Source organism: Leguminivora glycinivorella, chromosome 22 (genome assembly GCF_023078275.1).
Source record: "Leguminivora glycinivorella isolate SPB_JAAS2020 chromosome 22, LegGlyc_1.1, whole genome shotgun sequence".
Taxonomy (NCBI): domain Eukaryota; kingdom Metazoa; phylum Arthropoda; class Insecta; order Lepidoptera; family Tortricidae; genus Leguminivora; species Leguminivora glycinivorella.
Window position 1 is genome coordinate 3,200,867 of NC_062992.1, and position 288,358 is coordinate 3,489,224.

General features: G+C 37.9%; 3 protein-coding genes and 2 long non-coding RNA genes across 9 annotated transcripts in view; 1 reads left to right on the plus strand and 4 right to left on the minus strand.

Moving 5' to 3' along the window:
- LOC125237774 (serine/threonine-protein phosphatase 2A regulatory subunit B'' subunit gamma-like) overlaps window positions 1–6,043 on the minus strand; it is an 8,525-nt gene extending 2,482 nt beyond the window's left edge. The window contains exons 1-6 of the mRNA XM_048144953.1: window positions 5,855–6,043; window positions 5,313–5,664; window positions 4,193–4,364; window positions 3,282–3,470; window positions 2,246–2,382; window positions 112–325 (exon numbers count right to left, since the gene is read on the minus strand). Coding sequence (XP_048000910.1) covers window positions 112–325; window positions 2,246–2,382; window positions 3,282–3,470; window positions 4,193–4,364; window positions 5,313–5,664; window positions 5,855–5,993 — 1,203 coding nt within the window. The 5' untranslated portion in view covers window positions 5,994–6,043. The remainder of the gene's footprint in view (window positions 1–111; window positions 326–2,245; window positions 2,383–3,281; window positions 3,471–4,192; window positions 4,365–5,312; window positions 5,665–5,854) is intronic.
- A 6,272-nt stretch (window positions 6,044–12,315) lies between these two features.
- LOC125238018 lies at window positions 12,316–233,047 on the plus strand. 2 transcript variants are annotated; one of them, XM_048145299.1, is made up of 6 exons: window positions 12,316–12,545; window positions 96,176–96,774; window positions 200,465–200,602; window positions 201,733–201,869; window positions 228,912–229,134; window positions 230,269–233,047. In XM_048145299.1, the coding sequence occupies exons 2-6, from the start codon at window positions 96,207–96,209 to the stop codon at window positions 232,452–232,454; spliced, it is 3,252 nt and encodes a 1,083-aa protein (XP_048001256.1). In that variant the 5' UTR covers window positions 12,316–12,545; window positions 96,176–96,206; the 3' UTR covers window positions 232,455–233,047. The 2 variants fall into 2 exon arrangements, with proteins under 2 accessions (XP_048001256.1, XP_048001257.1); XM_048145300.1 differs by lacking the exon at window positions 12,316–12,545 and adding an exon at window positions 13,039–13,117.
- LOC125238020 lies at window positions 154,092–157,002 on the minus strand. Its single transcript, XR_007178408.1, has 3 exons — window positions 156,873–157,002; window positions 154,764–154,953; window positions 154,092–154,225 (listed from the first exon to the last, which is right to left on the minus strand). It is a non-coding gene; the product is annotated as an uncharacterized LOC125238020 (long non-coding RNA).
- Window positions 157,391–159,279, minus strand: LOC125238019. 3 transcript variants are annotated; one of them, XR_007178405.1, is made up of 5 exons: window positions 159,228–159,279; window positions 159,067–159,150; window positions 158,084–158,278; window positions 157,795–157,848; window positions 157,391–157,459 (listed from the first exon to the last, which is right to left on the minus strand). It is a non-coding gene; the product is annotated as an uncharacterized LOC125238019 (long non-coding RNA). The 3 variants fall into 3 exon arrangements; XR_007178407.1 differs by having other exon boundaries at window positions 158,811–159,150; window positions 159,228–159,278; XR_007178406.1 differs by having other exon boundaries at window positions 158,811–159,273.
- Window positions 233,048–241,577: 8,530 nt separating the features above from the next.
- LOC125237953 (stress-associated endoplasmic reticulum protein 2) lies at window positions 241,578–245,573 on the minus strand. 2 transcript variants are annotated; one of them, XM_048145198.1, is made up of 3 exons: window positions 245,438–245,573; window positions 244,564–244,677; window positions 241,578–242,598 (listed from the first exon to the last, which is right to left on the minus strand). In XM_048145198.1, the coding sequence occupies exons 2-3, from the start codon at window positions 244,648–244,650 to the stop codon at window positions 242,491–242,493; spliced, it is 195 nt and encodes a 64-aa protein (XP_048001155.1). In that variant the 5' UTR covers window positions 244,651–244,677; window positions 245,438–245,573; the 3' UTR covers window positions 241,578–242,490. The 2 variants fall into 2 exon arrangements, with proteins under 2 accessions (XP_048001155.1, XP_048001156.1); XM_048145199.1 differs by lacking the exon at window positions 245,438–245,573 and adding an exon at window positions 245,044–245,062.
- Window positions 245,574–288,358: the final 42,785 nt, after the last annotated feature.

The window sequence follows — 288,358 nt, forward strand, 5'->3', positions numbered from 1 at the left end:
GTCGGAACAGGTAGGGGAGGACAGCAGGTTGATTCCTGTTCTCGAGAGCGAGCACTAGTTCCAAGTACGTCTTGTAGTTCATCTCACTGGCCTCCTGTCTATAGTTCTCACCTTAAAGAAGTAGTTGAGCGTGAACTTGTCGAGATAACCCTGTGAGTTGATGTCTAGTAGTCGGAACAGGTAGGCGAGGGCGGCTGGCTGTTTCCTGTTCTCGAGAGCGAGCACTAGTTCTAGGTAGGTTTTGTAATCCATTTCTCCGTCGTAGGTGAGACATTGCTGGAATACGCGTTGGAGGAACGCGCGGGTTAGGGTCCCGGAGCCGTAGCTAAGGACATAAAAATGTAGGTTATCAATATTTCGTTTCCACAAGTCATACATGCCTATAAATTTTTAAGTGATGAGACGAGATAAGCATAGAAAACTTTAAAAAATCGGCCAAGAGCGTGTCGGGCCACGCTCAGTGTAGTGTTCCGTAGTTTTCCGTATTTTTTTCAAAAACTGTTCAACCTATCAAGTTGAAAATAATTTTCCTAGAAAGTGTTTGTAAAGATCTACTTTTGTGATTTTTTTCATATTTTTGAAACTTATGGTTCATAAGTTAGAGGGCGGGGGGACACATTTTTTTTTACTTTAGGAGCGATTATTTCCGAAAATATGAGCATTATCAAAAAATGGTTTTATTAAACCCCTATTCATTTTTAAATACCTATCCAACAATATATCACACGTTAGGGTTGAAATGAAAAAAAAAAACACTCCCCACTTTACGTGTAGGGGGGTACCCTAATAAAACATTTTTTTTTCACTTTTTATTTCTGCACTTTGTCGGCGTGATTGATATACATATTGGTACCAAATTTCAGCTTTCTAGGGCTAACGGATACTGAGATTATCCGCGGACGGACGGACGGACAGACAGACAATGCGAAACTATAAGGGTTCCTAGTATATTGACCAGCACCTTAATTGGAAAAAACATATCGATTATGTCTGCAGCAGAATAGATAGATTCGTATTTGCTCTGAGAAAACTTAAAGATACTGTGAATACTGCAGCGGCGCTCACAGCCTATCATGGCTATGTGTCCTCGGTGCTCAATTATGGTTTGCTACTTTGGGGTAATTCTGTTGATGCCGAAAGAGCCCTACTGCAACAAAAAAAATGCATCCGTGCAATACTTGGCGCATGGGTAATAGACAGTTGCCGACCACTTTTTAAGGAATTAAAAATATTGCCATTAGCTAGTATGTATATTTTAAAAGCATGCCTATTTGTAAGAGATCGGCCAGACATATTTAAAATGAGATCAGAGTTCTTCTCAGGAACACAGAGATCTCAATATCAAAACCTGATATATCAGCCAAGATGCAACACGGCTATATACAAAAATAATGCATATAATATGTGTATTCTACTGTATAATAATGCTCCCAATGATATAAGATGTTTAAAAACAACTGATTTTCGGAAGAAAATGAGAAGTTTTCTGTTAGAACAATGCTTTTATAGTGTAAAGGAATATATTGAACATAATAATATTAATAAGTAGGTAATCAATGTCTAATTCAAATTAAATTATATTCAATGTACCGTAATAAATAATAATGATAATTTTCTAATGTAATCCTAATGTTATGTATTAGTAGCTTTTTTTGTTTCTTTAATATTTGCACATCGTTTAACCACGATAGAATACTGTGACTGAAAATTCTTACAAGAACAACCTGTAACTACAATTAAGTATTCTTGCAAATAAATGATTGATTGATTGATTGATTGACTACGGAACCCTAAAAAAGCTGTTCAAAAATCTGATGCTTGCAAAGTTAGTATTTTATGGTTGGATCTTGATGTATAAGGACATGTTCTTAATAGGAAGTCGGTGGACTTTTCTGTTCTGTTAGGCCACTAGATTTTGGAACTTCTTTTTTTTTTTAAGAAAAAAAAACACAGTTACATAGTACCTTAAATTAAATTTTCGCCAAACTGTGAGACAGTTTGTTGGCGTAGCGCTCAATTAAACTTTAAACTACATTAGATTAGGTACTTTACACTAAAATTAAGATAACAACATTGAAGTAGGTATATAGCAATTGTCAGTCTACGATAACATTCTGGATCTTAGACTGTAAAGGATGTACTCTACATTCAGTTCAGTATTTCTTATGACTTTCATCCGTATGTCAATTCTGCGAGTGAGATGTCATAATATAGTATAGAAGATAAATGTGTTGTGTTGCGTTACCCTGCTAGCTCAGAGATGGACAGCATGCCGTTATGGTCCCGGTCTAAGTTAAGGTACTGTCCGTACACACGCAGCGCGGAGGCTGCACTGAACCAGTTTTGCTCTTGAAGCTCCATCGGAAGGTCTTCCTCACGCAGCTGCAAATATTATTGGTCATAAATGTCATAATTGTGATTGACGGTTTATACTTGGAGTGTCAAGGATGCCTAACAACTTTTGCTATAACCTAACCACAAAATTAAAATTTTGAAAAAACCCCCGACCGCGACATATGTAGTAGACCGATTTTCATGAAACATGGCTATGAACGTGCTATGAACACTCTCGACTAACTCAGCTTTCAGACAAAAAAACTAAATCTAAATCGGTTCATCCATTCGGGAGCTACGATGCCACAGACAGACACACACAGACAGACAGACAGACAAACAGACAGATAGACAGACAGACACGACAAACTTAAAACACCCCGTCGTTTTTGCGTTGGGGGTTAAAAATACACTTTTTGTAAAATATTATTCTTTTGTATTTATAAGACAAAATGGACGAATTGATGACTAAGAGTAACTCTATCAACTATAGGCTACTTGCATTCTAGTCAAATCAGCTTCTTTTTAAGAACTGTCATAACGAATTTGAACGACTCGCTAATATGGAATTTATATGAAATCGAATTGAGTGACGTCACGGTCAACTCAGTTACTTTATATATTTCTACCGGACTTATTAAATAGGAATTGGATTGAAAAATAATTTCTGTCCATGTTTTTCTTATAATTATCTGATTATTTATGCTTCGTGCATGGCATAAAATATTGTAACTACGGTACAGTCAAGTTCCCTATTGATCGGTTTACAATTTGAAGTACAAAATACTAAAATTTGTACCTTAAGTAAATCATCTATAAAAAGGAACACGACAGCACATCCCTGATCCTGACTCAGCCTACTCTCAGAGGGTCTAAGAAGAACAGAAACTTGCGCAACGCCACACAAGTAGAAGCAACTGAAAGAAGAGTCATCATCTCTCTCTCACCTCCAGCAGATCATCCAAGAAGGAGCAAGACAGCACATCTCTGATCCTGACTCTGCCAACTCGTAGCGGGTCTAGGAAGAACAGGAACTTGCGAGCAGCCGTGCAAACGTAGAAGGAACTGAATGAGGAGTCTAGGCCGTCCAGTGCTGCTAGGGAGGGCACTAGTTCAGCTATGTAGCTCTCCAGGTCCTGAAACAAAATATTTTTATATAAATAAGGGTGACGACTATATTAAAAAAATGGCTTTATGTTTAGTCCGTCAGTTAGATCGTCCAAAAATACTGAACACATATTTTTCGCTTTTTCTAATTAATGAAAAAATACAAAGATATAGAGCATCAAAGTTCCGGAGTGCGGGCTTGTGACGTCACTTCTAAGTAAAAATTGTATCTAGGCGTGACGTCACGCGAAATTTCAACGCACTGTACCATCGTCAGTTTTCGTTTACGAGAAAAAAGAAAAAATACGTGTCTAAAATTCTTTGATAATCTAACTGATGGACTAATTAGTTTATTTTAGTCGTCTCGCCTATTGAGATTTAAACAACAGGGACTTACAGTCAAGTGTAAAAATATGGGTGTACACATCTTACTCAAAAATATGTCCCATAGCATCTTAGTCCGGTGTAATAAGAGCGTAGTACCATATTTATAGTTTTTTTTTTCGATACATATTTTCGCACTTGACTGTACATGATAGGTTCAGAGCGAGAGACTCTGAAATTCTCTCTTTCACACACAGGGAACCAAGGAGGGGTGCAACCACCTGTGGTAAGGTAGCCCTGTCCTGTGATGTCATATAGCGAGAGGCCTATACGCGTCTGTTGCAGCCACACTCTTCTCATGAAGTAGTTGAAGAGAGACACCCCGCTCTGTGTCATATGTACTTCTTTTATGTATAATATGACTCACATGTTCAGTAAGGTAGCCCTGTCCTGTGACGTCATAGAGCGAGAGGCCTATACGCGTCTGTTGCAGCCACACTCTTCGCATGACGTAGTTGAAGAGAGACACGCCTCGCACACGCCCTGTGCCGCCCTCTGCTGCTTGCAGACGACCGAATACCTCTGCTGTGAAGTAGGGCCTGTAAAAACAAAATATTGTCACGATAACCATAGAAAGTGAAAATTTTTCATAGTAACCCATCCCTAGCAGAAATCTTACTTACTAAGGGCCGGTTGCATCAAACTGTCTGTGAATGTTAAAGCGTTCGTTAAATTTTATTGTATGGGCCATAGACGTTTGCTGCGTGACGATGATGTGTCTGTCAAATGTGGTTGATGCAACTGGCCCTAAATCTATCAGTAATCTAACTATAACCGGTGGACACTCTATTTAATAAGGCAAACATTGTAAAACATGGGAAAAATGGACCAGTTACATTTGCCCCCCAGTCACAGTATAATAAAGAGTATTATCATACAGTATGGCCACTCCCGCTCCCCGCTGAAAGTGCCGCCCACCCCCTCTCGGTTACCTCACAGTTACCGTCTGTCAAAAACGCGAACAGTCGACCTGTCATATGTCACTCATACAAGCATAGTACGCGTTCACCTACACGAGCTTAGACTGTGTGCTAGGAACGCGCCTCTTTCATATATTTAATCGCCAGTGTCCGAGGTGTGCCCCAGTCGAGGTTTGCCCCGCTGTACCTTACTTGAATTATGGACCATTTTTCAATTTTATACACGCAGATTTTCAACCACCAAAATGATGTAATAATCATGTAGAGAATTCAATCGTCAATTTGAATCCCCAGTATCTAAGAAAAACTGGTACCAAAATATGAATTAGAGGGTTTTAATAAATACAATGGAATCCATTTCATTTAAAATTTTACAACCAAATTAAAGATTTCAATACCGAACGGTACTTCAAGATACCCCCTTATTCATAAACACTCACTAAAGTTATCAAGCCGATAAAGTTTGTTTGTCCCTTTCCGACATATTGGTGTGCTAGAATGGGACAAACAAACTTTATCGGCTTGATAACTTTAGTGAATGTTTATGAATTTGGGTTAATCTCTTACCTGTACTTAGGCCCCGCCTCATCCCTAATCTTCTTAAACTGAAAATAGTCTATCATCAGCTCATCATTGTTTGAAGTGCTATAGCTCCCATTCGACTTCTCCAGAAGACTCCAGAGATGCTTCAGCTCACTGTTATCCAACAACTCTTTACTTTTCTTCTGTAAAAACTGTGCCCGAGTCTCCTCTCGTAGCTTCTGAGCCAGCTGCTCGTCGGGGCGAGGGAGTTTGTAGTAAAACTTGGGTATTTTCTTGTAGGACTCTTCATCACCTTCTATTTTGGGCTTGTAAAGCTGCTTAAAGGTTTCTATTTCTATTTTTCGGCTTTCTTCCTTGGTGATGCTGGTGTTTGTGTCTGTAAAAATAATATTGTCTTCGGTTACCGCGATAGTTACTCATGAAATAAAACTATGGAAACGAATTAAATCTCATTATACGCGATTTAGCAGTTATAGTGATTATAGGATTTCAGTTTCATTACATAAAATCTGTAAGATTTAGTAAAGATTCTTTTAAGAACAAAGTAGTAAACTATAAGCTCTCACCGTCCAACTTTTTGATGTACTTCCGCAAGCGATCTTTTAGCATGTTATTAACTTTGATCTGTGCTTCGTCCAAAGGTTTCTCGGCCGTCTGTGTATTTTTTGTGTCATCATTTTCTGTTTTACTGTCCTTTTCGGACATATTGTATGCAATTTTGTATATTTAATTCAGAAGTAAATAAATAAATACACGTACGCTGCTGCCAAAACAACAAAACTGTCAATGTCAAGTGTCAATGTCAAAAGCGTTTCGTTACGTGAATGATGTCAAAAAGGTACAAAATTGTTTAAGATTTTTTGCTTCAAGCTAAAATATTGAAAATGTGAATTAGTATTTGTTTTAAGCACAGTGCTATTTACTTCCTTAATACGTCTTTAAATGAATAAGAATACTATTTTGGAACAGCAATTAAATTTTATTCATACTTCGTGTTGCGGAACGTTTAGGAAAGTGTAATATTTCTATTGGGCGACAGATGGCGTTAGTAAATCTTTTAATCCTCATTTCATTGCTCCATGTGAAAATGTTAACAAAGCTTGAATATTGTTTTCATGCAAGCTTTGCTTTTGCAACGGTACTTTCTTTTTTCGCAGCCACTTAAGCTTACTGACATTCAAGTCAATCCCATAACCGGAAGTGGACTTAAATCGACTTAATAAGTTTCCGTTATGTTACGCTGTTTAGCACAAGGTAAGTTATACTTACACACCAAATAATAACTTATTGGAAGTAAGATGTACTATAATATGTAAGGTGCATTTGGGTAATTCCGAACGACAGATATGATCGGGTAATTTCGAAAAGGGAATCTTGATATGATGGAAATATAGGCACGTTATAGGTACGTTAAGGTTCTGCATACATATTTTTGGCACTTTATCAGTATTTATTTAATACCTTGACCGTACCTATTCTGTCATTTGATATTTGCCAGTCGCTTTTCGGCGAAGGAAAACATCGTGAGAAAATTAGTGCCTACGCCAAATCTTAGGATTAGTGTCAAAGCGGACCCCAGGTCATGAGCCGTGGCAAATGCCGGGATAACGCAAGGAGCAAGGAGGATGATGATATCTTTTTTTTATGGCTTTCCCCTCTTTTGGCAGGAGGGATTTTGCCAATGACGACGTTTGATGATACCTTGACTGTACCTATGTCAGTACATAAGTCGGGTGACATTTCAATAGGTAGCTAAATTATGATACCGTTGAGCTGATCTAATCATAGTGATGATGGAGACAGGAGATGAAACAACGCAACCGAAGTGTGCGGCGTTTTTTGCAATGTCTTTAACTCTTTATGACTGTAGGAAAAGGACAGTCAGCGACAAAATATTGTACCCACTTGCCACCAAAAAATCAAAATGTACGAAGGTAGAATCGTCTATTACGTACGAAAAGTTAACTATCAATGTGCCAACATTTTCTAACCCTCCCCCATTAACCGCTTACGCTAAACCCAATAATTGAACCGCATAACACGCAGTAATCAGGTAACAATAACCGCTGTTTTGCTATCTGCCTATTAGCGGTATAACACGACGCATTAAACGCCAGTGAAACCATTTGCGTGTGCGCACCTAGATTGTATGGATATGCTAACAACGATATGGACGAATAGTAAGTATTTATATTGCTGCAAAAGCCTGGCCTGAAAGTAAGGGGTTGGCTGAGTACCCGGCAATCTCAAAGGCCAAACCGGCAAAAATACAGAATGTCAATATGGACCAAAAAACAAATATCGCTTATCTTAATAGTTAGGCCCAATGCAAGTTGCAGTCCTCCATTTTGTACCTACCTATAATCTTTACAGTTACTGCTATTAATTTATTTATTTTTATTATTAATTATTATAAATGGGCTCCCCCCTAAAGATTGTCAATGCTATCACTATCACGATCGTTTCGTTTTAACTACACAGTGGCATGGACGCGAGAGGCACGTGCTATATATTCGGAAGGCAGTGAAGAATAGAAACAAAAGGTTTTGTTTTAAAACTTGGTGCTCGAACGCTAAAATCATTTAAGAACATTCACACTATAAGCCTCGTCTAATTCCTATTCATTTCTAAGTAGGTAATAAACTATTGTATTTATCTAAACTTTCCACCAACCTAAAACATTGTTTACGTAAAATCGTAGGAATAACATTTTCAACGTCGCGACCGACAGTGTTTTCTAGTCACATCTAGAAACCTTACATCCCAGGCATGGTGTGATATGCCCACAGAACTCGTGGCTGTATGACGCTTTCTGAACACCCTTCAATCCACGGTTTCACTTAGGTTCTAATGCTTTACAAGCCTGTCATTTCGCTTTCCTTTAGTCAATCAGTAAGTCACGGTAATGAGACAAAGATACGATTTACGTACGCATTGTGATTGCGATGGTGATTCTTAAGGTAGGGCAATGGGATTTTAAGATTGCCTCACAGTAAGTTAAGTTAAAACGATACGGTAGGGGTCAATTCTCCATACAAACGCTCTCGACTATTTCCTCCCTGGTTTTTGAAGATAGAGCAACGATTTTTTCAACACAGATTTTTTTTCAACACAGATTGTTATTATTTTTATCTGTGTCGGACCGTTTTGATTTTTTTGATATTCTGATTTTTAAAGACTCTAGAGCCAATCAAAAATTTCCAAAAACGGCCTTTTTCATTGTGGCACAAAAAAAGGTGTGATACTTACTCAAGATTGGTAACAATTAACCAAAAAAGCTAAACGGTCCGACATAGATTATTTCATTGTTATTCAGATTTTCAAATTTCGTTCCGATTGATAAAGTTTTGAAGGAGGAAAGAGTCGAGAGCGGAACCTCGATTTTAAAGATTTTTTTGAAATATCTTTTGACTGAGTTGTTCTTAATGAACATTTTTTTTTCGATAAATCTAGTTAATAATATTTAACTGAAATTCCCAAGTTGAAAGGGGGGCTCCTTTCCATTTTAGCATTTTCGCTACCGTATCCTCTTAAGGAAGTAGTAGTGTCCGCAATCATGATGACTACGTACAAATCGTACAATACCTACAGTTCTTCAGGAGCTACAGTTGCAGTACAGAGCTAATGACTTACCTGTTATATTCGAATAATGCTTCTAAGATTTTAATGTGATATAATACCAATCTCTGTGTCAAAAATATCGTTTTTGTTTGAAGAATTAGTTATTTATTTTACAAGGGGGCAAAGTTGTTGTAACCGCACGTGCCAATATTGATACCTGAGCAAGTGAAAGATTCCAATATTGAATCGCGAGCGTAGCGAGTGGTTTAAAACGTGGAATCTTGAGCGCTGCAAGGGTTTCAAGGCACGAAGGTTAAACAAACTTTGCCACCGAGTGAAACACAACATTTTTCACCATACCAACACGATCCAAATACTGACTTTAAAACATCAAACTAAATGACATCCATCAATCTATTCAATATTTATGATTCAAAATCATCACATTACCTATTGGTAAATTCTACCAGTCAGCTTATCATCAAGTTGAAATTTGTATGAAATTACTTTGCACTCTTGTGGATAAAATGCAATTTTGCTATCTGTTTTCGAATAGCATAGTAAGCCCTTACCAGTTGGTGTGGTGAAAAATAATATATCATGGTGACACGTTTTTATTGAATCAATCAATATCAATCGAACTCTATCCAAATATGTATACGTAATTACTCTAGCTAGTGAAATTCTATGGAGAAACACGTCCAAGAGTTTCATTACATCCACGCTATGTGGCAGTAAGAGTGAAATTGATCGAGTATGAGCGCTAAATGAGCCGCGAGCGAAACATACGCGAACAGTGTTGATATAAAAAGTAGTAATGTATGCTTTTTCCTTACACGTTACAGCGTTCCGTGCGATAGATTTATCTGCAGCATCTGTGCAACATACCGACATAAGATACTGTCTGAATAAATTAGTTTTTTGAGCTCTGTAACCTCGAAACTGAGGCAGCTTATTTTTGTCATTCGAAAATGATGTAATTTGAATAGCTTGGGAAATCGAGCGCTCGCTATTAATTCATTTTAAGTATTTTAACTCCATTTTTCGTCTCGGATTTGGGAAAAATCTCACATTGTTCTTGAAGGGGGTTTAGTTCGTTTAAATAATTCTTTATAGTGTTTTTATATGTCCAGCACCGCTAGGCTATAATGGCTTAAAAAATACTTTTAGATTATTGTTATCTCTGTTCACACAGCGTCGCTGGAAGATTCAGGCAGCAGTGAGCTTTCTGTACTTGTACTAAATATTACATGGTAATATATATTCTGTGATTCAGATTGTTAAAATGTAAGTAAGTCTCGATTCAGATTTAATTTATTACAGCTGGTTTTGATACGACACTGAAGATTCCTGAAGACACTGAAGAGAGTGAATGCAATGAGAATGACGCCAAAACTGATCGATCCAAACCAATTATTATTTGAATCTGATTCTGATACTGGACAGTAGTAACGATCCCTCTTATTATTTCTAGAATCTATAAGCCGAATGGTGTCTAACGTAGAGGGAACATACTTGTACCACAAGTAACCCATTAGTGGCTCGCAACGCGTTGAAATGTTCCAGCATCCATTATCTATTGTAAATTTTAATAATTTAACCTCATTATGTTCATTATGCGAATAACGTAACAGTCAGTCATAACGACGTGTAAACAAATCGTATCTAGATATTACGTAAATGCGTGCGATATTAACGATTCAAGCTTTTTATTAAACTCTTAATTAGCAAAAGAAATGCATTACACAATGTAGGTACCGGTATTTCATTCTCCTCGAACGTAACTTTTGTATTGAATGTAAAACATTAGTGGATGATACACATATTGGTGTTCATTATACGTAAGATACGTTTGACTTTCACTGTTTGGTAATAATTGTAATAAATAATTCGGTGCAAGGCGTGAAGAATATGATATTTAAGTCCGACGTAAGGACGGTACAATACTGTAAGGTACTCTTTTTCATCTTCTTTGCATCCTGATACCCTCTGCTGGGGTGTAGGGCTCGAATCATATTTCTCCATTTACTCCGGTCTTGGGCAGTTTGGGTAAGGGTAACCCAAACTGCCCATGCCTGCCATGCCAACTGTAAGGTACAGCGGGGCAAATCTCGACTGATTTTGAGTTCTACGTGCATTCACTGAACATGCCTACCATATATAACCAGTCTATATTTAATAATGCAAACATTATAAAACATGGAAAAAATGAACCAGTTATTACATTTACCCCCCAGTCGAGATTTGCGCCTCGAAAAAATCTCGTATCTCACGCTGCTCCTCAAAGTTAAAACGCAGTAAGTCTATATGTATTCCATACATACTTACTACAATTTTCTTTTCATTGATAGACGAAGATACAAGTTTTTTTATAAGTAGTGACGATATTGATTTAAACTAACGCGATCTTCACTCGTATTATTAAAACCGGATTTAATCCCGTAAAAACTTACGTTTATATTTAACCCGACGTTTTGTACCTCCTTGATAAGTTCTAAATTCAAATTTCAATAACAAAATATCTCGACTTATCAAGTCTTTCAGGCCATCCACCGAATTACAAACATTACAACGAATAGCCCTTTAACACATTTAAATAAGTAATAATTATTTATCAAAGGAATACATTAATATTCTCAAAAGGTAGGCACGTGAAGTTTAATTCTTCAGTGCAACTATTAGGAATTAACGGGTTGAATTGAAAGGAACCGAAACCTTAATTTCATTCTCCAATTAGGTGTCTATTAGCACACAGGTGTTGATATTAACACTTCGATATTGTGTAAATTGAGTAAATATGTGGTAAAACATTTTCTTTATTTATAAATGTGGCGTTCCAGGCCCAAATGATCCTTAGGATTCATGTGCATTTCTGTTGGTAGTTTAAATGAAAACATTGTTCTTGACTCTATTGTATGGAAAGGCTTATGAAAAGAGTTCCAAGAGATTATGACGGTAGTTTGCAATGTTCTAATATCATTACTAGATAGGCAGATGAAATGGCAAAGTTTACTAGAGTTTCAAAAAGTCTCAATCACATAGATAGAGTGGATCTTAGCAGCAAGGTAGAGCCGAGAGAGTGGAGAGAATGTCACTTCTCCATAAACTTTATCGTCATGTATTCGGCCTCTACACTAGATATACCTACGCAAGTTGGGAGCGTGTACCTACCCACCTAACCGCAAAATCATACTTTCATCGCTTTGAAATAGGGACATCATTTCATAAATTTCAATAGCATTACGATACAATAAAACCAGATCGTTGCACCATCGGAGGTAGGTACCATATTGTGGAGACGTCAGATGGAAAGCAATTTATATAGTTTAGATGCGTTGTTAATGAAAGCAAAATAAACGCTAAGTAAAGTTATATAATTTGGCGTAAAAGGATTCGTTTGACAAAACAATAAAGGTAACGAAACAAACCGGACCATCCGTTGGGTGCGCGGCGCGAGCGACCCGCCGAGCCAGTTCCACGCCCCGCCACGCTGCGCAAGCGCACCGCCGGCCTCAGTAGCGCCCGGGCCTTCGCGGGGTGCGGACCTATGCCCCTTTCTTGACAACAATAACTCGCCGTGCGTTCGGAAACAGTGCTTCTGTGTTTAACGTTACCGTGATAACAAAAGTTCAAACTGACATAAGTGTTTCATTTTCATAATTCTTTTTTGGATAAATGCAAGCGAGTTTTATAAAGGTGAGTTTGTTACGCGGCCGAATTGCGAAGGGCCGAGCCTCTATAAGCTAGTTTAATAGTTAACTTCTCCGCTAAAGGGTTAAGTAGGCTTTTGCAAGTCGCATTCTCGGGTAACATTTGTCAACAATAAGTTGCGAAATCCAATTTAAATGTTTGATACTTCATTTGTTGCGGCGATTGTTTTGAAACGCCTAATTTGTGGGCCGCTTTTTTAATTCAATGAGCAATCTCTCCGGCCTTGGCCCGGGGACGGAATGTGGCGAAGAAAAGGTGCACGCGGCTGGTACGAGTTATTGAACCACGCAGCCTCCTGGATTGCTCAACGAAAGAACTCACAGACTTTGCACTTACCTTTATAAAGGGCCTCTTTCCAGTATCTTTTTCAGCGTCTTTCAGTCTCTATAGATGAGGATTTTATCTATCATGAAGATTAAGATAAGTCAATTGGATGTAAACTTTAAAAACTTTGACAATATCCGAAACAGTTGTAAAATCAGTGCAGTCAACATTCTAATAAGCTAACAATACATTACCTTGATCAGGCAGAACTGGTTCCTAACCAACACTGACAGGTAATCCGACTCGATTACAAAACATCGGCCTATAACTTTACCTGACTATTAACTTATCCTTATTATCGCAAATAAATTCCAAGGTAGTGACTCAAATTCTTATTGGAATCGTAAATTTGTGTTAACGGAAATGCATAATAAGGATCAGACAGAAATACCTATTCGTGGGAATCTGTTGACGATTTTGCCTCAAAAATACCGAAATGATGATATTTTCTGCTTGCTGCAAAGACTATTCGGGTTTTTTGCTGAGAAGTAGAGGTTAACGTCATTTAGATGTGCTTCACGGGACCTTGGGACTTGGCCTTGGCTTCGGTCAACCTCAACCCCTTTCTGTTTATGAATACAATATGCAATATCGAATTTGGTCACAAATCAGAAACTGCACTTTTGCAAGTTAAAAATTTGATTTGCTTTATAAAGCTTACTGTGAAGCTTACTGAGAACAATTCAGATGATGATAATGATGAGACTTTTCACACTTTAAATCCATTTCGGATTAGTTGCTTTGCATCATATTAGATACTAAATCATTAGTATGGACAATATTAAGAAACAATGTCCAGCGATTTTACCCTGGCATCAATGCTGCTATGCACTGCCAATAGTAAGGGTAAGGGTCGAAAGGGTCAACCCCTTCAGCGTCCAATATATAATATGTCAGGTTTACATGTAATTGGAAATTGATATATAATGCACTGTATTAAACTTGACTTAATTTGTAGAATTATGTAATAGATGTCTGTTTCTACATAGCTGCAGACATCATGAAGGTTAACATCATCTGTTTAATAGGTAGCAATTTTTATCACTGATTATCTATTTCCTACTTTATTTTGGCATGCGGTAGATCGTTTGATCTTGTCTTAAAGGTTTTGTCTGTTGAATTGTCACACCACGACTTTAAAAATCTGTGTTCTTCTCTTAGAATACCTACCTAAAATGATACCAAATTGCCAGGCGTACCAATTTCTACAAATTGGACGGCCTTTTAAACATCATAAGCAAGTGTTCGCTCCGGTTCCTTGGATTTACTGTCATTACCCGAAATACGCTGGAGCAGAATCTGCAGAATACTGTTCCTACTTAGGGTCGGTTGCACTGAACCGTCTGTAAAAGCGCGTGTCCAAATTTTATTGTTTAGGAAGTTCCATAGACTTGATGTGTCTGTTGCGCAACTGGCCCCTAATTGGTGGATTCTCAAACGCTCGACCAATCACCCCATCAGAAGCTAAAACCCATAAGTTTCCAATTTCACACTCCACGATCCCAATTCCTAGAAGCAAACAGTTGTGTATCGTTGCGTGTCGGGAGGACGTTAACTAACGCGCCTACATGCACCGAAATCACGTAATGTAGTTATTCGACGAGTTGATTACTCATTGATTGATTAACTAGCCTCCTGTTTGCTGTTTCCGTTCGCTTTTGCTTTCGAAGAATCAACCTTAGAACTGAGTGGTAGTAATTAGCCATCGTCACAATCTTCAGCTTCGTCGTCGTTAATGTTAGCTCCCTCTATTGCTCTTCTGTAGCATGACAGAGCCAGACTGCGTTTTGATGGGCAAGTAGCGTCAGCGATTGACACTACGACCGGCAGTCTAGCAATTCAGAAAAAGTAAGTATGCGGTTGGAAGTTAGCTGCTTGTGTAACTAGACCGCTAGGTTCCAAGGACTCCATCAATTTTAAAATGGTTTTCAAGCAACAACTGATAGATTAGCTTTATGAATAGTACGTTTAGATGGATCTTGTCTGATCTGGTGCTTGTTTTCTTGGTGTGAACGGAGACAAACATGATCTAGATGAAACGTGTTGTTAATTACTGCCTTAAGCAATCAAGATTACCTCAGAACAAGTTTGGTTACAACTAAGGGGTTTTCCAATGTTTGATTATCTTTAATGATTGGATTCCTTTTGGATTCGCTTGAACAGTTTTATGGTATGGTTCCTATGGATCGGAGTTTCTTGATGGTATTTTTTTTATCTTGGTATTTAATTGTCAGCAAGTTTTAATTTGTTCCCCGTTATTAACTTTAGTCTCATATTGTCACATATATTACTTACACTTATATACTAAGTTATACACACATACATTTCACGACTCTTCTAATTTTATTTTGTATGAAAAATTAAAAATTTAAAGACTTCATAATTTTTAAAAGAACAGACTCTATATTAATTACCTATATCTACTTTATAATGATATAAACATTGCTGTTTAGAATTTTAAAGATTCTTCAACTTTAATCATGAAGACAGTCAAAAATATAACGCAATTGGTCCTTATCCACTCCGTTATTGTTGCTAGATTTGTTGCATCAGATAAAATTAAACGAAACATTCAAAAGTATAACAGAATATGTTTCACCCTGAGTCCCTGACCAACAATCATTAGACGCGCATTTCAGCACCACCGTGCCGAATCGCACACAAAGCATAATAATTTGGACAATCCATACTTAATATTATAAATGGGTAAGTGTTTGTCTGTTTGTTAGTCTTTTCACAGCAAAGTGGAGCAACGAATTGACGTGATTTTTTAAGTGAAGATAGTTGAAAGGATGGAGAGTGACATGGGCTACTCTTTGTCTCTTTCTGGACCCCCTTTTCCCTAAAATGGGGGATGGAAGTTTGTATGGAATATTCCGCAATTTTCGCATTTAACGCGAGTGAAGTCGCGGGCCAGTACTGATGACACAGACACAATTGTAGCTAGCTCTCACTCTATTCTGTAATGGCGCGACAGAGCCAGACTGTGTTTCGATCTCCACGAAGCGTCAACGATTGTCACTTTGGCTAGGCCGGCTGGCATTGATCTATGTAAACAAATACTTATACAGATCGAGAGATTAGTCTATAACCTCAAGATACGAACCTTAGAAATGTGTTGAGATAGAAAGTAAGGCATCGGATGAACTGATCTTAAGCTTTTCAATACTGACTAGGGTCACCTAGTAATATTGAATTTGAAATGATTTGTTTGCAAACAATCAGAGAAAATATCTCCCCAGAACGTGCAGAATGTGGAATGAGTTACCTTCTGATTTATGGTTAAAGAAATTTTATTTTCTCAAAAGAAATTTAACATTTCACTTATATAGAGAAAATACAAGATAAAACAAATTATGAGTGAGCATGCAAGTAATCTAACAGATTAAAATACTTAACGAGTAAAAGAATACAAACTATAACATGCCATTTACGAGCATTACACGTAAAAACAAAAAGTGTACACTTAATACTAAACATAATGTAGATATTTTTAACTTAAACCGAAGTTGCTTACTTATTTCCTTTGCTACGACATGGGATTCAGACATTGTGTATTTGACATGTGTATTTGATTGTTATCACTCCAAGAGTGCATTTGAACGTCTGTTAAGTTACACCAGCTTGACAGCACTGGCTTCCATCGAAAGCGGTTGACCGACATGGTGCTTGGGGTTCTTCAATAAGCGGGTATTTAGGGTTCTCAAGAGTCGAAGACACTTAAGTGGGTCCTACAATGATGCTTATCTTCAGGGGCGATGATGACCGCTTCTCATCAGGTGGTTCATCTACTCATTTGCCGACTATCGCAAAAAATCATTCCAAGTGTAAGAAATATGTATACCCTATTACCAAAACCGGCACTGTCAGTTTTGGAATTAATATAGATTCACAAAAGTATGAACAAAGTCGTGCCTTCATGTCTCTAGCTAGCACTGCATAATTTCTCACTGTTATTCCACTTGTCAACGATGTCCTTCATAGATTCAATACAGGGATCGCTGACAACTGTCAGAATGAGCGTACTGTGCTGTCAAAACACCGACCAACCTGTCAAATGGAATTAATGTCCTGTCAAGCTGTTGTGCAATGAGTATTGCCAATAAAAAAAGTCCTCCGCCAATACCTGTTGCACTGGTAATACTGGTGTAGTTAGAAGCTACGCAGATTCTTGCTTCTAATTGACGGCGTAATCTTTGATCTTTATTTTCTGAGTTCCTTATATCATACATATGTACATCTATAAACTTGTCAGTGAGTAGACTTGAAACTGAAATAAATGTCCTAAGTATACAACGAAAAAATTACCAAGGCCTCCAAGTGTCCAAAGCTGGATTCGAACCAGCGTCCTCCGTTATAGCCACGGATGCCTGAACCACTTGGCTACCCGGTCACAGTGGCAAGGGTCTACATGTTCAAGTATAGGAGTTTATTGTTAAATAGTAGTATTTCTAAATTTAATTAAAAAAAAATACAATTTAAAATATTTTCTATGAAGATAATTTAATTTATTCTAAAAGACTTGAAACGTCTACTCTTGCCAATTAAAGGGTTGAAAGAAGTGAAGTTATGATATTCCAATGATAGGCTGTTAGCCCATTTGATTCTCAACACCACAATTGAACCCATATCCCACATTCGACTTCTACGATACCCACGGGAGGAAAGAGGGAGGTTAAACTTTTCATCCGTACCACACAGGACACCTTACTAGATACCTAACAAATACATAAGCACAGTACACACATAAAATAAATTTATGTTCTTTTTCAGTTAATTAAATGAATCAACTAGCAATTAATTTTACTCCAATTAATTTGGCTTCCTTATTGCTTGCCATTATTTATTTCGACATCTCGTAATGATGAATAATGAGATACTACTTAAAGTATTCCTTATTTTTTTTTAATTCACTGTTGGATAGATTGACTCAAAAAAATCGTAAGAATATGCGAATTCGATGACAATGCAATAAAAGAGTAACAGGTAAAAACAGTTATATTTTTTGTTTGTTGAAACAACTGACACTGTTGCTCGACAGTGTCCCAGCGGAAGACACTATCAAACATTGTCAATAAATGCGAAGAGGATCGAGTATTATAGAGAGCTACTGTCAAAGAAAAATGTGTCAATCACAGTGCATAGACTGCCATCTCTTGACACAGGCTTAAAACTTTTGAACTCAGTTTTGACAATTTGGCCCATATTCTTAGCTTGGTATGTTTTAAAATGTCAAATATTAATATTAGCGCCATCTAGCTGAGCGTACCCCAAAGGTGTAATGTCATCTAAGTCACCGACCTTTTTCTGTATGGTACTGAGGTACGTTTTTTTCTTAGACTTTATCTGTCTATACGGAGTTATATATATGTCTTTGATAAATGTGTCAGAAGGGTGTCACTTATTGGATACTAGCTTTTGCCTGCGGCTTCGCTCGCGTTAGAAACAGACAGAAAGTAGCCTATGTCACTCTCCATCCCTTCAACCATCTCCACTTAAAAAATCATGTCAATTCGTGCTCCGTTTTGCCGTGAAAGACGGACAAACAAACAGACACACACACTTTCCCATTTATAATATTAAGTATGGATTATTGTGGCGAAACTGGCAAACTGGTACTTTACCTTATCCTAGTTATAAACAACAATTTAGCATCGTAATTCATGACATTTAAGACTACTTTACATCGAAAACTTTTTGCCGCTTTTTTTCTAATGATGGAAAGGAAATGGCTTGACAGAGATTTACTATTATTATCACGTATATCAGTTTTATAGTAAAGTGCACAAGATTACGACGAAGCCAATGCTCACAAGTCTCACATCTGTGGGCGGGCGTGGGAGTCGCTTAAACCGAGGATTATGCGTCGATTATGATTTTTGATTTGGCAATAAATCCACTATTAAAGCTTAGTGTCATGCGATGAAATTGTCGCAACTGTGAATATACTTTTCGAGTTTTGGTGACTAACTATATTTAAACAAACTAGTTTAAAACTAAAGTTAAGCCAATTAATGTTAAACCTATTAATAAAACATACCACTCGTCTTTTTTAAGCCAATTAATGTTAAACCTATTAATAAAACACACCACTCGTCTTTTTTGACCTCTTTAAACGCCTGTTGCATAAAATACTATTACATAATATATGTATCATGAAAATTTTGGAACGCAAATGCAGGTAATTGTTTTTAATGCACTGTGCAAGGTTAAATACAGAGCAGAGGACACTGGCTTCCCACAGTTTAAGTATAAACTACCTAAAATAATGTATTTTGCTCTTTTGACCTAGTAGCAGAAGCACTGACAGGATGCGCATAAGCAAGGTATCGTTAAAACGGGCAGGAAATGCAGGCGTAACGACATAGTTTTGAAGCGATAAGGTTAACGAAGTCTGTGTGGTTTTATACCTTGTTTTTAGTCATTTAGAGATATTCGTTTTGTGAAAAAAACTCTTACATGAATGAGACTTCAACTTGTGATAATGTGATAACTTGTGGAATTTTTGGTAAATAATGTTTTGTATATTAGCTCTCGTATTGTTAATTTGAAATGAAAGTCAAAATATTCTTTATAAAAAAAAACTAAGTACACCCTTGCACATACCAAAATTGAATTTCCATGAAGTGAACTGCAAAAACATCATAAGCAGCCGTATTTGCGTCCCAGTTATAAGGACGAAACACAGTAACACCCGTTAAACGGTGGCACCGCCGTGCGAAATGATGATAAGCGTAATTTGACAAATGATAAAAAATTTGGATGGATGTCGGACCGATCATCATCCTCCTTGCGTTATCCCGGCATTTGCCACGTTCCACTCTCCACGGTCCGCTCTGACAACTAATTCCAAGATTTGGCGTAGGCACTAGTTTTACGAAAGCGACTGCCATCTGACCTTCCAACCCGAAGGGTAACTAGGCCTTATTGGAATTAGTCCGGTTTCCTCACGATGTTTTCCTTCACCGAAAAGCGATGTCCGATATACATTTACGCCGCCATCTCAGATTTTTTTCCTTTGACATCCTTCCGAATTCCGATATCAGATCGGATAATGTAAAAACGCACTCAGAGGCACGTCTGCTTGTTTGCTGCCTTTAACATAAAAAAAAATCTAACTAAAATCTTCGTAGTCACCACGGATCAGTCAAAATCTATACAAAGCAGAAGGAGATAGTATTTTTGGGACAACAATAAAGAAACTTCAATGGTAAAAGTTACTGAACCCTAAAATCTTTCCCAAACAAAGTTACGTCCAGCCGCCGTACGTTATTACCATACTTTTTATTTTGGCGTCTCAATAAAAATACATTGACAATAAACGTCTCAAAAGTCCGGTTTTGAGTTCGTTGCCCGCCGACAACTAAATTCAACTTTTTCTGGCTGTTTTTTAATTCATTGATAATACGAGTTTTAATGTCTCCTTTATTGGGATTACATAACTGAACTTTTCCGTTTGCACTAATCTTTACGATCGTACCTTACTTGCATTTAGGCTTGTTAGAATCGCGAAAAGCTTTATAATAGCATTGTATGGTGTCGTAGTAGTCAACTAAGGGATATGGGTTCAGTTGTGGTGCGGGCGATGGGCTAAAAACCTGTCACTGCGATATCACAACCCATTAATTTCAAAAAGTAAGTTGAGCAGTTTCGTGTGCCTTGTTTATTTAAGTTTTATGGCACAATTCAAAAGAGTACAAATGGGGGACTAAATCCTAGCGGGAATTCTCTACCAGTCAATCATGAGCTAAACCGAAAGTTGGTGCAGGGTCATAAAACAGTAACGAAATGAAAAGGATCTATGAAGGAGGATTTGACGACCGGTCTGGCGCAGTCGGTAGTGACCCTGCCTGCTACGCCGCGGTCCCGGGTTCGCATCTCGGTAAGGGCATTTATTTGTGTGATGAGCACAGATATTTGTTCCTGAGTCATGGATGTTTTCTATGTATATAAGTATTTGTATATTATATAAATCGTTGTCTGAGTACCCACAACACAAGCCTTCTTGAGCTTACCGTGGGCCTCAGTCAATCTGTGTAAGAATGTCCTATAATATTTATTTATTTATCTATATACGCATAGGTATCTAAAATTATTTAACAAGTTATACCTACATATACATACATACAAATAATACCTATCTTATCTTCATCTTGCAACACAATTGTATTAGTGTACCCACTTATACTTAAATACTTATGACTTACTTTTTGACTTAATGTCCTATGTCCCCTAGATGGGGCAGAGGGCGTCCACAGTGCGTCGCCATCCCGAGCGGTTATGAGCTTCGCGATATATACTTATACTTATATATTTAATATTATAAATGGGAAAGTGTGTGTGTCTGTTTGTTTGTCCGTCATTCCCGGCAAAACGGAGTGACGAATTGACGTCATTTTTTAGGTGGAGATAGTAGAAGAGATGGAGAGTGACATAGGCTACTTTTTGTCTCTTACTAACGCGAGCGAAGCCGCGGGTAAAAGCTAGTAATGTATACAGAGTGGTCCAAACCTTGACTTGACGCCAAGAATTTTTTTTTAGATTCCGCACATCATGGGCTATCAGAATAAAACCCCATGTATATCAGCCGATTTTTTGTAATTTTCGAGTTATGAATTTTTGTTTTAATTTATTTAAAAAAAACTTGAGTTTTTATACTCGTTTTTTTTTGCATAATCGTCACTACAAATGAAGCATTTACTGAAAAAGAAATCAGCGTCCTCACTGTAATGCAAGTCGGAAAAAAATACGAATTTCAAAGTTTCACGTTGAAAATTTTATAACTTTTTTTTTCTTTTAAGAAGGCTTAAGGTCAAGCGCAGGTTGTAAAATTACCGGAAATCATCGGATAGGTGGTACGTAGCTAAGAGGCATGTTCCTATGGGGACAGTCATTAACGTCAGCGATTAATTAAACTTATTTATGAGAACCATCAATTCTTATTTGCTTACTTTATTTATTCGAGTATAAGTAAAGTTTTATGAGACAGGACTTACACAGTTAAACGGCAGGTAAATTAATATAAATTATATTAGAGACAAAGGCAGAACGTAAAATTTTAGTTGCAAAATTAATACTCTGCTTTATTTGAATTACAAAATGTATAATAGATATTCGTTAAGATATATTACAATAACATGGATCATAAAACAAAGGGCATATTTTCTAGTGAATATTAGGTAGGTTTGGTAGTAGTTTATCACTTGAAACTTTAATATACGGCCAATATTAGATATAAAAACAATATGAATCGGAGATCGGGAGATCAAACATGACGTTTTCGTTTCAACAAACGGTATCATAATCATAATGAAACACTAATATTATAATATTTATGTGTGACACTAACGGCCCGGCCACGACATTGGTCTAAGCGCGACAGCGGTGAGCGGCAGCCATACGTGGGAATGAAAAGACCCATCGCTGTGTCTCGCTCCAATGTATGGCCGCCGCTCACCGATATCGCGCTTAGACAATGTAGACGAAATGAAAAGTTTGCAAGGTTTTAAGAAATGTGTAGTTTAATAAAATAAATAATAGTACATTACGATACAAGTGCGTAAAAAAGGAAGTTCGAAACGAGTGGCGATAAATTAAAACACGACCGAAGGGAGTGTTTTAAATCGACATGAGTTACGAATTTCCTTTTCGCACGTGTATCGTACGACGATTTTCAGTACAGATGAGCCTTCGAAGTTTTGACCTGGCATATAATGAACCACTTCTCGCACTAGTGCGTAAAAAAACACCATCTGTACTGAAAAAGATTTTTTCTCTAACATAGTGGCTTAAAGTAAACGACATCAACGCGTTCAAGCACATGACAATGAAGCATATTTTAATAATTTGTAGAGGTAATCATAATCCTCGTTCATATGTTTAAGGCATGGATAAAAATCTAAAAGAAGTTATCTTCATCCCCCCTCTACACCGCCAGCACAACCCCCATCCCCAAGGCTTTTTACTAGGGAAGTACCGACTAGTCGGGAAAGCCGACTATCCGGCCACATTTGTCGAAAAGGGCCGATTAGTCGACACTTTATAAGTGATAAAAACAGTACAAACACAAATGAACAGCTGATATTGTTGTATTATGAACCTATTCGTTATGCCATTGTTAGTCAAAAGAACAACTGATGTGATCATCTCAGAAATAAATGTCCTACCTAGGACTATCGGTTTCATAGGCAGAATTCCTACCCACTAAGCCAAACCGTTTGTTATCAATGGAAATTTTCTACCTATATTCTCATTGACATTTAAACCTGTTAAAAATAATGAAGAGCGTTAACAAAGGACCAATTTCATTCAAAAATTATGTTCTGGCCGACTAGCCGGCTACCCAAGCGCCGACTAGTCGGTGGTCGGCCTAATCGGCCAAATCAGTCGGTACATCCCTACTTTTTACTATACATACATGTACATTGTACATGTGGACACCACTAGGTATAATTGTGCCTAGGTTAAGAAATAATTATTATAGGACATTAATTATTACACAGATTGATTGAGTTCTACAATAAGCTAAAAAGGATTGCGTTTTAAATAGAAAACATCCATGAATAAGGAACAAATACCTGTGCCCATCACACAAATAAATGCCCTTACCGGGATTTGAAGCCAGGACCGCGAGTAAATTCCGCTGTTTTAAAAACTATCCTTAGATCATAGCATTTATTCTAGGTTCTATCACGCAATTTTTGCAATTGCAACCTCATTTGTATGATTATATCTATTATCCGAGCTTAAACCATTAACATGCCGGCTGTTTGTACGTAAACCGTTTTTGCTAAACAGGCTAACCGCTACGGTTATTTTTAACTAATAAGTATCGTTACTAGTAGTGTAAGTAGAGAATTTCATGTTTGCTTCGCCATGGTCAATTTGTGGTTTATGCAAGCCCTGGCTTCTGTTTAAATGTAGTCTTATGTATATTTACTTATTTAAACTTTATTGCACAAATTTACAAAAAAAAAAGAGTACAAATGGCGGACTTAACGCCTTGAGGCATTCTCTACCAGTCAAACATCGGGCTAATCAGAAACAGTTAGTTTGGTGCACGTTTTTAAAATTAAATATGAAAACACTGGACAAGATTGCAATCGCATTATACATACTTATATATAATAAATGTAAATATACCTATATATGGTCATATTAAAATATATATTTTATATTTGGCGACCGGTCTGGCGCAGTCGGTAGTGACCCTGACTGCTACGCCGCAGTCCCGGGTTCGAATCCCGGTAAGGGCATTTATTTGTGTGATGAGCACAGATATTTGTTCCTGTCATGGATGTTTTCTATGTATATAGATACTTATATATTATATATGTCGTTGTCTGAGTACCCACAACACAAGCCTTCTTGGGCTTACCGTGGGGCTCAGTAAATCTGTGTAAGAATATCCTTTAATATTTATTTATATTATAAATATTTATTTCATATATAAATAAACATACAGTATATATACTCGTATAATAGTTTTGTACCTAGTGTGAGACACAACAAAGATACTTAGTCACGAATGTTTTCAAATAAATGTTTACGCAACTTGGTTTTAAAAATAAGTTTGTTCTGAGATTGTCTGATAGGCAAGGGGAGCGCATTCCACAGACGAATCGCTTGACAGGTGAATGAGTTTGACAAGAAGCCAGTCCGATGTGGGAGTACAGCTGTACGTGAGTTTTCTTCCCGTGGGTGTCGTAGAAGTCGACTGGATATGGGTTAAATTGTGGCGTAGGCGAGAGGCTGGCAACCTGTCACTACAATATCACAATTTCTTTTTTTTCCAACCCTTTAGTTGCCAAGAGTAGCACTGAAACTTTAGTAGTTTCAATTGCTCTACCTACCCCTTTATGGGAATACAGGCGTGATTATAGTATGAATTTTCTGAGATGGTTTTTTGGCTTTTGCCGTAATCTGTTAAACAAATGCCTTTGTTTCTATTATTCACAGCGGCTGGCTCCCGTTTCCACAGCACGTGCTAAAGTCTCAGTGTAGTTAAAAAGCAACTATCATGATCAGAAATAAAATTCCCCGGGATGTCCCCTCGGGTTCCCCGGGATGTCCCCTCGGGACATCCCGGCGTCCATTATGTGGATAAGATAGAGGTTTCTCTAAATTCCCAAAACACTCATCAAAAAAAAAAAAAAAGAAATAAAATCCATAAAAAGCCCTTTCGGAGATAACACGTTTTGTCATCTTCAAAAAAAGTTACCTGCATACTGTAAACTGTTTCATTTTGAACCTTATTGTTATCATGATAGTTGCTTTTTAACTACACTGAGACTTTAGCACATGTTGTGGAAACGGGAGCTAGCCGCTGTGAATAATAGAAACAAAGGCTTTTGTTTAACTGATTACGGCAAAAACCAAAAACCATCTCAATTCCTACTACATATATATGTATGTATGTAAGTTACCTACTAACGTAAGTTCTTTTCAAACTAGAGCAAATCATTAGTAAAGTGACGAACACTGTTTTGCGCGTTCACTAGTTACTTTGTTATCCCAACGGTCTGTTTCCTACTATTGCGGCTATGGCTTGTAAATAAACTGTTACTTTGCGGCGCGTGCGCAGGTCACGCAGGAAATTGGGTTATCAGGCCGGGAAGGAGTTTACTGGCCGCTATCGGGCGAGTAATGGTTTATTAGTCATTTGAATAAGTAGGCAAAGAGATCGGCTAACTGAGTGTTTTAATTACTCCAACCTTGGTTATAAATGTTATATAACACTGTGTGACAAGGACAGCGTTATGTCAATGGCATCGCGCTGTCCCTGTCACACTATACACCTGTCACACAAATAAATGGATGGTGATAAGCAATAATGTGTCAACCCACAAAAACTAGAAAAATGAGATTTTAATGCCATGTTAGCTGGATTTTTAAACTTTTATTTGCAAAAATGACCTTTTCATTTTGAAAATTTTTACTATCCCAAAAGTAAAAAAATAGGTTAACACAAATCCTTTATCGTGTGTTGCCTGTTTTGCATTAATGTGTCAAGAACCTTAACTTATTATAGTAATTGGCAGAAGACATATTTAAATTACAATAATGTGTTATGAGGGTTGACTCAACGATTTTTTTACACTTGACTCATTCTTGCAAAACGCAAAAAATGACATAGTTACCCACTATGAGACTTGAATGATTATTGCAAAATGATATTTTATTCGTTGTTTTATGCTACGACCCGTGTTATAAAACATAAGTCATTATTGTTAAATTATATTCGGGTCATAAATTGTTCGTTTTTGGTGTAAGTACCATGACACTATATTGTAAAATATAACTGTTCATATTAATTTATGTTTGAATAAGTTATGACTTAGTCCATTAGTATATTTTTGCACATGAATGGTAAATTCAGTACGAAATTGAACATTTTAAGTCATGAATATACATATTCGTTATTATAATTTGCAAACATTTTTTACAAGTACGTGTTTATATTAAAATCTAATATAAGCTACTATTTTTTTATAATTACTAATTACATTAAGACGTGTTAATGTATTGTATGCATAAAAATATTGTTTGATTTTTGAATACTTACTGAATGGTAGTTTATTATTTTGTTAAAGATATTTTATGTTTTGTTCTTGTACAAGTCATGAGTTATTCATAATTTAAATGACTTAGTCTATTTCTTAGCGTAAAAAAATATTTTGTTGTATATTTTAGATAAGTAGTTTATTTTTTTTAAAGATGATTATTTGGTTTTTGTAACGATTTTTTGTTGAAAAAGCACAGATAATTTAAATATGTGTCTAGAAATGATCATTACTCTAATAGTTAATTTATAGTATTTTATTCAACAGGCGTTTAAAGGAGGTCAAGAAATATGAGTGGCGTACTTTCCACGAATATTTTGGAGTCAGTTAAACACCATTGCATACAATACTTTTACAACGACCATGCACTTAGTTTTTAATAGTTTTTTTTAAATAATTCTCGCGAAATTCACACTGTTTCCTGTATTGCAAAGGTTTGCACTGTCAGCTCAGCTGCCCAAAGCCTTCCCGCGCACGCACGCAGTATCGTTAATGCAATGCGTTGCCATGATTACAGAACCAAACAATGCGTTTTCAGTTTTTTCGATACGCACAATCCTGTAAATGACGAATATCAGTTCGGGAGTAGAAAAATCATTAAAGGTTTGATTAATAAATAATGTATTGATTCCTACATACCTAATAACATAAGTGACCATGACTGATATGTTACTTAACACTTATAAAGTTAAAAATATGCATAGGTAGAGTATTTTACAACAACAATTTATGTGCTTTAAAATGTTTATTTAAGACTCATAGATATTTTTAAACAATTAGCAAAAGTGGGTTAAGTATCATAACACAGTCTTGAAAAAGTTTGACGTCGTCGAACAATTCGCAATAAAAGAAAAGGGCATTATTTCGTCAAATTGAAGTTTGTTTTGAAATTAAGCTACAATAATCACTACTACTGAACGTATTATAGCTGAAAAACACAACAATCTATATAAAAACAATTTTTTTTAAGAGAAACACAAAAAAATGAGAAAAAATCTTTAGACGCCATTTTCTCAAAATGGTTGGCGTGTGGGTTGACACATTGTTGCTTATCAGCATCCAAATAATCTTAATATTTTATTTGAAATATAAATTACAAGTCACGTTTTATACCAATTTAAATTATACGAATATAAATTATGAAATACATTTAAATTAAATAAATAAAACTAAACTTACCTAAACATCCAAGCCTTCAATCGGGTGTCCATGGGCGGCAGCGATCGCTTACCACCTGGTAACCTATCTGCTTGTTAACCTCCTAAGTGTCTCATAAAAATACCCAGAATATAGTTATCTTTCTGTTTTGTGGAAGGTTCACTGGTAGATAATGCCTTAAAGCATTCGGTCCGTCTTTTTGTAAGTATTGTACCATTTTTCTTTTGTGCAATAAAGATTAAATAAATAAATAGTAAAATCCCCCGTTTACTGACGGATTCAGACCTCACTGGACAAGTGCAGTGCCAACGATTTATCAAGCAGATACCATTCCAAGTGTCCTCTGTTATAGTCAAGAGAACCCAGGTACTTGATGTTCGTGGTTATCACGTCTGGTGAACAATCAGACGGTTACATTGACTTATAACACTTCGTAAGGACGTGGCATTAAACAATGGCGCCAATAAAGAATGCGAGCCAAGCGTGCAGTCACTGCGACCAACCACGAGCGCGATGTGAGCTATCAACCAATCGGGTTGTAGCGTTCCAACCTGAATTATGTTAATTGTGCAACTAGGAAATAAATGAAAATATTGTATAATTTGTTTTTTAAAATAGTCAACTGCTATATAATTATATAAATTATAAAATGCAATATTCACCAATACCATTCACTCAATAATAAACAACTAAATGCATCGGTCATCGAACCGTGAATGAAACCCGGGTCTTCAGCTTATGCGGCTAACCGCGGTGTGTTGGGCCTAGTTATAAAGACTAGATGCAGTGCGATTCATACGCATAGGTACTCATATTTTTTATTGCTTATAATTTATTGTATCTTAACCTTCTATAGTTTCCAACATGACACCATGGAGGGCACAGCAAAACAATTTATATAAGAGGTTCTGGAGACTCGACCACCGTTGGACTCGATCACTTTTTCTTTAGTGTAGGTATTCAATTCAATTCAATCCTTTTAAATTCATAAAATAGTAATTTAAACGTCACATCGTCAATATTACAATTTACATTTCTATTAGGTATAGTATAGGTAAAAATAATAGTAGGTAATAATCTCGTATTAGTATTAAATATCTGGGCGACCGAGCTTCGCTCGGTTCTATTTTAATATATCACGTCTTTAGATAAAAAAAAACTCTTATAAATACAAAAACAAAAAAAAAAGACAAAAAACAAAAACTTTATTTCTGGCCGGGATTCGAAACCCTGACACCTACGATCTATCTGCGTACATTAGACCGACCTCGTGCGACTGAGCTAAGCGGAATCGATGCGCGCGCGGCGAAATTAAGGACCATATTTTACGTTTACAAATGCGAAAGAAAAACTCATGAAAACTCGAAAATTCGCGTTTTCCGGGATCTAAGGCTACGCTAGATCGATTTTTCACCCCCGAAAACCCCCACAAAACAAATTTCAGCGAAATCGTTAGAGCGGTTTCCGAGATCGTCGGTATATATAAATAAATAAATAAATAAATAAATAAATATACAAGAATTGCTCGTTTAATAGTATAAGATTCACTCCAATGTCGCCACTTTCCATCAGGTGCGACTAAGGTCAATCACTGGCCAGTTTACAAAAAAAAATCGTAGTTTTATACATCTATGACATCTAAGTATTTAAGCTTATGCCTTATCCTTACTTCTAATCTTTGTGCGCATATGTCCCGCAGGCTCGCGGCGCATTCCGCCGCGCATTATGCAGATCGGCGCCCGCGCCGCGCCGCGGTCGTCCCGACCGCTTTTTGCTGCGCTTAGGCTAAGGTCATAATATGGCGACTTTTCAAGGACTATTTATTATTATTTTTTATTTATTCAATTAATATACATGTGGGTACAAGAACATTTTTTTAAATATATAGCTCCACAAAACTATTTATATAGTTTGACTGTGGCGTCAGAGCTCGCTAATATAACAAAACAAAAATATCGCTATACTAACCATAATAATCTATTGGACGATCCGGTAGCTAATTTGTAGGTGTCTGAGGTAGTATATACTAGTTGACTTTATAAGCTCGTTTCTTCAACTTACTGTCATGGCTCAGGGATTTTATCAAATCCCTAAACAAATCTAGTGAAATGACAAAACGTGGCGTGTCTATTGGCCGAGTCTGTGATTTCACTAAACAGAGTCAGGGATTTAGTCACGACTGACATTTTCTAGAGAAATAATTAAATGGATACGCCATTTTGACACACTGCGTGATTTGATCATATCCCTTATAATTGATCAAATCTCTTTTTTGGCCATTTCCCTGCGACATATACATACTAGACATACGTCTCGTCTGAGTCATAAAGTTAAATTCAATCAAGCAGTAAATTTACTATCGTGTACTCGTACTTACGACGCAACATCATTTTTATATCATTCTGATGCCAATTAATGATCTTCTTCATCTTGAACACAATTCACACACACTTTTGGATGATATTATAGTTTCCTATCATTCAGACATTTTAAGCTGGTCTATGGGATATGTCGCCACAAAAACATTTTAAAGACTTCATTCTGCCGGCTAGCAAAAACTTGGTGGCAAATATCGTCCAATAAGCATCCAAGTTGTAGCTTTCTGGTGCCGTAGTCGAAAGGCATTTCTCCGACGCGAAACGAAAACGAAACACCCCGAAAGGTAGTTTGGCTCTGTCGCGCCAATATGCAGGAGCGATAGAGATAGATATCTACGAGTGTTTCGTTTCGTGAGCGTTTCGTGAGCATTTGTGCCATTCGGCTACGAACCCTGAAACCTGAAGCCCCTGAAGGCATTCCTGTTTAAAACGTAATTACCACAATTTTGGTACTACTTTATCAAAAATTTCAAGGTTATTTTGGCACAGTCGAGTTCATAAATATGTACGTGTACATTTTTTCACCTTACGGCATCGAGTTAAGGTGAAGAAATGTACACATATTTATGAACTCGACTGTATCTACATAAAGCCTGACCAGAAATATATGACTATTGTCTGGAGGGCGCTGTTATTATGACGTATGTAATGGGTTGACAGTTTAGTATAGTATGAAGAAAATAGTTGGAATGAAATTCCGCAAGATGGCGCGTAGTCATATATTTTTGGTTAGGCTTTACAGTGCCGACTTGTGACAGCTCATGGAATATTTTTGTCCATCTTGTCCCATAGTGGAGTAGGCTTTAGCGCTAAATAGACATTAATTTTTTTTCAAAGTTGTCCACCCCACTTTTTTTTGAAACATGGGTATTTTTTAAGCAATTAATACTCAGAATCGCGAGCTCTTTCGATCCTGATAGGAGAAAAAAAATGTCCCAAGATTTCCATACATTTTTTCGAACCTTCCACATAAAAATTTCCAAATCCAAAAAAAGTGGGGTGGACAACTTTAAAAAAAATGGCCCAGATAAGCAGCGGAATGCAAAACGGGCGCGCGGGGTGACGGCTTGATTGAAAAGCTTCCAAGTTGTAGCTTTCTGTAAAACGTAATTCCTGTTTACGTACCACAATTTAGGTAAGTACTACTTTATCAAAAAATTCAAGATTATTTTCGTACCTGTATTGCCGTCTTATGACAACTCATGGACCTCATGGCATCCGTTGGCTCGTTGGGTCGATGACATCCGGAAAATAGCGGGTCACAACTGGATGAGACTAGCCCAAGATCGGGAAAAGTGGCGTACTAGAAGAGAGGCCTATGCTCAGCAGTGCGCGATAAAGGGCTGATATGATGATGATGATGGACCTCATGGTGGAGTAGGCTTTAGCGCTAAATAGATAAGCAGCGGAATGGATAATGGGCGCGCGGGGTGACGGCTTGATTTACGCACCGAGTCGATGTTTGTCCTCTAGCTAATGTTACAATCGCTTACGTTTTGTAAGCGTAAGCTCTTCCTATCGCTCTTCAGGGTACGCCGAATGGCACAAACGCTCGCCATTCGGCTACAGGGCCAGGTGCCGTAGCCGAATGGCACTTCTGCGACGCGAAACGAAAACGAAACGCCGCGAAAGGTAGTTTGGCTCTGTCACGCCAATACGCAGGAGCGATAGAGATAGGTGTAATGTTTAAGAATAAAACAATAGTTTAAAGACACTTCATGTATTATTATAAATTAAAAGTATTTACATTCAGTACTGACTGTGATCACAGTCAGTCTCGCTCTGTATGGATTTTCTAGAAGTTCCTCAGTTCATTCCAAACACAAACTCGCAAGTTCAGGATTCTATTCTCGAACCACTCGCTTCGCTCGTGGTTCAACTATAGAATCCTTTCACTTGCTCGTTTTTCAATTCCACACTCGGCGTTAAAATACAACTTTGCCCCCTTGTATAACAAATAACTATTGTAAGTGTGATTATACCTTTGATATCTTTGATATTCCATGCAACCAGTGGCAGCGACTGGCCGAAGACCGACCCAAGTGGCGCCGTGTTGTCCATGACGGTCAATCCAAGCACAATGCCTGGTTCTCCTCTTTGAATGAGTCACGAGCAAGCTTCTAACCTGCGGTGTGCGGACGAGGGATCCTCTCTCGAATTGGGCTATACATGCAGCCAGCAGCCACGAACGTACCTAAGTGTCGCAAGGATGCTGCTTAAGTCATCTGTTATAGATACATACATACATACAACATACATACAATCACGCCTGTATCCCATGAAGCGGTAGATAGAGCACAAGAAACCACTCAAGTTTCAGTGTCACTCTTGGTAAATAAGGGGTTGAAAGAAAACGAAAACTGTGACACTAAAGTAACAGGTTGCCAGCCTCTCGCCTACGCCACAATTTAACCCATGTCCCTCAGTCGCCTTCTACGACACCCACGGGAAGAAAGGGGGTGGTGAAATTCTTAACCCGTCACCACACGGGAAATGCCTATTATTATTATTAATTTAAACTGCAAGTTTATATAAAAAATAGAAAAATAAAAAATAATGATGGGCAATCTTAATCGCCGGTACTTTATCGTAGTATATTAATATTTTCTTCCGGTGTTTTCTTCATTATGAAACTAGATGAGTATCTTCTAAAATTTATACACCATTAAAAAGAGTGCTTTGCGTGAGCATCATTTTCCTTTTATAATGTACTTCTAAATATAATGTGAACTATAAATGTATACATATAATGATATTATCAGTAAAGTCTAGCATATTAAAATAATTGCCGGTATACACTGTCTCTCTGAGACTTGAATTTGTAAACCTTATGGTCTTTGAAGTATAGTTCATTACATATTTACATAATTATAACAAGCATCATTATGTGGAAACATAATTTAATGCATGTCAAGTTTACAAATAAATAACTCGAGGTTTGGACTGACGAGTGTTGGTTATTAAGACGATACAGGAGGGGTCAATTCTCCATACAAACGCTCTCGACTATTTCCTCCTGGTTTTTGAAGAAAGAGCAATGATTTTTTTAACACGTACCTATTATTATTATTTGTATCTGTGATTTTTGCTTTTAAAGACGCTATATTTTTATTTTTCAAGACGCTAAAGTCAATCAAAAATTTCTAAAAACGGCCTTTTTCAATATGGCTCAAAAAAAGGTGTGATACTCAAGATCGGTAACAAAACAATTAGCCAAAAAATCTAAACGGTCCGACACAGATTATTTCATTGTTATTCAGATTCTCAAATTTCGTTCCGTTTAAATAAGTTTTGAAGGAGGAAACAGTCGAGAGCGGAACCTCGATTTTAAAGATTTTTTCGCAATATCTTTTAACTGAGTTGTTCTTAATGGACATTTTTTTCGATAAATCTAGTTATTTAACACTAGTATATTTAACTGAAATTCCCAAATTGAAAGGGGACTCCTTTCCATTTTAGCATTTTCGCTCCCGTAGCGTCTTGAATAAACCTTTACTCATTCATAAACGCTCACTAAAGTTATCAAGACGATAACGTTCGTGTGTCCCTTTCTATCACACCAATACGTCGGAAAGGGACAGAGGAACTTTACCAGCTTGATAACTTTAGTGAACGTTTATGAACTTTTGTGATTTTTATTGCCCGTTATTTTATTATCTTGCTTAAGAGTTGCATGCTCATGTGTCGTTCAGTTTTATATAGTTAATGTTTGTCGGCATTAAAAATACATTAAAAAACAATTATAAACGAATACCGAAGGTATAGCGAGGCGGCCTAGGTTATTTAGTAGTGATCCTTTTATGATCCTTTGCGGCATTTAGAAAACCAATTTTTGTACTCTTTTTAATTTATTTTACAAAGGTTTTCAAAAGTAATTACATATATTATTTTATGCGTTTATTATCTTGAGCTGTACTGTATGAATAATTTTGTATATAATTAGATTTTTTAATTATTAGCTCCATGAACAATAAACAAGCATAGGGTCGAGTAATAGTGATATAATTTGGTGTACCTATTATGTAGTAACTTTGTTAACGTAAAAGTGATACCTACAGAATGCTACAGATAAGAAAACATAATTATCTAAGACGGTAGGTATTGTATTCATATTATACTTATCCTGTTTTTGGAACTTAGACCTTTTGAAAACTCTGTTCAATTAATAAACTTTGTAGTTGGTCTGAAAAAGTTATTATTTTAATATTTGGTATTTTTTATTTTTTATTAGGGTTGACCAACAGTGGCAACAATAACTTAATACAAAGAAATAGAAATTTTACCGCTTAATTGTGATTGCGCCACCAATTATAGGTGAACACAGCATGCATTAAAAACACTACTCTATAAACATTTTAATACGATGAGCTTAGAAATCTATACTAAAACTATAATCTATTTACAAAGTGATAAGTCAAATGGTGGTTATTAAAATATTCAGCTATTTAGGATCCTAGCTAAAATAGTTGTTAAGCAATTACTTACGCTACTGAGTGCCAACTTTAGCTAGAACTAGAACCCTAAATGGCTCAAAAACACGGAGTGACAGTATATATAAATGATATTATAAATGACTGGAGATCCCCATAGCCTTTTAATCAGCCAGCACATAATTACGCAACAGAGGAAGAGATACATTACAAAAGAAAAGTACGATTTGTCGCAAGAGCGGTGAAAGTCGCACGATCGCATCGGAACTCGGCAGCGACTAATTGTTTCAATGTAAACAGTTCACTCGTATGGCACACTGGTGCAGAATCAAATCGAACAAGAGTAGAAATGAACTGATTTTTAACCCCCGACGCAAAAACGACGGGGTGTCTTTTTAAATTTAAATTTTGAAATGGCTGAAAACACTGTCGACTAATTTACCTTTCAAACAGAAAAAAAAATCTAAATTAGTTCATCCGTTCTGGAGCTACGATCCCACAGACAGACATACAGACAGACAGACGTCGTTTTTGCGTCGGGGGTTAAAAAAGAAACCCTTGACCACAAAATTGCACCGTATGCACTTTTTTGCACTTTACACACATGCATATAACGCCTTTCCGCGAATTCACAAGATTACCGTTCTGTGTGCAATTTTAATTACATAACTCGTTATCTCAGCGATTTCGGCGATAAGAATAAGAACGTGTTTAAAAATAAACACTTTCTTCTGAACCCCGTTTATTATTACGGTAATAGTTGGCAATTAGGTTCTGAGAAAAGTTGTGAAGTGTGAGTGAGTTGAGTACTCGCTAATGCAGCAATATCTATAGGTAAATTGATTTTGTGAGTGAATACTCAGTTAAAGGAGCAGTATAAATTGATTCTTCGAATGCCGTAAATCTTTTAAGACCTTACAACTATGGTCTACAAATAGTACAAATTGAATAGGTACTAAATTAAAAAAGTCTGCTAAGTTGTAGACGTAGCCGTCACTAGAAAAAGCGGCAATGTGGAAGGAATGTAGATAGGTGTATTTTTATAGCAAAGAAAATTTGAATTTCGCGTCTTCTAGGGATCTGCCAAATCTAGGGTGAACACTCATGAACAGGCATCTTCTGGGCGAGCTCACTCCATCGTAGGCCACGTCTTTGCCTTTGGCTAGTCTGTGGTCAAGAGTAAGCCCATTTATACAATTTAAAATGATTTCAGGTTTAGTCCCTTAGTAAAAGTCGCTCAGTGTGAGGTAAATGTGGGTGTAAGTGAGCATTTTTAGAATTTGGGACCCCCCCCCAATTAGCGTAAGTTGTTAACAAAAATTAACTCACTGTCAGTTTTGTGACGATAATTAAACATGAAATTTTTATAAAAATATTGTTTTTGTGTTAATTACATAAACTTTAAGCGATAATCTACATTCAGAATGTGAAAAAAGTAAATTTTTGGACAGATTTTATGCTTAAGAGGCTACAGGAGCGAAAATGCTAAAATAGAAAGGAGCCTTCCTTTCAATTTGGAAATTTTAGTTAAGTATACTAGTGTTATTAACTGTTTGTTTGTCCGTCTTTCACGGTAAAACAGAGCGAAGAACTGACGTGATTTTTTAAGTGGAGATAGTTGAAGGGATTGAGAGTGACATAGGCTACTTTTTGTCTCTTTCTAACCCCCCATTTCCCTAAAATGGGGAGTGGAAGTTTGTATGGAGCGTCCACAATTATCGAATTTAACTCGAGCGGAGCCGCGGGCAAAAGCTAGTAGGCCATAAACTATTACGGATATTTATGACATGTATTTATTGTTGCTACAAAAATATTATTATCAATATTATAGGACAAATATTATAGGACATTCTTATTCTTACACAGATTGACGTGTGTGTGTGGATTGAGTGAGCACCTTCCGAAAATAAAAAAAAATATGCTGATCATTTAGTAAAAGTTCTAAAACAATTGTAAAACGAATCTCTGAATTTGTAAAAAGATAAATCAAAAGATACAGCCATTAACATGTGCTCACTCAGTTCTCACAAACTACCAACGAAAACAGTGAATATATTCATTTAACATATAATATTTATATACTAACATTTAGTAAAAAATAGGCCAACCTACCTCTATAAATATTAGATCACCTAGTGACGTATTAAATTTTTTACAAATAGTTTCTTATGCTCACTCAATCCACACACTTTTGAAAAGCCGAATTTTGATAAAAAACATAAGATTTAGACCGCTATTATATGTGTATAGTTTAGTAAAAGTGAAATGGGAATTTGTAAAATACAAAACGAACCACTAACGTGTCAGGTTTTTTTATAATAAATTTTTGTAAGTGCTCACTCAGTCCACACGTTTTGAGAAAGTTAAAAATGTAAATATCTTACGATTTGTAGCACCTAAGACACTCGAAAGTACTTCAACATTTAGTAAAAATTTTTACTAAATATCCACCATCTAATATTTTATATTCGTTGTCTGGTTTTAAAGATATTCAGACATAACTTTTCTCATACAAATGTATCAAGCAGGGTGACCACACTATGTCGGCTCCTGATTTTCCCCACCTTCCCATTGTCATATTGAGATTGGGGAGTTTCGTTCAATTTTGATAATAGTTTACCGGATTTGTAAGTGGGAGCGAGAAAAGAATAACTATTTCTCGCTCCCACTTACAAATCCGGTACGCTCATCTGTTAGCGCGATTAGATTACCAGGTTCTGGTTTCTTACTAGTGAAGTATTATATTCTTTGTTTCTTACCAATTATCATTCATGTCCTTTTTAATGCATGCATGTCGATATGGTTATTATCCTGACGTCGATAAAAATTACACAATACACATCATCACTAGGCCAAGAACATAACCTAAAAACAGTTTGCAGATGGATAATTAATATGGTATTAGTTTAATATTATCAAAATTAAACGAACGAAACTCCCCAATCTCAATATGACAATGGGAAGGTGGGGAAAATCAGGAGCCGACATAGTGTGGTCACCCTACTTGATACATTTGTATGAGAAAAGTTATGTCTGAATATCTTTAAAACCAGACAACGAATATAAAATATTAGATGGTGGATATTTAGTAAAAATTTTTACTAAATGTTGAAGTACTTTCGAGTGTCTTAGGTGCTACAAATCGTAAGATATTTACATTTTTAACTTTCTCAAAACGTGTGGACTGAGTGAGCACTTACAAAAATTTATTATAAAAAAACCTGACACGTTAGTGGTTCGTTTTGTATTTTACAAATTCCCATTTCACTTTTACTAAACTATACACATATAATAGCGGTCTAAATCTTATGTTTTTTATCAAAATTCGGCTTTTCAAAAGTGTGTGGATTGAGTGAGCATAAGAAACTATTTGTAAAAAATTTAATACGTCACTAGGTGATCTAATATTTATAGAGGTAGGTTGGCCTATTTTTTACTAAATGTTAGTATATAAATATTATATGTTAAATGAATATATTCACTGTTTTCGTTGGTAGTTTGTGAGAACTGAGTGAGCACATGTTAATGGCTGTATCTTTTGATTTATCTTTTTACAAATTCAGAGATTCGTTTTACAATTGTTTTAGAACTTTTACTAAATGATCAGCATATTTTTTTTTATTTTCGGAAGGTGCTCACTCAATCCACACACACACCAGATTGACTGAGGCCCACGGTAAGCTCAAGAAGGCTTGTGTTGTGGGTACTCAGACAACGATATATATAATATATAAATACTTATATACATAGAAAACAACCATGACTCAGGAACAAATAAAATAAAAATAAAAAATAAATAAAAATAAAATAAAATAAAATTTATTCAATAACTAAATATAACATTTCCATATCCATGCTGGCTTCTCTTTGTAAGTATTCAAGATACTTGTATTAAGAGATAACCGCTCTTCCGCAAAAATTAACAATATCAGTAAAAGATTACATACTACATGACAAAATTAAAAACTTGTGTGTGCGTGTGTGTGTGTGCGTGTGTGTGTGTGTCTGTGTGTGTGTGTGTGTGTGTGTGTGTGTGTGTGTGTGTGTGTGTGTGTGTGTGTGTGTGTGTGTGTGTGTGTGTGTGTGTGTGGGTGTGTGGGTGTGTATGCGTGGGTGTATTTATGTCAATGTGCGTGTCCGACTGTCTTTGAGTTTTCGCTTAATTTCCATAATCTTACTACCTAATTGCTTTTATTTCTCTATCCTATTTTATTCTAGTAAGTCTTCAATCTCTTTATAGCTTTTTGTTTTCAACCATTTTATTACCCTACTTTTACATTCATATAATCTAGTTGGATAAATGTCTAAGAATTCATTAAGTACATTGTACAACTTTGCAGACCGTGATGCGTGTTGTCTTTTCGCAAATGCAGTTTTCGTGGAGGTTATAGCAATCACTCGGGTTTTTTTACGTCGACTATTTGAACTGTCTGGTGAGAATTTTACAGTTTTATGTTTTTTTACAACTACATGCAATACATATAATTTTCTAACAGACAGGAGATCACAGGTTTTGTATAGTTCTGTAGTTGGAAATCTATACGGTTTAAAATAGATCACTTTGAGTAGTGCTCGTTGTGCTCTTTCTAGCTCTAGAAATTTGGTCTTTGTGGCACCACCCCATATGGGAACACAGTACGTCAAAACTGATTGGGCTAATGTGACATATATTTGATTGAGAAGGGTAGTACTTGCCACGTGTCTCAGGTTTTTAAAAACCCAAATGAGCTTACGTACAAATATCTGTGCTCATCACACAAATAAATGCCCTTACCGGGATTCGAACCCGGGACCGCAGCGCAGCAAAAAATAAAGATAGATATCCATTCTGTTCACAATATAAAGATAATACAGTTACTCGTACCTGTACGGTTAGGTAATTGCGGCGTCCTGTAATAAAGGTCGACGGACGACCTCTACGCTAGAAAGCGACTGTCTAAATGCAGCCAGTTATTAAATGTTTTTCTTTTAGGTTGGAATAACTTTTTTTTTTTTGCAAAATAGTACATTACGATACAAGTGCGTAAAAAAGGAAGTCCGAAACGAGTGGCGATAAATTAAAACACGATCGAAGGGAGTGTATTAAATCGACACGAGTTTCCATGAGTGGCACTAAAACTTGAGTAGTTCATGTGCTCTGCCTACCCCTTTATGGAATACAGGCGTGATTGTATGTATGTATGTAAACTAGCTATCAAAATGTGGACTTCTTTCATACCCTTAATTGCCAGAATTGCCACTGAAATTTAAGCAGTTTCATGTGTTCTGCCTACCCCCTTTAGGAATACAGGCCTGTGTTTTTTATATTTTAGCTTTTTATCATTTAAATTGAAATAGGTAATAAAATGACCATAAAATAATACTTCACATTCTTCACAAATAAGATGTAAATATAGGTAGGTACAAAAAATAAAAAAAATACGAAAAATAAAACTATGCTTACCCTACTTTTATAACACTGTAAACCCTAATTGAATGATCAGAAAATGTTCTAAAAGAACACTATTCCAAAGTTTCATCATTTTGGCTAAAGCTCAACCTTGATGCATACACACAACAACCAGCAAAAAAAAAAAATACAAAAAAAAACAATCGTGTCAAAACCTTTTGTATTTTTTCCCATACAGCACGTGCGCAAGATCACAATGAAACATCTGCAACACGCATTGAGTTGTTTTTTTTTAGAGTTTTGCATTGTCGGCTCTGCTACCCTAATAATAAAACTTAAATAATTCAGAACAATTTTATGATCGCATTTCACAGCCTTCTGCTCAAACATATAGGATACAATACGGGGTGTAATTTTTATAACTGGCAAGTTTTTATGGATTTTTGCCTATGTAAAAAAAACAAATATCATCATATTTTGTCATCCTTCTAAACTTGTTTTTTTCCATGCAGAAATGTCTAACACCGATACTACATAAGTATTTTAATTTTTTTTATGGGATAGGAGGCAAACGAGCAGACAGGTCGCCTGATGGTAAGCGATCACTACCGCCCATGGACACCCAAAACACCAGACACTTTAGCACAACTTGCCTTGTCGCGCGCGAGTTCATACATCAAGCGCGACTTCACGTATGGATTCGCGCGCGACAAGGCATGTTGTGCTAGAAGGAAAGAGGTGTTGGAGGTGCGTTGCCGGCCTTTAAGATGGGTGTACGCTCTTTTCTTGAAGATTTGAAGGTCGTATCGGTCCGGGAATACCGCAGGCTACAATTCATTCAACAGTTTCGCTAAAAGTAAAGTTAAGTAAGTAAGTACTTAAGTAGTAAGGAAAAATATGTAGTATCGCTTTCATTCTGTGTAAAAAATACTCTGATGTGAATTGCACACAGCGCTGACATCACAGGGAGTTGATCAATTTTTTATTGTAATGCACCGCCGGGCAGCTATCCATAATATTGGAGCATCTAAGAAAACTCTGGGTAAAATAAAGGTATTTAATTTACATTTTTTAGTGTTTTATTTAGGTTCTGTGTCAGCTATACAACCACCACCTTAAATATTGCCAGGTCATAAACACTACACTCTACTCACAATACACTGTTTAAGCGCAGGCCAGTTGCAGCCTATTTCTATTGCAAACAAGATTTTCTGACATCTGCTTTGACCTTTAAGGGAGAGCAATTTTATCTTGCATCTGTTCAGGCTTTTTTGCTTTACAACAAGGTCTACATTCCTTGGTTCCGACTTTGAATAAGTGGGTTGTTCAGTAATGGTTCGGCAGATGCGTTTTGTACTAGTAGATTGTTACTTGTAGCAGCTCAGCTGTGCGCCCATATGGTTAAAATTGGTATTATTTATGCTATTCGCCCGTGTGGTGACGGGTTAAGAATTTCACCACCCCCTTTCTTCCCGTGGGTGTCGTAGAAGGCGACTGTGGGATATGGGTTAAATTGTGGCGTAGGCGAGAGGCTGGCAACCTGTCACTGCAATGTCACAGTTTCGTTTTCTTTCAACCTCTTATTTGCCAAGAGTGGCACTGAAACCTGAGTAGTTTCATGTTCTCTGCCTACCCCTTCATGGGACACAGGCGTGATTGTATATATGTATGTATGTATTTATGCTATTGAAAGGGTGTATTTATTTATATACTGGAATTTTATTGATATAATATACGTAATTAGATGATAGCCTGTGTGCGTAGCCGAATTATCTCTCTCTTTCGCTCTTGCATATTTGCGGATCTTAGGAATCGTAATCTTTAGGAATCTTTAGGAATATCAAAGTATTCGAGGAAAGACGCCTCAATACTTTAGATGCCAAACGCCAGCAACGCAGACAGACCGAAGCCCTCCTACGTATATACAATACCTCTGGCCAACTCTATTGTAGCACTTGCCAAAGAGTCTTTAAGACGAAGTTCGGCCTGGCCAGCCATATTAGAGCCCATAACAGGCGTAATCCATAGTTGCTGAGGTCGCCATCGCCGAAGTCGGTGAGGAGGACTATATTTATATATTGGCGCGACAGAGCCAGACTACATTTCTGCGGCGTTTCGGTGGCGTTTCGCGTCGCAGAAATGCCATTCGGCTACGGGGCCTGATAGGATATACATATTTATTATTTATGCATTTATGGGAACCTTCTCTTGCATAAATTTATGTGCATAATTATTAATTCAAAAGGATTTCATCATCATAATACATATGTACACCAATACACAAATGGAATAATTACGACAAAAATAAATTCATTGCATATACCATTTATTGTAAAACATTTTTTTATAGCTAGTAATAATAGTTATTTGTTATACAAGGGGGCAAAGTTGTATTTTAACACACGAGTAGTAAAATACATTTGCACCCGAGTGTAACACAAAACTTTTCCCCTCACTATAGCGAGGAAACTACAACGCAAAAAGTGCGTTTATAACTGCTTCCAGTAGTTCCACAGGTAGTAAATCTTCTTTATTACTAGATTCACCTACTTTTATCAATTTAGAGCAGTTAATTTGACTTTATTCAAGGTCAAATTACTTTACCCACTAGTGGATAAAATGCGTTTTTACCCGCTGGTATTAAAGGACAAAACACGTATTTCCGAACTAGTGAGGGGAAAAATATTGTTTTATACCTAGTAATGAATGACTGTTACAATAATTATATTTGGCGCGTTGGCTGTCACAGTATATTCTATGCTGACTGTACTTTAGGTAGCGTTTACTATTGATGTTACGAACTACAAAAATAGTTTAACCGTAAAATTAGCTCAAAGTCAATAGTTATTTAACTATTGCATGTTTTGAACAAATATATAAAAACAGCGAATCGGCTGAGCAAACAGGAATGATTACTTTATCTTTACACAAAAGGTTTTTTTACCGTTTGTCAGTCTGTACGTGCACTCGTGACGGGTTGATAGCTTCATCAGTTTGGGGTTCCACGGGTCTTATAGAGATTTCAAAATGTATTAGGTACAACAGAATATATAATAGTACAAGTACAGAATGCTCACTGCTTTGATGTTCACAAAATGCCGTCTTTCACAATTCTTACCTACATTAGCAGATGGCCCGCACGCGAGCAGTCTTACTGAAATGGCCGCGAATACGCGGCCGCCGGCATGTACTTGTAGCTCGGAGGAATCGCGGGGTGAGCCGCCTCTGGTATTACTCCTGTGAACAATAAGAGTTTTAAATGATTCACGGTTAGTTTCATTAGTTAAAAAGGTAATCACGGTCTATATCCCGTTCAATATGTCCTTGGGACAATGTTTAAATTATGTGCAATTTTGTCATAATTATTGCTTGATAGAGACTTAGAGAGGAATCTTGGGATTAGTTGTCAAAGCGGACCCCAGGCTCCCATGAGCCGTGGCAAATGCCGGGATAACGCAAGGAGGAGGAGAGACTTAGAGAGGAAAGGATCTTGCAAATCAATCAGAAAATTTGAGTTTAAATGCCTTAACTTTCCTTACTGGTAGAGAATGCTTTAAGGCATTAAGTTCGTCATTTGTACTTTATGATATATGCAAGAAAGGTTAAAGGAACAAATGATTGTTCAGTACAGTTTCTCTGCTCTGTCTTCGCATTCGAAGGCCCTCATATGTGTTCTGGTGCCTCTTAATCTCAAGGGAACTGTTCGTATAATTGATTAACTTTTAACCAAAACAAATTATTCTTTGCAACTCCAAAACGTGAACGATTGCTTCTTGTCAGTTCTGAGTTCATTGTATCTTTATCTGTCGATTAAAAGGTTGCGAAACTGGTCCTATAATTCTAGAAATGAAGGGCTATAAATAAAAAAAACCCGATCAGATCATTAATTTAGATCCTTGCGAGTCCTGTAGCTTACAAGTTAGATGGATTATGTCCGGAGTCCGGAGTATGTGTGTAGGGCAAAGAGGATCGAGTATTATAGAGAGTTACTGTCGAAGTAAAATGTGTAATAACAGTGCATAGACTGCCATCTCTCGACAGAGGCTTAAAACTTTTGAACCTCAGTTTTGACAATTTGGCCCATATTCTTAGCTTGGTATGTGTTAAAATGTCAAATATTAATATTAGCGTCATCTAGCTGAGCGTACCCCAAAGGTGTAATGCCATCTAGGCCACCGTACCTTTTTCTGTATGGTAGTGAGGTACGTTTTTTTCTTAGACTTTATCTGTCTATACGGAGTTATATATGTCTTTGGTGTAGGGTAAGTGGGTAGCTAGTTTATTTTGCTTAGGCATGTAATTACATATTTGATTTTATCCCGGTAAGGGCACTTATTTGTGTGATGAGCACAGATATTTGTTCCTGAGTCATGGATGTTTTCTATGTATACCTATAAGTATTTGTATATTATATATATCGTTGTCTGAGTATCTACAACACAAGCCTTCTTGAGCTTACCGTGGGCCTCAGCCAATCTGTGTAAGAATGTCCTATAATAATATAATTTACTTGTTGTATTACACAAGTCTACATGTGCTTGCTTTCATTATTATACATTTGTTACCCACAGTAAATGGAATAAGGACAAACAAATGATCCTTACAAAACCCAGATCTGGATTTTGGACGTATCCGGCCGGATAAAATAATAATTAAATAAATAAATAAATAAATATTGGGGACACCTTACACAGATCAACTTAGCCCCAAACTAAGCATACATAATTAAATACTAAAGCACGATATACATAATTAAATAGATAAATATATACTTATATACATAGAAAACATCCATGACTCAGGAACAAATATCTGTGCTCATCACACAAATAAATGCCCTTACCGGGATTCGAACCCCGGTTTGCAATCGCTACCCACGGCTGCCTCTGTCCGTGCGTGAGGTCGGCGGGGTCAGTCGTTTTTTGCCTTATTAGGGTTCCGTAGCCAAAATGGCAAAAACGGAACCCTTATAGTTTCGTCATGTCCGTCTGTCCGTCTGTCCGTCTGTCCGTCTGTCCGTCTGTCACAGCCGATTTACTCGGAAACTATAAGTACTACAGTGATGAAATTTGATGGGAATATGTGTTGTATGAACCGCTACAAAATTATGACACTAAATAGTAAAAAAGAATTGGGGGTGGGGCCCCCATACATGTAACTGAGGGATGAAAATTTTTTTTTCGATGTACATACCCGTGTGGGGTATCAATGGAAAGGTCTTTTAAAATGATATAAAGTTTTCTAAAAAACATTTTTCTTAAAGTGAACGGTTTTTGAGATATCAGCTCTCAAAGTCGTAAAAAGTATGTCCCCCCCCCTCTATTTTTATAACTACGGGGTATAAAATTCTAAAAAAAATAGAGGTGATGCATGCTAATTAACTCTTTCAACGATTTTTGGTTTGATCAAAGTATCTCTTATAGTTTTTGAGATAGGTTGATTTAACTGTAATTTTTATTTGCTGCTACGGAACCCTTTGTGCGCGAGCCCGACTCGCACTTGGCCGGTTTTTTGTAGAGAATATACTACTATATTCTTAAATATACGTTGCACGGGATGTTTCGATTACTTTTGAACACAAATTTTCACGTTCAAAGTTTGTCCAGCGATATTTTCTCTATATCCTGTGCGTCCGTGGTATTGCACCTCACTCACACACAGAAAGTCTTATTGAGACCCTAATATACGTAAAACACGTAGCCAGTATGGGTAGTTCTATCATTTCGTGCAAATCATATGTTTGTTGATATAAAACATATACTAACTCCTAAATTCATTTCAAATATTTTTTTATATGTTGCGTAAGGTTCATAGGTATAATTTGCATCTAAAATGAATTATATTATTGCAATATAAAATATATAAATAAAATATAAACATGCTAAAACTTCATTACCATTACCAGTTAGAACCTAGATTTATAGATTCGAGAGCAAATTACATAACTATTACATGTACTGCTTTAATTTAACCTCTTAATTTAGATGAAGCACTTATAAGGGAAAAAAAGTTTGGTGGTTTATACAGTATTAACATTGATATTTATATCCACCGCTTCAAAATATTTTTGTACAGAAAATAATTTCATTACCATAAGTTTAATTTGCAACAATGGAATTGGCCAGTAGGCATTGCAAGTGTTATTCTATACGACGTTCGCTCTGACCGCGATCACCACGTCAGTCGGCCAGTAAACAGTGAACAGGACGGACGTGTGCCATTTTTTTATAAAAAAATATATCGCGCCGGAGATTTGGATTTGGTACGTTTTTTCTTCATTACCATTTGCACTGTTTTGCTATTTAATTGTTACGTGTTTTATTGAACTATGAATATTTAAATAATGAATATTCTATTCGAAAGCTTAGTGAATAATTATACCTAGAATAGCATTTGCTTTTAAAGAGTTAATCGACAAAAAGTAAAGAAAACTCATTACCATTCTTTTCATTACCGTAATTTACTGTTTACTATAAAGAGAATGGTAATGAACATAAAACAGTGGTAATGAATTGCAGTATTAAATTCATTACCATCATTTTATGTTAATTACCATTCTCGTTTATTAGCATGCTCCTGACTATTGAAAGTAACAAGTAAATATTCAAAACTACGTTTTCAGTAGGTATATTTAAAATAGAACATGTTATTATTAATTACTGTTTCTCTTTTTTGTGTTTTAGGCTTTTTTATTTGACACTTCATTACCATCATCGCATTTTCATTCCCATAAATATCTATCATCATTACCATATTCTATACTTCATTACCATTTCTTTTGGAAAAAATCTTTTGTTCATAAATCGGTAATTTTGCGTATAATAGAAAATGCATTATTGATAAATGTTTCTTTTTCATAGTTCTTCCCATTACCACACAAAAAAATGGAAATTAAAAAATTCTCCCAAATTTTGCCGATATGCACGAAATGATAGAACTACCCGTATGGTTCTAGCCGCTGGTGTAAAGGTTTGTGTGTGAGGTGCTGCGGTCTTGTGGTTAGAAGTTTTCAAAGTGTGACGTTCGGAGTTTGTAACAGGTATGTCCACTTTATTCTGGCATGATTATTGTAAAATATTAATACGGCAGTTCTTTTTACTAATAACATTTTAATGTTGTATTGAAGTATAACTATTTATATTAAAATTATGACAGTTGTATTATCAACAGTTTCGGAGATAATATCTAGTTAATCGGATTTTCACTACATCCTGTGTAACTTTATCCTGCCATCACTCTGCAGGGTAAAGTGACTGTTGACAGGATAAAGAAACACAAGTAAAAAAAGCTATTTTGACATGGTTTTTACTAACTTGCAATGTATGTATGTATGTATGTATGTTTGTATGTATGTTGAGGTCAAATCTTGCAACCCAATTTGAAGCAGAAATGTTCAACCGAGTGAGTTGAAATTTTGTATACACGCTGCGGATGACGTTCGCATATAAGCGCCGATATGGGGCATTGGGTCCTTCGATATTGGGCAATAGTCTACTCAGCGCCGAAGCAGTTCCGACGAGGCTAGGAACCAATTTGATAAAATGTTCCTCGGAGTACCAATTTTGGTTTGAATTTAAGCTTAATTTGGGGCGTAAGAGGGACCGCCTCACCGTCAACAGGCAACATCCCTATCGCTCTTGCATATAGGCACGACAGAACCAGATTGCATTTCGATCGTCGACGATTATCATTTTGGCTAGGTCGGCAGCAATCACTTTCATCGGACAGAAGCCAACCTTTCCCTCGAAAACCACGTCATCGGTCGTAGCAAGTAACACCGCAAGCCCAAACAAATTAATGCGCCCAACTGTGAGCTCAGTTGCCACTGTGGCTCTCCTTATTATCCTGGTACCTTCTTCCCCTCACGGCTACTATTGTGTCATCGGCATAACAAATGGTGATCATGCGGAGAAGTTGGTCTACTCTTATAGCCAAGTCAAAGCCAATGCTCCAGAGCAGGCACCCAGTACCGACCCCTGTGGAAAACTGTGGGTAGGTTATGATTATTATGAATATGCATGTGGGTAAGAAGAAGAATAAAGAAGTCAGTCTTGATTTGAGCACGTAGCCTCATGGATCTGTCCCTATACGTTTACATGGCGCAGCCGGTAGGAACACCACACTCCATTCGTCTTTCTAGGCATCTTCCTCCTGATTCATTGAGCACTTCTCTATCTGCGAGGTAATGCCCTATGGTGAATGATGATCTTCAAATATAAAGGTGCATCGTGGAAGCAATGCGCCTATTTTATTACCACATAAGGAAGAGAGCCGAAGTAATTGGCAATGTCAAGAGATACTGCGATGGCTCCCTACCTTTTCTCTGCTACCAGACCGCTGTATTTATGCAGCGCATCAATTGCGTCTATCGCTCCTCCCAGAACCCGATCTCTGATGTTTGGGCACGTGTCTTCCAAAATGCGTGCACAGCAGTAGATGAGACATACGATGATGCGCTCAACATCGTGCCAGTTTCATCTAGGAGGGCAATGGGACGGTATCCTAAGGGACAGTCAGCTGGACTACCCTTTTTTCGAAAGGCACAGTCTGCCCACCTTACAACGAGAATTTATACTCTCTCGGAGGCAGTCGTCAATGTGGCCACGTAATCTACTTCCAAGGTGTTTAAAGAGCCAGGGCACGCCGTCCCGTCCGGCCCTATAGTGGCCCTCATTTTAAATACTGACCTCATTATCTTGACATCTGTTACCAAGGAGACATCAAGGAGACGAACCAACTCTTCCACTGGGGAAGCCATTTCAGGCATTACACGCACAAGTACAACTCACATTGTGAATCATGATATGTGCTTTGTTGTTTTACAAGACTGTGATTATAGGTACTTATTTATTTATTCTTTATTGCACATAAAAAAGTACAATATGGTGTACATAATCCCTTAAGGCATTCTCTACCAGTCAAACACTGGGTCAAAAAGAAACATTTGGTACGAGCAGGCATCGTGACAGAAAACAATAATCAGATATCACTTACTGTACTTCAACTGATTTGAATAAAAAATAATGGATATTGTTTAAAAAAAATACTTTTTTTTTGCTTTTGTTTCTACTTAAAGAAAAAAATTTTATCCTAACAAAATCATAATAGTCGATATACGTTGAATTATTAGTGGTAAACTTGTTTTTTTATTCAAACTCTCTTTATCCTGCCACGTTTTCCCTGCTACCCTGTCTATTCACTTTCTCCTGTATGTCTAAAATTTCAACTCGCCATAACTTCTACGTTTTTACGACTATTTCGTTCCCTCCCGCAAATTCCGTATCATTGATGCACTCAAAAACATATTTAAATCCAAAAAGGTACAAAAAACCATTTTCATTTTTTTCCATTCACTTTACCCTGACGGTGCCACTTTTTTGAGAACGAACCCTTAACTGTAGTTTAAGACTTGCGGATACGTTGGGAAACAGGTAAACAGTCCCGGCACGTGCTCACTATTCGGGTGTTTGCATTTTAAATAATCCTATAGGATCTGTTACATCATCAATATCATCATCCTCCTTGCGTTATCCCGGCACTCGCCACGGCTTATGGGCGCCTGAGGTCCACTTTGACAACTAATGTCAAGATTGATATATGCCGGGGTTCGAACCCGCCTTAGGGACTTTCGATTGATCCATGCATGGAACATGGCGGATCGTTCTCCAAATATGTATTTTTTATTTTTGCATTCTGCTGTTTAATTTGATAGGATAATTATTATGCAGTAAATAGCCTACGCAAAGGGTGCAGTTGATGAAGAATTCGTTTGGAGATGAGAATATCCAATTCTACGGACATCACTCGGCAGTTCGTGGTCCCGGCCGCCATCATGCTTTGTACTGCTGCTCCAGCTATCCTCCAGTGCAACGTGAAGGCCTAATCACTTACATGCACACATCGGTGTTTTTTATATCTATGTAATACACTTGCTATTGGCAAAGGCCCACGAGGTTGCCATATTGAATAAATGAACCCGCCTTAGCGAAAAAGTAGTCAATTTTCGACCATAATTAAGAGCTTTTAGATTGTAGTATGGGTTTTACAGTCTAAAATCCCGGTGTTTACAAGATCTTCTCATATAAGTAGAATAATTATAGTAAGAAAAAAAGGTAGGTAGTTTGATAAATAATAAAATATACAAAAAAGTTTCGTCACGAAAGGGTTGAAATTGGGATATAATTGAGACAGCTTGTTAACATTAGCCCTGGTTTATGTCGGATCTTTGTCAAACTTGGCTATCACACTTGGTGCACGCCAGGGGAGAGAAAAACTCAAGGCAACTTCAAATATCTTAACTTTTTACAATAATTTAGTAACATAACCCTTGGTCGATACATTTCTGAAATCGATTGAGCAACCGGTGTCACGGCGAACGTATTTTTACGCAATTTAAAAACCAAGGTGTCAGATTTCTGAATGGACTTGACTTGAGTCGAGTCATTCATCGACTCGTTAAGTGACTTAAGTGAGGCAATGTGACATTGCACATTTTTAGTACAACGACGTTTTTAGGTTTGTCTCAAACATAAGTTTTTGCGCATGGCAAGGACTTTAATTGATCTAGCAACTGAAATCGATATGGATGACAGGTCTGTATCCAATGAGAATCATCTGTCAACAAGGGTTGTTGCCAATATAGAAATGTGTATGATTTTCATGATATTAATTAATTTAGAATTTACAATAAATATTTGATTTATAAATTAGGAAGTTGCTAGAATATGGTTAGAAAATTAGGTGGAATTTTACACATTAGATATTTCAGTAAATATAAATTTATTACAGCAAACGATTGCTGAGGTTGTCGTTCTATTTGGTATCCCCAAGCCTCCCAAGGTCGTGAGGATTTTGAGATCATTTCCTCCTCACTTGTTAGCTGGCTCCGGTACAGGTCGTAGGCCTCCAGTGGCTACTTTATGATATCGCGGATCATCTATTTTGTGAAGCAGGAAACCAAATTATGGAGCAGCAAGAGTCCTTTTCTGCAGGGCCTCAAGGGTCCTCAGAATTGTATTTTGTCCATGGACTTCTCCTGATGTTATTATGTGGCGGGAAGGGATGTCAGAGCTGGAAGATATGAGACTTCTACACTTCCAGCTGGTTTTTTTCTATTTCAGCTGACTGGGATTTATTTAATTGATTTATCAATTTATCGATTTATCAGATTTAATTTATTTTACATTTTACATTTGAGATTTAGAATTTTAAATTTATTTGTGGTTAAATTTCGAGCTCTTCAAAATTGTTCTCAAGATCTCAAGATTTGAGCTTCATTTAGTTTCTTCAAATTGAATGTTTCACCCGAAGGGGGTTTCGGTGAAGAGGATGCTTGCCGTAGGCTGAAGCTTTGGTTGCGGTGGTGCTCTTTTGAATGACTGCGCCTGGGGCGACCGCTTTGGCTCACTGAAGGATGGCTTGCATGTGCAGCGGTAACTTCTGGCTTGAAGGTTGGTGGCATTTCTCTTTCCTGGAAGCAAATGTTTAGTTTAGATCAATTTAGTTTCTATCATCTATGTTGGCACTGATACTTAGGGACTAACCAGTTTTAGGCAATGCTTGTACATCACTCTGAACCATATTTGCACGGCCCAGCTCTATCGTCCGGCAATGTTAATTTTAGTTAAGGTGCTAAGCTTAAGCTTTTATTGCTGATTTACAAGTTGTACTTTGCATTGTGTCCATTTAGAGAAATAAAACTGTGTGTCACAACTAACCGTTTTATTCCATTTCCATCTAGATTCTGAATCCTTGAGGAGAATCACCAGTAGCACCTTGTTTCGTTTCTTTTATTAAGTTTTTTTTGGCAGAATGAGTCTGCAAGGTTAATTATGTTTACATTTATTTTGATGATCGAGGCTTTCCCACCAGTTTTCCCGAGCCGGGTGTGGGAAGGCCCCGTTTCAGCAAATTGTAGAAAAAACACGGTAAGACCGGCTCCACACTAACGGTTTTTTTTCAGGCTTAGCTGGAACAAAATGGTTGAATAATTTGTTACTTGAATTGTTGCAATGGCTTATTTTGTGCTGTGTATGTGTATTAAGTTCCTTAAGTGTTTTAGTACTTAAATACAGATATAGTGCGAAAAGGGTTTCCTTCGGAAACGTTCGTATTTGTCATGCTATTTCAGTCAGTGTCAGTACATCTTGTACTGAGACTGACTGAAATAGCATGACACGTTTGTACGTTTCCGTAACAATACGAAGGCAAATCTTTTCGCACTACATCTGTACTAGCAACTACTAATGTTAACTAGTAAAATTTTCTAAAAGGCAGGCGCTTACCTTAATAATAGCCAGATGGCTACGTCAAACATTACAATACAACGTCAAACATTATTCGTGATGAACATTATAAATGATACAATACTAAAATTCAATTAAACACCTAAATCTGGGGGCACAGTAGTGCCCCCACCAAGTCCAGCAAAAAGAGGCCTTACCATCCTTTTCTCTAAGCAATTCAGACCTAAATATTAAAAGACAGTTTTAGTTTTATCCATAGGACTGAGTTCCACGGACAGCTCAAGAAAGCTTGTGTTGCTCAGACAACGATATGTATAGCATACAAATATGTACATAGAAATCATCCATGACTCAAGAACAAATTGTCTATGCTCATCACACTAATAAATGTCCATACCAGGATTCGAACCCAGACCGCTGCTTAGCAGACAGGAATACTACGCGCTAGGCCACACCGGGCGTTAACTTACACATATCAAGTTAATATTTCGTACCCATGCAGTGTCTCCATATAACTGCTTTTCAATTTACTAACACAGTCGCAAAACAAGTTGGCTCTAAACTGCATAGTCGGAGTTCAGTGACCCAAACCAAGTAAATAAATAGGTGTGAGAGGCGCAGTGAAAAAACGAGTAGTTGCTACGGTCCCTCCGGCGTGTAATTCTCTAACCGTACTGCACTTTACACGTCTAAGAATCACCGATTTGTCGATAGAAATAGTCTTATTTAGTGCCTTTATTCCCTAGTCGGTTACATTTTACAAATATTCAGATATTATAAATTTAAAAATCTAATCGTGATGCTAGTATTCGAACCAAATATACTAGGTGAAAAAAGGGCATTGTCTCCGTTGGCTAGGTCACCTTGAAAGGATGAGTGAAGATCGGGCAGTCAAAAGAGCCTATTTGGGAAGACCGAATGGACGCCGTCCTGCTGGTCACACAGAATATCGTTGGGCGGATAGAGTGGAGGTAGACCTCCGTGAGCTCGGCGTCGGCGAAAGCTAACGCGATAACGTTCAAGACCGAGGAAAGTGGCGTGCTCTTGTGTTGGAGGCCAAAACTAACTTTGGGTTATCGCGCCAGCCAAGTAAGTAGTAGTAAGTAAGTAAGTAATCATGATCCTCATCTTCTTTGCGTTATCCCGGCATTTCCGACGGCTCATGGGAGCCTGGGGTCTTTGACAACCGATCCCAAAAGCGAGAGCACTCGTTTTTACGAAAACGACAGCGTTCGTGATCCAAATCATCCAAATAGGCCAGAATGCGCATGATTTGCCTTTAAGCACTTGTTCACAAATACCTGTGAGTTTTGTCGTTTATCTAGTATACGTTAGACGTATGCAGTTATGTGTGTTTTATTACATTGTCCATTTGAAATAGCATCATTGTGTCAAATTACGGTATTATACTATTTGACGACCGGTCTGGCTCAGTCGGTAGTGACCCTGCCTGCTGAGCCGCGGTCCCAGGTTCGAATCCTGGTAAGGGCATTTATTTGTGTGATGAGCACAGATATTTGTTCCTGAGTCATGGATGTTTTCTATGTATATAAGTATGTATTTATCTATTTAAGTATGTATATCGTCGCTTAGCACCCATAGTACAAGCTTTGCTTAGTTTGGGGCTAAGTTGATCTGTGTAAGGTGTCCCCCAATATTTATATTTATATTATTTAAAACACTCTTGTTAAAACCGAGTAGGATTATACCTCTAACACTAGTGTTTTAATGTCTAATAAATCTAATAATATCCAGGCAGGCAATTATGGTCGCGCGATAAGTGATAAAATAGCAGGCCTTCCCTATCGCACTATTTGTAAGTGCGATAGGGACGGCCTGATATTTTATCGTCTATCGCGCGACCATGCTTCCCGTGCAGTTGCATACGTAACTTTATCAACATCCATATTTACAGTAGTTTTCAGTACAGATGGTGCTTATTACGCACTAGTGCAAGAAGTGATTCATTTCTTGTCAGGTCGAAACTTCGGAGGACCGTCTGTACTGAAAAACGTCGATACACGTGCAAAAAGGAAATTCGTGACTCGTGTCGATTTAAAACACTCCCTTCAGTCGTACATTACGATACAAGTGCGTAAAAAAGGAAGTTCGGAACGAGTGGCGATAAATTATAACACGACCGAAGAGAGTGTTTTAAATCGACACGAGTTACGAATTTCCTTTTCTCACGTGTATCGTACGACGTTTTTCAGTACAGATGAGCCTCCAAAGTTTCGACCTAGCATATAATGAACCACTTCTCGCACTAGTGCGTAAAAAAATCACCATCTGTACTGAAAATACTGTTTCAGTACAGATGGTGCTTGTTTTACGCACTAGTGCGAGGAGTAGTTCGTTTATTGTCAGATCGAAACTTCAGAGGGTCATCGGTATCGGTACTCAAAAACGTCGTACGATACACGTGCGAAAAGGAAACTCGTGTCAATATTATCGCAACTCGTTTCCAACTTATTTTTTCCGCATTTGTATCGTAATGTACTATTTCGACGTGTTTTAATATCTCTTGTACCTAATGTTTTTTTTTCTTATTATGTACCAGTCACATAAATAACTAATAAGTAAATGCGTAATTTGGAAGCCCGTCTAATTCAAATTAAGCAGTGTTTTTGACCAGATTGACGAAATGACGGGCGCCGTTACATCCGCTACTGTTATGCTATTACAACTTCCTTCCATTTTAGAAAACTAACTGTAACTATAATATTATACTTGGTATCCAATAAATCAATTCCTAATAACTGTTTATTTACTAATAAATACAATTAGTTACTTGATTAATGCATATTATTAACTAACTGGCATTGTTGTTAAAAATACCTATAGTGAAGATTTTAAATATATATGCGGACAAAGGACCAAAAACATGTATTCACGACTGCTTATGCGGTAAGGTTGTGGATAGATATTTTTCTAACTTTGTCCGGATCTGCATTTCATACAGTCAAACTGTACCGTTTTTTATACTTAAATACTTATTATTTAACTCTCGCCAATTGTAAATACCTGAAATAATTCTATTTAAAAATATATTTGTTTTCTCCGTGCGAAATTGTGTCAACTTTCTTCTTTGGCTTCTAAGCAATCCCAAATATTGTATAGGAAACTTGTCTATAGATAGTTAAAATAAAATATTTTTCAGTACAGATGTTGTTTTTTTTACGCACTAGTGCGAGAAGTGGTTCATTATATGCCAGGTCGAAACTTCGGAGGCTCATCTGTACTGAAAAACGTCGTACGATACACGTGCGAAAAGGAAATTCGTAACTCGTGTCGATTTAAAACACTCCCTTCGGTCGTGTCGCCGCAATTTATCGCCACTCGTTTCGAACTTCCTTTTTTACGCACTTGTATCGTAATATACTATTATTCCATGCACAAAAAATAACATCATATAATTATAATTAAGAGAAACAGCAGGGACAAACATTAAATTCGTTTCGACAGTTCTTAAAAAGAAGTTGATTTGACTAGAAGGCAAGTACCTTATATTGTAGTTCGGGCACAGAATATATAATAGTACAAGTACAGAAGGCCCACTGCTTTGATGTTCAAGAAATGCCGCCTTTTTAAATGCCTACAAAATTCTAACAAAGAAACGAGCCGCACGTGCGCAGCGTCGGACGATAGGGTTGCCTATGGATTAAAAAGAATTAATACTCAGATAAAATGTTATACTATTAAGCCTTGGGTACTTTTTAGATACAGTATATACAGTATTTATATATTTTTGTTTGGGCCCCAACATCACAAGCCTTATTGAATTTATCCGTGGGACTTAATCATTAGTAGATCTGTGTGAGATTGTCCTATTTTATCCATGATGTCTATTTAACTAAGCATTATTAGCCATTCCACATGCGGACATCGCATATAAACCTTAAAAAAAACTCACGTCGTAAAGCAACAATAGAAAGTGTGAACGTGCGTTCCGTGAGAACGCGCGCCAACCCTGATTAGGCCGCGAACTCGCGGCCGCCGGCATGTACTTGTAGCGCGGCGATAGAATCGCGGAGTGAGCCGCCCCTGGTTCGGGCGATTTTCCCGACTCAACGCCTAGTGTTTATTATGCGTGAAATGTGTAGTTGGCTAGTCCTGCCATAGCAATTTCTCGAGAAATCCTACCAGACCTTCAATGTTGAGTAGGACTTTGTGGAGGTCTCCCGGGTACGGGTACCTATCAGAAATGTTTTGCTCTGTATGGAGCCACTCCGCTGCACTCCAGCACCATGTACCTATTATTTGTATTGTGTTTTGTTATAATGTTGTATTTGTATTTGCATACATACATAGACATATATATTCCTTCGTACCCTACGAATGGCCGATTAATGGCGTTAAAATCCCTTCGACTGACGTCAAACTTACACACCATGGTTTGCGTGGACGACGATCGCGCGACGGCGATGCGACGCGGCGCGACGCCACGAAATCAAACCTCCGATCTCTATGGATAATGGACGTGTCTAAGGTGCGCGACGTCGTCGTCCGCGCAAGCCACGAAATTAGTATTTTCGCGACTTGCATGGTAGAAAACCTCAGAATTTTGTCCCACTGTTAGTCAAAGGCCTCCCCTTCATTTCTCCACTCCTCACGGTTTGAAGCCTGTTGTAGTAGGGAGGCTATTGCACAACACCCTGAATTTTCTGATTAAGCACTGAGACTTGGCACAGTTGTTCCTTGGGTGGCCCCGAGTAGATTAAGACCGGACTCTTGCCAGTTCCTGCAAAATACGTCGAGGTCATCCCGCCATCTCTTCTTTGGTCTACCTCTGCCCCGGCCAATGAGATATCTCCATATCTATAATAAATATCATTGTCCACATCGCTATAATTTTATCCCACAGAGAACCTCCTATAGAGTGGCAGTCTTGTATATTTGGTTCGCGATACGAGTCACCAGTGTTTGGGGTGCGAGGAGCGGGCGGGGAATGTGTTAAGCGCGCTGTGATTGGCCGTTTCAAGGACGGCGGGCAGTCGCGCCAGATGAAAAGGGACAGAAGTATGACTGTCCCTCTACTGACGCGTAAGTGGCCAATGTAAGTTGACCTATGCCGGCTCTGAATAAATTATAAATATGACTTATTTGTGGAATGTAATGCCGTCTGTTTTTAAATTTGAGCTTCTTGTTACCTTTCCACACTACAGGTGAACATCTTTAAGGCATCAAAATACCCTTTTCCAATTTTTTTGTGCGAAAAACACGCGCTGCTTTCGGGTCTGTTACTTGGTCGATACTGATCGGGCACGGCGAGCGCCCGCGCTTATATCAGTGCAAATACTAGGAAGGCTGGCGACCGCGAGTCGTCTTGTAATAGATGTCTATAGGGGTTGGTCTGTGTTTTATCCCATGCTTACATAAAACCATGTCGCAAGTGCACATCGCATTGTTTCGGATAGTCACCTGACTCCGAGTTGCCTCATGAGAACCGCAATGCCCAAAAATAGTAGCGCATAAATAAGCGTGTGCTCATGCGGCTGAGGTCAGGTCAAGTTTATACTGATATTATCAATAAAGTAAAACGAAAGACATCGAGCTAAATTTTGGGTTAGGTTTCATAACATAATTATGTATATAATATGTTAATTATCTTTTCTTGAAATAATAACTAAGATTGTTGCTCTGAAAGAGAATGTTTTATTAAGTACAAACAAATTATACTCTAATTATAATACCTGTTGAAATTATAACAACAAAAATGCTCACCTGAAAGAGAAACAACATTTAAGCTAATATTCCAGTATCTTTTAAACAATTTACAAATAAAACATTATTCGTTGAATAAAGCCTCTGACATTTGATGTGTAAATAGAAATGTCAAAGACATGGCCATGTCATAGACACTCACAAGTCATAGGTTGAATAAGTAACAAAAAGGCTTTATTTACATCTCCCCCTCCCACTCTCATAAATATCATGATGATATTTATGAGAAAATATACTAACTAATACTACTCTACCTAATTAATACTATTTTGATATTGGAACAAGTTTAGTAATGTGAAAAAAATTTGACTCTAATTTCTTATGTCCCGTATTTATTTTATAAATTGAGTCCGATATTTTTTCAATAATTTTATATGGACCAATTTTTAATTCGTCTAGTTTTTTCCTATTTAAACGATTTCCGTTTTCTACATATACTAAGTCTCCTACTTTGAGCTCAGACATTTTCCTATTCTTGTCGAATTGTTTTTTATTATAATTGTGTGATTTTATAGTTTTTTCTAACGCAATTTTTCTATCTTCTAATAAGCTTGTCTTTGTGCTTCCTTGTTTTAATTCTATTGGTAGAATATCTATGCTTTGTCCTTCCAATAAATATTTTGGAGAAAACCCTGTCACTGTGTGTTCTGTTTCATTATACCTTTGCGTACATTCATGAGCAATAGTTGTCCATGCCAACTTGTCCTTTTTTTCATTAATTTGACACCTGATTTTATTGACCAAAGTTTGATTAAGTCTCTCATTTAATCCATTAGAAAATGGGGCATTTACTGCCGTAAATATTATAGGTATATTTTCAGTTTCTAAATATAATTTAAATTCTCTTGAATTTATACCTGGGTACTGATCAGATAAAATCATACCAATCTTATTGCCCTGAGGAATTTTTTTCACAAGCTTTATAAAATCACTGGCAGTCTGTGTTTTAGATGTCAAGATAAAGGCATGCCTTGTAAAGTGATCTACAAGTAAATGCAAATATGTTTTTGTGGAGCGCGAGCCACCTAATCCACCAATAGTGTCTATAGATACTATTTCAAATGGGAATGTGGCAGGACCTAAATGTGACATTAACCCAAATTTAAATTTTCCTCTAGATTTATTTTTTATACATGTTTCGCAGTTATCACAAAACTCTTTGATATATTTTGATATATTTTTTGCATCATAAAAAGGTTTGATCTTGTTTTCCATTTGTTTAATGCCTATATGACAATAATAATTATGTGTCTTTTCAATTATCTTTTTACAAAAATCTTCAGTTAGTATTATTTTATCTGTTTTTCTTATATTTTTATAATACAGTTTATCTTTTAACTTCAGTTTGTCTTTATTTTGTTTTATATCTTCATTATTATCTTGATCATGTATTAAGTCTTCTAGTTTAATAAAGTTTACTATTTTTAGTAATTCATCTTGATTTTCATATGGCTCTAACACCGGATTTCTGCTTAAGCTATCCGCTTCTATATTGTATTTCCCTGGTGAGTAAACCACATCAAAATTAAACTGTGATAGATAGTACGTTAGGTCTCCTAATTCTTCATCCGTCCTAGCCTTTATGTTCATCCTTTCAAGAGGTTTATGGTCTGAAAAGACTGTGAACTTCTTCCCTATAAGCCAATGTTGCCAATATTTGACTGCTTCTTTTATCGCTAAACATTCCAAGTAAATAGCTTTCTTCTTTTTTTGACTGTCATTTAATTTTCTTGAAAAATACGCGCAAGGTTTCTCTTCGGCATTATTTTGCGGTTGTTTCAAAATTGCACCTATGCCTTGGATTGACGCATCTGTGTAAATATGTATTGGAAGATCTGGATCAAAGATAGCTAAAATAGGTTTTGAACATAAAAGTTTTTTTATCGTATCAAAGGATTCTTGGCATTTTTCTGACCAAACGAATTGTTGTCCTTTCCTTAATAAATTATGTAAAGGGTCCAATATTATTGATATATTGGGAACGTACTTTCCGTAAAAGTTTATTTTACCCAAAAATTGACGAACATTTTTTTGAGTTTTTGGTATTGGAAAATCTTTAATGGCAATCAAATTATCTTTCAGTGGAGATATTGTATTGTTTTGAATTACATGGCCTAAATACTTTACCGAATCTTGTGCGAAATTACATTTTGAGAATTTCAATCTAAACCCTTCCTTCGATATAGCCTCTAACAGCAAGGACAAATGTTTTATATGGTCTGCGAATGTTTCTGAAAAGATTAAAATATCGTCTATATAGTTTACAGTAAAATCTGATAACCCGTGTTTTCTTATAATACTACTCAATACTCGCTGAAAAATGGCCGGTGACGTCTTCAAACCGAATGGGAGACAGGTCCATTGGTAATGCCCTTCTTGAGTGACAAAAGCAGTTTTTTTTCTGTCTTCAACCTTCATAGGGATTGACCAAAAAGCTGAGTTGACATCCAATGTTGAGAAAAAATTACACTTTCTAGTTTTTATCATTAAGTCTTCAATTAGGGGAAACGGTTGTGATTGAGGAACTACAATTTTGTTAAGATCTCTAAAATCAATGCACAACCTGGTTTTTCTTCCGTCTTCTTTTTTATACGCTAGTGTTACTGGAGCAGCAAAAGGACTATATGATTCCTCAATCAATTTTTTTGTAACAGCTGTGATACTTGTTGCTCTATTTCTTTCCTATCTTCAATAGTACACCTATAAGGTCTTTTACTACAATATCTATCTACTTGTAAGTCAATGTGAGCCTCATAATCTTTTACTGTACCTATATCGAACTTGTCTTTTGCGAAAAGTGGTTTATGTCTATTAATCAGTTCATCTATTTCGAATTGCTGCTGCGGAGTCAGATGACTCACTGCAGCATCAAAATTCTCAACATCTATGTGCTCATTGAAATTTATTTCATATATTTTTTTTGTTTCATTTTGAGTATTTTCCTTTAAATTTATTTTTTTTTCTATTCTGGAAGATACACAAGGATACATTATAGCTTTCTCGTTTTGTTCATTTTTTTGACTGTATTGTTTTTCTAAGATCGGTATATTTTGTGTAATCTCCAAATTATCATGTTGCGTCAGACGAAATTGTTTTATGCAATCTAATCCAATCAAGAAATCATAGTCAAAATTCTTTTCATCTATAACAAACACATTAAGTTCATGTTCCATATCAAAAATATTTATATTTAAAGTTACCATTCCTATAGGTTTTTTAACGCCATTAATCGTTTTCAGGTTAGCAGTGACACCTGTTTTATTAACTGTATTATTTTTAAACCGTAGTAACTTTGAACTAATCAAAGAAACATTAGATCCTGAATCATAAATTCCGAAAATTTCTAAAGTGTTATTTAACAACAGCTTAGTTTTAATTAATGGCGTAATTACAAGTTTTTTGTATCTATTTCATTTAATTCTACCTCTAACTCCGAATGATTAACGCTCCTTATTAGCTCCCTGTTTGGTACCTGCGTATTTTTATTTTTAAACCAACAAGAAGATTCGGGGTGGTACCGATTTGGCTTATTTTCTTTCTCACATATCCTACACGGATGATAGTCTTTTTCATTCTTCTCCTTATTCTTATTTTCTAAACTCACCGATTTTTTTCCCAAATCTTCTTACTCACCAAGTGCTCTAATCCTCTCAGACTGTTAAATAAATCTTCAGTTTCCTTTAGATCCTCTCTGTCAATCCTGTCAGCTACAAATATTGGTAATCCGGTAGCAATCAGGTCTATCAATGTATATTTGTCAATTTTTTTATTTATCTCCAGCAGAAGTCTTTCTTTTTTAATAGCATAGTCGAGTAAAGATCCCTGTCTATATTTAAAAAACATTGCATACCTGATCGGCGACCAACCTTTGTCCGCAAAAGTCTCACAAAACATTTTCCTCCATTGACACCAGTCCGAGTCTACTGTAAATTTTATTATCATTGACCGGTACCAGTCCAAGCAAGAATCTTCCAAAAACAACCTAAGTGCCTCAATTTTCTGTATATCCTCTTCTATTTCTACACGAGAACACTCGGTCTCGAAAGTAGTTAACCACTGACTTGCGTTTGTTGTCTTATTGCTAAACTTTTCTAAAACCATTTTTTCAGACAATTTTTTTATGTTGCGCTGTTTCGATATATCTTTCTTTTTATCAACCAAATTCTCTAAAATCTTTCTCAAAGCTTCTTCTGAGATACCCGCAGCTGGCGCCTGTAGTTGAGGTGTAAGTGTCATTTCTTCTAACAGATATCCTCTGAACTGCATATTATCATCTTCATCCATATAAACACTCATCTGTTCTGAAGTCAAGGATATCCATACTTGTCTCCTATCATGTCTCTTTTGTAAAGTAAGTTTGACTTTTTCATACGCCGCGGTTTTTACAATAATTTCGTGCAGTCTAACTGGTTGTAGTTTTTCCGGAATTAAAAAAATTTGTTTGTCCGCGTTTGTGATTGACGTCATGCAGCATATATTTGTTTTCGGGTCTTCGCCCGCTTTCACAACAAATTCAAATTTTAGTTTTTCCATGGTTTAGCTGTCTAAATGTTGTTTTATAATATGTTAATTATCTTTTCTTGAAATAATAACTAAGATTGTTGCTCTGAAAGAGAATGTTTTATTAAGTACAAACAAATTATACTCTAATTATAATACCTGTTGAAATTATAACAACAAAAATGCTCACCTGAAAGAGAAACAACATTTAAGCTAATATTCCAGTATCTTTTAAACAATTTACAAATAAAACATTATTCGTTGAATAAAGCCTCTGACATTTGATGTGTAAATAGAAATGTCAAAGACATGGCCATGTCATAGACACTCACAAGTCATAGGTTGAATAAGTAACAAAAAGGCTTTATTTACATGTATTTTGGAGACAAGTTTCAGTGCTATACTCTTGATAAAGGGGTAGAAAGAAAAGGGAATGATTTTTATACCATGTCACATTAGCGCCTTGTTTGAAATGTCATATGAAATTGCCAAACTATTAAATGCGACAAAGTACAGAAATCATCACATTATTTATGCCGGTGACTGTACCTACATCTGTCAGATAGAATCTGTATCGTCACTGTATCGTTATAATTGGGAATGTCAGCAGTTAATCAGATTATACGCGTGATTTTGACTCGATATTTTCTACGGTGGTTATCCACGCGATATTAAACTTTTTACGCGTGTCGATTTTTTTAAAGCGTTGATAACTAACTGTAATATAGTTATAAAAGTACCTTAAACTTGAAAAGGGCGCGATAATTGACCCAAAAAGAGCAACCAGACGCTTGCGATAATATTGTTTTGAAACACTACTAGACTAACAATTGATAACGCATTGGACCGGCAATCCAAGGATGTGGGTTCGAGTCCCACGTTGGCCAGAGTCAATCACTGTTGATTTTTTCATTGCGATTGATGTCTGCATTTATAATTTGCGACTACTAGACTACTACGATGAAATTCTTCTTTGACGAAGATTAATCATAATATTTTTATTTTTCTTACAGGTAAATCTCGATGCTCAGGATCGCAGCAACCAAGCCCGTCTGTACAGTAAGAGTCAATTCCCTTCCCATTATTTGCTATCCACTCCCCGTGTAACTAACCTATGACCAGGCCCCGTAGCCGAGTGGCATTTCTGCGACACCAAACGCCGCATAAACGCAGTCTGGCTCTGTCGCGCCAATACGCAAGAGCGATAGAGATAGATTGCATTTCGCTGCGCTTGGCGTAGCAGAAATTCCCTTCGGCTATGGGGCCTGTGCCTCTACCACGAGTTTTTGACGACTGTTAACGTGTCGACGTGATCGAATTAGCAAATGCCAAAGCATAAATCATAAATCATAAATATTTTATTTGTAAACATAGGTACATATAGATCTTACATGGAGTGTCGCTGTCGTTTCAGTGTCGCTATGCTTTGCCCGTAGGCATACAAATATTTTTTTGTTGCGATTGAGCATGCAGCAAATATTAAACAAATAAGACCTGAGACTAAACCTAATCTTAATGATATTCTACAATTCAGAATCGGAGAGAAATTCTTTAATAGGTGTTTCTTCCAAAAATTTAAATAGACGTGACTTTAGGTGTTTCTTCCAAACGTGACTTCTGCCAAGAACTGTTATACAAATCAAATATATGCGGAAAAAGTTCAATAGTGAACCGTCACAAAATTTAACGTCTGTGATGGTAGGAGGTTTTGCATCCTGCTTCGTAAGCTGCTAGACTTCTACGAAAGGTATTAAGTGTGTGTGTGGTTGGTATTGTATGTTTTGCCTGCGACAGTATGTTACGTAAGAACGTGGAAACTGTCACGTCCACGCGTGCCGACTAACTATTGTGTGCAGGTGCTGCAGGTTGCTACTGATTAGCACGGATTATTTTTAAACACTAAATAATGAATACGATCCGCCGTCTACATAGATGACATAAATTAACAGTCATACTAAGAAGAGTTTTGAATGATTCACGGCTATTTTCATTAGACTTATCCACCCGCCTTCGTCAGTTTTCCGTGATCATGATGCATACAACTGCGTCGAAATATCGGGAGCTCGACAAGAATCAAAACGGTAATCACGGTCTATATCCCGGTCAATGTAAGTCTAGTCATACTAATCCCAATTGCAAAGGATGCGACGGGGTTTCTATGTTGTGGTAGATTATCTATGTTGATTAGATTATTGGGGTTTATTGGATCTTTCCCGTTTGGTAGATTATCCACCCCATATTATTAGATTACAGCATCCTGTGGTGAACAGATTCTTTAGTCTCTTATATTGCATCTTAACATAGCTTCAGCATTTATAGCTTATATCAGTATTTTCAGTAAAGAAATTAAGGAAATGGGGGTTCTTCAAAAAAGGAGTGTACAAGTTTCTAATGGGTCGGCAACGCGCATGTGACACCCCTTGAGTTGCAGGCGTCCATATATTACAGTGACCGCTTTCCATCAGGCGGACAGTATACCTGTTTGCCACCGACGTGGTATAAAAAAACGCATAATTTTCTTGTCATATTTGATCATGCAGGCAACGTTCGTAAAATAAAAATCATAGGTGACAGTCGACTTTTTAAACTCAAATATGACCTGAACGTACCAAGAACCCTCCTCTTTCATGTCATCGTCTAAATTACTTATTAAAACACTAGAACACCAGGAAATAGAACGATGCCATAAAACACTTTCATTATGCCGCAAAAACCTAAAATTAGGTTACACACAATGCTCATCGTGGGACCTCAAGGGTTACGTCAGATCTTCTTCAGGGTGGGAATTGGCACATGGAAATGTGAAGAAAAGTGGCAGACTTGCAGATGCGCGATTGTTTTTCGTTGAAAGGTAACAATAGATATCGCTAGGCTTTGTGTGTGATGCAACGCACACGCGTTGTAAACACAATAAATGATATTGATTGATTGATTGATTGATTGATTGATTGATTGATTGATAGTGCGTAAAGTGGGTCATTTTCTGTCAGGTCGAAACTTCAGAGGGCTATCTGTATTGAAAACATCGTATGATACACGTGCGAAAAGAAAATTCTAAGCTAGTGTCGATTTAAAACGGTCTTGTCATATTTTAATTTATCTCACTCGTTTCGAACTTCATCTTTTCCTTTCCGCACTTGTATCGTAATACCTTTGTAGGAGTGTTTCGTGCTAAACAAGTTTCCTTTTTAAGCAAGCCTTTATTAGAAGTCACTTGATTATAGTTATGTGGCTCCAATAGCCCATAAATTAGATAATAACCGCCCAACTAGCAAAAGTCGCGCTTACAACGATCTCAAGACTACATTTTTTTGGTTTTATATTGATTCTATATCATCGTATAATCCTGGATTTGGGCACAATTATAAGCGTATTTATTTTAATATCGTTCTAATATCAGTTTTATTGCATACTGTTTGCTTTTACAGTAATCATGCCAAAACTAATTTAAGCCTATGCAGGCTTATAAAATACTTACCTGAAAGCGATATTAGCCTAAGGAGGCTAATATCGCTTTCAGGTAAGTATTTTATAAGCCTGCATAGGCTTATTTTGGTCCAACGTTAGACTCTTATGAGCCTAAGCAAGCTTATTTTGATTTTTGTACGACAACACGGTACGCTTGGTCTGTAGCGTGATAATATAAAAAAAATGTTGTGACAAAATAAACACTGAAGGTACGATTACCATTTAGTAATACATACTTATAAACTTATAATAGCGTGTTTATTATCCTTGGTGCTTCTTCATATTGCGCAGTAAGTATTTGGAAAATATTATTTACTGTAAAATGGACCCTTATTTACACTTCAAATTTCATGCGCCCACTCAAATAATAGTATTTTGTATCCTCGTTAATTATTTTATTTCTATATTTGCAGTAAAAAGACGCCATTGTTATAGTTGCATTTTCTCAGTGCGCTATTAGACTATTATAAGATCATTTACTTAATATTAGCATTCTTGAATACCAATGATACGGCCATGTTTAATTAATTTAGGGTTCCTTGCTTTACCTATATAAAACCTCATTTTCTTTATCTTGACCTGATTTTATATCACTTGACCCTATAAAAACAAATATACTTATTGTTTTTACTTTTTATACAAATGGCAATGTTGGTGATGTGAAATGATTGTATACTTACAATTGTGTTCTCAAAATCTATTTAAGGTCTAATCACTTTATATTGATCTCATCTATTGTTTATTTAAGTATGTTTATTCTATATCACGCTAATATCGAACTAAATTACTGCTATTGATCTCATAATAGCTTTAAATAAGGTCACAAAAAGATGCACTATTGTATTTTTATGTTATGCTGATATTAGTCTGAAGTTCTTACAAAAGCATTTATTAAGGCTATTATAACATCAAATGATCCAATATCGCTCTAATATCTTACTAAACTACTGCTATTGATCTTATAATAGTTTTGAATAAGATGAAAAAGGCATGTACTTATAGTGTTTTTATGTTATGCAGATATTAGCCTGACATTCTTACAAGAGCATTTATTAGGACCATTATAAAATCAAATAAACTTAGAGAAGAGGACTATAAGAACATTTACTCTCAAGAACAATGAATCTACGTAAATGTTATTGTAGGAGTAAGAGGCTTATAATAGTATTATAAAATGCGCTTATATACATATATAAGACTAAGTAATGAGACAGAGAGTACTAGAGTGCGTACTAACTTGTCTAAGGCTAATATAAGAGCATAACATTTTCTAAAACAAATATAAGAGTGCTATAAGCCCACTACTCTTATAAAGTCCGCAATCCAAGACTATTTTGCTAGTTGGGCGTTTGATTATCACACCGAATTGTACAATCTTCAAACCAATCGCAACTAAAAATAACCTTAAACTGTATTGAAGTCCAATTTCAATTGTCTAATCCATTGGTTTGTATTAGAGATGGGCCGAATACGGACTTTGCCGAATACGAATATTCGGCCGAACATTCGTTCAGCTGTTACCGAACCGAACATTCGGCCGAATATTCGGTTGAGCCATATTTTAAATCCTGACTTAGAATTAAAAACGTTTCAATGATTGGTAATGGGTACACATTTATTTTAATGTTCCTATAATTTAGTGCACAAGAAAATTTTGGTTTTTGTTTCTTAAGATACGTTATTTTTACTTTCATACACAATTATTGTATTTTATATTTTAACGCATTTTGAATTCCCTTTGGTAGTTCCTTAGAATGCAGAAATACGATGTCATTATGTGATGAAAAACAAAACAATTTACGCTATTTATTTGCTTTGTTTATTCGGTAAATATTTGGCAATGTAAACGAAATATTCGGCCGAATACGAACATTGAAAAGTTGCCGAATATGCCGAATACCGAATATTTACCAAATATTCGCCCCATCTCTAGTTTGTATTAATTACTTTTCGTACTGATTACGTCAACGAAGTAACGATTGGAAATTGCAACTAGGGTTTGCAATCCGGATATTCGAATATCCGAATTATTCGAATATCCGCCAATATTTTTATCCGAAAATATTCGAATAATCCAAGTGAAATTATCCGGATAAACGGATAATTTCTATAAACATTATTTTTTATTTATAAGTAATATATTTAATAGATAGACGTCACTGAAACCAATTTCGATCAATTCTTAATACGGACAATGTTATTGCTAACAAGTTAACACCTATTTATCTTCAACTTCCCTTCCCTTGGTCCCTTGTTTTTTTGAAATTGAAATTTAGCGCCTCACTCCGAATTTAGCTGTTATCAGTTCCATGGCAATTTAGTACGCCAGAATTCCCTCCACTTCACTAAGAAATATAAGGTATTTTCCTTTTAAGTCCTTAGTTACATTCATACACAAAAACGGTCTAATTACTACTTATACTTTGAAATCTTAGTCGATCTACTGATCAGCTTGGAAACTAAAACCCATCAAATCGCTGCCGAGCAATTTGAGGCGTTTTGGATTTGAATATTTAAATAAGTTCGCCTTTGTACCTCCTCCTTCTTCATTTTTTTAAAATTTTATGTCTTGTATATTTTATTTTGGTGGAATAAAGAATTTGTTACGTACTTACTTATTTATCACCTCTCCCCTTCCATTGGTACTTTGGTACCAGCCACTGTGCAACTAAGGTCTAAAATGATCCACACCTGGATAGGAAGTGTCTTCGACTAATTGGTCTTCTCTTTTTTTGGTTATTCTGTTTTGAACTAAGACCCTAACCGACTATTCTAAGACCCTAACCAAGACGCTTTTGTTTAGAGCCTATTACGAAAAGAGTTTTCAACTTTTTATATTAAGTATCCGATCCGGTCCAAGATGGCATCTGGTACGGGCGTAGGCATTTGTGCAAATGACTAGTGACTACTGTGGTAGTATCAGTATGGGCAATTATGCACTGTCTTTTAAGCCGAGACATATGCAATAATTACCTTTGTACATAAGAATATAGTTAGACAAACCCAAGGAAAGAATATCTATATACTCAGCGACAGTCAGGCGGCACTCAAAGCCTTCACATCACCCAGAGGTGACTCTTGACTGGTATTAAACGGCATCCAAGCTCTTAACAAGCTTGGAAGGCAAAACAAGGTGCGACTGGTATGGATACCGGGGCACGAAGGCTTCATTGGCAATGAAAATGCTGATGAACTTGCCAAGGCCAGGTCTGAAGACAACGTCACAAGGAACCATTAAAACGGCTATGAAGGACCATACAAAGGCTAATCACCAAAAAGAGTGGGATGCCCTGGTAGGTCTGAAGCATTCAAAGCTCTTTATGCGGAGGGTAGAATCTGGATGGAGCAAAAAGCTAGGAAAGCTAGGCAAAAGACAACTCCAAATTATAACGGGGGTGTTCACAGGCCATTACGGGATCAAAGGAATGTTGGCCAAGATGGGACACGCTGACTACACAGATTGTCGCATGTGCGGCGAAGAGGAAGAGACCGTCAGACATCTAATGTGTGAATGTCACGCCCTCGCCAGACAAAGAATGAAGAACTTTGGAGCAGGCTACCTAGTACCAAAGGACATCAGAGAGCTACCCATGAGCCTCATCATCCGATACGTGGAGATGGTCGAGAAGCTCCTGAATAGCTGAAGGATCTTAAGATCTAAGGGGGTAATTGCACAAAAGATCCCGATGGGTCGAAGTGTATCCGGAAGGGCCCCGCAGATTTAACACTTTCGCTACCAAGAACCCGACTGTCGGGCACACCGCTCGTAGAAGCGTAGCCGATTACATGGGTTTCCCCGTATGTAGCGAAAATGTCGTAGCGCCGCGTAGAGCCCGGTTTCGAAAGTGTTAAGATGAGTATCCGATCCGATCGAACGAAGGACCGACTCCTATACATTCTCGAAATCATTCAAGGCGCCATCTTTGATTTTTGCCTTTGACATCCTTCCTATATCCGATATCGGAACGGATAATATGACAACGCTGTATCGCCTATAACCATCATCATATCCAATGATGTTGTCTAACGTTCCACTCTACACAAGCCATCCTCTCTACCATCCATTTTCAAGGTAAAGGTGTTGTAAGAAAAACTTCTCGTTATATCTAACACCTAACTAATCACTACTACTAACTGTCTTATATCGACAGCTCACCATCTGATTGCAAGATTCTAATCATAGAACTAAAGATAGAGAGCAAGGTGTGTTTTAATTTCTACAGTTTGCTGATTTATGCAAAAAATAAATAAAAATGTAGGTAAATTTCGTATTATGGCGTTTATCTATCTCAGCCGTTATCAATTCCACGCTTATACGCACCTGTAACATTAATTTTGTTCCATTTAATAAATTATCCGAAATTATCCGAATTATTCGAATATTCGAATAATAAAAATTGTATTATCCGAATTATTCGAATATTAAAAATCCGCCGGATAATGCAAACTCTAATTGCAACCTGTCGGTGTCGAAGTGACAATCGTTGACGTTACGTGGCGATTGAAACACAATCTGGCTCTGTCGCGCCACAGAAGAGCGATAGGGACAGCTACATATGTAGCTACGATACGCTTACGAAATGTAAGTTGAGTCTGAGTTTAGGTAACTTGTTTTAACTCCAAGCAAGTTAATTACGGCACTCCGGTCAATATCGTAATATTTCACCCGCATCACTAAAAATCTTAGCAAATAATTTATAATTTTCTTTTCTATCCTATGTCACTCAAAAATCACTCTATTCATAGGTGAAAACTGTATTGAAAATCCGTTCAGGAGTTTTCGAGTTTCATGCGAACATACAAAAGACCGTAAGGATATTTATGAAGGTTCAGGTAGGCTATCGTACAGTATGGCCACTCCCGCTGAAAGTGCCGTCCACCCCCTCTCGGTTACCTCACAGTTACCGCCTGTCAAAAACGCGAACAGTCGACCTGTCATTTGTCACTCATACAAACGTACGCGTTCACCTACACGAGCTTAGACTGTGTGCTAGGAACGCGCCTCTTTCATATATTTGATGGTCAGTGTCCGAGGTGTGCTAAAACTATAGGTATGACTTGATCAATGAAGGTAGATTAGTTCGGGTAACGACTGGGACAAAAAACACTCTGTATTTAAAATGACGATGTTCTTTTAAATATTGAAGTTTTTGCAGCAGTACAATGACCTGAGAGTGGAAAAATGATCTACTGTGGAGAAATAATTATTAATGGTAGTAGCTTTTATAAACGATAGCTTTTAAAACGTTAAAATGTTGAAAAAAACCCCGACCGCGACATAGTAGACCGATTTTCATGAAATATGGCTAAGAACACTCCCGACTAACTAAGCTTTCAAAAAAAAGACTAAATCTAAATCGGTTCATCCGTTCGTGAGCTACGATTCCACAGACAGACACACACACAGACAGACAGACAGACAAACAGACAGACACGTCAAACTTATAACACCCCCGTCGTTTTTGCGTCGGGGGTTAAAAAAACACACATCACAAGCAGGCAAACGTTAGCCTGTCTCACAAAGTTTATCAATGTGTCAGACAAAAAGTGTCACCTTGGATGGAGCAACGCGTGAGATCTCAGGCAAAAACTGATCGCTTCTGGTTGTCATTACAAGTGATATCCGCCTGCTGATGTTGCAATGTTAATATTATCAGTATATTGACTTCGATTTGCGAAAGAAAAAAATAGTCATCGTCATAATTTTATTTTCCCCTCACTAGCTCGGAAACACGTGTTTTGTCCTTTAATACCAGCGGGTAAAAACGCATTTTATCCACTAGTGGGTAAAGTAATTTGACCTTGAATAAAGTCAAATTAACTGCTCGTGTGTTAAAATACAACTTTGCCCCCTTGTATAACAAATAACTATAGTCATTCATGACCACTGCCGAGGATAGGGCTATCTTCGAGTACTTTATTTATTCCGGCCCGAGTTAATCTTGCCAGAAAATATAAGATTGGCTCAGGTACTGTACTCTAAAATAGAGCTGATATATTTATAAATAGTGGCGTTTTATAATTCTATATAGGTTCATTATGAGAGATCGGCCTATAGGTCATTATACTGTAAGCTAGTTAGGCTGTGATAGCAAGCAATTTGAGTGGTCAGTGATCACCTGTGCTATCACGTTAGGGGCATTTATTTGTGTGATGAGCACAGATATTTGTTCCTGAGTCATGGATGTTTTCTATGTATATAAGTATTTGTATATTATGTATATCGTTGTCTGAGTAGCTGCAGCACAAGCCATCTTGAGCTTACCGTTGGACTCAGTCAATCTGTGTAAGAATGACCTATAATATTTATTTTATTTATTTATATTTATTTATCTTACCATGCTATCATCGAAGAAACATAACACGATGCCACTGTCACTTTTTTATATGGTTAGTAAAATAAGTCGAAGGTAAACCACATCTCTTACAACTACTATGCTTCCCCACCTAAACGTAATCATTTGCATATAGTTTTGGTACAAATATCTTAAATTGGATTAGAAAAAAACCTAGCATCTAATTTCCGAGCTCATATAACCCGGCAACCTTCAAATCAAGGGTGAACAGGCATCTTCTGGGCGAGCTCACTCCATCGTAGGCCACGTCTTTGCCTTTGGCTAGTCTGTGGTCAAGAGTAAGCCCATTTATAATAATAATAATAGAAGAGTCCATATATTCTACAACTCTTCTCTTTTCAAATTTTTAACTACGCATTCCTGAGGGCAAAATAAAGATAAAACGTTACACTTATGACGTAAAGAAAATTTTGCGAAAAAAAATTTTTTTGTAATTTTTTAGTTTTTTTGGATGTATTTTCAAATAAAAAGTAAATGTTATTCACAAAACTCGCACTTAAAATAAAAATGTACATTTTAAAAAAAATACTTTACTAGTTATTTTTTTACACCTGTCAACGAGGATAGTTAGATCATGTCAGATAACGGCATCATCGCCGTCAAAATAGCGATTTGTACTGAGAAAAAATAAGTTATTGTTATTTTGTTGTAATGCTTATAACTCCGAGAGTACGCGAAATCCAGAAAAGTTTATACGACATTTTATTGTTCTAATATGATGAGGAATACGCTGTTAAAGTTATTCGGTTTTCTCATGTTACACCGTGTATTTACAAAACTTCTATAACATACAGATGCTGCACCTATTCATTATAATTATTGCTTTTAAAGCACTGTTACACTGACAAACTTGAAGCGGGCACTGGTCTTTTGAATAGCATAAAACAATACCATCAAAGAGAGTTACTGTCCAAACTTTTTATTTTGCAAGAATACACGTAAATACATACTCGTAATAGGTCTTAAAACTAGGGAGATTAAAAATTGAAGTTATAAAATGTAATCATCTCTTGACACAGGCTTAGAACTTTTGAACCTCAGTTTTGACAATTTGGCCCATATTCTTAGCTTGATATGTTTTAAAATGGCAAATATTAATATTAGCGCCATCTAGCTGAGCGTACCCCAAAGGTGTAATGCCATCTAGGCCACCGTGCCTTTTTCTGTATGGTACTGAGGTACGTTTTTTTCTTAGACTTTATCTGTCTATACGGAGTTATATATGTCTTTGATTACCATGTTCTACTGACCAAATTAATTAAATTATCAGTACATTAACTGAACAAAACGCCCACACAGGAACAAAACGACTTGGCCTAAACAGACGTGACAAATTACAACTTATTTGTATGCGGTGCAGCGGTTAATGTGAAGACTGCCTTATATAAGGTCCTAATTTATTAGATGCAGATATTTTTACAGCTGATAGTACTCGGTCTCTGGAGTATATTAAACCGTGAAACATTATAGCTTTTACGATGTTTTTTTGGAGAAAACGGAAAAACAAATTTGCTACGTAAAAACACCCTGTTTATGTGATTATTAAATGAAAACTCATTGAACAGATTCTAGTACCTCTTTTACGTACCACTTAACTGTAACTGGCCACTTCAATGACATGTGCAGTTTTCCCGCCGAACCTTTACGACATTTACAACAAACAATTATGAAACAATTGTTGACATGACAGACAGTGTTATTGTGACATGTAATAATAATGCACATGATGATTTTTTTTAGACGAAATTATAATTATTTTTTTTGTTAGGAAAATGAAATCAAAAAAGTTACATGAAAAGATTTCTTAATTTATATTTAAAGTTAATTATTTTAGTGTAAAGTATCATGTGTTAAAATATCTGCAACTAATAAATTAGGACCTTATATACGGATAAGGGGCCTTATTTGACTTACATTAACTGTTAATGTAGCTTCGTTTTTTTATGCGATAAGAGGCAAACGAGCAGATAGGTCGACCATGGACACCCGAAACACTGAGTTGGAGGTGCGTTGCCGGCCTTTAAGATGGGTGTACGTTTTTTTTAGTTTTGTTTCAAAATCAACAGAGGATAATATCGTATGTTGGTTCTATCAAATCTTGATTCGATTAACTGTAAAAATCAAAGCGTATTAATTAAAAAAAAAAGTCACAAATACATTGATTTATTACTATACTATGCGGCTTGTAATAGCTTGGTCTTGTCATCCTACTTGTCACCTAACTGTGGATTGCAATTATATTTATTATTGCAAATTCTAACTTTGTCATCAACGGAGAATCAACACGAGAAGTCAAGTTTGGCAAGTCGAATAAAGCTGCAGGTGTCATCGCGCCGAATAAGGAGTGAAGGACGACGAGTGAGAGGCTCGAGTTATAGGCGGTAGCGAGAGCGGTTATAATAAAAAAAATAAATAAATAATCTACTAAAAACAACCTGGATACATTTATTAACGGGTGACTCCATACCTAATATCATTATAGTACTTATCCTCTATTTACTAAATTTTTGTTTTGTATTTTTTTGTAATAAAGTGCCCGCCAAACTGTAAAACATACAAATAAAGAGCGTACTTTTGGCCAAAGACTAGCCAAAGGCATTACGTGGCCTATTACGATGGAGTGAGCTCGCCCAGAAGATGCCTGTTCAGCTGTTCACCCCTGTTTTCTTATTCGATACGTACGTGTAATAGGTATCTCATAGGTAAGCGTGCTCCACCGTAGACTGCATCATCACTTAGGTGTAATCGTGGTCAAACGTCTACCTATTCATACTAAAAAAAAAACACGTGAACATCCGTTTCATGTAAATGGATTCATCGACAACTCCACATTGAAAAGATACTCCCCCAAGATACCACATGTGTGGAGCAAATCGCCAATCGCTTATCAATTGCACATCACACAGGGCTGAGGTCGCCGGGCCCATTGCGAGTTGAGAACACCTCGTCAACGTGACATGTCCAAAAAAACGAGCGAGGGATTCCAATAAATTGAGGACGCTCATTCAGATGAGACTTGTTGCGTTCATTTACAACATGTGGTCATAGTTACCTACGTATTTGTATCTTTGTTTGGAGTAACTATGTTAAATAAATAAACAAATGGGAAAGTAGGCTGTTCAGTTTGTGCCTAACGGCAAACGTGATTCAGCACAGTGGAGATAGTTGAAGGGATGGAGAGTGATTCAAATAACGCAATGTAATGTCTCTCTTAACGAAACTCGCTTGCGAAGCCGTCTCACAAAAGCTAGCAATTTAACAAAAAAACCCCGACCACCGCGACATAGTAGACCGATTTTCATGAAACATGGCTAAAGAAGAACACTCCCGACTAACTCAGTTTTCAGACAAAAAAAAACTAAATATAAATCGGTTCATCCGTTCGGGAGCTACGATGCCACAGACAGACACACACACAGACAGACAGACAAACAAACAGACAGACAGACACGTCAAACTTATAGCACCCCGTCGTTTTTGCGTCGAGGGTTAATAAACTATGAGTACAAGCGTCAAATATTCTAAACAGTGTAATAAAATATAATGGCATACTATTTAATTGACAAATGATCGTAGATATATTAATGTTCAACCCTATTCAAATTAGAGCCGTCTCACGCGCCTTCTCGACCAATCACAAGCCGCCGTTGCAAGGGCCGGCCCAGGGTCATGCCAAACCGAAACTGAACTTATCAACATTCTCACCCGTCTTTTAGGGTCACGCTTCCTACTTCGCAATGTAACGATTGTTTAAACAGTAGCGAAACAATAAACAATTATACATAATGGCCAGTTCTCACACGCAACGCTTGTAATTGTACGAAAGTCCTTGGATTTTTAAGTTTTTACACGCTATTGATATGATCTAAAGGTTGCGTAGCGCGTTACATGTTTGTGTTAAATTGTTTCTAATAGTAGGTTGGGTATCGAAGGTGAGAATGGTAGGGCAGAGATGATTGCTGCTGATTTGAATTTACGGTCACGATTTAAGGTATGAATGTTGCAAAAAACATTCCACTAGTAGTATACATACTCATTATACCTACATGGGATAGTAGTTTCCATATGAATAGGTAGCAGTGGCGGAGCGTCGATACAACTCGATTTCCAACGAGTTCCTCAAAATTCTTAGTATCTGTAGAAGTCCATACAAAACAGTTTCCAAAAACCCCTCCAGCTTTACCAACGAAAATTTTCACGCCCCGCCACTGATAGGTAGTAAATTCTTTCATCGGAGAAAATGAGGGAAAACTCTCATTTGCACAATAATATTTATGTATGTAAAGTGCATGGCGAATTTATCAATGAATTCATTCATAATTTCTCTATGCACTTTTGCAGCTGATAGTACAGTACAGACTTTTCTGTGCCCAAGGGCTGTGTTAATAACAAACATAACCTAACCACAAAATTAAAATTATGAAAAAACCCCCGACCGCGACATAGTGGACCAATTTTCATGAAACATGGCTAAGAACACTCCCGACTAACTCAGCTTTCACACAAAAAAAAACTAAATTTGAGAGCACACGTGACTCCTTTTCTGAACAGCCATCACATAATAAATTTCACTTGGCTTGCTTGCTCTTTGGTGTGCTGAAGTATAAGTCACCCCCGTATCTCTTCAGCAAACTCTCTATCATCAAGCTTCGCGAACGCCGTAACTGGGGGATTCAATTGTTAACGCCGCGCCATATTTCTGCAGCTTTCCGAGGAAGTTATCGCTATTCTGCATCGCGTTGCTGGAATAATGTGCCCCCGCCTTTGAGGAACCTGCAAAGTATTCATAGTTTTAAAACCAAGCTCAAGCAGTATTTATTAAACCACCAACTTAGCCAAGAAAACTTGAGACTTGACACGAGCTGCCTATAGTTAAACATTCTTTTCTTATCTTTACCACTTGTTTTTCGTTTCTTCTGCAGCATGATTATTTGCCGTTGATGTTATTTAATAATGTTCACCATCCTGTAAACTCGTACATTTGATATTTAGTAATTTAGTTATGGTTTCACACAAAATCACGTTTGTTATTGTCTTGTTATTGTCAAACCCAGTGTTGCCAGATGGGTTTGACGTTCCGTTACGCACACTTCTTAAAAATAGTACGCCAGTTCAAGTTTGGGTACACGAAAATGACAAAAATCAAAATGTATAGTCTACCAAGAAATACATAACTCATGATAAAAAAAAAAAAAAAACAATATCTTTTCATACAGAGATTGCAAAGAAAGTAATACAGCCATTTGTGTTTGTTTTTAGTAAAAGGTACCACTTTATCGATAAGGTTAGTTTATAGACGAATCTTTATGGCATTAGCGCCTTGTCGGCAACCGGAAAAACGGTAAGGCTCCTCTACATATTCGCGCAAAATGGGCCTACAAACGGGACGCAGCTTTTTTTAGAGGAGGACGCAGCAGTTAGAGGGAGTTCGCAATACTGATATCTCGCTCTGTTATATAGCTGCGTCCCGTATGTTGGCCTGTGCTGGGCTAATATGAAGAGGGGCACGTACGTTTTACTAGAACAAACACATATTATATTATGGCCGCTGTACACACATTGCCAACAGTTCCACCAACCCCCTTGGCCATGTGTGTAGAGGGCTACTTGGCCGTAAGTTAGCAGTTGGCGCTTGCGCTTGCCGGCCAACCGATTCGTGTCGGTTTTTTGTCCACACATCAAATGGCCCCTGTACACACATGGCCAACGGTTCCACCAGCCCTTTGTGAAACCCCTTGGCCAAGATAAGAGCCGCTGTTTACACATTGGCGAACCAATCACTTGGCATTGGCTCTTCATGAAAGATGGACGTGTAATGAAAAAATCTAGGAAATTCTTGGTCATAGACGTTGTCAGAAAAAAAGTATTAAAAAATAATAACCTTGTAGTAAAATTAAATTATTTGCAATATTAACAATTTTTTGAATATTCTGATAAGAACATTTATCTTTTTTAGGAAATACATTAAACATTTGCAAGGTTATTTTATTTCCTAAAATCTACACTATTATTGGCATAGATAAACTTATTATTTTCGTAAATATTTCACTACTGTCCTCTCTGACGGCTGACGACCAACTGAATGAAGCGCCAACGTGTAAACGCAGTTGGCCATTGGCGCCAAGATCCTTTGATGTGTGGACAAAAAACCGACACGAATCGGTTGGCCGGCAAGCGCAAGCGCCAACTGCAAACTTACGGCCAAGTAGCCCTCTACACACATGGCCAAGGGGGTTGGTGGAACTGTTGGCCATGTGTGTACAGCGGCCAAAAGGATCTTGGCGCCAATGGCCAACTGCGTTTACACGTTGGCGCTTCATTCAGTTGCTCGTCAGCCGTCAGAGAGGACAGTAGTGAAATATTTACGAAAATAATAAGTTTATCTATGCCAATAATAGTGTAGATTTTAGGAAATAAAATAACCTTGCAAATGTTTAATGTATTTCCTAAAAAAGATAAATGTTCTTATCAGAATATTCAAAAAATTGTTAATATTTCAAATAATTTAATTTTACTACGGGGTTATTATTTTTTAATCAATTTTTTCTGACAACGTCTATGACCTAGAATTTTCTAGACTTTTCCATTCCACGTCCATCTTTCATGAAGAGCCAATGCCAAGTGATTGGTTCGCCAATGTGTAAACAGCGGCTCTTATCTTGGCCAAGGGGTTTCACAAAGGGCTGGTGGAACCGTTGGCCATGTGTGTACAGGGGCCATAAAACACATTTATGATCGACTTTTGTTCGGCGTTATTAGTTCATATCATATATTTCTATGTAGATGGCTTTTAAGCAATAAAAATGCAATAAAACCACTTTTCCTTGAGGTGAAAACTATATGAATCCATATTACCTCCATATCCATAGTAAGGTAAAATACCCCATAATGGACGGTGATGCCATTATGGACAAAAAAATACAAATTCTTAAAAATAAGTATCTAAAATAAGTTTCTAAAAACTGACGGCTATGTACCATAAACTAGAGTGGTAGAGCTGTTTAATTTTGAAGTTTCAATTGATTCGGTTATTTCTGAAGGATTTGGAGACAAGATAAAATTCACCAGTTTACTGAAAAAAATATCAAGACGAATTCTTAGTACTTAATGTTGCTAAGAGAGATGAGTTCATGTATAAAATAATAAAAAAATAACGCACGGTGTAATCTTGAATGCGTTTTACTTACTGCATTAAGCATGAGATAAGGTATAAAATATACTAGTTTGTTGCTCCAAAGATATAAAGAAATGACGTTATTTTGCGAGTGTCCATTACTGGACCCGAAAAACTGCCTACCTCCTATGATGGACAAGGAACAATTTACAAAACCAAAATTTACAAGAAACAATCCTATGTTAAAATAACCCAAACTAATTTTATTTATGGTGTATAAAATTGACTCATTGCGTATCAGTTGGCTTTAAAAGTAAGATTTTAAACTTATTTCACTGTCCATAATGGGGGATCCATTACTGGAGAACTGCCGTCCATAATTGGAGAAAAAACACCTAGTTTTAATTTGTTAACTATGAAGAAACCAATAGGAGTATCTATTCTGCAATACGCTTGAAATGTAGAAGAAGGATAGGACATTCAAGATTTAACACGCTTGGCGGTAGAATTTTTACATTTATCAGTGAAATATCAAAAACAGGCGAATTTTGTTCTTAAACTGTCCATGATTGGGTCCGTCACCTTACATGTATTACGCGGTGAAAATTTTCTTTGTTTCTCCGCAGATAACATCGACCTAATTACCTATATTAATGCATACAATTGATCCTTTCTTGATGGATGAAACTAAAACTCACTTTCAAATTATTCAAGAAAACAAGCCGTAAGCCCGGTAAGCCGCCAAAGAAAAGAAAACGACTTTATGCCGCCTATGGCACATACAATCATAATATAATCACCGTATAGACAACCTAAATCAAACCGTAAGGTGTAAGGAACATGTTCCATATTGCCTTGACTAATCGATTAGATTTGATGATACTTTAACGTCATTAACGTCAACTTCACTTGATTTCATCTTGATTTGTGTCATATTTGTGTATTGCCGCACTTGGATGCACAGTACAGATAATCTATAGAAGTATGGGTGCGTTCCTAAATAATATTAATCGGAAAAGTTAAAATGATTTGTTTTTTTCAAGGGGAGTAGTAGGTAACAGTTGATAAATTATAAAATAGTACGCAAAACGGCTGATGAGTACGCGGGTACACACGACGGTGAAATAGTACGCCGTGCGTACCGATGCGTACCCATATGGCAACGCTGGTCAAACCTGTCTTTTAGTTAGTGTAGCCACCGCTGGCGCTAGTTGCAACTAGCAATTGCCGCTTTAATGTACACCCATAGTATGGTTCGACCAAACGTTAAAACGCGGCGTGCGCGATCTGGTGTACGACTCTTTTTCTTTTTAATTAATTTGGTTTTTTCTGTTTATAATTATTCTTTTTATTCTATGTTTCGATCACAGTCTGTTGTTATTTTTCTTGTAACGTTTTCACTTTCATAACTGTTTGACCACGTTCTTGTATGTGTTTTGTATTTCTTCTGTCTGTTACCCTCCGTGAATCTTTCTCACTTGATGGTCTCATCGGAAGATCAGCGCTGGAAGTCACCAGCAACACGCTGAGATGAGGCCATTTCGTGGCACTTCATTCCTTTCTGTCTTGTTGTTATTATGTGTATTTTGTCTTACCTGTGTTCACGAATAAACGTTTATTCTATTCTATTCTATTCTATTCTAAATCTAAATCGGTTCATCCGTTCGGGAGCTACGATGCCACAGACAGACACACACGCAGACAGACAGACAAACAGACAGACAGACAGACAGACAGACAGACAGACAGACAGACAGACAGACAGACGGACAGACAGACAGACCCCTTCGTTTCGTCAAGTTAAAAATGATTAGCAGAAGTTTTATTCTGAAGGTTGTAATGCAAGGTTCTACCAAGTTGTGATACAAAACACATGACTATTTAGTGGCCTATTTTACGAAGACACGAGTTTCAAATTAAATACATTTCGATAGCATTCCGGTCCCATAAGGCCTGATTTAGACGGCGTGCGAACTCGCAGCATGCGATTTTAGTTACATTGCGGGCTGTTGAGGTTACATACAATTTTGTAAAGTCGTCAAATACCGCAATGTAATAAAACTCGTATGCGAGTTCTCGTACGGTCTAAATGGGCCTTAATACTCGTGCTACCTTCCGCCATATATGCCTACAAACTTACTTTGAAAATGAAGAGTTCTAATACTTAAAGAATTATATTGGTAACATGTATAATAAAATTCTGGGACACTTTGTCTCCCAGTGAGATTGAAAGTACTCGTGATTCTGAGTACAATTGACCTAAAATTCCCTAAAAAAAAACAAAATAAAAAAAATGGCAAAAAAAAAAGAAATTCTCTAACCTGACACACGAAACACACATAGTAGTATCTATACTCTGTCAAACAAGTCTGTCAATAAATAAGAACAAAGAAAACTATAGGTATCCTTTTCTCTAGCACCATAAAGAAAAGGATGCATATAGTTTTTTTTATTCTTATTTACTGACAGACTTGTTTGACAGAGTATAATTGTGAATCAGACTACAGTTTTTATCAACACCCAAACGTCAGCAGTGATGAAACAATCAGGGAATGCCCACGGCACTGCACAAGGCAAGCTGAAGACAATACTTGTCAGACATGCCGTCTACCCACGTTGTACGGTTTAGGACATAACGACGAACATGTAAACGGACTTACGAAAACCATATATTGTGTTGCGAATTTAAACAAATATGGCGCCGTGGGACTTGGAGGGAATAACATACTTGGAAAGGACGTTTTTAGGAGTCAATAAACTGTGACGTGATTGTTATGTTGATTTTTTGAAGGTAAACATTATTCGTTTTTCGTGTAGTTTCGGTGCAAGTTGACACTCTATCTTACAACCTACTTGTGTACTGTGTTTGCTAATACTTAGTGTTCATATTTGAAATCCAAAATCAAAATCTAGGAGTCAACTGATAATAATTACTGTTACATATATTTACGACAAAATATGACATGACTAGCTTTTACCTGCGGATTCGCTCGCGTTAGAATTAGAAAGAGACAAAAAGTAGCCTATGTCACTCTCCATCCCTTGAACTATCTCCACCAAAAATCATGTCAATTCGTCGCTCCGTTTTGTCGTGAAAGACGGACAAACAAACAGACACACACACTTTCACATATCAGTATGGATATCGGCGTTGCTTTACAGTAACTGTCCGAAGATACAGCGTAGGTTTTACAGTGTAACTGGGGCAATTTTTTCAAACAAATCTCACTTCGCAACTGGTTCTTGTGAAATTTGATCTTCTCTGAAAAAGGATTATGTAATAATCTAATGGTTATGAAATATTTTGCCCATTCAGATTTTTTATATTTCTACAAATGCTGAAAATTACATAAAGGAATTAAATACCAATATCGCGTACGTCACTTACAACTATCGTGTGATACGTTTTTTAAGTATAGCGCAAAGTCTACAGCTCCCTAGTTATACAAAATTACAAATTACATTTTAAGTTCTAATTTATTGTTATTTTATTGAATCAGCAACATGTTTTAGACAGCATAAGCAATTTGAGTGCAATATTCTCAATACAGGAAGAGATACCTGTCCTTCTCTCGACAATTTGGACCCATTCCGCCCACTGGTAACTTAACGCGCCTTTGTCCGAGATTGTATCAAATGAGAGCCTTAATCGGAATTAAACTTGCCGATCTTGTACTGTCGGAGATTTGCATAGGTACATGTACCTACAACACTTGTTTGACGAACAAGTATTTAGGGTCAATGACTTAGAATTTTCATTTCAACTATTAGACAGGTACATGACTGGTGCAGTCTTTTTCATATTGCTTATCTATGTTAAATCTTTTGAAGTTAAATTATTAGTTCCAAGGGCACATCTCGGACACTGGCTATCAAATATATGAAAGAGGCGCGTTCCTAGCACACATTCTAAGCTCGTGTAGGTGAACGCGTACCATGCTTGTATGAGCGAGATATGACAGGTCGACTGTTCGCGTTTTTGACAGGGGGTAACTGTGAGGTAACCGAGAGGGGGTGGGCGTCACTTTCAGCGAGAGCGGAATTGGCCATACTGTACGATAGTACTCTTTGTTAGCATTTTAAAAATCAAATTATGAATATTATTATAATAGTGGTATAAAAACATAATTATATATATTTTAAATGTATCTTTGATTGGTAAAACATACTGTTTATTTTGGCAAGACGTAAAACGGAACGTCATAATTATTGTAATCTGTGGGTGGATAGAGAAACGACAACTGTGGAGTGAACGGACGTTAGCGATTAATTATCATAAAAACATATATGTAAAGATTCTGATTACATGTTGTTTATCTTCAGTAAGTGTTTTATTGTATGTGCTAACAATCAGAAGTGAAGAACAACTGAAACGCTCATCATCGCTCTGGTATGTACATTTGAATTCACTTGTAACGGAACTGTCATGTTTGCCGAAAAATGTTTTGCATAATTAAATAATATAATTGGTATTCATTAGATAAACGAAATATTGTCGGCAATTATTGGTCACTATTATTTTGCTCCAATTATGTATATGTATAGACATAAATGCTGTGCAACAAGTTAATCAGGTATTTGCTCACAATTTCATCTTTTCATATGTGTGATATTGAACTTTACGGTTTTGTAAATATTTTTTTTTTTTAGTTTGCGCAAGCAGCAACATGTAGGATTAGGGTTTCCAGAGATGCATACATTGGTGCATATAGTTAAGTTTTAGTAGCTAAATACGTACTTTTATACGCGTATGGTAGGGATGGCAGAACGGTTGTGGTATTCTCCTGAAGAATATCATAATTTAGGTATTGTGCGTACCTAACTGTTTATTGACAAGCAATCTTTGCTTTGAATGAATTAAACATATATATTTAAAAAATGTACATATATACAATTTTGTAAAATTGAACTCCCCTATCAACTCGTTTTGCGGTATGTAATAACCAAGCAACACAAATGGATTTATTTGTTTTAAACCGTTAACGCAATTTCATTCAATACACACTTTGTTAAAAAAAAACATTTTATGTCGTTTTATTACCTACTATCAATCAGGTATATTGTACGTACCTACGATACTTGTTTTATACTTACTCCACAAGAGTATCTTGTGTTGGTAGGCTACCATATCTACCATACAACTGCAAATGTTGAAGTTTATTTCCATTAAAACAAAAACGTCGGCTCGTTTGTAACTACAAAGAAAAATGCAAATGGAACTGTTGTAAATACAGATTGTTGAGAGCCAGCGCGGCTGACTAAGTTATCTAGTTAGCGCTCGGGTGTTTTGTAATAAAGTACCTATATAGTACTTAGCTCTCTGTCTACCTTGTTCTTACCCAGTTGAAGAGTTTGCATATTCTACGGCGTTCGATAGACATAGTTAATTAATAACAGTAGTTTTATAATACAATATTCAATAAATTATATATTTAAAAAAAATGGCGTCGCATTGAGTCAATTAGATACGCTCGAATTAATTCGTTATGTATATCTATAATATTATTGTTTATGTTCTGTTGAGTATTATCATAAATTCATATCCACATGCGTATTATATACGCACAAATGTATATTTAATATGTGCTAATGAAATCACATTTTTATCCCGTCCCTTAACGACCTATAAAAAAAGGCAGAATATTAAAATAGGAAAATAAATATGTCTGACGAGGATAGTAATCGTTACACTCCCCCGATACCTGATAATAGTCGGCGTAAGAGAACTCGGAGTCTCTCAACAACACGCACTGCTAAGAAGGCTCGCGGAAATAATGGTCGTGATAAAACTGACAAATCCGCATCGCGTGCTAGGGACAGGAGAGGAACACGTAAAAGACGCCATCGCACACCTACTAGACACTCTCATACGCGCCGTATGGGCCGAAGTCGATCACGGCACATTAGAAGCGCACGGCGTACTCGTCGAGCTAGTAGTAGTACAACTAGGACGTCTTCAGAAAACACCTCCTCTACGTATGGGTCAAGTAGCGACTACAGTGATTCGTCGTGTTCTCAATCACCCCGTTCACGGTCAAGAAAGCGCGACTATAATACAAGGCGTAAACATCACAGGTCGTCTTCTAGTAAAAGTGGGAGCGTAATGGAGAGATTTATAAACGCAATTAGTAACCATGGTAAAAATACTTTCATAGGTTCACATGACGTCATACCCAAATTTGACCCAAGTGAAAAGACTCAGTCAACCAAGGACTGGCTTAGAAAAGTAAACGAAACTGCGGCTATTTATAAATGGAGTGATAAACAAACCATCTTTCATGCACTTCCAAAACTAACGGGTTTAGCAAAGCAGTGGTATGAAGGACTATCAACGGTTAGATATTCGTGGAAGGAATGGCAACGCAAATTGTCTCGCAGTTTTCCAGATGATCGTAATTACGCTGATAGACTTTCTGAAATGTTGGCTAGAACAAGTAGACGGGAAGAATCTCTCGAAGAGTATTTTTACGATAAATCAAAACTGGTCAGTCGTTGTAATATAAAGGGCAAAGAGGCAGTCGACTGCATAATACACGGTATTTTCGACTTTAATATAAAATTAAACGCACAAGGAGCTAATTTTAGGAGCCCTAGTAAACTGCTAAGATACCTGCGTAGCATTGCTCTCAAACGGAACAGTAGGGACATAAAGAAATCAAGTAATTTGATAAAAACACCAACCCCCTCCTCAAAAAGCAACGAAATTAATAAACCCAGTCAGAGAACATTGCGTGTTTGTTACAACTGTTCCGAATCTGGTCATATTGCGCCTAATTGTCGTAAAAGTCCCCAAAAATGTACCAAATGCAGTAAATTAGGACATTTGCCCGCTTATTGTCGTCGGGGTGCAGAAAACGGGAGTACAAGTACCAACACAAACATGGCCAATACGGAAATTACTATTAAAAAGGTATGTATTACAGCTCAACATATACGTAGTAAGATTTATAATAAAATAGTTTACATTAATGATAATAAAAGGACCGCATTCATTGATTTCGGTAGTGAATGCACTGTGATAAAGAAAAGTACATATGAAGAATTGGGTCTAGTAATGAATACAGAGAACATGCCAATATTGAAAGGATTCGCGTTAGGTATATTGCAAGCTATTGGTAGGGTTTGTTTCGAGATAAAAGTAGATTTTATAAAAATAGAAACGGAAGCATATGTTGTACCTGATGAGTATTTAAACACGGATCTGCTAGTTGGACAGAACCTCACAGAGATGCCTGAAGTGACAGTTTACAAAACGAGTTCAAATCTAGTACTTTTCTCTAATGAGTCAGAATTTGATAAAATTCTCATACGTAACGTCGAAGACGTTACATTTACCAATTTACAAGTTATCAAAGTACGATGCGATATCAGTTATACTGGAACCATTTACGTACCTGGAAGTGTCTCACAGAAAGAAGGTGAAGAATTCATGATTTTGCCAGGTTTCTATTATATTAACGATGGTGTTGGACAAATTCCGGTAATAATGTCTTTCATGAGTCAAAATGTTTTGCTAAAAAAAGATAGACTCTTGTCCCGTGCAAAAATGGTGCCAATTGATGTCAAAACTACGCAAAATAAAACTCCCGATGAATATTTGGTAAATTCATTAAATTGTGACTCTTCTTGCGACTCTAATAGTCAGATCCAAATGATAACATTAGATATGCTTAATATAGGAGAAGATTTGACACCAGAACAGCAACAGCGTTTGTTAGATCTAATTAACGAATTCAGAGACTGTTTTGCATTAAACTTAAATGAGTTAGGGGTGACTAGCGTAACGGAGATGCACATCAAGTTGCAGGACAGTTCACCAGTCTCGTATAAACCATATCGACTACCTTATAGTGAACGATTGATTGTCAGAGATTTGATAAATGAATTGCTAGAGGCTAAAATCATACAAGAGTCAGATTCATCTTATGCAAGCCCGATAGTCTTGGTAAAAAAGAAAAACAACGAGTATCGCTTATGTGTTGACTACCGGGCACTGAATAAGAAGACGGTGAAGGACTCATATCCGATGCCAGTTATCGACGACCAGCTAGACCGTTTGAGCGGCCAAGTATACTTTACGAGCCTTGACCTTAAGTCGGGGTATTATCAGATACCTATGGCCGAAGACTCCATGCATCTAACGTCCTTTGTAACGCCTGACGGCCACTATAAATATACCCGCATGCCCTTTGGTTTGGTCAATGCTCCGGCTGTGTTTCAACACATGGTCAATAAAGCTTTAGGGAAGGATAGATATGACCTTGCTATCCCGTATATGGATGACCTATTATCTCCCGCTACATCTATAGACGATGGTTTGGTAAAGTTGAGGAAGATACTAATGTCTCTGCGAAACGCAAAGTTAACTTTGAATATAACTAAATGTCATTTTTTCGAGAAGAAGCTAGATTACTTAGGGTACGAAGTATCGAATGAAGGGTTACGACCTGGTGCAATAAAGACTGAAGCAGTTGCCTCATTTCCTACTCCAACGAATGTACACCAAGTGAGACAGTTTGTGGGCCTATCCAGCTTCTTCCGAAGATTTATATCTGGTTTTGCTAGTATTGCAAAACCCTTGACTAATCTCACAAAGTCTAACATTCCATGGAAATGGGGTACTGAAGAAGAGACTGCATTTCAAGACATAAAAGCTAAATTAGTTGCTAGACCGATATTGGCACTGTATGATCCATCCTATTTAACTGAAGTACATTGTGACGCGAGTAAATTAGGGTATGGCGGCATTTTGTTACAAAGGACCGATGATAAAACAGCGCTCAGACCAGTAGCTTACTTTAGCAAACAAACAACTAGAGAGGAGGAACATCTACACTCCTACGAGTTAGAAACCCTTGCTGTTGTGTTATCCCTTAAAAAATTTAGAACATATTTAATAGGGATTCCGTTCAAAGTATACACTGACTGTAATGCCTTAAGATCTACATTAACAAAAAGAGACTTAGTGCCCCGAATTGCTCGATGGTGGTTATTACTTCAGGAGTATAATTTTACTGTTGAGTATAGACCTGGTCAAAATATGAAGCATGTGGATGCTCTCAGCAGAAATCCCATTCAAAGAGATTCTCAGGATGAAATGGAGGAAATACGTCAGTTTGAAATCATGCATATTACGTCAACGGAGTGGTTGCAAACTGTCCAAATGACTGATCAGAAGGTGAAATTAATAAAATCAATTTTAAATACTGATAGCAAGGACATAAAGGATATCACTCAGAATTACGTTTTGAAGAATGACAAACTGTATCGTAAAGTAGGTGACGGGCTAAAGTGGGTTGTACCCAATGGTGCAAGATGGCGTGTGTGTCAAATGTGCCACGACGAGGCAGGACACTTTTCATTTGATAAAACCATAGACAAAATGAAGGCAGATTATTGGTTTCCTAAAATGAATAGGTTTGTGCGTAAGTATGTTTCGGCTTGTCTGAGCTGTGCGTACAATAAAGCCCCGACTACTAAAAGCAGTGGGTATTTGCATCCGATACCAAAAGGCAACATTCCTTTCCACACATTGCATATGGACCACCTCGGACCATTTGTAAGGAGTAAACAGGGTAATTCTTATATATTGGGAGTTATTGACGGTTTCAGCAAATTTATTTTTATAAAAGCCTTGAAAAATTTAAAAAGCAAGACGACAATTAAGGTTTTAACCGATATATTTAGTATAATAGGCAGCCCTAAAGTAATTATCACGGACCGCGGTACTAGTTTTACCTCCGCTGCGTTCACAAAATTCACAAAGTCGATCGGTACAAAACACATACTTAATGCCGTGGCGACTCCTCGAGCAAATGGTCAAATAGAAAGGTACAATCGTACCATACTCGAGTCGTTGGCAGCTTCTAACCACGGCCAAGACGAGCGTGACTGGGATCAACATATTAATAATATCCAAACAACACTGAATAATACTGTAAATCGTGGAACTGGGACATCACCGTCAGAAATCGTTTACGGACGTAGGATGACTAGCCCTCCAGAAGGCCCTGTCTTAAATGCTGTTCAAGACGATGACTCTGATATACAACGGGGCCATGATGCAGATCCGTTGACACAAAGTGAGCAGAACGCGAATACTAGTGTGTCTGAAAATGATAGGAATGAGATCCGTGAGACGGCGGTGGAAAATATAAAGAAAAATCAGGCAAGTATGAAAGCTCGATATGATAATAATAAAGCACCTACCAAATTTTTCAATGTAGGTGACTTGGTCATGATTCCTAACAACCATTTTCCAGCGAACGGGAAAAGCAAAAAACTGTGCCCTAAATTCAGAGGACCGTTTAAAATTAGCGCTGTCCTCTCAAATGATCGCTACGAAATTGTCAGCATCGATGGACACGCTAAGCGAAAATACAAAAGTATATACCCAGCTGATGCTTTGAAAAAGTGGATAACTTTTTCATTACAAGATGACAAAGATGATATTACTAATAACTCCAGCGACAGTAGCGATTATGATACCGAAGTGACTCACGAAAAAGATGATTAGATATCACAAATTGTGTACATATTATATATTATATAATCCACCAATAACTATCCTTTCATATTCCCTTAAAATAAAAATTAAATTACTTTCAAGTAGCAAAGTCCTATCCCTACTGAATGTTGCAGGACATAAAGCCCTAGTCAACAGTTACTTCTTCAACGTGGCGTGTCTTGCTGACTCATGCCATTAATGGAAATGAAATGTGTAAGTAAATATTTAAACATTTTATTTGTGTGACTAATGATAAACGAAATGTTCTGCATTCAACGACACTTCTGCAATGATATCTTGCTTTAACTGTAATAAATATAGAATTATGCTGAAATATGCCGTGTAATACGGTGATCAGTGCCTAAATTAAAACTAGTGTTAATGCTGAAATATGCCGTGTAATACGGTGATCAGTGGTTAAAATTTGTGTCTATGCTGAAATATGCCGTGTAATACGGTGATCAGTGGTTAAATGAAAACATGAGTTAATGCTGAAATATGCCGTGTAATACGGTGATCAGTGGTTAAATGAAAACATGAGTTAATGCTGAAATATGCCGTGTAATACGGTGATCAGTGGTTAAATGAAAACATGAGTTAATGCTGAAATATGCCGTGTAATGCGGTGATCAGTGGTTAAATGAAAACAAGAGTTAATGCTGAAATATGCTGTGTAATACGGTGATCAGTGGTTAAATGAAAATTAATGTTAATGCTGAAATATGCCGTGTAATACGGTGATCAGATTAAATGTAAATTGGTGATTATACTGAAATATACTGTGTAATACGGTGATCAGTAATCAAATAAAATTACTGAAAAGTTGAGTAAATGAGATTAACTTATTTTGTTTTTATATGTTACAGGTATTCCAATAGAGGAGCAGCTGACGCCACTTCAACAAATCATCAGGAACAACCAGGAGACGAAGACTTGATTGCGATTGAATAATTATTTTATTTTACATTGTATCACAATTGTTTTTTTTATGTACTTTTCTTTTATGATTGTCAAGTAAAAATAGAGTATAGAGACATACTTTCATGTGAATGGCCGGAACGGAATAGGGACATTCCGTCTAACAGGAAGGCCGTCTGTTAGCATTTTAAAAATCAAATTATGGATATTATTATAATAGTGGTATAAAAACATAATTATATATATTTTAAATGTATCTTTGATTGGTAAAACATACTGTTTATTTTGGCAAGACGTAAAACGGAACGTCATAATTATTGTAATCTGTGGGTGGATAGAGAAACGACAACTGTGGAATGAACGGACGTTAGCGATTAATTATCATAAAAACATATATGTAAAGATTCTGATTACATGTTGTTTATCTTCAGTAAGTGTTTTATTGTATGTGCTAACATCTTTATTATACTGTGCCAAGGGTCACTAGCATCAATGTCAGACATATGTAGGTACGTACGGTTAGGTACGTGTTTTTGTCCTATCCTAACAAAAAAGACTTATTCTACTGAGGTATGCTAAACACAACGATAATATGCTATTTTCTATTACAGAAATTCCTTAATCCTTATGTTTCATACACAATAAGGAACTTTATAACAGAATTTCTGTTGAGACTTCAGATGACAGTGTCCTTAATGCAATTCACGAATAAGGCCCCTTTTCTAATAGACAACTTTACATAAAAGTTCTTTGTACTTATTTATAATCTTCTCAACCCAATAATTGAAAAGAATTCAATAGACAAAATGCGGGTGACGCCATTCAAAATGAGTCCGATTATAACGCTCCACTACTCCATTTTAAGACGGCGGCTCGATGAAAAAAACTCATTTCAATCACAAAACAGGTCATGAACCCGTCTACCGAAAACTATTCATCTAGAACAGGAAATCTAATACATTACAAGCTTGCACAGAAAAGGCCCACGTGCAAGATAAAGCTTTTGTTATGGTATGCAGACGATAAGAGGGCTATTCTTGTGAATATCTATGGATTTGTGTTTGTCTTTATAATGGAATAGGTAAATGTGACGTTATCTAGGTAAAGGGACCTCATTGTCGATGGCGCTTACGGCGTTATGAGCGATTTCGTGTACAAATACGACCCTTTTACCCAGTTAATATCACATTTAAATACTTAGATCTTTCGTATAGTGCCATAATAATATGGGTGTACTACTTGTACTATTATATATTCTGTGGTACTATACCGTAACAAATGTAATTACTATGCACAATGAATAACGCCGTTAGAAAAATACTGCGGAGTTTTAAACGAAACATAAGTATGAAAAAAAATTAAAGGTTTGTAGATTTTTTTTAAGGCTACAGAAACTATTCCATATCGTGTCTTCCCACTGACTTTATATGTATGTTTTTACCTTACATTAGATATTTTTAATATACCTGTAGTTATAATAAATCTGAGTTCATAGTCATCACCAAATCATTATCGATTAGCTAACCGTCTCAGCTCTAAAAATATGTATTTGCTCTAAATAAAATTAGTTTTGACATACGATCCGATATATATACATATTATTAGACGTGAACCCGATCACAAAACCAGGCACGTACATCGGACTATTTACATTTACATTACACGATTCACACCTGTTCGAGTGAACCTCATTTAAATCACCTGCGTGTTCTATAGTAATTCTAGGGTTCCAGCTAAATTATCATCACGGGCCAATCAATATATTGTGTTTAGAGAACTTGCTCAATACAGCGCGGCAAATCTCGACTGGGGAGCAAATGTAACTGGTCCATTTTTTCCATGTGCCCGCCGGTTATATATGGTAAGCGTGTTCAGTGGATACATGTAGAACTCAACAACATAGTGTAATAATGGAAAAAATGTATTAGTTACAATTGTCCCCCAGTCGAGGTTTGCCTCGCTGTACCTTACAAGAAAAGAAAGACACTAGATAGTGTACTTGCAGTGATATAGACGGTAAACCAAATCTTGGCATTGAAAAATGTCGTGAAATTCAAATTTTCAATGGGAATCCTGCAAAAGGATTCATATAGGAGGTGCAAGCACAAATTGCTCGCCCTTAGAGTTGGTCAAAGGCGCCTAGCCTTCAGAGATAACATACACTACCCCGATTCCCGGCTTACCGGGTTTACCGGGATTCCCGGCTTCGCCACCGGTGGGCTTGATCGCTTTTTCTTTAGTGTGTGGTATTTCAGTTTATAATTTATATATAGTAGTGTTACTACTTAAGAAAATAAACCAATCAAAAAAATATTTAATAAAATAATTTGATTTGTTCCCTACATCAATTTTTTATAGATTTCGTTAAGTTTCATTTCACTTCATTTGATCAACTTTCCAACATTTAGTTAGGTTACCTACCCCTTCATATTTGTAAGAGAAAGATTTGTTCTTTCGTCTGATCTCCTTTCTTCATAAACCTACACCGAAAAATGTTGATGAAAAGTCGAAAACACTTTGCCTACATTTTCGTCTATGTTCCCTAAATTTTAAATACTTATGTCTCAAAAATCTCTAAATCAAATACACCCACCTTTAAACTCAAATCTAGTTTGTATGTGCCTTCAAAGTTTTTGCTCAGATTCTTATAGCAGGTTTTTTGCTTGTAATAAAATTTAATAGATCGACCACTTGCGTGATATAACAATACGTAATGACTTATGTAGGTACTTGTTTGGCGGGCGGCGGTGTAGACACCTTGACTTAGTTCATAGGCAAGATGATAAATCTTTATCGGTTTGTTTTTGTATCTGATTGTAGTGTTATAATTATCAGTTTTTTTTAGTTAGAAGAAAAAGTGTTTGAATAACTAGTTAACTACGTACATTGAAATACCTATATCCCATACTGGCTATTTTGGATTGCAAGATAACACAATTTCGTCCTAGTTAGAATCAAATAAGTTTGTTCTCCATTATGACCTTATAAGGACAACGTGATATTCTATATTTTTACCCATTAGACGAAAGTTAGGAAAGAGTTAGAGGAAGAACAGTTTACAAAAGTATGGGCCCTAATGACTCTGTTGACTGCTTACCATCAAGCGGGCCGTATGCTAGTTTGCCACCGATATGATATTAAAAAAAACCGGCCAAGAGCGTGTCGGGCCACGCTCAGTGTAGGGTTCCGTAGTTTTTCGTATTTTTCTCAAAAACTACTGAACCTATCAAGTTTTAACTATAAAACTCCCGTGAGACTCATACATATTTAATTGAACCGAAACATGTCGAACGCTATATCGACTTGAGTAACCCGCTTAAAATATTTTTAAACCTATCAAGTTCAAAACAATTTTCCTAGAAAGTCTTTATAAAGTTCTACTTTTGTGATTTTTTTCATATTTTTTAAACATATGGTTCAAAAGTTAGAGGGGGGGGACGCACTTTTTTTTCCTTTAGGAGCGATTATTTCCGAAGATATTAATATTATCAAAAAACGATCTTAGTAAACACTTATTCATTTTTAAATACCTATCCAACAATATATCACACGTTGGGGTTGAAATGAAACAAAAAATCAGCCCCCACTTTACATGTAGGGGGGGGGGGTACCCTAATAAAACATTTTTTTCCATTTTTTATTTTTGCACTTTGTTGGCGTGATTGATATACATATTGGTACCAAATTTCAGCTTTCTAGTGCTTACAGTTACTGAGATTATCCGCGGACGGACGGACGGACGGACGGACGGACGGACAGACAGACAGACATGGCGAAACTATAAGGGTTCCTAGTTGGCTACGGAACCCTAAAAATGTTTGAGGTATTAGATGTTTATTCACAGTGCCTAGTCTAAAATACTTACGTCGTAGTTACCTTCGACAGCTATGTCGCTGCGCATAATCAATATGGCAGGTCTCATTCTAAGGCCTGGTTTAGACGGCGTGCGAACTCGCATGCGATTTTAGTCACATTGCGGGCTGTTGAGGTTACATACGATTTTGCACAGCCACCAATTACCGCAATGTAATAAAACTCGTATGCGAGTTGTCGTGCCGTCTAGATGGGCCCTAAGTATACCTAGTATTCGTCTCCATTTGGACGGTTTTAAATAAGCTCCAGTTACGATACGATATATGACGGCTCTTCAAAGAACAACGTCAAATATTAATACGGACGGACATGTGATCCACTTACACTTTTGACGCACCTTAATGTTCGAATGGGTCTGTTAGACTACTAAATAATGAGTGCCAGCACATGTCGACACCTCGTATCATCGTGCGAACATCTAGCTATCGTGGCATAAGAGCTTCTGCGTTACTTACATACATGTAAACTTGTACCTTGTACTAATGTACTTACTTGTGAATCTGGGTGTTCTGTTGTTTACGAGCTGTTATTTATTTATCGCTTGACAATATAACCTGTCTGTAATAGTCTTGGTAGTTTAGTTGATTTACTTTAGTGCGTTTTCACATCATCCGATCCGATATCGGATGTAGGACCGATATCCCATACAATTATGCCGCCACCTCTGATTTTTTGCCTTCTCTTGCCTTCTCCTCTGCCATTGAATTCCTTCCGACATCCTGGATAGTGTGAAAACGCACTTACGGTTTCCGATGAAGCTGAAAATGTGCAAACAGGTAGGTAAATATGCCAGGAGACAATGTACCATTGCACTGATCATAATGGAAGCAAGGAGTGGTCATTAGAACACTGAATTAAACAGCGAACAAATCAAAACAAAACTACAAAAATAGCGTCTATTATTTGTGTGTGGAATTGTTAGAATTGTCTTGATGAGGATCAGTTGTCTATGTAAAAAATAGTACAAATTAATTGAAAGGCGACAAGCCACGACCTTGCCTTCTGATAAGCGACATAAAAAAAGTTGACACGTATCCATCCCTTCAACCTTGTCAGTCAAGAAGTTTTTGTCGCATTGATATCCTATGCCAGTGATCATAATAAAAAATATGACGACAGTATAAAAATAACCATAATCTCAGCAGCCAACTGAAAAAAACCGAATGGTTTTTGACCGATACAGATGGCCTCTGCAACCCAACCGGAGATTGGCGTGCAAACAGCATATAGTTCTTATTCAAGTTTAAGTTAGCAGGCATGCAGTCTTTTTATGTCGGCCCTTAGTTGAGACCAAAGACACATGTACGTAACTCAGTATATTATACAGGTAGTCTAAGAAAAAAAAGTACCTCAGAACCAAATAGAAATAGGTACGGTGGCCTAGATGGCGTCACACCTTTGGGGGCTAGATGGCGCTAATATTAATATTTTTGACATTTGACACATATAAAGCTAAGAATAAAGTATATGGGTCTAATGGTCAAAACTGAGGTTCAAAGGTTTTAAGCCTATGTCGAGAGATGGCAGCTATGCACTGTGATAGACATTATACTTTAACAGTATATGTCTCTATAATGATCGTCTTTGGTTGAGACTTTTCCAGTAAAGAATTTTATAATCTTAATAGACATCAACGAATTTGACTAAATATTGGTAATTGTTGTTGCAGGTGAAGCGCATCGCATCAATGGCCTGAGAGCATGTTCCGGACGGCGTCAGTGGAAGGCTCCGCGCCGCGGACGCCCCCGGCCTACGCCCCGCACCCCCCCTACGTCCCTCCCCGTTTCTTCCCCCCTCGGATCCGTCCCCCTCCCCCGCAATACTGCTTCGACGCCGCGCGCTTCGCCTGCGACGCATCCAAACCGAGGTACCTCGATGTGGAACGAGAGCGACTGGTGACGCGATGGTTAGCTGAAGCAAATGAGGCTTTAGTGAGACGGGATCGGCCGCCGAGGTATAAGCCTAGGAGTAGTGAGCGACGGCCGGATTACTTAGAGAGAAGACCAGCACCAGAATGGGCTGATAACTTTTTGTTAGGGCGAAGGAATGGTTCGGTGGAGCCGGAAGAGGACTGCAGTGAAACAATGACGCTGAAGGAGTTTGTGGACAAGTTCTCGCTGCCTCGTGTAGTGAGATTTGAGGGGGAGGAGCGGCCGGTGCTGTTGTACCGGGTGCTGGAGGCTCACCGGCGGGTGGAGGCCGTGCCGCTCGCCGGCAAGAAGGGCAAGATGGTGGGGAAGCCGCTGTACATACCTGATTCCTATGATGGTGAGTTGTAGCTTAAGTTCTCTATATTATTTTTAGCAAGGGGTAATAGGTGGTTGAGGTAGGGGTGTTACAGTTAGTGTAAAGCCTCTGTGCACGCTGATATTGGGCGTGCAGTGGCGCGGGGAGTGCGGCGTGCATGTCAAACAATTGAAGCTCATACAACTGTCCTGAGTCGACGCTGCATAGGGTACCGCGCCGCTGTACGCCCCGCTAAACGCTCCATTTCGAGCGTCCACTCAGGCCTCAATCATTAGGCTAACAACAATGCTTTACATGATACCTTTAATTAAGTTCTAATGAAGAAATTACAACAAAATCCAGTGTCAATTGGAGTGTAATTGTCTTGCGGAACGCACATCTTAGTTCGCGGTAACAATGGCGGTGCGTCACAGTATACCTCGGTGCAGTATGGGAAGATAAACTATGAGTTTATGATAATACTAGCTTTTGCCCGCGGCTTCGCACACGTTAGAAAGAGACAAAAAGTAGTCTATGTCACTCTCCATCCCTTCAACTATCTCCACTTAAAAAATCACGTCAATTCGTCGCTCCGTTTTGCCGTGAAAGGCGGACAAACAAACAGGCATACACACTTTCCCATTTATGATATTAGTATGGATAACTTAAGTACATCTACTTATGCGAGGAGCTTTAGAGCCGCAACCACAGCACCTTGGGTGCTCAAAAATATTTCCCAATTTATCTACTTAGGCGTTAGAGGATATTAGTAAGCATTTCTGGCGCTCTAATGTATGTATCTAATGGTGAATTTACATTTGTTTAAATTTTTAGGGTTCCGTACCAAAAAGGTACAACAGGAACCATTATGGTGCGACTTTGTCCGTCTATCACATTCCTAAATATCTCTAGAGCTCCTTATGCTATTAACTTGAAATTTGGAATAGCTTTTTATATTAAATATGACATTTTTAAAGGGTATAACCACAACCACTGTTTGAAAGTTCACGCTAAAAAAATTGCCGGTACGGTATACTAGGTTAGATATAATATACCTTTAAATCATATCGAACTCCTAATTATCGATCCACTATGATAATTATGTTTAACGGAACTTCATTCAACTCGAACTTTATTGATGTGTTTTTAATTTTTAACCCCCGACGCAAAAACGACGGGGTGTTATAAGTTTGACGTGTCTGTCTGTCTCTCTGTCTGTTTGTCCGTCCGTCTGTCTGTGTGTCTGTCTGTGGCATCGTAGTCGATTTATACAGGATGTAACATTAATGCCGGTGATCCATTTAAGAGCATAACCGGTATCGAATAGCGATTACGAATACCACTTCCTTTTTTAAAAATAAACACCATGAAAATTAAAGGTACTATAGAAAATAATGTATAAGCCGTAGGATTTATCTTCGGCAATTATGTTACATAGTGTATTTAGTTATTTTTTTGTTTGAATGCTGAGTTAGTCGGGAGTGTTCTTAGCCATGTTTTATGAAAATCGGTCCACTATGACGGGGTTTTTTTTTTAATTTTAATTTTGTGGTTAGGTTATAATAGTTACTGACCAATGTCCATACTGCTTCTAGTATGCCTGTGGGCCGTCGGAAACGCCCGCTTTGAGACAATGGTGCTCTTACGCAACTAATTGTTGTAAGAGTACTCAGTAAGCTCTCATCGGCATCTGGCACCCAACGTCACTATCTTACGCTTCGTAAGCGTATCGCTAGCTCTCTCTATCACTCTTATAGTGGCGCGACAGAGACAGACTGTGTTTCGATCGCCACGCAGCGTCATCGTCACTTCGGCTAGGTCGGCTGATGATGATGATATTGATGATATGTAGGTACCTACATACATATATACATACAATCACGCCTGTATCCCATGAAAGGGTAGGCAGAGCACATGAAACTACTCAAGTTTCAGTGCCACTCTTGGCTAATAAGGGGTTGAAAGAAAACGAAACTGTGACATTGCAGTGACAGGTTGCCAGCCTCTCGCCTACGCCACAATTTAACCCATATCCCACAGTCGCCATGCCACAGTTGCAGTGATGATATGTAATCAATCGATTATCGTAATATGTGCAGAAGAAGCAGTAATGTTTAAGTGTATGTATTTATTTATGTGTGTAAGTGTGTCAATTTAATGCCACATTAATGCTTAAAAGGCGTGAAGGATTTTTAAATTTGCGGTTTCTTCATTGTGAAATACACAGATATGGTATAATAAGTGTGTATGGAAGCAATTGTCGGTTCCGTAGCCAAAATGTATTTTTTTATAATCTTCTTCCTCCTACCCTTATCCCACGTTATGTGGGGTCGGTACAACACGTCTTCCTCTTCCATTCTCCTCTATCTTTCGTCATCTCAATACTCACATCTTTCTTCCTCATATCCTCTTTCACACAATCCATCCAGCGTTGTTTGGGTTTACCCCTCCCTCTCCATCCATCAACCTTCATCAACATTCTTTTGCCTATATGACATTCATCCCTCCTCATTACATGACCGAAACACGCCAACCTGCCACTCCTCATCTTTTCCGTTATAGGCGCAGCTATTTTTTTATAATGCATTATTAAAAGATATTTATAGCGGGTCAAATCTTGACTGGAGGGCAAATGTATCTGGTCCATTTTTTTCATGTTTTACAATGTTTGCATTATTAAATAAGTAGGCGACTTCAGTGGATAGAACTCAACGTTATAGTGTAATAATGGAAAAATGGATTAGTTACAATTGCCCCCAGTCTAGATTTGCCCCGTTGTACCATAAGTAGTCGTGCGTATGAAATTGAACGTTCTGAGTGTTTTGCCCTTTACCGATTTTCTGTTTTACCGTATGAAAGACTTTTGTCGCCATTATACAATAAGAACTGAGAGATTTCATTCACTAAACCTAAAAACGTATTAGTTTTAATGACTATTAAATAATTAATGAATCTACGGTTGTTCGGGCCAATTTGGAGGCCTCTTTTAGGCATATAGGAGTTCACGCGGCGGCTAAACTCCGTGGACTCCACGTCCGTGGGTTTCCAAAGGGGTCTCCAAATTGGCCCGAAACATGTCGCAGCAATAGCGATATAATAACATTAATAACGTGAGTACAAACGTTCATTAATTATTTGAATATGTATCACGAAAGTTTAGAGACTATTAAATAGTTAAACTAAAATTAAAAACTAACGTATTGTCACAGCGATCTAAAATGATTCTTGGCGTCTGACATCATTTAAGAGTGTAATATTTATGTTACTGACGTATAAAAAGTTGATAAAATGTAATTACATGGAATCTACGTCCTATTTTTTTATATTCCAATTCATAGTAATGAAATATTTCGCTTTCACCGAAATATGTTCCACAAAAGACGAATAGCACAGACAAGACAAACGTCTTTGATGTTTTTTAATTGGTTTTCTGCCCAAGATGGTTAACTCGAAAACGAGTAGTCGGCCTCCCAGCAAGGCCGGGCATTGTGTGTTCACGGATCATTGGAGACGTCTTTGTTTTTACGGCGTATGGGCGGCGGCCATTGATATCTAAGGCTTAAGTAGTACTACATTTGTTTTTTATAATGCAGAAACGTCTGCGAGCGATATTACATATTTTTAAATTAAAGAAAAAATGGAAAAATTCACACCTCCGGCAGGACTCGAACCTTTGGCCTTCGCGGGGGCATGGGGGAGGGGGTATGGCCCCGGTAAGGCCAAAGGTCGCAGGTTCGAGTCCTGCTGGAGGTGAGAATTTTTCAATTTTTCCTTTAATTTATAGTACATTACTACAGAGGCACAAAGGGGGGCCTCAGACCTATCCGGCCTCGCTTCGCTCGGCCGTCTATATGTCTTCGGCCGGCAACCCCATTTCCCGCCGAGGTATGTATAGTGCTTTTCTCAAACATGTTTGAAATAAATAAAGTCTACTGCAAATAGTAACTTTGGATGTCTGTATCTCCTAAACGGTGCGTCGTAGCGCAAAAATAATCGAATTTTCGTTCCCCTTTGATGCCCCGTATACGCTTATAAAAAAACAAAAAGTTAAAAAAAATTCAAAAAAAAACGAAACAATTTTTTTTGTATGAAAACGCACCCCAAAATCAAATATTGTCTAGGGCCCGTACCAGTTGCAGTCGACACGTCTATAAAGCCCCTTATAGTTTTTTTTTAATTGGCTAAATACCTGGATGTTATGTCACAATTATCTGTGTTTGGAAATTTAAAAAAAAAGAAGACTTTGCCGGCCTTGGCCTGCAAGGTTTGTATGAAATTCCATTATCTATCAATCTTCCTAGCCGCACCTGCAACGTCATACTTCGCTGCCAATTATAAGGCACATAACATCAATATTTCATACCATGTTTGAGAAAAAAATATTAAGTAGTACTACTAGTTACCAGTGGCCTATTGTCAAACATAGTGTCAAAAAATATACTTACTTACTTACTGCGATGGCTCAGCGACCCAACGTGGATCTTGGCCTCCGACACTAGATTCCACCATTCGCTCCTATCCTGTGCGATCTGATGCCACTCAGTCACTTGAAGGTCACACAGGTCTTTTCGGACCTCTTCGATCCATCGGTACCTGGGCCTTCCGACCGGCCGTTTTTCAGTAGATCGCCACAGGTAAGCTCTTAAGGCTTAAAGTAGTAGTGGTACCGAATCATTTAGATTTTACAAGACAGGTTCACATACGTAATAACTGGGCATTTTCGCGAGAACAATCACCAAAAATATTTTTTCTGAGGCTGGTAAATTTATATGTTTTTCCTTAATCATTGTTACGAAATTGTTGTAAAATATGCCGACAGTACCGGCAGAAATTCAATTAAGACATTTCTTTCAATAACCAGGTAACTACTGTTTATCAAATAGTGAATCATCATTCGCTTGCCCTTATCCCAGTCATTTGAGGTCGGCGCAGCATATCGTCACTACTTTTAAAAAAACTTGTATCTTCGTCTGTCAATGAAAAGAAAATTGTAGTAAGTATGTATGGAATGAATATAGACTTACTGCGTTTTAACTTTGAGGAACAGCGTGAGATACGAGATTTTTTAAAAGTAGTGACGATATCCTCTTCCATACCTTTATCAAATAGTGAATATCACAAACAAATCGTACTTAAATAAAGAATTTTCGTGCGATATGGACAGATACTCCTTCCGGTCACGGTTGTAACTTCAAAGGTGCGGTTACTTAGTAACCGAGGAAGAACAAAGGACTTTTTCGTCACACCCTTGGTGGAAGTGAAGTGTGGTCGTTACGGTGGGAAAAAGTAAGGACAATCTTATAGGGCTTCATCCTGACCATGTACCATTCACGTCTATACAACACTTTAAGTTCTCGCGCTTTGTATACATATTTAAAGTCACATACAGGTAGAACGCGACGTTTCGGCCAACCAATGGAAAGCCAGGCTGGAAAAAAAGGTAAAATAATGTTAATTAATCGCATTCGACCTGTATGTGACTTTAAATACACGTTTATATTTCTATATCGAAACTTACATATTACTGGGGATAAAGGTTCAAAATTGTATAGAAATTGTACCTACCCAAGGTCACATCGCTTCCTGTCGCTCTTCTTCATAAGGCACTGGTCCCACCGCGAGTTAGTAAGCTATGAGCTATCGGCTTATAAAAACGAACAAAAGATAATCAATCAACCCCGTGTAAATAAAAGAGACACGGCGATGTTTATAGTTACCTACTCGCCCAGCGGTGAGCTATCAATATCGCCGTGTCTCTTTTATTTGCGCGGGAGTGCTTATCTTTTGTTCGTTTTTATAGCCGATAACTCATAGCTGCATAGATGGAGTCAAACTGCATTTGGATTTTCGACTGAAATATACCTACAGACCTTACAATAATGGTTTATTTTGATTATTGTTACATTAAAATGTTTATAAAAACATAACTATCATACCAATGTACCGCCCGTCGAATACGTCAAACCACTACTTAAATAGGTACAATGAGTTTATAATTAAGATCACAACAAGGAGTACAACAAAAAATGTCCCATTACAACGTAGACAAAATATACATATTAATTAATCTCATAGTATTACCATTACAAATAGCCATAACATTCCAATAAGCGGGCTCATTTGTTATTCCTACTGCATAATATCAACAGGTAAACAACTAAATGTTGTGTACAGTGGAAGTATAAACAGTATTTTGAGAGAAAACAAAACTGGATACTGGATGTACGTGTTAATAAATCACTAAAAATGGCTCTTTAGCTTAGCTTATTTATTTATTTAAACTTTATTCCACAAAAGAACAACTTAATGTACAAAAGGCGAACTTAATGCCATGAGGCATTCTCTACCAGTGAACTCACAAGTGAGTGCTGGGCCACCAAGACGAATGATGAGAGAAGACTGCATGTGAATGAAATGCGAATGTTGCGATGGATGTGTGGTGTGACAAGACTGGATAGAATTCGGAATGAGTATATAAGAGGAAGCCTGAGAGTAGCGCCAGTGACAGAGAAGTTGAGAGGAAGTAAATTAGCATGGTATGGGCATGTAATGCGGAGGGATGAAAGCGATGTTATAAAACGAGTAGTAAATATGAAGGTGGATGGATACAATGGTAGTGGAAGACCTAAGAAAAGATGGATGGAATGTGTGAACAATGATATGAGAGTGAAAGGTATTAGTATGGAAATGACGGCTGATAGAGAGGAATGGAGGAAGATGATCTGCTGCGCCGACCCCAGATAATGGGAAAAGGGCAATGGAATGATGATGATCGCAATCATAATAAAATTACATATCGTCACTAGTTTTAAAAAAACTTGTATCTTCGTCTGTCAATGAAAAGAAAATTGTAGTAAGTATGTATGGAATGCATATAGACTTACTGCGTTTTAACTTTGAGAAGCAGCGTGAGATACGAGATTTTTTCAAAGTAGTGACGATATGTAGAAAAAATATTTTTTAGGCATAACGGGTTTTCATATATTAGGCCGATTTAAAAGACAATATAGCAGCTATTTGTAATGGCGCTCCCTCACTGGCTATTATATAACATTTTAGCATCCCAGTGTTTGAACACCATTAAAACATATTGACCACACGCTTTGAAATCGTTATACTTGCATAGGTGCAACACAATATGCACATGCATAATCGTATGTAACACACTAAGGCCCACTTGCACCAGCCACTTAACTCAAGGTTAGTTGGCTGTCAACTGTCAAATTACATATAAAACGGTGGGTTAACCCTAAGTTGACTCTTGACACCCACTTGACTCTGTCTTCCGTAATTTTCTCCCAACATCTAACATTGTCATCTACATATAGCTGGCGTATATATTACACTGTGATAGCAAAAAGGGAGTGTACAAGTGTCTGATGGGTTGGCACCGCGCATGTGTCACTCATTGAGTTGCAGGCGTCCATAGGTTACGGCTTTCCATCAGGCGGACCGTATGCTTGTTTGCCACCGACGTAGTATAAAAAAAAAGATAGAAATATGACATAGAGATGCCGTCTTTTTTCTTCACGTTGGAGAAAAAGGGAGGCATACAGACCTATGATATGTATATGATAAGATGATAGTGTACTATCAGATAATACTCGTAAGTACTTACGCGAAGGTTAAGATACTGTATGCTCGTATTGTGAGGTCGGTAGTCCTCCGTCTAAGGTCTGCGGTAATGGGCCGGGTCTCCCACGCCTGCTCAAGGCGAGTATGGGGCTTATTAATGTAATTCCGTGTAGTTTTAGCGACAAAGAGAGGGTCAAGAGGCCTCAAGCAGCAGTCTATACTCTTGCCGCCCAATGTACAGACATATTGGGTAAAGGCACAGTATAATAAAGAGTACTATCGTACAGTATTGCCACTCCCGCTCCCCGCTGAAAGTGCCGCCCACCCCCTCTCGGTTACCTCACAGTTACCGTCTGTCAAAAATGCGAACAGTCGACCTGTCATATGTCACTCATACAAGCATTGTTCGCGTTCACCTACACGAGCTTAGACTGTGCTAGGAACGCGTCTCTTTCATATACTCGTAGTTGATCGGCACTGTCCGAGGTGTGGTAAAGGGACCGTCGTTATGAGCGATGTTCGTATACTTGTACAAATACGACGCCGCGGGACGTAAGCGCCATCGAGAATAAGGTCCCTTTACACAGATAACGTCACATATACGTCTTGTTTCATTGGGATTTTAACTTTTATTGTGAATAAATAAATAAGAATTACTTGTGTCTCAAATGAAAGTCAACTCAATTTAAAATTACAACTAGGATCAAAAGTCTCTGTAACAAAATATATATTTTGTGGGCGTCACGAAGCTCTGCGTATCCCGTAAAATAAAGTGCTGAAAATTCAGGCTTCTAGTTTGATCCACAACGGAGTAACAGGGGGTTGAAAATGGTCTGAATTGCTTCATGAAAAGGATGGTACGGTCGTGCCTCTTTTTGCTCGACTTGGCGGGGGCACTGCCGTGCCCCTATATTTATCATTTAAACAAATGCAGTCAAAAACTAAACTGAAACACTATAGGTATACTATGATGTCTATTTATTTTATTTATTTATTTCAAAAATAGTGATACAGCATGACAGTATTAAATACTAAATCACCGTAAAACTAAAAACTGAAAGCAAGTACAAAAAATTACAAAAAATATTATACGATACACTGTTGATAGACGTACATCCATCCTCTCGCAGAGCCTCAATAATTCAACGCGCACAGCACTCCACCTGCCAGCAAATAAATCGCACTCAGCTGATGCTAAGAGAGCATTCAGGAGGGGCAAAGGGCGAACAAGAGGGGATTTTCGGTGAGACACAGTTCGCGATACTGGGCCTACAAATAAACCACGATCACGAGGCCGGAAATTGACTCTGGTCGGCGTAGGGACATAAAGGCGCAGTAATTGCGCCACAAGTTCAGGACAGTTTGAATCATCAGAAAGACATCCGATGCACTAGGTATTATGTAAACTTTTTCATTTTCAAATGACGAAATTCTGAACGTAACTTCATGGACACAAACAACACAATACGCTTATACGAGTAGGTATGTGACTATGTGAGATAATAATAACGTCCACGACCTTCTTTTGTGCCCGTAATCGTTAAAGCTCCATATTTTGTCACTAACGTTTAACACTTTCGTTTGATTACGCAAAAAGCCATTAGTGGCAAAGGGCTTAATGTTGACTTTTACTTTTAGCACAAGGGCTCTATTTTTCCAATGTGTGGTAAAAAAAAAGATAAAAAAGATAAAAGACATTTATTTATGACGCTGACAAACACGTACGTACATGTACACAAGAAAAGAACAAACAAAAACAGAGAACAGAACATTAAGTGCGCATCACAAAATGGACCCAACTCAGCATGGTGCTAGCTGGTCTCTTACTAATAACTTTTTTTTTAATAAAGACCCCTGACATAGTGGAAGCGCCTGGCATCCGTTGGCTCGTTGGGTGGACGACATTCGAAAAACTGCGGGGCACTTCTGGATGAGATTAGCCCAGGACCGGGATAAGTGGCGTACATGAAGGGAGGCCTATGCTCAGCAGGGGCGCGATTAATGGCTGAAATGATGATGATGATGACACAGTGGACCGATTTTCATGAAACATGGCGAGTCCCAACTAATTCAGCAACAAAAAAAAACTAAAACTAAATCGGTTCATCCGTCAAACTTGTAACACCCCGTCGTTTTTGCGTCGGGGGTTAAAAATCTCATCTTTCTCTTGCCGTCTTCCCATTATTTGTGGTCGACGCAGCAGATTTTCCTCCTCCATCCTCTCTATCAGCCATTTCCATACTAACACCTTTCACTGTCATATCATTGTTTACACATTCCATCCATCTTTTCTTAGGTCTTCCACTACCATCCATCCATCCACCTTCATATTTACCACTCGTTTCATAACATTGCTTTCATCCCTCCGCATTACATGCCCGTACCATGCTAATCTGCTTTCTCTCACCTTCTCTGGCGCTACTCTCAGGCTTCCCCTTATATACTCATTCCGAATCCTATCCCGTCTTGTCACACCACACATCCATCGCAACATTCTCATTTCATTCACATGCAGACTTCTCTCATCCTTCTTCTTGACGGCCCAGCACTCACCCTCATGCAAGGGCATTTTCAGATTTTGAGTCCCCCCAATTAGCGTAAGTTGTTAACAAAAATTAACTCACTGTCAGTTTTGTGACGACAATTAAGCATAAAATCTGTCTAAAAATTTACTTTTTCCGCATTTCGAATTATTGCTTAAAGTTTATGTAATTAACACAAAAACAATACTTTTATTGAAATTTCATGGTTAACTATCGTCACAAAACTGATAGTTAGTTAATTTTTGTTAACGACTTACGCTAATTGGGGTGTCCCAAATTCTGAAAATGCCCACAAATCAGTACTAAACATCCCATTCTCCTCAGACGAGAAGTCGTGATCACACAATCTCCCAAGTTTAAGTTTGAGCAAAGATTTCAATTCAAACGACCTCTGAACCTGAAATATGAAGCGGGAACGCCGTCTAACGGTCCCGGGTTCGTTCCCAGGCCGAATATCTTTGTAGCCGGTAATATCGCTAAGTGAATTCCATTTAACTGTGTTTATTGTTTACTTGGCTAGCTGGGAAATAGTGGGAAAGCTAGTAATTGAATGTAATATTGGATATTTAAATAAATGGCTGTTGTTATTTGAGAGGAGTCACAGAGTCTTGGTAGTAAACGAAGTTTGAATAATCACGAACCTACTGGGTCCCGCGGTAAACTCGAGGTTTGGCAAAGTTGTTGTTTAGCCGCACACCGTGCCAATTTTGATACTAGCAAGCGAAAGATTTTGATACTAGCAAGAATAACAAGATTAAACAAACTTTGCCACCGAGCGAAACACAAAACTTTTCAATACACCAACACGACGAAAATATAAAACATCAGATGAAATGAATTTCGTCAATTTATAGTTCAAAATCAATTTAACGTCAATTGTCCAAAAAAACATTGAGCATCAAGTTAAAATTTGTATGAAATTACCTACTTTGCACTCTTGTGAATAAGATGCATCTTTGCTTTTCGTTATTGTATTCAATAATATCAAGGGAGCCTTTACCAATTGAGTTGGTGTGGTGAAAATGCTTTTTTTATCGAGATTCGAATCCAGAACCACCTGTTTCAAACTTTTCAAAGGCAGGGTCACTACCCGCTAGGCTCACGCCATAATAAATTATAGTAATACTCTGTGGCACGTAAATACGTCGTCCAAGTATGTACAATACAAGTGCGAACAAATAGCGATTGCGCTGACACGACAGCTGCATTATGCGAACGATCGATTGTCCGAATATGTAGACAAAACAAATCGATTGTATCGAGTGATTCATTCGAGATGAATGTAGGGCTACCACGCGCCATTATATGGCGAAATATTTTTAATTATTCAGCAGCCTTTTGAACTATTCTGAATAACTACACTTTAACTGTGGTTTCGAACAATGTCCTATCCGAATCCGTGAAAATAAGATTACTTAAAAAAAATTAAACTGTTTATTTCTATAAGTAAATAATTACAAATAACATGTTTTTTCTTAACTACATTACCTACTAATCTTAACTAATAAAGTTCGTTTGTCGATTTAAAACACTCCCTTCGGTCGTTAAGGAGTCCTGCACTTGTATCGTAATGTACTATTTTGTGTTAAGAAGTCCTGCCTTTTATGACTTAAGTAATTATACTAACTATTGCATGCATTTAAATTCATTATACGCGATTTAATCCGTTTCCATAGTTTTATTTCATGAGTAACTATCGCGGTAACCGAAGACAATATTATTGCATGCATTTTTACATATTTGAGGGCTAATTATTCAATTAATTGGCGTCGTTAGACTGCCTTATCTTAAACAAATATTCCTTTACAATATTTCTTACCTGCTTATACTTAATTATGTACTTTACGAACTTACTATACCCGATCTCCGTCATTCTTTGGATGTCGGATGTAAGTACACTACACATCATACTCAAAAATATGTCTCATAGCATCTTAGTCTTGTGTAATAAAATAAGAGCCATAGTTGATGCCATATTTATGAGACGATTTTTTTGATAAATATTTTCGCACTTGACAAAAACAAATAGTTCTATGGCTATGACGGATCTTATTTTCACGTATTCGGACCGAAACGTACTGTGAAACCGTTCTATTGTTGGGTTTTCACACGCATAATACCTATCTTGAATGTTTCTTGGAAGTTAGATTTGAAAAAAATTATAAGTTCTTAGACTTGCAAAATAAGCACGGTAACTCGCAATTGGCAATTCATAACTATTATAAAAGTGGCAGCCCTACCCGGTGTAACTGATATGAGAAACGCTGTATTCCGCTCACGTGCCGTGGTGTTTTGCGCCCAGTGAATTAAATAGTTCACTCGTTCACTATTTATCAGTTTACGCGAACTACTATTTATTTGACATTGATGTTTTCTACCAACTATGTAAGACAGTATATTGGCTTATAGGCTTGTTTTATTTTATAGTTTATTGAAGCTAAAGTTGTTATAAAAATAGACTTACGTGCTTTTATTTTCACCCTGACGCAAAGAGGTGGATTTTTGACGCCAATGTAGGTGATACAATCAACAATTTAAAATGTGTCGTCTGTGGCATCGTAGCTCTCAATGAAAATGAGTTTTCTTGATAGTTTTTATTCTTAGTTATCTTTAATAAAAATGGATGGAAAAATCTCGACTGGCGGGCAATTGTAACTAATCCATTTTTTTCCATTATTATACACATGATATGTTTCTGAGTTCTACATACTATCCACTGAACACGCCTACCATATATAACCGGTGGACACTCTATTTAATAATGCAAACATTGTAAAACTTGGGAAAAATGGAACAGTTACATTTGCCCCCGAGTCGAAATTTGTCTCGCTGTACCTAACACTTATCATTTGAAGAGTATAGACTATTTCAGGTTTTTTTTTAGGTTTCCCCACTGCAGGGTTCCTATTGAATAATTATATGATAGCTAACGTAATTCGGTACCCATTTAGTAAGGCGATGATATAACCAAGTATTTTGAAGTTAGAAATTACATTAAGATTCAAGATAATGAGACTAAAACGGTATTATACCGCAAGTTGTCAACTTGTCATAAAACCTTCTTAAACAGGGCCTTAATCCGAGGGCCTTATATAATGTCACAATGGCCCAAGGCCCATCGGCCCCATTGTCTATGGGATTTGGAACTAAGGCCGCGTTATAGCGCACTTCCTTATGGCGGTGCCACGGGAAATTAAGACATTAAGGCCTTGTATAAATGGATTATGGTAATCTTGTCTTTTATTATGGATATCAAAGAGTAGGTACTTTATTTAAGTCAAGTCTGTATTGGTAGCGATCATTGGGGAACGCTATTATACAGAATAAATATATGGCATATACAGAGATGAACGGAACGGAAGACTAAAAAAAAGAATTATATTGTATTGTGGCATTGCAGATCACCGAATCCGAAGTAATTGCACAAATTACTCATTTCATACTTAAGTATTAAGTGCTCAACCAAAATCATAATAAGGCGGTATTTTTTTCATATCTTCGATATGAAATCGATCTTATCGACAACCGACAATTTGGTAGGTACCGTACCTCTTGTTGCGAAACGTCCCATATTACCTATACGAATAACCGTGTTTGTAAAATTTTAAATACTGTTTTGTTACATAAAATAGTACATTACGATGCAAGTGCGGAAAGAGACTCGTGTCGAGAACCCCATCCCTCCCTACCCTCCCACCCCATCAATCCCTTCGGTCGTGTTTTTAATTTACCGCCACTCGTTTCGATTTCCTTTTCGCACATGTATCATACGATTTTCAGTACAGATGGCCATCTGAAGTTTCGACCTGACCCTGACAACAAACGAACCACTTTGCGCACTAGTGCGGGCAAAAACACTATCTGTTCTGTACTGAACAAACTACGATTTTAGTCAAAAAACGGGATGAAAACTAAAATTCAACACTTATTAGTTTCAAGGGTTAAACATAAACAATTTGTAAATCCAACAGTAGAAATATCTCACAAATTAGCAAGGCAAGGCGAATTTAAAACACGCTGATTGCGTCTCTGGGAACCAGAGACAATGGGCCATAGGACGGTTGCGACATACAATAGTGCTGTGGTTATGTCCTCCTTGAGTGATCTATGCTCTATGCACAGACATGTAAATAATAAAGACTACAATGATAACCTGCAATCGTAAGATGTGGGTCGGAGTGGCATATCACTACTTTTAAAAAATCTCGTATCTCACGCTGTTCCTCAAAGTTAAAACGCAGTAAGTCTATATGCATTCCATACATACTTACTACAATTTTCTTTTCATTGACAGACGAAGATACAAGTTTTTTAAAAGTAGTGACGATATATTGGCCAGAGTCGATCACTGTTTTTTTTTTCCATTTATTCATGGCGATTGATGTCTGCATTTATACCTCTAATTTGCGAATAAAGACTGCAAGGGTAATTGAACCTGAAATTTTAAACTTAACAGGAACCCTATAAGTTGAATGAAAACCTTATAAGGTTCCTTATGAAAGGGACTCCTATGCGTAAATTTGGGTTTCTTAGAAAAGTCTTGTAATGAACTTTGACTACAATTAGGTTTCAAGGTCTGATGATGAAGCCGAAAGATATGAACTGGAACTACATGATGGAACATCGTATCATAGCTGTTTTTGGGTTTCTTAGAAAAGTCTTGTAATGAACTTTGACTACGATTAGGTTTCAAGGTCTGATGATGAAGCCGAAAGACATGAACTGGAACTACATGATGGAACATCGTATCATAGCTGTTTTTGGGCTTCTTAAGAAAGTCTTGTAATGAACTTTGACTACAATTAGGTTTCAAGGTCTGATGATAGAGCCGGAAGATATGAGCTGGAACTATGATGGAACATCGTATCATAGCTGTTTTTGGGTTTCTTAGAAAAGTCTTGTAATGAACTTTGACTACGATTAGGTTTCAAGGTCTGATGATGGAGCCGGAAGATATGAACTGGAACTATATGATGGAACATCGTATCATAGCTGTTTTTAGGCTTCTTAGAAAAGTCTTGTAATGAACTTTGACTACGATTAGGTTTCAAGGTCTGATGATGGAGCCGGAAGATATGACCTGGAACTACATGATGGAACATCGTATCATAGCTGTTTTTGGGCTTCTTAGAAAAGTCTTGTAATGAACTATGACTACGATTAGGTTTCAAGGCCTGATGATGGTGCCGGAAGATAAGAACAGAAAAAAAGGGGGGGGGGCTCGAGGGGGAAGCATGAAAGAAAGATCAACGTAGTATTTAAAATAAGTTGGGTTAGCGTTTTCTTGTGACCTTTCAGAGCAAACAAAGGGGGGCTCGGGGGGCGAAGCCCTCCGCATAAAAGAAAGATCAACGTTGTATTTAAAATAAGTTGGGTTAAGGTTTTCTTGTGATCCTAAAGAGCAAAGAAAAGGGGGGCTCGGGGGGCGAAGCCCCCCGCATGAAATAAAGATCAACGTAGTATTTAGAATAAGTTGGGTTAGCGTTTTCTTGTGACTTTTAAGAGCAAACAAAGGGGGGCTCGGGGGGCGAAGCCCCCCGCATGAAAGAAAGATCAACGTAGTATTTAAGATAAGTTGGGTTAGCGTTTTCTTGTGACCTTTAAGAGCAAACAAAGGGGGGCTCGGGGGGCGAAGCCCCCACATAAAATAAAGATCAACGTTGTATTTAAAATAAGTTGGGTTAAGGTTTTCTTGTGATCCTTAAGAGTAAAGAAAAGGGGGGCTCGGGGGGGCGAAGCCCCCCGCATGAAAGAAAGATCAACGTAGTATTTAGAATAAGTTGGGTTAGCGTTTTCTTGTGACCTTTAAGAGCAAACAAAGGGGGCTCGGGGGCGAAGCCCCCGCATAAAAGAAAGATTAACGTAGTATTTAAAATAAGTTGGGTTAGCGTTTTCTTGTGACCTTTCAGAGCAAACAAAGGGGGCTCGGGGGCGAAGCCCCCGCATAAAAGAAAGATCAACGTTGTATTAAAAATAAGTTGGGTTAAGGTTTTCTTGTGATCCTTAAGAGTAAAGAAAAGGGGGACTCGGGGGGCGAAGCCCCCCGCATGAAAGAAAGATCAACGTAGTATTTAGAATAAGTTGGGTTAGCGTTTTCTTGTGACCTTTAAGAGCAAACAAAGGGGGCTCGGGGCGAAGCCCCCACATAAAAGAAAGATCAACGTTGTATTTAAAATAAGTTGGGTTAAGGTTTTCTTGTGATCCTAAAGAGCAAAGAAAAGGGGGGCTCGGGGGGCGAAGCCCCCCGCATGAAAGAAAGATCAACGTAGTATTTAGAATAAGTTGGGTTAGCGTTTTCTTGTGACCTTTAAGAGCAAACAAAGGGGGCTCGGGGGCGAAGCCCCCGCATGAAAGAAAGATCAACGTAGTATTTAAGATAAGTTGGGTTAGCGTTTTCTTGTGACCTTTAAGAGCAAACAAAGGGGGGCTCGGGGGCGAAGCCCCCACATAAAAGAAAGATTAACGTTGTATTTAAAATAAGTTGGGTTAAGGTTTTCTTGTGATCCTTAAGAGTAAAGAAAAGGGGGCTCGGGGGCGAAGCCCCCGCATGAAAGAAAGATCAACGTAGTATTTAGAATAAGTTGGGTTAGCGTTTTCTTGTGACCTTTAAGAGCAAACAAAGGGGGCTCGGGGGCGAAGCCCCCGCATAAAAGAAAGATTAATGTAGTATTTAAAATAAGTTGGGTTAGCGTTTTCTTGTGACCTTTCAGAGCAAACAAAGGGGGCTCGGGGGCGAAGCCCCCGCATAAAAGAAAGATCAACGTTGTATTTAAAATAAGTTGGGTTAAGGTTTTCTTGTGATCCTTAAGAGTAAAGAAAAGGGGGCTCGGGGGGCGAAGCCCCCCGCATGAAAGAAAGATCAGCGTAGTATTTAGAATAAGTTGGGTTAGCGTTTTCTTGTGACCTTTAAGAGCAAACAAAGGGGGGCTCGGGGGGCAAAGCCCCCCGCATAAAAGAAAGATTAACGTAGTATTTAAATTAAGTTGGGTTAGCGTTTTCTTGTGACCTTTCAGAGCAAACAAAGGGGCTCGGGGGCGTAGCCCCCGCATAAAAGAAAGATCAACGTTGTATTTAAAATAAGTTGGGTTAAGGTTTTCTTGTGATCCTTAAGAGAAAAGAAAAGGGGGCTCGGGGGCGAAGCCCCCGCATGAAAGAAAGATCAACGTAGTATTTAGAATAAGTTGGGTTAGCGTTTTCTTGTGACCTTTAAGAGCAAACAAAGGGGGCTCGGGGGCGAAGCCCCCGCATAAAAGAAAGATAAACGTTGTATTTAAAATAAGTTGGGTTAGGGTTTTATTGTTACCCTTAAGAGTAACGAAAAGGGGGCTCGGGGGCGAAGCCCCCGCATAAAAGAAAGATTAACGTAGTATTTAAAATAAGTTGGGTTAGCGTTTTCTTGTGACCTTTAAGAGCAAACAAAGGGGGCTCGGGGGCGAAGCCCCCGCATAAAAGAAAGATCAACGTTGTATTTAAAATAAGTTGGGTTAGGGTTTTATTGTTACCCTTAAGAGTAACGAAAAAGGGGCTGGGGGCGAAGCCCCCCGCATGAAAGAAAGATCAACGTAGTATTTAGAATAAGTTGGGTTAGCGTTTTCTTCTGACCTTTAAGAGCAAACAAAGGGGGGCTCGGGGGGCGAAGCCCCCCGCATAAAAGAAAGATCAACGTTGTATTTAAAATAAGTTGGGTTAAGGTTTTCTTGTGATCCTTAAGAGAAAAGAAAAGGGGGCTCGGGGGCGAAGCCCCCGCATGAAAGAAAGATCAACGTAGTATTTAGAATAAGTTGGGTTAGCGTTTTCTTGTGACCTTTAAGAGCAAACAAAGGGGACTCGGGGGCGAAGCCCCCTCATAAAAGAAAGATTAATGTAGTATTTAAAATAAGTTGGGTTAGCGTTTTCTTGTGACCTTTCAGAGCAAACAAAGGGGGGCTCGGGGGGCGAAGCCCCCCGCATAAAAGAAAGATCAACGTTGTATTTAAAATAAGTTGGGTTAAGGTTTTCTTGTGATCCTTAAGAGTAAAGAAAAGGGGGGCTCGGGGGCGAAGCCCCCCGCATGAAAGAAAGATCAGCGTAGTATTTAGAATAAGTTGGGTTAGCGTTTTCTTGTGACCTTTAAGAGCAAACAAAGGGGGCTCGGGGGCGAAGCCCCCGCATAAAAGAAAGATTAACGTAGTATTTAAAATAAGTTGGGTTAGCGTTTTCTTGTGACCTTTCAGAGCAAACAAAGGGGGGCTCGGGGCGAAGCCCCCCTGCATAAAAGAAAGATCAACGTTGTATTTAAAATAAGTTGGGTTAAGGTTTTCTTGTGATCCTTAAGAGTAAAGAAAAGGGGGGCTCGGGGGGCGAAGCCCCCCGCATGAAAGAAAGATCAACGTAGTATTTAGAATAAGTTGGGTTAGCGTTTTCTTGTGACCTTTAAGAGCAAACAAAGGGGGGCTCGGGGGGCGAAGCCCCCCGCATAAAAGAAAGATAAACGTTGTATTTAAAATAAGTTGGGTTAGGGTTTTATTGTTACCCTTAAGAGTAACGAAAAGGGGGCTCGGGGGGCGAAGCCCCCCGCATAAAAGAAAGATTAACGTAGTATTTAAAATAAGTTGGGTTAGCGTTTTCTTGTGACCTTTAAGAGCAAACAAAGGGGGGCTCGGGGGGCGAAGCCCCCCGCTTAAAAGAAAGATAAACGTTGTATTTAAAATAAGTTGGGTTAGGGCTTTCTTGTTACCCTTAAGAGTAACGAAAAAGGGGGCTGGGGGGGCGAAGCCCCCCGCATGAAAGAAAGATCAACGTAGTATTTAGAATAAGTTGGGTTAGCGTTTTCTTGTGACCTTTAAGAGCAAACAAAGGGGGGCTCGGGGGCGAAGCCCCCGCATAAAAGAAAGATCAACGTTGTATTTAAAATAAGTTGGGTTAAGGTTTTCTTGTGATCCTTAAGAGAAAAGAAAAGGGGGCTCGGGGGCGAAGCCCCCGCATGAAAGAAAGATCAACGTAGTATTTAGAATAAGTTGGGTTAGCGTTTTCTTGTGACCTTTAAGAGCAAACAAAGGGGGGCTCGGGGGCGAAGCCCCCGCATAAAAGAAAGATTAACGTAGTATTTAAAATAAGTTGGGTTAGCGTTTTCTTGTGACCTTTCAGAGCAAACAAAGGGGGGCTCGAGGGGCGAAGCCGGGGGCATAAAAGAAAGATCAACGTTGTATTTAAAATAAGTTGGTTAATGGTTTTCCTGTGACACTTAAGAGCAAATATTGTTTGAATTAGTTGAAATGTGACAATATTTTCTAATCGAGTCAAACAAAATCCCACTAGCTGAGAGCTTCAAAACAATGTATGGCGAAAGTATGTCTCTCTAATGTCTTCAAAAAGTCCGCGATGGCACATGTCTATATTGTCTATGTCTATCTTTTACGGATAACTTACTAGGTATAAATATTTTTATGATAATACCGTAATAAGAAGGTAGAAGCGCTGGTGGCCTAGCGGTAAGAGCGTGCGACTTTCGATCCGGAGGTCGCGGGTTCGAACCCCGGCTCGTACCAATGAGTTTTTCGGAACTTATGTGCGAAATGTCATTTGATATTTGCCAGTCGCTTTTCGGTGAAGGAAAACATTGTGAGGAAACCGGACTAGTCCTAATAAGGCCTAGTTACCCTCCGGGTTGGAAGGTCAGATGGCAGTCGCTTTCGTAAAAATTAGTGCCTACGCCAAATCTTGGGATTAGTTGTCAAAGCGGACCCCAGGCTCCCATGAGCCGTGGCAAATGCCGGGATAACGCAAGGAGGATGATGATGACCGTAATAAGAAGGTAGCCGCTAGTTATTATTAAGTAGCAATTAGCAATAAGTACACGTTAAGCCACAAATGGCATGTAAAATCCGCCTACTTGAAATAAATTTAGTGAATACTACGTTCATCTGATCAAACGGCAAAAACAATATATAAATGGGCTTACTCTTGGCCACAGACTAGCCAAAGGCAAAGATGTGGCTTACAATGGAGCCCAGAAGATGCCTGTTCACCCTCGATTTGAAGGTTGCCGGGTTCTATTCTGTTCTGAAGGCTCACATAGTAATCATATTTGGTATCGTTTACAGTCTTTATTATTTACATGATCTCTGCGCTATGTAGTAGATCTCTAGGATACAAGCTATGGTGTATAATATGTCATGGACATGGGATAAGGACTTCTCACGTCAAAATGGATAAGATTTATTCATATCTTTATATATGCATTAGAGTAGCTTATTAGTATTACTAGTATAGCTTCAAACGGCCGAAAACAAATTCCATAAAATTATATTTGAATAGATAGATAGATAGAATACTCTTTATTGGCACACCTCAGCAAAAGATACCTACAGAATAACCTAACCTAACCACAAAATTAAAATTTTGAAAAAACCCCCGACCGCGACATAGTAAACCGATTTTCATGAAACATGGCTAAGAACACTCCCGATTGTAGTTTTACCACAGAATGAAACAGAAGGCCCACTGCTTTGCTTCACGAAATGAAAATACCTACAAAATGATTACAAAGAAACGAGCCGCACGTGCGTAGCATCGGACGCTATTGTATGTATTAAAAAAATACTCAGATAAAATGTTATGCTATTATATTTAAGTCTTGGGTACATTCTAGGTATATACAGTATTTATATATTTTTGTTTGAATCCCAACGTGCCTGATTGAACGTTTCCCTGGTAAATGACATAATCAATAGTAGATCTGTGTAAGATTGTCATTTTATTCAAATGTTTGTTTAACTAGCGTTATTAGCCATTCCACATGCGGATATCGCATGAACCTTTAAAAAACTCGCGACGTATAGTAACAATAGAAAGTGCGAACAAGCGTTTCAGAATGCGAGCCACCCCTGATTAGGCCGCGAACTCGCGTACAGCAGCGCGGTGATGGAATCGCGGAGTGAGCCGCCCCTGGTTTTACTTCATGCACGAAGTAGTATTGCAACCATTTTGGTTACTAAAAATTCTGCACGAACAGATAGGTTTTTACTAGTATCGCTCCGCGCTGAGTGCCGCCCACCCCCTCTCGATTACCTCACAGTTATCGCCTCTCAAAAACGCGAACAGTCGACCTGTCATATCTCACTCATACAAGCATGGTACGCGTTCACCTACACGAGTTTAGAATGTGTGTTTGTTAGGAGCATTTTTTTTTTGCCATTTTTTTTTATTTTGATTTTTTTAGGGAAATTTATGTCAATTGTACTCAGAATCACGAGTACCTTCAATCTCACTGGGAGACAAAAAGTGTCCCAGAATTTCCATACATTTTTGTTACTTTCCTCTTTTGTTACCCCACACAACATGTATGGAAAATCGTGTCAAAATAAGAAAAAATCGTATGGGACAATTTTTTTAACTACTAGGATTGAAGAAGCTAGTGATTCTGAGTAGAAATACCATAATTTTTTTCAAAAATACCACATTTCATAAAAGTGGCGAAAAAAAAAGAAATGCTCAGGAACGCGCCTCTCATATATTTGATCGCCAGTGTCCGAGATGTGGTACAGCTGGGAAAATCCTGTCTCCGAGGTATTCTTGGTACCGACACGTGTAATAGTTGCCTAGCCATCTGCATCGGAGCGTATGCAGATGTACTTTCCATTTCGCGCGCATGCGTCGGATTAGACAAGACATATGGATATCATTCTGTGCGTTTTCACATTATCCGATCCGATATCGGAGGACCGATATCCCATACATTACAGGCGACATCTTGGATTTCTTCTATTGAAATTCTTCCGACATCCGATATCGGATCGGATAATGTGAAAACGAACTAAAGCTAATAGCCATAACTTCACCTATTTAAAGTTATCTCTTTGCTCGAATGGGTCACTAAAAATCTCTCCGAAAATATGAGTACTGAGTAGTATAAAAAGTAGTTCCCATCACGGAAACTAATGACTATTACCATAGAATAATAAGTAATGGAAGAGTTGTAACTCCATACATCAGTAAATTCGGGTTATTTGTATAGGCATAGTTAAGTGACATCTAGCGACAATCACGCGTCAAGTTGCGTGAATTATCAGTACCACTACTCGATACTAGGTGGCAACAGTGTCCCGTCTGCCAAAAAAATTATATTAGAACAGGTTACAACTTATATTACAAGCAGAAGGAATTGAAAACAGAATACTGATTAATACTATTGTAATATTAGCTGAAAATTGGTGAGCATTAGACTATTCGTTCGTTGCAACATCTATTGACAAGTAGCAGTACTGATAATTTACGCTAGTTGAGGCGTGATTGACGCGTGATTGTCGCTAGATGTCACTTAACTAGACCTATACAAATAACTCGCAATCACTGATGTATGGAGTTACAACTTTTCTCTTACTTATTCCTCTATGCTATTACGGACTTTTGGGAGGCATGCGCCGAGCCGAAGCCAACACGTAGAGGCGCTTTTGACTCTTTAATGGAACGTAAGGGATAAATAATTATGTATGTACATATTACAACATACCATCGAACAACCATAAAAACAAGAACATAAACGAGGAAGTATTTATATGTAAATACGATCATTACATATAAATATAATCGACCAGAGCACGAATCCATCAAAATAAATTACTTTAGCTCCATCTTGATAGAGGGTTAATACACGTAATAATATTTGAATACGATCATCCAAATCAAAAGGTTCTCGATTGTGTAATGTCAAAACGAATATCAATATGTTATATACTGTGTTATTACTACTATTTCTATCTAATAGCTAAAAATCAATCAGCGAAACCTTAAACAGAAGAAATTAAAATTTGAGTAATTAAGTTTTACGAAACTTTTCGATACAGTTTTGTTGTAAAAGTCTTTTCGCCAGTTCAGCATTGTTAATAGTATTTTATGCAACTGGCGTTTAAGTGAGGTCAAAAAAGACGAGTGGTGTGAGTAACAATTTGAGGCGAAGCCGAAAATTGTTAATAAAGACGCCACGAGCATTTTTTGACTCAGTTAAACACCGTTGCTTACAATACTTTTTCTACGACCATGCACTTACTTTTTAATAGTTTTCTAGAATAAATTTCGTGAAATTCGTACTATTTCCTGTATTTTGACGCGTCGGCCTCCCCTCTGTTCCTGCACTCACCCTGTCGATCGCACTCCCCCGCGCCGCCGCCGCCAGTCCCCGGCGCCCCGCGCCCCCGCTATATCCCTTAAAGGCTTCCTAACAATGCTTTAAGAGCTATCGTATGCGTGGGTGCGCGGGGCGCCGGGCGGGGGCGGGCATCTTTTATGTAGGGTTTTAACGATCTATGCACGACACTGTAAATGACGAATAACAACACGGGAGTAGAAACAAATGTTAAAATGCTTGTGGTATTCGATTTCGTGAACGACATGAAGGGAAAATTCTACGCGACAACATTTCCATCTCCATCATTTAGATGGCTGGCAGTCCTCAACTGTGCGTTTCTCCAGAAACTTTTCCTGCCCTGGGGGCCGATTTTTGAGTCTCACGGCGTTCGAATTCAGAAAATTGTCACTGAAAATAATAGGCAATTCACCGTTTTCAACCGGTATTTTAACTAAGCGGTCAAAAAAATCATAAATTGGCCCGAGCGTACATAAACAATATTAATTGTATTTGTGTTGGTTGATGTATACTATGTAGGTATGTGTTTTTGCTAATATATGTGAACGATAATGACTGAAAATGGCAACAAGATCCCTACATAAATATGCGAAAATGCAGTAAATGTTAGTTGTTTACGACAGTTCGAAGCATCTGCAACCCTAGGTTACCCCCATGGACGTAACTAGGGCTTGCAATATCGGACGATTTTCAATTCCGGAACTGGTTTTCGAGATTGGACTTCAATTCCGGAATTCCGGAACTAGTTCCGGAATTGAACAATTTTTTTTGGTTTGGTTTTCTGGTGGGTTTTTGATGAAATAATACAATTTTAAATTGAAATTTATTATTAATCGACGTTTAAGACAATAACTCCGCACCTGAAAGGCATATAACACTGAAATTTTCATTTTAGTAATTTTACAGGAAAGCCCATTTTGTGTCAAAATCGGTCTTGCAAGTTATTTCGAACTACAGTTAACGATACAAACGACGTTTTAGTGCCAGTTTTCTGGTAGTGGTCAACGTTAAAGTTATTTTTTTATCCATTGACCATCGAAATAATATAAAAGTAATAATTTACAAGAATGGCATAACGTCTTGTTCACATAACTGTAATAAAAGAAATATTGAATTACCTTTATCAGACTCGAGTAGGGACAAAAGATGTCCAAGCTAGCCCAAAAAGACAGATTTTATGATTTATTCCTAGGTATACCTATGTATACATATGTACACCTTATTTTTTTGTAAAAAAAATAAATCATTCTTTTCATATTCATCATTTTCCATACATTTGCTTCTCAAATCTTTTGATTTTGTGGTAAGGGGTAATAGACTTAGATAGAGTTTAGTAAAATATGGACACGTCTTTGTGAAAAGTGTATAAAGTAACTACGACGTTATGCTTGTGAATGAATGTAATACCAAATACTACGATTTGCGTCTGAACAGACTTTATGCCTAAAATATTCAGTGCTATGAGAAAAGAAGTAAAATTTAGATTATTACTGAAATTTAAGTTCGATCTAATTAAATTGAGCATAAATAACGCTAATAAAATAATAATGTACCTAATGTTATTTATTTATATTTAATTGTCCTTCAATATTCGAGCATAACACTCAACTCCCGTCTAGTAATTTTAAATTATCACAAAACACAACTTTCTACAGCAAATATTTAATTTAAACTGATTATATATTTCACTTATTAGCTAAAACAATTGAGAGCAAAACCAGAAAGTGACAAGGGTATAATATTAGCGGGTTAAATTACACTATCTCGCTCTAACTAGCCCTGGATGCAACCCTTTGGTCATAAAATAGGCACTACCTGAATCCGAGCAGAGTGTCTAACTTATAAATTTACATATCTTTTATAGACGCGGTGGTAGTTTTGTAAAATAACCAGGCTGATATTACACGTTTTCGTCCAAAAATATATCTTTTTTCAATTCCGGAATTTTCGAGATTATATGTTTCAATTCCGGAACTGTAATATCGGAAAAATTGTCCGAAATTCCGGAATTTCGAGATTCCGGAATTCCGGAATGCAAGCCCTAGACGTAACCACAGAGCCGCGACCGCTGCGGGTTAAACGGGCAACCATTACAGGCACGGGTCAGGGCCTCTAGCCAAGAAGCACAGTCGTTGTCCGTGGCGAATGATACGCAACAAAGCACGTACGCGTGTGGCACTCGCTAATAGCAAAGAGGATCGAGTATTATAGAGAGTTAGGCCCCATTTAGATGGTACGAGAACTCGCATACGAGTTTTATTACATGGCGGTATGTGATGGTTATGCAAAATTGTATGTAACCTAAAAAGCCCGCAATGTAACTAAAATCGCATGCGAGTTCGCACGTCGTCTAATTCAGGCCTTACTGTCAAAGTAAAATGTGTAATCACAGTGCATAGACTGCCATTTCTCGACACAAGCTTAAAACTTTTGAATCTCAGTTTTGACAATTTGGCCCATATTCTTAGCGCGATATGTGTTAAAATGTCAAATATTAATATTAGCGCCATCTAGCCGAGCGATCCCCAAAGGTGTAACGCCATCTAGGCCACCGTATCTTTTGCTTTGAGGTACGTCTCTATGGCTTTGATTTACGTTTTTTTCGACCTTATCCGTCTATACGGAGTTACATATGTCTTCGCTAATAGGCACCGTTTCAAACACTTTGACTTCGGTGGCAGCAACTTTACCCGAATTTCGTAAGAGTAGCATGAGATTTCTTCGTTTCGGCAGGAGAGATAGGTACATATAACCATTCAACTATAAGGTACAGCGGAGCAAATCTCGACTGGGGGCAAATGTAACTGGTCCATTTTTTCAAAAAAGTCAAAGCGGTTGAAACGTTTGAAGAAATGCCCACACTGTCTGTGTCGCGCCGATACGGAAGAATATCAGAGAGATATATTAAACTACGATACGCTACGATTGTACTTTTTGCTAGAGGGTTAGGACTATCATGGCGGACGCAACAAATAATGACGGATCTGCATTACTTCTCATTGGGTTTCAATCGGTCCGAAATGATTATGTGAAGCAATACAAAATAAGGAAAAAGCTTGTCTGTCTTTATATTGGACACAAAAGCGTTTAGGACGGACTGTAAATTTATATAGTTTCAGATCGTATTATGGTGCTCCCAGACGGGCTATCATCATCATCCTGTCCCGGGCGGTTTCGGCCTCGGCGACTGGGTTTGTACCGGTTAGTGAGAGCCATGCGCGGATCCAGGGAGGGGGCGGGGGGTCATGGGGGTCATGACCCCGCCTGGAGCCTAAGTTGGCCATACAAATAGAACACGTGACCCCCCCTGGGGCCCCGGGCCTTTACCACGTGCCCCCCCCCCACCTGGGCACGAAGCTGGACCCACGCTTGGTGAGAGCGACACAGTCGTGAGTCTCAGGTGACTGACTTAGCCAATTTTTGCCATGAATGTGCGACCGCACTCACTGCAGGTCAGCACCCCTCCAACGAAATTGTAATTTATGACCGCTGGTGGTCGGGCCTTTATCTCGTCGCGTTTCGCATCGAGATCCACTCGCCTCTGGTCTTCCAAGGCTTGCACTTTGTCTCTCAGTGCAGGAGGCAGATTTTTGAATCTCGGCCATTCGATTTCGTGAAGTTCGTTCAATAATATCTAAACTAAGTACCAGCGATTTAAATTCTCGAAAACAAGTGGTCAAGTACCATCAGCGATTTAAATTACGAGGCCGGGAATACTAACTTTTCTCAAAATACAATGAAAACAAAAAAATGCTCTAAAGGACAATATTTTATAAAAAAAAGTTACTTTGCAGGCCTCCTAAAAAATTACCACAGTCCTCTCGAGTTTTGCGCCCAAAATACTTCCCAGCCCATTTTAAGGAACGTAAAGACAATATTTCATTGCAAGTTTGAGAAAAATAGCATTACTTCGTTTTCCACAGACTTTCGAACGTCGAATTCGTGCGTTTGAAATCCAGAATGTGAAAAAAGCAATTTTTTAGACAGACTTTATGCTTGATGGTCATCACAAAACTGACAGTGAGTTAATTTTTGTTAACAACTTTTGCTAATTGGGCGGCCCAAATTCTAAAAATGCCCCAAAACAAGGTTAGTCTCCGGTCAGTTTAATATAGAAGCATGAAGAGTGAAAATGTTCGGATCGCGTCCCAGCCTGGGCAGTTATCGTTGGCTTATTTAACTAGCGGACCGTTAGAACGGGCTAGCGATGTGGGACACCCGACCTAACGAGATCGGAGGGCGTGTTCATAACCATATAGTGGCTACTGAAGGCACTAGATTACTAGGGCCCATCGGCGGAAAGTCGTATATGGCGATCTAATATATGAATTCCACCGAGGTGCGTTCCATCCTTAGCACGACAGTCTAACTGCCAAGGAGTGGAATTCCTGTAGGTGAACGCAGGCATCTTCTGGGCGAGTATCCATCGCCACGTCTTTGCCTTTGGCTAGTGAGTTAAATATGACAGGGCGACTGTTCGCGTTATTGACAAACGGTAACTGTGAGGTAACCGAGAGGGGGTGGGCTGTACGATAGTACTCTTTATTATACTGTGATTATGGTAACAGTATCAAGTAGTGTACAGATGTAGTGCCAAAAGCTTTTCCTTCGTATTTTTCCGGAAACGTTCGCATTTGTCATGCCAGTTCAGACTGCGTCAGTACGCCTTGTACTGAGATTGAATGAAATATCATGACACGTTCGTAATTTCTTTTATAATACGAGTATTGATCTGATCAACTCAATTGGTCTAATTGGGCCAGTCCCATGCAAGCCAAAATTTATTATATTCGTTTTACGCGATTGCCCAAGAAAGGACAGTTTAGATTCTGAACGTCTATCAAATTACACCAGCTTGACAACACTGGCTTCCTTCGAAAATCTTTCTATCTTTTCTAACCTCTGTCTTCTATTATTTTTAGCTACGAGTAACATCATCCCTCCTTCGTCGCCCACTACATAGGTTCCTCTTCTATTACACCATATGTTCCTACCATGACCTAATCTCATCTAGAAGTGACCCGCAATCTTCCGAGTATCGTCTGCCCAAGGCCGACGACTCAAAGGGCAATAAACGGAACAAGTTAGTTCCGTAAGTCCTCCCGTCATCAACACACCGCACCCTCGTTGAGCTCTGGCAGCCTTTTTCACCGATATTAATGACATAAGGACGGGTGAACACAACACTATGGGTAGGGTCTAGTGCTATTTGGCTACGGTCTTCTGTAATTGCGGAGGTACTACCCCAGTTGGGCTCTGCTCTAGATTCGAGCGAGACGATATCCGCTGTGCTGTGCCCTACCACACAAAGCGGAATATCATTCGCTATGCCCTACCTCCTACGTATCTTTCGTCTTTCTTAACTACACGATACAGCCAACAAAGTAAGCAACCTCACAAAGCTACCAGATTGCATTACTAAGCTCCAGGAATTTCTTATGTCACTGACAGACACCATCAATAACCGTTCTTGGTTCTACAAAACGTAAGTGCGATCGAAATGAAAGCACATGTGACGTTTCATAGTCGCTGGAGGTTACCACATCAGCCGGTATAGCCGAAGTGGCAATCGATGACGCTACACAGCGATAGAAACGCAGTCTGTCTCTGTCACACCACTACAGAAGAGAAGGGAGAGCTAGCTACGATACGCTTATGAAGTGTGAGTGATTGGGCTTATTGACTACCCCGCGCACTCTAACCCCGGCGCGCGCTAAACTGGTTCTCCATTCGATTATGCGTTACGATTCTTACGATTCGATCACTCGCGTTTATTCGATTATTCGATTGCGCAACGCATTCTTCGAGCTGGTGTGTGGACATGGACATCTTTGTTTAGTTGATTGTGTTTTGTTTTTTGTTGACAATCGATTGGTCATATTTGAAAGGTTTTACTATTGTTTGTTTGTACCTGTTTGTACATACTTGCGTTTGTCAGTTGGCTACATTGGTGACATATTCAACGTTTTAAGTGTATGTATAATATATGTGCAACAAAATTTTAATACACTATAGCTGTTTTATTTTATATTATTTTTCTTTTTACAAGCCCTTATTGAGTACTTGACGAGTTGTTAATTGTACCTATATGTAAGTAATATTTTTCACCTTTTTTGGTATTAATATAAAGTATACGTAGTGTTTTTATACAGTGATAGGCGTTCGCCGTAGCCAATAGACGCCTGCAGCTCTAAATATATCACTAGAGCCGACTCTTTTAAATCTTGTAGATTATTGTTTCAAAGAACTTCATATTGCAGTCCTTCGGGAAAAAAGTTAGGTGTCAAGTTTTGTTATTTTTATAGTGGTCGAGTCACCAGTGCGGTTAGAATTTAGAATGTTAATCTAAAGGTTATATTATGTATTGTTTCATATCGTTGACCCTACATAAGAGTGATAATATCAATAGGAACCACTAAAAATCAACAAATAAATAAACTTTTTAACAAAAAATAAAACCGCCTTCAAAAATAAGCGCGTTACAAAACACGGAGAAACTAAAAAGCAAAAAATAATAAACCTTTGAATTCAGATTTCTTATCGTATTGCAATAATCTAAACATCCAAATTATAAACAAATCAATTATTTTTGTGGTCGGTACCAGACCTGTTCGTCGCCTTGCTATTGCCTGTTTGCCCCACCCAACCATACGCAGGCTGGCACCGACTCCAAAAATAATTGATTTGTTTATAATTTGGATGTTTAGATTATTGCAATACGATAAGAAATCTGAATTCAAAGGTTTATTATTTTTTGCTTTTTAGTTTCTCCGTGTTTTGTAACGCGCTTATTTTTGAAGGCGGTTTTATTTTTTGTTAAAAAGTTTATTTATTTGTTGATTTTTAGTGGTTCCTATTGATATTATACGTATCAGTCCGAATACATGTACACTAGTGAAAGAATTATCCTTTAACTCCTAACCATTGAGGAGTTGACCTTCCATCATCAGCTCAGCCACATAAAATTATTACCATCAGGCGTAAATACTGGTTTACCTTTGAAAAATACACTAAAAACATTACATGTGCCTATAACATTTGAAGAGTTCCCTCGATTTCTCCAGGATCCCATCATCAGACCTTGACTTGGTGCCAATGGGACCATCTCGGGGTTATACCCGTTCGATCAAAAAAAAAATTTTGAAAATCGGTCCACAATTCTCGGAGATATCGAGGAACATACATACAAAAAAATAAAAAAAATAAAAAAACATTCAGTCGAATTGAGAACCTCCTCCTTTTTTGAAGTCGGTTAAAAACACGCTAGTCCATAACCTAAACACAAAATTAAAATTTTGAAATACCCCCGACCGCGACATAGTGCACCAATTTTCATAAAACGTGGCTAAGAACACTCCCGACTAACTCAGCTTCCAGACAAGAAAAACTAAATCAAAATCGGTTCATCCGTTCTGGAGCTACGATGCCACAGACAGACACACACACACAGACAGACAGACACTTATAAAACCCCGTCGTTTTTGCGTCGGGGGTTAAAACGGGCTGTTGTTTATGTAATGAAATGAAATGAAATGAAATATTTATTTTTCAAGTAGGCATATTACAATGCGCATATGAACGTCAAATAAAGCTACGCCGGCTCTAACCCTACGCCTCAGCCTCGAGAAGATTTCAGTAATGTAACAATGTATAGTCCCTAAGCCACGAGCAGTCGTGATGAGTGACGATGTCGCCATTCACTCCATACAGCCATAACCGACTCCCTTTTACGTCACATTACGACCCGTTAATGTGTGACTGCGACTTTATATTTCGTAACGTAGAAAGCTGTCACCATTCTATGCTAATTGCTAATTGTTGAATATCTCAAAACGGTTGCCGAGAATGTCCTGTCAAATTACTCTTTGGTACTTAGCCAACATTACAATCGATTACGCTAATCGCTAGCTCTTCACTCTTCTGTTTGCGTAGCCGAATGCACAAATGTTCGTGAAACTCTCATGATAGGTAATATCTCTTTCGTAGCTAGAGTAGCGGAAAAAATCTATCATACTGGTTATATATCGAAAACAAATTCTTAAGTTAGACTTTAATATCAAGTAAATAACTATTGTATCATCATTAAAAATATGTATTTGAATACTTACTTGAGTCTTAGGAGTCCTTGCATTTGGCCCGTGAGCAGCCACACATATTTGTAATGATGATACAATAGTTGTTTACTTGATATATAAATAACCTAACCACAAAATTAAAATTTTGAAAATCCCCCGACCGCGACCTAGTGGACCGATTTTTATGAAACATGGCTAAGAACACTCCCGACTAACACAGCTTTCAAATAAAAAAAACTAAATCGAAATCGGTTCATCCGTTCGGGAACTACGATGCCACAGACAGACACACACACAGACAGACAAACAGACAGACAGACAGACAGACAGACACGTCAAACTTATAACACCCCGTCGTTTTTCCGTCGGGGGTTAAAAAGTTTAATTTTAAGAATTTTCGACTTATTGTTTTTGAAATTTCCGATATAGGATTAACCAGTAGCTTTTTTTCTGCTACTGTATCTATCCCTATCGCTCTTGCGTATTGACGCGACAGAGCCAGACTACCTTTCTGCTACTACTACATTATAATTAAAAAGTAGCAAATCGTACTTTTGTCAAAAAATCACGAGAAAACGGTAAGAAAAAGAAACACTTCAAACTATAACACCCCGTCTTTTTGCGACGGAGATTAAAAAAACTTGTCTGTTTTAAGGGACTTCAATTGGAAGGGGGTCAATTGTTGATAGAAAAAGAAAAAATTTTTTTTAAATTTTTTTTATTATAAACTGGCCAGTGATTGGCTTTAGTCGCACCTGATGGAAAGTGACGACAAGGCCGAAGTTGTAGCTCTCTGGTTCAGTAATTAGCCTATTTAAGTTCAGTAATATCAGATATGATATTACATGACAATGTTGTGTTGTGTAGTTATTAGTTTACATTTTCACGGAACTACCACGTAAAACAGAATGTATCGACATATTTTAGTGCGTTTATTATCCCGTTTTATGATTACTTTTACAAGTACTAAGCTGATGAAACTATTAAATAAACACAACTTTGTGTCTTAAATGAGACCGTCTTGTATCATTTATTTTATATCGCCTATAATGCCTCAATTTCACTACTTGTACAGTCAACCATTTTGAATCATAGGCCACTGTAGGACCTTTGCACAGTAAACGTTAATGTGACTTCTTATGGCAAAAAGAACACGGCTTAAATGAGACAGGGTTCTAGAGTGGCCTAGGATTCAAATTGGTTGACTGTACCATTTGAAACGAAAGTTGTAGTTTATAATACTGACTAGCTTTTGCCCGCGGCTTCGCTCGCGTTAAATTCGATAACCACAATTTTCGAATTAAACGCGAGTGAAGCCGCGCTCCAAGTTATGTAAACTACAGTCAATAGCAGCATTATATTTGCTTACATTTTCTACGCAAAAGATTTTCGCCCTATTGCTTTGTTTGCTGACTTTATTTGCAAATACATCGTAGAAAACAAACATCTTCATCAATGAATAACTATTTGTACAATTGACGGCCACCAGTCTGGCATGGCGCGTAGTGATCGTGCCTGCTAAGCCGCGGTTCGGGGTTCGAAACTCGGTATGGGATTTTTTATTTGTGTGATGAGCACAGATGTTGTTGAGTCATGTATGTTTTTTTAATTATAAATTATGTATAAGAATTTGTATGTCATAATGCATATCGTTGTCTGAGTACCCACAACACAAGCCTGCTTGAGCTTCCCATGGGATACATATTCTCACTCAAATTTACAATACAATACAAATACTCTTTATTGCACACCTCAATACACGAAACAACATAGCAAGTATAAACAACAACTTAAGAGGTAAAACAAGAGGCGGTCTTATCGCTGAAGAGCGATCTCTTCCAGACAACCTAGGTAGTTGAGAATAATAAATTTAACCTTGTAAGTAGGTGTACTAAATGTAGACTTAGAGGAAATCTAGCACAAACCATACTACGCAAAACAATATACTACACACATAAAAATAAAATACAATACATAAACATACAAATACAATATGTTTATAACTTGTTTAACCTTCCCTTCTGTTGCAGGTACGTACGCGAACGTAAAAAATAAGGTAAAACTTGTCCTTCAATATAATAACTTAACCTAAATACTCACCCACCACATCTCCTTTCCGCTTTCGATATGTAAATATTATTAGGAAATCAGGAAATAGCTACAATTATACACGGTTAAGTTTCCTTCAAAATAATCGCGTCGATTGCGCATATCAAGGAATTATAATCCCTACGGAAGTGAGAATAGACTACATAATTGCTTCAGGGTGTAATAAGGTACATCATAAGTTAGTTACGCTGTATTACATTATGAAGGAAGGGAAAATGATAAACACAGCTGATCGGAACGCGAGATGAGGCATTTTGTGTTCTAATAACTGGACGATAAAGTGCAAAGTAGGAGAACGGTATCCGTTATGGATGATTCGTAATATCATAACATTCGTAACACGCTTCTAATTTATGAACGCCTGGTACTTTCCATGGGTTAATAATAAGAGATGCACCGAATACCAGTATCAGCCGAATACCGAAATTTCAGCATGGTTTTCATACATTATGAAATGATTCGGCATAGTTTTCAAAACCGTTCACCAACGAAGCACAACGTTTACTAGCATTTAACTTTTTATTAAAAGTAGTTAAGAGTTCATAATACATTACGATACAAAAAAAACATGACAATGAAATTAAAACATGACCGAAGGGAGTGTTTTACATCGACACGAGTTACGAGTTTCCTTTCTGCACGCGTATCGTACGACGTTTTTCAGTACAGTCACGAAACATCCTCCTTCGTAGCTATCTATCTCTATCGCTCTTGCATATTGGCGCGACAGAGCCAGCGGCCTCTCGATCGGCGTCTGGCGTCGTAGAAATGCCATTCGGCTAGCAGGGTGCGTAGCCGAATGGCACAAACGCTCACGAAACGCTCACGAAACGAAACGCTAGTAGATGTCTATCTCTATCGCTCGTGCGTATTGGCGCGACTGAGCCAGACTAACTGGCGTGGCGTTTCGTTTTCGTTTGGCGTCGGAGAAATGCCATTCGGCTAGCAGGCCGGCAGGGTGCGTAGCCGAATGGCATAAACGCTCACGAAACCAAACGCTAGTAGATATCTATCTCTATCGCTCTTGCGTATTGGCGCGATAGATCCAGACTACCTTTCGCGGCGTTTCGTTTTCGTTTCGCGTCGGAGCCCTCTGAAGTTTCGATCTAACAAAAAATAAACCGCTTTGCGCACTAATTCGGACAAAAAACACCATATTTACTAAAACAATACTTTAAAAACCTATAAATATAACAGTTTGCGATGATATGATTTTCCCTTTATATTTTTTTTTAGTATGATTAGGTAGACGTTTGACCACGATCACACCTGATGGTAAGTGATGATGCGGTCTACGGTGGAGCACGCTTACCTATGAGATAACTATTTACTCTCGCTTTAAAGAGACCTGGATTGTACTCATGCGGAAACACAAACTCATGCAGGGCATTCCACTCCTTGGCGGTTCGCAAAAGAAATGTTGAAGCGAAACGCTTAGTGCGTATTTTTGGAATACTAACCGTGAAGCGATGCCGCATTGCCGATTGTCTGGTGGTCCTAAGGTGAAATGGGGACGGAGGAACAAGGTTGTACAGTTCCTCAGAATCATACCGAATCATTCCATTATACCGAATGTTCTATAAAGTACCCTTATAGGCCGAATACCGGATAGTTACCGAATACCCGCGGCATCTCTACACATAATTGTAATATGCAACTAGGTAAACTGCTTATGCCAAGTAGCATAACAATAAGTGCTGTTATGTGATGTAAGAAAAAACGTAACACGATGTGAAATTATTCGGTAGTAAACTATTTAAGTATGTTTTTCTTTCGTTTCTTTTAACGGCATTAGATTCACAAAATAAAATAAAATTATGGTACTTTAAATACGCTCTTATAATTTACTAGCTTTTGCCCGCGACTTCGCTCGCGTTAAAGTCGAAAATTGCCTAATGACCCATACAAACTTCCACCCCCCATTTTAGGGAAGTGGGGAGTTAGAAAGATACAAAAAGTAGCCTATGTCACTGTCCATCCCTTCAACTATTTCCACTTAAAAAAACGCGTCATTTCGTCGCTCCGTTCTGCCGTGAAAGACGGACAAACAAACAGACACACACACTTTCCCATTTATAATATTAGTATGAAATTTAATAAAACGTCAAAATATCGCTCCAAATACGATATCGATAAGATATATTAGTGTCAAATGTTTTATGAAAGAATATTTCGAATACGACAGCTAGACGGTCCAGTTTGAGGTCTACAGCTGATCCCGAAACCCGGGACACACCCACTTGTACTACGTAGGCCAATGCGATCCATAACGTATTCCCCTGGTTAACAAAATGGCCTGTTTACTTGCCCTTGACCTTGAAGAACTAATAAGTGACTGATCGGCACATCTCACAGCACCTTAACTTGTATTAAAGGTCTCAAGTCCACCAGACCCGCCCGTGACGGTCTCGCTCTGATTGTGCTGACTTTGAGCTGTGTCACTTCAACACATCACTATTCAGAGCTAAGTTGTGTAAAAAGTTTTTACTAAAAACTAATCGGTAACACAGATCTTATTACGGTCTTTACAAGGTGTGTAGACATGAATATAGGTAGGTATAAAAATAAATAAATGATATTCTTCTTCTTCTTCGTCGAAAACTTATGACTGAGGGTCGTGACCACCATAAGTCGCTGTAGGTACGTTGCAGTGCCCTCCACTCCGGCCGATCTTTCGCCTTCCTAAAGGATCCCTGGAGCCCAACACGTGTGACCTTCATGATTGTGGTGAACAAACGCGGAAGGAACTTTGAACTTTGCTCAGACTTTATAGACTCGAAAATATGTTTTTTTAGTGGCATATTGAGACATAAGATGAACAAATGACATTATTATAGTCGTCTGAACTTTAATAGCACAGTTACGACACTCAAAGATTCACTATCACCAAAAACCATCAAGTTGTAAAGGTTCCACCTGATCGGTGTCGGGCATCGAACCCGGGACCGGCAATTGAATCTGTCCGAGATGGATATCAGCTTGATAATGGCGGAAGATTTCGTTGATAGTCAAAAACGGTAAATGTAACACGATCTATATGAAATATGTATTGTTAGAAACTAGCAGAAACCTCTGCAAACGATGCTAGTTACTAGGCTTAAATAAATTCAAAATTATAAAAGTACTGCCTTGGGTAAGATCTGAATTCTGAACTTAATTTACTCGTATTTAACACAAAAAGTTCGATGAACATCGTTTTGCTTTTACAAATAACCTAACCACCAAATTACAATTTTGAAAAACCCCCGATCGCGACAGAGTAGACCGATTTTCATGAAACATAGCTAAGAACACTCTCGACTAACTCAGCTTTCAGACAAAAAAACTAAATCTAAATCAGTTCATCCGTTCGGGAGCTACGATGCCACAGACGACACACACACAGACAGACAGACAGACAGACAGACACGTCAAACTTATAACACCCCGTCGTTTTTGCGTAGGGGGTTGAAAATATAATAAGTAGTGAAGAAATCAGCTTACAAGCGTTCATAAGCTACGGTAACTGCTTATCATAAGGCAGGTTGTATGCTTGTTTGCCACCAAGTGATATAAAATAAATTCGTCTTTGGGACGACGATGGAAAACGCATCAAATGTAGCGTAATCGAAAACATACTCTTGATTAACCAAAAATTCAATTCTGTTGTTAATGTTGTTATCTTCATCTAAATAGAACTTCAGTTAGGAGTTGCTTCCGTTACCGCCCGTTACAAAACGCGGTAACCGCTAATTTCGGGGAACAATAGCCTGATTCAGACGCTTGATTATAGATTTTTGATAAGTTTTCTTTAAGATTTTCGATAAGTTTTAGAACTCCGCCAAAGCATTCGTTGGCATATCACGGTTATGATTTGGGGCATAAATGATAAAACTTCAATGGAGCATACAGTTTTAACGGACGCGAAAAAACAAGGTGCCTAAATAAGGTGCTTTAGGGTAATTCCGAATGACAAAAATGCTCTGGTAATTCCGAAATGGGAATCTTGATATATGATAGAAATAATGGTGATTTTTGTGCGACTTTCGAAATTAGACGACTTTCGGAATTACCCTAGTGCACCTTACTAGCTTTTGTTCCACTTGAAAAGTTTTTAACCAATTTGACGACCGGTTTGGCCTAGTCGGTATAGTGACCCTGCCTGCTACGCCGCGGTCCCGGGTTCGAATCCCGGTAAGAGCATTTATTTGTGTGATGACCCAGATATTTGTTCCTTTGTCATGGATGTTTTCTTAAGTATTTGTATATTATATATATCGAATAGAATAGAATAGAATTACATTTATTCGTGAACACAGGCAAGACAAAATACACATAATAACAATAAGACAGAAAATAATGAAGTAAATAATGAATCGCTGTCTGAGTACCCATAACACAAGCCTTCTTGAGCTTACCGTGGGACTCAAGTCATTCTGTGTAAGAATGTCCTATAATATTTATTTATTAATGATAGAATTTTCTGCAGTATTTTTGTACCTGGCCTCATCGGAAGATCAGCGCTGGAAGTCGCCAGCAACACGCTGAGATGAGACAATTTCGTGGCCGTGGCACTTTTTTAGTATTTTCTTGTATGGATAATTAGATACACATATTTATATTCTTCTGATTGTGTGCAGTGCCTACGAATAAATAAACTTTTTCTCCTTTGTGTGAATTTTTGTTTTGCAGTTTCCCAGTTTTCATTGAAAAGGTATAATTTTGTAATGAATAATGAATATACCTATCGAATAATTGGGATAGCAAAACTATCTATGAAATGGATTAGGTATTGTTCTAATGCCAGATTTTTCCATATTCAAAACGTTAAGTACATATTATCACGCCTGTAAAAAGGGGTAGGCAGAGCACATGAATACTAAGTTTCAGTGCCACTCTTGGCAAAAAGGGGTTGAAAGAAATCCAAATTGTGAAATTGCAGTGACAGGTTGCCAGCCTCTCGCCTACGCCACAATTTAACCCATATCCCACAGTCGACTTCTATTTATGACACCCACGGGAAGAAAGGGGGTGGTGAAATTCTTAACCCGTCACCACACGGGGCACTTAAAATTGTAGAATTGAAATAAGATACAAATAATTTGTGCTGCTAATGTCATTGGCAATTTAATTTCATGGCACAGGTCGGTATTGCCAAATTCCAATGTAAATGTCTCTTAAAAATATAGTCAGTCCAATCCACTCCATATTTGGCACCGAACATACTATCGCTTTTAGTTGGCCGACTACCTAATAAGTGTTTTGTAATCTGTGAAATTCCTGCTGTCTAATCCTGTCCACGCCCCCATTCAACAGAAACAAACTTATCTATGTCGCAAAAACGGTCGATAACAATCTACATATACCAGGCCCGCATAAGCGGGGCTAGATAAAACTATCTGCGACATCCGGGTGTTTTCACCGAGGAACTGAGGTAACAATTACCTAGAGACGTGTGAACGTCCCACCGTTTGATGCTTTCCTAGTACATTGGGAACACTTTCTTCTGTTACGCCTTTTAGAAAAAGTGGGATATGATTGATTGGCAAAAATTACGTTATAATGAAGTTGATCAGGGTCCACTGAGTCTATTTATTGTTACGTCATACATATAACAACTAGTTAAGATAACTTTGGGAAGTGATTCGGAAAATTACCAGCAAGAGAGATAGGTACCTACAAAAATCACCCTAGGAATATAACTTTAGGTCACCCTATCGTTAATATTTTTACAGTTCGGTTTATCTTACTCACTCAAAATCTTAAACATTTTATGGTGCAAGTAGGGTAAATAGGTTGCTAAATATCAAAGAGGGTCAAGTATTATAGAGAGTTACTGTCAAAGTAAAAGAATAAATTTGCTGCAAGAATGTCACATGCAGATTGGTAGAAATACCTACACTCAGTCCTATTTGCCTCCGGTCCTACTAGTAAAATTTATTAGTAAACATAAACAAACATTTATCGCGTTACAAACTTGACTTATCTGCCTTGAACTGTTTGTCTAAAGTATTTGCCTTTCACCGTTTTTGAATATCAGCTGCGAGCTAAAATATTGATCTTTAGAACGCTAGGCTTAGAATAAATTTAAAAGTGGAAAATGTCTGCCTTGGGTGAGACTTGAACTCACGGACTCTGGATCGATACTCCAGCGCTCTGCCAACTGAGCCACCAAGACTTCAACCAAGCCAGCGAAATTTTCCACTACTAAGGTCAATGGGACCCGTAGCGACATCTACCGTAAGAGTGTTAAACTTTAGAACGCTACAAATTCAAAAACATTATAACACCGTGTGGTGACGGGTTAAGAATTTCACCACCCCCCCTTTTCCTCCCGTGGTGTCGTGTCGTACTAGAAGCAAACTGTGGGATATTGTGGTGTGGGCAACGTTGGACTAGCAGTTCTAGCAACTTGTCATTGCAATATCACAATTCGTTCTTTCAACCCCTTAATTGCAAAGAGTGGCATTGAAACGTGATTTAATGTGCTCTGCCTACCCCGTTTGGAAATAAAGTCGCGTGCATGTAGTAAGTTAAAAAAATTAAATGGTAAAAATTGCATTAATCTAATTATTAAGGCCTGATTTAGACGGCGTGCGAACTCGCATGCGATTTTAGTTACATTGCGGGCTGTTGAGGTTACAGACAATTTTGCACAGCCATCAAATACCGCAATGTAATAAAACTCGTATACGAGTTCTCGTACCGTCTAAACGGGCCATAACACTACACAGAAGAATGCAGAAATCATTTGATACATACGTTATAGGAGCGAAAATGCTAAAATGGAATGGAGCCCCCCTTTCAATTTGGGAATTTTAGTTGAATATACTAGTCTATTAACTAGATTTATCGAAAAGTTAAAAGATATTGCGAAAAAATCTTTAAAATCAAGGGTCTGCTCTCGACTGTTTGTTTCCTCCTTCAAAACTTAATCAATCATAACGAAAGAAAGTCTAAATAATAAAAATGAAGTAATCTGTGTCGGACCGTTTAGTTTTTTTGGCTAATTAGATACCAATTTTGAATACCACGCCTTTTTTGCGCCATAATCAATAAGACCGATTTGGAAATTTTTGATGGGCTCTGGCGTCTTTAAAAATAAGAATATCAAAAAATCTGATGAAAATAATAATAATGTGTTGAAAAAGTCATTGCTCTGTCTTCAAAAACCAGGGAGGAAACAGTCGAGAGCATTTGTATGGAGAATTGACCCCTCCTGTATCGTCAAAACCAGGAAATACGAGTACGTTATGGATCCCATTGGCCTAAGAGAGGGTGTGTCCAGCTCCCAGGGACTAAACCCCCAATGATGTCCCGTATGCTCGCTTTTGAGCGGGGTTTCGGGATCAGCTGTAGACCTCAAACTGGACCGTCTAGCTGCCGTATTCGAAACATTCTTTCACAAAACATTTGACACTGACGTATTAGGATACGAAAAAAAAAACTGTGTTCTGGAAAATATCGCTCCAGCTAAAATACGATATGGATAGGTCCATATCGTATTTTAGCTGGAGCGATATTTTGACGTTTATTTAGGGAGGAAATAGTCGAAAGCGTTTGTATGGAGAATTGACCCCTCCTGTATCGTCTTAAAGAAACCGATTTGTTCAAGTTTCTGCACTGAGAAATAAGAAGTGCAGGTACCTAAGATATCAATGTCGCTAGATTTATTTTCACACTTGTATTGTGCAAATCCAGCGTTGTCACTTTCTTTCCTCACAATGCTATCAGATCTGGCCCTGCAGCCGAATGGCATTTCTGCGACGCGACACGCCACCGAAACGCCGCAGAAAATGTAGTCTGGCTCTGTCACGCCAATACGCAAGAGCGATAGAGATAATAATAATAATAATGACTCCACGGCCGATACGGCCACGGCGACTGCTTTCAAGTCCGTTGCTGTCTCAGGTGTGCTCGCCAATGGCTGACGTAGCCGATCTTGTTGGCAAATGTTCGTGGACACTGCGGACACGTGAGCACACCATTAATATAGTTATATTGTATTGCCGCAGGTGGTCGGGCTTTTATTTCATCGCGCTTGGAATCTAGCTCTGAGCGCCGTTGATGTTCGAAGTCCATTACCGTAGTATTTATTTTACTCCGCCATTCAGTGCGTACGGCTGCCTGCTGTTCCCATCGCGAGGGCTCTATACGACACTTTTTCATGTGCCGTTTAAGCACATCCTTGTACCTGAGGAATTGGCCGCCCTGTTTCCGCTTGCCTTCCTCAAGCTCAGAGTAAAAGATGCGCTTAGCCACACGCTGGTTGTTCATTCGCGAAACGTGACCGCTCCACCGAAGCTGACGGCGCATGAGGTATACCTCAATTCCACCCACATTTGCTCTACGCAGAACTTCGGTATTCCGGACACGATCAGACCATCGGATCTTCAGTATCTTGCGTAGGCATCTGAGATGGAATCGATCCAACATGCGAATATGCCGGCGATAAACAGTCCACGTTTCAGCAGAGTAAAGAAGGTTAGGCAGCACGACAGCCATATACACGGATATCTTTGTAGCCAGTTTTAAATCATGTGAACTAAGGACCTTGTGGTCTAACTTGCCGAAAGCAGCAGCTGCAGCCCCAATTCTGCTATTAATTTCGGCATCAAGGTCACACTTAGCTGTTAATGTACTCCCCAGGTAACGGAACTTGTCCACTTGCTTCAGCTGGTCCTCACCGAGCTTGACGACCAGTGCCTGTGGACTGAGAACGTCTAACGATATCACCTCAGTCTTCTTGACATTGATCTTGAGCCCAAATCTGCAACAAGACTCGTCGAAACTGGACATAAGCTTTTGCATGCCTTCCGGGGACTCAGTTACAAAGCACAAATCATCTGCATACATAATCTCTGTGATTACGGTGTATGAGACTTTTGTGCGTGCTTTAAATCTGGCCAGGTTAAAAATGTTGCCATCGACGCGATAGCGGACGCGAACACCTTCGGGGCATGTTTGTAAGACTTCTCGTACTACGACTGAAAAATATAGTGCGAATAGAGTGGGTGCTAGGACGCAACCTTGCTTCACCCCACATGAGACGGGGAAGAAGTCCGATTCTTCATTATCTACAGCAACGCAGCACTCCATGTCGTCATGCAGGAGTCTGATCAGTCTTACAAACTTCTCCGTACATCCGAGCTTTCTCAGAACTACCCAGAGGGCCTCACGAGGCACGCTGTCAAAAGCTTTCTCTAGGTCAACAAAGCAGAGGAACAATTGACGACCCTGTTCTCTGCTTTTCTCCTGCAGTTGACGAACCGAGAATATAGCTTCACAAGTGCCTCTGTCAGGTCGGAAGCCAAACTGGGTTTCTGGGAGCAGCTTTTCGGATAAGTCCAATAGGCGGTTAAGCAAAACTCTGGCAAAGACTTTCCCTGGGACTGATAATAGCGAAATACCACGGTAAGAGTTACAATCAGAACGGTCACCCTTGTTCTTATACAATGCCCTGATGCGTGAGACCTTGAAGTCATGAGGGACTTGTTCCTTATCCCATATAAGAACAAAAAGTTTCCACATAACTGATTGCAACTCCTCCCCGCCGTATTTAATTAATTCACCTGGTATAAAGTCAATACCAGCCGCACGCTTATTTTGCTGTTGTTTGACAGCTCGAGCAACCTCGCCACAAGACAGCGGCTCGTCCAGTTCAAAGGCAGTGGGGAGTTGAGGTATTGAGCTGATGTGCACTAGATCTGCTCCTCGATCAACATTCAACAGAGTGTTGAAATGCTGTGCCCACCGTGTCAACACCTCATCTCTAGTCTTAAGGAGGCCTTGGCCATTACAAGGTTTAAGAGGTACCCTAACAGATGGTACAGTATTCGTAAGGTTCCTAATCTCCTTGTAAAACTCCCCTAACTGGTTAGTGTCCACCAGCAACTGCATGTGACGAGCCTTATCCTGCCACCATTTATCCTTAGTTTCCCTAGAGAGTTTGCGCAGACCTGCATTACTCCGCCGTAACTCCGCAACGTTTCCACCTTGGCTGATGCTTCCGTGCCGCTGAAGCAGCGCGCGGTGTTTGCTAATAGCATCTGCAAGAACTGTGTCATTCTCATCAAACCAGTCTTCATGCTTACGAACTCTTTTGCCCAATATGGACTTAGCAGAATCTAATATCTGAGACGACACAGCCCTCCAGACCGCATCAACATCACCCGTATTCATGTCAATTGGCATTATTTTCGAATTTAAGGCTTCAACGTATGTCTGTCTGACCTCGCGGTCATTTAGCCTGTCCACATTAAGACATACCGGCTTAGGTCTTTCACGCCTACGAGGATGGCGGAGACGAAGGCGGAGCTTCGTGACTACAAGTCTGTGATCGGTCCAGCAGTGAGCGCCGCGCATTACGCGGGTTATTTGGACCTGGGAAACGTCCCTTTGCCGCACGATTGCGTAATCTATGAGATGCCAGTGCTTGGACCTAGGGTGCATCCACGTATTTTTGTGCTTGGCTGGAAGTCGGAACATGGTGTTTGTAATGGCCAGATGGTATTGCGCACAAAGGCTAAGTAACAGTTGTCCGTTACTATTCATATTACCTACGCCGTGGCGCCCCAAAATATTAGGCCAAGCTTCAAAATCTTGACCAACTCTGGCATTAAAATCGCCCAGTAAAACTATCTGTGCCCTGGGAGGTACGCAATCGATGCAGTGTGCAAGTTCCTCATAAAATCTGTCCTTGACGTCATCAGGTTTATCCAGCGTGGGTGCATAGACACTGATGACGTTAAGGAAGTTTTGACTATTCAGGTGAAGGCGTAACGTGGTAACGCGGTCCGAGATGTGAACGGGGCACTCCTGCAATTTGTCTACTAGTTGGGTTTTGATCGCAAAACCCACTCCTGACCTTCGAGGTTCGGAGGAGGGTAGCCCCTTCCAGAAAAAGGTGTACCCACCTCCATGCTCTACCAGTTGCCCTTCGTCGGCTAGATGTGTTTCGCTGAGAGCAGCCACATCAACGTTGTAGCGACGAAGTTCCCGAGCAACAATTGCGGTCTTCCTTTCAGGGCAGGCATTTGTCTCGCGATCCAGGAGCGTGCGAACGTTCCACGCGCCGAAAATCAAATTAGATGATGTTGCTTTATTTGTTTTATTTGTACGTCGACCGCGAGTTGAAAGATGCGGAGGCAGCCACGGTTACTACCGTCCTAGGAATTTGGGGTGAGCATTTTTTTAGGGCACCTTTTCTAGCCCCCTCCCTGGCTGAGCGGGGAAAGCAGTGCCTCCCTAAATAGGGCTGCTTTGTCGCTCCAGGTGCTGCCGAATTCTTTCTGTCCCCCCCAGTGCAGAATGAAAACGACCACAGTGTGTTACAACACCCCTGGAGCCGCCTGTGTGCAGGCATCAGACAAAGCCCAATCTGCATCGGACTGGACCTCTCTACTTCAGCCCATCGCCACAGGTCTTTTAGCATCGGAGTTCAAATTCGGAAGCAGTCAAGTGCGCAGGAGATATTCCGATGCACAAACGTACGCGCAGACGCAGGTGCACTCACTCGTCCTCACCCATCTTGATCCAGTGGAACGGAGAACCGATACGACCGGAGATGAGATCAGATGATGTGTCTGGCCGATGATATCTATATGCCCTCTATCATCGCCCTAGGCCATCCACATTGCCTTGTTACCCCGCCGGGTCCACCAAGCTCGTTTGCATATCTGCTTTGAGTTGCTTTCCCCACCGAGATAAGCCTCATGCATTAGAAGCGGGAGGGATCCGCTGCTTAACCTAACAAAGGTTAGGCTCCCCTCACTAGTTTAGCCCGCGAACCGACGCGGTTTACCAGGGTGTGGCCGCTGCATGCATGACAGCTTCTTGGAGCCACTAACGAGAGTTTGGAACTCAATCAGTTAGGCGCCAGCGCCTTTACCAGGCCGGTTGCTGGTGCCACAGATTGACGTTCCACGACACCCCAACCCCAACCCAACCCAACGAAATAGAGATAGACAGATAGGAAAGGGATATTATCGTGAGCGTTTCGAGAGCGTTTGTGCATTCGGCTACGCCCACAGAGCCAGTGGATCTGTCGCACCAATACGGAAGAGCGATAGAGATAGCTAGCTACGATAATGATATTATCGTAAGCGATTGTAATGTTGGCTAGGCGCCCTGATCTGATAACAGGTAAGAGTTGCACTCCGCTAACCCCTGACACGGGCGTAATTAGGTGTTTGCGAGCTAGATACAGTGCTTTTACGCAACGCTGGCGCAAAGCTGTTTCAATAACTTTATTAGATGTTATGAAAGGTACACGTAATATTAGAAATTTACATATACAAGTCGACTGTATTCTTAAAAAAATAAATTTGGTAAACACCTCCGACATAGTGGATCGATTTTCATGAAAAATGGCTAAGAACACTCCGGACTAACTCAGCTTTCAAACAAAGATAGTAAATCTAAATCGATTCATCCGTTCGGGTGCTACGATGCCACAGACAGACACACACACAGACAGACACGTCAAACTTATTTTAACACCCCGTCGTTTTTATGTTGGGGGTTAAAAATACATAAAAATATAAGCGTGAAAATAAATTTAATTAGTAGTGTAGTTTTAGTTAAGAAATAAGTTTTCACTCCTCAAAAATCAAAAAATAAATTCCCATGACGTAAGTATACTGATTCAGTATTACTGGGTACATATTTACCTTAATGTTTATTTTGGATGCAAATAATATTACGAGTATGTTTACTTTATCTTATCAATCGATATCACAGGATTGACATATCAGGGCCAACAGTATCGAGTCAGATTCAGCTGTCGATTAATGTCAACTGTAAGTGAGATCAAAGACATGTAACTCCGTATAGACAGATAAAGTCTAAGAATAACCACAAAATAAAAATTTTGAAAAAAACCCCGACCGCGACATAATCTAGACCGATTTTCATGAAACATGGCTAAGAACACTCCCGAGACTCAGCTTTCAGACAAAAAAAACGAAATCTAAATCGGTTTATCCGTTCGGGAGCTATGGTGCCACAGACAGATAGACACACAGAAAGACAGACAGACACGTAAAACTTATAACACCCCGTCGTTTTTTCATAGGGGTTAAAAATACATACCGCAGAACCATAAAGGAAAAAGGTACGGTGGCCTAGATGGAGTTACACCTTTGGGGTACGCTCGGCTAGATGGCGCTAATATTAATGTTCGACATTTTAACACATATCAAGCTAAGAATATGGACCAAATTGTCAAAACTGAGGTCCAAAAAATTTGAAGCCTTTGTCAAGAGATGGCAGTCTATGCACAGCGATTACATTTTACTTTGACAGTAGGTAACTCTCTATAGTATGTACTCCTCTCGTCTTTGATGAGATATATAGAAACTGTTCAACGCCTTTTAATCCATAGAAAAAAATATAGACGGAAGGTTTTAAGCAGAATCTAAATAACATTATGTTATGTTATCTTGTACTCTATACTGTAAGAGATAAATATAGCTACTCAACTTGGTTGAATAGAACCTGATTCTCTCCGACTTAATGAAAATTGTATGAATTTTGGTGATCAGGTGGCTTGTATGTGGTTGGTATCAGTCATAACATTGTCGTGATGGCAGTACTAAAAATCGTAGTGTTTCTAATATTTAGACGACCTTATTTTTAATATAACATATTGCATCCATTTTCAATGAGGAATTCTGGCTCCCAAATAGTTGAGCCCATTCCGTGCGGTTTAATTTAGAGGGAGTAATTTTACAGATTATTATAGACATTTTTAGGTTTGGTATATTTATAAGTATACTATTATGGACTTATAATTACTATAAAGTCATCATAGCTCACGGAACGACGCCACTATTTCATTTCTAATTGCCAAATGGTGTAACTTTATACCATATAATTAATTATTTATACCATATATCATATTTATTTACATACGGGTCCTCTAGCCAATAGCGGAATCGCCGACTGATACATGATTTTTAACCCCAACGCAAAAACGAGACGGGGTGTTATAAGTTTGATGTGTCTGTGGCATCGTATATAGCTTTCGAACGTATGAACCGATTTAGATTTCTTTTTTTTTTGTAAAATGAAAATGAGTCTGATGAATATCCGTCCACTATGTCCGGGTTATTTTTCAAAATTTAAATTTTTGACAATCATAAGTACCTAGTCGAAAGGGATTACACGATCCAACCGTAAACTGCTGTCAACTTTCAGTTTGATGTGTTTTTTCTGTTTGTAAGTTCTATTCTGTTTACTCGTATCGTATTCTGTGATTTATGCCCAACCGGCGTAGACAAAATGACATCGTTGACGCTACGTGCCGATCAAAACGTAACTAGCTCGATCGCGCCTCTCCAGAAGAGCGATAGGGAGAGGTAGTGATACGCTTAGAAAGCTTAAGCGATTGTGACATTGGCTATACCGCAATGCCACACCTCGGACACTGACGATCAAATATATGTATGAAAGAGGCGCGTTTTTGACAGGCGGTAACTGTGAGGTAACAGAGACCGGGTGGGCGGCACTTTCAGCGGGGAGCGGGAGTGGCCATACTGTACGATAGTGCTCTTTATTATACTGTGGCATTGCTTTAGTCATCTCCGCCGCAGCGTACGAGTATAACACTGTGACTGTGGCAAGCGGGTCACACAATCTCCCTTGCAACACCTTTGTTTCAATATGTAGGACAAATGTGTATGGATACTAATTATTGCCTTTTAAGAGTTTTAAGATGATACGGTAGGGGTCAATTCTCCATACAAACGCTCTCGACTATTTCCTCCCTGGTTTTTGAACATAGAGCAATGATTTTTTCAACACAGATTGTTATTATTTTTATCTGTGTCGGACCGTTTTGATTTTTTTGATATTCTGCTTTTTAATGACTCTAGAGCCAATCAAAAATTTCCAAAAACGGCCTTTTTCATTGTGGCGCAAAAAAAGGTGTGATACTCAAGATTGGTAACAATTACCCAAAAAAGCTGTCGGACCGTTTACCGACATAGATTATTTCATTGTTATTCAGATTCTCAAATTTCGTTCCGATTAATTAAGTTTTGAAGGAGGAAATAGTCGAGAGCGGGACCTCGATTTTAAAGATTTTTTTGAAATATCTTTTGACTGAGTTGTTCTTAACGGACAATTTTTTTTTAGGTTTTTTAGGTTTAAAGATCTTTATTTATCTCAAAAGAATACAGAACATATTCACTTACATGAGAATTTGTACTATTTTATCATGCAACTATAAAAATATTCGATGAGCGCACATTATATTCTTATTTACAAAATACACTTATTCTAAAACTTAAACTAAGCTTATTTTTTTTTTTTTGTGTAAGGTAGGTATAAATACATTAATATTTTTGTAGGTAATAATTACAGTGAATGCGAGCGAAGAGCGAACATGCTTTGCATCGGTCCGAAACCGGTGTATAGAAACAGAGATAACGACGGGAGAGATAAAGATATTTACAACGGATCTAAAGAGCATGGAGGTTTTTTCGATAAATCTAGTTAATAACACTTGTATATTTAACTAAAATTCCCAACTTGAAAGGGGGGCTCCTCTCCATTTTAGCATTTTCGCTACCGTATCCTCTTAAGCCTCTTTTATGGTCGTATTGTCCATGGAATGACGATAGAGCGGATACAATTGATAACTAATAGTCTGTCTCTAGGTATTTATCTACATTAAGAATAGTGTTAATTAATTTCATTATATTATGGTAGGTTTTTTTAACCCCCGACGCAAAAACGACGGGGTGTTATAAGTTTGACGTGTCTGTCTGTCTGTCCGTCTGTCTGTCTGTTTGTCTGTCTGTGTGTGTGTCTGTCTGTGGCATCGTAGCTCCTGAACGGATGAACCGATTTCGATTTAGTTTTTTTTATTTGAAAGCTGTGTTAGTCGGGAGTGTTCTTAGCCATGTTTCATGAAAATCGGTCCACTAGGTCGCGGTCGGGGGTTTTTCAAAATTTTAATTTTATGGTTATTTACATATTATAAATGTATACAAAATCTACCCTCAAGATGTACTATCTTTTTTTAACTAATCTTCATCATTAATTTTTGTCTTAGCAGTGAGCTGCAAAATTGCATAGCCAATTTATCAATGAATTTATTCACAATTTCTCCCTGTAATTTTAGTAGGTAATACAGACCTACCGTTAGGTAATTTAACACACTGTAAAGCTTGGTTAGTACGCTTTGGTTACTACCTACTATAATTAGGGAATTAGCTGTTTTATTTTCAACAGGATAGGTTATCATTTTAGGTAGTTATTATATTACCCAGCCGCTTTCCATTCCCGAAAACATGCAACTTTACCAGAAAAGCGCTTCTTGTTATTTCTTTTAAAAACTAAACAATTTAACAAAGCGTATGTCAACCAGAAATTTTCTTGTTAAACAACCATGTAAACTAGTTCACTAATATGAACAATGGCGAATAATCGTCACCTCATTTATCATCTATCCATAAATCGACGGTTACATAAGAATATGTCTGTTGTAACGCCGCCCACGCCTATTGTGTATGATGATTTATCATCATCAGATATATAGAAACAGCCAAGCTGCTCAAAATATCTGAACACGTTAGAGAATACAGGCGTGTCCAGATGTTTGTGAGCACCTTGGACGGTCAGATATATTTGGTGGCGACTGGACGAAGCTTGTACAAATATGTTTGTTTACATGAGATATGGTCGAGATAGCTGGTGTATCCTGTAACTTTCGATGTCTGTGTTGAATTCTTTGCTTTATATAGTCATACGGTTGTTATTTGAATATTTTGTAATATTCGTTGATGTATTTTAGCAACAACGCGCGTCTTATGACACATACTGTCGTGTGTTTTGTGATAGTGTCGTACACATCGTAAAGAATATTGTGTTGGGTATCCTTCGAATTACAAGGTAAGTTTAATGCTTTTATAGATATCCATACAAACAATAGCATTTTATGCAACCGGCGTTTAATGGAGGTCAAAAAAGGCGAGTGGCGTAGGTAACAATTTGAGGCAAAGCCGAAAATACAATATTTTTCTACGACCATGCACTTAGTTTTTAATAGTTTTCTAGATTAACTTTCGTGAAATTCACACTGTTTCCTGTGTTTTGACGCAAACTTTTGCACTGCCAGCGCTCGAGCCAGCTGCCCAAAGCCATCACCGGCTTACCGCGCATGCGCGGAGTAATGTAATAACAATGCATTGCCATGGTTACAGAACCAAACAATTCGTTTCCAACTTTTTCGCGTGCGCGTGCGCGGGAAGCCGGCCCCCGCTGGCTTCCCGCGCACGCGCACTTTGGGGAATAGACTTTTTTGTATTATTTTTAAGATCTACGAGTATGCACGACCCTGTAAACGACGAATAACAGTTCGAAAGTATAAAAACTAGGTTAGTTTGTTACAAATGTTCCCCGAGTGTTTAAATACAAATATTTAAGCCAAGAAATTCAAAACAAAAGATAGCAAGACATCGTCTTAATTGATCTGTTCCATTCGATTATAATTTGTGAAAGTAATACTCTCATTATTAACCTATCAAGCATAGCTTACAAAATGGCATGATAATTCAAAGTAAGGATCCATTAACAAATCCAAGACAATCAATAATTAAACCAACACAAAAGCAATACACTGTCCACAAATGGCGGTCATAATTTACCGGACTATCTCCGGAACAATGCCGATTGGCGGACCATATTTATACAGTCTAAAGCTCCGGTTTCTGACTAGGTAATATAATTATTACTGTACTTATGAGTTACTTAATACATTATAGAAAGATAAGTAATTTATTCATACCTTTTTATCAGCGGACGACTCGCAAACAACCTTATCGCAGCTCGGATAATCTCAGAATCGGAGCGCCACCCAGGTAGCATTTATACGTCTTTATGACGTCCGTTTACGGTACTGCTCGACGTAAGAGACGTCATTTCTTGACGTCGGGGGGTCCCAGCAGATGACGTCAATTTGTCACAGCCTCAAGACGTCAGTTTACAGACCTAAGAGAGACGTCATATACCGACTTCATGGGGACGTCACTGGGACGTACATTAGGGCAGCCACTGACGTTGGAGTGACGTCATATACTAAGTTCATGAGGACGTTACACGGACGTACATATTAAGGCAGCCATGACGTTGGAGTGACGTCATATACTGACTTCATATGGACGTTACTGACGTTGGAGAGACGTCATATACTAAGTTCATGAGGACGTTACACGGACGTACATATTAAGGCAGCCAAGACGTTGGAGTGACGTCATATACTGACTTCATAGGGACGTTACTAGGCCGTACATATTAGGGCAGCCACTGACGTTGGAGAGACGTCATATACTAAGTTCATGAGGACGTTACACGGACGTACATATTAAGGCAGCCAAGACGTTGGAGTGACGTCATATACTGACTTCATAGGGACGTTACTAGGCCGTACATATTAGGGCAGCCACTGACGTTGGAGAGACGTCATATACTAAGTTCATGAGGACGTTACACGGACGTACATATTAAGGCAGCCAAGACGTTGGAGTGACGTCATATACTGACTTCATAGGGACGTTACTAGGCCGTACATATTAGGGCAGCCACTGACGTTGGAGAGACGTCATATACTAAGTTCATGAGGACGTTACACGGACGTACATATTAGGGCAGCCACTGACGTCGGAGTGACGTCATATACTGAATTCATAGGGACGTTACTGGGCCGAAAATATTAGGGCGGCCGCTTTTTAACCTTTTGAACACCAGACGACGAAGAAATATGCCGTTGCCCTGATGTCACGCTATCGCATTTTTTGTTGAGCGCAATTGAACTTTGCGGAATCCCCGTAGGTGTCTATTACATTAACAAAGCTGACGTCCTTAGCCGTCGTTGGCGTCCACAGCACGATTTTCCGACGTAAGTCATAACCGTCTTTGGCGGTCAAAAGGTTAAGTAAGTTATGTTAAGAGCAAAAATGTGATTTGTTTTGGATACTAAATAAAACCAATGACTTTTTAAATTTGTTTTTATTACACTGTAAAAACCGAATTTACTCATACAAAGTACACAACATATGTTTAAACATAAACTAATTACTAACTACGAAAAAATCTGCCTAAATTACTGACTTTTGTGTGTATTAAGAACCTAGCTCTTGTCGGTAGCTTTTAAAAGTACATTGGGCCTGGATGTCTGTAGGATGTCTATTAATTATATTTGTCCTCTTAAGAGAACATTTAAGTACTTACTCGTAATCATATTTTTAATTTTTATTCAGTGTTAACAGACATGTATTAACCTCGAAAGTCCTGCGCTTTTGTAACACCTGTACTGTAGTCATATTTACCGGTTGTACTATACCAAGTACGAACCACGAATAGTGCATCAGACCGAGACAAATAGATGTCGTTATTACAGATTTATTTAATGTGAAGTCTTGTTGTCTTTGGGTGAATCAACTTTTTCTTGCTTTTTGCAAGAATTGCCCATACTTATTATTAGCTCTACTTTTGTGAGTTTTAACCTGGCCATCGTGAATAAAGATCCTTATTTTTATTTTACATTAAGGGAATAATAAAAAAAAAACATTTACAATTAAATCTATATGTGACTCAGTGGAAGAGACACTTTTTTCATACAAAAGTGAGGGACAGCAATGTCCACTGGGTCACTGCTATATAATATATAGCAGTATAAACTAATTACACTAAATACAAATTAAATTTTCTGACCACATGTAGTCGAAGTATGCGTAATTTTGCTGGCAAAGAAAAGTTGATTCACCCCTTTATATTTTTAGTAGACCGGCCAGCGAAAGAAATCTTCTAAGAATCGATTTTCGCTCATGTTGTTTCGGATATGGTGAATATGATATCGATGTATTCAGTGTAATGCCCTGAACACAAATATATAAGATGACAAGCGCGAAAGTGGTGGGAGTAGTTGCTGTGACGTCATAAATTCGGCAGTAACTGTGGATTGTACAATTTTTAAACGTATTCTAATAATTTGTTAGACCAAGTATTGAAAATGTTACAGTATGTCATATATTTGTGATCTACTCAAAGACCTTTCATTGGGGGCCCCACATGTTATGTTTAAAAGAAAAAAGTTTGTACTGTCGACTTTAGTCACAGCAACTACCCCAACCACTTTCGCGCTTGTCATCTCATATATTTGTGTTCAGGGCATTATACTGAATACCTCGATACTATATTCATCCATATCCGAGACGACATGAGCGAAAATCAATTTTTAGTGAGCGTCAGGACCCCTGGACCACTACAGATATTTGATGTTTAGTACATACTAAAATTTAGTACCTATTTGATACTATTTGGTACCTGAGTACATATATTTGGTACCTCCAGTGATATCGAAAAATCGAGCGAATAAAGTGGCCAGACATTCTGACGTCAGGATGTCTGGACCATTTTTTGGTTTTACATAGTTCTAGACAACACTACTAATTGATATCTTAGTCAATATTTACTACCTATTTGGTATCTGTCAATATATTTTTTTCAAATTTTTTGGCGTACCAGAAAAAAGTTATGATGGAATTTAAAGTTGAAAACTAGTGTAATTACACTAATTACTTTTATATTTCGTTCGACTATATTAATGCCACTAGTCAGTAGAGATGATGTGCGAGTGCCTAAAAATAAATTCCTATTTAAGTTGACGCGCAGGAGGGCAGGCGGATTTGCCTCTATTCTTTTGACTGGCGCTACATACTTCAACGGCACGGCCGGGCTCACAACTATAAATTCCGTCATAACTTTTTTCTGATACGCCAAAAAAATTTGAAAAAAATATATTGACAGGTACCAAATAGGTAGTAAATATTGACTAAGATATCAATTAGTAGTGTTGTCTAGAACTATGTAAACCAAAAATGGTCCAGACATCCTGACGTCAGAATGTCTAAATAGTATCAAATAGGTCCAAGGTACCAAATAGTATCAAATAGGTACTAAATTTTAGTATGTACTAAACATCAAATATCTGTAGTGGTCCAGGGGTCCTAACGCTCACGATTTTTAGAAGACTTTTCTTTCGCTGACTGGTCTCCTAAAAATATAAAGACAACAAGACTTCACATCAAAAAAATCTGTAATAACGACATCTATTTGTCTCGGTCTGATGCACTATTCGTGGTTCGTACTTGGTATAGTACAACCGGCAGATATGACTTCAGTACAGGTGTTGCAAAAGCACAGGACTTTCGAGGTTAATACATGTCTGTTAAAACTGAATAAAGATAAAAATATGATTACGAGTAAGTACTTAAATGTTCTCCTAAGAGGACAAATATAATTAATAGACATCATCTAATTTAAAAAGAAGCTTAGGAAATATATTGGAACGGAACGCATTTTGTCAGTTTGATTTGATTGAAGTAACGAAGTCAAGTCATTCAAGTGACGCTGTTTACCCTCCTTTTTCGTTTGGCGCCTGTTGTGTCGTACGCGTCCTCCGTGATTGTGCTCTATGTGATTAATAATAACACCTATTCGTTTCATCGAAAACATGTACTCACATCATGTACATTATGTGGTATTTGATATTGAGTGGCCCAATGTTTTAACTCTGTTTTGAAATCATCTTCTTTTATAGACTTAACAGAATCTGAATCAGATAGTAAATGCTCATTATCACTAGTAATGATATGATTATCGTGAGAAATGTCATGTTCTATCAATAAACCGGAATTATTTCTAGATAGTCCGAGTTCTTAACCAGATGTACAGTCCGGTCTGGCAGAAAGCATGAAACTTGGCATGTATATAGCTTATAGGTTTATAAGAAAATATGGAAGTAGAAACACGCTGAGGTGTCAATGTTTCCCCTCTTTCCCCCAACTTTTGTATCCCTGATTTCAGTTTTTTAATATTTCCATGAAAACCGTGAAAGCTATCATCACGATGTCTAGGAGAAGTATATTCTTCATAAAATTCTCTACAATATTGTCTATGGAAGTATAAAGCTAGAACTTATAATTTTCAAACTATGCTCATTTTCCCCTAACGATATTTCTCTTTGGTGACCTGAACGATAAGTAAGACTAGCGACTTTGCTCTTTTACCTGTGGCGATGTTGCTTCACAAAATTGTTCTTTGGGTCAAACTGATCCGGTTTTGCTCAATAGTTAAGAAATCGCACGTCACTACCCCCCACAAAGACAAGGGGAAAGGGCCGGTTTCCTCGGTGAAAACTATGCATTACATCTTTTTGCTCTTAGCGACTAGGGCAAATCGTATATCATTTTCGTGTAATATAGGGACGAGTTAATCATTTCTGAAAAAATCGTTGCACCTTTTCATACAAAAATAACGATTTTATAGCAAAATAATGAATTTCGATGTATTTCAATAAGTATGGAAGTTATGGCATTTACAGTTACAATGCGGTAATTATCAACAAATAAAACATAGGACAGATTAGCCAATAACCCAGTTCTGATGATGGAATCGTGGAGAGGTCGAGGGAACTCCTCAAATATTAAAGGCATAAGATATAGTGATTTTTGTGTTTCTATAAGAACAGCATGCATTTACGTTGAGAACATTGACAAATCGTTATTTTTGTATGATAAGGTGCAACGATTTTTTTCAGAAATGATTAACTCGTCCTTATATTACACGAAAATGATATACGATTTGCCCTAGTCACTAAGAGCAAAAAGATGTAATGCATAGTTTTCACCGAGGATTACGGCCCTTTCCCCTTGTCTTTGTGGGGGGTAGTGACGTGCGATTTCATGACTATTGAGCAAAATCGGATCAGTTTGACCCAAGGAACAATTTTGTGAAGCAACATCGCCACAGGTAAAAGAGCAAAGTCGCTAGTCTTGCTTATCGTTCAGGGCACCAAAGAGAAATATCGTTAGGGGAAAATGAGCATAGTTTGAAAATTATAAGTTCTAGCTTTATACTTCCAAAGACAATATTGTGGAGAATTTTATGAAGAATATACTTCTCCTAGACATCGTGATGATAGCTTTCACGGTTTTCATGGAAATATTAAAAAACTGAAATCAGGGATACAAAAGTTGGGGGAAAGAGGGGAAACATTGACACCTCGGCGTGTTTCTACTTCCATATTTTCTTATAAACCTATAAGCTATATACATGCCAAGTTTCATGCTTTCTGCCAGCAGGGACTGTACTCTCATACTTATTAGCCGTTAAGAACTCGGACTAAGAACCTTGGAATACAATTTCAGATTGAGAATTATTATATGAAGTACATGGCAAATTAACTAAGGAAGAGGATGCACTTACAGTTGTAGTACTCTTTTTTAAATTTGAAATTACATTTAACTGTGCTTCTTTGGCTCTTCTCAATAATTGACGTTGGCCAACTATGGCTTTTCTCGAATATTTTATTTTCTCTGCCATGTTTATTGTTGTTTATTAATCTTCTTCAATCTTTCGGGGGCATGTTTTAGCCAAATTTTAATGGAATCTTCTACGTCTTTAGCTGTAGACCCAGATGTAGTGGTGACAACTCCTTCTATAAAGATAAAGATATAATACATTTGTTAATGTTATAACATTACTACTGAATGGCAACCTAATAATTCAAATCAAGGATCCGACAGACCCCGCCGACAGTGGCGAGGCGAGTTTGACTCCTTTCTAAAAGTACGGCCAGAGACTGCTCAAGATAGGGAACAATGGAAAAAGTGGGACGGGTCCTTTGCCCAGCAGTGGGACACTATAGGCTCGCAATAAAAGAAAATATAACTATTTATGCAAACTAATAAGTTTTTACTTCATCTCCAGATTCTCCAGCATACAGATTGCTTTTTTTACAACTAACCATATTGTACGAGGTAATTAGGTAGGTCATATTGAACAACTTTTTCTATGGGACGTGGACCAACCCCAAAATCCTAAAAAAATTTACCACAAGTTATGAAACAGCCAACTTACCCACGATACAATCTCGCAGGCGCAGTTGGCAGAAAGGCTTTTTGTTCGATCTCTTTCCATAAAAGTTGTACTGTTGAGCCAGCTGGTCAGTGAAACAAAATTTCATTAGCCGAGACACTGCTCGCAATATCCCTGCCTCCAATAGTTCTCATGTATGAATCCTGTAACAAACAAAATAATGTAGGTATAATTGAAAAATAGCAAATAAAAATTATTGTTGGTCAGACTAATTTAGTACATACATACATATAATCACGCCTGTTTCCCAGAGGGGTAGGCAGATATCACGGATTTCCATTTACTACGATCCTGACAAACCACTAATTGAGTGAAGATTATAGCAATATGTGAAATACATTTTTTAGCCGAGTTTAGACGTGCAAGTTATAAGAGATGCAGATATTTGCCAGTTTTGCCACCCACTCTTACCTATAGTTGCATCTCAAAACTTGCAGCAATAACTTGCTGGTCTAAACTCAGCTTTACAAATGTTGTATTACTACTAAATAAATAAATAAATTGCACCCTCTTTTTCAAGATGTTCCTTCCTTCTTCCTATGAATGTAATAAGCTGTCTGAATGAGATAGCTTTGAAGCTACAAGGCCGCCTATTGGTGCAAATATTCTCCATTTATCTTTTTTCTGTAAATCTTATTATATGGTGTTCAATAAAGAGTTATTGTAGGTATTGTAACTTACCAAATTGTCATAATTTTCTTTTTTCTCTATTAATAATTCAGTTGTAGTTAATTCATCGGCATTTTGAATTGGGAATTTGAATTCCGGTTTTAGGCTACCTTTCGATGTGCCTGCATGTTTTAACAGACTTATTATTTGATCATTTTGAGTTTTGATACATGTCAACATTACAGCACTTTTGTTTGGTATCCTAAAAAATAAATATAAAATAAAAACAGTGTAAGTGCAAAGTGGTCAAATATATCGGAACAAGACTTGAGAGCGTGTACATTGGCCGCTGCGATATAGATACATGTTATGCCGACTGTACACACTCGCCGAGACAATAGTAGGGAAATTAGCTAAAATTACGGCATAATTAATGGAAGGTTTTTTTTTAATTGAAATATGTACGTTATAGACCGAAATTATTTTTCATCAACCCTCCCCACTCCTCCCTCCTCTGCGTCACCCCTCTACCCTTCCTTAAAGTGCCGAAAATGCGGTTTTTCTCGATTTCTGACAAAACTGTTGAAGATACAGAAAAAGCGCGTAGGAACGAAGTAATCCTTAATAAATTTACTACAAATCATTCATTAACACTTTGGTTCTAGCATTTATAGTTTACGCGTGATCCGTCACGAAAGTTGGTCCTTTGCTGCAATTTTCTTTAGTAAATGTTAAGTTTTCGCCCAAAATGCATACGAAATCGTCGAAATTTGTTTGATATAACTAAAATATTGTAACTCATGACTAAAATAAAATTAAGGGGAAAAAATCACTACCATGGGTGGAATTTCCAATATTTCTTGGAATTCCAGTAACTATTTAAGACGTAATATTTTCACGGTAGTAGTCGCTAGGAGTACCATTGATCTATATAGTATATCTATGACTGGGGATGAGCTTTTGGTAGCTGTTGGTAGAGCCCTGGAGTATCAATCCAGTAGCCGTGAGTTCAAGTCCCACCCATGGTAGTGATTTTTCCCCCTGAAATTCATTTTCAGTTTATAATATTTTAGTAATATTAAACAGATTTCGTAAGCAATTTGGAAGAAAACTTAACATTCACTGAAGAAAATTGCAGCAAAGGACCAACTTTCGTGATGGATCACGCGAAACCTATAAGTGCTAGAACCAAAGTGTCAATAAACGATTTGTAGTAAATTTATCAAGGATTACTTTCTTCCTACACGCTTTTTCTGTATCTACAACGGTTTTGTCAGAAATCGTGAAAAACCGCATTTTCGGCTATTTAAGGGGGTGAAGAGGGGTGACGCGGATGGGGAGGGTTGATGAAAAATAACTTCGGCCTGTAATGTACATATCCCAATCAAAAAAAAATCTTCCATTAATTATGCCAACATTTTCATACATAACTTTCCAGAAGCAACGGACTACAACGCGAGATGGGCACGCCATTTCAGTCATCAATTCTAATATTATAAATGCGAAAGGAACTCAGTCTATCTGTTAGCATTTGACGGCCTCCTAGCCTACGCCTAGTTGGTAGTGCAACTGCTTACATAGCAGGAGATTCTGGGGTCGAACCCCGGTAAGGGCATATATTTGTGCGTTTATCACAGATTTTTGTTCTTGAGTAATAGATGTTTCTTTGTATACAGTATACCATTGGACAAAGCCTTAAATCCACATAGGGTTATTTCTCAGAAGTGCTCTAACGCCATTATTTTTTAATTCATAAAAAGATTTTTCCAATAACTGACACAACAACAATAATCATACTGTATTAGTAGTTATTTGTTATACAAGGGGGCAAAGTTGTATTTTAATGCCGAGTGTGGAATTGGAAAACGAGCAAGTGAAAGGATTCTATAGTTGAACCACGAGCGAAGCGAGTGGTTCGAGAATTGAACTTGCGAGTTTTTTAAAACACGAGTCAACCTATAAAGGTTCCTAGTTGACTACGGAACCCTAAAAAGTACTACATCATAGTCATCCTGTCACTGCAATGTCACAGTTTCGTTTTCTTTCAACCCCTTATTTGCCAAGAGTGGCACTGCAGCTTTAGTAGTTTCATGTGTTCTGCCTACCCCTTTATGGGATACAGGCGTGATTGTATGTATGTATGTATGTATGTATCATAGTCATATATAGTATATTACCTACCTGTTAATCCCTGAACTCTCGATGGCGTTGCTGCTGGCTCGTCGCTGCTGATATTCGACGGTTGTTCATATCGGCACCGGGGACTAACTTGGCGTGCAAAGGGAGTTAACCGTCCGTCGCCGTCTTCTGCCAAATCTGACAACATACAAATATAATAAGTTTTTGGCAAAAAAATATATTTTTGGTACAAGCTCTTATCGCTGCATGACTGCACTTTTCTTACGACAGACAACTAATACTCATCGAGACAATTCTAAGAAAAACCATTTTATGACGCTATGATCCTTGGAATTTACATACAGGTCGACCTAATATAAAAGCTTGTTACTATAAAAATAAAAGCGGAAATTTTTTAGTACCTACCTATTAATAAATAAAGATGAATCCAACAAAAAGTCATCCTTGCTGTTTACAGCAGCCTAGCAGGGAACACAGTAATGAACACCACACACACACATACATGATGATGAAAGTTAAAGCGCCGCATGGGTTAAAATATATAAACATGGATATCTTACCTTGCAGTCTGTTGTCACTGTTTGTCAAGATGGGAAGCTCATCTGCTACAGTCAGTAATGAGAGGGTTCCTGTTGGCAAAAAACATTTAATTTAATATGAATTATATTTACACCCCCAGGTTAGCAATTTATTTAAACTCTAAAGTTGGCCTTAGTATGTAATACATTATAATTTATAATTAGTATAATTACAGGGTTTGACAAAAATGACTATTCACTTGTAAGCCGTTAATCAGGTATTTTGCGTGCCTGAAGAATCTATTTTATTATAGGTCAAAGGTTACCTTGCCCAATTACCTTTTTAAATGTTATGCATTTTTATGAAGCCCTACCCAAATCTAAACTTTACCAGGTAAGAGTATAATATGTGTTTATCTATTATTTATTAATTATAATTTACTTACTTTCTGCTATTGAAGCGGTTTCTTGGGCAATGTTTGGCTGAGCTTGACGACTATCTGCACAAAACATAACATATAATTTTTGAAATTAGGTACTTCGGAATTACATCATTAATATCAACTAAATTACTACATATTCATAACAGCACGGGAAGCATGGTCGCGCGATAGACGATAAAATAGCAGGCCGTCCTTATCACACTATTTGTAAGTGCGATAGGGACGGCCTGATATTTTATCGTCTATCGCGCAACCATGCTTCCCGTGCAGGTGTTTTGAATATAAAACCCACCTCCATAATCTCCTTCATTGTCAGCAGCTTGAAGTGGTTGTTTATTTCTTTTTCACTGTTCATCTTCGTCACTGCTGCTAGAAACATATCTTTTTTGCATTTTACGTTTAAGACTTGGTTCTGTTTCGGCTTCAGTCTGTAAGTCTGATGTATCCTCAACCAGTTTCAGTATTTTTTTTGCTTTCTCTAGGTCATCTTTAGGTACATGCAAATAAAAAAATACACACAATATGCAAAAATAATAAATTAACACAAAATAATGCATCCCCTAGTAAACAAGGTTATTAAGTAAACATATAGGATGGACTTGCATTAGTAGGAATAATCTGAAATTGTACGGTCAACCAATTTAATTAGTAGGTCACTTTGAATCTTTGCGGGATTCTTTAAAATGGAAACAGCTTTTACAACTTTTATGGAAGAAGCTTTTACACAGAAGGGGTCTACAGAAGAAAATCAATAATGATTAAAAAACAAATAATCGAAAAGGAAAATCTTTTATGTAGAATAATAAAACTTAAATAAATAAATATTATACGTTAGAATAGCTAGCTCAGTCTATTACTAAAAACAAACACAAATACCTAACTTTAGAGCATATGGGTGAGTCAGTGATTCTGGTACTAGAAGACCGGGTAAAGGGTAAATTTATTAATTAAAAAATGATAATTTATGTTGGGCTCCTTTTAAAAATACTAAAACGAGGCACGCCTTGGCCGAGGCAGACCTTGACCTTGGTGACATGTAACAGAATTTAGGGGAGGTGGAAGCTGCAGCTACAGGAATGGAAGCTCTTCCATCCCAGTCGCCACAGCCTCCTGTCCACCGGTTCAGGCTCGGGAAGCATCAGCTCCGCGCTACCTTTGAACGTAACCTCCAAATCGAAGAACCCTGAAATAGGTTTTAAAAGAAACAATGACCCTGAGGCTTTTACCAACCCTTGGCGAGGGTTAAAATCATGGGCGTACAAATGTGAAACATACCCAACGCAGAAAAGAAGCCGGCTTGTAGTTCCGTGCATTCATGTCAATGGAAGGGGTCCTCAAGTCATTTTATGAAAATAATGTCTGAAAATAATGGACACAAGAATTAGCACTGAACGTATTACAACAAATTTTATTCGAAGATGGGAGAAAATACTTACGATTATACGAAATAGGTACTCGCGATTTCAAATTAGCATGGCTCGATCACTGACCCTTAAAGAATTTCTCTCTATTCAATATGGCAGCCTCGTGGACCTTCGCCAATGACAAGTGTATTACATAGATATAAAAAAACACCGATGTGTGCATGGATTAGGCCTTCAAGTTGCACTGGAGGATAGCTGGAGCAGCAGTACAAAGCATGATGGCGGCCGGGACCACGAACTGCCGAGTGATGTCCGTAGAATTTGATATTCGCATCTCCTTGGCGTAAACCACTGGTTGTTCACTAATGATACGGTTCCGCCGTCTTTTTCAGTAAATTTTATCACCGAGTACATGTTTTCGCTTTTCCATGAAACGAATAGGTGTTATTATTAATCACATAGAGCACAATCACGGAGGACGCGTACGACACAACAGGCGCCAAACGAAAAAGGAGGGAAAAACAGTGTCACTTGAAGTGACATTTCGTTACTTCCAGGGAGAGTAGAGATAAGGAGGAAAGTCTGTCGAAGTAGAACAGTCGCAAAAATGACCGGCTGAGGCATTGTAATTGCAGTTATAAATCTCTCCGCTTGGAGCGCATGTCTCGCTCAATGATCAGCGATGTGAGATGACATTAGACGTTCTTTTCTATAGGCTGATTTCGTCAGACTGAGCAAGTCAAGGTAATAGTGCGCTGGCTTCGTACGCAGATGTTCTCGGGTTCGATTCTGACAGCGATCTTTTTAGGGTTCCGTAGTCAACTAGGAACCCTTATAGTTTCGCCATGTGTGTCTGTCTGTCGTCCGTCCGTCCGTCCGTCCGTCCGTCCGTCCGTCCGTCCGTCCGTCCGTCCGTCCGTCCGTCCGTCCGTCCGTCCGTCCGTCCGTCCGCGTATAATCTCAGTAACCGTTAGCACTAGAAAGCTGAAATTTGGTACCAATATGTATATCAATCACGCCAACAAAGTGCAAAAATAAAAAAATGGAAAAAAAATGTTTTATTAGAGTAACCCCCCTACATGTAAAGAGGGGGCTGATATTTTTTTCATTCCAACCCCAACGTGTGATATATTGTTGGATAGGTATTTAAAAATGAATAAGGGTTTACTACGATCGTTTTTAAATAATATTAATATTTTCGGAAATAATCGCTCTTAAAGGAAAAAAAAGTGCGTCCCCCCCCCCTCTAACTTTTGAACCATATGTTTAAAAAATATGAAAAAAATCACAAAAATAGAACTTTATAAAGACTTTCTAGGAAAATTGTTTTGAACTTGATAGGTTCAGTAGTTTTTGAGAAAAATACGGAAAACTACGGAACCCTACACTGAGCGTGGCCCGACACGGCCTCGGCCGGTTTTTACTTTTTGTTTTTTTTTATGCATTAATTTTCTTTTTTGTATTTTATTTGTGTTTATTTATTGTTTTATTCATAGAAATGTTAACTTAAGCCCTTTAAGATTCTTCGGTAATGTTGTAAGCCTTGCGAATGAAATTTCGAAAAGTTATAACAAAACAAAATATTTTGGACATTAAAAAAATAAAATAATTCAAGAAAAAAAATAGTAGAAAAAAATAAAAAACCGGCCAAGAGCGTGTCGGGCCACGCTCAGTGTAGGGTTCCGTAGTTTTCCGTATTTTTCTCAAAAACTACTAAACCGATCAAGTGCAAAACTATTTTCCTAGAAAGTCTTTATAAAGTTCTACTTTTGTGATTTTTTTCATATTTTTTAAACATATGGTTCAAAAGTTAGAGGGGGGACGCACTTTTTTTTCCTTTAAGAGCGATTATTTCCGAAAATATTAATATTATCAAAAAACGATCGTAGTAAACCCTTATTCATTTTTAAATACCTATCCAACAATATATCACACGTTGGGGTTGGCATGAAAAAAATATCAGCCCCCACTTTACATGTAGGGGGGGGGGGGGGGGGGGGTACCTAAGAAAACATTTTTTTCCATTTTTTATTTTTGCACTTTGTTGGCGTGATTGATATACATATTGGTACCAAATTTCAGATTTCTAGTACTAACGGTTACTGAGATTATCCGCGGACGGACGGACGGACGGACGGACAGACAGACAGACATGGCGAAACTATAAGGGTTCCTAGTTGACTACGGAACCCTAAAAAGGTCTCATCAGGATTTGAACCCGGGACCTCTTGTTCTGTAGGCGGGGTCACTACCGAGAAGGCAAAGAGATTGTCAAACTATCTTTTCTTTTATATGTGCACTTCTGATACTTAAGGCTGGGCGCACACGGAGGCGACAGTTGCACGGCGACATTTTTTGTCTCTGTCGTTACTACTTGCGTCCAAGACAGAGACAAAAAATGTCGCCGTGCAACTGTCGCCTCCGTGTGCGCCCAGCCTAAAGCTTTCGCTCCTTATATTTCTAATCTCCATAGTTACTTCAATCAAATCAAACTGACAAAATGCGTTTCGTTCCAATATATTTTCTAAGCTTCTTTTTAAAAAATGGCGTTTTTAAGTTTATTTTGATGTTATTGATTAAAAAACCTTTAATAATTTACCTTATAGATATTACTTCAAAAACTTATATTGACCGGGATATAGACCGTGATTACCTTTTTGATTTTTGTCGAGCTCCCGATATTTCGACGCAGTTGCATGCATCATGATCACGGAAAACATTGCATGCATCATGATCGGGGTTTTCCGTGATCATGATGCATGCAACTGCGTCGAAATATCGGGAGCTCGACAAAAATCAAAAAGGTAATCACGGTCTATATCCCGGTCAATATAAGTCTAATGAAAATAACCGTGAATCATTCAAAACTCTTATTACTTCAAAGTTACCTAAAAAGACTAAAATTTTTTTTTTTACTTTATTAATGATTTACAACAAATGATTGACAAATTGATATCAAGAAACGAAACGCGTTATTTTTTTTAAGTCGCATCATGTCGCATCCATTGATAGAATAAGGTCGCATCAGTAGAAAAAGGCAAAAAAATTGAAAAATGTAGGCGCAAAGGGATAATAATTATCCCTTCGCGACAAGATTTGCTTGACCATCTATTTATCCGGAGTCCGAAAATCCGGATAATTCGCTGATTTTGCGATCCGTTTCTAAATCCGGATTTTAAAACCGAAATCCGGATTTTCGAATTTTTACTTTTACGTCGCAATTTCAACCGAAATAAAGGACACAAGTTATGTTTACTAGCAGAAACGTCTGCAATCGATGCCACTAAGCTTAGAATAAATTTAAAAGTGGAAAATGTGAGTTCAAGTCTCACCCAAGGCAGACATTTTCCACTTTTAAATTTATTCTAAGACAAGTGTTTATGTACGTGGAATCCAATGTATAAGCAACTGTAAATAAAAAAAAACATCCGTTTACACGTCATCAGATGTCTTGAGAATGCAGGCAAATTTAAGTTTAAATAGTATACGAAAAATGTCCATAAATACAGGGTGTAATGTGATTCCTGGTATCTATAATACTTATGTAAACCACTTTGTATACCATGGTTTGCAATAAATGCTTATATTATTAGTAGACGAACCAAACATCCTATTGTTAATGAATTATATTAAGTAGAATTACAATCATAACCACATAACAACACTGTCATCAAAGTTGGTTATATGTTAGAACTGATGCACTTCAATACATACTATAATTATGCTGTCAAAGTCGATTAGGCTAAGTTTGAACTGCGACCTCAACAAAACTTGTTCAATGTTAATGTAGAAATTTGACTAAATTGGCATGTTTATAAGATAAATGAATAATACTAAATGGCTTGCTGCCTTCATATTCGGAAACACTATTACTGTCGTAAAACATATTTTATAATATGCTTTTCATCACACTCTCTCGAAAACGGTGTTATTACATTATGATACTTAATGAACTATTTTACCGCCCTGGGGCGGTAAAGTGAATACCAGGGTGGGACCTTCCACGACCTGTCAAAAATTACAAGATGGCGGACGAATGTTCAAAATGTCAGCGTAGATATTTCAATACAATAGTTTAAAATTTGGTTATTACTTCGCGAGTGTGATGAAAAACGTTGTGTATATCACGGGCGGCTGAAGGCTTCACTTTCCGCCCTCAATCTTAATACACAATGTACGATTATTCAATGCGTATTGTTAATTACGGCAATATAGATAGATTGTGCAAAAATGACGTCTCAATAGTAAAATAACGGCAAAATACGAGAAATTGTCACGTTGGAAACGACAGGCTAAATATACACGATGTGTTAGTGTTACTCGTTTAAGTCCTGATTTAGTTTAAAACTGAGTGAAAGTCGTAATTCAATTCCGCGCTCTTAACCACTTAAATCAATATTTTCCTGGTTCTGTTGTAATGCTGTGCCTAAGAACGTAGAATTAACTCTACACTTGACGCGCTAATATTTTTATGATTTCGTTGTTTACTGGATGTATATAATCCTGAATGTAAAAAAAAACTTTACCTCGTTAATAGAATGATTAACTGCCCACGTACGTAGCTTATATAATCAGTAAAAACCGGCCAAGAGCGTGTCGGGCCACGCTCAGTGTAGGGTTTCGTAGTTTTCCGTATTTTTCTCAAAAACTACTGAACCTATCAAGTTCAAAATAATTTTCCTAGAAAGTCTTTATAAAGTTCTACTTTTGTGATTTTTGTCATATTTTTTAAACATATGGTTCAAAAGTTAGAGGGGGGGACGCACTTTTTTTTTCATTTAAGAGCGATTATTTCCGAAAATATTAATATTATCAAAAAACGATCTAAGTAAACCGTTATTCATTTTTAAATACCTATCCAACAATATATCACATGTTGGGGTTGGAATGAAAAAAATATCAGCCCCACTTTACATGTAGGTTCCCTAATAAAACATTTTTTTCATTTTTTATTTACTGTTTACTTCTTAAACTCTTGAATTTTGCTTTATTTACGGTGGTAACTAAAAAACCCTAAAAATCCGGATTTAATCCGGAATCCGGATTTTTCCTACAAATAATCCGAAAATCCGGATTTCCCAACATATAAGCGGATTTGCAATCGCTATTCACTATGATATGAATTAGTCTGAGTAAAGGAAAAGTATAAGATAACTAACTATAGTTTTGTGAAAGGTCTGTCTCATTTCAAATTTAGACAGAGAGAATATAGTCATACTAGTTATGAAAAAAAGCTGCACTTTGAAATGGAAGCAAGCCGCTTTGCATGGTGATAGTAGACATCAAAGTAAACGATTTTTTCCGAGGATATCGAAATTTCATCCTTTAGGAAGCCGAGCGTAGCGAGGTGTTTTATGAAAATGAAAAAAATATATTTTTTTATTGTATCGTCCGATTTTGACAAAACGTATCTCAAATTCGAACAATGCAAGCAGAGACAAGTTACCAAGTTTGACAAGTTAAAATCGAGAACGAAACGCAGCGATGACGGATTGTCTCAGAGCGTAAACGGAATGTCGCTGTCAGTGTCAAATCGATCAGTTGTCAATTTATCAGATAAACTTACTTCCGTGAGATAAACAACTCACTGCGTGTGAGTTTTCGGTTCTGGAAAAAGGTCTCTTATGAGGACATTATCGTCAGTGTGGAAGATTGTCTGGTGAAGAACAATGTAGGCAAGGAAGAGTTAGAGGCTATACGCCAGGATGTCTCGTCTTTGTTACGGAGAGCGAATTCCCCAAGAACAAATTTACCTAGGGATGAATTTGTCGCTTTAAAAAAATTGGATGAGGATCCGGACATAACTGTTCTTCGAGCTGACAAGGGTAATGCGGCCGTTGTACTTAATATTTCAGATTACAACGAGAAGATAAGGAATCTTTTGGCGGATACATCAACATACAAACATCTAAAGAGGGACCCAACTACGAAGATCCTGAAAACCACGACACGACACGACAAAGACTGCATTGAAATTGTCAAAAAGAGGTTGAGAGAGCAGAACATGTCTGAGAACTACGCCAAGTTGGTGGAACATTGCCTCACATCGGGCTACTTGCTATGGAACGGTGAATTCTCGTCGCCGACATCTTCATGGAGGATTTCAAGGAGAGAGCGCTCTCATTGGCTGCCGTCCAGCTGAAGATATATAAAAGATACGTAGATGACACTTTTACTATACTTCCTAAAAGTAATGTTTCAACTTTCTTAGACCATTTAAATTCTATCCATAGTAAAATACAATTTACTATGGAGTTGGAAAAAGAGTGTTCTCTTCCCTTCTTGGATGTTCTCATTTTGAGGAATCCTGATAATAGCTTAGGTCGCACTGTGTATAGAAAACCTACTCATACTGATAGGTACTTAAATGGCAAATCCCACCACCATCCCAGTCAACTAGCTACTGTAGGCAAATCTTTGTTTCAGAGAGCCCAAAGGATATGTGACGACCAGCATTTGGCAGCGGAGCTTCGACATGCCAGGCAGGCGCTGTTGGCGAACGAGCTCAAGATACCGCGTGTCAAGCAGAAGGCCCGCTTGAAGATCCCTACAGTCGGGCGCCGCCCTGCTATTCTGCCTTTTGTTAGAGGGGTCATGGATAGGATCAGCCACATCTTGAAACGGGCTTCTATTAAAACTTATTTCAAGCCTATGAAGAAGATGTCCCAATTCCTGAGGCCTGTGAAATGTCAAACTCCTCTATAAAATGCGGGAGTGTAAAGACTAGACTGTGAGTGCGGCCTGTCATATGTGGGACAGACGAAATGAAGTATTTCCACACGGGTGAAGGAATACATAGCGGATGTCAAGCACCATCGACAAAGGTCTGCAGTCTCTGAACATGTCATGGATAAAGTCAATCATGCTATAAAGTTTGACAAGCCTCTGGTTCTTGCTAAGGAGAAGCGATATATACCCAGAAATATCCTAACTTTAATAGAGAAGATGGCTTTACTTTACCACCGGCTTGGGATCCAGTAGTACATCTGATAATGGAACTAGCATGACGAAGGCTGTGAGGCATTTGTGTTGTATGGTGTTGGACATTTGCAGTTTGTTCTTTGTCAATTTTGTGTAGATTAATTGGTTAATTATTTTTTAACATAGTAATGGTAATTTTCTGAATATTGTATAACTAGCTTTATTAATAGTCTTTGAACCTGCCTTAGAAATCTATATTATTTATGGTCATGGTTCGTTAATATTTCTTGTATGTGGGTAGCTTTTGCACATTGTAATTTTTCTTCAGTCACCCGTTGACCACGAACGCTGTAAAGAGTTCGAAACGTCGGGATGTATTCTAAATTCATTATACGCGATTTAATACGTTTCCATAGTTTTATTTTATATTTTCGTATCACACTGAATAACTGCAAATAACGGTAGAAATAATGTACAATAATGTCGAGAAGTAAGTTTTTAATATTAAAGACAAATAAATTCATGATTATAAACTAAAAACCGAATCGAAATCGGATCAGTAGTTTTTAAGATACAAGTTGCCAAATTTGGCTTATTTTGTTTATATACATTTTTTAATTTTTTCTTTTTTTTGTGAGATTTTTTCTTCTATTTTTTTTAAGTTACATCATCGATTTAAACTTCCGGTAGTTTAGATCGATGCGTTACATCAATAAATCTCTTTCAACTGACATACTTTTTGTCAAAATCAGATGATCCAATTAAAAAAAAATATTTTGTTTTTTGTAACAGACCTCGCTACGCTCGGCTTTCTAAGGGATGAAATTTTTATATCCTTGGACTAATAATACTATGTTTGACTTACACTAGTACTAGCACCCTAAAATAAAGGATGCCTATCCACTCAATTGCTGGTTTGCAACCGTTAATAGTGTCGATTTGCAACCCCAAATAGACGTCAGTGAAACGTCCATTTTTAACCGCCGCCCAAATCTCTCTTCTCTTTTCTCTCGGTTCTGTGACTAAAACGGTACATCCTGATAGTGACCCCAAAAAGACGACAGTAAAACGTCGTATTTGTGACCAAAAAGGTACGTCCTGGTAGTGACCCAAAATAGACGTTAGCGAAACGCCATGTTTCTAACCAAACAGGTACGTCCTGATAGTGACCCCAATTAGACGTTAGTGAAACGTCAACTTTGTGACTAAAATGGTACGTCCTGATAGTGACCGCAAATAGACGTCAGTAAAACGTCGTATTTATGACCAAAAAGGTACGTCCTGATAGTGACCCAAAGAGACGTCAGTAAAACGGCGTATTTGTGACCAAAAAGGTACGTCCTGAGAGTGATCCCAAAGATACGTCAGTGAAACGTCGTATTTGTGACCAAAAAGGTACGTCCTGATAGTGACCCCAATTACACGTCAGTAGAACGTCGTATTTGTGACCAAAAAGTCACGTCCTGATAGTGACCCCAAAGAGACGTCAGTAAAACGTCATATTTGTGACCAAAAAGGTACGTCCTGATAGTGACCCCAATTAGACGTCAGTAGAACGTCGTATTAGTGACCAAAAAGGTACATCCTGATAGTGACCCCAATGAGACGTCAGTAAAACGGCGTATTTGTGACCAAAAAGGTACGTCCTGATAGTGACCCCAATCACACGTCAGTAGAACGTCGTATTTGTGACCAAAAAGGCACGTCCTGATAGTGACCCCAAAGAGACGTCAGTAAAACGTCATATTTGTGACCAAAAAGGTACGTCCTGATAGTGACCCCAATTAGACGTCAGTAGAACGTCGTATTAGTGACCAAAAAGGTACATCCTGATAGTGACCCCAATGAGACGTCAGTAAAACGGCGTATTTGTGACCAAAAAGGTACGTCCTGATAGTGACCCCAATTAGACGTCAGTAGAACGTCGTATTTGTGACCAAAAAGGTACGTCCTGATAGTTACCCCAAATAGACGTCAGTAGAACGTCGTATTAGTGACCAAAAAGGTACGTCCTGATAGTGACCCTAATGAGACGTCAGTAAAACGTCATATTTGTGACCAAAAAGGTACGTCCTGATAGTGACCCCAATTAGACGTCAGTAGAACGTTGTATTTGTGACCAAAAAGGTACGTCCTGATAGTGACCCCAATTACACGTCAGTAGAACGTCGTATTTGTGACCAAAAAGGTACGTCCTGATAGTGACCCCAATAAGACGTCAGTAAAACGTCGTATTTGTGACCAAAAAGGTACGTCCTGATAGTGACCCCAATGAGACGTCAGTAAAACGTCGTATTTGTGACCAAAAAGGCACGTCCTGATAGTGACCCCAAAGAGACGTCAGTAAAACGTCATATTTGTGACCAAAAAGGTACGTCCTGATAGTGACCCCAATTAGACGTCAGGTCGTATTAGTGACCAAAAAGGTACGTCCTGATAGTGACCCCAATGAGACGTCAGTAAAACGTCGTATTTGTGACCAAAAAGGTACGTACTGATAGTGACCCCAATTAGACGTCAGTAGAACGTCAACTTTGTGACTAAAATGGAACGTCCTAATAGTGACCTTAATAAGACGTCAGTAGAACGTCGTTTTTGTGACCAAAAAGGTACGTCCTGATAATGACCCCAAACAGACGTCAGTAAAACGTCGTATTTGTGACCAAAAAGGTACGTCCTAATAGTGACCGTAAATAGACGTCATTGAAACGTCAATTTTGTGACTAAAAGGTACGTCCTGATATTGACCCCAAATAGACGTCATTAAAACGTCCTCTCTCGACGAATAAATGACCGACCTTATTATGACCTATAAGTGACGTCGCCTGTGCGTCGCTGACGTCAGTTTGCTACCTGGGCAGAAGTCAGAACAAATGGCTGTTGCATAACGGACCGCGCCCGCGCCTAGGGTCAACGGTGACCGGCCTGCAGACACAGAATAGAATAGAATAGAATGCATTTATTCGTTAACACACACACACACAAAATAAACATGTTACAAATAAGGACTTAAACAAGAAAGAGGTGCTAAGAAATGGTCTAATCTCAGCATATTGCTGGCGACTTCCAGCGCTGATCTTCCGATCACAGCTCAGGCATATACATAACTAGTATGTTTTATACCCATTAAATAAGCTTAATCCGTACTAATATTATATATGGGAAAAGTGTGTGTGTGTGTGTCTGTTTTTTTGTCTGTCTTTTACGGCAAAACGGAGCAACAAATTGGTGTGATATTTTAAGTGGGGATAGTTGAAGGGATGGAGAGTGACATGGACTACTTTTTGGTCTGTTTCTAAACCCCCCCCCCCCCCACTTTCCTAAAAGGGGGTGTGTACGTTTGTATGGAGCATTCCGCAATTTTCAAATTTAACTCGAGCGAAGCCGCGGGCAAAAGCTAGTTGTATATAAGAATACAATTGTATAAGAATCAGGAGTGACAAATTTGGAGAATGATTTTTCAGGTAGTTTGGACCCGTGCAAAATATTTATCAAAACGGCAGACATAGAGAGTATGGAAAAGTTGGAATCGGAGTTGTAGAGGATAGACCTTGATAGATTTCCTCTGACCATCTTAAACCGGCAAGACTGTGTGAGAAATGTTTTTTTTTTATTTTTATGAATGGGCTTACTCTTGACCACAGACTAGCCAAAGGCAAATACGTGGCCTACAAATGGAATGAGCTCGCCCAGAAGATGCTTGTCACCCTTGATTTGAAGGTAGCCGGGTATATGAGCTCGGAAATAGATATGGCATTGTGAAAGAAGGGAATGAGGTATGTCAAGTGGAAATCCATGGTTTCTGCCTACATCTCCAGGAAACAGACGTGTACATGTTGTGCTCAATAGTGGATTAAATGGGTGCATTTCAAACAAGAGGTAAGTACAGATTAAAGGTAGTAGAGGTTATGTATGTATGTATGTAGACTTATATTGACCGGGATATAGACCGTGATTACCTTTTTGACTTTTGTCGAGCTCCCGATATTTCGACGCAGTTGCATGCATCATGATCACGGAAAACTGACGAAGGCGGGTGGCGGGTGGATGTTAAAGTTGCATAGACAGCGCGCGATCTACCCTCCTTCGAGCGCGTCGGCTGCGTTCACTTTCAGCGTTACCACTGGTCGCATTCACACTCGATGCTCTGTCCAAACACACTACACTCACAGTGTCACTACGTTTGTTCAATTCTGACTTCACCGGTTTTTTACACAAACAAATCACTGGATTCCATACATTAGATAGTTTGAAGCCATCCTCACGATTGAAATTTTTATATTTGTTAATCTCAATGGCTTCTCTTACCAATCTCGGTATGTATAGTGGCGTTCCGTCGAAATTACCTTAGGACTATGCAGCTATATAAGTCTAATGAAAATAACCGTGAGTCATTCAAAACTCTTATTGTATGTATGTAGTAACTTTACAAACTGTAAAATGTAAATGTAAAACTCAAGGCAGCTACTTACGCTGTTTAAAAGTTGTATATGCCAAAGAGTAACACTAGCACAGAAGTCCCTAAAGATTTCCTATTAAGGCCACTACGACAGAATGCTCTTTGCATACAAGTGTCGAGTTGACCCACTGGTCGAATTTCGCTGCCGACCGCCATTGACTTTCGACAAGTGTACTGGTCTTCTTTCACTTGGCGCCAAACAGGAGTGTTGTTGTTTTTTTTTATTATTATAAATGGTCTTACTATTGGCCACAGACTAGCAAAACTAAAAGACGTGGCCTACGATGGAGTGAGCTCGCCCAAAAGATGCCTTGATTTGAAGATTGCCGGGTTGGTTACGTTTTGTCTGTGCTACTGTTTTTAGTCTGATAAGTGCGATAACCTACCTATTTCTTACACACATAGGTTTAAGAGCGCTTTCAATAAATCTGCTTGCTCGCATTTCGACGCCGGCGGCGCTGGCGTGCGCCTGTGTGCAGACGCACACTATAACCAGAAGCATAACGATTGTAGCCTGCGGTACAGACATAGCGTGCGATCCTCTTCGAACCAACCTTACGTGCGGCTAGAGCGAAAGGGATAGCATTCATGGTCGGTACCGCCACGCCGTCAGTGGCGTTGCGGACTAACCATTATTGATACTTGCGTAAAAACACCACCATATATATTACATATTTGCATACATGATTTCGTGCATAAATACTTGACCTTTTAGTTTAATTATTAAACTTATCACAGATTTTAGGGTTCCGTACCTCAAAGAGGAAAAACGGAACCCTTATAGGATCACTCGCGTGTCTGTCTGTCCCTCTGTCACAGCCGATTTCTCCGAAACTACTAGACCGATTTACTTGAAATTTGGCACACGTATGTAAACAAGTGGCCCAAAGACGGACATGTAATATAATTAAATGAAATTAAACGAAATTTAATCATAGGGGCCACTTTTGGGGGGTAAAATTGAAAATTAAAAATCAAAGTTATTAGAACTATATTGTGCTACATATCAAATGAAAGAGCATTTTATAAGCATCTCAAATATATTTTTTTTATAGTTTTTATTTTCGTTATTTAGAAGTAATTTAAGAAACTAAGCAAAAAATGACCATTCCCCCCCCTTATCTCCGAAACTACTTAGCGTAAAATTTTCAAAAAAATACACGAGATAGCCCTCTACCTGTAGATTACAGGAAAACCTATTAGAAATCTACAGTCAAGCGTAAGTCGGAGTTAAGAGAAAAAAACTCAAATTGAGATTTTTCACTCACTGCCGCTGCAAGTACTTACTAAATGTTTTGAAATTTTGTGAGCGCCATGGACAGGTAGAAAGAAATTCATTTCTGTTTAGAAATTGTTAAAAATTTTAAGCATTTGCCAAAATGACTTAAGTTCCTACTAAAAAAGAGGCGCTTACGACTGTTTAGAACTGCACTGACCATAATATTGCCCTAATAGGTCCAAAAAATGGTGTATATATACGAAAACAAAAAAATTGTGCCACCGACAACCAAAATCTGAAGTCTATTTGCTCTATCTCTTATAGTTTCCAAAATATACGCAAAATCTTTAAAGTACAAATCTAGTGTACACGTTGCCATCACATGTCGTCAGGCGCTCATGACCTTTTTGTATGGAAATGTCGAAATCCGACTCGCACTTTACCGATTTTCATAGAAAGTTGTGTTTTATTATAGTTTTGAAGGAGGTTTCTTGTTTTTAACCACCAACGCAAAAATATTATAATAATAATAGGTTTGACGCTTGACATGTCTGTCTGGCATCATAGCTCCCGAACGAATCAATCGATTTTGATTTAGTTTTTAATGTTTAAGGTGAATTCATCGAGGGTTTTTTTTTTGTACCACGTAGGTGGCAAACATGCATACGGTCCGCCTGATGGAAAGCGGTGACTGTTACATATGGACGCCTGCCACTCAAGGAGTGGCACATGTGCGTTGCTGACTCGACTCATTAGAAACTTGTACAAACCTGTACTTAGAAGGGGCCTGGGTGCCGACGACTCAAAGGACCGAAGGAAGGAGGGGGAAGGAAGGAAGGAGTACCGCACCCTCGTTGAGCTCTGGCTGCCTTACTCACCGGCAGGAACACAACAATGAGTAAAGTCTAGTGCTACTTGATTGCGGTCTTTTGTAAAGCGGAGGTATTAGACTCTGCTCTACCTTATAGTATATTCAATTTAGTATTAGAGTTATCAGTCAAGAAATTTAAATGCAGCGCCATCTATTATTAGTTTCGACAACTTTTCATGTGACTTTCCATGCCTAAAGGTTCGCACAAGTCTCAAGTCGCGTAAATTACTTAGTAAATTTTACCGAGAGACGGCGCTAAATACAATAATACTCATTAGAGTACCTATACTTCTAGTCAAAGACATATATAACTCCGTATAGACAGATAAAGTCTAAGAATAAAACGTACTTACCTCAGTACCACACAGAAGAAGGGCTCAGCTAGGTGGCGCTAATATTAATATTAACACGCTTTTATTAGGTCGTCGTGTATGTAACTAACTATGTAATGGAATCTACGGAGGCTAATTTAACCATCTTCCAAGGATCGTAGCGTAATGATAATTGGCAGCTGTATGCAGTTCTGATGACAGTACAATAATATGGTACTGTTGAACTGATCTGATGATGGAGCCGGAAGATATGAACTGGAACTACATGATGGAACATCGTATCATAGCTGTATTTGGGTTTCTTAGAAAAGTCTTGTAATGAACTTTGACTACGATTAGGTTTCAAGGTCTGATGATGGAGCCGGAAGATATGAACTGGAACTACATGATGGAACATCGTATCATAGCTGTTTTTGGGTTTCTTAGAAAAGTCTTGTAATGAACTTTGACTACGATTAGGTTTCAAGGTCTGATGATGGAGCCGGAAGATATGAACTGGAACTACATGATGGAACATCGTATCATAGCAGTTTTTGGGTTTCTTAGAAAAGTCTTGTAATGAACTTTGACTACGATTAGGTTTCAAGGTCTGATGATGGAGCCGGAAGATATGAACTGGAACTACATGATGGAACATCGTATCATAGCAGTTTTTGGGTTTCTTAGAAAAGTCTTGAAATGAACTTTGTTTACGATAAGGTTTCAAGGTCTGATGATGAAGCCGGAAGATATGAACTGGAACTACATGATGTAACATCGTATCATAGCTGTTTTTGCGTTTCTTAGAAAAGTCTTGTAATGAACTTTGACTACGATTAGGTTTCAAGGTCTGATGATGGAGCCGGAAGATATGAACTGGAACTACATGATAGAACATCGTATCATAGTAGTTTTTGGGTTTCTTAGAAAAGTCTTGTAATGAACTTTGACTACGATTAGGTTTCAAGGTCTGATGATGGAGCCGGAAGATATGAACTGGAACTACATGATAGAACATCGTATCATAGTAGTTTTTGGGTTTCTTAGAAAAGTCTTGTAATGAACTTTGACTACGATTAGGTTTCAAGGTCTGATGATGGAGCCGGAAGATATGAACTGGAAATACTATAAAGATCAACGTAGTATTTAAAATAAGTTGGGATAGGGTTTTCTTGAGACCCTTAAGAGCAAGTAAAGGGGGGCTCAGGGGCGATCGAAGCCCCCCACAAAAAAGACTGATCAACGTAGTATTTAAAATAAGTTGGGTTAAGGTTTTCTTGTGACCCTCCAGAGGAAATAAAGGGGGGCTCGGGGGCGAAGCCCCCCGCAAAAAAGAAAGATCAACGTAGTATTTAAAATAAGTTGGGTTAGGGTTTTCTTGTGACTGTTCAGAGTAAATAAAGGGGGGGGGGCTCGGGGGGCGAAGCCCCCCGCAAAAAAGAAAGATCAACGTAGAATTTAAAATAAGTTGGGATAGGGTTTTCTTGAGACCCTTAAGAGGAAATAAAGGGGGGCTCAGGGGGCGAAGCCCTCCGCATAAAATAAACATCAACGTAGTATTTAAAGTAAGTTGGGATAGGGTTTTCTTGTGACCCTGAAGAGCATGAATAAGGGGGGCTCGAGGGCGAAGCCCCCTGCATAAAAGAAAGATCAACATAGTATTTAAAATAAGTTGGGATAGGGTTTTCTTGAGACCCATAAGAGCATATAAAGGAGGGCTCGGGGGGCGAAGCCCCCCGCATAAAAGAAAGATCAACATAGTAGAGAATGCCTTAAAGCATGAGTCCGCCTTTTGTACTGCAAGATTTTCTTTTATCACTGCTTCCAGTAGTTCCACAGGTGGTAAATGATCTTTATTACTAGATTCACCTACTTTTATCAATTTTAAAGCACTAATGGATAAAATGCGTTTTTACCCGCTGGTATTAAAGGACAAAACACGTGTTTCCGAGCTAGTGAGGGGAAAAATTTAATGTTGGCTGCTCGCGTGCGGTCCGTTTGTTAATGTAGGTAAGAATTTAGAATAGCGTCATTTTATTTATGAACATCAAAGGAGTGAGCCTTCTGTACTTGTACTATTAAACATATATTCTGTGACAAAACTAAGAACATGTGTTCCAAGTACAACATTCGAAATGCCGGAAAGTTAGTAGGTATCGACCGTAAATTGGCGAAATCCAATTTACGGTCAAATTAACACATGTGATGGACTGCCGTCTATAATAAATTGCCGCAATATGTGGTTGAAGCGCCTAGTGTGTCGAACTTTAAGTACCTATCGCTTAAAAAATTAGCTGGTCGAGCACCCGTTCTACACTTATGACAATTTTTTTATTATGTGAATATTGCCTAACTTTTTGTAATTTCAATCTTCTGTCTATTTATTCTCTAAGTATTATTGTTGTATAAATATTATTTTTTTAAATCAAATCTTGACGTGTAAAATGGCGTTGAATGAATAAATGAATATGAGTATGAGTAGTATGGTTATTTTAATCATTGAAAGTTTGTACGGAACCCTCGGTGGGCGAGTCCGACTCGCACTTGGCCGGTTTTTTTTATTAAAACGTGTGTAGCCTTGGAAGAAATAAATTAAAAAACTTTTATAATATAATAAATTGTGTATATAATATTGTCTTCTGTCACCGCGCTAGTTACTCATGAAATAAATTTATGGAATCAGATTATATCGCGTATAATGAATATAATCCGTTTTCTTAGTTTTATTTTATTTTGTATATGATATGTTTTCTAGGTTCTTTTCGGTGAAGGAAAACATCGTGAGGAAACCGGACTTATTCCAATAAGGTCTAGTTTACCCTTTGGGTTGAAAGGTCAGATGGCAGTCGCTTTCGTAAAAACTAGTGCCTACGCCAAATCTTGGGATTAGTTGTCAAAGTGGACCGCAGGCTCCCATGAGCCGTGGCAAATGCCGGGATAACGCAAGGAAGATGATGATGTTTTCTAGGTACATATACAGAGTGGGGCCTGTAACAAAGGCGAAGAATTGAACTCTAGGCTATTCTCCTTAAGCCGTTTTCACACTATCCGATCCGATATCGGATGTCGGAAGCATTTCAATAGAAAAAATCCAAGATGGCGCCTGTAATGTATGGGATATCGGTCCGACATCCGATATCGGATCGGATAATGTGAAAACGCACTTATACTGATCAACATTTGTTCGGCGACTTTTAAAAATAACTTGTATTTTGATTTTTATCACCCTTGAAAGTTTTTTCTAAGAGGTAATGTATTGCGAATTCTGTTAAGTCTAAAGTGTGACAGACAACGTCAATGACAACAATAATGGCGTACATTGAAGCTAATATTTATTTTGTATGAAAAATTAAAAATTTAAAGACTTCATAATTTTTAAAAGTCACTGAATAAATGTTGATCAGTATAAGGAGAATAGCCTATAGTTCAATTCTTCGCCTTTGTTACAGGCCCCACTCTGTATATAATGGAACTAAGATCGGTTTTCTTTAATTTTAAGTAGTTTTTTTATATATTTAAAATGTAAGAGTTTTGAATGATTCACGGTTATTTTCATTAGACTTATATTCACGGTCTATATCCCGGTCAATATAAGTTTAATATTTAAAATGTGTTTTTAGGGTTTCGTAGTCAACTAGGAACCCTTATAGTTTCGCCATGTCTGTCTGTCTGTCCCTCCGTCCGTCCGTCCGTCCGCGGATAATCTCAGTGACCGTTAGAACTAGAGAGCTGAAATTTGGTACCAATATGTATATCAGTCACGCCGACAAAGTGCAAAAATAAAAAGCGGAAAAAATGTTTTATTAGGGTACCCCCTACACGTAAAGTAGGGAGTGATTTTTTTTTTCATTTCAACCCTAACGTATGATTTATTGTTGGATAGGTATTTAAAAATGAATTACTGAAATCGTTTTTTGATAATATTAATATTTTCGCGAATAATCGCTCCTAAAGAAAAAAAAAGTGTCCTCCCCCTCTAACTTTTTAACCATATATTAAAAAAATATTTAAAAATCACAAAAGTAGAACTTTATAAACTTTCTAGGAAAACTGTTTTGAACTTGATAGGTTCTGTAGTTTTTGAAAAATATGGAAAACTACGGAAGAGCCGAGCGGCTATTTACCAACGCGGCTTTAAAAACCGGCCGAGAGCGTGTCGGGCCACGCTCAGTGTAGGCACTGAGCGTGACCCGACACGCTCTCGGCCGGTTTTTAAATATTATGTTGTTTTAATTGCATGGAGCACAGGAAGGTCCACATCTATGTATTGGTTTTTTGTAAGGAAATACAACTCTACGCTACGCCTACCTGCTTTAGTTGACTGTTGACACACTGAGACAGTGGATGCGCCAGAGTATAAAAGAGTGATTACCATCTCTTGTCAAAGATCTTGTTGAGACGAATCAAACGAACCCAAACACGAAGTGGTTTCAAGACCTGGTCGTGGAATACTCTTGACTACCTTCCAGCTTCATCATCAGATCCTGGGTACCATCTCTTGTCAAAGATCTTGTTGAGACGAATCAAACGAGCCCAAACACAGAAGAGTTTCAAGACCTGGTTGTTGAATACTCTTGACTACCTTCCGGCTTCACCATCAGATCCTGGGTACCATCTCTTGTCAAAGATCTTGTTGAGACTAACCAAACGAGCCCAAACACGGAGTGGTTTCAAGACCTGGTTGATGAATTCTCTTGACTACCTTCCAGCTTCATCATCAGATCCTTGGGTACCATCTCTTGTCAAAGATCTTGTTGAGACGAACCAAACGAGCCCAAACACGAAATGGTTTCAAGACCTGGTTGATGAGAACTCATGACTACCTTCCGGCTTCATCATCAGATCCTGGGTACCATCACCTCTTGTCAAAGATCTTGTTGAGGCAAATCAAACGAGCCCAAACACGAAATGGTTTCAAGACCTGGTTGATGAGAACTCATGACTACCTTCCGGCTTCATCATCAGATCCTGGGTACCATCACCTCTTGTCAAAGATCTTGTTGAGGCGAATCAAACGAGCCCAAACATGAAATGGTTTCAAGACCTGGTTGATGAGAACTCATGACTACCATCTGACTTCATCATCAGATCCTGAGTACCATCTATTGTCAAAGATTTTGTTGAGACGAGTCAGTAACCTCAAATGATATTCAATAATAAATAATACTTACTAAAAATATTAGTCAAGTTAATTAGTTAGTTACCAAAGTCGTCAACCCAAGGATCAAAGTTTTCGGTCGCAGTATACATGCAACAGTACAGCCAAACACGCACACAAGTGCGGTTTTGGACACGGCGGGTGCCGCACACAATGACAAAATAACTTCGCGATCGTCGAGCCGCGTGCGGAGCGGACTAACATACGTCCTGCCTCTACAAGCTCTGCCGCGGTACTGACATCGCAAGCGCGCGTAACCGGTAATAAGGAGGCATTTTTAAAAAATCGTCAAAAATATTAAATTGCAATTAATAGAAAACTTTTGCATAAAATCTGTTTGAGTAAGCGTTGCAGATTATTTTTATATTAAAACTACTTCAAAAACACGTAAGTTAACGAAGAAATTGACACTTATTCTGAGGTGATTTCTGAAACAAATTGGATTCATCATATCCTCATTTACTCTATTCTAAAGCCTTATAACAAAGAAGTAGTCTCAGATGATTGTAGTGCAGGATATACATAATACAAATTTACCACTTGAAGCATTCAAAACTATCCAAATTTTACAAATTAGACGGACTAAGTCAGCACTTTTCGCGGGTTTTCCTAAACATGCACCAGAAAAAAAATCATAATTTATTAAGTGAGTTAGTTTTTAAAAATCCAGTCTCACAACATGTAAGTTAAGAAGATTTCCTAATCGAATCCTGAACTTAATAAGTCTTTTAGATGACGGAAAGTGTAGCATTTTGCCGACTAAAACTATCAATTTTACATTATTACGACGTTTTCGTTGAATGCCCTCTTAACCTTTCGTATGTTCCTGTCAAGTATATGTCATTTATAACTATGTTGGTATACCTAATAGGTACTTCAATGATCACTGATCATTGATCAGTCATACTGTGGATCATTATTGAGCAAATCAACTCCGAAGTATACAATAGGATACTCGTGGTTTTGCCAAATACTTCGAGATTTTTTTGTATGGAGTAGGTACTAAAAATAGTACATTTCACCACTTTCAGTGCTCTATTCAAAAATCTCGAGCATTCGCCAAAAAAAATCTCGAAGCAAGGGATTCTTGGCGTTATTTAATATAAAATACCTAAAATTTACAACAGTGAACTACCATTGAAAATAATTGGACACAACTTAAATTCTGGTCCATGACTTCTTTTTCCGCAAAAAAATATGCATAAATTTACGGATAACTTTTTAACGTATGTATATAATTTAGCCCCCAAATGTAGATACTATTAAGATGCGAACAAAATTGCCATAAGGGCATTTTCAGAATTTAGGAACCCCCAATTAGCGTAAGTTGTTAACAAAAATTCACTGTCAGTTTTGTGACGATAATTACGTAAGCATGAAATTTCAATAAAAATATTGTTTTTGTATTAATTACATAAACTTTAAGCGATGTAGACTACATTTAAAATGTGAAAAAAGTAAATTTTTAGACAGATTTTACGCTTATTTGTCGTCAGAAAACTGACAGCGAGTTAATTTTTGTTAACAACTTTTGCTAATTGGGGGGACCCACATTCTGAAGATTCCCTAACCCTCGACACATTACGTAGAAAGCTAGTAAATACCAAACGTCGTAAAATAAGCCAAGTAAACCAAACAATGACAAATCACAGTACGCTCGGTGCAGGCGCAACAATAATTTGCATCGACCGGGAAGTGAACTTATCAATACCTCGCTCGTACATCAACCGGCCTAGCGAAGCGACAATCTTTAATCGTGGAAACACAGTCTGGCTCTGTCGCACTACAGAAGAGCAATAGGGAGAGCTAGCTGCGATACGCTTACGAAGCGCAAGGGATTGAGAAGTTGGCTAGGTACAGCTTTCTCCATCTAAAGCGATCACAAAACAAACTCTAACCTCGACATCATGAAGTGCAAAATATTAAAATTACTCGAGATATTCGCGAGAATTCATCTTTTTGTAAACATCAGCCTAACAATGTTCCGTTCCCGAAATTGCTTGGCAATAACTAACCTAACCACAAAATTACAATTTTGAAAAAAACTCGCGACATAGTGGACCGATTTTCATGAAACATCGCTAAGAACACTCCCGAGTAATTCAGCACAAAAAAAACTCAATCTAAATCAGTTAATCCGTTCGGAAGCAACGATGCCACAGACAGACAGACAGGCAGACACGTCAAACTTATTTATACACTTGACCTGGCGTTATTGGATTTAAATAATAAGATTTTTTATTAATGCCACTACTTACTTATCGAATCGAAAGATCTTATACAAAGTATGGTTAACTGCGAGTTAACTTAATTACCGCAGCGAAGATGTTAACTAAAACCCATGGCAATCAAGAATCTTTTAGGCTCCAAGTGTTTTTTTTTTTTTTTTTTTTTATACTAAGTCGGTGGCAAACAAGCATACGGCCCGCCTGATGTAAAGCGGTCACCGTAACCTATGGACGCCTGCAACTCAAACAGTGTCACAAGCGCGTTGCCACCCTATTAGAAACTTGTACACTCCCTTTTGCTGTGTACAACTGTACAAGTGTAGTAGTACACAGCAAAAAGGAATGTACAAGTTCTAAGGAGGGTTCGGGTTGCCGACGACTCAAAGGACAATAGACGGAACAAGTTAGTTCCGCAAGTCCTCCCGTCATCAGCACACCGCACCCTCGTTGAGCTCTGGCAGCCTTACTCACCGGCAGGAACACAACACTATGAGTAGGGTCTAGTGCTATTTGGCTGCGGTCTTCTGTAAGGCGGAGGTACTACCCCAGTTGGGCTCTGCTCTAGATTCGAGCGAGACGATATCCGCTGTGCTGTGCCCTACCACACAAAGCGGAATATCATTCGCTATGCCCTACCTCCTCCTAAGTGTGCTTTTAACCAGTGTTAATTTTCTCATTGTGAATTATCTAAACAAATAAAAACTTATTTTGGTACTTCCGAGTGGATATCATTTAGGGTATTTTGGGATTATAGTATTTGGAAATAGTACGCAATGAGAATGGTGCATATCGAGGACAGGTTCCTTTTGGGAATATAAGTAATTAGGGTCTAGTGTTGTGTAGGGTGTAGTGTGTAGTGTGTTAGGGTGTAGTGTTAGGGTTTTGACGACCGGTCTGGCGCAGTCGGTAGTGACCCTGCCTGCTGCGCCGCGGTCCCGGGTTCGAATCCCGGTAAGGGCATTTATTTGTGTGATGAGCACAGATATTTGTTCCTGAGTCATGGATGTTTTCTACGTATATAAGTATTTATTATATTATATATATCGTTGTCTGAGTACCCACAACACAAGCCTTCTTGAGCTTACCGTGGGCCTCAGTCAATCTGTGTAAGAATGTCCTATAATATTTATTTATTTTATTTATTTAGTGTGTTATGAGCAAAGGTTGTTTTGAATTTGTAGCATATTGGCTACTAGTGTATTTTGAGTTTAGTGTATTTACAGCCCAAAAGATTTTTTGCTAGTCAGAGAGAATGTTCTCGAGAAAGTTGGAAATTTTCTGGAAACTTCGAAAAGGGATTCTCAGAACCGAGAACCATCTCATCGGCGCAGCTAAGCCTTACCGTCCAGTGTTCAAGCCTTCGGCCAAAAATTATCCGAACGAAGACACGTAGTAATTTAGTTGTAATATATGATATCAAAAGTTGAGTTGAGATCTTTATTATGTGTAATAAAAGTCATTATGTATTTCGGTCGAGTGAAAAGAGATCGGAAATTAAGTTGTCCGTCTATCATCCTCACGTGTATTGGAAGGTACGGATAGACTTAAGAGGATACGGTAGCGAAAATGCTAAAATGGAAAGGAGCCCCCCTTTCAACTTGGGAATTTTAGTTAAATGTACAAGTGTTATTAACTAGATTTATCGACAAAAAATTGTCCATTAAGAACAACTCAGTCAAAAGATATTACATAAAAATCTTTGAAATCGAGGTTCCGCTCTCGACACTTTCCTCCTTCAAAACTTAATCAATCGGAACGAAATTTGAGAATCTGAATAACAATAAAATAATCTATGTCGGACCGTTTAGCTTTTTTGGTTAATTGTTACCAATCTTGAGTAAAAAAGGCCGTTTTTGGAAATTTTTGATTGGCTCTAGAGTCTTTAAAAAGCAGAATATCAAAAAAATCAAAACGGTCTGACATAGATAAAAATAATAACAATCTGTGTTGAAAAAATCTTTGCTCTATCTTCAGAAACCAGGGAGGAAATAGTCGAGAGCGTTTGTATGGAGAATTGACCCCTACCGTATCGTCTTAACTACATGATATAACACTACTTGAAATTTTGCAACGCTTGTCAATATGGTGTTTGCCAGTCGCTGTTCGGTGAAGGAAAACATCGCGAGGAAACCGGACTAATTCCAATAAGACTAAGGTTACCCTTCGGGTTCGAAGATCAAATGGCAGTCGCTTACGTAAAACTAAGGCCTAAGCAAAATCTTGGGATTAGTTGTCAAAGGGGACCCCAGGCTCCCATGAGCCGTGGAAAGTCGGAATAACGCAAACAGGACGATGATGTCAATAGTTAGTTTTAGTTAGTTAGTTAGTTTTATTGGGCATTTTCCGCAAGTCGACATCCATTGTGCCTATTTTGCGTGAAAGACGGGGTAGCACTACTCCATGATGTCAATATTACACCTACTAATTGCTTAATTTCGCATATTTAAAAAATGTACAACAACTAACTCGTCCTAAATTTAGTGAAAGACATTCTGCGAATCCTTATTTTTTTTTTTATTGGCGATGTCAGTTATAGTTCCTTCACTTACAGTAAGAAAATTATAATAAAATCCGTGCGTAGTGTATGAACTTGCTATCAAAATCACATAAGTAATATAAACTTTTAAGAAATGCGACCTATAGAGAAACTTCGAAATTTCGTGCTCCGCGGCCTAAATTATGATAAATCCGCCATGCACTTTTGCAGCTCACTGTACAAGGTGCAAAATATTCTCATAATTTCCTTAAATTATTGGAAATTTGACTGAGAACATTATTTAAGATTAGGATGTATTACGCAGTGTTCTCAACAGTTGACATTCGATGTTTCAGTTTATTATCAACTCATGACATGCCATATTGGGGCATTTTCATAATTTTGGAACCAACCAATTAGCGTAAGTTGTTAACAAAAACAAACTCACTGTCACGAAGCATGAAATATCAATGAGAAAAGAAAATTTTTAATGAGATTTTATGCTTAATTGTCGTCACAAAACTGACAGCGACAGGGACCCAAATATTGAAAATTGACCCTAAAGTTTTACATTGACCCTAAAGATTGGCAATAAATGTGCCAAGAACAATACCGATAACTTTAAATGAGAACATTCGCAATTTAAGAAACTTCTCTTCGGTGCATTACTAACCCATATAACCATAATCGGTCGCCGTTCCTACGCAAATCCTCCTATTTTGTGTACACACAGGTCTTCGGGTCTCAATGTTTAGTCGCAGTACGGTCGACGTTTAGTCGCGGCGACCCAAATGGGGACGATTGGTAACAGGCACAAATGGTCACAGAAGTGACAGAAGTGTGCACTACGCGTGCACACATTGTTACCGTTTGGCGACTACTTTCCGAAAATCATTCGTTCATTTCATTCTTTTCAAATGGCGACTGTCAGAGACGTCAAAGTAAAAAAGAAATAAAACCATTTGACATTAAAATGTAATGGCGTAAGAATTTGTTAAAGATAAATATTGTTTGCATTTATAATATAATGTGGGCTAATTACCATGGCCAATTAAATTGCTCGAGTGATTTCATAAAATAAGTCTAAATTTATCAACGCGCCATCAATTTACCTCAGTTTAACCAGTAATAATATTATTGACTACTCGGTGTTTGCGTGTTATGTATATTGATTGGTGAAGTTTTAGTGCTCCGGTGCATACACTATACTGAAATATTAAAAATAATGCCTAGAAAACCAATAAAGTTGTTAAAATATGGATTAAGACGGTAATATTCCATGTAAAAAACAGTCGCCAAACGGTCACCAAACGGTCGACAAACGGTCGCAAAATGGTCGCAGCGTACACGCGTGACCGAAAGCTGTTTTCAAAATGGCGTAATTCTTGTATTATTTTTTTCCAGGTATCCTCAAACTTTATAAACAATTAAATATGCCGTCGTACTCAGTTGCCCTCACTAAAGAAGATTTAAAAAAAAATGTAACGTGCGTACCGAGCTGCTGGGTTGTAAAGGATCGGGGATCATATTATTATAGTCTTCTATAGAGCAACTAGTATTTTGCGGCATTTCACAATTGACACTTGTTGAAGTAGTCGTCAATAATATTACTATCAACATTAATTTCAGCGATCTGTACTTCTTTTGTCAAGATTTTTGTATAGATAAGTGTCTACAAATTTCTAATGTTAAAGAGACATAAATAAAACGTAGTAGAGTAAATAAAATGTTTTTTTTTGTAACCCAAACAAAATACTTGTAGATACGAGTGCGGAAAAGAGGAAAATCGATACGAGTAGCGATAAATTAATACACGAACGAAGGGAGTGTTTTAAATCGACACGAGTTGTGAGTGTCCTTTTCGCACGTGTATCGTATGACGATTTTCAGTACCTAAATCCAAGCTAAGAGTTTCGACCAGACAAGAAATGAATCATTGCTTGATTTGCTCGCACTACTGCGTGTAAAAAGCAGCATCTGTACTGAAAAAAACTATCATTGCGCAACAGAAATTCTATTAATATCACAGTAAATACTCTATTTCATTTGATTCCTACTTTTATTGTGTAAAGCAACACTGCACTTCATTTTTATCAATAAGAATTAAAAATTATATATTTAATACATTAAGTAACTATAAAGTGCTTATCTATTTGTATTATCATTCTGCACTTTTCTTAACTTTCCCACATTTCTATAAAATGTCGAAGAGTGCTTAAATGGTCGTCGTCGTTTATTATTATTTAATTCGCTCATATTTAAATGATTCAAAGCAACCAGTCCACAACTTCACAAGAAAGTTTGAGAAACCTTCGTATTTCAGATTGTCATTTGCGGTTACAGTGGTTTAGGAGCAGTTCGGTAATCAGACCTACACATGTGTGTACAAATTCTGTCAATGTCACTGTCAGAAACCGTTCTGACAGTGACAATGACAGCCACAAATTCGTCCACATGTTGTTACCGTTATGTGTGCAAACGTCGACTAATAAAGTGTCGTTAAAAGTCATTCTGACAGTGACATTGACAGCCACAAATTCGTACACATTTTGTTACCGTAACGAGTGCACACGACGACTACACTTTGTTATTGTAACAATACGGTCGCATTGTTTGCACGACGTTACCACGCGTTATGTCACATTTGACAGTTAGTTACTGATTTGAAGATTTTGCGACTGAAATGGTTGTATGGGAATGACAACATTGCCACAGAAAACGGTAGTAAACTTAACCGCGTAAGTTGTCATCAGGTGTAAAACCTCTATGTAAATGAAGCTTAAAAGCTCCGTTGTACGTGCGCAAAGCTTTTGACGGAACGGAGCTTACCCAATCCTAATGCCCTGGTCCCACCAAAAGCGAAGCGATGAGCTATCGCCGATAGAAACGAATAAAACATAGTCGCTCCCGTGTAAAAAAACGCAATAATAGTGCGAGCGAGTTATAAAATCGCCGTCAATACACTGAGAGAAATTTGCATTGTGAATTTAATAAGTTCGACTTGTTGCGGTCTATCCGTTTGAATCAGCCAAACGTATGTTTAAAACAATATGTGTCAGGTTGTTTTTATAAAATCGACTTGTTGATTCAAATATATTGCCGATTCAAATGACAAGTAGCTTGTTGTTTGAACCAAAGAGCACGTAGGCGCTATTTTAACCAAAAAACTTGTTGAATGAACATGAAAACTGGTTGTATTTTCTCTCAGTGTAGAAATTGTCATCAATGTAAACAAACTATTATATAAAATATCAATATCTTAGCACAATTTTATTATTTTAAAGGTTGAGGATCATAATGTGAGCTGAATTGATTAAATAACACATGGATCTAGCCAGTATCTGACGAGTTAGAATGGAAATTAAAGACATTTTGACTACAAGGTTTGTTTACATTGTTGACAATAGTTATTTGTTATACAAGGGGGCAAAGTTGTATTTTAACGCCGAGTGTGGAATTGAAAAACGAGCAAGTGAAAGGATCTATAGTTGAACCACGAGCGAAGCGAGTGGTTCGAGAATAGAATCCTGAACTTGCGAGTTTTTTAACACACGAGAAGTAAAATATATTTGCACCCGAGTGTAACACAAAACTTTTCCCCACACTATAGCGAGGAAACTACAACGCAAAAAATGCGTTTATCACTGCTTCCAGTAGTTCCACAGGTGGTAAATCATGTTTATTACTTGATTTACCTACTTTTATCAATTTTAAAGCAGTTAATTTGACTTTATTTAAGGTCAAATTACTTTACCCACTAGTGGATAAAATGCGTTTTTACCCGCTGATATTAAAGGACAAAACACGTGTTTCCGAGCTAGTGAGGGGAAAAATCTATTGACGGCGACTTTAGTTCATCGCCGAGTGATGAAGTATCAATCGCTCGCTTTCTCCTTTATTTCCACTGCGACTATCTTTTGTTCGCCGTTTCTATAGCCGTTAGCTCATCGCTTATACGCTTTTGGTGGGACTAGTGCCTTAAGCACAGGGTAAACAGATGTTTCGTAATGTGCACAAACAGCGAGCTTTCCACACCCACGGATAGAAAAGTGATTAGAACATCTGGGTGCGTAGCCGAATGACACAAACGCTCACGAAACGAAACGCTCGTAGATATCTATCTCTATCGCTCTTGCGTATTGGCATGAGCCAGACTACCTTTCGCGGCGTGTCATTTTCGTTTCGCGCCGTAGAAATGTCATTCGGCTACCGGGTCTGGGTACCTAGCCAGCGTCACTTTGCTTACGCTTACATTAGGCGGTATAAAGTTGTCCATGGACAATGAAAATGGATTTTCTTCCTCTTTCTGTTTTGATCGCGAGTCATGCCATGTGTGTTGGGGATGCAAGATACCTATCTGTATCGTAGCTAGCTTTCCCTATCTCTTCTGTAGTGGCGCGACAGAGACAAACTGCGTTCCGATCGCCACGAAGCATCAACTATTGTCACTTTACTACACTAGGCAGGACTTATCGAGGAACACGACAATCACAACTACTTTATTTACCTTTCTATCAATCGAGATATTCGAGTGAAAGAGAGGCAGATAACGAAATTTCGATTGTGTTGATTCGCGGTAGACCCCATGATTGTAACCGTAAGTAGTCATAATGCTCCGATAATTTTACGCGTAGGACTTAAGTTGCAATTTGTTAGACTTGGAACTTATTGATACTTTCAGTCCTTTGGTATGGTTAGAAGGAAATCTGCTCTATATAATCAAAGAGGATCGAGTATTATAGAGAGTTACTGTTAAAGTAATAGTTATTTGTTATACAAGGGGGCAAAGTTGTATTTTAACACCGAGTGTGGAATTGAAAAACGAGCAAGTGAAAGGATTCTATAGTTGAACCACGAGCGAAGCGAGTGGTTTGAGAATAGAATCCTGAACTTGCGAGTTTTTTAACACACGAGAAGTAAAATACATTTGCACCCGAGTGTAACACAAAACTTTTCCCCTCACTATAGCGAGGAAACTACAACGCAAAAAAATGCGTTTATCACTGCTTCCAGTAGTTCCACAGGTGGTAAATCATCTTTATTACTAGATTCACCTACTTTTAACAATTTTAAAGCAGTTAATTTGACTTTATTCAAGGCCAAATTACTTTACCCACTAGTGGATAAAATGCGTTTTTACCCGCTGGTATTAAAGGATAAAACACGTGTTTCCAAGCTAGTGAGGGGAAAAATGTGTTATCACAGTGCGTAGACTGCCATCTCTCGACACAGGCTTAAAACTTTTGAACCAAAGTTTTGACAATTTTGCCCTCATTGTTAGCTTAATATGTGTTAAAATGTCAAATATTAATATTAGCGCCATCTGGCCGAGCGTCCCCCAAAGGTGTAACGCCATCTAGGCCTCCGTACCTTTTTCTTTATGGTTCTGAGGTACGTTTTTTTTTTAGACTTTCTGTTTATATGTATTTGATATAATATATTCACCTTAAACATTTTTAGGGTTCGGTACCAAAAAGGTACAAAAGGAACCCTTATACTTTTTTATTGAGATTGCTTTAAAAATGGCAGGAGTATAGGGAAGGTTATGGGTTCTTCGTAAGTTCTCTACAAAAGTATAAGTTATTGAAGATTGTTAATAATATGTCAGACAATTGACACTAACTTTTATGTTTTTAATATTATTTAAGGTTCTCTCACACTAAACAATTTATGATATTAGATTTTTTTTATTTAAAGCGATATAGTATACGTGTTTACTGTTACTGAATTTAACAGCGTGTCGAATTTAACTGAAAAAAAACACTAATAGTTTGATTGATTTTTTATATATTTTAAGGACCTATATCTCGTTTACGTCTCTGCCCTCGGATATTTCCAGCTTTTCGTTTGTTCATTGAATATACAATACAATACTCTTTATTGTACACCTCACATAGTTTACAAGTAATTAAACAGAGGTAACGACAGGCGAGGCGGTCTTATCGCTTATATAATACAAGGCACAAAATACACAAATTTTATACATATAATATGTATCACATTACAAAACAGACTTCAAACTGCGGTTTATCAACATGAAATAAGCTGCTTGAAATAAATAAGAAATAAGATCATAGATTTTTTTCTTTCATCGAATCCTCGATAAAATTAATGTAACTAGTAACTAGCCTTCTCTTATCATCAAATTTAGCAAAGAAAGTGTACTGTAAAGTATATTTGTTGACCCAATAACCCGAATGGTCGGTGCCACATCCGGCGGGCGGGGTGAACGCCCGGCGCCGCCGATCCGAACTTATCAACCTCTGGTGCCCTAGCCGAATGGCATTTCTCCGACGCGAAACGAAAGCGAAACGCCGCGAAAGGTAGTCTGGCTCTGTCGCGCCAATACGCAAGAGCGATAGAGATAGATATCTACGAGCGTTTCATTTCGTGAGCGTTTGTGCCATTCGGCTACGCAGCCTGTGCGGATCGTTCCGTCGAAGAAGGCATTTTTGACAAGCGAAGCGAAGCGTGGATTGACCGATTACAGTATTTTACTAGATATAATTATGATTACCTACTGCTGAATAAAGTTTTGTCTAAATAAAGTAATTGTATTTAGATAGTAGGAAAATAATAAATGTTTTACAGATATTTTATTTATCATGTTTCTTTCTCATGAAAAGTTACTATACTCTGTCAACCAAGTCTGTCAGTAAATAAGAACAAAGAAAACTATATGCATCCTTTTCTTTAAGGTGCTAGAGAAAAGGTTACCTATAGTTTTCTTAGTTCTTATTTACTGACAAACTTGTTTGACAGAATATAGTATGTAAAATCTTAAACAAATAAAATATACAAATTAAAACTAAAGTACCTTAATTTTTTTAAATAAAAGTAAGTTATAATGTAGGCACTAGGTACTTATAATTATAGTAGGACAAGGAAACTGCTATTTAATAAATATGACTGAATGACATAATAATTATAAGTATAAATAGTAGTACATATATACATGCACTAGAATAAGCAGGCTATACCTACACCAATTTTCACATGCCTAAGGCCGTTTTCACATTATCCGATCCGATATCGGATGTCGGAAAGATTTCAATAGAAAAAATCCAAGACGGCGCCTGTAATGTATGGGATATCGGTCCGACATCCGATATCGGATCGGATAATGTGAAAACGCACTAACGGTCGAATGTATTAAGTACTTATGTACCATATATTCTTGTGAATAAATGAAATCTTATCCAATCTAATCTAAAATTTCACTAAGTTGAATTCGGTGGAAGGCGAGAAGAACTTGATAAGTCCGTCGTCGTGAGAACAAGAACCGACCAAAACAGAAACATAAGATAACTACAGTATGGGGTTCTTCAAAAAAGGAGTGTACAAGTTTCTAATGACACCCCTTGAGTTGCAGGCGTCCATAGGTTACGGTGACCGCTTTCCATCAGGCGGGCCGTATACCTGTTTGCCACCGACGAGGTATATAAAAAAATGTTCTAAATTAAAATTGGTTGACTGGTAGAAATGCCATGTAGCATTAAGTCCGCCTTTTGTAACTGTATATTTTTACTGTGCAATAAAGTTAAAAAAAAAAAGCAATTTCAGACTTCAAATTACCGACTACTAGACAGTTTTTTACTTTAACCTACGTTTTTATGTATCCCGTGAGAAAATATTTATTAGTAGCATTTAATAATCCTATTAGTATGATAATTAAGACATACTTAATTATGCAAATAACATCCGATGTTTTATTAATTATGCATGTTTCAAGACTTTCAAGATATAAGCGGAATATGTATATCATTTATGTAAACTTAGAGTTCCTATACTGTAGTAATCACAGAATTAGATTTAGATAGAAGAAACGAGTTCATTTATTTGTATGGCGGCCGAGCGTGTCAGATTTTGTACTGAAGTTGTTACTTGCCTGTGATTTTAAATATGTCTCAGGCCCTTGAGTGTTGATAAGTTTTATGTTGTTGCAATTAAATATCATGTAACGAGGCATTTTTAATGTTTTTGTTGACTTCAACTTACAAAAATTGACGCCCGAAAGCTGCAAGCTGCGATTAAAGACGGACAACTCAGTGGATTTCACTGAGTTCATTTGACACGCTAAGTAGATACGTTTGCTTGATCTATGGTTTATATGACATCTGTGGTAGTAATAGTACATTGTGCAACAAGGGGAGGAAGTTGAATATTGAAAGTTGAATGATTTAAAGACTCGAGTTTGTAATATTCATACTCCCCGAGATACACACAATGTTTTTCATCACACTCGCAATTAAAAAAATATGTAAATAGATGTAAAAAAATAATTACGGTACTAGAAATTTCATTATTCCCTTGGGAGAACGATTTTTCTATAACTCACGCTCCGCCTGCGTGCAATAAGCACATTTAGTTTGCGGGTGTGCTGAAAAATTTATTAGTATTTATTATTTATTTATCAAAGCAAAGCATAGAACAAAAGACATCAACGAACTTTTTTATTCGTTGACATAAGTATGTATTTTCAGTTGATATATGTATAGTGTGGGGTGCAATGGGGTAATTTCGAAAGTCGTTTAATTTTTAAAGTCGTCTAGTTTCGAAAGTCACATAAAAATTACCATAATTTCCATCATGTCAATATTCCCTTTTCGAAATTACCCGAGCGTTTCTGCGCTTCGAAATTACCCCAAGCACCCATTTCTAAGTCTACTCGTATTTTAAAATACAGACACTTCAAGCATACAAAGGCCCTACACACATTATTTCACACAAAAGCATACCTACCTACAGTTTCAAACTCATAATTTAATACAAACACCCACATGAAAAGGTAACTTTATGTTTTCTAAACAACCATTGTCCTGCATACGTGCGAGGGCGATCGAAAAAGGGCCTTAAACTCTAAAGCGAGTTATTCCAACCTCCCATTAAAATTGAAGGGGACGACAACCCCGAAACCGCTATATCATACAAACGTAGTGCTCATTTTCCTCTGTAGGTACATTATTGGAATAGCTTTGACGACTACATAAAAATAGCATTCTGTTTAGTCCGTCAGTTAGATCGTCCAAAAACACTGAACTCATATTTTTCGCTTTTTATAATTAATTAAAAAATACAAAGATATAGAGCATCAAAGTTCCGGAGTGGGGGCTTGTGACGTAATTTCTAGGTAAAATTTGTACCTAGGCGCACGCGAAACTTCAACGCACTGTACCGTCGTCATTTTTCGTTTACGAGAAAAAAGAAAAAATACGTGTCTAAAATTCTTTGATAATCTAACTGACGGACTAATTAGTTTTTTTAGTCGTCTCGCCTATTATATTTACGCAGGTTGATATATTTTAATCATTATTATATTCTGTTAAGTTAAATAGTGTCAACATTGACTTTTGCTCTCGTTTTGGAGGCAATACGACATTTAAATATTCTTGAACGCAACCACATTTTTCGTAATTGAAAACCGGCTTATTTTCTATTTCTCTTGTCTATGATATGTTTGACATTTGTAAACTTTTCACGAAACTATTTGAACTATTTCGGTGGTGTATAGTTTGTTTTAATTCGACGTTATTGTGCAAAAACTTAAGTAATTATGAGTGATTCTGGTGAAAAATGTACTTTCGAAGAAATCAAGGCTATGGACGCTCAAAGTGACTGACAATTTGTTACATGAAAAGTCAGATAAAGCGTACCAAAAATGTTATGATTGTTTTGACATGGAAATTGCAAAAAAATGTTTCAACTTTCTCTGAAACGGCGTTGTTGGCATATTTTGAAGAATTGTGCAACAAGTTCTCGCCATCAACATTGTGGACAGAATACTCAATGCTAAGATCCACACAAATATTCTCATTCATTATATGAAGTAGGTAAGTAACCCATTTTATTATTCTCGAATAGGTATGTATTTGGCTGTCGTAGAAAAAATATAGTATACAAACGTAACATTATGAAGGCTATAAAAGTCTCGTATCTTACTTAGGCCACTCGGCAAGCCTCGTGACCTAACCGCGGTACTCAACCTTTATATCCTTCATAACGTTACCGTTATATAATATACTATAATAAAAAGGCACCCATATAAAGGCGATAACGCAATGCACAATATAAAACCACAGAGAGGAAAATTGGCACTACATTTGTGTGGAGATACGCTTTTCCCCCTATCCTCTTAAAACCCAGCGCGAGTCCCGGCGCGGGAGTGGACGACCTTGGGAAGGTCGGCGCGCGCGCATGTTTTATTTTTTTATTTTTACCATAAAATTGCCTGAGACGTACGATCCTTGGATATAGAGTACGGTGCGATAGAGGGCTCAGGTTTTTATGTTTTTTTTTAAACGAAACTGAGAATGACGGTTTTACTGATTTTTAAAGATTGATTGATTGAGATAACAGGTTTTACGTAGTGATTCCAATAAATAATAAATGAGTATCAGATTGAAGAAACGAACAAAATTCGAATCTGTTACAGAATGAATTCCAAGACAACGAAAAAATAATATCGCTAGAGGGTCAGAAGACATACGAATTTATAGTTATAAAAACTTTTTACTTCATATCTATTTACTTTCATTGAGAGTGAGGTGAGACAATGTCGGCGCCCTTATATTTAAGAGGATACGGTAGCGAAAATGCTAAAATGGAAATGAGCCCCCCTTTCAACTTGGGAATTTTAGTTAAATATTTATAAAAGTGTTATTAACTAGATTTATCGAAAAAAAAATGTCTATTAAGAACAACTCAGTCAAAAGATATTTCAAAAAAATCTTTAAAATCGAGGTTCCGCTCTCGACTCTTTCCTCCTTCAAAACTTAATCAATCGGAACGAAATTTGACAATCTGAATAACAATGAAATAATCTATGTCGGACCGTTTAGCTTTTTTGGTTAATTGTTACCAATCTTGAGGATCACACCTTTTTTTGCGCCACAATGAAAAAGGCCGTTTTTGGAATTTTTTGATTGGCTCTAGAATCTTTAAGAAGCAGAATATCAAAAAAATCAAAACGGTCCGACACAGATAAAAATAATAACAATCTGTGTTCAAAAAATCATTGCTCTATCTTCAAAAACCAGGGAGGAAATAGTCGAGAGCGTTTGTATGGAGAATTGACCCCTACCGTATCGTCTTAAGGAGTCGGGCGAAGCCGTGGTACAGGGCTCCATAAAAATGTACCGCCCACAAATGTTGACTACATTTCATATTAATACCTATTACACTAAGAAAATTTAATATTACATTACGAATCCTAGAAATCTTATAGACAGGCCTCGGATTATTTTTCGCATGGTAAGATGAAAGAAAACTATGGAGTCGATATTAAAACTAAACTTTAATTCATATTCATACTCATACTCACTAATTTTCTTAGTACCGTAATACTTTTGTCCCTTGTGCAGGTTGACAGATCGAAAATGTTAATCGAAAATTAATCTTACTGAATGTAATTAAAATTATTTATGTGGTGTGATTTGGGAAGCCTTTTGCTTGCTAAAGGGTTACATTTACCCTGTAACTATATCAAATTAGTTACTATTTTGTTTGGTTCAGACTACTTTGTTGCGGTAAACGTAATGCTAAGTACTAGCTGATTTATCAAAAATCATTTGCATGTCAATGTCATGTCAATCATTCACGACGCGATGTGTCACTAAAATATTTATTGCAATCGGTGCGTGCAATAATTACGTGAATGAGTATGAGTATGGATATAAATAACAATTTAATTTTAATATCGACTCCATAGTTTTCTTTCATGTTACCATGCGAAAAATAATCCGAGGCCTGCTTATAGATTTAGACTTTGACGACCGGTCTGGCCTAGCGCGTACTGACCCTGCCTGCTACGCCGCGGTCCCGGGTTCGAATCCCGGTAAGGGCATTTATTTGTGTGATGAGCACAGATATTTGTTCCTGAGTCATGGATGTTTTCTATGTATATAAGTATTTATATATTATATATATCGTTGTCTGAGTACGTGCAATACAAGCCTTCTTGACCTTACCGTGGGCCTCACCCAATCTGTGTAAGAATGTCCTACAATATTTATTTATTTATAGATGTACGACATTCAATACGATTTAACTATCATTCATTAACTATTCAGCGTGGTAACGCGGCCGGTGTGATGGGGACATTTGAACCAGGTACGATTCGGGACGGTTTCATTTCGCTTAAAGTTATTATTTTATATATGACGAGAAGCCTGTTGCGGATTTCATAATTGGTTTGTTTGACGAAGTAAGTATGTTGTTAATTTGGATTTGTGGCCACCTGACGAAGCCTGCGTTGCGGATGAATTTTCAGATGGGAGTAGTGTTAAGTTATGTTTTATTTTAATGTTGGAAATGTAATTTTTGTATATGTATTCTTATTTGACCTAATAAAGCAGTTCATTTTCTTTAACTATCAATTATCTTGGACTTAAGTTCGTTTCCATAATCTATGGTATTACACAGGCTAAAAATAAATGGTGTAAGTTGTAAGAGCGTTTTATTAGTCTGTTCGCTAGATGTCACTGTTACGTCCGCAAACTGACTTGTTTTCGTAAAATGTAGCATTTTTTGATGTCGCTAGATGTCGCTGTAACAACCGAACGGCATTCTATGGCTAATTACATGTATTAAATTGTAAATATTATTAATGTACCCTTTTATGGCATGTATTAATGTGACTGATTGTTGAATGACCTAATTAGGACTCCCGTCATAAAAATGTGGCGTTCCATGTTTAAAGGATATGTTCTAAAAGTTCATGAAAAGTCACATGAAAAGTTGTCGTAACTTAATAATAGATGGCGCTGCATTCCGACTGACTCTATACCATACTATTCAATATACTCTATGGTTGTAACTTTTAATTTTCCAACCGCGTTATGCGCGGGCGCAGCCGATGCGGCCCGGGATAGATTCGGGATTCCGACACGAACTAATTTTCCTTATGCTTAAAATACATTATAAATTTCGATTTATTAGTTTTACGCAGCGGGAAACACCTTCATATATGTATTTACTAGCTTTCGCCCACGACTTCGCTCGCGTTAGAAAGAGACAAAGGTAGCTTATGTCACTCTCCATCACTTCAACTATCTACACTTAAAAAAATCACCTCAATTTTGCCGTGAAAGACGGATAAACACACAGACACACACACTTTCCCATTTATAATATTAGTATGGATAAACTCTTTTGGCTTTGATGTTAACATTTCGTGAAACATGCTTATTAAATTATGCATAAAAATATCAAAAACGGAAGAGATCCTTTATAGGGATAAGTTCGCCTTTGTACGCCATATCTATACTGTTTTTCTATGTCCTAACTTGTCTTATGTACAATGAAGTGTTTACATATACATACGTTTTATTCTTTATCACTATTGGTGGTACATTATTTGTTTAGAATCCGTCTTCCTTGATCACTTCTATTGTATTGTATTGTATAAGAAGTTTAACGTGTTCATCTAATCATAAGCAAATTCATGCAGATGAACTGCAGTCATGTCCTCAATTATTCTTATTATTCGCGCCGTCATTCGCAACCAATACACGCACCAATCTGCATTGCAAACTGCGACATTGAATAACAACCAGTAGGCCTAGCACATGATTGCCGCGAGAGTATGTCGCCGCGAGATAGATGACATGTCTTCTTCTAACTGTATTAATGACGTAAGGACGGGTAGTCTATCTCGCGGCGACATACTCTCGCGACAATCATGTGCTAGGCCTACAGGACCGTGAAGTCTGTCGTGTGAGGTGTCGCCGTAGCCGAGTGGCATTTCTGCGACGCGAAACGAAAACGAAACGCCGCGAATGGTAGTCTGGCTCTGTCGCGCCAATAACACATCTCGGACGCTGGCAATCAAATATATGAAAGGGGCGCGTTCCAACACACATTCTAAGCTTGTGTAGTTAAACGCGTACCATGCTTGTATGAGTGAGATATGACAGGCCGACTGTTCGCGTTTTTGACAGGCTGTAACTGTGAGGTAACCGAGAGGGGGTGGGTGGCACTTTCAGTGGGGAGCGGGAGTGGCCATACTGTACGATAGTACTCTTTATTATACTGTGCCATTACGCAAGAGCGATAGAGATAGATATCTACGAGCGTTTCGTTTCGTGAGCGTTTCGTGAGCGTTTTTGTGCCATTCGGCTACGTATCCTGGTCAGCCAGCCTAGTCGAAGTGACGCTACGTGGCGATCGAAATTCGAAACACAGCTGGGTCCACAGATGTCATATATACCATAGATCAAGCAAACGTATCTACTTAGCGTGTCAAATGAACTCAGTGAAATCCACTGAGTTGTCCGTCTTTAATCGCAGCTTGCAGCTTTCGAGCGTCAATTTTTGTAAGTTGAAGTCAATCAAAACATAAAAAATGCCTCGTTACGTGATATTCAATTGCAACAACACAAAAATTATGAACAATCAAGAGCCTGAGACATATTTAAAATTACAGGCAAGAAACAACTTCAGTACAAAATTTGACACGCTCGGCCCCTATACAAATAGATGAACTTGTTTCTTCTATATAAATAAAGTTCTGTGGCTGGGCCATTTTTTTTAAGTTGTCCACCCCACTTTTTGTAACGTGGGTTACGTGGGTATTTTTTTACGCGATTCATACTCAGAATCGCGAGGTCTTGCGATCCTGATAGGAAAAAGAAAATGTCCCAGGATTTCCATAAATTTTTCAGAACTTCCATTCCGTTACCGCCATACAAAATGTGTGAAACAATCGTAACGGAATGGAAAAAAAAAACCTTGGGACACCTTTTCTCCTATTAGGATTGAAAGAGATCGCGATTCTGAGTGGAAATCACATAAAAATTCCAAATCCAAAAAAAGTGGGGTGGACACATTTGAAAAAAAAAGCACAGCCGGTTCCAAAAGAATATTAAGATACTTTTCACCACACCAACTGGTGAAGTAAATTCTTTCTTGATCCTTCGAAAACGGATAGCAAAATTAAATTTTATCCACAAGAGTGCAAAGTTATATATCAATAACTTAAGTTATGATGTCTTAAGCTGGCTGGTAGAATTTACCTAGAAAAAACCGGCCAAGAGCGTGTCGGGCCACGCTCAGTGTAGGGTTCCGTAGTTTTTAGTATTTTTCTCAAAAACTACTGAACCTATCAAGTTCAAAACAATTTTCCTAGAAAGTCTTTACAAAGTTCTACTTTCGTAATTTTTTTCATATTTTTTAAACATATGGTTCAAAAGTTAGAGGGGGGGGACGCACTTTTTTTTCCTTTAAGAGCGATTATTTCCGAAACTATTAATATCATCAAAAAATACTTTTAGTAAACCCTTATTCATTTTTAAATACCTATCCAAAAATATATCACACGTTGGGGTTGGAATGAAAAAAAATATCAGCCCCCACTTTGCATGTAGGGGGGGTACCCTAATAAAACATTTTTTCCCATTTTTTATTTTTGCACTTTGTTGGCGTGATTGATATACATATTGGTACCAAATTTCAGCTTTCTAGTGCTTACGGTTACTGAGATTATCCGCGGACGGACGGACGGACGGACGGACGGACGGACGGACGGACGGACGGACAGACAGACATGGCGAAACTATAAGGGTTTCTAGTTGACTACGGAACCCTAAAAATGGTGATTTAGAATCCTAAATATTGAATACATTGATGGATTTGATTTAGTTGTGTTTTACTGTTAGTATTTTGTTCGTTGTTAGTCGTCGTTTGTTTTGGTGTGGTATTTTTGTGCCTTGAAACCCTCGCAACGCTCAAGATTCCACTTTTAATATTGGAATATTTCGCTTTCTCGGGTATCATTATTGGCACGTGCGTGACGTGCGGTTAAACAACAACTTTGTAGTTAAGTTTTAAGTAATTAATATTTAATTTGAGAAGTTTAATTTCAAAAGGGCTAACAAAACCAAGAAAATACACCCACCTCTCATATTATTATGTAAACAATAAATAATAAATAAAATAAATAAATATTGGGGACACCTTACACAGACCAACTTAGCCTCAAACTAAGCAAAGCTTGTACTATGGGTGCTAAGCGACGATATACATACTTAAATACAATGACAATTATAAGGTGCATTAGGGTAATTCCGAAAATCGTCTAATTTCGAAAGTCGCACAAAAATCACCATTATTTCCATCATATCAAGATTCCCCTTTCGGAATTACTAGAGCATTTCTGTCATTCGGAATTACCCTAATGCACCTTACATAGGTAGGTAATTTCTTATTGGCTATTGGCAGAATAATAAGATACTTAAAGTCCATAATAATGCCTACTAAAAGCATGTTCATATCCTTTGTAACAGGTACTTTTACATCTAAGAACAAATAAGGTAAAAAGTCGTTACTATTTACATGGTGTTAAAGTTCACGTTTTTGTAAAACCACATGACCTATCTACATCGTAATTAATCTACCTCCATCAACTTTTTTCCAAAACCTTTCTTTAAAACCTGTTGTTCGTCAAAACAATAAAAACGAAAGGGTTAACGCGTCGACCTTTCCTTAATTACATCAGCGATCGAAGGGTTACGTTAACCCAGGTAAGTCAAAGGTCACTCTCAATGAAAAATATGTCTTAGAAATGAAGACCCTAGGTTGAAAATAACAAGTGGCGTTGTCAAACTCGTTATAGACGCTCTTTTTTGCAGTATTAGGTTAGTAGCCAAGTGTACTATCGTTAACGCTCCGAGGGGAACTATACGCAACTGGCTCTGTCGCACTAATACGAAAGAGCGATAGAGATAGCTACGTTTCGCTAAGCCCGCACTGAGAGAAATTTGCATTGTGAATTTAACAAGTTCGACTTGTTGCGGTTTATCCGTTTGAATCAGCCAAACGTATGTTTAAAACAATATGTGTCAGGTTGTTTTTATAAAATCGACTTGTTGATTCAAATATATTGCCGATTCAAATGACAAGTAGCTTGTTGTTTGAATCAAAGAGCACGTAGGCGCTATTTTAACCAAAAAACTTGTTGAACGAACATGAAAACTGGTTGTATTTTTTCTCAGTGCGCTAAGGATCGTCAATGATTGCCATCTTGGCTACAGGAAGTACAGGAGTACAGGCTCTTTAAGTGACGAGTCAGTTTGAGCAGACTGTTTTTGTCATACAATAATGCCATTCAGTAAGGAAAGTCTATAATAGTGTGTAAAATTTGCACCGCAGACACTTAAATAAAAGTTTATTTAATTTATAAAGTTATAGGTTGTTAAAGTCGACTGAGTGGTTGGTAGTGGCTAATTTCCACAACCAAAAAATTATAATAAATAGTTTTGATATGTACAATTTGAAGCGGGAAAAAAAAATACTTTCAACTTGTAGAGATTCACAACGTTTATAACTATTCCAAAATTTCCAAATGTCATATCGATAGAGCATAAGTATTAGTTCTCAAGATATTTAACAATGTGACAGACGGACAGACAGGCGGACAGAGTCGCACCATAAGGGTTCTTGTTGTACCTTTTTGGTACGGAACCCTAAAAAGTACTTAAAAATTGGCGGACTGCAGATATTTAGCCCCTGTAGCTATTATTCTCGTGTTCAATTAGGTTGCTCCAAAACCACTCAAAGCAAGCCATCATCATCATCTCCCAGATTTTGCCACGGCTCACAGAACCTGGGGTCCGCTTTGACAACCAATCCCAAGATTTGGCGAAGTCATTGACCAATATTTTCTTTTCCAGGCTGGTTCTCAGCATGCGGATGCCGCGGCGGCGCGCTGGCCGCTCCGCGTGGATCCGTGGCGGCGCTGTTGCGCGCGCGCGCCTTCGCGCTTGTCTCCCCCCGCGCGCTTTCCGCCTACCGCGCCCGGCCTGCGTCAGGTAACTCTTCTGTTTACTGGTAGCCTGGTCACGATCTTGAGCCTACGTAGTCGGCATGTGGATGTCATGGCGGCGCGCTAGCAACGCCTATCGGCCCGCTTCAGGTAATTCTTCTGTTTCCTGATACCCTGGTACTCCGGGTAGCCAACGCGACTGATGTCACGCAGAGGCGTTCCAAGGTGAGAGTATAATCTTCAGCGCGGTGGACGCGCGGGCCTCGCGTCTGTTGAACTCACTAAGCATTATCTGGTTAACCGGTTGACTAGATCATTTAGGTTAGCCAACATCCAATCCCAACTCGACGTTCTTTTTGCAAGCAACTTTCACGTGCATACACTTAAGAAATAAGTCAGGAACTTCGGAATGCTAAAAACGGCTAGAGAAGTGAGGACACAAAATGTGCTCAGAAATGTTCTCTACAGGATTCCTCGTCACTCAGGATTTTCGTGACTTCTCTAGCCGTGTTTAGCTTTCCGATGTTTCTTCACATTCTGTATCACAGCAGTGTGATCTGTGTTAACATCTCGCACTGGACCAGCTCTTAAGAAACTATCCTGGATGCGTGTTTCTGTCTATTTCTTCTTGAGTTGCCTCACTGATGCACACCTCTGACACTGACGATGAAATATATGAAAGAGACGCGTTCCTAGCACACAGTCTAAAGCTTGAACGCGTATTATGCTTGTATGAGTGAAATATGTGTCGCTTAACTTCAAACCTGGGTAAATCCATTATGCTTTAAGGTTGAATATTTAAAAAATATAATATGATCTGAAAGATAATCAACCTTATAGCAGAATGGATTTACTCAGTTTTGAAGTTAAGCGACACATATGACAGGTTGACTGTTCGCGTTTTTGACAGGCGGTAACTGTGAGGTAACCGAGAGGAGGTGGGCGGCACTTTCTGCGGGGATCTGCAATGGCCATACTGTACGATAGTACCCTTTATTATACTGTCGTACAGCATTCCGATGTTTTTACATTCTATGGGACAGAATCATGATTTGAAATAGTATCTTGTATGTAGCTACTGTGAACGAACCAGCTCGAACTCGAGCATGTCTCCTGCGTACATGCTTCTTTCTATCTCTCCTGAGTTGCCTCACTGATGGTTTCCTTTATCCTCAGACAGCGGGCGCGTGGGCGCGCAGTACGAGCGCGCGGCCGCCCGGCCGGGGACGCCCCTGCGGCTGGCGGGCGTCTTCGCGGACGGCAGCAAGGCTAAGGCCCCCAAGTACGCGCAGCTCATCGACCCACAGGGCAATGTGAGTTTTATATACACATTTTATATTTGGAATACTGATAAAATAGCCAAACTAATCTTGCTTTACCATACAAACTTTGGACTGCCATTTCACCCCCTTAGGAGGTGAATTGTGAAAAATCCTTTCTTAGTGCTCTTCTACATGTAATAAGGAACCTACGTGCCAAATTTGGAAACTGTAAGACCAGCGGTTTCGGCTGTGCGTTGATATGTCCGTCAGTTTTTTCTTTTATGTATGAAAATGAAAATTTTGAAATACTCCAAACATGCTTAGTTCAGAATTGTGTCAGTACATTTTGTACTGGCTGAAATAGCAAGACACGTTCGTAAGTTTCCGTAAAACTACGAAATAAAATCTTTTCGCACTACTTCTGTAACTAACAATATACCACGAAACGTAAAGGAATGTCCTATTGTTACAAACAAAAAAAAATGTTAGGTAATTATTTTATAAAATAAGATCCAAGAAGATATATATATACTTAACTAGCATGAAATAAAGACTGTACCTAATCACAGCAAACGAGGAGCGCAGCATTTAATTATCTAATTAATTTGGTTCATTAACTCAATCAGCTAACAACACATTCAAGGCATTCCGAATGGGGGGCCTCAGACGCTGCCGCCTGTTTTATGAGGTAGTCGCGCAGTAAATTAGCTTCAAGCACTGGTCCCACCGCGAGCTAGTAACCTGTGAGCTATCGGCTATAATAACTCAGCTTTCAGACAAAAAAAAACGAAATCTAAATCGGTTCATCCGTTCGGGAGCTACGATGCCACAGACAGACACACACACAGACAGACAGACAAACAAACAGACAGACAGACAGACACGTCAAACTTATAACTACCCTTCGTTTTTGCGTCGGGGGTTAAAAACGAACAAAACGCGCACGACACCACCACTGCAACAGTCAATATGCAATTTTATTATTCACCTTTCTATATTACTAGTATTACTACCACACCAGTGACATCATTTACTATTTATTAGACATTAGAACCCAGTAGGCCTAGCACATGATTGCCGCGGGAGACATTAGAACCCAGGACCTCTCGCGACTTAGCCCTGCCTGCTAGTCGCGGTCCTGCAGGGTTACACATGATTGCCGCGACGCCGTGAGATAGACTACCCGTCCTTAAGTCATCAATACAGTCAGAAGAGAGGTGTGATCTATCTCGCGGCGACATCTCCCGCGGCAATGTATTACAAGTCTGTTTTCCATGAAAGGTACAACCCATATTACAAGTCTGTTTCCATGACAACCCATACGATTTGACAGTTCACGCACTTGTAATAAAATAACAATAAAGGCTTGTACCTTTCGAGAAACGGGCCCCTGACCGGTCGTTAAATCCGATTTCCGTCATCCGATTTCTTCCGTCATTCTTTGGATATAATGCGTACCTAAATCGTCATATAAACAGTTCTCGGATTTGATCGGATTCGGATAGGACAAGTTCCCCGCTTGCCTCTTCTATTCTATTTTCTTTCCCCATGAGGCACTGGTCCACAGCGAGCTAGTTAACTATGAGCTATCGGCTATAAAAACGAACAAAAGATAATTACTCCCGTGCAAATAAAAGAGACGGCTATGTTTATAGTTACTGGCCCAGCGGTGAGGTGAAACGTTGGGAAAAAAGGTAAAATAATGTTAATTAATCGCGTTCGACCTGTATGTGACTTTAAATATGTTATTTTATGCTTATCGGAAAACATTCACAACAATACACTACTTCATCATTAAACTTCTTGGAAAACATCAATTTATTCTCCGGTGAAGTTCCCGCCGTAAATAGAATGACTAATAAAGCTTAGTTAAATTGACATCATGAATAGCACAATTTTACATAGATCTACTATTGATTGAGTCCCACGGAAAAGTTCAATAAGGCTTGTGATGTTGGGACAAACAAAAATATATAAATACTGTATATATACCTAGAAAGTACCCAAGACATGAATATACTAGTATAACATTTTTTGCACATATTAATTCGTTTTAATCTATAGGCAACCCTATCGTCCGACGCTGCGCACGTGCGGCTCGTTTCTTTGTTAGAATTTTGTAGGCATTAAAAAAGCGGCATTTCGTGAACATCAAAGCAGTGGGCCTTCTGTACTTGTACTATTATATATTCTGTGGCCGAAGTGACAATCATTGACGCTACGTGGCGACCGAAACGCAGTCTGTCTCTGTCACGCCACTACAGAAGAGCGGCGAGAGCTAGCTACGATACGCTTACGAAGCGTAAGCGTTGGTTCGGTACCCTGGAGCCGTAGCCGAATGGCGTTTCTGCGACGCGAAACGAAAACGAAACGCCGCGAAAGGTCGTCTGGCTCTGTCGCGCCAATAAAACATTCAAATTAAAAATTAAAAAGTGGCTTTTTGAGAAGATGCTCTACAATTATAATGAGTTTTTTGACATTCCACTTGCAATTTATATTGTATTTAACGATTTGAATATAAAAATAAAAATAAAATAAAAAGTCATTTATTGTCGCAAATAATATGTATGTAATATGTATGTAATATGTATGTAGCAAGTAGAGATGGGCCGAATATGGACTTTGCCGAATACGAATATTCGGCCGAATATTCGGTTCATCTCTTACCGAACCGAACATTCGGCCGAATATTCGGTTACGCCATATTTTTAAGGCGGATGTTAAGATTAAAACTGTTAAATGATTGACTTAATAATTATTGGTTACATAACTAAAATTAAGTTTTTATGATTTAGTGGATGACTATAAAACTTAGCTAAAACAACTCTGAAATCTTCTCAACTTCGGTTTTTTTTTACTTTTTTAGAAAACAATACAATGGTATCTGTACCTATTTATATTTTGACGCATAGGTAATTGTGTCTTTTTAGTAGTTCCTTAGAATGCTACTAAAATAAAATAGGAGCTTATTATCCTATGGAATACGTAAGATCTTCATTAGTTATTTACTTTGTTTATTCGGTAAATATTCGGCAATGCAACCGAATTATTCGGCCGAATACGAAAATTGAAAAACTTGCCGAATATGCCGAATACCGAATATTTACCGAATATTCGGCCCATCTCTAGTAGCAAGTAATAATTACATTAAAATTGTATTATAGATTGATTAATTTATAAATCATGATAAATGCAACAAAATATGGACATAGCGTCACTATCGATATCATTTGACGACCGGTTTGGCGCAGTCGGTAGTGACCCTGCCTGCTGCGCCGCGGTCCCGGGTTCGAATCCCGGTAAGGGCATTTATTTGTGTGATGAGCACAGATATTTGTTCCTGAGTCATGGATGTTTTCTATGTATGTAAGTATTTATATATTACATATATATATCGTTGTCTGAGTACCCACAACACAAGCCTTCTTGAGCTTACCGTGGGTCTCAGTCAATCTGTGTAAGAATGTCCTGTAATATTTATTTATTTATTTACTTTGAAAAAAATCTCGTATCTCACGCTGATTCTCAAAGTTAAAACGCAGTAAGTCTATATGCATTTCATACATACTTACTACAATTTTCTTTTCATTGACAGACGAAGATACAAGTTTTTTTTAAAGTAGTGACGATATAACAATTGTTATCAATAAAGATTTTCATTTTCATTTTCAATACGCAAGAGCGATAGAGATAGATATCTACGAGCGTTTCGTTTCGTGAGCGTTTGTGCCATTCGGCTACGTACACTGAGAGAAATTTGCATTGTGAATTTAACAAGTTCGACTTGTTGCGGTTTATCCGTTTGAATCAGCCAAACGTATGATTAAAACAATATGTGTCAGGTTGTCTTTATAAAATCGACTTGTTGATTCAAATATATTGCCGTCATATCTCATGCGCATAGATTTATTTCCGTCCGAAGTGATCTATGAGTACGAACGCTACCCATCATCTTCACTTCCCCATACGTCAAAGTCAGCCGTTGCGATGCGAAATTCAAGATCGTGAAAACGCTATTAAATGTTCACCTTGTATGTAGTTGAGTTTGTTAAATTATGGTAGTAAAATTCCTTTTCTCAAACATGCAATGAAATATTGTCTTTACGTTCCTTAAAATGGGCTGGGAAGTATCGCTTTTTGGGCGCAACAACTCGAGAGGACTGTAAAGGGATTTCATATTATTTTTAGGCCTAGGCCTGCAAAGTAACTTTTTTTTATAAAATATTGTCCTTTAGAGCATTTTTTTATTTCATTGTATGTTTAAGAAAAGCACTATACATGCCTCGGCGTGAAAACGGATTCCCGGCCTCGTATCCCTATCCGGTATATACCCACTTGGCCGGAAATCCTCATTTTCCCGGCCTCTGATGTAATGTACTATTAAAACAATATTATCTGGATGAGGAACTTTGTTTCGATGCAAGCTTGGTAATTTTCAGTAAAATATCATGAAATTGTAATTAAGGTACAGCGGGACAAATCTCGATTGGGGGGCAAGAAACTGGTCCATTTTTTACAAGTCCACCGGTTATATATGGTAGGCGTGTTCAGTGGATACATGTAGAACTCAATATCATAGGGTAATAATGGAAAAAAATGGATCAGTTACAATTGCCCCCCCAGTCGAGATTTGCCTCACTGCACCTTATGTTCTTCCCTAGTCATTTAGCATAAACGAGTCATTTAGTATAGTAACAAATGAGACATCGCCACCTGTCCCGATCCTGCGCAGCCTCTTGCCAGTTGCAGTCACTGGCTTGAAGCCGACGCAGATCCGCCACCACACTGTCCTCCCAGCGATACCTGGGTCGACCCGCCGGACGGCCACCAGCCGGTCGATCCAAGAATGCTCTCTTGACAGCCCGATCATTTCCCATTCTAAGTAAGTGACCGAACCAGCGAAGTATGTGGGCTTTCGATTCGCCGATGATATTGGGTTCGGCCACTAACTCCTCAATCTCGGCATTTTTCCGGATCCTCCAGGTGCCATCGTCTCTCTGAATAGGTCCCAGGATCTTGCGAAAAATCTTTCTCTCCGCTACCAGGAGCTGACATTCTTCTTTCAGTATTAGTGACGAGGCCTCACAGCCATACATAAGGATAGGCCGTATGACGGTTTTATATATCCGTAGCTTAGTATGTTTGCTGAGAAGCCTGGACACTAACACATTATGGGGCTGCACTGCACCGCAAGGAGTTATGGATGCGTATTTGGATTTCCTCCTCTCTGGTGTTAGTGTCGGTTACAGTGCATCCAAGGTACGGAAACTTGTCGACCCCACGATATACGGTACCCCCTACATGAAGACTATCTCGGCGGATGCGTGTGTCCTCATGGCGTAGAGGAGCGTCCCCCGGGTGGTGAATGGAAGAACGGTTGGTACCACAGCACTGCTACTGCTACACTTCTCGGCTAATTCCGATGGAATCGCTAACCAACGTAGGCTGTGGTCCTCCCCTCCAGCATATCGGGGGTTGAGCGGCGTTAATTAACACCTCTCCCACGGAAAAATACTAAAGTTACGAAACCGAAAAAGAGAATTGGACATAATCTAATTGAAAAATTAATACTAGAAACTTGCTATGTTCCATAGACTAAGTGCGTTTTCACATTATCCGAGCCGATATCGAATTTCGGACTGATTTATCCCATATATTTACGCCCCCATTTAAGATTTTTTTCCTTTCATTCCTTCCTACAACCGATATCGGAACGGATAATGTGAAAACGCACTAATTCTTCAGCAATTTTCCTTATCCAAATTCGTCGAAATTATAAATCTTTACCCCTTCTTCGAAGTAAAACAGCTCATTATAGAAAATAATTTATACCTCCAACACCTACCAATCACCCTCACTACGTCAAAGACCATTATTCCCGGCTAAAATAAGAGAAGCAAAACTTGAGAGATCGTGACACCCCTATTGAGTCTCGTCCTCGTCTCTCCCGGACACTGCCTCTGTCCCGCGCAAACTAGACACCGCATTATTATTAAACTTTTACAAAGAACGTGTTGTCACCAGACCATTTGGCACAATTTGCCTTGTCGCGCGCGAGGCCATACATTAAGCGCGACTTCAAGTATGGACTCGCTCGCGACAAGGCAAGTTGTGCTAGAGGGGCAGACATACGTATAAGCAAAGACATATTATAACTCCGTATAGACAGATAAAGTCTAAGAAAAAAACGTACCTCAGTACCATACAGAAAAAGGTACGGTGGCCAAGATGGCATTACACCTTTGGGGTCCGCTGAGCTAGATGGCGCTAATATTAATATTTGACATTTTAAAACATATCAAGCTAAGAATATGGGCCAAATTGTCAAAACTGAGGTTCAAAAGTTTTAAGCCTGTGTCGAGAGATGGCAGTCTATGCACTGTGATTACACATTTTACTTTGACAGTAACTCTCTATAATACTCGATCCTCTTTGGTATAAGTAATTACTCCGTTTCAAATACGAAGTTCCGAAAGTAACGACATAGTTATTACGCTTACGCGCTCGCGGCGAAGTCGCTGCACGCTCTCTTCGCTTTCAATGCTCGCAAATCGCGAGTGTGATAAGGCCCTTAAACTTATTTTTGTTAATATTCCAAAATAACACGAGTGATAGCGTTCCCATGTTAAATTAATTGACATACATAAATGTGTGGTGACTGAGTTGGCTTGAATGCTCCGTCTAGTTGATGTGGTCTGTGTGCGTATCCCTACCTAACCAACCTTATTGTGCATTATTTAAAGGCGTTACTGGTATGACTTAAGATTGATTATAGTATAGTCAGTAAATTTTCCGAGCTGTGCATTCTGTCAAGGTCTTTTTGCAGTTTGTGCAGGCCTTATTCCAGTCGACTTGCATTTGTTTTCGATAATTTTATGGATGTTATCCTGGTGCATCTTTATTGCCTGTTGCTATGGGCTGTCGATAAACAGAATAGCATAACCTGCATAACCAAAGAGGATCGAGTATTATAGAGAGTTACTGTCAAAGTAAAATGTGTAATCACAGTGCAAAGACAGCCATCTCTCGACACAAGCTTAAAATACGTTTTTTTCTTAGTCTTTATCTGTCTATACGGAGTTACATATGTATTTCAGCAGTTCTCGAAAAGTTTGTACAAAAATTAAGGGAAAAGTTAAATTTGTTTTTATTAATTCCTACTTTGTTACCAAGATTTTGTTAATGAATTGAGGTTTTATTAAGTTTTATTTCGTCATTAAGGTTCTCTAGTATCTATATTTTCTTAATTATAACAATTATCCTGTATATATCTTACGAAAGTCGAATTATATTACTAAATGTTGGTAACAAAATAGGATCAATTAAAATTTGATGACGTGGCATTGTACAAAGTTGACGGGAATTGCTGATTTGGCATAACATAGCCTTATAAATCTCTTTTTATATTTTTATTCCTTTTAGTCTAAAGTCTGTTGTACTAACTAACGCTCGCGGTTCAATATTAGAATCCTTCACTTACTCGAGTATCAATATTATTGGCACGTGCGGTTAAACAACAACTTTGCCGCCTTGTAAAATAAATAACTAATGAATTTAAGGACAAGGCAAGTTACCTATTATTGCTAAATATTTTTTTAAGGAATTGTTAAAGCTTGATGCCAGTTCCCAGTTCGCAGTGAACTACTAGTTATTATAAACTGAGCAAGTGTACAGAAAAATGCGCTCATACAAATGCTACTCAAAAGAATGTGAGCTCCGCTTCCTATCTGGGTACCTAGTACAGTCACCTGCATAAATAAGTGATGATTTCTGTACCTTGTCGATTTAGTGCGTTTTCACATTATCCGATCCGATATCGGATGTAGGACCGTAATGTATCTCATACATTACAGGCGCCATCTTGGATTTTTTCCATTGAAATCCTTCCGACACCCGATATCGGATCGGATAATGTGAAAATGCACTTAGCGTCGGGAATGAAATGTCATACGAAATTGTCAAGTCAAACGATTAAAAGCGACAAGGTATAGTATAGAAATCATCACCGGTGACAGTACTCGTACAATCATCATCAATTACATCAGAGCGGGAAACGTGCTCACAAATATCGGAACACGCCTCTATTACCAAAGCGTAAGTGCGTTTTCATATTATCCGATCCGATATCGGATGTCGGAAGGATTTCAATAGTAAAAAGTCAAAGATGGCGGCTTCAATGTATGGGATATCGGTCCTAAATCCGATATCGGATCGGATAATGTGAAAACGCACTAAGAGCCCCATACATACACGATAGTGCGTTTTCACATTATCCGATCCGATATCGGATGTAGGAAGCCGCCATCTTTGATTTTCCCCTTTGAAATCCTTCCAACATCCGATATCGGATCGGATAATGTGAAAACGCACTTACCATTTAGCTTTACGATCCGTCGTAACAAATTAATCGAAACGACGACCAATCGACAGTGTATTTCAACATAGTTGACGATTTACTCGATCGCATACGATATCGGACATCGCAACAAAATCCCGTGCAATCATGAATCACAACGAAAGATTAAAAGCCCACCTCGGACACTGGCGATCATATATATGAAAGAGGCGCGTTCCTAGAGTAGGCCTAATAGCACAGTCTAAGCTCGTGTAGGTGAACGCGTACTATGCTTGTATGAGTGAAATATGACAGGTCGACTGTTCGCGTTTTTGACAGGCGGTAACTATGAGGTAACCGAGAGGGGTTGGGCGGCACTTTCAGCGGGGAGCGGGAGTGGCCATACTGTACGATAGTACTCTTTATTATACTGTGTCAAAAGTGTTGGCCGCTTGCGACCAAATATTCGATTTTTATCTCATACCTACTTACCTACTGAATTTATTATTCCGTTTCGAGTAGACGATCCATCGTAACGATCAATTGCTTCGTGTATGCAATTTTGATGCGACCAATCGCCACGATATCTGTCCGATCGATCGAAGCGATTAATCGTACCGTGAATCGTACCCTTTAACGCGTGTTCCGATATTTACAATAAGAACTTTTAAATTGTCAACAATGTACAATAATTATTCATCTTATTCTAAATATCAGAGCAATTTCTTGATGCAATAAACAATATTGTTTTAAAACTACATAATAAAATGATATCAATCTAAATTGTATAAAAAAATACTAGTCTAAAAACTTCTAGAATAAATTCTAAATGTCAAAAAAAACTGTTGTATAAAAATACATATTGAATTATCAATAGCATCATTAATAACCTATATAATTAATTGTTTTCAGCAATACTTGTATCCCACTTATGATCACTTTGCCCTCTCTGATATATTGGTTACTGTAATAATGTACCTACTCTGGGTAATCCCTTAGACAAACCATGGGAGAGGATAAAAGTGAAGCTCAACTAGTTTTTACAGAAGCAAGTAGGCTTGTGTAGTACATGTACTAATAGTACAAAAGACACGATTCCCTGCACTGTACTAGACCGAACGACTCCCAAATGATTCTGCTCTCTAGGACATTTAGTACACTCACACACGCGCAATAGAATAGGAGCGAAAGGATCAAAGAGCCGAGGAGTGACAATGACAGCAAAGCGATCCGTGTGATCCGACCGCAACCGAACTAAAACCGACTGACTCGGACCGAGAGCGCGCGCGAGAGCGAGCGAGCGTTACTTTACGCCATATGCACAATTTGTCTTTGTTCTCTCGGTGTACTACTGTCCTAAATGTCCTAAAAGAACGAACTAGTTAGTACACTTCGGAGATCGTACTAGTTGGGAGCGATCTTTTCAGTGAACGAGCAGGCACAACTCTAGAAGCAAGGTTTTAATCGTTTATAGGAACTGTGTTGCATCAGACTGACGACCGGTCTGGCTTAGCGAGTAGTGACCCTGCCTGCTAAGCCGCGGTCCTGGATTCGAATGCCCTGGCCTAGCGCGTAGTGACCCTGCCTGCTAAGCCGCGGTCCTGGGTTCGAATCCCGGTACGGACATTTATTTGTGTTATGAGCACAGATATTTTTTCCTGTCATGGATGTTTTCTATGTATATAAGTTGTATAACGAGATAAGATTAATACGCGGGCAAAGCCGCGGGAAAAAGCTAGTGATATACAAGAAACGTACACTGCATATGTACACTAAAGAAAAAAGCAATGAAGCCTAGCTACTGGAGGCGAAGCCAGGAATAATATTATATGAGTTTTGAATGATTCACGGTTACCCGCATTAATTGAACCATTTTGAGGCAAAAAGAAAGATATAGAATTTTATTACCTTTTTTTTTTTTTTCGAGCTTTTCACGATATTTCGACGCAGTTACTTAGCACGACAAAAAGTCAAAAACAAATGGTTGGTGTATCACAATGTCTATATTTGGTCAATAAAGTCTAATAATATTATATATTAGTAAGTTCATATATGTATATAACTTATGAGCATACATCGTTAGGGTTTTTTTTATCCATAAAGTTGGCAATGATTTTCACTAGCCCAAAAACCAAATTGAAAAGTTTTTCTTGACGAATCAACAATGACATTACTATAACATTTCTAGGTACATTTGGAGCCAGATACATAGTTTAATCTATTTTTCAGTAATTCAAGTTACTATAAACAGAGAAATTAAAAAGTTTATACGAATTTTCCCGCTCCCAAAATGTGACCAATGTATGCTTAAAGACAATTTTTCGCGAGTAGTAGTAGTAGTAGTAGTAGTTTTTAGTAGTAGTAGTAGGTAGTAGTAAACTCTTTATTGTACAATTAATAACAAAAAACACAGTAATTACAGTAAAGAACAGTACAAAGGCGAACTTATCCCTTTGAGGGATTTCTTCCAGTTAACCTTTAGTTTTAGTTTTAGTTTGCGGCGCAAACACTCTTAGGAGAAATAATTATTGTTTTAATACATTGTCATTTAATCAGTGCCCATAAAAAGAAAGCAAATAATGACGATAATATTCATCTTCGCACGTACGAATCAACAAACATGTCAATTACAGTATTAAAACGACCGAATAACTGGACTATAATGATTGTCACTACAAATACTTTTACACACCCAATTTTCACCGTTAAACAACGAATTATACTCCAATCTCACTTACATTATACACGGTGCTCGTGAGCATTTCGAGAGACTTTAAGAGTATATTCCTGATCCCATTTTAAGACTAAAATGTCATATACACTTTTCTAGATTTCGCCTAGTTTCAGAGTTATGACCAATTGAAAAAAAAAAATCTTATTCTTATTCAGTACAAAAGGCTTTTTTAACGATATTGATGCCATTATGGAGAATTAGTCTCACTGTCCTCGTTGATAGATGTCCAAAAAAACGAAATAAAAGCTTTCAAAAAGGAGGTTTTTAGAAAAAAAAGTCAAAATTAATTTTAAATGCTAGTTTTATGAATAACATTTACTTTTTATGTGAAAATACATTCGAAAATAGTAAAAAAAAAAAAAAAAAAAATATTTTTTTGGCAAAATTTCCTGATGTGAATTAAAAAAAAAATCTTTCCTTTAGCCTCAGAAATGCGTGGTTAAAATCTCTCGCAATCCTCACGAGCACCGTGTATAAAATTATAATATTATAAGTTCCATGATGACAACTTATCCGGCCTAGCCGAGGTGACAATTGTTGACGCTACGTGGCGATCTAAACGCAGTCGTCTGTCGCGCGTGGCGACTACTGAATGTTGTACTGACATTGTTACTTACCTAGGAAATATGTCCCTAAAGTGTTCATAAGTTTTGTGTTGTTATTCAGTATCACGTAACAAGGCATTTTTAACCCCCGACGCAAAAACGTGTTATAAGTTTGAGGTGACTGTCTGTGTGTGCGTCTGTCTGTGTTATCGTAGCTCCCGAACGATTTAACTGATTTAAATTTATTTTTATTTGTTTGAAAGCACAATTTGTCGGGAGTGTTCTTAGCCATGTCTGATGGAAATAGGTCCACTACAAAGTTTGAAACTTTACTTTCAAAGTTTAAAAATTGTATTTTTTTAATTTTTTGGTGAAGCTTGATTGATTTGTTATACATGAAATGTGCTCGCGCCACTACAAAAGCGTGATAGAGAGGGCTAACTACGATACGCTTAGGGCCTGGCCACATGGGCGCGTTGCGGCGACGCACCGCAAAAATTCTGCGTTGCGGTGCCGCGCCGCCAGTTTTTGCGGCAGGAAATCTGCGGCGCGCCACCGCGACGCAAGAACTCGCGGTGCGTCGACGCACCGCAAAAACCCGCGGTGCGGCACCGCAACGCAGATTTTTTGCGGCAACTCGCGGTGCCTCGCCGCTACTCGCAAAATAATTGTGAACTGTTTTGTGCGAATTAAACTTCGTGTTATTTATATTTAACCCTTCTTTGCTTGGTGATGATTTTTTTTCTGAACATCACAAACATTTAATTAATAGTAGATTTAGTACAGTTTTTCACGACAGAATACTAAGCAAATTTCGAATTATGCTACTAAAAATCTTCTTTTTTAATTAGGTTGTTTCATATTAAAAAAAAATGGTGATAGATTTTTTCATTATTTTTACAGTGCTCTCCTACCTTTTTCCATAGTGATCAATGTATGGGTTTTTTTTATTTGCGGCTTTTAATACATTATCGTAAGTTGACAACTAGGAAACTATTGATGCCTACTGAATAAGAATGGAATCGTTAGGCATTAAATTTTATGTGAAAATAAAAAAATATTTTTTTATACAAATTGTATGGGGATCGTTTTTCTCGATTTGTGGATTTTCTAGCCAGAAATCTTATTTTGGTCTCATACAAGCTTTTGATCCTTGATAGAAATGGGATCGATTGGCGTCAAAAAAAAGTTTGTGAAAAATTACCTTTTTCTCGCACCCTGTATGTTTTTCCAAAAATATGTAGGTAAACGCCAATTTTCATAAATTTAAAATGGTCTTCTACTTTACTGACCCGCTATCAAAATACAACCTGTATAAGTAATTGTCAAAGTTTAGACTAACATTTTTTAATTATTTATTTATAAATGATTTTATGTTCTTGTGAGAATTATAACATTTTTTTAAATAAACAGACTATTTTGATCCATGTCTGGATAAAGACTGATCGTGAAGTTCTGCACCGTGTATTGTTATTGAGGAGCGGCGACGTAACGCGAGTTTTGGCGACGCGCCGCAAAAAATCTGCGTTGTGGTTTTTGCGGTGCGTCGACGCACCGCGAGTTCTTGCGTCGCGGTGCCGCGCCGCAGATTTCCTGCCGCAAAAACTGGCGGCGCGGCAACGCAACGCAGAATTTTTGCGGTGCGTCGCCGCAACGCGCCCATGTGGCCAGGCCCTTACGAAACGTAAGCGATTGTCACATTGGCTAGATACCAGCGACAATTGAGTAATTTGCCCGACAATAGCGGACGTGGTGAAAAGTAATTTCTTATTTCCTAATGACGCGGTAGAGATGACCATTCCGTCATTAAGTTTATTAAATAAGTGTGTGTTTTGGTTTCTTAGTGTGTGTTTATTTTATTTGTTTGCAATAATCTTCACTCATACGTACCTGTATGTAATATCAAACTATACATACATATCGTCACTACTTTAAAAAAAACTTGTATCTTCGTCTGTCAATGAAAAGAAAATTGTAGTAAGTATGTATGGAATGCATATAGACTTACTGCGTTTTAACTTTGGGGAACAGCGTGAGATACGAGATTTTTTTAAAGTAGTGACGATATAATTCTGTAAAGTCAACCAATTGGAACCCTGGGCCACTCTACCACCATGTCAAAATGACAAGCAGTATGTGATTTCTTACAATCTGATTTATAACGTCACTAATATGACATAGTTCTACAACGGGTTCCAATTGGTCGACTGTACAGAATTATACATATACCTATACATATAGGTATAAAATAAAACGGACCGTTCAAAGTTTAAGCGTTGAATACGTACAGTCAACCAATTGGAACCCTAGACCACTCTACAACCATGTCAAAATGACAAGCAGTAAGAGATTTCTTACAATCTGATTTATAACGTCACTATGACATAGTTCTACAGTGGCCTAGGGTTCCAATTGGTTGACTGTACAGTTCGTCGACTGGCACAATTCTGACTTAATATTTCACATGCATCGCAGGAACTAACCAAATAAAATATACATATTTCAAAACATTCTCCATACAATTTTCAACTTAGCACGAACGCAATACGGTTGCCTGCCAAATATTCTAACTGTAAATATAATATGTGTCGCTTAACTTCAAAACTGGGTAAATCCATTCTGCTATAAGGTTGCTTATCTTTCAAATCATATTATATTTTTTATACAATCAACCTTAAAGCAGAATGGATTTACCCAGGTTTGAAGTTAAGCGACACCTATACGATCGTGACTTAAACCAAAGAGGATCGAGTATTATAGAGAGTTACTGTCTAAGTAAAATGTGTAATCACAGTGCATAGACTGCCATCTCTTGACACAGGCTTAAAACTTTTGAACCTCAGTTTTGACAATTTGGCCCATATTCTTAGCTTGATATGTTTAAAATGTCAAATATTAATATCAGCGTCATCTAGCTAAGCGTACCCCGAAGGTGTAATGCCTTCTAGGCCACCGTACCTTTTTCTGTATGGTACTGAGGTACGTTTTTTTCTTAGACTTTATCTGTCTTATACGGAGTTACATATGTCTTTGCTTAAACAAACTTATATTTCATTTCGTTATTCACGCGTTGTTGAACTTTAAGCTTTAAGTATTTCTTTTTAAAGATAGCGGTTTTATAGCAATTTTAAATAATAGTATGTCTGTATAGGTTTGCTGTTGTTTTCGGTCAACTTTGAACCATAAAAGGATTGGCATTCGCGGAGCAATCTCTTTATTTTCATTGTGCCGTTACGAAAGTAAATAACAATAATTTATAATAATTTATTATTATTGTGCTGTACCGTATGGCCATGTTGTAAGTAATGCAAATCAGGCAAATGTCAATTGATGGAATAGACAAAATGGCGCCTTCAGTAAGGACGCGTTCAACTTACGGTAGGGCCGTACCGTGCGGCTGCGTCCGTGTCTCGCAAATGGTCTCGTCGGAAGATCAGCGCTGACCTCCGGGTCGGCATTATGCTGAGACGGGACCATTTCGTGATAAACTTATCCATCCCATGTACATTTGTAGTTTTAGTCATACTTAATGCATAATGTGTAGTTTTTAAGTTTATTACGAATAAATTTTATAAAAAAAAAAAAAAAAAATTACCTGTCAAAAGGATTTGTTAGCTGTACGTCCAATACGCGGTTCGTCCAAATCGTGTTTGGTCCGTTCGCCTACTACGCAGTTCGTCCATCATGTGATGAGTCCATTTCGCGATTTGTCAATACACAATTCGTCAATTAAGTGATTTGTCCGACCGCATTTCGCGGATTCGCGATTCGTTAATACGCAATTATTCGTCAGTTAAGCGATTTGTCCGACTGCATTTCGCCGACTTCGAGATTTGTTAATACGCAATTCGTCCATTTCGTGATTTATCATATCTGAGGTCCCTTCCCTTATTTCATTATCATCATCATCATATCAGCCCTTTATCGCCCACTGCTGGTTGATCGTAGACATTGTACCTACCCACAATATATGAACGTTAGCAGGTTATTGAAATAAGTCTGGATTTTAAGTTTAAAACTTCTTAGAATACTTTGTATCTATTGGCACCTTCTCTGTAACCGAAAATGTACAGAAAGCTGGTACCTAACAAAAACGGAAATGTTTCATACAAAGACAAATTTTCTGAGACATTTTGGGAAATCTGGTCGATCCTGCTCAGCATCATGCACATTTCTGATTAAACTATAATTTTTATTCTGTTCTGTTTACCTTTTTTGTTGTTGTGCGACTTGTGCGCTAATAAACAATCTATTTATTTATTTATGTAGGTTATTATTACAGGCTTTTATTTAACTTGCCTTATTAGTATGTTAGTTTGGGCCAAAACGTAGAAGCTAAATTTGACTACAAGCTACGAATTGGTGACGCTTTAGTAAGTTCCGACCGTGAAGTGGCAGATCATTTTGAGCAGTTTTTCTCGAATATACCGGTAGAAACAACAAAGTCTCTTAATTCGTCGCCAGATGTCGCTGAAGAAATTTTGAAGAGAAATGTAGCGGAATGTACAGAATTCTTCAAATTTTCGTATATCACTCCGAACATAGTTCTTAAGACTTTTAGATCACTGAATTTAAAGAAAACTGAAGATCTATGGGGCCTGTCAGTCAAAGTTTTGCATTCCATTATTGAATCTATTGCACCATATTTAGCTGAGATTTTCAACAGATGCATTGATGTTGGCACTTTTCCAGATATTATGAAACATAGCAAAATTATCCCGTTGTTTAAATCAGGAACGAAGACAGATCCTACGAACTTTAGGCCGATTTCAATACTACCTGCATTAAGTAAAGTGTTTGAGAAACTTATTTTAAATCAACTGCTGTCGCATTTCAACAGAAATAAACTGCTTGATAGCAATCAATTTGGTTTTACCAAAGGTCGATCAACCACTGACGCTGGTGCGGTACTCCTAAAGCACATCTTTGACGCTTGGGAAAAAGCTCAAGATGCTGTTGGAATTTTCTGTGATCTGTCCAAGGCATTTGATTGCGTAGATCACGAAAATTTAAAACGAAAATTAAGCCACTACGGGATAAAAGCCGGTGCCCTCGACTTAGTCTCATCATATCTGTCGGATAGGACTCAGAGAGTAGTTATTAATGGAACTCATTCGGCGGGGTCCCCGGTAGCCCTCGGAGTGCCTCAAGGTTCAATTCTTGGTCCCTTCCTCTTTTTAGTATATATTAATGACCTACCCACTCTTGTTAAAGGCAGACATGATATAGTGTTATTTGCGGATGACACTTCTCTTATATTCAAAGTGGACAGGAAGGAAAATAGCTTCGACAGTATTAATGATGCCCTATCAACTATAGTTAACTGGTTTACGGCAAACAATCTACTTTTGAACGCCAAGAAAACCAAATGCATCAAGTTTGCGTTACCTAACGTCAAGCAGATAAATAACAGCAAAATCCAAATAAAAGGTGATACGCTGGAGTTTGAAGACCAAACTGTTTTCCTGGGAGTCACTTTAGACTCAAAACTGCAATGGCACGCACATATTGCTACTTTAGCTAACAAACTTAGTTCAGCTGCCTACGCAGTAAGGAGAATCAGACAGCTAACAAACGTAGAGACGGCCAGGCTGGTATACTTTGGTTACTTCCATAGTGTTATGTCGTATGGAATTCTGTTATGGGGTAAAGCCGCAGATATTCAGACGATATTTGTGCTGCAAAAGCGAGCTGTACGTTCCATATATGGACTGGGCGCTCGAGCTTCCCTAAGAGAGAAATTCAAAGAGGTGAACATTCTTACCGTTGCCTCTCAGTACATACTTGAGAATATTATGTATGCTAGGAAAAACATCCATGAATACAAGCTTAACAGTGATATCCATAACTATAACACTAGAAACAAACATAAACTTGCCGTGCCCTTCCACCGTCTCCGTAAGGTTAGTACGTCTTTCGTTGGGAACTGTACACGTTTTTATAACAAAATCCCCATTGATGTAGTGAACTTGCCACTCGGCAAATTTAAGTCACATGTTAAGCGCTGTTTGCTAGGTAAAGCTTACTATACGGTAAATGATTTTATAAATGATAAAAATGCCTTTAAGCCAGTAGCTTGATTATGGTAGCAGAAGTTTGTAATACAACCGTACTAGTATCCAGTAAAAATGACACAGCGTAATTTTTCTCATGTGATTGTATTGTATCATTAGTTATGTTAGTAGGACGCTTAGAGACCTTATACACCTCTAAGATTTTTGTTTTCATTATATAGCGTAGTTATATAAAATTTATTTAAAGTATGATAGTACACTGACCCTTAGAGACCTTTACATCTCTAAGTCACGTTGAGCATGTAATTAGTTATGTATAGCTATACTAGGCATTGTTGCCCTCTTTAATGTCACCTACAAGCTTAATGTCGTGTTTCACTGTGTCGATTTTTCTTTTGTCAATTTGCTGTTAGCTTGAACATGTCATGCTCGCTTAAAAGTCTTTGCTTACGGTGGCGTGTTGATCGGGTCGCCACCTTCCCGAATGGAGGTTGAGGGAGGCGATGGCTGAGATACGCGTCATACTCGTGAACGGGTGCTGTTTGTGGAGACTGGTCTGTTCAAGCTTACCTGGGCCACATGTTTTGTTAGATTATTTAACTTTACTTTTGAGCGGATTGCGAGACACTACATTCGGTTCTTGTAAGAATTAAACTTAAGTAAGTAATGTCTTAAGGATGACACTAGAGACCATCACGTTGTCGTTTAATTTAGTTAATTTTAGCTTTTGGACACTTAGAGACTTTATACATCTCTGAGATTTTGATTATATTTTATTTTAAAATAGACTCCTTACTTTAATGACCTTGTTGTCGTTTGATTAAGTTAATGTTAGTTTTTGGACACTTAGAGACCTTATACATCTCTGAGATTTTGATTATATTTTTAAACTTAATTTGTAACCTTGATTGGCCCTTATTTGTAAACTTGATTTGTTCTTTAATGATTGACAACTAGAGACTTGTACATCTCTTGAAATGTGTAATTTAGCTGTTCATTTTCTGTATTTTTTATTTATTTTTTGTATTATTTGACAAAGGTTTTTACTTTTAAATATTTTAATTTTATAAAATTTGACTCTTGGAGACGCTATACATCTCCATGGATTATTTGATTAAGTATAATATTTTTACTTGTAATATTCAGTCTTTTACAACTATTGAAGTATTATAGATTTCTTTTATCTTTGTATCTGTTTGCACTTTCTTTATTATTGATTATAGTTAGTAATAATATGACATTTAGAGACTTTATACATCTCTAATTCTATATCAGTGTATAGCTACTTTGCTTATGATTAATATTTTTAGTTAATATTTCTATTAATTTCATTTGTTTAACTTTAATGAATACTCTGTAATGTTGACATGTAAAAGTGCCCCCGTGGCCTATTTGCTGAATAAATGATTTTGTATTTTGTATTTTGTATTTTGACCCACTTCCCGGTTTCTGATTGATCTGAAATTTTGCACATACATATATGTAAATCACGTGACAATGCAATATTATGGTATCATGGAGCTTTCTGATGATGAAGCAGAAAGGTGGTCATAGGGACTCTGTTATGAAACGCCGTATCCCCATCGAGTAAGGAGTTTTGAAATGCCTAGGAAAGCAGCAGATGACTGTTGAAAGAAAGGTACAGTCAGCGATAAAAGCTTGTTCCAAAAATGCCTCTTTTTGCAAAAAACTTGTTATCAATATAGAAGACATGATCGAAATGTACGAACTTATTGAAAATTGCTCACCTACCTTAACTTTTCTTCGTAGTTTGGCAAATTATTTAGAACAGCGCATGACACTTGCTTGTTTGCACAGTTAGATATATCATTTCACGTTCACTTCTCGTTATATTAAGTAACAGGTAAACGACGGGTCCAGATTTTTGATTAGTTTTCATCAAAGACCTATATAACTCCATCTAGACGGATAAAGTCTAAGAAAAAAACGTACCTCAGTACCATATAGATAAAGCAGTGGTGACCTAGATGGCGTTACACCTTTGGGGTAGGCTCAGCTAGATGGCGCTAATATTAAAATTTGTCATTTTAAAACATATCAAGCTCAGAATATGGGCCAAATTGTCAAAACTGAGGTTCAAAAGTTTTAAGCCTGTGTGGAGAGATGGCAGTCTATGCACTGTGATTACACATTTTGCTTTGACAGTAACGCTCTTTAATACTCGATCCTCTTTGGTTTTCATGTTTCCGTTAGGTCAAAACGGATTGAGCACTGACACTGACTGACAGTTTATGTGTTTATCTGTCATTGTTTTTTTTTACTTTTTTGGATGTTTAAACTTTAGAACTGAGATTAGTGGTTAAAGTAGTTTTTTACAATAATGTGAGTGTGCACGGGAGAACGTCCCACTTTGTCGCTTTGTCAGTTTATTCATATACAAGTAAATCTCGCCTTAATGGTAACCGACAAAGTTTTACTAAACACACTTACATATAATAAGTGTTTCTTAGCATAGTTGTAACTACTTTGGCAATAAACACTTACCAAAAACCAACTTCTTCCTCTATTTAAATAGAAGAAACATACATATAAATTGACCTTGAAGTATCAATTCAATTAGTGTAAATTAGGTATATATAACCTATTTTATAATATCTGTAATAAGCTGCAACATGTCATAGAGACAGCTATCTGCCAATCAAAGCTGTCAAAATATAAATAACTTATTTGCAGCCCGGAACTTATTAACAAAGCAATGACTTCTTTTAATTCAATAAAGATTCCTCGATACAACTGGTTGAAAGACGCAAAGATTTACAACAAAAACTACGCTTTGATACAGCCGGAGTGGATCAAAGCCAACGCAGATATAGTCGTTGTCTTTTTCAACACAATAAATGTAGACAGAGAGGGAATCGTCGAGAAATTTTACAATATCTACGAAAGTGTCAAACACGCGAATGTGCCCTTAGAAGTTATTCACGTGCCATTGGACGCGAACAAATCACAAATGAGACAGAGCTTCGAGCAGCAAGCGAACTGGTTTACTCTTCTAAATGATGATCCCCTGGTACTTATCCTTAGTTATTTATACGAAGTATCATACATTCCGTATTTTATTGTTATAAGACCCGATGGGAAAATCATTTCGAACTCTGCCAATCGCGATTTGGAGCAATATGGTAAAAATGCGGTGATAGCTTGGTTGTCTCCTTTAGCTTGTGTGAAGCATAGTAGGAAGCTGGCGGACGAAGCGGCTATGTATGGAGCTAAGTGGAGGTATCTGATAAAGGAGGAAGATGAGGAGAAGAAGGAGTATCCGAGGAGGTTTTCGACAGATGTGCCGAAGAATGGTGAGCGGGTCGGCTTGATGCCGTTGAAAAAGGAAAGTGCAGGAGCTCAAACTGAGCCTCTGGAGGAATCTGCCATACCGTGATACCACAGTATAATAAAGAGTACTATCGTACAGTATGACCACTCCTGCTCCCCGTTGAAAGTGTAGCCCACCCACTCTCGGCTACCTCACAGTTACCGCCTGTCAAAAACGCGAACAGTCAACCTGTCATATCTCACTCATACAAGCAAATTTTTTCCTCTGAGCATACGAGCCTACACGAGCTTAGAATGTGTGCTAGGAACGCGCCTCTTTCATATATTTGATCGCCAGTGTCCGAGGTGTGGTGATACTGTGCAAGTTTTATTTTAATAAATCCTGAACCAATCCAATCTATAAATATTTACTTGTTTTTAGGTGGAGTACCTACGTAGTGTATGATATTTCATATAATAAATAGTTTTTATTATAAGCTTTTATTCAACTTGCCTTGTTAGTATGTTAGTTTGGATCAAAACGTAGAAGCTAAAACCAACTTCCCCGTTTCCGATTGAGCTGAAATTTTGCACACATATGTCAATCACGTGACAATGCAATACTATGGTATCATGGAGCTGATCTCATGATGGAGCAGAAAAGTGGTCATAGGAACTGTGTTATGAAACGTCGTATCCCCGTCGAGTAAGGAGTTTTTAGATATCTCGGAGAGTAGTAAGTAGATGACTCTTGAAAGAAAAGTAAAATATTTTTTTCGCAAAAAACATTTTCTTAGTTTAATTCAATTTTCAATGTTGTATCTATTCTAAACAGTTGGATAACCCAACCTACGAAACCTGCGAAAGTGTCATAAACTGCTGTGTATTAGATACTAGCTATTGCCCGCGGCTTCGCTCGCGTTAGAAAGAGACAAAAAGTAGACTACGTCACTCTCCATCCCTTCAACTATCTCCACTTAAAAATTCAAGTAAATTCGTCGCTCCGTTTTGCCGTGAAAGACGGACAAACAAAAAGACACACGCACTTTTCCATTTATAATATTAGTATGGATGTACAGCTTACTTATTGGGCCTTAACTTTCTGGGAATAATCTACATAAAATGTCGGCTATTAAAATCAAGTCTATGCTTTCCTATCCCTAACGTCTCTAATCCTCGTACAGTCAGCAGCAGAAGTTCCGTAGCGGGCAAGGTGTTCACAATGATCCTAACACGCTCTTATTGTCTTAAAAATAAGATCGTGTCAAGTTCATTTTGAACACCTTGCCCGCTACGCAACTTGTGCTGCTGACTGTACTATTATCCAACAGCTAATATCATTACGCCACAGCAAGCGTGTTTTACTAGAGCTTCGACTGAATTTGGTCAGAAGGACCGGTTCAACAGGTGCTGCGTTTTTTTCTTGATCGAACCTGTGATGCCACTGGGTACCTATCCAACGTCACTATCGCTTTCATAATCGTATCGTAGCTAGCTCCCCCTATCGCTTTTCTGTTGTGGCGCGACAGAGCCAGACTGCGTTTCGAACGCCACCTAGCATCAACGTATTGTCATTTCAGCGTGCGTAGCCGAATGCACAAACGCTCACGAAACGAAACGCTCGTAAAGTCGCCGTCAATAGAATTTGTAAACAATGTAAACAAACCTTGTAGTCAAAATGTCTTTAATTTTCATTCTAACTCATCAGATACTGGTTAAATCCATGTGTTATTTAATCAATTCATATCAAATTGTGATCCTCAACCTTTGAAATAATAAAATTGTGCTAAAATATTGATATTTTGTATAATGGTTTGTTTACATTGTTGGCAATTTCTACTGACAGCGATTTTAGATACCTATCTCTATCGCTCTTGCGTATTGGCGCGATAGAGCCAGACTACCTTTCGCGGCGTTTCGTTTTCGTTTCGCGTCGCAGAAATGCCAATCGGCTACGGGGCCAGCTAGGCAGGCAGGCTATACCTATCGCGTCGTGCGTAGAATTTCCGGCAGCGCAAACTAGACTGAAAAATTAATCGATTATACTTAAGTCTTACCTACAGTCTTATAAAAGAGAACTTTGGTATATGATGAAATAAAACTATAGAAACGGATGTTATCGCGTATATCTATTTATTTAAACTTTATTGCACAAATTTACAAAAAAAAAGTACAAATGGCAAACTTAACGCCTTGCGGCATTCTCTACCAGTCAGTCAGTAAATATACATACATACATAGTATACATACAATCACGCCTGTATCCCATGAAGGGGTAGGCAGAGCACATGAAACTACTAAAGTATCAGTGCCACTCTTGGCAAATAATTTAAGGGGTTGACAGAAAACGAAACTGTGACTGCCAGCCTCTCGCCTACGCCACAATTTAACCCATATCCCACAGCCGCCTTTTACGACACCCACGGGAAGAAAGGGGGTGGTGAAATTCTTAACCCGTCACCACACCAGTAAATATAATGATTTTAAAATTCATTCCGACGTTTAGAAAACTTTACAGCGTTCGTGGTCAACGGGTGTGTCTTATTTTCAGGGAAAGTGCATGTCTTTTGTTTTCCGATCCGGTCTCCATATATTTAAACACAAATTGAGTCATTATTTTTCATACCGGTAGCGCCATCTCTTATCGAATAGCGACTTTAAGTACCGTAGAGATGCGATACACCATAAATTACTACTTTATGTGCATTAAATCTTAATATTTTATCCGCCGGGAACTCAAATTTAACGACGCCCTTACCTAAATGCGGAAGCTTGCAATAGTTTATTGCACCTGTCCCCTCTACCGTGAATTTTCAACGTTTTATAATACGAAAACTTAAGGGAAAATGTAAACAATCAGTATGGGATGCATCGGCATAGGGGAATAGGTAAGGGAAGAGTTCTTTTCTCAAACATGCAATGAAATATTGTCTTTACGTTCCTTAAAATGGGCTGGGAAGTATCGCTTTTTGGGCGCAACAACTCGAGAGGACTGTAAAGGGATTTCATATTATTTTTTAGGCCTAGGCCTGCAAAGTAACTTTTTTTTAATTTCGACAACATTTTTTATTTCATTGTATGTTTGAGAAAAGCACTATACATGCCTCGGCATGAAAACGGATTCCCGGCCTCGTATCCCTATCCTATATACATGTATATACCCACTTGGCCGGCAATCCTCATTTTCCCGGCCTCTGATGTAATGTACTATTGTAACTCCATACATCAGTAAATGCAAGTTATTTGTAGTGACATCTAGCGTCATTTACTTGTCAAATAGCTTAAATTATCAGTACCACTACTCGATACTAGATGGCAACTGTGTCTCGTTTGCCAAAAAAATAATATTAGAACAGTTTACAACTTAATTACAAGCAGAAGGAATTAAAACAGAATACTGATTAATACTATTGTGATATTAGTTAAAAATTGGTGAGCATTAGACTTTTCGTTCGTCGCGACATCTATTGACAAGTACAACTGATATTTTACGACAATCAGTACTGTTCAGTATGTCATGACAAGCAGTACTGATATTTTACGCTAGTTGACGCGTGATTGTCGCTAGATGTCACTTAACTATGCCTATACAAATAACTCGCATTTACTGTTGTATGGACTGGAGTTGCAACTCTTCCTTTACTTAAATTCCTCTATGGTACGAGTAGTTATAATAATTAATAGTACCTAAGATTTGATGAAACGAAGTGATCAATGATGATGATAAATTATCACTTTTCAAAGTCTTCAAACCTACCTGTCTAGAAATCTGAAATAATCGTTGATATTCGTAATATCCATACTTAATATTATAAGTACATAGGAAAGTGTGTGTGTCTGTTTGTTTGTCCGTCTTTCACGGCAAAACGGAGTGACGAATTGACGTGATTTTTTAAGCGGAGATAGTTGAAGGGATGGAGAGTGGCATAGGCTACTTTTTGTCCCTTTCTAACGCGAGCGAATCCGCGGGCAAAAGGTAGTCTATTATAAGAATGCGCTATTAGACAGACGGATCCTTGCAAGGTTTCCTTTCCCACCGGCTTAGGTACTTTTAAAATCTAAAACCTCCGTAGCCATTCAAAACTGAATTGTAGCGCATACACAACTGAGTCTATTATCGTACTTGTTAGTTCTACAATATGTCAAGAATTCTTATATAATAATGGCCGTGTCCACGCATGCGTCAGTCGCTAAATCTTTCTGGAATCCTTTTACGAGCGAGCGACGGGAGCGCAAAAGGTCTACGGTCTACGGGCGTATTACACGCCTTTGATATTGTGACAGGTACGCTAGGAAGTTGTATAAAAGAATGATTTATGTTTAATGAGTCGTGTAAAACCTTTCGTTCCTACCCGTTTTTACCTAGAGCATAGATTAAATATAAGAAGATCATGTACCATCCCATACATTAAACTGCGAGCGCCTAAAAACGCGCATACACTACACCACACATAAATGGCGCCACAAAAAATGCCTTGTTGTCATCGATTATTTGTAGATTGGCGTTAAGTGTCAGTTTCGAGCCTTAAATCTATGTCAAAAGTGACACTTAACGCCATCTACAAGTATAATCGAAAGCTACAAGGCATTTTTTGCGGCGCCATCTATGTATGGTGTACTTATAGTGTATGCGCGTTCTTAGGCGGTCGAATTTATCGAATGGGATGGTATGATCTTCTTATATTTAACCTGTGCCTAGAGTTAGGAACACTTTTTAACGCGTCTTTGTCAGGGTAATTTCTAATGAATTGAACTTGATTAATGTCTTTAATTGAGTGCTACAGCTTAATTCACTCCTAAAGATTGAACAAAATGTACTTAATCTGTAGTGTATCTACTTACTAGGATCATTGGAATTTATGATCGGTATCTTTATGGCTATTTCAATCACAGCATCCCACTGGGAATTAAGATGTTGGAACAGCTAACCAATTTTTTATTCCTATGTATCAAAGACATATGTAACTCCGTAAATACAGATAAAGTCTAAGAAAAAAACGTACCTCGGAATCATAGAGAAACAGGTACGGTGGGCTAGATGGCGATACACCTTTGGGGGACTCTCGGCTAGATGGCGCTAATAATGATATTTGACATTTTAACACATCATTATCAAGCATGAATCCTTTTAAGCCTGTGTCGAGAGATGGCAGTCTATGATTACATATTTTTCTTTGGCAGTAACTCTCTAGAAACTCGATCCTCTTTGACAACTGCTCATGAGCAGCGAATGTCCAGTTTCTGAAAATGAATGAAATGAAAAATTTATGTTTCTAGACTTCTATTAATAAAGAAAATCTAAATAGAATGTGTTACAAAACGGATCTAACCAATTCACCCCTCAGGTTGAGCAGCATTATACAAATATACATATACATGTTATCTCACCAGCATCAAGAACGATTTAATACTGGACTGACAAAGGCCATACAAAAAATGTACCCTTGAAATGTATGGGCCTTTTAGGCTTAAAACTAGATGGCGCTGTTTCGCATCCTGAAATTGGCCAAAATCATATTTTCCTCAAATATTTTTGCGTGTTTTTATTTTTTTATAAGAACAAAATGACATATTTCTTTATTTTAAAATCATGATATAACGTCAATACACATTTTGAAAAAAATTGTAGGCTTGATCAGTGCAGTTATGATAGTATTTAATAGGTGGCGCTAAAAAATTGAGGTACGATTCTTAGTATGGAGTAGGTATGTAAATCCATACTAATTAATATTATAATTTTTTTTTCTAGAGTACTTATGTTTTTTTCTAAAGGACGAAATCTCAAAACAGTTAATACTTTTATACGGTTTTTAGACTTTATGTTAACTATTAAACGAATTTAATTTAATAACTTTAATTTCTGGTTTTATTCAACTAGCATTTACGCAATCTGTACCTAGTTAGTAGTTATCGCTATTTACTGTTGGAAACATCACCGCCTCTCCACGCTCCACGCTGCATCGGGGATTCCCCAATAAACGTTTGCATACTGAATGTTTATCGAATTAAAATGTACGTTATTGTTATTGAAACGTTACAAATCACGAAAAACCGTTATTGTCGTATTATTTGTCCATCTGAAAAAAAAACATATTTAGAAAAAAAACCATGGTGCTTGGTTTTTTTTTCATAATTCTGAAAAAAAAACGAAATGTTTTTTGTTCAGAATTATACCATACACTAATCTTGTTTTAGGAGCTTTTCGTCCCGATCAACACGAAGGGCGAGCTGTATGAGGTGTGCCCCGAGGAGTTGTCCCCCGCCGAGTGGGACGCCGCCGAGCCGTCCGGGTCGCCGCCGCCGGACGCGGGCGCGCGCGCTCACCGCCTTCCTCATCTGCTGAGTCTGTGGCGGCTGCCGGCGAGGGTCAGGCTGCTGGCTGGAACAGTGCCCATCGAGATGGCGCATGATGTTGGAGGTGAGTTGTTGAATCAATAGACTACATGTATACAACAGTAGGTAGTGCTAGTGCCTGCACCTATAGCCCGAGACGCCTATCAGGTAGATCACTTATGACGTCACTGGACAATGACTATTGCCTAGGCTACATTACATACACCATGGCCTTCCGCATCTGCTGAGCTTGTGGCGGCTGCCGGCGAGGGTCAGGCTGCTGGCTGGAACAGTGCCCATCGAGATGGCGCATGATGTTGAAGGTGAGTTGTTGAATCAATAGACTACATGTATACAACAGTAGGTAGTGCTAGTGCCTGCACCTATAGCCCGAGGCGCCTATCGGTCAGACCACTTATGATGTCACTGGACAATGACTATTGCCTGGTCTACATTACATACACCACGGCTTGTCGCACCTACCGAGTCTGTGGCGGCTGCCGGCGAGGGTCAGGCTGCTGGCTGGAACAGTGCCTATCAAGATGGCGCATGTCGTTGGAGGTGAGTTCATGGAACACTAGTCTATCCTCACTTAGTATCAGCATGTCTGGTACGCTGTTTCTTCACTCCTATAGTTTGATTTTCATCATGAGCAGAGGAGACTGGTACCTCTATATGGCACCGTCTTCCGCATATACTGAGCTTGTGGCGGCTGCCGGCGAGGCTGCTGGCTGGAACAGTGCCTATCGAGATAGCGCATGATGTTGGAGGTGAGTTGATGAATCCTCACTTGATCTTATCAGTGTACTGAGGATGGTATTCTTCACTCCTGATCTTCGTCATGGACAGGGGTGACTTGTACGGTTGTACCGTGCCGTGTACAGTGCCTATTGCGATGGCACATAACGTTGGAGATTAGTTTACTAGTCACTCTGTCATCACTAGTCTACCTACATAAATTTGCATATTATGGGTGCTAGTGCCTGCTTGTTTATTTGCTTTCCCGTTTCTCTTTTTACTTTGGCAATTACTATTTCACAACACGCAACTGTTAAATGTCAAACGGCATTGTTTAATAAGTAAATAATTAGGTAGCTAATTCCCATAAACTAATTATGTACACTGTTGTACACACAACAGTTACGAATAGGTAATTAAATATAAAGTGAGCAGGAATATCCAACTTATACTTAATAACAATTTTGCCTGATTTTTCCAGAAGACCTCTTGCTGCGGGAGGCGATAACGGAGCCGGTGCTGGTGATGTGCACGCTGCCGGAGCCGGGCGCGCCGGCCTGCCCCACCAAGCCGCCGGGGCTCGCCAAGGAGGCGCTGCAGCTGCTCCCCCTCAACTGCGGCGCGCGCCTGCGCCGCACGCAACTCGGCTTCGACTCCGAGAAGCGCATGTTCCTCTCCGCGCGCCTGCAGAAAGCTCTCACCTTCTGTCAACTCAACGTTGACAACTGGATCAGGCAGATCTCATACGCCAACTCGACTGTCATCGGCAAGAAGGACCTCCTCAGCGAAAACCATGAGCCGATCAAGTTCGAAAAAGAACGCAAGTTCACGCTCCAGGGACTCAAGATCGACACGTCCAGACTCTTCGGGAAGAGCGAGAAGGTCCTCAAAGACATGCCGGATGAGACGGAGGGCTCCATCATATTTTTAAGTAAAAACGAACTCGAGCACATGAACTACGACGTCTACAGCGACGATGAAGGCAAAGACGAAAAGAACGACGAGAAAACAGAGGAGCACTTCTCTAACGACAAGATGCAGGTGTTCCGGGAGGACTCCGCGCAGAAGAAGAACAAGTGGTTCAAAAACTTGAAGCTTCTGAAAAGCACGGAGAAACTAACGGACGAAAAGATAACGTCAATCGAGAATAATGAGAGATACAGAGATATTAAGGATCCGTTCGATCCTCTCGGAGAAAAACACAGCTCTATAGAGAGGTACCAGGACATGGCGAAGCTCATTGAAGACAGATTCGGAGCGTCGAGGGCGAAGGGCGATGGCACTGCAGAGAAGAGCCACTCCTACAAGAGTCTGACGACTTCATCGTCGGATATGGGCACGAGTCAGTGCAGTTCGAACCCCAAGAAACCAATTTTGACAAAGTCAGTGTCAGTGCAAACGGGAATCCCGGACAGTCCGTACACTGAAGGTAGCGGAATCAACATGATACATGGCCGCAAAAATCTCAGTGTCGATCAGATCAACTACTGTGGATCTATGGAGAGCGACGCTAGCTCAGGTAGAAAATTAAAATCTTTGGACGAAAATATGCTAAAGAAATCTTCTGCGTCAAAATCATCAACGAATTTAGAGAGGAGACAGAGAATACAGCCTGATTTGATACCTGAAAAGGCGATGGTCAAGTCTGAATCGTATAACCAAATACAAAGCTGTGAAGACATAAACATGTTCGGAGCGGGCTCTCTATACAACGACAGTGAATTCGAAATTAATTCTAAACAACACTCATTTATAACGGAAAAACTATGCTCAGAATTCCATGTCAAAACAAAAAAGGTCCTTAGCAAATCTACATCAAATCTACTGCATCCTAAGAAATCAACAGATAAAAAAGAAGGTAATAACAGCAACAGCATGCCGACGAAAACTGAACGACTAAGCGAAGGTGACAAGCTTAATTTTAGAAAGAAGATTGACAAACCGAGAGCTCCGACTCCCAAGCTTGAAATCGACGACGACCTCGTACCGATTGATATCTCGGAAGAGGAACCGCAATCTCAAGTCAAATTAAGGAGATCCATATCTTCAATACAAAAGAGAAAGTTACCGGTCATAGAAGACTTACCTTACGGACAAGTTGCTGACGCGGTGCACGTGGAAGAAGAAAAGGTAGATTCCGATGCCAGCTCAGACAACATTTATGCAGAAATATGTGCTCCCAACAAGGCTAGCGAAGACGAATCCTATGATAACAACGTAGACGTCTTAGCAAACGATCCAGTGATCTGCAACGTCAAAAAAGAGGTCACCATTCGTAACGACGAGCGAGCTCGACAGATGATTGAGAACCAAGAAAACCCATTTAGACACATCGAAGTTGTAGTCATAGAGAAAACTACGGACTTCAATTTGGACACTTCAAGTATAGCCTCAAGTGATTTTGATGATTTAGGCAGTAAAAACGACGTGTCAATAGCCATAGATTCGTGGGAGCGGGACACGAAGATTGTTGACCAATCAGATTCTAAAATACACGCAATAAGATTAGAAATAACGAGTAATATGGAAGATTATCCTCAAGAGGTAGATCAAAGTTTTGAGAGGACGGAGATTCGGTTAAGTAAGAATAATTCTTTAAGTTTTAGCAACAGCATCCATTTGAATGGTACATATCCCAACGAGGCCATTTATGATACTTTAAAATAGTTGTTAAGTGTTTTGATGTTATGGATGATATTTCGGTAGTGAGCAACTGTGATTTGTGATTTTTAGGGATGTAGCGTTGTATTCGGGCATCATACAGGAGAAAATAAAGATAGACTCTTTATCAATTTAGATACTTACGTGCGGTCGATTTCACAAATTTCTTTACAAACCAATATACTAAAAATGTTATAAGTATATGTATTTACTCGTGGAAGAAAATGACAATAAGTTCGAATATACATTTTTTAAACTATAAATGCATGGGCTTACTCGTGGCCACAGTCTAGCCGAGGCGAATACGTGGCCTATAATGGAGCGAGCGCATAATTATAATACATATTTGTATTGTTAATGGGTAAAGATGTTTGTGAACTCGACTGTGCCTAACTTACCTACCACATCTGTATCTATAGGAGTACAGGTCATTTCACTAAAGCTGGTATGAATAAACGAAACTTTGATTGTGTGAGTAATGTATCGTTACATACTAGCAAAGAGAATCGAGTATTGTATGAGAGTTACGGTCTAAGTAGTGTGTAATCACAGTGCATAGACTGCCATCTCTTGACACAGGCTTAAAACTTTTGAACCTCAGTTTTTACAATTTGGACCATATTCTTAGCTTGATATGTTTTAAAATGTCAAATATTATTATTAGCGCCATCTAGCTGAGCATACCCCAAAGGTGTAATGCCATCTAAGCCACCGTTCTTTTTTCTGTATGATAGTGAGGTACGTTTTTTTCTTAGACTATCTGTCTATACGGAGTTATATATCGTAAGTCTTTGATACTAGATAATCCTAACTGTCAAAAGCCACTATTTTGTGGGTTAATCAGTCACACACATAGCTATTTTCATTCACTCATTCGTTCCATTCATGCCAGCTCTTGTGAATGTACTTGTACTTTGTAGGGAGAGTAACAGTCTTAATTTTCTACTTGTCCAATCATTGAGGATCGTTTTCATACCACGTGCACAACCTCTATTAGCTACCACGCTAGTAGGTAATAAGTTGATGTTGCCATGACAAAGTATATATGATATGATATTGCAAGTATATATTTATAATGTGGTAATATATGGAAACATATAAATTATATTGTAGGCGATTTTCTTGTTGGAAAACACAAATTAAAATGTATGCTCTATTTATTTATTGAATAATTTGTTTGCAATGGCAATTTTGGCTACATTACATATTCCGTTCACAACTTGGAAAAAATTGTTTCCAAGCTGTGTTATTACCAACCAAAACTGCCGTAGGTACGGTCAGCCAAGAAAGTCGTTTACCACTTTTCGACTCTATTTTTAAACACGATAAGGTCGAAAAGTGGTAACTAAACCACTTTTTTGGCTGACTGTACCTACCTATAATAATAAGCATAACATACAATGTTGTTTGTATGATTATATGATATTAAGATTATTAATTCGAACAATAAAATATAGATTAATGACACGTCATTCCCAGCATTCACGAGACAATATCTTTTTCACTTGGTTTATTTTTAAATAAGTTTTTACCAGTCACAAACTTGTTCCACGCACAATATTTTAATTTACTGATAGTTCATTAACGATTATTTTTAAAGGTTGTGTGTTTTAAAGTCCAGTGTTGATATTTACCTACCATAAGGCCATATTTTGCAGATCACCCACGAATTTACACGTAGACAGTAGCGACATCTATCCATGACGTTATAAATTAGGAATGAAATTGTTATATTCATTCTCGAAATCATAAAGGAAGATAAGGGAAGAGTTGTAACTCCATACTAAATGCGAGTTATTTGTATAGGCATAGTTAAGTGACAAGTAGCAGTACTGATAATTCACGCTATTTGACGCATGATTGTCGCTAGATGTCACTTAACTACACCTAAACAAATAACACGCATTTACAGATGTATTACAACTCTTCTCTTACTTATTTCTCTATGCTCGAAATGAATTAATTGGTGCTATAAAATTAGGTGTTCAAAAAAATGTAGAGCCCAAAATTAATTAATTATAAGACAACATATCACATGACAATGTAAATTAATTTGTACCATATAGTTATATCTTCGTACCTATTGTAAAATAAAATAAAAATTCGATTTAAGCTCTCGAATGTTAGAAGTACCTAATCGTGAAATATAAATAAACGAGGAAAATATATTACTTTTTAGTTTTATTTGTTCCCAGTGGCCTGTTTCACCACAGTGACAATTGTTGCCCGACTGTGACACTTTGACGTTCATTGCCTGTTCAACAAATATTGACGCTGAGTAATGAAGTTACTTAGCAACCCAGAAATAAGTGTGCTACTCTGCGGCGGCGCCACCATAATGAAATTCAACTAATTATATGTTAAAATGATGTTCGTAAGACGTACAGTATGTACGTATAATTTTATGACTGTACCTATAGCGGGAAACGAAATAATGGGCTTTTATTGTGGCGCCGCTGCAGAGGATGCTCTGCAGCGGCGCCACTCAGTTCTCATAGATAGATATGACATCATCTACTTTTTTCTCATGGAAATTGATGTACCAATGCTGTTTATTATGTACGTATTGAAAAAATCACTATAACTTAGTAAATTTATGTACTTTCAGTAATTCCGCATTCCGCCTGAACGGTATGAGCTAGTATGTAAGGAGGTGTACCTACGGGTAAGCGAGAGGGAGATATGTTCCTTCCCGCTCGCTCCCGCGTTCGGCGCGTTTCGTTCTAGGTTTCAATAATTATTATTAAATTTATGCCCCTGTTGTACACTTTGCTTTTTACTTCGATTGCGAGGAATTGATTATATTTTTCTCGGCAATTTACACCACGAAATTGTCGTAAAGCGAAAGAACATAATAGGTAAGTATATAAGATAACCAATTCCCGCCAACTTTTTTTCAACATGTGATCAGAGTTTCAGACGCTTGGTTTTTTGCCAAGTCAAAAATTTTTTAAACGATAAGTAATCGAATCCTATTTTATTTAATTTACTTAATTTAATGACAGAAAATACGGAATTCTAATAAATTACAGCAAAAATAAAATAACCTATCAAAGTTTTGTCACCTACACAATTTTATTGCTCAATAAAATTGTGCAATATGTTTTAACTGTTTGTCTCTTGAGACCGATTACCTTAGTCTTAGGCCGGCACGGCAACAGACAGTCTTAAAATTCATAATCTTAAAAAACAAGAGTGTGTGTGGACTAGGGCTTCCAAATACCGGACCTTATCCAATACCGGTATTCATTCCGGTATTGGCGATTTCAATTCCGGGATCCCGGTATTGAAATCGGGAAAATATAAAAACCAAGTAATTTGCTTAAAATAACAAATTTTATTCAAAATCTCGTTACTTTTCATGCGTGTTATATACTACAGCGGAATCTTGCCAATCCGACTTAGTGAGGTGTCAAATCGATTACATTTCCAACTTCATAAGTTTCGATTTCAACCCAAACGGTTCGCAAACTTATGTGGCCAAGTCCGTTCAACTTCTATTGTTTTTAAGTATACATAGTTCAAAGGGCTACGCCCTGTGCTCTTTATTTTTGTTATGAGTCCTCAGTCCCAAGTACGCAGTATAAAAGCAAACGGGAAAGAGCGCCAGATCTCTACTCAGGTGATTCTGTAAGTTAGATATCGCCGCCATATCGGACATTTCACAAGAAGACGCGGCTATAGCAAACCATGTTTTCTGCCAAATCGATCTCTTTAAGCTCGTGCGGAATAGAACCTTTTACATTTTAATAATAACAAGCCTTTGCATATATAACCAGATGGTTCAAACGGCATCCTTGCGACACTTACGTTTGTGGCTGTACAGCCCAATTCGATAGAGGATCCCTCGTCCGCACACACGGCAGGTGTATGCTCCCCCAGATGAGCGGGGTTTAGAGGCTTGCTCGTGACGCCTCATGCGTTTATCATTCAAGGAGGAGAACCAGGCATTGTCGTGCTTGGATTGAACGTCATGGACAACACGGCGCCACGTGGTTCGGTCTTCGGCCAGTCGTTGCCACTGGTCGCATGGAATATCAAATGTGACCATGTCACGCTTCACGCAATCTTTAAAGCGCAGCGTTGGCCTCCGACCGGTCTTTTTGCATCTACAACATCTCCCTGCGTGGCAAACGAGTCCACTCCATTCGATACACATGCCCGAGCTACCTCAATCGCCTCTTCTTTAGTATGGCTGTGATACTAGGAAGCTGCTGTGGCTCATTCATGCTGTGTTACATTTTATAGTCAGTGTTAATGGTGTAGTTGTGCTGTAGGTTTAACTATAATATCACTTTATTAAATAACAAGCATTAAGAAGCATTTCTCGATTATAGTTTCATCATTGACTTTTGAAATTAGAACATGAGATGATTTTTTTTAGAAACACATTGTAATCAATATCTGTGGTACAATTTAGTGGTATTTTTGTATTTCGTGGCGCTAGAGGCGCTAATGCACTAATAAAATAAATCCGCCAAATCATTGAACAATTAGCCAAAAAAGCTGAATTGTCCGACATAGATTATCAAAAATCACATTAAGAAATAATCTATGGAATCACACATTACTTTGCGGAAATCCATGATAATCAAAATCAAAAAGATTATCCGCGGAATAGGAACACTTAATTTACGGATTAGAAAAGTATTTTTCTTGATTTTGATAGTTAAGGAGTGATTTCCCAATTTCGGTACTAAGTATAGGGAATGTTATGTACGGCAAAGTTTTGAGCTAGATAGAGTTCAACACACTAACGCACACGCATAGTAAAAATAGAGTAGCTACGGTATACGTTAGTTCGTATGCATTAACCAATTTTTTGAAAAGTTATATCTATGATATAGATGCACCAAGGCGATTTGTTTACAGAGGATTTGTGTCCTGTTGCAACTACGTTTGATGTGTTGCTCCTCTGTCACACTTACGTGCGAATTCACAAGTGCGACAAATGTGTCAAAAAATGTTCGCGGCCGACTAGGGTTGTAAATAGAAAAAAAACCAAATGTTTTTTTTCAGAATTATGAAAAAAAACATGAAAAAAAACCGAGCACCTGGGTTTTTTTTCTAAATATGATTTTTTTTCAGATGAACAAATAATACGACAATAACGGTTTTTCGTGAGTTGTAACGTGTTTCAATAACAATAACGTACATTTTAATTCAGTATACAAACGTTTATTGGGGAATCCCCGATGCGGCGTGTAGCGTGGAGAGGCGGTGGTGTTGCCAACAGTAAATAGTGATAACTACAAACTACAGATTTCGTAAATGTTACTTTTATAAGACCAGAAATTAAAGTTATTTGATTAAATTCGTTAATAGTTAACATTAAGTCTAAAAAACCGTATAAAAGTATTAACTACTTTGCAAATTTTGAGATTTCGTACTTTAGAAAAAAACATACTCCAGAAAAAAAACTGTTTTTTTTCACGGTTTTTTTTCATGTTTTTTTTCAAGCCAGAAAAAAAACCGTTTTTTTACAACCCTACGGCCGACCCTCCTCAATGAATGCTTTTGACACGTATCTTTAATTCTTTATCTAGCTAATCATCGAAAAAACAATCATTTTCATACAAATATTGCAAAAACACCAAACAGAGAATGTGTCAAATCGAAGAACGAGAGCAAGAAGAAGATTTACGCGTGTAGTAACCATCGTGATGCAGAAATTTAACGTTTTTGATGAGTGATTTACGTTCATTTGGTAGTTACTAAAAATACCGGGATCCCGGTATTACTAAATTAAATACAGGTATTGAAATGTGCCCAAAAAAGGCGGGATCCCGGGATCCCGTGATACCGGGATCCCGGTATTGGAAGCCCTAGTGTGGACGGTCGCGAAATTGTATGGAACTCCGTGCACTCGATCTGATTTTTGTACTGATTATGGCTTCCCACAGACAGTCTTAAAAATTCATAATCTTAAAAAAAATTTGTATGCAAATTGACACTGACAGATCTGTCAGTGTCTTGTCAGTGTCAGTTTGAACTGTCAGATTGCATACAAGTTTTTTTTAAGATTATGAATTTTTAAGACTGTCTGTGGGAAGCCTATGACTTTATCAAATTATGAATTTTAAGACTGTCTGTTGCCGTGCCGGCCTAAGACTAAGGTAATCGGTCTCAAGAGACAAACAGTTAAAACATATTGCACAATTTTATTGAGCAATAAAATTGTGTAGGTGATAAAACTTTGATAGGTTATTTTATTTTTGCTATAATTTATTAGAATTCCGTATTTTCTGTCATTAAATTAAGTAAATTAAATAAAATAGGATTCGATTACTTATCATTTAAAAAATTTTTGACTTGGCAAAAAACCAAGCGTCTGAAACTCTGATCACATGTTGAAAAAAAGTTGGCGGGAATTGGTTATCTTATGTACCTATTATGTTCTTTCGCTTTACGACAATTTCGTGGTGTAAATTGCCGAGAAAAATATAATTAATTCCTCGCAATCGAAGTAAAAAGCAAAGTGTACAACAGGGGCATAAATTTAATAATAATTATTGAAACCTAGAACGAAACGCGCCGAGCGCGGGAGCGAGCGGGAAGGAACATATCTCCCTCTCGCTTACCCGTAGGTACACCTCCTTACATACTAGCTCATACCGTTCAGGCGGAATGCGGAATTACTGAAAGTACATAAATTTACTAAGTTATAGTGATTTTTTCAATACGTACATAATAAACAGCATTGGTACATCAATTTCCATGAGAAAAAAGTAGATGATGTCATATCTATCTATGAGAACTGAGTGGCGCCGCTGCAGAGCATCCTCTGCAGCGGCGCCACAATAAAAGCCCATTATTTCGTTTCCCGCTATAGGTACAGTCATAAAATTATACGTACATACTGTACGTCTTACGAACATCATTTTAACATATAATTAGTTGAATTTCATTATGGTGGCGCCGCCGCAGAGTAGCACACAGAAATAAGCACAGAATTGTCAGCATCAATGAGGAGGCACACTTAAAGGTTATGACAGATGGCGCCACCTTATTAGTACATTGCACAGATAAAGAATTTCATACGTGAGAGCGCGAAGATATTTTTTCTCTCTCACATATGAATGACAGTAGAGATGGGCCGAATACGGACTTTGCCGAATACGAATGTTCGGCCGAACATTCGGTTCAGCTGTTACCGAACCGAACATTCGGTTACGCCATATTTTTAAAGCGGATGTTCACTAAAAATATTAAATGCTTGATAATGGTTACATATGTTACTACAACTATGTTCTTATGATTTAGTGGATAACTAAAACTTAGTTAAAACAACTCTGAACTCTTCTCAACTCTTAAACTACGGTTTTTTTACATATTTTGATGCATTAATTATCTCTTTTTAGTAGTTCCTTAGAAAGCTATTAAAATAGGAACTTACTATCCAATGGAATACGTTACTTTGTTTATTCGGTAAATATTCGGCAATGCAACCGAATTATTCGGACGAATACGAACATTGAAAAACTTGCCGAATATGCCGAATACCGAATATTTACCGAATATTCGGCCCATCTCTAAATGACAGTGACATGTCGCCTGCGGGATAAAATGTCAGTGTCCTCTGAAATAGGCCACAGTACATTGCATTGTATTCTGACATGTGGGTGAGTCACTTTTTTGACAGACTCAAACCTGTCCACAAAAAAGGTAAACTTAAAAAAATAGCAACTACTTAGGTATATGTTTCTCTATAAGGTAAGGTGCTAAGGTGTATGGTATACCTAACATTTAAGGCCTACCTAACCTTAAAACATCATGCATAAACTCAAGGTTATAAAGTTATTTCGCCCGAGTATGGACAAATTTCAAACAAAAATCTTATAATATTGTCTTCGGTTACCGCGATAGTTACCTACTCATGAAATAAAACTATGGAAACGGATTAAATCGCGTATAATGAATTTAAAATACATCCCGACGTTTCGAACTCTTTACAGCGTTCGTGGTCAACGGGTGACTGAGGAAAAATTAAAAAGTGCAAAAGCTACCCACTTACAAGAAATATTAACGAACCATGACCACAAATAATATAGATTTCTAAGGCAGGTTCACACACTATTAATAAAGCTAGTTATACAATATTCAAAAAATTTTACCATTACTCTGTTAAAAAATAATTAACCAATTAATCTACACAAAATTGACAAAGAAACAAACTGCAAATGTCCAACACCATACAACACAAATGCCTCACAGCCTTCGTCGTGCTTGTTCCATTATCAGATGTACTACTGGATCCCAAGCCGGTGGTAAAGTAAAGCCATCCTCTCTATTAAAGTTTGGATATTTCTTGATCTCAATGGCCTCTCGCAAAATTCTGGGTATATATCGCTTCTCCTTAGCGAGAACCAGAGGCTTGTCAAACTTTATAGCATGATTGACTTTATCCATGACATGAAAATCTTATGTTGTGACTTCAGCACGGGAAGCATGGTCGCGCGATAGACGATAAAATATCAGGCCGTCCCTAAAGCACTTACAAATAGTGCGATAGGGACGGCCTGCTATTTTATCGTCTATCGCACGACGCACGACCATTCTTCCCGTGCAGGTGGAGGAAGACTAACGGCTCAGCCACGGCATTGGTCTAAGCGCGACTTTTCATTCGCACGTATGGTGGCTGCCGCGCTTAGACCAATGTCGTGGCTGGGCCGTGACATAATTCATTGTAGCAGGAACAAGAGCTAAATAGTATGAGGGTTTCCTAGTTGTCACATATAAACCCTGTTTTGGCACAGTATAATAAAAAGTACTATCGTACAGTACGGCCACTCCCGCTTAATCTGCCGCCCACCCGCGCTCGGTTACCTCACAGTTACCACCTGCCAAAAACGCGACCAGTCGACCTCTTATCTCACACATACAAGAAATACAATCACGCCTTTATCCCATGAAGGGGTAGGCAGAGCACATGAAACTACTTAAGTTTCAGTGTCACTCTTGGCAAATAAGGGGTTGAAAGAAAAACTGTGACACTGCAGTGACAGGTTGCCAGCCTCTCGCAAACGCCACATTTTAACCCATATCCCACAGTCGACTTCTACGACACCCACGAGAAGAAAGGGGGTGGTGAAATTGTTAACTGTCACCACACGGAAACAAACAACACTATAAGAGACAAATATACTGTATTTCATTTCAAATAAATTACAAATAATTAAAAATACACCCACTGATTTCCGTAATCCTAGTGGCGGTAAAATAATTTCATATATGTCGGTTAAAAACGTAACACAATGTATACACATCTTTGTGCGTCAAATAAAAGGAATGGAATCTCGAATTCTAAATGCTTGATTTCGTAATTTTACTTTACAATATACAAGAATATAGTTCGTACATTTGAAAATTGAGATTATATGCATTTCTGCGCTTACCGCTAGATAAAAGATGTAACCATTGTAAGCTAGAGAGACGCACATGTAACATTTTTATACACTTAATTACAAAACTTGTAAAAAAGTACAAGTCCCATGACTTGCATCCTTAGTTGCAAGATGTAACAGTGTATAAGAACACTAAATATCACATTTACTATGGGATGGTGGCTTGAGCGATTCTGGAATCTAAGTGACAAGATTTTCTACATTTATTACAACTTAAGATAAAGTCACTTATATTCTAATAAATTCAGTAAAAAATGGAGAAGACCGATGAATGAAAGTTGAATTTTTAATCGGCAAGTGTTAAAAATTGGAATGATTAAGTCCCCAAGTCAATTCACAACCTGGCTGGTATAAAATTATCTAATCAGGCCAAATAAAAAAATCAGCCGAAACACCAAAGAAGTAACTTATTTTGGTAAAACTGGTATTATAATATTAACGTGATAAAACCGTCAGATGTCGCTTCAAAGTGTTAAAATAAATTCTTGTAAAAATATTAACACCTATAAACTATATAGCGATAAAAGCGCCGCCACACGTTTGAGAATGAAACTAAAGTGACAGCCACCATCCCATAGCACACAACGACATCTGACGGCGAGTAGAAACAACTCAAGCCACGTCGGGGAGTCTAGGGTTTAGGCCAGTCGGATAGATTGGATTATTTGGAAGATAGCGGAGCCGCATACTACGAAGATGAAGAGAGCTAGGAGCCAGGGAGCTACTGGATACTGGTCTTCCTTTTCCTGTAACAGACAAAACAGTTTTGACTAAAACAAATTCAATAGGTACTTTTAAACTAAACTCAATTATGCGCTCTTTGGTGTTTTGAACGTCAAATAATTTGATACAGTGGCATTCAACACTTAAAAGTAGAGAAAAAACATTATCATATGTATACAAAAAAGTTAACCCAATGGTTAACTAGTCAACTTTTTTACCACCGGGGTTGAGAGGGAAACAACTACAAGTGATAATAATTAAAGTTTCAACAAATAAATGGGCTACAAGTGTTAAAGTATGGAGTGTATGCATATATCCAGTGATAACAGGGTCAAAGGTGGAATTGCCAAAGCCAGCTAGTAATAAAATATACCAACTATTTAAGTTTTTACACAAATCATTAGCAGTAATAGCAGTAGAAATGAAAGCACAAATATTGTTTAATTTAAACTACATGATATACTATAATTTTTACACAACTTGTATTTTTTTTACCACTTCATACTTTCATAGCCTTACCATGGCCATGAAAATACTTTCAATTTTAAATAACTGTAATAACCAATTGGCTAGAAAACCGAGGCTAATTGCGGCGATTAAATGAAGCGATAATATAGAAAGGCGTAGTTTTCATAAAATAGTGTTTAAAATTAACCCTTATTCCTAACAAAATAATATTCATAATAGCGGTGGAAAAGTTCCAATGTCACAGGTGGCGATCGTGATAAGTGTGATAACAAAGAATATCATGCATAACTTAAATGTAAATAAAAAATATTGAGCTGATATTAGTACAGTTGCAAATGTTAAGATAGGGATGTTTTTTTGGTAGAATTGAATTTACCTTGTTTTTGGTAAACTTTCAAAATAAGTATAATAATCCATTTTAAAAGGGTTCAACACTGGAGTTGCATGGCAAACTTATTTTTCAGTACAGATGGTGCTTTTTTTTTTACGCACTAGTGCGAGAAGTGGTTTATTATATGCTAGGTCGAAACTTCAGAGGGCCATCTGTACTGAAAAACGTCGTACGATACACGTGCGAAAAGGAAATTCGAAACGAGTGGCGATAAAGTAAAACACGATGTTTTAAATCGACACGAGTTCTTCCTTTTTTACGCACTTCTATCCTAATGTACTATAGTGGAATTGTCTATTTGGAATTGATATACGAAGGGCAGAAAGGTAATAAATTTATGATCTCTAAAACACTGAAATGATGGCAAACAATCAACAAAATGCTCAAGGACGAGAGTATTTATTTTATAGATAGTAGAGATGGGCCGAATATTCGGTAAAGATTCGGTATTCGGCATATAGGCAAGTTTTTCAATGTTCGTATTCGGCCGAATAGTTCGGTTACATTGCCGAATATTTACCGAATAAACAAAGTAAATAAATAGCGTAAGTTGTATCGTTTTTCATTGGATAATGACATCCCATTTCAGCATTCTAAGGAACCACCAAAGGGAGATAAAATGCGTTAAAATATAAGTACCTACAATAATTACGTAAAAAAGGAAAAGTAACGTAGCTTAAGAAAAAAAAACCAAAGTTTTCTTGTGCACTAAATTATAGGAACATTAAGAGCCTTAATACCCACTACCAATAATTGAAAAGTTTTTAACTCTAACCCAGGATTAAAAATATGGCGGAACCAAATATTCGGCTGAATGTTCGGTTCGGTAACAGCTGAACCGAATGTTCAGCCGAATATTCGCATTCAGCCCATCTCTAATAGAAAGTAATGTAATTACATAATTACCTAGTCTTCGGTTACCGCAATAGTTACTCATGAAATAAAATTACGAAACGGATTATATCACGTATAATGGCCCATTGACCGTGCTGTAGTATTTGAAATGTCGGGATGAATTTTAAATTCATTATACATAATATAATCCGTTTCCATAGTTTTATTTGATGAGGGACAACAGGATATAATCATCATCATCATAGTCTTATTTCATAATGGGAATGTTTCTTACCTTGGTCGTTTTGGGTACATTGCCTCGCTGGGTGATGTTTTTGCTGGCAATCTCATTGGCGATGCGCATCCTCTGTTTTGGGGCCATTTTTATTGATTATCAGTTATATTTGTCCTGTAAAATACATAAAATTCCACTAAAATACAAGGCAATAAAAGGTACTTGACAGTAAGGCCTTACAGATCTCAAATGAAACATTTTATCAATTAGAATACTTTATATAAAGATAATGGTATAATCATTAGGTAATGAGTACCTAGATAATTGGATTCTTTCAAATAATCAGTACATTAGTAAATGAACTAATTAGTAACATAGAGTAATAATATCTTAACCCCTTTTGATTTAGAAATCAATGATAGGTACATTAGAAAGTTTAAGATTGAATTGAACACTGTTGAGTAAAATAAGAGCAAAAAATGTATTTGGACAGTCAGTTGGGATTTCCAATTAACCGATTCAAATACCAGAAATAATTACCAAATCAAGTAATAAAACGTGCTATTATACTCCGCTAATGTCTTTAAAGAGCTCGGGAAAAACAAATTACTGAGAATAATACCAAAGACGTCACTAAAACCGTGTTTATCCAGATGTTTTAGAAACTTAACAAGGTATTATTGCCACGGATATTTTGCGTTGATTTAAACATAGATATGAGCATAAGGCGCACTTTCACAGTGTTAATCAGTAATTCACACCTAATCAACCGTTACTATCGGTAAAATATCGGAGATTTTAGGTCGGCACGGTGCAAAACATGGAAAACTCGCGACACTTTTACGCACTTGACTTATGTCGGTGGAAAATTATACCTCCCACTAAAACACTGTTGTAGAAACTAAAATAAAGGGTAGTACGGTAGAATACTCACAATTAAATCCTAAAATTAAATGTGCCGAAGCGCACAAGGCTCGCTTGTTTGACACGTAAGTAAAAAGTGAAATGAATGGTATGAAAATGTCAACACGTCGACGTCGTACGTCACAAAACGAAGAAGCACGAATAGACACGCGTCAGTTTAATGTTGCCACATTCAATTAAAATATTATATTTTGAAAATTATTTCCACGAAAATATGACATTATAACTAAATAAATTCGATTAAAACTGATTTAGTAAACATATTAAGTATTTATTGAATTAAGATTACGTTCGTTCTAGGCATTTCATAAGTACTTGGCATAACCACTGCTTTGATTCGTAGCTAGCGCCATCTAGCAGGGAGTAGCCGAACTTTTAACAAATGCGACCTGAAAGGGACATTTCATCATTGTCCAGTATTCCAAACGAATATAAAGATGGCGCTGAAGTCAATCTGTTGGCTATTGTTTATAATCTACGTTAGATGGCGCTTATCATCACAATATGTATACAAGAATAACGACTAAAAATGAAAACTTGTTAAAAATAAAATTGATATATATTCAAAATAATAAAAGATGCAGAGATAAAATGCCATCCTTACTAAGAAAGGCAGTTTCAAAGTTAAAAGGTGAGGTTGGATTTTAATTGAGGGTACCTATTTATATTCACCACTTAAATGTCAGCAACGATGGCTCTGCTTCTTCTGTCACGTGTAGGTCGCCCGAAACTGAAAAACATCGTGATGTTTTGATTTTCAACTCGATAAGACTAATATACCTATTAATATGTGTTCTAAAAAGGCAAATACCTACCTAGGTTGGTACTGAATTTGCGTCCTAAAAATAACCCCACTGGGGTGCCTTTATTATTAACAAAATCAGTTTCTTTTTATAAACTTGCAAAACGATTTGCTAATATTGAATTACTATGAAATATCTACTGAGGAGTGAAATCACAGTCAATTCATTTACTTTATTTATATTTCTCTTTAATCATATACTGTCCATATTTTTCTTCTAATTACTTAGGTGGTGTTTTATTTCGTGCGCAGCAAAAATATTTTATTTTAAGTATAGGAAACTAGCCTATTGCAAAAAAACTAAATCGAAATCGGTTCATCCGTTCGGGAGCTACGATGCCACAGACAGACACACACACAGACAGACAGACAAACAGACAGACAGACAGACCGACAGACACGTCAAATTTATAACACCCCGACGCATCTGTCTACCTTTTCATAGGTTGTTCTAACGGCCAGATTGGAATTTTCTAGGATATGTATACGATGTTATCCCATCTATATCTTATCTAAAGTTAAGTTTTAACGTAAATGTAAATTAATAAACATTGGGGGACATCTTACACATACCGATCCAAAAACTAAACGTAACCTTGGCGTAGTAGCTTTTAAGCCACCTAATATTAATGATGCTTTGGTTAAACAATAGGGTGCATTGGGGTAATTTCGAAGCACAGAAATGCTCGGGTAATTTCGAAAGGGAAATCCTGATATCTAATCACGAAAATCACATAAAAATCACCATTATTTCCATCATGTCTTTCGAAATTACCCCAATGCACCTATAAAATATAAAATAAAATCACAGAGTAAACAACCCTACGATGATCAATGTATAGGGTGAGAAAAGTGTCAGTAATTTACTATATAGGTACTAATTTTAATTGGTACTTTACCGATTGCCTTTAAAAAAAAACTTGAGGGGATCGAGTGTGCATGGGATTAAATTTTCTACTACATAGGTATAGTTAGATAGGTTGGTATTAGGGTAGGGCTGGGAAAGCAGAAAAATCGCTCATATTAAAAAAAAAATCCTTACTTGGTAGATATTCCGCGAATTCGCACGAAGCGCTTTGCTTCTTCTTTTCTTAATATGCGCACTGCCAAGGAGTGGAATTCCTTGCCGGCGGCTATATTTCCGAGCTCATATAACCCGGCTACCTTCAAATCAAGAGTGAACAGGCATTCTTCTGGGCGAGCTCACTCCATCGTAGGCCACGTCTTTGCCTTTGGCTAGTCTGTGGCCAAGAGTAAGCCCATTTATAATTAAAAAAAAGGGAAATTTACCCTTACAATATTAAGATCATGGTTATGGCACATTTTTGCCTATAAAATGTACAAGTGTGGGAAATAGGCTAGTTTCCTATACTTAAAATAAAATATTTTATGCAGTGCACGAAATAAAGCACCACATAATTAGAAGAAAAATATGGACAGTAGTTATGAGAAAGATATAAAGTAATAGAATTGACCGAACGTCACTCCTCAGTATTTTATAGTAACTCCATATTAGCCAATCGCTTTGACAGTTCTTAAAAAGAAGCTGATTTGACTAGTAGGAAACTAGCCTATTGTATAGTGAGCTGTAAAAAGTGCATGGCAAATTTATAAATGAACTCATTCATAACATAATTTATCCATGAAATTTCACAGCTCACTGTACATATATTTTATTTTAACAATCATCACGGTACCACCCACAAAACAATCCTCATAAATCTAATCTGTAATTCCATAAATCAATAACCGTTGATCGATCATCTCCTTTCTCCTTCCACGCAACAATGATATCGTCAATAACTGACAGAGATAAACATATCTCTACAACTTTAGAACAAAAACAGCTTATTCCCTTTTAAAATGAATCAAACATAGGACTTTATAGACTAGGTTACTATCACTCTAAGGATGGCAAGGACATGTCACTGCATCCACCAATCACAGGTCCTCGTTATCCTTGGAGGGTGATCCTTCAGCTCTGATTGGTGGAGAGAGATAACGCCTCGCGTAAGCCCCGCCTATCACAGAATCCATTTAAATTTAAATATCGAAGGGAGAACGTCGAATTCGGTTGAATAGAACCCGTCAACTGGCAATCATTCCGTAAATGAATTACGTTAATTAATTTAAATGGGTTGTAGATAGAAATTTCAGGTTCACGGCTTTCGTATTGTGTTACAAGCAATTATAAATATTGTTCGGATTAATTAAATTACCTAAAATATCTCAATACAGACTTAATTGATTGATCAGTACCTATACCTATCCATAGGTAATGTTCGATATTGATTTGTAATTTGTATAGATATAGAGGATAGAGAGATATCGTGTGGAGAAGTCGTGAATGGGAACATAGATACAGGTCCATTCTACGACTACTCTTTTCGCAGACTATACCTGAATTTATTTGGGAAAAGTATAAAAATAAAGGCTTTGTACGTATTGTATAATTCCTTATTTTTTAAGAAGGTAGTTTTTTTTTTTTCACTAACTTACGATTACGAGTACCAACTGGCCTAGTATTGTTAGTTACCTACCTAATTGTGTTGTGCTCTCTTAAATATTAGACCCCCAAGATTGTCGCACAGATAATAGAGATATTTGAGATAATCTTTGTTGAACATCTTATTAGAAATTAGCTTTACTGCCAAGGAAGATATCATACATCCAATGAAGAAATAAAGCTGGGCAATTTCGGAAGTATTGGAAAAGTAGGTAGGTACGAAGGTACGTACTGATATGTAATTTCACACACATGATTTTTTATATAGCCTAAATGTTTTTAACGCGCAAGGACGCTTATTACATGCACCATATTCAAATTATGGAATTTTATATCTAATGAAATTGATATGAAGAAAAGCAAAACGAACAACAATGCTATATCCCGGTCTACTTTTTAAACATGTCGAATATTGCCACTGGGGTACTATTCTTGAATGTTGATATTATTGACTTGTGTCTAGTCTAATACTATTTCAAATTTCATTCAAATTCTAATAATAATATACTTAGATGTAGATGTCTGAGGTAGAATTGAAATCGATGTCTCAACATCTATTGCTCGTATTTAATAACCACAAAATTTAAATTTTGAAAAAAAAAAACCCTGACCGGGATTCATGAAACATGGCTAAGAACACTCCCGACTAACTCAGATTTCAAACAAAAAAAAATCTAAATCGGTTCATGCGTTCGGGAGCTACGATGCCACAGACAGACACACACAGAGATAGACAGAGAGACAAACAGACAGACAGACACGTTAAAATTCTAAGCTCGGCCCTGTACGTTCAACAAAATCTGCCACACATTTTTGCGAACCTCTTTCTTCTCTAAACATTTCGTGAGTGCCTCCATGTTGACTGCGGTCGCAAAAACCTTACTATTTACTTAATCCTAACATAATATTGGAATTGGACAGAAAGTAAAAGTTTGACATATTTTTTACTGATTTCCAGTTAGCCACGAATGGCCACGATGGAACAGAAAACTTGGCACTTGATGTAGGTAGATATCTATAAATGTAGGGTGAATCAACTTTTTCATGCTTTTTGCAAGAGTTACCCTTACTTATTATTAGGTCTACTTTTGTGATTTTTAACCTTACCATCGTGAATAAAGGTCCTTATTTCACGTATACCAATTAGGGAAAAATTTAAAAACGATTCATTTTTAATTAAAACAATATGTGACCCAGTGGAAGAGACACTTTTTTCATACAAAAGTGAGGGACAGCTATGTCCACTGGGTCACTGCTCGAAAAAAAGTTATAAAATAGGAAATCCTAAAATTACATGTTGTATTGCTATAGCTAGTATATTTGTCTTTAATATAATAAGTATACATCTGGTATACATTAATTAGACTAAATCCCAATTAAATTTTCTGACCGCATGTAGTCGAAGTATGCGAAATTTTGCTGGCAAAGAAAAGTTGATTCACGTGCGTAGTTAAGGTTATTTATAGTACGAATATAACAATAAAATAACACGTATAGTCCATTTCAAATACGAAGGCCCGATGGCACTCAAAACTTAACAATAGGGCTCATAATGTTTGCCTTTTGTTATCTAATTAGGCCCACTTCAAATTGGCACGCGTCGGTGCAATCTTTTTGTCGGTGCAATCAGGTATCTTTTGTTATCACTAATCCTATTGTTAACGCTAATTGACCGTCTCAAGTGCCATCGGGCCTTCGTATTTGAAATGGACTATACCAAGCAATACAAAAACACATAAAAGCATACCTAAATCGAGGATAATTTATATAGGATTTACAATTTTCATACTAAGAATCATACCTTTTAGCGCCACCTATTAAATACTATCATAACTACACTGATGATGCCTACAAATTTATTTTTCTCAAAATGTGCATTGATGTGATATTAAAATAAAGACTTAAAATAAAATATTATATTAATCATCCTCCTTGCGTTATCCCGGCATTTGCGACGGCTCATGGGAGCCTGGGGTCCGCTCTGACAACTAATCCCAAGATTTGGCGTAGGCACTAGTTTTTACGTATTACATTGTCCTTGCCTAAACTAACATAGGACAAGGACAACATAGGATAGGGCCCTGGGCCCCATTTAATAAACAATACAAATTGTAAATTGTAAATTGTACCGACAATTTACAATTCTACAAGTTTCTGTTCAATAAAAATTACAAGTTACAAATTTGTCATAGTGGAAAATTTACATAATTGTAGGAGTTTAGCTACAATTTTACATATTTCTGTTCAATAAACATTTTCACTTGACAGGTGATTTTTAACAATTTTGTAAGGAAATGTGCTTTATTGAACACATAATTGTAATTACAAGTTTACATATTATGTAAATTGTAGTACAATTCTGACAGGAGATTAATGCTGTGTCAAAACTCGATTTGAAGTGTGCTTTACGATCTGCATAATCAAAAAATATGGTTCTAACAACTAGTAGTGACAGTAATGGGACGATTATGAATATCGACGATTTTTTCGTAAAAGGATACATTTTACTTTGGATGTAACGGATTTTACGTTCAATGAAAAATTCCGGGTGAGCATAACTACCGTCGAATATTTACTTTTAAGAATAGGGCAATAGGCCAAATAGGGGGTTATCTTCAAAGTGAGACTAATAGAAATGCAGCTCTTTCACACACTGAACAGATTTTGTGTGCGTTACACTGGATGAGCTGTGGCTCTCAATATCATGTGGTAGCAGATGCATATGGAGTATTCTAGCCTTTTTTTATACATATTCAAGGATTTCAGTTGCTCGGCAATCTCTATCCACTTCTTTATTTTAATCTCGTGCGATTAATTTTTCACTAAACAGACCAAACAAAATATCCTTATTTACGTAAATGAGAGATAAAATTTTAATTTTTTTGTTGATTTCCATACTTAATATTAAACAGTTAAACGGTAAACCAAATGATAGAGAACTTGTTGAAAATTTACATTTTATGTAAATTGTAAGTTACCATTACAAATTTGTGAGTACAATGTTGTCATTGTAAACTACAGGCGTTTTTTACATATTTAAATGTTTATTAAACGGCTTTTACAATGGTTACAATTGTACATTTTCTAATTGTAGGTTTCTTACTTATTTGTAGGTTTTATTAAACAGCACTTGTAGCAAAACTTTACAAATATGTCACTTTTTTACAAAATTGTTGAATTGTAATGTTTATTAAATGGGGCCCAGGCTTAAATGGGACTAGGCCGGCCACGTCTATCGCATGCAACCGGATAGGTGGGCTAACATAGCCAGAGAGCCAGGGGAGAGGCCTTTGCCCAGCAGTGGGACACTCAAACAGCCTAAGGAAAAAAAAGGGATATGCGTTGGTACCTATGTATTGTATTATTTATTTATTTATTTATTTGAAAACACATTTCAATGACATTACAGATAAATCCAATGCGTCATGAAACTTAATTAAAAAAAAACAGTACCTAAATAAGAACATGAAAAAAAAAACAAACAATAAAGTTTACAACTAAACAATTGATTTGGGCGATGACGTAACAGCGTGGCTCCGTTGCGCGTCGTTTGCCCCGGTGTAGGATTCGGCAGGTTGCCCCGGAACCGCCGAAAAACCACACCTTTCGGCCAGAAGTCTGCGCTCGCGATGGTGTCCTGCTGCTGCTGGTGGATTATAAAGTAGTCTGTACCTACAAATAGATTTTGGGAAAGACTACCTACGACTTGCTTAGCTCACTCCAATGTACAGTTTACCTTTTCTCATCGACAAAAATAGATTAGTTGCACCTTTCACGTCAATCACGTCCAGATCATCGCACAATAAATAAGCGAACAGCCATGAATATAGTAAATCCCTTGTTTTCCACAAATCCTGCCTGGCTTGTGGTTTCCAACTTTCCACCCGAGCGGAGTTTTGACGAGCATTGACGAGACGAGTAACGCAAGGAGCTAACGCACAAACACAGTCTACACAATATGTACATGCAGTGTATTAACTGCTTTGTTAGTCTGCTGTTTGGGTAACTAAGGTTTGGTAAACATCAACTGTCACATATGGCACCGATTATCACACTCAAAAATAATTCAAACATTGATCGTTTTCAGTAAATTTAAAAAAAACACAGAAAAGCCCACAAAATGAGAACAGCACCAGTCGCGCAAATGGCGAAAACACATAATCAATTATTCACATATGCAATACCTAAGAAGGATGGATTAATTAGGTACACGTAAAATAGTTATTTGTTATACAAGGGGGCAAAGTTGTATTTTAACGCCGAGTGTGAAATTGAAAAACGAGCAAGTGAAAGGATTCTATAGTTGAACCACGAGCGAAGCGAGTGGTTCGAGAATAGAATCCTGAACTTGCGAGTTTTTTAACACACGAGAAGTAAAATACATTTGCACCCGAGTGTAACACAAAACTTTTCCCCTCACTATAGCGAGGAAAATACAACGCAAAAAATGCGTTTATCACTGCTTCCAGTAGTTCCACAGGTGGTAAATCATCTTTATTACTAGATTCACCTACTTTTATCAATTTTAAAGCAGTTAATTTGATTTTATTCAAGGTATAATTACTTTACCCACTAGTGGATAAAATGCGTTTTTACCCGCTGGTATTAAAGGACAAAACACGTGTTTCCGAGCTAGTGAGGGGAAAAAAAATTGAAATATTTTAATTCTGACATTTCTGACTGATTTTCTATTCATCAGTTCATCACATGTGGGTTGTATTAAGTAGTCTACGAATATTCAAATGATTGATAAATCCAGTTGGCTTAGTATTACAAAAAACTATCCATACTAATATTATAAATAGGAAAGTGTGCGTGTCTGTCTGTTTGTCCGTCTTTCAAGGCAAAACGGAGCGACGAATTGACGTGATTTGTTAAGTGGAGATAGTTGAAAGGATGGAGAGTGACATAGGCTACTTTTTGTCTCTTTCTAACCCCCCACTTCCCTAAAATGGGGGTTGGAAGTTCGTATGGAGCATTCCGCAATTTTAGAATTAAGCACGAGCGAAAGCAAAAGCTAGTTCTAATTATAAATGTTAATTAACAGTTAGTTGGCAGTCTTGATAATTTCACCGGAAACGTAAAGACATTATAGTTATTGTTAGTAAATTTACTTGTATTCAAAGGTAAAGTAGCTGGTAAAATACTGGCACACGCATCTATATTGTGTCACATACCACACATTTTGCTCATAAATAGAAAACAACGGCTTCCACTATTTTTCTATCGTTCAAAACCCTATTCTATCAACAACTACGTAGGTAAGGTATCCCAAAATCACTGTAGATCAAGATACGAGCTTATTAAATGAGATTTGTATGGAACACGATGAAGTGAAGTGCGGTGGTGTGTAGGGTTGCGAAAAAACGGTTTTTTTTCTGGCTTGAAAAAAAAAACATGAAAAAAAAAAACCGTGAAAAAACAGTATTTTTTTCTGGGGTATGTTTTTTTTCTAAAGTACGAAATCTCAAAATTTGCAAAGCGGTTAATACCTTTATACGGTTTTTTAGACTTAATGTTAACTAATAAACGAATTTCATCAAATAACTTTAATTTTGGTCTTATAAAAGTAACATTTACGAAATCTGTAGTTGATAGTTATCACTATTTACTGTTGGCAACACCACCGCCACTCCACGCTCCACGCCGCATCGGGGATTCCCCAATAAACGTTTGTATACTGAATGTTTATCGAATTAAAATGTGCGTTATTGTTATCGAAACACGTTACAACTCACGAAAAACCGTTATTGTCGAATTATTTGTTCATCTGAAAAAAAAAACATATTTAGAAAAAAAAACAATGGTGCTTGTTTTTTTTTATAATTCTAAAAAAAAAATGTTTTTTTTTTCTATTTGCAACCCTAGTGCTGTGTAGTGTGTATGTGTATATTGTGTATCAGTGTGTAACCGCGAGGCGATGAATTACACACAGGTAATTGTGGTAGATGGGATGTGGGTGCAGAAATATTGCACAAATATAATGCATTTTGCAGGCTGCGTTAGTCGGGGTGGTCGAATTCGAATTCATCTTTTTTTAAAACTTTTAACAGTTTATGATTATGTATCATATTTCATAGTTTGCAATCATTTCAGCGTGGTGAGCTTGTGTTTTTTCCACCGAGCTAAAGCTTGTCTAAACTAACTCTGCACCGATTTCGGTGGAAAAAAGTAAATTAGTGATAGAGAGAAGTAGGTAGAGTAAGTAGTAAGTAGGTAGTACATAGTATGATAGATCTATGTAAAGATGAAAGTATCATGACATAATATCATGTGTTTTTGTGTTAAGGTTTCGTTTGTATTATTTATAATTTGTCCTAAATGTATTTTTCAGTACAGATGGTGTTTTTTTTACGCACTAGTGCGAGAAGTGGTTCATTATATGCCAGGTCGAAACTTCGGATGGCCATCTGTACTGAAAAACGTCGTACGATACACGTGCAAAAAGGAAATTCGTAATCGTGTCGATTTACAACACTCCATTCGGTCGTGTTTTAATTTATCGCCACTCGTTTCGAACTTCCTTTTTTTCGCACTAGTATCGTAATGTCCCGAATGTACCATACTGTTTTATACCGATAAAAATAATAAAAAATATTTAGGAAAAAGTCTTAAAAAATAATCAAGTTAAAATAAGTAGGTAAGAGCCTACTCGGCATTATCGTATATTTAATCATATTATTGTGTGCGTAATACGTAATACATACTTACCTATTGAATAATTTATTCACTATGACTGCTACGACAGTAAAAATAACTTTAATACAAAGGAGAAAGTACCTACAGCAACCGATAATGCCATCTTAATTTTTATTTTTTTATTATTAACACACACGTCACTTCCCATTTAAGCGAAACGGGCTGCGCGGGCGCCGCACGCTTCGCTGGCGGCTGGATCCTTGGCGATGCCTGTGCCTATCCAAGTGTAAAAAAAAAATTTGGCCATTGTCGTCCGTGATAAGTCTTTGCGTCTGAGGCTCTTTTGGAGAAAAAAATCGGCATGGTTATAAATTTCTCCTAATACCTAACGCTTTAAAGAATGCTCATTAGGAATTGGTCCCACCGCGAGCTAGTAAGCTCTACGAGCTATTGGCTATAAAAACGAACAAAAGATAAGCACTCCCGTGCAAATAAAAGAGACACGGTGATATTGATAGCTAACCGCTGGGCGAGTAACTAATAGTTATTTGTTATACAAGGGGGCAAAGTTGTATTTTAACGCCGAGTGTGGAATTGAAAAACGAGCAAGTGAAAGGATTCTATAGTTGAACCACGAGCGAAGCGAGTGGTTCGAGAATAGAATCCTGAACTTGCGAGTTTTTTAACACACGAGAAGTAAAATACATTTGCTCCCGAGTGTAACACAAAACTTTTCCCCTCACTATAGCGAGGAAACTAGAACGCAAAAAATGCGTTTATCACTGCTTCCAGTAGTTCCACAGGTGGTAAATCATCTTTATTAATAGATTCACCTACTTTTGTCAATTTTATAGCAGTTAATTTGACTTTATTCAAGGTCAAATTACTTTACCCACTAGTGGATAAAATGCGTTTTTACCCGCTGGTATTAAAGGACAAAACACGTGTTTCCGAGCTAGTGAGGGGAAAATATAAACATCGCTTTACTAGCTCACGGTGGAACCAGTGCCTAACTGTTCCATTCAAACCGATATTTATGAATGTGACAGTTAAATTCAAAGTGTTATAGGTACTTTTCTGCGTTTAAAAAAAGTTGCAACTGTATTTACGTACATACCTATATTTGTGAGTGTGCACGAGAAAACGTACCACTTTGTCGATTGCTATAAAGCCGCTTTGTCAGTTTATTCATATAAAGATTAAAGATATACAGTCACCGGCAAAAATATGTGATGAATTCTATACCTTGTCAGATTAACGTTTTGTTGGAAATGTCATAAAAATTGTTAAACGATTAAAAGCGACAAGGTACAGAAATCATCACTTCTTTATGCCGATGACTGCACAAGTAACAAAGTGGGACGCTTTACTGAACACATCACTCACATTTATGTAACTTATAATCGGAGCCGAATTAAACTCACTGTTATCCTACTACTACCAATATATTTACTTTACTACCAAGTACTCTTCTTCTTTTTAACCGACTTCAAAAAAAGGAGGAGGTTCTCAATTCGACTGAATGTTTTTTTTTTTTTGTATGTATGTTACTCGATATCTCCGAGAATCATGGACCGATTTTCAAAATTTTTTTTTCAATCGGTCAGGTATAACCCCGAGATGGTCCCATTGGCACCAAGTCGGGGTCTGATGATGGGATCTTGGAGAAATCGAGGGAACTCTTCAAATGTTATAGGCACATGTAATGTTCTTAGTGCATTTTTCAAAGGTACACCAGTATTTACGCCTGATGGTAATAATTTTATGTGGCTGAGCTGATGATGGAAGGTCAACTCCTCAATGGTTAGGAGTTAAAGGATAATTCTTTCACTACCTACTGTACATATATTCGGGCTGATATATATAATATCAATAGGGACCACTAAAAATCAACAAATAAATAAACTTTTTAACAAAAAATAAAACCGCCTTCAAAAATAAGCGCGTTACAAAATACGGAGAAACTAAAAAGCAAAAAATAATAAACCTTTGAATTAAGATTTCTTATCGGATTGCAATAATCTAAACATCCAAATTATAAACAAATCAATTATTTTTGGAGTCGGGGCCAGCCTGCGTATGGTTGGGTGGGGCAAATAGAAAATAGCAAGGCGACGAACAGGTCTGGTACCGACTACAAAAATAATTGATTTGTTTATAATTTGGATGTTTAGATTATTGCGATCCGATAAGAAATCTGAATTCAAAGGTTTATTATTTTTTGCTTTTTAGTTTCTCCGTATTTTGTAACGCGCTTATTTTTGAAGGCGGTTTTATTTTTTGTTAAAAAGTTTTAATCCTGTTCTGTTACCCTCTACTGAAGGTGTGGGGATCGAATTCTATTCCTCAGGTCTTCTGCCAAAAAGAGCTTAAGCGCCTCCTTTTTAGTAGGAACTTAAGTAATTTTTCCGAATAATCGATATTTTGAACAAAACGAAACATATATGAGTTGATATGTAATATTAAAACGCGCTCACACAATTTCAAGAGATTTGGTAACTCCTTGCGGCGGCAGTGAGTGAAATTCGTAATTTGAGTGTTTTTCTTAAAAGAAAAACACTCAAATTACGAAGACTTAAAAGTCCAACTTACGCTTTACTGTATATTTCTAATAGGTTTTCCTGTAATCTATAGATTATAAACTATCTCGTGTATTTTTTTGAAAATTTTACGTCAGTAGTTTTCGGAGATAAAGGGGGGGGTTTCCTATTTTCTTAAATAACTTGAAAATTACCTTACTAAAAATTATTAAAAATTTTTTTTTGAAATGCTTATAAAAACCTCTTTCATTTGATATGTAACAGAATATTGTTCTAGAAAACTTGATTTTTAATTTTCACTTTTACCCCCCAAAAGTGGCCTCTATAATTAAATTTTCTTAATTTAAATTACATGTCCGTTTTTGGGTCACAGGTTTACATATGCGTGCTAAATTTCAAGTTAATCGGTTCAGTAGTTTCGGAGAAAATTGGCTGTGACAGACGGACAGACAAGCGCACGAGTGATCCTATAAGGGTTCCGTTTTTCCTTTTTGAGGTACGGAACCCTAAAAACACAAAACAGTGTCCTTTCGTTTCTAGTACATTAGGCGCCACTGTCCTTCATTGGGCATTCTTTGTTCGGCACTTGCAAAGGAATGTGATATGTCGTGTAATTCTATACGAAAATACTTGTATTTATAAACAATCCGTACAATAGAATCTTTCTTGCGTGGTAGATAAGGGCCATTGATTACACAATGTGTGTATTGATTTTGCTGTACTGAGAAGCGATTATATATTTAGAAACGTACAAGTTAAATTCGTGAGACATATTCAAATAATTAATGAATCCACGGTTCTAATCACGTTATTATATCGCTATTGCTGTGACATGACAACTCCTATGCATGTACAAGGAGTTTAACCGCCGCGAGAAATCCTATATAACTGAAGAGGGACGGTTTATGCGTCTAAGGACTATAAGGAAATATGGCGATGTATACAAATGTCTACTTGAATAATTTCGTCCCTACCTAATTTTGACAAAATATAAAAATGTCCACATGTATATTGGACGAAATATAAAGATGTGACATCAATGGACTATATGGACCTATGACGATGTATAATAAATATAATAATGTCCACTTGAATAATTTTGTCACAGTGCATCTATGACAGAATATAAAAATGTCCACATGTATGTTGGATGGAATATAAAGATACCGAAGTATAAAAATGACTACTCGAAGAGAAATATAGCTGACAGCCAGTTGCGAGTATACAGAGTGTATTTTGATATCGGGTCAGTGAGGGCAGCTATCAGATCCTGTGCTGCTACGCAAAAACGGTCTAAGAAGACCTTCCCTGAAACCTTTGACTATTTTATCAATCGGACTGGCAATATTCATCGAATTCCTTAAAGTCGTTTTCGAAATCCCCGAAATATTTAAATGTGCCATTTTTATGGCAAAGGTACCACATTGTCACTTAAGGCTGGCACAAAATTGGCCCGAAACATGTACTTAACTACATATTACAATATCTACCGGCCTAGCCGAAGTGACAATCGTTGAGGGTAACGTGGCGATCGAAACAGTCTGTCTCTGTCGCGCCACTACATAAGAGTGATAGGGAGAGCTGACTACGATACGCTTACGAAGCGCAAGCGATTGTGAATTTGGCTGGCCTTCTAGCCTAGCCAACAGTGAAATCGTATCGTATCGTAGTTACCGATGTAAATAGTTATTTGTTATACAAGGGGGCAAAGTTGTATTTTAACGCCGAGTGTGGAATTGAAAAACGAGCATGTGAAAGGATCCTATAGTTGAACCACGAGCGAAGCGAGTGGTTCGAGAATAGAATCCTGATCATGCGAGTTTTTTAACACACGAGAAGTAAAATACATTTGCACCTGAGTGTAACACAAAAATTTTCCCCTCACTATAGCGAGGAAACTACAACGCAAAAAATCCGTTTATCACTGCTTCCAGTAGTTCCACAGGTGGTAAATCATCTTTATTACTAGATTCACCTACTTTTATCAATTTTAAAGCAGTTAATTTGACTTTATTCAAGGTCAAATTACTTTACCCACTACTCCCACTAGTGGGTAAAATGCGTTTTTACCCGCTGGTATTGAAGGACAAAACACGTGTTTCCGAGCTAGTGAGGGGAAAATTAAATTAAATTGTGATTTATGTCGAGCTCCCGATATTTCGACGCAGTTGCATCATCATCACGGATATATAAGTCAAATGCAAGTCTCGATGTAAAATTTTTAGGAAACGCGTATACTGGAAGAGATCCCTTAAAGGGATAAGTTCGCCTTTGTACTTGTAATAAGCTCTTTTTCCTGTGTGTTGTATTATTTTCTGGTACAATAAAGTGTTTTACTACTACTACTACTATTTAAAGTAAATTCACAATTCTGAAAAAATACTTACTTTTATTAAAGTGAAAAAGAATAGAGGTTTTAAAAAAGCCTCTCAACAACGTGTACAATACTTATTACAATAGTTTCAAGTAGTCTGGCGCCGTCGTCAAGAGTTTCCGCTCCTCAAGCGATGTAATGATGATGTCTTCGGAACAAGTATGTGATTCTATTCTTCATTGAATGGTACGATTGTTGTGCACTTGCGGAGGTGAAACCTTATATCGGGTGCAAGGTAACTTGATATTGCTCGAAATTTACCTCAAATTTACTGCAAAAAAGGCTTAATTATATCGACAGGAATTAAATGGTTGGGTATGAAGCTAAAGCGTTATATTTCAGACAGTTCTGTCGACAATTTTCGTAAAAACTGGAGCGACTACAGCAGGGTTAGCACATGATTGCCGCGAGAGTATGTCGCCGCGAGATAGACAACCCGTCCTTATGTCATTAATACAGTTAGAAAAAGACGTGTCATCTATCTCGCGGCGATATACTCTCGCGGCAATCATGTGCTAGGCCTACAGGACGCGTAGCCAACTGCACAAACGCTCTCGTTTTTATTTTTATAAGAACAAATGACATGCTTCTTTATTTTAATATCATGATATCACGTCGATACACATTTAAAAATAAATAAATTTGTAGGCATCATCGGTGTAGTTATGATTAGGGTATGCAAAAACCGGTTAACTTAAAAAACCGGTTAATAACCGAGACTTTTCCTTCAAAACCGGTTAACCGGTTATTAACCGGTTTTGAAGATTTTTAGTAAAAAGCCGTACTACGCAATAATTACCATTACCTTTAAGAATTCTGATGTTGATAATAGCGTAGCAGGTATTACTTGCACGATGAAGATCATTTTTATCCAGTTTTTGGAAATTTGGTAAATGCGGAAATTGCTAAAAAAGGCTTGTGTGGTTTGAATGTGATTCGTCAGTTGCGTTTTCTAGGCATGTCGCGAAGGTCTACACCTCCCAGAGCCCCTAGTAATACAAGCAATTGATGTAAGAAAACCAAGATCTCCATTTTACCTTTCTTTTAAAAAATATAGTTTGAAATCATCATCATAAGGCACTTTGTATCGATCTACCAACATGTATTCCTGCACCTTTAAAAAATAATTCGTCTTTAAAAAAAATGTTTTTTAAAGCTGATTTTGATAATATTCGATTAGGACTCAAATCTATAGACTGGGATTCAACTTTTGGTTCTATGAATGACGTGGAGACAAGGGTCTCATATTTTTACAAAATTCTCAATGAATTAATTGATAAGTATGTACCTTCGCAAAATCTCATAGACAGCCATAAGTATCCACCTTGGTATAACCGCCCTCTCATAAAGCTGAGTAACGAAAAACGTAAGTATCATAAAAAATGGAAGACTTACGGTAACCTAAAAGACTATCACATTTTTTCAAAACTTAGGTCAAGACTTAAAAAGATGGAACATGACTGTTATTTATCCTATAATATGAAAGCGGAAGCAATAATAACTGAAAACCCTAAATATTTTTGGACATACGTAAAGTCAAAAAAGAATACAGGTGGTTATCCGCAAAAAATGATTTATAACGATCAAACTTTCACTGATGGTTTTGAAATATGTGACACATTTAATAAACATTTTCAGTCAGTTTTTGTGACTCCTACTCCTAATTGTATTAATCAGGAATCTAGCGAGTCATTCCAAATTTCTAAAATAGACATAAATACCATCACTTTGACCGATGATATGATACTAAAAGAATTACGTAATGTTAACATCAACAAGGAGCCGGCCCCGACGGGATCCACCCATTGCTAATTTCACGATGTGCTGATGAGCTTCTGAAACCCATATCCTGTATATATTATTTATCTATTAATACGGGTGTCTTTCCCAGCATTTGGAAAAAGGCTCTGATCACACCTATACCTAAAAATGCTCAAAAAGAGCAAATAACCCAATATAGACCTATTTCTAAGTTATGTACCCTTGGCAAAATACTTGAAAAAATGGTTACTCACCAACTTTCATATGTCGTGCGTCATCACATAATTGAAAATCAGCATGGATTTATAAGGTCTCGTAGTGTAGAAACTAATTTATTAACTCTTACTGATTATTTACTTCAAGTCATGGACGCTAATGGTCAAGTTGATGTTATCTACACAGATTTCTCAAAGGCCTTTGACAAAATCAGCCATGATATCTTGCTCAAGAAGCTTTACAGGCTCGGTGTGCATGGTAGTTTGTTAAGGTGGATTGAATCATACATCCGAAATCGTAGCCAAGCTGTATGTATGAAGGGTTATTGCTCTAGTTACCTAAAAATTCCATCTGGCGTCCCACAAGGATCCCATCTCGGACCTGTCCTTTTTTCTCTTTATATTAACGATATAGGAGACACCTTTAAGTATAGTCATCATCTATTGTACGCAGACGATACTAAATTATACAGAACTATTAAATGCATTGATGACTGTCACAAATTACAATCTGACTTAGATGCTTTATCCTTGTATTGTTCGACTAATCAACTGTTTCTTAATCCAGAAAAGTGTAATGTGATAACATATTCTAGAAAGAAGTCTCCTATTCTACACAACTACACGCTCTGTGGGAATCTCCTAAATCGTGTCAATCAGATCCGTGATCTAGGTATTATTATTGACGACCGTTTGACCTTTACATCACATATTGATAGTGTAATAAAAAGAGCGTTTAGAAATCTAGGATTTATAAATAGAATAACGAAACCATTCAAAAAAATTATTACCCTTAAAATCCTTTATTTCTCTTTTGTTAGATCTGTCCTGGACTTCGGATGTGTAATCTGGAACCCTTATTATAAACACCACATCGATCGTATTGAAAAAGTGCAGAGAAAATTTGTTAAAATATTGAATTATCGACTCAATCGTCCCAACAACCATTATGCCCACTCTTTGACACACTTTAATATTACAAGTCTTGCAAACCGACGTAAGCTGTTCGATGTATCTTTTCTCTTCAAAATTATTAATAACGAAGTTGATTGCCCTTTGTTACTTTCAAAACTAAACTTTATCACTAAAGCCAGACTTCCCGCTCGCCCCAACCGTAATCTTCATATGTTCGTACCACCCATCCTTCGAAAGAACTACCAAGGAACTACACTAGAAATAGTTTTATTCCCCGTGCTATGTACCTCTACAATAAAGAGTTTAATGACACAGACCTCTTTAACACAACTCTTCGAGGCTTAAAAAACAGAGTTAAAAATAAGTTCACAGGTGTGGACTGTTAGTTTTATTTTTTTTATTTGTACCAGTAACACGCTTAGCTTAGTTTAAATAGTTTAATCATTATGTATTTCCAGCATGGAGGTAAACGTCTTAGTGCTTGACATAAAAAGGTCAGCGCTAGGACGTCCTTCCTCTCTTTCCTTTATCCGTAATATCCGTATACATTAAGTTAGATAAGTTACCAACTCAGGTCCGTTGCAACAAAAGTATGTATTTATAATTCTACAACGATTTCGGCACTGTTTTGTCTATTTTCATATGTAATACAACTCAATGTAACTCTTCTGTAATGACTGTTTGTGCCAAAATAAAGAGAAAAAAAAAAAAAAAGAAATATACAGTAGACTCCGGTTACAACGACGCTCAAGGGACCGCTGATATTACGTCGTACTAACCGGATGTCGTACAAAACGAATTTCATTTCTTTTAATTAAAAGTAATATCTACATCTCTATTACTAAAACATTTCAATCAATAGGCTTATTTACAGGGTATTATTATCATCATATACCTTATTTTATTGTGACTTGTTTAGTTAGAAAAGTCCTTTTTAGTATGCGTGCTTGCTCATCATTTGTAAGTAAAGCTAGTTTATACGCAATCGAAAAATACAAATTGGGTTCTATTTAGCTTATAAGATTAGACCCGAGGCGAACAAATTGTTAAAATTTTAAAAGCAATACTCCAAAAAGTTACGTGGCCACAATGTAATCTTGCTACTTGCTGTAGGCAAGACAGGGGGCCATGCTTGGGTGGAAGTAGCTTTGTTTCCTCAATTTACTAGTAAAACTAAAAACGTTGTCGCTCGTCGTTGCAACCGGACTTGACGGACGGATTCTGTCTAAATGTGTCGTAAAAAGCGGCTGGTCGTTAAAATCGGAGTCGTAATAAACGGATGTATACTTTCATACTATCACATACGAAAACCAAATAAATACCTGTGCTTATGTCGTTGTAAGAGGTTGGACGTTTGGTCTATGCGGAGTCGTAATATACTAACCGGACTCTACTGTATTGTATAAAATGTATAATTGAGTAGACTCGGGAATAATTTTTAAAATAAAATCATTACAGATCATAATGTTGTTAATGAAAAGGAATGAATAAATCTTTATTATTACAAAACATTAAATAATTACGTATTTTTGAACCTTTTAATGCCTAATTTTCCAAATTTTGAGAAAAAAATACAGTTTCGGTTATTAACCGGTTAGAGACAATAAAAACCGGTTTTTAACAGAGGCCAAAAAGTCTCGGTTAACCGGTTTGCACACCCTAGTTATGATAGTATTTAATAGGTGGCGCTAAAAGAATGAGGTACGATTCTTAGTATGGAGACTGTAAATCCTATATAAATTAGAGGTATCCTTGCTTTAAGTTTCCTTGCCTTACCTCAGACTTGAAACAAATGTTAGGCCAATTTCTAGACCAATATTTACCAAATTGCATTTAGCTGCCTCAAGTCACTAGTTCTGGACACCCAGAATCATGCCACAGACGATCCACAAATCAAAGTAGTTAGTCAATTAAAAAATAGAGGTCTAACATTCCCATTACTCATTTTCTGCATCCCCACTATACTCTGACACAAGTTGCTTAATAAAAACACTCCCTCGAAGGGCCAACTTGTATTGGGTTATGGACTAGGAGTGGCTTGTTGTTGGTAAGCGGTGGTAATAGCCTAGGGCGGGCAGGGTAACTCGATAGCAGCCCCCCGGCGCCGCAGTAACGCGGAACGTATGCTCGCTCAATACTCGCGGGATGGCCCGGGATGGTGTTATTCAACACACCAATTTTTAAATTCACTTTTCGTTTACTAATTACTTACTATGAATTTTTAGCTATTCAAAAATAAACTGAGTGTAGCCAAGTTGAAAGTAGAGATGCATGAGCAGTACTTAAGAATACTAAAATTATCAAAGCAAAGAGAATCGAATATAATATATAGAGAATTACTGTTAAAGTCATAAGTGACATCGGACATTTATCTAAGGGCGTTTCTTCTTTCTTAGTAAGAAAGAATATAATATATTGTTCAGAACTATACTGATTGTAGTTTTAAACGAAAGGATTAACAGACACCTTTAATAGAACACTTTAAATCAACAAATACTTTGATCACGAAATGTTTTATGGAAATCCACTATTTTCAGCTTAGAGTGTTGATCAGCACCTTTTTATTATTTATTAAGTAGCAACATAATAGTCCTCGGAATAAAAATATTCATAACTGGGCCATTTTTTTCAATGTTGTCCACCCCACTTTTTTTTGGATTTGGAATTTTTTATGTGGTTTCCACTCAGAATCGCGAGCTCTTTCAATTCTAATGGGAGAAAAAAAGTGTCCCAAGGTTTTTTCCCATTCCGTTACCATTTTTCCATACATTTTGTATGGCGGTAACGGAATGGAAGGTTCGAAAAAATGGATGGAAATCTTGGGACATTTTTTTTCTCCTATCAGGATCGAAAGAGCTCGCAATTCTGAGTATTAATCGCGTAAAAAATACCCATGTTACAAGAAAAGTGGGGTGGACAACTTTGAAAAAAATGGCCCAACTAAACAACAAACTTGATTCCAAAATTTAATCCACTCTCTTATAAAATGAAAAAAATCTAAAACCGCTTGGTTCCCTTCTGCAATCGACATCCACAAGGTGCTCCAGTACAATCACTTACGCAATTGTTTAAACAATGCCCGTACTAAAATATCGGGTTTCCTGAATCAAATGAGCATCCTCCTCATTGTATGGGGCAGGGACTGCGCTTCTGCAATAATGATAGGAATACATTGGGGATGGGGGTTCGGGATTTGATTAACTGTTTGGATTTTAATAGAGCATTGTGGAGATAAAATTCAAAAATGCTCAACAGGAGGTAATTATTATTAATTTGTCATACATGACATGACTGTCATTGGCGGATAAAGTGGATAAGACGTCAAATCGATAAAAAGTGGATAAAATGTTACTAAAATTATTATTCCTTGTCGCGTGATAAAGTGCATCATCGTAGGCACCCTAGGCATCATTGCATCACATCTAGAGATATTGTCGCTAAATGCTTCACTCAGTACAGGTATTTCCTTTTTTATAATAACTGTATGTTTGATTTGGAGTTATGAGACCCTAGCCAAAATGACAATTGTCGAAAGAAATCAAAAAGCTTTTAAATATGTAGAGGATACGTAGTTGTCATTGCATCTGGACTAATTCCAATAAGGCCTAATAGTAACCCCTCGGGTTGGAAGGTCACATGGCAGTCGCTTTCGTAAAATCTAGTGCCTACGCCAAATCTTGGGATTAGTTGTCAAAGTGGACCCCAGGCTCCCATGAGCCGTGGCAAATGCCGGGATAACGCAAGGAGGATGATGGTGTCATGGCATCTGCCAGTCCCTGACATTATTATTCTTTGGTGATATTTTTGAAAAGCGATTGCCCTTCTGGTTAAGCAGCTAATTCTTTAAAACGATTTAAGTTTGGTTACCTTTATTGACTATTGAAAATGCATCGTTATAGAAGTAATAAAAACCATCTATACTCAAGTAACTTTTGCACAACTGGCATGCCAGTCGCGTACAAAACAACTGGCAAGTGGCTGGCATGCAAGTATTTTATACGTGACTGGCATGCAAGGAATGTATCGCAGGCCGACGGAAACTGGAACTAGACGCTACTCATTAGTGTTGTGTTCCTGCCGGTGAGTAAGGCTGCCAGAGCCTGAACTAGGGTGCGGTGTGCTGATGACGGAAGGACCTACGGAACGAATTTATTCCGTCTATTGTCCTTTGAGTCGTCGGCAACCCGAACCCTCCTTGGAACTTGTACACTCCTTTTTGCTGTGTACTTACACAAAAGGGAGTGTATATTTTTCTAATGGGTTGGCAACGCGCATGTGACACTCCTTGAGTTGCAGGCGTCATCCAAACCGGTTGCGGTGACCGCTTTCCTTCAGGCTGACCGATGCTTGTTTGCCACCGACGTAGTACAAAAAAAAACTTACTACTTATCACGTATTACCATGGCGTACACGAAGGGAGGCCTATGCTCAGCAGTGGGCGATTAATGGCTGAAATGATGATGATGATGATGATGACCATGCACTTACCAGAAAAAAAGTTACAAAGTTTTTGAAATCTCCTCATCATTTGAGGTCCCAGACTAATTATTACCAAAATAATTGGAAGCATGCACCCGTAAGCGACGTATCTAAGCAACACAAAAAACAATAGACACGCGATTTTTTTCTATATCTCCAATGTAAATGTTTATCTTAATCCTGTCTGTGGGCAGTCGGGCGAAGATAATCGTGTCTATCATGATGGCGTACAGATTTGTCAAATATAACCTGTAATAGAAAGGCAATAGGGGCTAGAACAGACGTCTTCTTAGAAGAGACGCCTTATAAGCCGACCGGCTCCAAAACACAGGATTAGCAAAGCACGCTAGATGGCGTCTACCTGCCGTACACTTTCACTTGAAAAAATGCACTGAAAATAAGGTCTGATGAAACAAAAAAGGTTTTGGTAACTTGCAAAGTTTAGAAACAATGAAATCTTTATGCGCGGCGCCACAAAATGTTATGGGAAAGATCCATCATGCATTTACAGAAGTCTTCGTATAGATCCTTGGTAGTTAAATTAACTTTTTAACAAAAAATAAAACCGCCTTCAAAAAAAGCGTGTTACAAAACACGGAGAAACTAAAAAGCCAAAAATAATAAACCTTCGAATTCAGATTTCTTATCGGATTGCAATAATCTAAACATCCAAATTATAAACAAATCAATTATTTTTGTAGTCGGTACCAGACCTGTTCGTCGCCTTGCTATTTCCTGTTTGCCCCACCCAACCATACGCAGGCTGGCCCCGACTCCAAAAATAATTGATTTGTTTATAATTTGGATGTTTAGATTATTGCAATCCGATAAGAAATCTGAATTCGTAGGTTTATTATTTTTGGCTTTTTAGTTTCTCCGTGTTTTGTAACACGCTTTTTTTGAAGGCGGTTTTATTTTTTGTTAAAAAGTTAATTTATTTGTTGATTTTTAGTGGTTCCTAGTGATATTATATGTATCAGTCCAAATATGTGTACAGTAGTGAAAGAATTATCCTTTAACTCCTAACCGTTGAGGAGTTGACCTTCCATCATCAGCTCAGCCACATAAAATTATTACCATCAGGCGTAAATACTGGTGTACCTTTGAAAAAAAAATACACTAAGAACATTACATGTGCCTATAACATTTGAAGAGTTCCCTCGATTTCTCCAAGATCCCATCATCAGACCCCGACTTGGTGCCAATGGGACCATCTCGGGGTTATACCCGTTCGATCAAAAAAAATATTTTGAAAATCGGTCCACGATCCTCGGAGATATCGAGTAACATACATACAAAAAAAAAAAAAAAAAACATTCAGTCGAATTGAGAACCTCCTCCTTTTTTGAAGTCGGTTAATTAATAAAGGTTTCGTTATTTCCGAAATTATTAACTGAAAGAGTTATCATACTAGGCACTATAGTAGTTTAGTTTTCTTAGGGCCAGTTGCATCATCCATAGTTAAGAGACAAGTCAACGTCATACAGCAGACGTCTATGTAAATTCCCATAAGGTACAGCGGAGAAAACCCGACTGGGGGGCAATTGTAACTGCTCCATTTTTTCCATTATTACACTATTAAGTTGAGTTCCACATATATCCACTGAACACGCATGCCATATAAAACCAGTGGACACTCTAATTAATAATGCAAACATTGTAAAACATGGAAAAAAAATGAATCAGTTGCATTGGGCCCCCAGTCGAAATTTCGCTGTACCTTTATACAAAAAAAATACGACCACTAAATTCGCGTAAAATCGACCTTTAATGTTACGCTATCGATGTAACTTTAATAAGTACCCTGCCTACCTATATTTTTAAGGAAATATTTCACTCTTTGCTTAGAATGTCTACATAGGTGGAGCTATTTTATGGAGTACTTAATAACCTGAATTATCATTGAAAGTATGTCCTTTAAGTAGGTTGGTAGGTGTATTAACTGCCGATTAAATTTCAACTCAACAACAATATCAACTCAAGTGTTCTGGAACACACAATAGGCCAAATCAAGGGCACTCGCCATAAAGAGCCCAACAATTATGGCGTCCAAAGCACCATGCAATCTTGACGCAAGTCTTGGCGCCAACTACAATGGCTCCATTTTTTTTTATTTTAGAGCCTGACAAAAAAGGAGTAGTAATGGAACATTTTTTTATCATAGCAAGACTTACTGTTCTCTCAAAAGTGACTCAATAGTTGCCAGATGCAAAACGAGACGGTGGCGCCCCTATTTCTTCTCTTTTTTGCCAGGTTATACAGGTACAGCGAGTCGAGACAGACTATTATCCTACCAAATGAGGTGGAAGGGAATGCTGTCCTTGTTAGAAACACTCTCCACAGAAATTGCACAAATACTTGTTCTTTATTTAAACACACTTTCCTTAATACAAATTACTACCTGGAAAATACGATGAAGTGTCTTCGCTTGGCTTGAAAAGGTACAAAAAATGTCAACCTTTGAAAACTTTGCATGCCATGTATAGGGTGTAATTTTTTATCAGGCAATATTTTATGGACATGATGGGCTGGCTGGCTATGTATAAAAACATCAAATATCTTCTTTTTTTACCGTAATTATGTTACCACAAAGCGCGGCTGTATACTATTAAGTATCTAAATATTATATCATCAAAAGAAAATAGGTGGCGGTGGTCAAATATCATATTTTCTTCAATTTTACACAGAATTCTTCCATACTGTCAAAAAACCGCTTTCATTCTGTCTCTAAATCGCTCTAACGGGTACGAGTCGACTTTCGTTCCGAAGATCGCGGGTTCGAATCCCGGCTCGCACCAATGAGTTTTTCGGAATTTATGTGCGAAATGTCATTTGATATTTGCTAGGCGCTTTTCGGTGAAGGAAAACATCGCGAGGAAACCGGACTAATTCCAATAAGATCTAGTTTACCCTTCGGGTTGGAAGGTCTGATGGTAGTCGCTTTCGTAAAACTAGTGCCTACGCCAAATCTTGGGATTAGTTGTCAAAGCGGACCCCAGGCTATGAGCCGTGGCAAATGCCGGGGCTAACGCAAAGATGACGATGATATAAATTGTTGAGGTATTCCCGATGAACTACAGTATGAGGTTCTTCAAAAAAGGAGTGTACAAGTTACTAATGGGTCGGTAACGCGCATGTGACACCCATTGAGTAGCAGGCGTCCATAGGTAACGGTGACCGCTTTCCATCAGGCGGGCCGTATACCTGTTTGCCACCGACGTGGTATAAAAAAACACATCCTGTACAGTCTACCTACTTTCTTTAGTGCACTGCGCGGTTAAGCACGAATGCGATTGTCATTGTGCAATGCCGACTGAAATCGAAATCCTATGAAAGTAAGACTTTTTGTGTACAACAAAGCAAATGTAGAATAGATGTTTATGCTTCGTGCTGTGTATCGAAGCTTAAATCATTGTGATGAAAGTACCCCGAAGAAATTGGTCGGAAGCGTGCTATTCTGTGCACTTTCGTTGTTTTACTAAGCACGTGTTGCCAAGTTTATGGCATTTGAAACAAAACTAAGCCGAGGCTTAAAATAAATTTAAAAATGGAAAATGTCTGCCTTGAGTGAGACTTGAACTCACGGCCTCTGGATCGATACTCCAGCGCTCTGCCAACTGAGCCACCAAGACTTCAACCAAGCCAGCCAAAAAAAACTAAAATTCTAGTACGAATTTAGTGCAAAAGTTTTTTCTTCGTATATTCAGGGCAATTCACTAACGTATCATGCCTTTTCAGCTGGCCTCAGTACAAGACAGATGTACTACCTAAGTCCGTTTTCACATTATCCGATCCGATATCGGATGTCGGAAGGATTTCAATAGAAAAAAATCCAAGATGGCGCATGTAATGTATGGGATATCGGTCCGACATCCGATATCGGATCGGATAATGTGAAAACGCTTTAACGTTGACCGAAATAGCTAGTGTTAAACAATTGTTAGTAAAGATGTCATAATCCAATACCTGATCGAGTCATTTACTTGACCCTCCCTACGCCTACTCATTTACTAACCGCAAAACCAATATATTTGCTAACTACTGCTATAAAACTGAGAATGAATTTAATTAGGGTATTTTACTGATGTTGATTTAAAATAAGGAAAACCATTAGGCCAGGTATAATTTTTTATTAACACCGATTAATAACCAAATGCACGTTTATTAAATAAATCATTTAACAATCACAGTTAAGGAAGCAACAATAAACCATTATCGTGAATTATAGTCTAGCATTCTTAAATAATAATAAGGTAGGTCATAAAATCAGGACACCTAGGTACTCTAGTATTAATTGTGATGCTAGAAAGGTAGTACAATTAATAAACCGGATTTTAAACAATCTAAACCACAAAACTAGATGAAGACCTTAATCGAGTTGAAGTAGTAACTTGTAACTTCGAAATATCTTTATTAAACAGCGTAAATTCACTACACAAGTTATAAACGCAATTGCTATCACAATAGCTTAACCGTTAAAAACAAAACGCTATATTTAATGCCAATTATGAAAACGACCGTTATTTAACTGTACGACAAAGATAGCAACTAAAAGCCGTTAGATACTAAAGCAAAATCAACACATAGCAAAATCTAACAACGACATAGCAATTACAATAAGGACTAAATCTAGTACTTATCTTTTAGCACTAATTTTACACCAACACTTCGCACTTCTTTAATCTACAAAAGTTCAGCCCGGAATGAACGCGTTGGAATGAATTTTCGCAACGGCTGGAACAGGCACTTCCCTCCAATAATGTGACCACAGTTGCCTCGGCCAATCACGCTGCAGGAATCATGGTGCGATTGGTACGAACACCGCTGATTGGTCCGTTTTGGCGGGAATGCTGACGCCATTGTTGTGACTCACGAGCGCCCTCTTGCGGCCATTATGGAAACTAGGTAGGCGCCATGTTGATAGCCTGTGACGTTGCTTCGTCCGTTGGTGCAAACGTCGCGCCATCTGTTGGCAGCTCGAGAGACTTCTACGGCCATTATTGACACTCGTCCATCCTGACGACTTTGCGACTCTGCAAAGAAAGAAAAGGAACAAGGATTATCTGATTTTTATAACCAACAGATGTGTGTTAAATGCAATTTTAATTTCATCTTTCATCCCTTTTAATTTTCCAACAATTTGTCATTGACAACCAATTATATATCCATTTATACTCAAACCGTTTATATATCCATTAAAATATAACATTTCCAATATAAACCATGACAAATCCAATAATAAACCATTTCATCCAGAAATTTACCCAATATAATAGCCATAAATATTTTCCTTTCATTTAATTACCACAAATAATTTATTCAAATAGCCACATTATCCTTTCATTTAATTACTCCTGTTTTAGATACATCAACGATATTTCAGTTCATGACCAATAGAGATAACCAATGTTAATTTATCCTTCCAGCAAATCAATTAATTCCTCTGTACTGTCTACCTGACTGTCATCAGAACTGCTTTCTGGAGCATCAGTATCCTTTTGAAACTTCTTTATCGAGTCCGAGGATACTAAAGCTTCAAATCGCTTATAGCCTTTTACGCCTTTCAGTGAAGTAATTACATACCTGTCATTGCCAGCCACTTTTATAATTTTATATGGTCCACTAAATTTCTCTTTCAGTTTTCGCCTCACGTTGATGTTTCTGTCGGCCGCACCTTTCCATAGTACTAAATCATTTACCTTGTACTTCGTTGGTCGTTTCCGCTTCGCATTGAAATATTTCTGCATGACTTCTGCCGTTCTTTTTAGATTACCTGACGCGGTGCTCCGAGTTTGCTGTGCAGTCTGTTCGTCGTCAAAAGAATTGCCCGCTATTGCTTGATATCTACTGCGGCTCGCGCTAAACATTAATTTAAAAGGAGTAAATCCAGTAGACGAACTCTGAAGATTGTTCATACCCCAAGTTACATCAGGCAGCTTCGTATCCCAGTCTCTCTCGTTGTCCACGCTGGTATTTAAAGAATCTAATAATGTACGGTTATACCTTTCGACCTGTCCGTTAGCGCGAGGGCACGCTACTGCATTAACGATGTGTTTGATAAAGTTGTCCAGGCAGAATTGTTTGAAACTCTTGCTCTTAAAACAGGAACCGCTGTCTGATATTATTCGTTTCGGGTATCCAAACGAACAAAATATATTACTTAGAGAACTTATTACCTCACGAGCCCTCGTAGTTTTCACAGGAACAGCCCAAGTGAACTTGGTGAAGGAATCTACAATCATCAATAAATAAGAGTTACCTGCACGGCTCTTGCAGAACGGTCCCAGGTGATCTATGTGCACTGTGTGCAATGGCTCCGCAATCTTCTCAATCGGGTGAAGCTCGCCTTCAGCTCGCCCATACTGACTCCTCTTGTACAGGCAATCTAAACATGAGTTTACATACTTACGTATGAATCTAGTCATACTAGAGAACCAAAATGTATCCTTGATGATCTGTTCGCAGCGTTTTAACCCGGGATGTCCAATACTGTCATGAAATTTGCGCATTACATTCCACCTACCGTACTTAGGTACAACTAATCTTTCTTTATCACCTGCAATTACTCTATACAACCGCTCTTCTTTTAACTTATAATTATTTTTAATATCAGGCTCCGCCTGTCCTGATTCTAGTTTAGTTTTGATTATACGAATCTTTTCATCCTGATTTTGAAGACAGACAATCCAATCAAAAACATCAATAATATTGATATCAATCACTTCTGGAGGCTCGACTGGACTCCTGCTAAGGGCGTCTACGTGACTATGGGACTTACCAGGTTTATGTTCTACTTCCATGTCATATTCTTGAATGAGTAGCCACCATCGTGCTATCCTAGGTGTTAAATCCTTTTTCTGGAAGGTGTACCGCACCGCAGAGCAATCTGTGATGACTTTAAAGTGGTTACCTGCCAAGTAGATCCGAAATCTTCTTAATGATTCCACGACCGCCAATGTCTCCAGCTCGTAAGAATGATACATCGATTCTTCTTTGCTCGTTTTTCGGCTAAAGTAGGATATGGGTTTTAAATTACCGTCTTGCTTTTGGAAGAGTATACCCGCTAAACCTCTGCTACTGGCATCTGTGTGGACCTCGATGTCACCATCGCGGCGAAAGAGAGAGAGAAGAGGACGAGTTGTTAGTACCTTTTTCAACTCCTGGAAAGCTTTTTGCTGTTGTGAGCCCCACTCCCAGCTAACATTTTTCTGCAGCAACCTGTATAAATCATAAGCAATACCTGCATAGTTTTGGACGAACTTTCTGAAGTAGCTGGTGAGACCTAGAAACATTCGCAGCTCATGAATGTTAGCCGGTTCCTTATATTCCAGAACTGCCTCGATTTTCTTGCTGCCTGGTCTTATACCTTCCTCGCAAATTTCATAGCCCAAGTAGTCAATTTTTGTTTGCAAAAAGAAACATTTCTCTAGATTTAACGTCAATCCTGCATCTTTAATTATTTGAAGTACTACTTTCAAAAGATCGAGTCCTTCTTCTATGGAATTTGTAGGAAGTAATACATCGTCAATATAAGGCAAAACTTTTTCATGGCGCAAAGATGAAAAGATACGATCCATCAATCGCTGGAAAACGGCAGGCGAATTTGCAAGCCCAAAAGGCATGCGAAGAAACTCGTAGTGCCCTTCAGGCGTTACGAACCCCGTTTTATGAATAGAGTCTTTAGCTACAGGAATCTGATAAAACCCTTGAGACAGATCTAGACTTGTAAAGTACTTTTTACCTCCTAACTTTTCAATATGCTCTTCTATAATCGGCAAGGGATATTTGTCCTTCACTGTAATGCTGTTAAGTTTCCTGAAATCAACACAAAGACGAAAGTCCCCGTTTTTCTTACGTACCAGGATAATTGGGCTCGCGTAGTTAGAGGCGGATTCCCTAATGATTCCATTAGATAACATATCCTCAATCTTTTCCCGCATTACGGCTTTTTCAGAATAAGATAACCTATAAGGCCGGTAGCATACTGGCTTATCGGAATTTAACTCTATGTTTAATTCTACCTTATCGGTAACTCCTAATTCACGCGTGTCTTCTGAAAAACAATCAGAAAATTCTTGCAAAATTTGTCCCAATTTATTTAAAACCGATGGATCCTGAACCCCGCATTTAATTTTACTAACATCTACTTTCATTATCGTATCTGTCGCTGAATTTGACCTTTGATTATCAGACACAGATGTTTCTTCTACTACATACCCCCTAACTAACAACTGCCCCTTTTTAAAAGTCAATGGATGAGTACTTTGATTAATGACCAAGACAGAATTTACTGGAGAACAGTAAAGAGAAGAGGGAATGCTGTACTCAATGTCATTAAAACTACAAGAACGAGCATCAACAAACAATACGGTCGCATCTTGCAGAACATCGTCACTATCAGTCTCCACAAATTGAGCCGTATTAGCGGAAACAACAGTATCTGAAGAACAAACTAATCTCACCTTAGAAACTTCTGCATCTGCTTGGATTGAACCGATGTGAACTACCTCCTCGTTGGTAGGCTCCATGCTCTTCTCGAAGGTAACCGTTGATCCTTGAATAACTAACCTGTACGATGCATTATTGAGGATTGGCTGACCTACAAAGACATCGGCTCCTTTCAAGGGAATGTTGACCACCAGTGCTTCCGATGTAACTTTAATCCCATCAATAATAAACTCTACAGATACCTTACCACAACAGTTAACTGATGGCCCGTGAAGCCCACTTATGTACATATTACACGGTTTTAAATCAAGATTGAGTTTACGAGCGCACTCCATTGTTATCAAATTCCGCCTGGCTCCCGAGTCTAAATAGGCTCTTACCTCGGCACCATTTAAACTGATGTTTTTATAATAGCAATCATTTACCTGAGAGTCAACAAGGTTCACCGAAGTCTTCCGGAAACACTGCTCCGTTTTATGGTTCGTCTTCCCGCAGACATCGCATCTAACAGCGTTGGGATTCTTCGGACAGGACCGCACGACATGACCTGATTCCTTGCATAAGAAACAGGTGACGGATGTCTTGTTTGCTGATGATGATGATGCAGCCTTCTGGTCTCCTGCAGCGACTTCCTTTGATGTACCAGAAGAGTTAAAGTCTCTACTGCGCGCTGAAAAGTGTTTGCTTGGAGGTACCTTTTTCTCGTCATTCATACACAAGAACTGAGAGTACAACTCGCCAGGAGTTCTGTAGTTACCTGCTCTAGCTGAGGTTTTTAAGTGAAATGGTAACCCTTCTATCAAACAAGAAACAGCCTTATCACCAGTGATCTCACATTTAGTTAACATGTTGCATTTAGAATAAAAGTAATGGGTCATTGTCTCGCTGTATAGTTTCTTTCTATTAATCATTTCCTTAAGAGCCTCAGCATAATCCAGGTTTTGAGGGAAGGCCTCAAGAATCCGTTCCTTCCACTCAAGCCACGTCATTTCGTAACTGCGCAAGGCATTATGCCATAGTTTAGCTAGACCCGACAGGCGTGACTGCATATAATAACTCTTAACGCTATCAGACCAACCGTGAATTGCGCCCAGTTGTTCGATTTTGTTGAGCCATTGTTGCGCTGGCAGCTCCGACTTTTCAGGATCAAACTCCGGGATGATGTCAGGTTTCACCATTACCCCATAATAATTTGGATTGATCCTACCAGGTTCATCCAGCGCAGCAGGCGACTCGCGATCCACAGATTCTCGCGGCCGCCAGGGAGCCCAGCGCCTCGGTGCACGTTCACGACTGCGCCTCCGGGTACTGCTGCTCCGATCTCGGCGTTCCAGTCGCGTGTTGTCCCATCGCACCGGACTCCGGGACCTGCTTCTACTACGCGAATCCATCCCACTTCTGAAAATGTTAAACAATTGTTAGTAAAGATGTCATAATCCAATACCTGATCGAGTCATTTACTTGACCCTCCCTACGCCTACTCATTTACTAACCGCAAAACCAATATATTTGCTAACTACTGCTATAAAACTGAGAATGAATTTAATTAGGGTATTTTACTGATGTTGATTTAAAATAAGGAAAACCATTAGGCCAGGTATAATTTTTTATTAACACCGATTAATAACCAAATGCACGTTTATTAAATAAATCATTTAACAATCACAGTTAAGGAAGCAACAATAAACCATTATCGTGAATTATAGTCTAGCATTCTTAAATAATAATAAGGTAGGTCATAAAATCAGGACACCTAGGTACTCTAGTATTAATTGTGATGCTAGAAAGGTAGTACAATTAATAAACCGGATTTTAAACAATCTAAACCACAAAACTAGATGAAGACCTTAATCGAGTTGAAGTAGTAACTTGTAACTTCGAAATATCTTTATTAAACAGCGTAAATTCACTACACAAGTTATAAACGCAATTGCTATCACAATAGCTTAACCGTTAAAAACAAAACGCTATATTTAATGCCAATTATGAAAACGACCGTTATTTAACTGTACGACAAAGATAGCAACTAAAAGCCGTTAGATACTAAAGCAAAATCAACACATAGCAAAATCTAACAACGACATAGCAATTACAATAAGGACTAAATCTAGTACTTATCTTTTAGCACTAATTTTACACCAACACTTCGCACTTCTTTAATCTACAAAAGTTCAGCCCGGAATGAACGCGTTGGAATGAATTTTCGCAACGGCTGGAACAGGCACTTCCCTCCAATAATGTGACCACAGTTGCCTCGGCCAATCACGCTGCAGGAATCATGGTGCGATTGGTACGAACACCGCTGATTGGTCCGTTTTGGCGGGAATGCTGACGCCATTGTTGTGACTCACGAGCGCCCTCTTGCGGCCATTATGGAAACTAGGTAGGCGCCATGTTGATAGCCTGTGACGTTGCTTCGTCCGTTGGTGCAAACGTCGCGCCATCTGTTGGCAGCTCGAGAGACTTCTACGGCCATTATTGACACTAGCACGACAAATACGAACGTTTCCGAGAAAATAAGATGTAAAATTATTATGCACTACGTCTTTATTCTTCTAACATTAAAATTATAATAGCCAGAGGCACGCTGCTGGAGTTGTAGTAAAAAAATTGTAAACAACTGTTAAAACAAGTATATTCGATCTTCTTATCTCTCATTCAAGGAAAATATCAATTTACTTCCAAGTCAAAACAAACTTAACATTTCGAAGGCAGAGTTTATACGGCTTCCTAGTTCCCAACCCTTTCCGCTTCGAGGGGAGAGCGGGGCAGGATGAGACGCGGGGTCGAGCGGGGTGAGACATGAAACCTTTTAGGAAGCACCTCCCCTATTGTTTTTTGTTGGACAAATAAAAAGCTTAAACGGTGTTTGTGTTCTTTTCCGAGATGTTTGAAAACAAACAGTTCCTGAGAAGCCTAACGGGAACGGTTTAAATATTTAAGTTTAATTTTCAGTCTATTTACTTAAAGTTAGTGGAAAGTATCTAAGTCATCAAATAAACAAACAGTCGTTTAGATTAAGTATTTACGAGTATGTACCTAATGCAAGGTAATCCTCCAGGATAATATTTCACGTTAGGAACGTTTCAATTACTTATTACCTATCTTTGTTTGCAAAAAACGATTTTTTTTATAATCGAAAGTGCTTGCCCACAGGCAAGCATGATCTCGTGATAAATGATATAATGTCAGGCCGTCCTTTTTGCACTGTTTGTAAGTGCGATAGGGAAGCACCAATGCGATAAATTTTATCGAAATAGTGTGCTCGCCCGCAGATTTCATGAATTTCCGTTGAAAAATTCGAAGAGGAGAACAAATCTTTACCGAAGCTGAAGCGTAGTTTTCGCTAAATAGTTATAATTTTTATTCTATTTTTGCTCTTTGGAATTTTGTAAAAAAAAATGTAATTCCATCTTTCATTCCTAGTAAATTTAATTGTTATCTTAAACTTATTTAAAGTGTTAGTGTACGAAAACAAGGGCCGGTTTGGTTCGTCGGCGACACTGCTCTAGAATAATAGGCCTACACAAACAGGGTCGAATCGGGTACAGCCGACAAACAGGCGAACACGCACTTAGCAGTAATAGACGAAAGATGACAGAGCTAAGAAAGTCTAGATATAGAATAAGCTGCGTTACAAACCACTTTTTTTCAACTTCCCCTTAAAGTGTCTTTGAGCCACCTTCCCCTGAGCTGTGTCACAAATTGCTAATAAGTTAAAAAAAAATCTTCGACGAATGGTTTGAAATGTTATCGCTAACAGTCTGAAATGCGTTGATCACGATCTTTTTGAAGTGGTTTATAACTTGTAAAATTTAAATAGGGACTTTCCTGTAATATTATGTTTGAGAACAGTTTTTTTTAATGTCTAGATAATTATGTTTTTCACCTAATTAGGTAGTTTAATTGAAATACTTACCTATTTAGGTTTTGTAAAGTAAGTCGGCGTATCATGCTGCCAATTTTATCACTTAATATCCACGTGGATAAAGCATCCGTCACGCTTTAGCAATTATGTCAGTGTGAGAGTGACAGATGTCTTATCCCCGTGGATAAGTGATAAAATTGGCAGCATGATACGTCGGCTGTCTCATTATATACGACTAGATAATTGAATGTTTACTAATGACACCGTATCTCGTATCTATCCTTTGCTACAATATGACATAGAATATAAGCAATTGTGCCCTTTTGGCTTGGTGCAGGCATCCGCTGTGTCCGCCTTCAGAGTACCTATTATACCTTTGACATGCTTTTGTAACTTGTAATAAATTAATATGAATATTATACGCAAATGGCGTGAAAAGTGGCCCAGAATAGAGCAAAGTTGCGTGCTCAAAGTTACAAGTTACAATTTACAAGTGGTTGTCAATGACAAGATGGAAAGACACTTCCACTTGTAGCTTGTAACTTTCAGTTTTGAGAAATGGGCCCCAGGCGGGCGATCATTGAAACTCGCATACGGGATTTTGTCACTAAAATACCGGTTGAAAACGGTGACCTGCTTATTATTTTCAGTGACAATTTTCTGAATTCGATCGCGTGAGACTCAAAAATCGGCCCGCTGGTGTCAGAGGCCTAGGGCAAGAATATTTTTAGTAGGTACATTATATATTACTAGCTTTTGCCCGCGGTTTCGCTCGCGTTAGAAAGAGACAAAAAGTGGCCTATTTCACTCTCCATCCCTTCAACTATCTCCACTCAAAAAATCAAGCCAAATCGTCGCTCCGTTTTGCCGTGAAATACGGATAAACAAACAAACACACACACTTTCCCATTATATTAGTATGGATTTGAGACAGAACTTCTTCAACTTCTAAACCCCTGGTAAATGGAAAGCACTCGAAATATTAACCTGTGGCGGGCACCGGGCGAGTCGATCGATAATATTGACGCGCGCGCGCACACATCAAACACAAACATATTACCGCGGGGACACACTCGAACCAATAAAGGACTTTCAAAAGATTTCATTCAAGTGTTTAGTAATGAGGTCGTTCTGTTTAACTTGAGGAAATTACTCTTTTTGTGTCATTTCACAAAGTAGGTACTATTTAAGTTTCTGTTCCTCTCACTAGCTCGGAAACACGTGTTTTGTCCTTTAATACCAGCGGGTAAAAACGCATTTTATCCACTAGTGGATAAAGTAATTTGACCTTAAATAGAGGCAAATTTTCTGCTTTAAAATTGATAAAAGTGAGTTAATCTAGTGATGAAGATGTTTTACCACCTGTGGAACTACTGGAAGCAGTGATAAACTCGTTTTTTGCGTCGTTGTACTTTCCTCGCTATAGTGAGGGGAAAAGCTTTGTGTTACACTCAGAATTCTATTCTCGAACCACTCGCATCGCTCGTGGTTCAACTATAGAATCCATTCGCTTGCTCATTTTTCAATTCCACACTCGGCGTTAAAATACAACTTTGCACTCTTGTATAACAAATAACTATTAAATATTAGGTTAAAGGTAATTATCAAAATTGATAAGTAACTCGTGTGGTGACGGATTAAAAATTGTATCAACTCCTTTCCTCCCGCGGATGTGGTAGAAGTCGACTGTGGGATATTGCTTCAATTGTGTTGTGGGCCATTACTAATTATTCGTTGTAAATAATAAATGTTACAACTGTCAATAAAAAAAATGTACCAATCAATGAAAAGCGTTGCTTTTCATTTTTGTTAAATCATGCAAACTAAAGTTCATATAATTCAAATTATCTCGCAAACATTTACTCATGTCCAATATGTTGGTTTCTAAAACCAAAAAAATCCTGTACAAATTGTAATTAGATCTCATAGACATCAAAAATTTCAGGCACGAACAGCTATCCAAGTAAAAATATTGATAAACAACATCTAGTCGCTATGCAAAACACATAACCTCTCACGTTACGCGGTGTCGGTTACGTCTACGTGATGTTGACTGCGTGTCAAAAACTGTAAACTACTATTTTGGGGGGTTCGGTGACCCTGTGTATACTTTCTAGGTCTATTTTAAAAAAGCATGTATCTTTGTCTTTTTTGTGTGTATTATGTTGTTTTCTATAATTTTGTTCACGTTACCTGTCGTGATTGTTTTTCACCGAATGGTTTAACCGGAAGATCAGCGCTGGAAGTCGCCAGCAATATGCTGAGGTTAAACCATTTCGTGGCACCTTCTCGTTTTTATGTGTTCCTATTTGTAATATTTTTCTCTTTTGTGTGTTTACGAATACAATTTATTCTATTCTATTCTATTTGAGAGTATCGTGTGACACCTGCCTAAAATTGCAGAAATGGAGTCGGCAGTCCTTTTGCCACGGTTAGGAGATAAGTATTAAATTTGCGTGTAAATTTAGGCCATGACATCCTCCTATGGCTAGCGTCCACTAGGCTCGCCGAGTCGAATCTCAATAGTTTCACTTTCTGCATTTATTATGAAACTGCGTCCATTGGCGACGCGTCGAATGGAATTCACCGTTCATAATAGTAAACGTATGAAGGCCTCGATTCGACGCGCCTCGATTTCGCGTAAGTGGACAGGCTTTACCAGACAGGACGAGTGTATCAGGCATAATGAAAAGGTATATAATTATATCAAGTCAAACAAATTAGTCACTAGAAAAACGCGACATATTTTTTTTTACATTAGCGCCATTTTTTTAGGGTTCCGTAGTCAACTAGGAACCCTTATATTTTCGCCATGTCTGTCTGTCCGTCCGTCCGTCCGTCCGCGGATAATCTCAGTAACCGTTAGCACTAGAAAGCTGAAATTTGGTACCAATACGCTAGGGACTATTATTTTATTTTAGTTTTAAAACACCATCGTTATAGTTATTTTGGATAACAGCAAAAATATCTTCTACCTATTTAAACGGCATGTGCCTATACAGGGTGTAACATATATTAATGCTGGTGATCCATTTAAGAGCATAACCGGTATCGAATAGCGGTTACGAATACCACTTCCTTTTTTTAAAATAAACACCATGAAAATTAAAGGTACTATAGAAGGTAATGTATAAGCCGTAGGATTTATCTTCGGCAATTATGTTACATAGTGTATACACCGTGTTTTTTTTGTTTTCCGTTAAATTCGACACGTAGCTAGGTTCATTATCAGGAACCACCCTGTATATCACTTTTACTGAAACTCGCAAAATAAATTTTTCATCATTTTCATACACAATAAATGAATTTATTAGTGTGAGTTTTTTTATTTTTTTATTTTAATATGTATATCAATCACGCCAACAAAGTGCAAAAAAAAAATAAAAAAAAAATGTTTTATTAGGGTACCCCCCCTACATGTAAATGATGTAAAGTGGGGGCTGATATTTTTTTTCATTCCAACCCCAACATGTGATATATTGTTGGATAGGTATTTAAAAATGAATACGGGTTTACTACGATCGTTTTTTGATTATATTAATATTTTCGGAAATAATCGCTCCTAAAGGAAAAAAAAGTGCGTCCCCCCCCCTCTAACTTTTGAACCATATGTTTAAAAAATATGAAAAAAATCACAAAAGTAGAACTTTATAAAAACTTTCTAGGAAAATCGTTTTTAACTTGATAGGTTCAGTAGTTTTTGAGAAAAATACGGAAAACTACGGAACCCTACACTGAGCGTGGCACGACACGCTCTTGGCCGGTTTTTTACATTAGCGCCATTTTTTTTTATTTTATTTCACCCTGTATAATTTGCGTAATTCAAACCTCCTATTATGTTCTTAATTTGCCGCTTCTTTCTATTGACAGAAACTGCTTGACAGACTATATAATGAAAGATAAAACTCGAAAACAAAAAAAAAATGATTACCAAGAGTTCACGACAGGAGCTCTTACCAGGCAGCACGGGTAGCATGGTCGCGCGATAGACGATAAAATATCAGGCCGTCCCTATCGCACAATTAGTAAGTGCGATAGGGAAGGCCTGATGTTTTATCATTTATCGCGCGACCATAATTGCCTGCCTGGACGAGAGAAGCGGGCGTAATGATGTGCATATATTTGCGCAAGCGCGAGCGGGTAATTAGCGGGAGTCGTGTTTGTCTGCTCCTGCGCATTGTGCTTATTCCAAATTTAAACAGTGATACCAATATTTTTAAAACTTAAGGACCTTAGAAGAAGACCTTCATAAAAGTTGTATATCATTCAAGAAAACGCGTGCCTTGATTCATAGTGTCATAACTGTCATACAATAAAAGGTTTAGATTTGTCTAATTCGCGTGTCATCTCTCTGTGACTGAATCGTTCATAGTCACGCACAATCTATGTAAATTGATTTACAAAAACAAAAAAGGTATAAAATATAGAATATAAAATGCAAACGACGCAACGGAGCCACGCTGTTACGTCATCGCCATGTCTGTCTGTCTCTTTGTCTGTCTGTCTGTCCGTCTGTCCGTCTGTCCGTCTGTCCGTCTGTCCGTCTGTCCGTCTTTCTGTCTGTCTGTCTGTCTGTCTGTGTGTCTGTCTGTTTGTCTGTCTGTCTGTGTGTGTGTCTGTCTGTGGCATCGTAGCTCCCGAACGGATGAACCGATTTCGATTTAGTTTTTTTTTATTTGAATGCTGTGTTAGTCGGGAGTGTTTTTAGCCATGTTTCATGAAAATCGGTCTTACTATGTCGCGGTCGGGGGGTTTTTTTTCAAAATTTTAATTTTTTAATTATTTATAAATTAGGTATTTAATATAAGTTCTACCTGTTTTTCATTGGTAGGTAACTAAAATTGTATAAGCCGGAATATGACTCTCCAAAACTCAGGAGCAGACCGCAAGTCGTTGCTACGTAGCAAATATTGTCAGACTCCTTCATCCATGAACGCTAACGACTTTTTTTTTTTTTTTTTTTATGGGATAGGAGGCAAACGAGCAGACAGGTCGCCTGATGGTAAGCGATCACCGCCGCCCATGGACACCCGAAACACCAGAGGTGTTGGAGGTGCGTTGCCGGCCTTTAAGATGGGTGTACGCTCTTTTCTTGAAGATTTGAAGGTCGTATCGGTCCGGAAATACCGCAGGCGACAATTCATTCCACAGTTTAGCTGTGCGGGGCAGGAAGTTTCTGGAGAAACGCACAGTTGAGGACTGCCAGCCATCTAGATGATGACGATGGAAATGTTGTCGCGTAGGGCGATGGCGGAAAGAAGGGGTAGGGATTAATCCGAACAATTCCTCGGAGCACTCCCCGTTATACATGCGATAGAAAATGCAGAGCGAGGCCACATCTCTACGCAGCGCCAAGGGGTCAAGCCGATCGGAGATATGCTGGCAGTTGACAATTCGAGTCGCTCGTCGTTGGATGCGGTCCAGAGGGAGAAGCTGGTACTGAGGTGCCCCTGCCCATAGATGAGAACAGTACTCCATGTGTGGGCGAACCTGCGCCTTATAGAGCTGAAGGCGGTGGGCTGGAGTGAAATACTGTCTCGATCTATTGAGCACACCCAGCTTTTTTGAGGCCAGTTTGGCCTTACCTTCTAAATGACCGCGAAACTGGACTGCACTCGAAATGTCAACGCCTAGAATTCCTATACTGGCTGTGGCAGTGAGGGGAGTGCTCTCAAAAAAGGGTGATGCGACAAACTCTAACTTAAACGCGCAAACCTGTGTCTTGGTAGGGTTAAATCGGACTAAGTTAAGTCGACCCCATTCAGAGACTTCTTTCAAGGAAGTCTCAATTTCAGACACAAGTTTGTTCCGGCTCTCGATGACGTTTTCCCGAGAGATATTGGTGCGGCCGGTGTAAGTAGCATCAACCGTACTATCATCCGCATAACAATGAATGCCGCTGGTTTGCAGCATGTCATTGATATGCAAGAGGAATAGCGTAGGTGATAGCACACAGCCTTGGGGAACACCAGCATTCACAGGCATGGAGTCAGAGCATTTACCGTCAACTAAGACCTTTATGCTTCTGTCTGCCAGGAAGCTACCCACCCAAACACATAATCTCTCGGGAAGCCCGTAGGATGGTAACTTCGAAAGAAGTGCTTTATGCCAAACGCGATCAAACGCTTTCGCGATGTCCAAACTAACGGCCAATGCCTCACCCTTCATCTCGATTGCCTGTGCCCAACGATGTGTCAGGTTAACTAGAAGATCACCAGCCGAGCGGCCTCTACGGAAACCATATTGTTGGTCACTAAGCAGCTGGTGATCCTCTAGGTACCGTAAGAGCTGGCAGTTGATGATGGATTCCATTATCTTCGAGAAGAGGGAAGTTATAGCTATTGGCCTATAGTTGGACGGATTTGAGCGGTCGCCTTTTTTAGGGATCGGGTGCACCAAAGCTGACTTCCAAGAAGCCGGGACTACGCCGGAAGAGTAAGAGAGCCGAAAGAGACGCGTTAAGACCGGAGCCAACTCAGGAGCACAAGTTTTATTTTGACTTTTATTTTATTTTAGTTTTAAAACACCATCGTTATAGTTATTTTGGATAACAGCAAAAATATCTTCTACCTATTTAAACGGCGTGTGCCTATATTATATAGTTGTCAAGTATTTTAGTTTAGGTGTGTGTGCGTGTGCCTATATTATATAGTTGTCAAGTATTTTAGTAGGTACATGGCATTTTTAGGGTTCCGTACCAAAAAGGTACAAAAGGAACCCTTATGGTGCGACTCTGTCCGTCTGTCCGTCTGTCACATTTCTAAAATCTCGAGAACTACTTCTGCTATCAACTTGAACTTTGGAATAGTTATGAACATTGTTAACCTCTACAAAATTAAAGGATTATTTTTTTTATTTATTAATAATAACTATACAAAATAGCCAATATGAAAGGGGGGCAAATTGTAAATGTCAAGTAACTAGGTCAAGTGGGGTATCGTTAGAAAGAGCTCAAGTTGTAAATATCAAAACAATTTTTTATATTTTTCTTGTTGTGGAAAAAAAAATATGAAGGAAAATGTAAAAAAAATACCGTTCCTCCCCCCTTATTTTATAATGATTAAGTAAAGAGTAAATAAAAACTTCAATTAAATTAAAAAGAGAGGACACATTAAGCTAAGATAATTTGATATTAAAATGAGAATATAGGTAATTGGTTCATTAAAAAAATCTTACTGAGTCTCTGTCTCTACCCACTATCATCACAATTTTTTTTTAACAAAGGGTGCAACAATCCCTGCAAATCCCATAAATATACCATAATTACGGCTTTTCCCATTAATTAGGGGAATAATGCGAGCCACGTGGACGTCCGCGCCGCCCCTTTGTACTGTCAAACATACGGAAGGTACTTTTAGTAAGCATTTTCTGAACTGAACTTTTCCCGGTTCACTTTTAAATTAAAATGGGACTTGGGCTGGTCACGTCTGCCGAATACCTAATGAGTTGTGGGCCAAACTCACTACAGTGTGGGAGCCCGAAAACTCTGATCGGGGATCGGGCAGACTAATTAAGAATTGATAGAATCAACAATTCAACATGGGATAATACATATTTTTTGTTGATATTGAAATGATGAAAACCGGGCGAAGTGGAGAAGACTGAGCAGGTAAGTGGACCCTGGCGCTAGGCCGGGAAAACGCTAGGTTGAAGAAGAATTTTATTGATAGTTAAAAACAAGGATAATTTATAGGTATAGGATTTACAATCTTCATACTAAGAATCGTACCTGAGCGTGCGACTTTCAATCCGGAGGTCGCGGGTTCGAACCCCGGCTCGTACCAATGAATTTTTCGGAACTTATGTGCGAAATGTCATTTGATATTTGCCAGTCGCTTTTCGGTGAAGGAAAACATTGTGAGGAAACCGGACTAATTCCAATAAGGTCTAGTTACCCTTCGGGTTAGAAGGTCGGATGGCAGTCGCTTTCGTAAAACTAGTGCCTTCGCCAAATCTTGGGGTTAGTTGTCAAAGCGGACCCCAGGCTCCCATGAGCCGTGGCAAATGCCGGGATAACGCAAGGAAGATGATGATGATACTAAGAATCGTACCTCCATTTTTTAGCGCCACCTAATAAATACTATCATAACTATACATCAACTACACTGATGATGACTACTAATTTATTTTTTCAAAATGTGTTTGACATTAACGTCACATCATGATATTAAAATAAAGAAGCATTTCATTTGTTTTTATAAAAAATAAAAACATGAAAAAATATTTGGGGAAAATATGATTTTGGCCACTTCCAGGCTGCGAAACAGCGCCATCTAGTTTTATTTTAAACCTAAACGGCCCATACATTTCAGGGGTACGCTTTTTTGTATGGGCTTTGTCTGTCCCAGTATCATTTATGGTTCAATAAAGCCCCTGGGGCCCAT

What these genes read in the sequence shown, in the direction of transcription:
- LOC125238018 (XM_048145299.1), top strand. Translation starts at nt 96,207, where the DNA reads ATGTTCCGGACGGCGTCAGTGGAAGGCTCCGCGCCGCGGACGCCCCCG. An exon ending in CATACCTGATTCCTATGATG is followed by an intron (nt 96,775 to 200,464) that starts GTGAGTTGTAGC and finishes TTTCTTTTCCAG; the next exon opens with GCTGGTTCTCAGCATGCGGA. An exon ending in TCATCGACCCACAGGGCAAT is followed by an intron (nt 201,870 to 228,911) that starts GTGAGTTTTATA and finishes ATCTTGTTTTAG; the next exon opens with GAGCTTTTCGTCCCGATCAA.
- LOC125237953 (XM_048145198.1), bottom strand. Translation starts at nt 244,650, where the DNA reads ATGGCCCCAAAACAGAGGATGCGCATCGCCAATGAGATTGCCAGCAAA. An exon ending in ATGTACCCAAAACGACCAAG is followed by an intron (nt 242,599 to 244,563) that starts GTAAGAAACATT and finishes TGTCTGTTACAG; the next exon opens with GAAAAGGAAGACCAGTATCC.